General features: G+C 51.1%; 4 protein-coding genes and 1 long non-coding RNA gene across 22 annotated transcripts; 3 read left to right on the top strand and 2 right to left on the bottom strand.

The window, feature by feature from the left end:
• The first annotated feature begins 924 nt into the window (after nucleotides 1-924).
• Nucleotides 925-49276, top strand: GPAT4 (glycerol-3-phosphate acyltransferase 4). Of its 5 annotated transcripts, XM_053578397.1 has the most exons (14): nucleotides 9043-9127; nucleotides 10404-10453; nucleotides 24767-25762; nucleotides 34709-34778; nucleotides 34887-35220; nucleotides 35907-35981; nucleotides 37395-37484; nucleotides 37643-37736; nucleotides 38170-38285; nucleotides 39140-39195; nucleotides 40031-40116; nucleotides 43842-43970; nucleotides 44052-44131; nucleotides 45845-49276. In XM_053578397.1, exons 3-14 carry the CDS (start codon nucleotides 25598-25600, stop codon nucleotides 45951-45953), a joined length of 1404 nt encoding a protein of 467 aa, XP_053434372.1. In that variant the 5' UTR covers nucleotides 9043-9127; nucleotides 10404-10453; nucleotides 24767-25597; the 3' UTR covers nucleotides 45954-49276. The 5 variants fall into 5 exon arrangements, with proteins under 5 accessions (XP_053434373.1, XP_053434374.1, XP_053434371.1 ...); XM_053578398.1 differs by lacking the exons at nucleotides 9043-9127; nucleotides 10404-10453 and adding an exon at nucleotides 925-1016; XM_053578399.1 differs by lacking the exon at nucleotides 10404-10453 and having other exon boundaries at nucleotides 8988-9127; nucleotides 34920-35220.
• LOC128576329 (translation initiation factor IF-2-like) lies at nucleotides 1023-2597 on the top strand. 4 transcript variants are annotated; one of them, XR_008377347.1, is made up of 3 exons: nucleotides 1023-1725; nucleotides 2296-2388; nucleotides 2519-2597. XR_008377347.1 is itself a non-coding variant. In XM_053578401.1 (2 exons), the coding sequence occupies exons 1-2, from the start codon at nucleotides 1082-1084 to the stop codon at nucleotides 2312-2314; spliced, it is 663 nt and encodes a 220-aa protein (XP_053434376.1). In that variant the 5' UTR covers nucleotides 1023-1081; the 3' UTR covers nucleotides 2315-2591. The 4 variants fall into 4 exon arrangements, 1 of the variants encoding a protein (XP_053434376.1); XR_008377345.1 differs by having other exon boundaries at nucleotides 1023-2388; XR_008377346.1 differs by having other exon boundaries at nucleotides 1023-1938; nucleotides 2296-2591.
• Nucleotides 49277-62854: 13578 nt separating the features above from the next.
• Nucleotides 62855-66866, bottom strand: NKX6-3 (NK6 homeobox 3). The gene is made up of 3 exons (XM_053578505.1): nucleotides 66189-66866; nucleotides 64327-64496; nucleotides 62855-63106 (listed from the first exon to the last, which is right to left on the bottom strand). The coding sequence occupies exons 1-3, from the start codon at nucleotides 66568-66570 to the stop codon at nucleotides 62867-62869; spliced, it is 792 nt and encodes a 263-aa protein (XP_053434480.1). The 5' UTR covers nucleotides 66571-66866; the 3' UTR covers nucleotides 62855-62866.
• Nucleotides 66867-67049: 183 nt separating this feature from the next.
• LOC128576386 (uncharacterized) lies at nucleotides 67050-104388 on the top strand. The gene is made up of 3 exons (XR_008377361.1): nucleotides 67050-67180; nucleotides 103181-103312; nucleotides 103570-104388. It is a non-coding gene; the product is annotated as an uncharacterized LOC128576386 (long non-coding RNA).
• Nucleotides 69605-268856, bottom strand: ANK1 (ankyrin 1). 11 transcript variants are annotated; one of them, XM_053578493.1, is made up of 44 exons: nucleotides 268655-268856; nucleotides 165255-165356; nucleotides 142452-142550; nucleotides 136901-136999; nucleotides 136269-136367; nucleotides 135181-135366; nucleotides 134428-134526; nucleotides 133889-133987; nucleotides 133584-133682; nucleotides 130821-131018; nucleotides 129269-129367; nucleotides 128736-128834; nucleotides 128158-128256; nucleotides 126910-127107; nucleotides 126295-126393; nucleotides 125535-125633; nucleotides 121531-121728; nucleotides 119259-119357; nucleotides 117651-117749; nucleotides 117309-117407; nucleotides 116301-116393; nucleotides 115845-115917; nucleotides 115091-115114; nucleotides 114035-114131; nucleotides 112950-113028; nucleotides 111409-111506; nucleotides 111091-111315; nucleotides 110102-110256; nucleotides 109604-109815; nucleotides 109077-109281; nucleotides 108378-108474; nucleotides 107991-108219; nucleotides 106821-106946; nucleotides 106583-106702; nucleotides 105107-105185; nucleotides 104790-104864; nucleotides 103156-103287; nucleotides 102108-102254; nucleotides 85559-86117; nucleotides 82595-82811; nucleotides 78170-78253; nucleotides 76589-76729; nucleotides 76218-76351; nucleotides 71441-71455 (listed from the first exon to the last, which is right to left on the bottom strand). In XM_053578493.1, the coding sequence occupies exons 1-43, from the start codon at nucleotides 268778-268780 to the stop codon at nucleotides 76253-76255; spliced, it is 5760 nt and encodes a 1919-aa protein (XP_053434468.1). In that variant the 5' UTR covers nucleotides 268781-268856; the 3' UTR covers nucleotides 71441-71455; nucleotides 76218-76252. The 11 variants fall into 11 exon arrangements, with proteins under 11 accessions (XP_053434469.1, XP_053434478.1, XP_053434468.1 ...); XM_053578495.1 differs by having other exon boundaries at nucleotides 76664-76729; XM_053578499.1 differs by lacking the exon at nucleotides 268655-268856 and adding an exon at nucleotides 177575-177593.
• Between the last annotated feature and the right edge of the window lie 15453 nt (nucleotides 268857-284309).

The following is a 284309-nucleotide window of genomic DNA, read 5'->3' as shown; positions in this document are numbered from 1 at the left end:
TTGCAGTTGTCATTGTTTAGCTGGCCTGGGCGGGTTCAAACCCACCTGCCTCGATATATGTGGCCAGCGCCATAACCACTGAGCTATGGGTACCAAGCCTTCCTTGTTTTTTTTTAAATTGACTTTTGATTAAAGTATGATGTACATATAGAAAATTACACAGGGAACGTACTTATATTACCATTGCCTAGAGCAAGAAACAGAGCAGGCTGAGCACTGTGGCCCACGCCTGTAATCCCAGCACTTTTAGCAGCTGAAGTGCTTGAGCCCAAGAGTTTGAGACTGGCCTGGGCAATATAGTGAGACCCTATCTCTAAAAATAATTTTAATAATTAGCTAAATATCGGAACAGTTTGAGGTTGCTGTGAGCTATGACACTTGTAGGTCTAGCTACACAAGAGGCTGAGCCCAGGAGTTTATGATTGCAGTGGCTATGATTGTGCCACTGCATTTCAGCCTGGAGACAGAGTTGCCTGGTCAAAAAAATGAGACAAAAGAAAAGAAAGAAGGGAGGGAAGGAGGACCAGAGGGAAGGAGATAGAACATTCTCGCAGTGGTTCTCAACCTTCTTAATGCCGCAATGTATTTTCATTGTTAAAAAGGGGTCGCAACCCACAGGTTGAGGACCGCTGCAAAGAGTCCACAGTACAGGAGAAAGATCTGGGCTACAGATACCGGCTTGGGAGTTCTCAGCATGACAGCAAATGAGTAATTGCCTAACCTGCATAAGGATATCCAAGGCAGAGGCATAGGGTAGAGGGCCAGGGGCTTGGGGAAGGCGCAAGATTTAAGGGATAGAGAAAGCACCCTGGGTCTGCAGAGGGACCTGAGGAGGGTGTCAGAGGAAAGAAGAACCCAGGAAAGAGCTGGCCCCCCTCCAGACCAGCTAGTACAGCTCATAGTACACCAGGGCAACCTTATGCAAGCCTCTGTCTCTTCGGACCCTGTCACTCTGGCCACATCCCGTGGCACCAGGGACCTGTGTAGGACCCCATGGGAGCTCTCCGTATGCGACAGTAAGTGCCCTGCCCAGTGACCCTCCTCGCTCTGTGGATGCCACACGTGCCGGTCTCCAGGAAGGATGGATGGGTCGCGTAGCTCCCACACCCAGCTGTCGCTCTTGTTTTCACCGGACACCATGGGTGGGCGAGCCAGGGAAGCAGGCGCGGGCCGCGGTGCGGCAGGACGAAGCGGGCACCACTGCCCCGCACAGGGGGCTCCCTCGCCGGCCCGGGGCCCCTCCGCTCCCGCCAGGAACTGCGCCCTGGTCCCCAGCGCCCCAAGGAGCAGGTGGCGTTTGCACACAGGAAGCAGCTCACGTTGCGGTCCCCGCACAGCGTCCCCAGGCGCCTGCGGACCCGCCGCCCCGGCACGCCGGGCTCCTTCCCCGAGCGCCTCGAATTTACACTCCTGGGCCTGGGGAGGTGACACCGACAGCTCCGCCTTCCGGCTGGGGGTTCGTCCTGCGGGCGCCATCCACGTCCGCTTGTCTATTTGGAGCGCGCCCCGCCCGACCCGAGCACAGGCCGGGCGCTCTCGGCCGCTGTGTCTCCACCGGGGCGCGCGTTTCCCCGCTCTCCGGGCGCCTCCCTCAGCCCCTGGTCAGGCTCCGAGCCCGCAGCGGGGAGACCGCCCGCCCCACCCCGGCCCACCGCGGCCCCGGACGGCCCGGCGCCCTGGGCGCCCCCCGCAGGCCGGGCACCTGCTGCGACTCCCTTTAGGAAGGTGCTGGGGACGCGCAGGGGAGGAGAAGAAACGCCAAGTGTTTACATACAGTAAACAAAGGCCTGGCCGAGGTCTAGCAAAGGGAGTGTGTGCGAACCGGGGCGGTGGGGAGGTGGGATCCCCCTGCGCCTTTCCTGCCCTCTGCGTCTGAGAAGGGCGAGTTTCCTGGTAGCTTGAAATAGTCCTGCTCCCTCAACTTGTACCAACATAAATGTACGGGTTGGTGTTATAAACACTTTCCCCTTCTTCAGCACTTACGGGGTCTCAGGAAACTCTGTCCGCCTCAAAATAGGTACACGTAAGGGGGAAAAGCCTTATTTCTAATGATTGAGGTGTGCTTTCTCTAGTTTTATTTAATTTATTTTATTTTGTTTTGTTTTTTGAGACAGAGTCTCACTGTCCTGTCCTAGGTAGAGTGCTGTGCCGTCATAGCTCACAGCAACCTCAAACTCTTCCCCTACAGTAATCCTCCTGCCTCAGCCTCCTGAGTAGCTGGGACTACAGGCACCTGCCACAACGCCTGGCTAGTTTTTCTATTTTTAGTAAAGACAGGGTCTCCCTCTTGCTCAGGCTTGTCTGGAGCTCCTGACCTCAAGCAATCCACCTGCTTTGGCCTGCCAGAGTTCTGGGATTACAGACATGAGCCACCACACGCGTTCTGAGGTATGCTTTTTGAGTACAATTTACCTAAACCCAGAAGTCTGACCCTTCCTCCCAGGCCTGGGTTCTTCTAGGTTGCGTCTTCACCGCCCTGGATGAAAAGTACCCACTGAACTGTTTTTTCTCACTCAAGGTCTGGGAAGGGGAGGACAGGAGGCCTTGGACAATGCTGGGCTCAAGCTGGCCAGACCATATGGGCTGGAATAAAACATTTGTGCCAAGTATCCCTCTGTCTTCAATTTACAGTGTTGGAGAGCTTTAGACACTGGAAGATTTTAACTTCTTTTCAGAGATTCTTTATTCTCTCAGATTATTATTCATAGATGACAAATTTTGAAAAATAATTTTTTGTTAAATCTTTGCTTCCTCTTCTCCTTAGCTTCTTAGGCTTTGCTTGTTTCTGCCAATGGCAGGTTGAGCAGGCAGCATTTGCTTTATTTATTTTTCCCTGTCAAGGGCCTGCTCTGACTCTCTGTGTGAACCAGCCAGGGTGCTCTGCAAGGCAATGAGCAGGGGAGAGAGGGAAGTAGCCGAGCACACCGGCTCCCCGGGACAGCTAGAGCACAGCTGCAGCCTCATCTGTTAAGGGACACTACTGTCCGTGCCACTGCTCCCCCCTCCCAATCTGCTGTCTTCTCGAAGCCCTGGCTGCGTTAAGGCAGGTGGATCCACAGGGTATACCATCAGAACTGAGGTTGCTCTCAAAGCTTGTAAAAATCAGCACAAAAATTATACAGTTCGTACAGTTTGTGCAATTGTCAAAGTTGTAAAATTGCCAGCTGTACAGTTGACTTACTCCCTTTACTCCTAGAATGTGTGGTAATATGACATACTCCTAATGAAACCAGATTTTCTGAAATCTATCTCATTGTGACCATCACAGAAGACACAACAGGTCAGGCCAAGAACGGGGAAGGGAAAGTGCTAGAAAAACCAGGCAGGTCAGGTGTTGCCCTTAGAAAGGGCCCGAGAACTAGACTTTTCATATTATGTCCAAATGAAGTTCCACACACAACCACAGAGGTAACTAACAGAATTGAAAAAGGATGCCTCTCGTGATTCATCTTCGAGTTCCACATGGCATCTCGCTGCCAGACCACATTGCCCATGGTGCACTTTCTTTTTCGCACTTTTTGACCGGGGCTGGGTTTGAACCCGCCACCTCCGGCCTATGGGGCCAGCACCCCACTCCTTTGAGCCACAGGTGCCACCCCCTTGGTGCGCTTTCAATTAATGTTTGACATTTTCATAACAGCCTCATCTTGTAAGTTGTGTTTACTGCCTTTTTCTCTGTTGAAATGGTCAATTTTGAAAATATGCTTGTGTACCACATACTACAGTTTAATCCTGCAATTCTTTTTTTTAATATAATAATAATCTCAAAACAAAACAAACAAGGACTTTAGGTCTTTCTTGACCCCAGAAAGCTGCAGACTAAGATAAACTGGTCAAATTGATTACAACCTTTTCTGTCTAGGTAATGTTATGACTCAATAAACCCTGATAATTTTTGCTGTGAAGAACCCTTTTCAGCCAGGCTCGGTGGTTCATGCCTGCAATCCAGCACTCTGGGAGACCAAGTGGGAGAGGGGCTGGAGCTCAGGAGCTTGACACCAGCCTGAGCAAGAGTCAGACCATGTCTGTACAAAAGATAGAAAAATTAGCCAGGCGTGGTGGTATGTGCCTATAATCCCAGCTACTTGGTAGGCTGAGGCAAGACGATTGCATCAGCCTAAGAGTCTGAGGTTGCAGTGAGCCATCGCAATCTACCTCGGGCAACAGAGTGAGACTGTCTCAAAAAAAAAGAACCTCTTTTACTCTTTCTCTCTCTCTTTTTGATAGACAATCTCAAGTATTGTCTATCAAACTTCATCCATTAAGTACCAGTTCAACTTATTGTATTAAGCAAATATATATATACATAATCAGTGTTATTTCTGGTAGTCATCATGCAGTTTTCACTCAGTCAACAAGCATTTTTTGAGCAACTACTATATGCCGATTGGAAGTAGAAAGATGAATGAAACAAAATCCATAGCCCAGTGGCGCCTTTGGCTCAGTGAGTAGGGTGCCTGCCCCGTAATACCGAGGGTGGCAGGTTCAAACCCGGCCCCAGCCAAACTGCAACAAAAAAATAGCCGGGCATTGTGGCGGGCGCCTGCAGTCCAGCTACTCAGGAGGCTGAGGCAAGAGAATTGCCTAAGCCCAAGAGCTGGAGGTTGCTGTGAGCTATGACACCACAGCACTCTACTGAGGGCGATAAAGTGAGACTCTGTCTCTAACAAACAAAACAAAACAAAACAAAATCCACAGCCCAATTAAGGTAGAGACTCAGTTTAGCAGCAGACACATAAACTAGATAATCCATAAAAGTAAATGATGCTTGAGACGCCCAGAGAGTTAGAGAATGAGCCCCCAGGGGGAAATCAGAGAAAACTTTCTGTTGGAGTTGACCCCTGAAGTGAGTTTCTAAAATATGAGTAGCGAACATTACATTTTAGTCAGCTTCAATGACCTTATTTCAAGTAAATGAGTAATTATTACTAGACTTTTTGAATTATTAAAAAAAAAATGGGAGCTCTTCTTTCCTTAAGAATCCCAGGGAGGGGCGGCGCCTGTGGCTCAGTGGGTAGGGCGCCAGCCCAATATACCAAGGGTGGTGGGTTCGAACCCAGCCCCTGCCAAACTGCAACAAAAAAATAGCAGGGCGTTGTTAGTAGGGTGCCTGTAGTCCCAGCTGCTTGGGAGGCTGCGGCAAGAGAATCACCTAAGCCCAGGAGTTGGAGGTTGCTGTGAGCTGTGATGAGATGGCACTCTACTGAGGGTGACAAAGTGAGACTCTGTATCTTAAAAAAAAAAAAAAGGGCGGTGCCTGTGGCTCAAGGGAGTGGGGTGCTGGCCCCATATACCGGAGGTGGTGGGTTCAAACCCAGCCAAAAACTGCAAAAAAAAAAAAAGAATCCCAGGGAGGCAGGCATTGTTTTAACAGAGCTGGTTATGGCAGGGAGGAGTGAATCTTGGAGAATGGAGAGCTGCACACAGAGAGGAGTTTGTGTATTCATCCAAGAGGATGTTCTGCTTAGCCAACTTTTATTGACTGCTTGGCAGGTGCAAAGGGAACTTTGTGGGTAGAGAGCACACTGCCAGAGCCCTGGGAGTGTACATTTCCTTCTTTTCTTTTATAAAAACTTTACAATAAAAAACAACCTACTGACGGTGATTTGGTTTCCCAAGTACACAGACTTTCCTACATTTGAGTGTGAGCTGACCTATCAATTCTGTCGTTCCAGTTAATTTTGCCTTTCCGATCACCCACCCAAATTAATAAGTAAACCTTTTCTTTTTATCAGTGTCTTTTAAGTTTCAGTTTGAGTCCCCATAATGAGGTTTGAGTTCCTATAACCAGATCGTTCTGAAACGAATTGGCAAAAGTTGAGTCTGTATACTTTCAAACCGAGGATCCTGGAGTGGCTCCAGATGAAACAACCTGTCATCTTCTTGCCCCATGTGACAGGGACGTGCCAGGTTTCAGGGTCTATGATGGTGCTGTTGTTCCCTTCCTTGTCAAACACTCAAAGGCCTTTGACGTCATCCACACAGGTGCCCTGGTCCTTGTTCTTGGCCATGATCTTCAGCATGAGCAGGAAGTACTCCAAGTCCAGCACTTTCCTGTCCATCTCCCCGCACTTGGGGTTCGTGAGGACATCTGTGTCCTTACAGTGGCTGTGCACAGCTGTTTGGTACACAACTGAACTCTGCTATCTGGTCCTGGTTGAAGTGACCTGGTTGAGCTGAGCTGTGACTTCTCAGATCCGTGGGAACTTTTCCTCACACAAGGAAATGTTAGCCCTAAAAAGCGAGGAAACTCTTAACAGAGGCTACATTGTGGATAAATTTGAGGACATTCTGCTAAGTGAAATTAGCCAGCATCCAAAAGACAAATACAGATTTCATTTATATGAAGTAAAGTAGTCAAACTCCTATTAACGGAAAGTGGAAGAGCTTACTGGAAGCTGAGGAGAAATGGATAGTTTTTGTTGAATGGGTACAGAATTTCGGTTTGTTGAGATGAAAAAGTTCTGAACATTCACAGTAGTGTGAATATATTCAACACTACTTAACTGTACACTTATAAATCACTAAGAGGGTAAATTTTATGTTATACATATTTTACTGCAATTGAAACATAAAAATATACATATAACATTTGTTTTGTTTTGTTTTCTCTCAGTGCTTGGGAATGAGCATGTTGTTGTTGTTCAGCAACATTGCCGCTGGTTGTGCAGTAAACAGTTGTGGATTCACCTTTTAATGAAAGTAAAAGGCTTTGTACAAGTAAAAGGTGATGAGGAAGGAAGAGGAATTGCAAGACCACTTGTGTGGCAGTGTTCTCCTGGGGAAGGGTATCTCCCAGGCTGTAGCACTATGTGCACTCAATGTAGGAAACACATTTTGGGAAATGAATTCAAAGTTAGGACAGGGTAGGAGCTGTCAAACCTCTCACTGTGACCTTAAACACTGTCAGCTCCTTCTTCTGGCTACACTTCACTAGGTTTTTAAAATTACTCAGTTTCTCTAATGTAAGAGTATCTTCATTCCAGAGTATAAAAATACCTTCAACAGTAATCTAAAGACAGTCCAAATTCACAGTGAGAAGAAACTTGGTGTTGGATCTAAGCCTGGCCATGCTACGGGCGTTGGGCCTTCTCTGCAGGTAAATCTGCCTAGCTTTTCAAGCAACACTTGCTAATTTTATTTGTCCCATTTATATTTCTTGTATCTGGCAATGAGTGTAACAAAGATCTGCCCAGATCATTGACCTGCACAAACAAAACTTTCCAAGCTGTCTTCCTTTTCAGAGAGAAGTTGGTCTTCCTGCACTGAAGAAGTTTAGAGGATGAGCCAGTGAGTGTGTGCATATTCACACCAAGGCTGTGTGTGTTGATACCCAGCAACTGAGTCTACTACTAATTGGTTGGGAAAATCAATCAACACTATTTTGGGGGGTAGGGTTCATCTTATGTGTGAAACGTTTCTCACTTTAAAGATTATATGCAGAGAACCTTAATATATGGTAAGAATTGTGAGCTAAGGTACACAACGAGAGGACAGATGGGTGGGCTACTTTTAAGTTTTGACTTGTTCTGGAGACTGTAATAAATCAAAGAGCAGAAAGATGCCAGTGGCGACTTTAAAATCCTATTCCTAGCACTGTGGAGGATGTAAAAATGATGTCTGGTTTCTTCTCTTATGGAATTTAATCTAGTGGAAGATTAGATATGGCCATGCATTATTGAACCTCATATAATTGCTATCCTCAAAAAAAGCTGGGCATATAATGAGAGCTCAGTGAGGGTTCGTTGAATGAATGAATGAGTTAATGAAAATGTAGTAAGTCCTAAGTGGGTGTGGTAACGTTTAGTGGGGACAAGTGGTCCAGTGTTTTGCAGCAAGGCTGTCATTCTTAGACAGATTTTAACGTCTAAGAATGTGGATTTTGCCCTAAAGATGTTACTATCAGATTACATATTTTGCACAGAATGACAGAATGACGCAAGAGTGCTGGGAGTGAATATGCTGAGGGCTTGGCACTGGAGGCAAAACCATCTTTTAAGAACAGGATAAAGAAAGATTTTATTTTTAAGACAGAGTCTCACGCTGTCACCCAGGTTAGGGTGCCCTGGAATCATTGCTCACAGCAACCTCAGATTCCTGGCTTCAAGCCCCAGCCTCCCGACCGACTCAATACCTGGGTGGTTTTTCTATTTCTTTTTTTTTTTTTTTTTTTGCAGCTTTTGGCTGGGGCTGGGTTTGAACCCACCACCTCTGGCATATGGGGCCAGCGCCCTACCCCTTTGGGGTCTCGCTCTTGCTTAGGCTGGTCTTGAACTCCTGAGCTGGAGGGCTCCTCCCGCCTCGGCTTCCCAGAGCGGTGGGACTACAGGCGCGAGCCATCGCGCTGGGCTGGCGAATTATAATTATTATTTTTCTTTAACGTAGAACAATCTTAGGGACGATGACGAGCTTAGGTCAGGCATCTGAAGTCTGCAGAGACGGTGGGAAATACACGTGCAAACTAAAGCAGGTCCTAGCTGGACTCCAGCAGAGCAGTTCCGAGTTACGGTGGACGTTGGACAGCCACAGCTGAGAGGGAAGGGAAGGTGCATTCCCTGCACCCAACTCCCTGCACCTCTTCTTTTGACTACTAAGGCGAGATGAACCTGGGGGATGACGATGATGAAGATGACGAACAGGGATGCAGCTAACATTTCTCGAGCGTGCCAGGCAGGCCCCGAGCTGGGTTCTTTAAGACACGTGGAACCTCGCTGTATACAAACTGCACCCCCAAGATGACGAACGGGTTGAGTGACTCAAGCCTCCTTTCGCTTGTCAGCGGCCTCTCAAAACGTGCGTGTGACCCGGCTCTGGGAAGCTCTTCCCTTACCAGACCGGGAATCCCCGGGTGCGCTCCCTGGTTTCTTCCCCACCCGCCAAAGGACGACCCGGCGCGCCCCCCGCGACCCGTGGCCCCGGGCCGGGTCCGTCTGCACCAGCCGGGAGGCAGCGCGCGAGGCGCGGGCCCGACGGCGCACACGGACGCGGGGCGCGTCCAGGCGGCGTAGACAAAGGCGGGCGCGCGCACGTCCTGACGCAGCGTCGGCCGGCGGCGGCGGCGGCGGCGACGACGGGGGCGGGAGGGCCAGTCAACGGAGGGAATCGGCGCCCCGGAGCCTCGCGGCCGGTGAGTAGGTGGCCGGGGCCCTTCCGAAAGGCCACGGGCCCGGGGGGAGCGGGGCGCAGGGCCGAGGCGGGCGGCCCCAGGGTGCCTGCGGGCTGAGGCGCCCGCCGGCCAGGAGGCTCCGCCGCCGCGCCCCGCGCTGCCGGGCGGGCGAAACGCGCCGCCCCTCGCCGCGGCGGAGCCGTCCGCGCCCTTCCCCGCCCGCCCCCGGCCCAGCCCGCGCCCCCGCCCGGGACGGCTCTCCGGGCCCGCGACCCCGGGGTCGGGCGAGGTGGGCGGCGAGGGCTCCCGGGGCCGGGGGTCAGGAGCACGCGCGCTCCCGAGCTGCCTGTCCAGCGCTCTTGGGCTTCCCCGGGGTGTGTATTTTTCCTGTCTGGGTTCCCGTTTTTCTTTCTTCGGGATTTAACTCCCGAAATCCTCTTCCTACCAGAAGGTCTGGGTTATTTCCTCACTCTTGGTGTCACCCTGGGCTTAAACTTTGGCCATTCAGAAGTTTAATACCCTGTTTGAGACACACGGCGTGCCCGGTGGGAGTGAGTCCCAGGCTGCACCGGGCACCAGCGCCCCTGGGCCACGGAGCTTCCCCTTGATAACCTTGAGTCGTTTGAAAATTGTGGTTCTGGTTCATCTCCTTCATTTTGGCTGCGCTTTAAGAACCTCTGCTTTAGTTTCGTGTTTTGTAGATTCTTCTTAACGTAAGGGAAAGGATGTGAGAGTGTGATTATACTTACGCCAAGAGACAACTTAGACAAAAGTCCTGTTGCTAGTCGGGTATACTTTCCTCTGTTAGGAAGTCATATCTTCCAGTTTTTGTGACTTTGTATTTTGGAGAATTTGAGACTTAATAGGGAGGTAGATAAAACAGTGAACCAGCAGGTGCCCATAGGCTGGTGTCCCATCCACACCGCCATCCATTTCCCCTGCTGTGTGCATGAGGGGAGAGATCTCCTTGATGTGAGATGAGTCTTCATTTGTCAGAAGTAGCTTCCTATTTGAGATAAAAATCTTAGTATCATACAAAGCCATAGTGTAGTCTTAATGGAATGATAGTCTAATCTGTAAGTTACTTCAACTAAGGAACACATAATACAGTTGAAGAAAAAAAAAAATAGAAAAGTTTGTCTAAAATGATCAAGCTGCCTGAGAAAAGATTAAAGCAGATTGCAGATCTGGATGGGAACTTCCAGAGTATCTTGCCCAACCTTTTCTCTCTTTCTTTCTTCTCTCTCTCTCTCTCTTTCTCTTTCTTTCGCTCTCTCTCTTTCTCTTTTTTTTTTAGCCCTCAAGATCTAGGGAAGTTCAGTGGCTTTTCCAAATTCCCATGTTCAGGTAGGATGAAAAGCTGGACTAAAGCGAGAAACATCTCCCAACTCTGCATCCAGGCTTCTGCCCCCTGTACCATCTGCTTGCCTTTAAGCTGTTCCTCAGGAAAGAGAGATGTGTAGAAGGATGGTAATGGCTAAACATTTCACCCAATTCCAGAATAACAATACTGGGGGACATGCTTTAAATTAGTTCTTAAAATAAATTTGGGACAAATGAGAAGTTCTAATCATAGTTTTTAGGGGACATGGGAAAATTCTGACCTTAGAAATGGAGTATCAGACTGAGAGTAAGGACAAGCTAATAAAGATTTACTGGTAGATGATAGTCATGGCTGTTTAACCAAGGGTTACTAAGGGACACTAGAAAGATTTGGAGTGGACTCCTGCTGTTTTACACTTTTTGTTCTGAGAAAACAACATAAATCCTTTCCTGCCATTAACAGATAAGAATCTGGGCTGCTTGGACCATAGGTTAGGCTTTTTACAAAACTGGTGTTCATTTCCTAGCAAACTTTATGCTATTAAGTTTCCTTATCTTGAGACAGGTAAATTCAATACTTCTTGTCCCTCAATTTTTTTTTTTAACCCTTAAAACGGTGATATTCTGCTGCTGTGAATAAGCAAGTCCTTGATGTGGAGTTGTTTGAGTTTGCATAGAAGTTCAGATCGTTTATATGATTGCCGTAATTGTGAATTTACTTTCAGGATGGATTTTTCTTCTGTGAGTTTGTGATCTAAATGCCGGAGTTGTCACACACAGCCAGTTTATGAAAGTACTAATGAAGTAATAGCATCTGGGTGTCATGGTAAATCACTACCCCTAAAGAGGGGAGGAGGAAGAGAAGTAGATGACGTGTGTTCTGTGTTTATGTTTGCTGGCAGGAGGAGTGCTGTGGCTAGTCTCTCAGAATTCTTCCCTAACTTGCTAAGTGGTTTCTGCTAAAGAATAAGCCACTTTTCTCATGTGCACATGTCCCTAAAGAAGTTACCTTTTATTAAAAAAAAAAAAAAAACTTGTGCTTTCTGGAGATTATATCTGGGCCCCAGTTAAAGTTGAACTGTACTGCAGAGTTGCTGCTTCAAATAAAACAGAACCCCATCGGGGCATGTCATTTACTTCTTTTTTTTTTTTCCTAGGAAAAGTTTTTTTTTTTTTTTTTTTATTGTTGGGGATTCATTGAGGGTACAATAAGCCAGGTTACACTGATTGCAATTGTTAGGTAAAGTCCCTCTTGCAATCATGTCTTGCCCCCAGAAAGTGTGACACACACCAAGGCCCCACCCCCTCCCTCCGTCCCTCTTTCTGCTCCCCCCCCCATAACCTTAATTGTCATTAATTGTCCTCATATCAAAATTGAGTGCATAGGATTCATGTTTCTCCATTCTTGTGATGCTTTACTGAGAATAATGTCTTCCACTTCCATCCAGGTTAATACGAAGGATGTAAAGTTTCCATTTTTTTAATGGCTGAATAGTATTCCATGGTATACATATACCACAGCTTGTTAATCCATTCCTGGGTTGGTGGGCATTTAGACTGTTTCCACATTTTGGCGATTGTAAATTGAGCTGCAATAAACAGTCTAGTACAAGTGTCCTTATGATAAAAGGATTTTTTTCCTTCTGGGTAGATGCCCAGTAATGGGATTGCAGGATCAAATGGGAGGTCTAGCTTGAGTGCTTTGAGGTTTCTCCATACTTCCTTCCAGAAAGGTTGTACTAGTTTGCAGTCCCACCAGCAGTGTAAAAGTGTTCCCTTCTCTCCACATCCATGCCAGCATCTGCAGTTTTGAGATTTTGTGATGTGGGCCATTCTCACTGGGGTTAGATGATATCTCAGGGTTGTTTTGATTTGCATTTCTCTAATATATAGAGATGATGAACATTTTTTCATGTGTTTGTTAGCCATTCGTCTGTTGTCTTTAGAGAAAGTTTTATTCACGTCTCTTGCCCATTGATATATGGGATTGTTGGCTTTTTTCATGTGGATTAATTTGAGTTCTCTATAGATCCTAGTTATCAAGCTTTTGTCTGATTGAAAATATGCAAATATCCTTTCCCATTGTGTAAGTTGTCTCTTTGCTTTGGTTATTGTCTCCTTAGCTGTACAGAAGCTTTTCAGTTTAATGAAGTCCCATTTGTTTATTTTTGTTGTTGTTGCAATTGCCATGGCAGTCTTCTTCATGAAGTCTTTCCCCAGGCCAATATCTTCCAGTGTTTTTCCTATGCTTTCTTGGAGGGTTTTTATTGTTTCATGCCTTAAATTTAAGTCCTTTATCCATCTTGAATCAATTTTTGTGAGTGGGGAAAGGTGTGGGTCCAGTTTCAGTCTTTTACATGCAGACATCCAGTTCTCCCAACACCATTTATTGAATAGGGAGTCTTTTCCCCAAGGTATGTTCTTGTTTGGTTTATTGAAGATTAGGTGGTTGTAAGATGTTAGTTTCATTTCTTGGTTTTCAGTTCTATTCCAAGTGTATATGTCTCTGTTTTTGTGCCAGTACGATGCTGTCTTGACCACTATGGCTTTGTAGTACAGACTAAAGTCTGGTATGCTGATGCCCCCAGCTTTATTTTTATTACTAAGAACTGCCTTAGCTATACGGGGTGTCATTTACTTCTTACTGTGCCATTGTGCTCCTGGGGAGAATTTGACAGAATATCACCCATGCCAGGTGTCATTAAGCCACGGTATTGTGCGTACTATAGTATGATTGATGCTATTTAAGAGAATAGAATTTGGAGTTAGAAGGCATGTTTTGAGTGCAGGGGGCCTTCCCTGACTCTTTAAGGCACTCTTTACCACGTAACAGGTGCAGACGCTCGCACGTGCCCCATGGGGCACGTCTCCTTTTCAGGGACTCTTTATTTTGTCTTGTTTACTAGTTGTTAGTGCGTTGAGCTGCAGCAATAAAAAAAATACTTGGTAAAACATAGGAGCTTAATACGTCTTTATTGACTTTTTAAAATTAAAGAAATCATTAGGAAACTTAAACCCCGGGAAGCTGAATGACTTAATCAAGGTCATTCAGACTAGATAGTGACAGAGTTGTGCCTAGAACTTCAGATGAATCCTGATTCCAGTTCTAAGCCCTTTCTGCTGTATTTCTTAACACCTCAGAGAAATAGGGTAGGAAAAATAATATATATACATATTTTTTCTTGTCACTTAGTGATATGTAATGTATTATTTTCAGAGTTCTCTTTATTTTTTTATCAGTGCTGATAAAAACATAAGACTGGATGAGGTGGCTCCTGCCTGCAGGTGGATCCCTTGAGGCCAGAAATTCAAAATCAGCCTGGCCAACACAGCATGGCCCCTGTCTCTAAAAAAAAAAAAAAAGGTGTGGTGGCAGTGCCTATAGTCCCAGCTACTAGGAAGGCTGAAGCAGGAGGATTGCTTGAGCCCAGGAGTTTGAGATTGCAGTGAGCTATGATTATGCCACTGCACTCTAGCCTGGGCGACAGAGCAAGACTGCATCTTTGCAGTCAGTCAATCAATCAGTAACACACACATGTAAAAAGTACAAACCACGGGCTCAGTGCCTATAGCTTAAGCAGCTAAGGCGCCAGCCACATACATTGGAGCTGGCGGGTTTAAATTCAGCCCAGACCCGCCAAACAATGATAACAACTACAACCAAAAAATAGCTGGGCATTGTGGCGGGCAACTGTAGTCCCAGCTACTTGGGAGGCTGAGGCAAGAGAATCGCTTAAACCCAAGAGTTGGAAGTTGCTGTGAGCTATGATGTCACAGCACTCTACCCAGGGCGACAGCTTGAGACTGTCTCAAAAAAAAAAAAATATATATATATATATACAAACCATGTATGTAATTTAAAATTTTATTAATATTGCTTAAAGTGATACATTCCATCAGCTTGTTTTAATCATTCCACAGTGTGTGTGTGTGTGTGTGTATCAAAACATCACATTGTACCCCATAAATACATGGCAATATTTTTTATCGTGTAATTTTTTGTTTTTTAACTTGACAGATAATTATACATATTCATGGGATACATGTATTTTATGAGATTTTCATACAACATGTAATGATAAAATCAGAGTAATTAGGGTATCCATCACCCATTTGTGTTGGGAACCGGTGTATTTTGAAATATAAATCACAGTTAACTCCAGTCACCCTACTGTTCTGGGAATCACTAGCAGTCATTCCTTCTGCTATTTTTGTGCCCTTTAGCCGACCTCTCCTCATCCAGCCCATCCTCTGGTAACTCTCATTCTGCTCTCCTATAAGAGTCAATTACTTTAAATTATTTTAAAAAATGTTAAAGTAAAAACAAACAGGTAAAAATAACTTCAGTAATACATGTTATTTAACCTACTTTATCCAGACTGTCACTTCAGTATGTGGTCAACATAAAAATTGTTAATGAGATCTTCCCCAGGCATTTTTCCATACTCAGTCTTTGAAGCCCAGCATGTATTTAACATTGACAGCACATTTCAAGTGCTCCAGGTCACATGCGGTTGGTGGCTTCTCTGTTGAAACTGTACAGAATCACTGTTAGTGGAACATAAAAATGAAGGAACATTTTATTTTGCTTAGTAATATTCAGTTCTAAGGTTAGAGTTTGTGGTTGTGACCATTGTTTTTTTTCTTTCACGATTAGTGATTTTCATTGCACAATTAGGATTATTTTGAGTTTTGTGTAGAGTTGGGCAAAGAAATCTGATGTCATAAATTGTATGCCTTTGTGATGAAATGCTTTATTTTTTGTTTAAAGAATCAATGTCATCTCTTTTTGTAAACCATCTTAACCATTTTTAAGTGTACAGTTCTATAGTAATGCTTATTTTAAATAAGACCGTTTAGTCACTGTGCAAAACCAGCTCAACTTCTTAAAAATGGCCAGTAACAATTATAAAATACCCTGATAAAAAATGGGGAGAAGATTTGAACACTTTAACAGAGACCTTTAACAAAGGTCACTCTTTGGCCTATTTATTGTATTTAATTTTACCAATTAAAATCAATTGGTATGTCTAAGATTAAGAAGACTGGGAGGATAAACAACAAATGGACTTTCCCATGCTTCTGGTGGGAATTCAAAATGGTACAACCAGTTTAGTTTCATAATAAAGCCATGTCTACATTAGAATCTGTCATTCCACTCTTAGGCATTTACCCAGGAGAAATGAAGTGTGTCCACAGACAAAGACTTGACAGGGAGCAGCTTCATCTGTCAGGGTCCCAAACTGGAACAATCTGAATGTCTGAAAACCAGCTCGGCTTCTTAAAAATGGCCAGTAACAAGCTTAGTTATAAAATAACCTGATAAAAAATGGGAACAAGGTTTGAACACTTTGCCAAAGAAGATATATGGATGGCAAATAAGCACATGGAAAGGGGCTCCCTGCCATTAGTTGTTAGGGAAATGCACATTAAACTGTTAGCTTGTTTATAGAATCAGTGTCATCTCTTTTTGGTTTTCAGAGGTGAATAAACAAATTGTGATTGCAATCAGTGTAACCTGGCTTATTGTACCCTCAATGAATCCCCAACAATAAAAAAAAAAGAAAAAATCAATTAAAAAAAAATTGTGGTATATCTATGTAATGGAATACTGCCCAGCAATAAAAAGAAACAAACTTGGCAGAGGTGGTGGCTCATGCCTATAATCCCAGGGCTTTGGGAGGCCAAGGCAGGTGGATTGCTTGAGCTCAGGAGTTCAAGACCAGCCTGAGCAAGAGCGAGACCCCTAAAAATAGCCAGGCATTGTGGTGGGTGCTCATAGTCCCAGCTACTCAGGAGGCTGAGACCAGAGAATCACTTGAACCCAGGAGTTTGAGGTTGTTGTGAGCTATGACATCATAGCACTCTACAAGGGCAGCATAGTGAGACTCTGTCTCAAAAACAACAACAACAAAACCCAAACTGGGCTGCGTTTGGTAGCTCATGCCTGTAATCCCAGCAGTTTGGGAAGTTGAGGCAGGAGGATCACTTGAGCCCAGGAGTTTGAGGCTGCAGCGAGGTCTAATCGCCACACTATACTCCAGCCAGGGAACAGACTGAGACCCTACTTCAAAAATAAATAAAGGAAAAGGAACAAACTGTTGACACGTGCAGCAACATGGATGTTTTTCAGAATAACAATGCTGAGTGAATTAGACCAGACAAAAAGAATTTTTAGAAAAGAATAAGGTCAGGAATTTTCTTCTCCTTACATACCAAATACTGAAATGTAAAAACACCAGTGTTGAAATTGAGCTGTCAAAGCAGTATTCAGATTGAGTAATGAATTATCTTGGTTTTTAAAGCCCAGCAGATTGAATTTTCCATATCAAAATTCTTTTTTTTTTTTTTTTTTTTTGAGGCAAAATCTCTGTCAGGTTAGAGTACAGTGCACAGTCTTAGCTCACTGCATGCTTAAACTGTTGGGCTCAAATGATCCTCCTGCCTCAGGCTCCTGAGTAACTGGGACTACAATCAAGCACCACCACAACACCAGGCTTATTTTTCAATTTTTTAACAGTGACAGGGTCTTGCTCTTGCTCTTGCTCAGACTGGTCTCAAACTCCTGAGTTAGAGCGATCCTCCTGCCTTGCCCTCCCAGATGACAGGTGTGAGCCACTGTGACTGGCCCTTTTTTGTTTTTATGTTTTTGTCAGATTCAAGAGGCTGCTGTTGCTTTGGGGTGAACTTGGTATGTGTTACTTATCCAGTTTTAATTTAAGGTAGGCTTTTCTAGGTAAGGGGAAAGTTCTTGAGGTCAGAATGACCTTAGATAATTATGACCAGTGCCCTGAAATTGACTGTGTTCTGCTGTCTTCCGAGTGATGAGTTGGGTCAGCCTTTGGCCTGTTTATTGTCTCCTGGCTTTGTCTTGGTTTATTTTATCCAGGATTGATGTCAGCTTTGTGTATCCTTTTCTTTCTTTCTTTATTTTTTTCCTTCCAGCTTTTCAGGTTCGCTTCACTGTAGTAACTCTGAGAGCTGCTGTGTATCCTTGGAAACACTTCCTTTTTACTAAGCAGCCATATCCTATTCAAGCAAATTTCTTTTTTTTTTCTTTTCCAGACAGTTTCATTGTCACTCTGGGTAGAGTGCTATGATGTCATAGCTCACAGCAACCGTAAACTCTCATGAGATCCTCTTGCCTCAGCCTCCTGAGCAGCTGGAACTACGGGCATCCGCCACAACACTCAGCTAATTTTTCTGTTTTAGTAGAGATGGGGTCTCGCTCTTGCTCAAGCTGGTCTCGAACTCCTGAGCTCAGGCCATCCACCTGCCTCGACCTGCCAGAGTGCTGGGATTATAGGCACGAACCACTGTGCCCGGCCCTCAAGCAGATTTCTTATATTCCACCATTTCTGATGGCCTTGGCTTTACCTCCACTCATTTCCTTTGTCCTGTGTGTTCATTTACTATCACAACAGAATTGAGCTTTGGTGGGTCTGTGTCCTGACAATAAACGAGGATGGCTTTTCTTACAACTCATCCCAAAGCAGGTAGGAGTCAGCCTGGGGAGTTAGACCACTGCACTCTGGGTCAGAGCTGAGTTTTAGTTCTGACTCAGAGCCAGTTCTGTAACTTGTGCCTGTCGTTTAGCCCTTCCAAGGCTCAATTATTTGAGTCATAAAATAAAGAGGTTGTGCTAGAATTCTCAGCAATCAACTAATAAAGTTGTGGTTTGTCGTCATTTTATTATCGTTGCCTCCAGGTTTATAGTGATGATGAATAGGCGCAGCTTCTGTTCACGGAGCAGGCGGTGCCAAGCCCTGTGCTGACAGCTCCGTGAGCATCTCCACGCTCAGTCCTCACAGCAGTACCCAGGTGGTACGCGGTGTCCACTTTACAGGGTAGCAGGGAAAGTTGTTTCCTGAAGACTTGCAGCTGGAAAGTAATGGAGGCTGGTTCTGCATGCAGCTTGTCTGTCCCTTGTATGCTCAACCTTCGTGCTTTACTGCTTCCTTAGCACTCTGCAAATGTGGGGAAAGACACAGACAGAATCTTATTTTAGGAAGACATATACTTTACTTACCAGAATGTATCTGCCAGTCTACAGAATCCAGGCAGAGGTGCATCTTTCTAAACAGCCTGTTCTTTATGAACAACTCGATCTTAGATTCTTTTAAAAATAGCTTTATTGAAATACAATTTATATATTATATAGTTTATATGTACAGTCATTGGTTTTTATTGTATTCGTAGATAAATGCAACCATCAACAGTCAACTTTAGGTCTTTTTTTATCACCTCAGGATGAAAACTCAGCTGTGGCCCCTTATCTCCCCCTTTCTCCTTGGCCCTGAGCACCCACTAATCTACTTATTTTCCGTCTTTACCTGTTTCATATAAATGGAGTAGTGCAATATGTGGTCTTTTGTGATAGTTTCTTTCTCTTAGTATGATGTTTTGAAGGTTCATTCATGTTGTAGTATCTATAAGTAGTACATTGCTTTTTATGGCCAAATATTCCATTGTGTGAATACACACACAATTTATTTGTCTGTTCATCAGTTCATGGACATTTTAGTTGGTTCCATCTTCTGGCTGTTCTGAATAGTGCTGCTATCTGCATTTGTGTGCAGGTTTTTTTTTTTTTTTTTGTGTGTGTGTGTGTGTGTGTGTGTGTGTGTGTGTGTGTGTGTGTGTGTGTGTGTAGACAGTTGTTATATCTCTCAGGGATATACCCAGGAGTGGCATTGCTAAGTCAGCTGGCAACTCTGTGTCCAACCCAGCTCCCAGCTGCACTCTCTTACAGGAAGGGTTTGACTATTAGTGAGCAGCTATAGTTTGCACCCACATCTGCCAACCATAATACCGATCCTCTTGCCTCACTGTTTCCAGAGCAGACCTGCCTTTTCTAGGTGGCAGCCAGCCTTCTCTGCTTGTCTTCACGGGTCTCACGGCCTGCGATGCACTTTAGATCTTCTCACCAGCTCTCAGGAATGGACTTCACCTTTGTCTACATTCCCATTTTACTTACTTATGGGTAAGTTGTGATCAAGATAGTTGGTGGTTTTCTCACATGGAAAGTTGTCCTTTCTCAGATAACCGGTGAGAACTCCTGACCCAGTAGTTCTCAACTCTGGCTACACATTAGAATCACTCAAGTCCCTTAAAAACAAACCCAAGTCATACCTGCAGAGATTCTGATTTGTTTCATCTGGACTGAGGCCCCAGTGATCCACTTCTGCATCCTGGGTGGACAGTCAGTGGGCCTGCACTGGCCAGGCAATGGCTCCAAGGGCCTGTACCACTCACATCCCTGCATGTCGTGTGGCTGTCTCCCGTCCTGATTCAGGATCACTGAGACAGAGTCTCACTCTTTGCCAATATTGATAAATTTGCATCGGGTGCCATCTGTGAGCATCTAGGTGTTGATGTCCTGATCTTTCCCCACTGTGTTCTGCAGAAACTAGCTGTGGCTGTGTTTGCTCCCCTGTGCCACATAGGCTTTCTGGTGGGGTTGGCAAGCTCCAGCCATTTTAGGGAATCGTGAACACCTTTAGTCAAGAGTAGTGGTTGAAAATAGATTTCCCAGTAGTGCAGTGTCATTGCTTTCTGAAAACCTTCAAATGCCGCTCTCCTTCCTCTAGTGCAGGGGTCCTCAAACTTTAAACAGGGGCCGGTTCACTGTCCCTCAGACCTGGAGGGCCGGACTATTCAAAAAAAAAAAAAAAAAAAAAAACTGTGAACAAATTCCTGTGCACACTGCACATACCTTATTTTGAAGTAAAAAAACAAAACGGGAACAAATACAATCACACCGCCTCATGTGGCCCGCGGGCCGTAGTTTGAGGACCCTTGTAATAATAGTTCATATATTTTGAGTGTTTACCATGTTTTTGCCACTGTGAAAACAGCTTTCTGCTTATTATCTCATCTTTTTGATACATATTATTGAAGAGAAGTTTAAAGAAATCTAAGTAATTTACCCAAAGTCACATTCACATTACTAGTTCAGTGACGAAGCCAGGATTGAAACTTGGTGTTTCTTTTGGTTTTTTACCATGAGATAGTTAGCTATTTAGAACAGTAAATGCAGTTTAAAAATACCAAAAGGATAAGTAGTGATATCCCCTTCCACTCTGAGCTACTATAGCCAGTGTCTGTGTGTCTCTGCAGAGGGAGATTCTTCAAAGATGCACATAAGTGTGTATAATTTTCCTGTTCTTCCTTCCCATCGGTATTTATTGTGGACATTACTCTGCATCTGACTGGAACATTGTTTCTCAACAATGTATATGTTGATGTCTCTTTTTTTAAACATTAGATCCTCTTAGTGAGTATTGATGTTTCCTTTGATCTTACAAAATGCTTCGTCAATAACACGGCATATCTTAGCACTTTGCACAGCTGTGGAGGCCATTCTGCACATTACAGGGTGTGTGACGTCCTCCCTGCCCTCCATGTCCTGGATGCCAGTAGCACTCCATCGTGAGACGCAGCAACCAAAATATCTGCAGACAGTGTCTCATGTCCCCCGGGGCTGTGAACATTGCCTTGGTTGATAACCACTCTAATTTAATTCATCCTTAGGATAAATTTCCAGAAGTGAAATTGCTGAGTCTAAGGTGATAAGCGTTTAAAATGTTGATGGGACGTTATGGAGGGCTCCTGTAGTCCCAGCTACTCGGGAGGCTGAGGCAAGAGAATTGCTTAAGCCCAGGAGTTGGAGGTTGCTGTGAGCTGTGTGAGGCCACGGCATTCTACCCAGGGTCATAAAGTGAAACTCTGTCTCTACAAAAAAAAAAAAAATGTTGATGGGAGTTGCTAAATTGCTCTGCATAGAGGTTGTACTATTTTACAGGCCAACCAGTAGTATCTGAGGATATTTCCTCATTCTTACCAGCTAAGTGGTTTATCTAAAAATTTTTGCCATGTCACTGTAGTTTTAATTTGAATGTCTCTCTTTTCCAGCTGACCTTTTAAATGAGCACTTATCTGCTTGCTAGGCAGGTAGTGTTTTGTGGCTTATGGATTTTCTGCCTACTTGGTAATGCTTTCCTCTCTGCAGTAAAGTGATAACATGTATCATTTATTGAGATCTAGTACCTGGCAGGTGTGTGTATGCTGTGCTCTGGGAGTGTGTGCATCCCTTTGTGACTTAGCACACATTTTTGATAAAATGGCCCTTCTTTTACCTTTTGAGTTGGTACCTAGTCCAGCAGTCCTGTTTTCCTGTTAGGGGGAACCCCAGAGAGCTAGCTAAAAAGTAGGATTCTGTAAATTAGGAGTCATGTTGTCTTTGCCAAATACCCTGTGATGGGGTCAGAATTGGTGTAGGTACCCTGATTTGGATTACACTCTCTCTTTCCTAGGAGTCTGTTCTTTCACTTTTAACGGTCATCAAAGTTTGACATTTTGACCGTGTGCTTATTTCCTGCATGAGTGTCTCTAGGTGTGTCTGTCCACCCAGTGTCTAACACCTGTGTGGAGCTTGGCACAGATGGCGTGCCCAGTCAGTATTTGTTGAATGAATGAACTAGTCACTAGAACGGAGGCCACTGGGGCCCGTGGTCCAGACCTGCCATTCAGTGGACTGCAGACTTCAGTGAGCTTAGCGGAGGCTCTGTTGCTTCCTGAGACAAAGCCATCTTCCTTCCTAAAAGGCTCAGCCTTGGTTTTATATTTTTCTCAGGAACATTTGGGCTATTGCAGGAACTTTGGTCCAAATGGTTCTCAGTGAGCTTGGCTGAAATCAAGGTAATGGGCAAATACTGCTCTGAGTTAGTGGCTCCCCCAGTTGCACTCTTAAGGGGTCATATTGTGTTCACTTGAGGCAAAATGATACCTTCTCTAATGAGCCGTTATCTAAAAATTGTGGTTTGAGTTCTGATGTGAGAGATTTTCTGATTTCAGACATCAAAGTCTGGGTTCAGGGGCCTAAAGACACAGGGACTTGGGGCTTTAATCATTTTTCTACTGATCCAGAGAAGTTTGAAAACTTACTTGATAACTGCGGTTTGCTCTGCTTCTAAGAATTTGTGTGAGGATCGTGTAGTATTGGCTACATAACTAGCTTGGCCAGTTTACTGTTCTCTGTTCTGGAGGCTGGCACTGGGGACAGGAGCCCAGGGGGTGAGTTGGGACAGCAGGGAAGAGGTCACTGTCTCCGAGGAGAGCGAGCAGCTGGGTCATAGTGGCATACTGTGTGAGGGGTCGAATGACGTGTAGGCCTTGCGGGCTGTGGTCTCTGTCACATATTCTTTCGTGTCTTAAACATCTCTTTAAAGATTTAAAAGTCATCCCTAGCTGATGAGCGTTATTTAAAAAAATGGGTTGTTGTCAGATTTGGCCTGTGGGCTGGGTTTTATCAACCCCTGAACTAGGTGAAGAAATTAGTTTATTGCTACATGTGTTTACACTTATGTTTTGGAGACATGAACCCAGAATAACCTTGCAAATTCTTGGTTAGTTGTGATCCAAAGCAGTGTGATCTGGCATGGCCGTCAAAGTGACCCTTAGGATGGTCACCTTGGGTCTGCGGAGCTCAGGGTAACCTTGGCCAGTGGGATGGAGGGCGCTTGCTGCCTTTTCCCCATGGGAACACTGGCTAAGGGAAGCAGGGAGGCAGAAGAATGGAACGGGGGTCGCCCTATATGGGTGTGAGGCATGTGGTGATTCAGATGCCAGGACCTCTTCTGGAACGTAGTGAGAAAGCTGCCTGTGCAGTTTAGCTGGTTTATAAAATTGAAAGAGCAGGTCCGTACCTTGGATTCTGAGAAGAACATCATATTCTGGTGCTTGAATCCAAACCCCTGTGGTTTTTCTCTAATCGCAAGTTGTTCTGTAGAGCAGGCTGGCGTGAAGGAAGGTACTTGATTTCGAGGTATGCGGTTTGGGAGACGGGACAGTTGGAGAGCAGGGAGAGCAGGGGCTCGCAGGCACACGTGCTGGTCCGCCTGCTCGGCCACTCACTAGTTGTGTGGCCAGGGAAACTTAATCTTCTTTCCCTCAGCAGCCTCACCTGGGAATGGTGCTGGTAATAACAACTCTTCCTTGGAGTTGTGAGCATTGGTGAGGACTGTGTGAATGCTTACTGGCTCGATGCTCATCATGTTGTAAGCATTCCATAAACGTTAGCGATAGCAGTGAAAATGTGAAAGTGGAAGAAAATGGAAGAAGTGGGGGACCCGAAACAGCTGGCTGAACACCGTGTCCATGTTTAATTACTGGGTCTGTCTAAAAGTAACAGGCTGCGCAGAGGAACTGGGTCTGTTCCTCCCTCCCTTAGCTTCCTGATTTGTAAAGTAGAAATCACACACGTTGTGGGGTAACCACATGAGGTAACATGTGAAGGGCCTTTAGTTTTCTAAAGCATTGGATAAAATTTAAGGTGAAGGCTGTATGTTACTTGTACTATATCTTGAACTTCTAAATGTGTCGGAAAAGCCAGAAGGCGAAACCGGACCGTTTCCAGTGAGACTTGAGAGGCTGCTCCCAGTTCAGAATTTGCATAGGTTACTTATAATTTGGAAGAAGTGATAGAAAATTGAAATACTTTTGTGAGATACTTGAAATAGTAGAATTTAACAATGAGTGGCCAGTACGGGGAGATAGGCTGAAGGATTTGTAGAAAGTGTGACAGTATCTTGCAAAATTAAAAATGTGCATTTTCTTTCCCCCTGCAATTCCATTTCTAGGAATTTGTCCTGAAAATATATTTGTCATTTGTACTAAATCATGCATTCACCTCTCATCACATTATTTATGACAACAAAAAAGTGGGACTATCTGTGTCTAGCCTTCAGAGATGGATTACATTACGGTGCCTTCTTTGCATTCTTACAGTTGAAAACTGTGCACCTGCAAGGGAGGGGCCGGGTCCTGCCTGTTGATGGAATACCTTCCAGGATACCTTAAGCTGAAAAAACAAAAAACTGGTGAACAGCAAAGTGCATTATATGCCATTACTGTTGCCTGGCCTGGGGCAGGGCTGGAGCAGTGTGGGAAGGGCAATTGGGGTTTCTTGAATGAGCATAGAATACCTTGGGAAGAATTAGAAGTTCATAATGAGGCTGATCTGTGAAGAACTCTGGGCATCTGGGGGACAGGTTAAGAGGGAGAGTTACTTTTCGTAGCATACCCTTTTTATCTTTTGAAATGTGTCTCATATACATGTATTTGCCTTTCAGAAATCTTGAGTGAGGGCAGGTGCATGTGTATCCTTGGGGCTGATACTGCAGCATTTCCTCCCACCTCCTTGGCGGCCACCTGCTGCTCTGCCCTATCCCTTTGACCTTGACGTGAGAAGCTGGCCCTGCCTGTGGGCTCACCCTGCATGTTGATGTTTCTTCTTTTGATTTATGTGACTGACAGTGCTTCTTTTTCTACCCCCAGCTTTGGCAGCATGTAAGCAGCATTTTGCCAAGAACCCAGGTCACCACTGAGAAAGGGGAACTTTGGGAGAAAATTATCCAGAGGAAACTAATGCCAAAGGCGTCTGGAATTACACTCACCTCAGGCAGCATGAGACTTTGTGTGCCAGTATCTCTGTCCTGCTGGCAAAGCCCGTAGCTCTCCAGGTAGCAGGGTCCTGGGAGCAGCGAGAGCCAGGAGCCTCTGTCAAGGGAGAATGGAGCCAGCTACGAACCCTCTACAATGAACACGATTTTCAGCTTACGAAGGAATTTAAGTGAAATAATTATTTAATATCCACATATTCAGTTCAAAAGCCTTCTATGCGAAGAGCCAACAGGAGTTATCAGGATTTTTCTGGCACCAAGGCGAACTCTTCTTGGTACTTCTGGCAGTGACAGAGCTGCAAGACAGATTTATCTGCTAAATGTTCTTGGGCAAGGAAAAAAGTAAAACCTGTGGAAGCCGCATCAGGATAGCAGAGCACAGACCCCTCCCTCCCTGGCTGCTCACTTGTACAGGAACACAGCCTGGACTTGGATGCTTCTGCTGAGGAGTATCTGCCTCGTTCACCACCCAAGTTCGTCTGCTTGGCGAGACCTGGCGTTTTCAGCTGCCTCTCATGGTCTTTTTCTCCAGTCATTCTCTTCCCAAGGCTTCTGTTCAGACTCTTGAATGACGTGAACCTTGGAATGGAGTTTGTTGCCGCTCGGGGACCTGCTTCCTTTTCCAGACTGGCACTGTTGGAAAGGACCATCTGAAGGCTGCTGTTTGTTCTCGGGCTGGAGGGCGCTGGCCTGCTGGACGCCCACCATGCTCCTCTTGCTGCCTTTCGACAGCCTGCTGGTCAGCCTCCTGGGCATCTCCCTGACTGTGCTCTTCACCCTCCTCCTCGTCTTCATCATAGTCCCGGCTGTGTTTGGAGTCTCCTTTGGTATCCGGAAGTTCTACATGAAAACTTTGTTAAAAATCTTTGCGGTGAGTTGTGCTGTTAAGAGAGGTTACTTCACAGAGGAAGGAAGATGTGCTTCTAGCAAAAAGAATTGTTCTGCCGGTTGTTACTTCTTTATTGGATATGGAGAAAATTGAGAGAATGAGAAGTGGCCTTTTGAGTAAAAAAGAGCCGTTAGCAGTCTTCCTTACTACGCTAAGGCGCTTGTGTGTTTGATTCATGCCACAAAAGGGACCTACTGCATGACCACATCTCCCTCACCTGTTTATTACAGCGAGTGACAAGGAATTATTGCTAGACCCACCACTGTAGAGCAGACGCCCAGGCTCAGAGCTGCTGAGCATTTATCCTAAGTAGGTTCTTGCATTGCAGACAAAAAGAATAAACAGAAAAGGGCATTGAATTTTTTGCTTACTTAAAGATAGAAGGAGATAACAAATTTCTGAACTTAACCTAATGATACCGTTGAACAAAACTGGTCTCATTGTAAAGGAAATGTGTAAAAAGTAATGTTTTTCTGGAAGTTGATCCCCTACCACAAGACTTTTATTTTTTTATTTTTTTGTAGAGACAGAGTCTCACTGTACCGCCCTCGGGTAGAGTGCCGTGGTATCACACGGCTCACAGCAACCTCTACTCTTGGGCTTATGCGATTCTCTTGCCTCAGCCTCCCGAGCAGCTGGGACTACAGGCGCCCGCCACAATGCCCAGCTATTTTTTGGTTGCAGTTTGGCCAGGGCTGGGCTTGAACCCGCCACCGTCGGCATATGGGGCCGGCGCCCTACTCACTGAGCCACAGGCGCCGCCCCCACAAGACTTTTAATATCCGTTCAGGTATTTGGTAAATTACTTGTAGTCTCTCTATTTTTAGCAGATACCAAATCTATAGGAATTTTTTCTATAATTGAGATGTTGTATAATTTGAGATGTGCACTCATAATAGTAAAAATAATACATCATTTGTCCGTTAGGGCTTTCAGAATTTTTTTTTTTTTTCATTTGCCTTTGGTTCCTTATAATTCTATGGTGGACAGGGAAAGTATCTACATTTATCAATGAAGAAAATGACTTCAGAGTGATTAAGTGAGCTGTATGAAGTGTTACATTGGCTTTGGGAAATATTTTTACACATGTCATTAAGTCTCAGGTTTTATCTTTTATAGTATTCTTATTCCTACGAGTATTTGATTTTTTTGACATTTTAAGAAATTGAGGTGAAATTGACAACAACATTAACCATTTTAAAGTGAACAGTTAATTGGCATTTACTGTAGTCACAATGTTGTACAGCCACGTCTGTGGTAGGAACAGAAGGCTACTCTTACCTGTGGTAGTATTAGGTGCAAGCTGGATTTGGCCAGACTGGCTTTAGACCTTGAAATGTTTGTCTGTGTGTTTGTGTGTATACATTATAAATACACCTGTGCTGTGAGGGTATCTTAGTCTGTTTGGCCTGCAGTAACAAACTACCATGGAGTGGATGGCTTCTAAAAATCAAGTTTATTGGACAGTGCCTGTGGCTCAGTGGGTAGGACGCTGACCTGATATACTGAGGGTGGCGGATTCGAACCTGGCCCTGGCCAAACAGCAACAAAAAAATAGCCGGGTGTGGTGGCGGGCACCTGTAGTCCCAGCTACTCGGGAGGCTGAGGCAAGAGAATTGGCTAAGCCCAGGAGTTTGAGGTTGCTGTGAGCTGTGATGCCACGGCACTCTACCCAGGGTGATAAAGTGAGACTCTTGTCTGTAAAAAACAAAAAAAAAACCAAGTTTATTTCTCACAGTTCTGGAGGTGGGGGAGATCAAGATCAAAGTGCCAGCAAATGCAGTGTCCATGAGGGCTTACTTCCTGGTCACAGACAGCCGGCTTCTCCGTGTCCACAGGTGGCAGGGGTACAAGGGAGCTCTTTGGGGCCCTCCTCTAAGGGTATTAATCCCATTCATGAGGGCTCCACTATTGTGACCCTGCCACCTCCCAAAGGCTTCACTTCCAGATATCATCACCTTGGGGGTCAGGCCTCAACATATGAATTTTGGGGAGGACAGAAACAGTCTTTAGTACGGAGAGACTTTCATCTGACCTTTTTTTAGCCTCATTACCCTTCCTAAATTGGGATGAGAATACATGATTTTAGAGCTGGAAGAAAACAGATACCATCTTAAGTTTTATGGTTCTTTCCTCTAACTATACATTTTAATCACCTGGGGAAGCATTTTAAAAATAAGTATTTCAGGGCACCAGAATCTGATGAAATTGAATGAGATGGGCATTTTTTGAAAGCCCCCAGGTGACTCTGCCACCTGCTGTCAGAGGCAGAGCCTGCCTCCCCTGGTCTTGTGTGTGGGCGTGCCTCCGTGGCTTTGTCCTAGCACATAAGGTATGGTGGGCGAGACGCGCCAGGTGTGAGGTTGGCATAAAGGGGCAACGTGGCGTCTCGCGGGCTGCGCTCTCAGGCTGCTTGCGCCTGGAACCCAGACACCGGTTGTGAGGAAGCCAGGCTGGGTGTAGGTGTTCTGCTCACATCCAGCATCAGTGCCCCACACATGGTGAGCAAGCCTTGCCAGCCGTCCAGCCACCAGCTTTGAGCCACCCATCTGATGCCAAATCTGTGTGATCTAGGCATTCTTTTTTTTTTTTTTTTTTGGTTTTTGGCCGGGGCTGGGTTTGAACCCGCCACCTCCGGCATATGGGACCGGCGCCCTACTCCTTGAGCCACAGGTGCCGCCCCCTGATCTAGGCATTCTTGAGCAAAATGTGGTGGTGTGTTTTAAGCCGCAAAGTTTTGGGATGATTTGTTACGTAGCAGTAGATAATCAGACAAACACTAGAGAATTGTCGACATTCATCTGTGTCCCACAGCTGACATCAATCACCTTTAACGTTTTTGCATATTTCCTTTCAGTCTTTGTTAGTACACATTCTATGGTTGTATTATTAGTGTGTACTCATGATTTTGTGTCTGTTTTCTTTGGGCATTTTGTCAGCCATTTTTATGTGCACATATTTTACTACATAGTCTTTGTCAAGATCACTGAGACCGCGTGTGCCTGTGCATTTAGCAGACCTAAGTAGGCTGTGGCTTAACAGTTTTCCATGATTAGTTCCATACATAGGAACCAGGAGAAAATACTTGCAGGCCTTCCAAGAAGAGGAATATGGAAAGGATGCAGGTGGGTCAGTGGCTTTTCTGTTCCTGTTCCTGGAAGACTTCACTCAGTACAGGTCCTGCCAGGGCTTAGTCACTGAAGGTCTTTGTGTACAGAGAGCAGCAGGTGTTACAGAGTTCTAGTCTGCTTTCTCAGTCTTTGTGCTTCAGAGGAACCCTCTACCCCGTGCTGATGGTGTGCGGAGTAGAATCCCTAGGAATGGGTTCTCAGCCGAGTAGACAATGATTTGGAAAGGGAGAGAGGAGGCAGCCCGGATGTCAAGGAGAAAGTTGATGATAAACGACATGAAAGGAATTGATCAGGTCACTTTAGAGTAGCTGGGACAGTTGTAGTCTGACCAGTGTTGAAGTCCAAAGCAGAGTTGTGGTGTAGAGTCGAAGAAACTAGTGAGGTTGTTGTGGGATGGATATCAGTTTGGGATCAGGCAGCCCTGAGTACCAGGGTTTCCCCTCCAGTTCAGAAACAGGTCATCAAACTTTCCAGTGTGTTTCTTCATGTAGAGAGTGGGCCTGGTTAACACTTGCCTCACGTGGGTGCTGTGAGAGAGGTGATGGTAGTCGTGTAAGTCCTCGCCCCCCCCCATGTATGTCACCCCCTGTAGAGTGCAGTAGCATCACAGCTCACAGCAACCTCAAACTCTTGGGCTTAAGCAATTCTCTTGCCTCAGCCTCCCACGTAGCTGGGACTACAGGCACCCACCGCCACACACCCGGGTATTTTTTTGTTGCAGTTGTCACTGTTGTTTAGCAGGCCCGGGCTGGGTTCGAGCCCACCAGCCTCAGTATATGTGGCAGGGGCCTTACCTACTGAGCTATAGATGCCAGGCCAATCTATTTATTATTTTTTATTTTTTGCAGTTTTTGGCTGGGTCTGGGTTTGAACCCACCACCTCCAGTGTATGGGGCCGGCGCCCTATTCCTTTGAGCCACTGGCGCCACCCCAAATCTATTTTTTGATAAGAACTTGAGAAATACTAGGAGTTGATGACTTGAACTCAGCCTCACTGACTGCCTAGCAGGTGTAAGGAGCTCTGTGACGTTGTGCTGGAACTCAAATCTGGGTCACTCCTGCTCCTGCCTTTCAAGGTGCTAGTGGTCTAGTGGAAAGACAGGCGTATGTGTGCACAGCTAACCTGGAGTGTGATGCCAGTGAGTACACGGGCCAAGGCCAGTTCTGAGCGCAGGGACTGGGTAGATGGCGTTTTATATGAGATGATGGCATTTGAACTGGATCCTAGAAAGGGCAATAGAGCATTCTAGAAACCTAGTTGATAAAGATGAAAAAGTCGAGTCTTGTGTGGAGATGGCACGTAAGTAGGTAGATTAAAAACATTGGGTTCTTGGAGGGAAGGAGGGAGGTTACCATACTGAAACTTGGTTTAGGCATTGGGAAGTCTTTGAACTAGAAAGTGAGATGATGAGCCAGGCAGCAAGTCTTCACAGATAGGGAGGAAAGGGAAGCAATTCAGTAGAGAACACGGGCGTGGGAAGACAGGGCAGTGAGCAGGAGACAGTGGGCGAGAGCATCCTCAGGGATGGTGGGGCCTGGTGGCAGAGGGTGGTACCCAGCACCCAGACTGGGAGTGCTGGGAGGGAAGGGCCCTGGGTCCTCAGGAGGAGGGGTGCAGGCTTGGTGGTGTGGGCCAGACGGGCCTGATCTTGGGCAGGTGAGATTGCCGCTTCTGTGGAGTCCAGAATAAAGATGTAGAGTGAACAGTAGCTGCCCGGAGATGAGAGCTGAGGCAGGGAGAGAAGAGAGAGTTGTTTAAGGTGGGAGGCTTTGCACAGCCCAGGATGATAGCCTGGTTTGATCTTGTTAGTCTGTGGGAAAATGCAGTGGAGGCCGAGGGAAAAGAGGAGGGGGAGGTTTTGTGTTGCCGAGATTTGTTAGACCTTACTCATGTGATTAGTTCCTAAATTGTAGTGTACCATGGAAGGAAAAACTAGTAAAAATTGCTGCCAAACCACCTGTAATTCACCTGCCGAGGGCTCAGTTTCATGTTGCCTAAGCGCAGTGCCGTTAGTGCCCTTAATTCTCTCTTCTCTGGGAGAAGCTGGAAAGGGAACAATTAAGTTATCTGATACTACATTGCCTAGTAAATGGCGTCTCAGATCAGAGGAAGGGAGACGATTTTTGTAGTGAAATAAACTCTGAACCTAAGATTTTTAATTTTGATTAAGAATTTTAGGTCTCTGAAAACTGTATTTTTTTTTTTTTTTTAAGAGACAAATTTTCCTTTGTTGCCTACCTGGCCTCGAATTCCTAGGCTCAAACAGTCCTCCTGTCTCAGCCTCCCAAGTAGTTGGGACTAGAGGTGTGCGTGTCACTTGTGTCCCACTGGAAGCATACTTTTTAAAGTGACAGCTCAGAGAAGCTAGTTGTATGGTTACCAGACTTGCTATTGTGGTTTGTGCCATAGAAGTTCTAAAACCCTAGGATTTTCCACATGGTGGAGGTGTTTTCTGTTATTCCTAATGAGCCCTTCCATCACCCCTGTGTGTGTGCTAACAGGGTGACGTGGGTTGGGGCCGCTCCCCAGAAAGACCAAGTGCTTAGAGGGCTGGCACTTTCAGCACCTCCTAGCTGAGGGAAGGTAGGGGCAGGTCACTGAGCTCTGTTTAGCTCTGTAAGAACTCTCGAACAAGGAGATTCGATGAGCTCCCAGGTGCTGGAGGGTGGTGCCCCGGGAAGGGTGTGGAAGCTCCCCCTCCCGGCCCCCCACCCCACTCCGCCCTGTGTGTCTCTTCCATCTGGTGCCTCCTGAGGTGGGTTCTGCTGATAAATCCATAAACAGAGTGAAGTGTTTCCCCTGCGTTCTGTGAGAGATTCTAGCAATGTGTTAAACCCCAGTTAATATAGATCATAATCTGAGATTTCCCAGCTGGTGTCTGAAGTGGGGACAGTCGTGTGGGACTGAGCCCTGGACCTGTAATATCTGATGCTCACTTTGGATGGCTGGTGTTAGAATTGAATTAGGTTAGAGGACACCTACCTGGTGTCTGCTGAGGATTTGCCTGCTTTAGGGGGACAGTCCCCCCACACATGGTGTCGGAAGTGGGGTGTGAGAGTATAGTGCAGAGAAACAGGCTTTTCCCTGAGGTCCTTCCTTGCAGTCTTCACTCAGGTGTGTAGGGGCCCAGGGAAAGCTTCCCCTACACTCTGATGGTTGAAGATTAACTGAGAAAAGGCAGATTAATAAAAGGCGTACACGTTTAATATGGACAGGGGCCTTATAAAGATCTCTAAGAATATAATTGATGCTTTTACCACCTTGAGGTTACAGAAAGAACGGGGGCCCAGAGCATGGCCAGAAACAGGTTGTGCAGGTAAATCAGTCTATGGTGGCCAGATGCAGGAGGCCTGGCCTGCAAGGGCAGTCCTGCTCTGCGGGTGACCTCACAGGTAGCAGGCCTCGCCTCTGAGAGAGTGAGCGGTGGGTGTTTCCTTCAGACTTTTAAGGCATCAGACTCCCTACTAGTCCTTCCTGGGTCCTGATAAGAGAGTGGGTAGGGAGAGCTTCAGAGAAAGCCTGTGTACATATACTATTTACTTCACTCTGTCTCCCCCACAACAGACAGCCTTTCAGCTATTTTTGTATTTCTAGCCCTTCTGAATAGCTATCTTGCAGTATGTCAAAGAAGTATATTTTGGGGTGAAATATTTTGGTTTTCAGGTAAAAGGAATCCAGTTCACTGAACACCCCCACCCCTGAGACAGGGTCGTCTTGCTCTGCTGCCTGGGTTAGCGTGCCGCAACGTTACCACAGCTCACTGCAGCCTCTGACTCCCTGGCGCACATGATCCTCCTGCCTCACCCTGGCACCACAAGTATACACCACCATGCCCAGCCAAGTTTTCTGTGTTTTGGAGAGATGAGGTCTCACTGTGTCGCTCAGGCTGGTCTGGACTCTTGGGCGTATGTGATCTTCCTGGTTTGGTCTCCCAAAGGTTGGGACGCAGTTGGGAACCACTGCCCCTGCCTGGTTATCGCCCCCTCTTCTCCCCTGCCCTTATGACTTTGGGCAATTGTTCCCTCAGCACAGAAGCATTTTGTAATGTTCCTGAAATACTGAAAAGCAGGAAACCAAGGGGGTGTTTATTACTGAGCTGTTACAGAACTAGGAAGTGTAGAATCTCAATTAGCAGATGAGTTTCCAATGAGGACAAAAATCCACAGCCGTCTTGAATTTTGCATGATGAAACAGTCCTCAGACATAAATTCTATCCTCACGAGGCCTGCTCTCATATGTTCCCTGCCTCTTGTAGTCTAGTCTAACTACCACAACCGTCAGCACCAAACCGAGTCTTCAGTTTTTGGCCAGGGCTGGGTTTGAACCCCCCCACCTCCAGCATATGGAGCTAGCACCCTACTCCTTTGAGCCATAGGCACTGCCCCCAAATCAAGTCTTTATTCTAACTATTCTTGCAGCACCAAAACAGAGGCCTGGCCAAAGTGTAAAGCACTTGTTGCAAACTCTCTTGCCCTTGTTCACCTCTTTTCTAATCCAGGGAAAGCAGATGAAATTTACCTTCCTCCATTGTAGGAGTTGTTACTATTTCCTTCCCAGAAGGTCTTCCATGCATAGAATCAAAAGACGCCAGTGGCCTGATGTCTGAAACACCCAAAATGGGTTATTTGAGTTTTCTTCCCTTCAGACTTTCTTGGAGTGGATGACCCTCTACGCCACCTTTGTTCTGCCCTGTTCCTGGGCAGTAGAGACCGAAGATTTCCGGGTGATGACACTCCTGTGGGCTCGTGGCTTTGCCAGGCCGCAGTTTCTCTGGCACTTTGGCTCTGCCAGCAGAGTCCGCTTTGCTGTTTGGTGGAATGGTAGGGTTCTTTCCCTCCGTGCATAACTGTAGAAACAGAAGATCAAAAAGATATCTTTTAAAATATTTGTTCCATTTCTTCATCTCGCTGTGGATATTGGTTTCTATTCAGGAGTGGGTACTTCAAAGGGAATAAGTGACCCCACATTTTTCTCATTGGTAGTGGAAGAGACCCAGCCTCTGGCTTTTCACTCCAATGAGAAGGACTTTAACACAGGAAGAGAGTTTCCCAGCGCCCAGAGTCTGTGTGTGTCTGACAGTGAGGACAGCGCTCTGCACTGCCCTGGTTCTGTCACAGGCCTGATTTGAGCTAATCCTGGTTGGGACAGTCCTGTTTGCAGATGAAGAGACCAAGATTGAGAAACTTGGAATGCGTTAACTTAAGGGACAGCTAGTACGTGTTAAATTTGGGAGTGAATCTAGATTTCTTTTTTAAGTCTCCAAGTAGTCTTCCTTTTTTTCTAAATACTATTAAGCCACTCCCAGGCCCTTCTGTCTTAATTTGTATATTCTTTCATTAAGAGGTTATTCCTGTTATTGGGCAATCCAAACTATATATTATTAAATTCCTATATTCCCTGGAAAACCAAAGTTGCTGCTTTCTTAGAATAACTTGGTGGCAGGCATTAGTTCATAGGATGCGTGAGCTTGTGGTGTGTGGGCAGCTGTGGTGGGTGTAGGGGAACGGGGAGGGCCATGTTAAGGTCAGCCATGAACTCCTGCGTAACCAGGAGGTGGAGATGCAGGCAGTGAGGGCCCCGGCAGCTCAAGGCTTCTTAAGTTTCTAGTATTTTGCTACATGCAGCTTAACTCTTGGTCCTGGTTCTCAGGGTTGAGGGGAGAGGCTGCTGCGCTGTGAGGAAGGTTGAGAGTCCTCGTATCCTTTTAGGGTGGAGGCTGGCACAGCGTGGAGTGGAGGAGGTATGTGCTGGCTGGAGGTGGTCTCATTTTTGCTCTTGTGTCTTGCCTCCCTGCAGTGGGCTACCTTGAGAATGGAGAGGGGAGCCAAGGAGAAGAACCACCAGCTGTACAAGCCCTACACCAATGGTAAGGCTGGGCTTGGGCCTCGTCGTGAGTGGGGCACGTGGGAAGCGCCCCAGGGCCTTGCATCCAGTGCACACTTCTCAACATGCACGTATCTGCTGCTGTCCCCAGCCTGCCTTCTGATGGGGGTGCACTCTCTCACAGGGATCATTGCAAAGGATCCCACTTCACTCGAAGAAGAGATCAAAGAAATCCGTCGCAGTGGAAGTAGCAAGGCTCTGGATAACACTCCCGAGTTCGAGCTCTCCGACATTTTCTACTTCTGCCGGAAAGGAATGGAGACCATTATGGATGACGAGGTGACCAAGCGCTTCTCAGCAGAGGAGTTAGAGTCCTGGAACCTGCTGAGCAGAACCAATTACAACTTCCAGTACATCAGCCTGCGGCTCACGGTCCTGTGGGGCCTGGGGGTGCTGGTCCGCTACTGCTTCCTGCTGCCACTCAGGTGAGCATGTGGCAGCTCGGCCGGCTGGCTCGGCCTGCCCGTTCAGAAGGAAGGGTCGTGAGAGTCCCACTGGCCAGGCTGTCTGACTCTTGGGAGGGGACACTGGTGATTGTCCTCTAAACGCCCTTGACTCCCAGCATATCAGACAGAAATAGTTGGGTTTCTTAAAGACAAATTGCCTGTCTAGATGGACCCAGTGCAGGGATCTGGCGCCATGTGCCTTCTGGCCACTGGGCCCTGGGCATGGCTCCTCCTTCCTGAAGCCTCTGCAGTGCAGAGGCAACAGTGGGCTCAACTTCAATGTGAGCCATGTGTCTTCTGAGTATCCTGCCAGGTACCTTCAGGCGATGCCTCCTGTTGCTTCACAGAGAAGCTGAGCTTCTGCCAGAGTTTCACGCCAAAGGGCAGGGTAGGACAGCAGGGTGGCAGTGCCCACGGGCAGGACAGCCAGCTGCAGGGTTTCCACTGTTCTAGCTGCACTGCCTGAGGAGAGGGAGTCAGCCGAGAGCCAGACCACAGTTCACTGTCAGCTTGGAATCAGAATGCTCCCTGCTTCTCACAGGCCTGCTGTATCTCTAGCTGGAACTCTTGTCCACCTCTCAGGTGACCAGAGCTTGGAGGAGGTTTTATTTTTACATGTCAGCTCTCTACTTGTTTTCTGTGTTCTCATTGTCATCTTGTTACAGGATAGCTCTTGCTTTCACGGGGATAAGCCTTCTGGTGGTGGGCACCACCGTGGTGGGATACTTGCCAAACGGGAGGTGAGTAGAGTGCAAGAGCCACGTCTGCAGCACAGTCAGTTCTGGGAACAGTGGCTCAGAGAGGACCGGCCACTTACTCGGGTACAACCCAATCCCTGGAACTGAGATGGATAAAAATAATATCCCAGTGGTAACAGAGGCACCAGCAATAAAGTTTTTTACTTTTTCTACTTGATCTGAGACTATTCTTTCTGCCCTCCAGCCCTTACATTTGTCTTACTTTAAAGATAAAAGGAGGCGGCCACAAAAATGTTGAGTCCAGCACTCAGATGTTCACAGATTTTATAGCATGTGTAGTGTTGAGTGTTCTAGTGTTAATAAAATTGGTGAAAGGATAAGGTTTTAGAAAATGATTTGAAATATAGGTACGTTTTGCCTGTTTCTGTTTTCCAAGAACATTTTGCTTCCTATGGGGAGCTGTGAAGCTAGTAAGTCAGTAAACTTTGTCTCTTCCACCCAGGTCCTGGGTTGGACCCTCGCCTTGGCGTGCCTCTGGGTGTTGGCGGGAGAAGGGCTTTAAGAGACACCCTGGCCCGCCAGTGCTGGTGATTGTAGGGCTATGAATTCTCAACCTATTAATTTCTGTGAATATAAGCAAGTCTCATTGTTACTTCTTTGTTTCCTCATATGTAAACATAACCATACTAATGTGTTAATAGGATTTTATACCATATGTACTAAGATAGGGGTCATGGCTGGGCACGGGGATTCATGGCTATAATCCCACGCTCTGGGAGGCCCAGGTGGGTGGATTGCTTGAGCTCAGGAGTTCGAGACCAGCCTGAGCAAGAGTGAGACCCCATCTCCTCTAAAAATAGAAAAATTAGGCTCGGTGTCTGTAGCTTAGCAGCTGGGGCACCGGCCACATTCACTGGAACTGGTGGGTTTGAATCCAGCCCGGGCCCACCAAACAACAATGACAACTACAACTAAAAAATAGCTGGGCGTTGTGGTGGGTACCTGTAGTTCAGCTACTTGGGAGGCTGAGCAAGAGAATCACTTAAGTCCAAGAGTTTGAGGTTGCTATGAGCTGTGATGCCACGGCGCCCTTTCGAGGGTGACAGAGTGAGACTGTCTCAAAAAAAAAAGTGGGTCACTATGGAAGTTTTGAGACAGACTGAGTTATGGTCCATTATTTCACTTCTAAGAAACACAGTCGTCAGCGTCCTTTCTGCTTCACCCTGGCAGGTTTCAGTTTGCTGGGCTTACCAGTGTTTCTGGGAGGGCTTCGTTTGTTTCCATCTGCATGGATTTTACATTTCTTGATTTTTATGTATCTCAGAACTTCTGTAATGACCCATGTATTTATACAGGTACTTTGCATTCGTAAAGGACTATGAAATTGTTGGTGTCTGCAGCGTTTTCCGTCTTCCTATATGTAAAACACAACTCAGAATCCTCGTCCCATTGCAGGTGTAAGGAGTTCCTGAGCAAACACGTTCACTTGATGTGTTACCGGATCTGCGTACGTGCGCTGACAGCCATCATCACCTACCACGACAGGTGGGGCTCTGTGCTGATGAAGCCACCACCTTCCTGTACTGGGAGGAAGGCTCTTGCGAGCTTTCAGTTAGAGCAGATGAAGTGTGGGATCTGAGGGGAGTGTTCTGAATGAATTGTCTTACACTAATCGTTGTTGCTTTGCATACATTTTAAACCAGGGAAAACAGACCAAGAAATGGTGGCATCTGTGTGGCCAACCACACATCTCCTATTGACGTGATCATTCTGGCCAGTGACGGCTATTACGCCATGGTGAGATCTCTGCTCTTGGGTTCTTGAGGTCAGGCCTTTTCAGACCCAGCAGGAGGGAGGCTCCCTAAGGGTGTAACCTGGGTTTATGATGGGCCCCCTGACTTTGATCATCTCCTGGGCGTCCAGGGGCTCTGGTAGGAGACGCTGAGCTGAGGGACGTGGATAAGCACGTGGGGGCAGAAGTGGGGTGGGGGCTTTGAGAATCTGCACTTTGACACAGGGAGGGCTCAGCTTTATTATTTTGCTTTAGGGTTTTCAGTTATGTTTCTGGTATTACTGATGAAAAGGAGAAATTTAAGATTTGAGGAGTCTAGTAGCAGTTTTTTGACAGTGAGCAACCTGCAGTTAGCAATCAAATGTCCAAGGTTGCAGAGTGTGTGGGGGACTTGAGTGAGGATGGCTTCGCTATTCGTGACTTATTTGTCTGGGTTAGGTGGGGCAGGTGCATGGGGGACTGATGGGCGTGATCCAGAGAGCCATGGTGAAGGCCTGCCCGCACGTCTGGTTTGAGCGCTCCGAGGTGAAGGACCGCCACCTGGTGGCCAAGAGGTAAAGGGCACGCGCTGCTTCTGCCTGTGGTCGCTGTGAGGAGTGCAGAGAGGTTTCCGGCGGCGTGGTGGTTCCTCACAGTGGGACTCTGCTGTCTTCTACAATGAGCCTATGTACTGTTTTCGATATATAGTAATTTTTTCCCCTAAAACATGGAATATAAAAAGTATAGAAACCGTACTGTTATTTACCAAGTTAATAATGTTTCTTAACTTGTTTTATTCATTTACCCATTGTAGTAAAATATGAACTTTTACTGTTATTTTAAATGTCAAAATGAATCTGTTATCACAAAAACAAGCTTAAGACCGTGGAAGAAAGTTCTGCCATGTTTTCAAACTTAAAAAACAAGGTGAATCGGGTGTAAGCAATACCAAGAGATTTGCAGTGGACAGAGAGATGTGAAGACTTGGTTGAGACCATCTTCCATAGGGTCAGATGAACCCTCCCTAAATTCTCTCTGCTGTATCTCAGGGTCAGAACATTGAGCCGGGGGCCAGAGGTCCAGCAGAGCTGTTAAGCAGCGGGTAGCAGAGGGACAAGGAAGGGGCCTGGTGTAAGGCTCTGAGGGGTGCTCCTTCAGGAGGCCCCGATGTGATGAGTGCCCCCGTGCACAGATGTTAATACCAAATTGAACAATTATATGAATTAAATAGCAGTCATCTTTCTCTGCCCTTATGAATTTCTTCTTTATGAGCTTTAGGTTGTGGGTTTAAGAAGGATTGGATCATAATTGTTAACTTGTTTTTATATATCTGAACTTGTGTCACATAAAAATAGGTTACTTATTGGTGAATGCATTTTGGCGATGATGGGTGTAAGATTGTCTCATGCTTCCTTCTCCTTTTCTAAAGACTGACCGAACACGTGCAAGATAAGAGCAAACTGCCCATCCTCATCTTCCCAGAAGGTAGGCGGGCTGCCTGCCACTGAGAGCTGGGCGCGTGGAGATGAGGTTCTGGGGTTGCTGGGAGCCAGGACCCTCGGCCCTTGCTGGGGTTGTCTGCTTTCACCGTTAGCTTGATTGTAGGATTGAGAACTCAGGGGGATCCAGAGTTTGAGGTGAGTGTGCCATGGTGTGAACTTGCTAAGGGCAGGTGTCCTTCTGTGGTGTTGCCAGCAGCATCTCCCAGCTCCTTGTGGAGCTCTGAAGGAGTCCCCCATTGGCTCAGAGAGGCCCTTAGTCTGGGCTAGTGTGTTCATCAGGGAAGATGGTCCTGTGAGGAGAGGAGGGTAACACTGCCACCTTTCACCTGTCTTTTTAAGCGTTTATTCTAAGTTAGGCCCATGACAGATTTATCCTGTATGAGGAGCTGTTAGAAGAATTTTGATTATTATTATTATTATTATTATTTTTACTAGTGATCCATCTTGAGAAATATGGCTTCTTTCTTTTTTTTCATTTTTTTTTTTTTAGAGACTCTCACTTTGTCGGCCTTAGTAGAGTGCCGTGGTGTCACAGGTCACAGCAACCTCCAGCTCTTTGGCTTAGACGATTCTCTTGCCTCAGCCTCCCGAGTAGCTGGGACTACAGGCGCCCACCACAACACCCGGCTATTTTTTTGTTGCAGTTTGGCCGGGGCCGAGTTCGAACCTGCCACCCTTAATATATGGGGCCAGTGCCCTACTCACTGAGCCACAGCCACCGCCCAAGAATTTTGATTATTATGTTCAGTCTTTAGGAAACTTCTAATATCTGGAGTAAAAGAGCAGCAAATAGCATTTTACTCTTCCCCGTATTGTAGGAACCTGCATCAATAATACATCAGTGATGATGTTCAAGAAGGGAAGCTTTGAAATTGGAGCCACAGTCTACCCCGTTGCCATCAAGGTACAGACCTTCAAGGGTGCACGTTGTCATTGTCATGACTGCCGTGAAGGGGCACAGGAGACATGGGCTGGTGCTGCTGGTGCCCGGTTCTCTGCAGAGCACCTTGGGGCTGGGCTCACATGGGTAGACTATTGGGGAGGGGAAGGCTGATGGTGCATAAGCCTCTTAAGGGCCCTGGGTATGTGGACATGGAGTAGCCTTGTGGGAATGGGGTGTGGCTGCCAAGCAGGGTTTGCACCTCTAGGGCAAGATGAGGGTGGGTGGGTCCTTATGCCAGCGCAGTGGAAGAAACCACTACACCGCACATACCAGCAGACCGTCACAGCCAAGTGGATCCTGAGAGTTCATCTAATCTGTCCTCACCCTTCAGGAACTTATCCCCCAACCATTCAAGCTCCCTGGGGAGATGGGACCTAATTAGCCAATCATTTTTGCTTTGTTCCTCCTTCCTCTCACCCTCTCCTCCATCTGGTTTTATTAGGAACCAAAGCCTCACATCATTATTCCTAAAAAATACGGGCTGCAGTGTGGCTGAGTATTGAGGCTTCACCTGAGAGCAGGCAAGACAGGGAACAAATCTGAGTCAGGTATGGTTGGAATGTAGTCTCCATGCTTCAGCAGGTGTCTGGTTTTTGTCTGAAGAACACTCCGTAGAGAGTTCTGAGGTTCTTTTCACCTGTCATGGCTGTGGGGAGAGGTGTTCCTCTTGGTTAGGTTAAGTGCTTGCCAGCCACTAGCCTCTTAGTTAGGCGGAGGACCAGGGCAGGGGTGGCTGCTGGACACTGGCTGTGGAGGGACTCTGAGGGATGTTTACTGAGGATGCCGTGTCTGGGAGCAGGCGGGGACCACCTCGGTGTGGACCTAGCATGCGGTCGGCATTGTCTGGGGGTGCAGCAGCCAGGTCCTTTACGGTGTGTGTGGATTAGCTGTGGGCATCGGTGTCTACACAGCAGTGGCCTTATGCTGTGTTAGCATCCCCTGGAGGTGCTGGTTTTTGTTCTGTTTCTGGGTGGTGTTGATAGTGCTGGAGCCGTGGGCCCTCAGGAGGCACGTCTTCTCTCCAGAGTGAAATGCACGAACCCCCACATGTCCTTCCCTTCAGGCCTCAGAGTAAAGCCGTGCCTGGCTGGGAACGTGCAGGTTCTTTCCTTATTTTGTGAAGCCCGTGTTGGTAGCCGGACTGGCTTACCTTAGCAGTTTTAAGACTTAATTGCATTTCTACCACATCATTATCTGGTTTTGAGGAACTTCCTGCTATTTCAGGCTTTTGCCTTGTTTTTCTTTCTGCAGTATCTGCCCAGCCTGGAGTAGAGAATCAGCCCTAAACACAGGACTCTCACACTGCCACTCAAAAGTTGCTATCCGTGTTGTGCTTTGTCAACACAGTGACTCTGTTTCCTAATCACACATGTAAGGTGTATGTGTAATTTCATTTGGGTATTGTGAACTTACTAAGCCTTCTGTAATAAACCTAAGTTTCTTAGTTTCTATAATTAAATTTGAGTGTTTTTCTGTATTTAGGCCGTAATCTTGGCAAAATTATCAAATTTTTGTTCTGAGAATTTGAAAACTTAGGCTGGAAAGGCCTGTAAGCTCAAACCCACGCTGTGTCCATACGTAAGGTCTCCACTGCAGCACCTGCCAGGTGTTCTTTTCCCTCTCTGAGGAGAGGAGTTTTTGGATTTTTGTTTTCTATTTGAGGTTTGTTCTCTATCCCCCAGGCTGGAGTGCTGTGGCATCACAGCTCACAGCAACCTCCAGCTACTGGGCTTAAGCCATCCTCCTCCCTCAGCCTCCCAAGTAGCTGGGACTACAGGCGTGTGCCACTACGCCTTGCTCTTTTTTTTTTTTTTTTTTTGAGACAAGAGTCTCACTTCGTTGTCCTGGGTAGAGTGCTGTGGCATCACAGCTCACAGCATCCTCAAACTCAGCGGTTCAAGTGATCCTCTTGCCTCAGCCTCCTAAGTAGCTGGGTCTACAGGCACCCACCACAATACCCGGGTAGTTTTTAGAGTTGGGGGCTTGCTCAGGCTGATCACAAACTCAAGTAATCCACCTGCCTCAGCCTCCCAGAGTGCTCAGATTACAGGCATGAGCCATCGTGCCCAGTAGCTAATTTTTCTACATTATGTAGAGACAGGGTCTTGCTTTTGCCCAGCTTGGCCTCAAACTCCTGAGTGCAAATAATTCTACCACCTCAGCCTCTCAAAGTGCTAGGATTATAGGGTGAGCCACCACACCCAGGCAAAAAGGCATTTTTGACATTGGTGGCATCTTGGTCCTGTGGGATAATCCTTGAAATTGACTCCTTTGAGTTTTCCACTCTTGGTCCTGGGCGTGTGCTCTGTGACCGCACAGAGCCTTGTCTGCAGTAGGTCTTCAGATACCTGTGGAGTCCCTCCCCTCCGGGGCCCAGCTCTGCTGCTGCTCCTTGTCCACTGCCTCCCTGCCACCTGAGCTGTTCCGTATGGCAAGAGGAGCTGCTGGCCGCAGCCACGTTTCCTGATGCCACTGAAGTGCAGCCCTTGTCTCCCTCATAGCTATTGGCAGATGAAAGCACGTGGTGCCCCTGTTCCTGGTGAGCAGGACGGGACCTGCGTGTGAGGCCCGCGACTGTGGGTGTGTGCCGTGCACAGTGGCGCCCGCCGACCTGTGTGCTTGGTGAGGAGTGCACACAGAAGCGCGTCATAAGCTTTCTGATTGTTACCTGCTTGGTCTGGTACCAGAAAGGATGTGAAAAAGTTGGTGGTTAGAAAGTAGCTTTATTAGCTTAATGACAGGATGTGGAGCCAGACCTCATGGGGGATAGGTGAGCAGACGTGGGGAACGGTGGTGGTGCTGACGTTGGGGAGCAGGAGTGGGAGTGTGTTCTCCCATCTCTATTTTGGGGTGTAATAATTGAATAGACATACCTGTGAGTAAGACCTGAAACCAGTCAAAGAGGGAGGACTTTGCTTGAGGAGAGCTGCTGGGGGGGGGGGTCTTCCCTAAGGTCTGCAGCAAAGGCTGGGTGGGCGGGAGACCAGCAGGGCCTGGGGTTCACGTCTGCCCAGTGGGTCCGTTCACAGAAGCTGCTGTTGATACCCCACATTGTTAGACCCACACACCTTTTTAAAAATTTTTCCAGATCAATGTGAGGGTTCTAGCAGCTAGTTACAATGTTTGCATTTGCCAGGGAGTCCCTCTTGTAGTGGAGTCCTGCCCCCGGAAGGTGTGCTGTATATCCTTACCTTAAGGGGAGCACAGCCATCCCCTCTCCCCTCCCCTCGCCCTCCACCCTTCACCCGTTCCTCCCAACTTGAGTTGAGTTTTTCTCTTAGGAGTGTATTAGATTGTCTAGCGGCTTCATATTAGTTAATATTGAGTATATTGGATACCTGCTTTTCCATTCTTGTGACTTTACTAAGAATGTTTCAGTTCCACCCAGGTTAATACAAAGGATGTAAAGTCTCCATCTTTTGGCTGAATAATATTCCATGGTATACACATACAAGAGCTTGTTAATCCGTTCCTGGATTGATGGACATTTGGGGTATTGCCACATCTTGGCAATTGTAAATTGAGCTGCAATAAATAGCCTGGTGCACATGTCTTTATGATAAAAGGATTTTGTTCTTCTGGGCAGATGTGCAGTAATGGGATTGCAGGGTCAACAGGAGGTCTAGCTTGAGTTCTTGGTGGGTCCTCCATGCGCACTTCGTGACCTCCACCCCCCTGTCTTCCAGTATGACCCTCAGTTCGGTGATGCCTTCTGGAACAGTAGCAAATACGGGATGGTGACCTACCTGCTGAGGATGATGACCAGCTGGGCCATCGTCTGTAGCGTCTGGTACCTGCCTCCCATGACGAGAGAGGTAGAGCCACAGGCAGAGGCCCACCCTCCCCTCCAGGTGCTGTGGCCTGGGCTGAGTGGTTTTATTTGTTCTTTCTTACAGACAGATGAAGATGCCGTCCAGTTTGCAAACAGGGTGAAGTCCGCCATTGCCCGGCAGGGAGGCCTTGTGGACCTGCTGTGGTGAGTTTAGAGCCTGATGGTATCAGGCAAGTCAGAGAGACATGAGTCTTCAAAGCAGGAGCTGAGTCATCAGCCGTATTGACATTTAATTCTCCTGAGTGTGCAATATTAAACTTGCTGGCTCTAGAGGAGCAGTCAGAACTGTTTGCCTGAACCTCAGGGTGCCAGACTGAAGCAGTTGACACTTCCCCTTTGTGGTTGGCCAGTGTGTCAGGGCACCCTGCATCCTCATCAGGTGGAAACGCCCTGACGCTGATCTGAAAGCCTTGTAGGAGTGCGGACTTTCCCCGTCATTGTATTTGGTAAAACTGGACCATCCTTAGAAAGGCAGAAGTTTCTTTCATTGCATTTAGTTTGTTACCTAATCGAGCAGGAGTTGATGACATACTTAATTCTGTGAAGATTTAAGTGTTTTTGGGTTTGTGGACCGTATGGTGACTTCTGACTTCCCTCTGCCATTGTTCTGTGAAAGCGCCCAGGACAGCGCGTAGTCAGGTGGGGGCGGCAAATTAAACTGTGTTTACAGAAACAGGTGCTGGTCTTGATGTGCAGCCTGTGGCCATCGCTGACCAGCATCTACACTAGAGTAAGAGGTGGTTATGGCTCAAGTAACAGGAGGTTGATAGGGATGAATGCTGGTTCCTGGGAACTTTTTCACCCCTAAGGGCCCTTAGGTTTAAGTGCAAGCATCAGCTGTGAAGGGCATTTGACTTAGATGGACGTTATGAGGAAGAAAAGGGAGAAACTCACATTTTAACCTGAACCATGGGTTCTCAGGTAAGAGCCTGGCCCGAGCATCTGTTGAGCACCTGCCGTGTGCCACTGTGCTGCCGGTGCCCGTGCCGTTACTCACTTCATCTTCCCAGTAGCCTTGTGAAGGGTGAAAAAAATTGTTATTCCCATCCTACAGATGAGAGACTGAAAGTCAAGTCACTTTTCCCCAAAGTCTTAAAATGAGCCCTGGAGCTGGGTGCTGAACCCCGTCAGACAGGCTTCTCGGGCTTGAGAGTCTAACCTCCACGTCCTCCTCTCCAGGCCTAGCAGAGACAAGGTGGCTGCTTTTAAGAATGTCTTTGCTTTAAAGGGTGTAGCAGAAAGACAGCAGAAAGTAGGTTTTGTAAGTTATCGGAGGTGGTGATAATTCTAGAGTTTGGGCAAGGAGTGGGGTGGCAGGTGGGTGGACGTGGGCCTGTGAAGAAGCCCCTGTCAGCCTGGCAGATTTGGTTGGGGTGTTGCCAGGTGGTGTGGGCCACTGAGGCCAGGACTCGGAGAGGCAGCCTGGGGAGCTTGAGCCTGCTGGTCCTGGCACTGTCTAGAGGAGGAAGTAACATGTGCGTTTCCCCTTGTGTTGGTTCTGTGTGAGAATTCACAGTATCGCTGGGTCTGAATTGTACAGATTGCATTTTACAGATCAGTTTTTCAGATACATTGTGAGCCTCAGTATTTCTTAAAGCATGTCTCTCTTCCATAATGCCAGAGTGCCTCTTACCCTCTGCAAGGTGAAGGTGAATGTTGGAGTAGGAAGAATTTGTATGAGTGGTGAATTCTGGCCCTGGGGTAGAGAGGGTGGGTGAGGGCTGATTCCTGAGGTCATCCTGACTAGAGAGCCACGGTGTGTTCGTGTTTCTGGGAGGTTTCCCTTGGGTTTACCTCCCCTTGGTGCGAGGATGCCAGGAAGCCTCCTCTGCGGTGACAGCCGCCTTTCTCTGACAGGGACGGTGGACTGAAGAGGGAGAAGGTGAAGGACACGTTCAAGGAGGAGCAGCAGAAGCTGTACAGCAAGATGATAGTCGGGAACCACGAAGACAGGAGCCGCTCCTGAGTGTGACGCCCGAGTCCTGCCTGCGAGCCAGCTGGAGTTGCTGCCACTGCCGCTGCCACCCCCTGCTGCTTCCTCCCAGACTCGGGCTCTGCCAGGTTGCTCCAGCCCCGGGGACGCCAGCTGCCTAGAGCCACACCAGGAGCCCTCTGCGGCCTGAGTGGATCCTGGGTGAAGACTGGGTGTCACTGCCCAGGACAAGATGCCTTCTTGTTTCTTTCACGATAAGTCCATTGGAAGAACGCAATTAAAGTCAGCTGCACCTGTGCGTGTGTGCAGGGCTGAGTGTTGGGAAGAGCTGGTCACGATCTCGTGTTGGGAGCGGGGTGATGTTGGTTTGTGACGAGTGCCCACGTGCCAGGGACTTTGCTGGGGGCACCTGCTCTTGTGCGAGGCACCGTGGAAGCAGTGTAGCTTGCTTCAGCCTGACCATCACCCCCAGCCTTGGGGGTCTGCAGACTTGGTAAAAAGAACAGTCTTGTCTGCAGGGGCTTTTAACAAAGTGAAGGTTTTAAATTCTTGTGCTGTTGCTTATGGAAAGTCCCAGAGTGGGTGGAAGAGGCCAGTGGGCCGTTGGCTGCGGTGAGACCTGAGAGTCCTTCTGTGTTCAGACTCCAGGGCCGAGCCTGAGTGCTCATGTAACTTTGTTTAATGTGTGCCTCAGTTTCCCCATCTGTAACGTGGGTCAGGAGGGGAAGGGTGGGGACACCTACCTCACAGGGTGGTTGTGGGGATCAAAGTGCTCCCGTGAGTGAAGGATACGCAATGTTCAGTGTTACAAGTTCAGGGCTGTGGGATGGGGCAGGACGGGTTCTGAGCTCGAGCTGCATGGGGCTTTGGATTTGTTTTTTATGAGTAAATAAAATTGGATGGTGAATGAAGTGGGGGACACTTCCATTTACTCTTTCTCCCTGGATATAGCCATATATAACATGTTTCCTATGGAGATTACAGTTCTTGGTCATTTCCTCGAGTGTGGGTTCCCCTCACCATCTGGGTGAGGAATAGGGCAGTTGAGACGGGTTTGCATGCCACTGGTTAATCCAGGGTCCCAGCCCAGTCTCGGTTTCTCCACAGATGGGTGCCATGAGTAGAGGAGAGTGAGGTGGGGAGACGTGAAGATGGCAGGTGTCTGGAAGTGAGGACAGGCCAGCAGCCAGGGAGCACAGGAGAGCAGGGCCAGCGGCCCCTGGGAGGCTGGGGCAAGTGGGGGGATGTGCAGGGGTTTTTACAGGGCCCCAGGGGCACTGCAAGTGTCCCTAGCCCCCTGCTGTGGCTGCTGTGAGGGGGAGTTCCCACCTCACATTTTTTGGGGGGAGTCCACCAATTTCAAATCCTCAGGAGAAAGTTAGCTCAGCCCACTCACCACCCACCCCCTGTTGCCTCTGACCCCACACCCACCATGGCACAGCCCCCGCCTCTCAGGACTTGGCACCAACTGTGGTGAGTGTCTCGTCTTCAAGGTCACCCTCTGGGTGGGGTTCTCCTGGTGGTCTGTTACTTCCATGTTGTGCGTGGCTCTTAGTGGCCTTGCCTTTGTGATGGCTGGTGTCACCGTCTGAGGTGGGGGATGGGCCTGTGGGAGATCAGCTGGGGGGAGGAGGGGCTGCTTGTCCCTGCAAGCTGAAACCCCCGGCATCTTAATCAGTGCTTGTGATACGCGTTCAGCCCTGTGGATGTTCCATCCTCCTTAACCAGAGACCTTGCAGGTCCCGGATGGCCATCCATCGAGCAGCTGGTCTGGTGTGGCTCATGCTGCGGCCAGCTGAGAAGGACACCAGGGTGGGGTCAGCGGCAGGTGCATGCAGCTTCCGGTTGGTCCTGGGTGCAGACCTGATGCTCTCATGTTTTAACTTTGTTTCCTGATTTAGGCTCAGTGACCTCTGGGATCTGGTTCACTTCTGAAAGTTCTATGGTTTTTAAACCTGTAGTTTAAACTTTTGACCTTGGTCTGTAAAGTCTTGAGTTTTGAAGTAAGAGGTCTGACTGTTGCTTCCTCAGAGTCTAAAACATTAGGGCTGCAGTGACACTGAACTCCACTGGAGGGGGTCCAGGCAGTTGTGGGGCTGGGTGGTTTTGATTGTGGATCTTGGACAGACTTTTTCTTTCTATACTTTTTTTTTCTTTTAAAGAGATAGGTCTTCTTTGTCACCCAGGCTGACAATGATCATAGCTCTAACTCCAGCCTCAAACTCCTGGATTCAAGTGAGCCTCCCATCTCCCACCTCAGCCTCCCAAGTAGCTAGGGCCACAGTCAGATATGTCACCCTGCCCAGCGAATTTTTTAATATTCTGTAGAGACAGTCTCACTGTGTTGCCCAGGCTGGTCTTGAACTTCTGGGTTCAAGCCACTCTTGCCTTAGCCTGCCAAGTGCTGGATCACGGGTGTGAGCCACCGCTCCTGCCCTGAGGAGGAGTCACATTTTTTCATTCAAATGTGAGACTTTATTGCAGCTAGTTAAGAGGGAACTTTCAATAAGGCTAGTAAAATTCCCTTGACAGTGGAAGCACACTAGAAGTCTTGAGCCTGTCAGCAGAGCTGGAGCTGGCAGGTTCTGTCGGGGGTAGTCAGAGGACGGCCGACACAGTAGAGCTGACTGTGGGACTGGATCTTCACCACGTCGGAACCCACGCCGTGTGCTGCCCTTCAGAGCTTTCAAAGGCATGATGAGTTGCGGGGAGGAGGGGAGGCTCCAGGGACCCAAGTGCCCACGTCAGGTCAGTGACGGGCATTCTGGACCATGTCCATCCTCTCTCAGATCATCATAGCTGACCAAGGTGGGTACCAATGCTATTGCCCTGTGGAAACCTGGGCCTGAAGGTTTCTTCCTGCAGTTGACCAAGAACTTGGGCGTCTGTGGGATGTGCTCCCACTGTGCCCTGATGCCTGGAGGAGTCCTGTGTCCGTGTGGCCTGGCCGTCGGTCTGGGAGGGCAGCTGCACACACACTGCCTCTCGGCGGGGTCGGAGGCGCCAGTGGCCATCCGTCTTCCCTTGCACGCACACCCCTCTCCGCCAGTCAATACGTCTCCGATGGGAAAGTTAATAAATTTTGCTCTAGATTAAAAGTATTGATCATTTCATTTGTAAACGATAAATAAAAAGGGAGAACTTTTCATTGCACCCGGGGTGGCGTCTGGTGTATTTTGTGGGTGAGATTGCGCTGGCCGCGGGGGTGGGCTTCTCATATGCATTCCTGCTGGCCGCTGAATCGATTTCCTATTAGTCTCCCAGCACCACCCAGTAACACATCATTTCAGTACCTGCTATTAATGGTCTTTTGATAAATAATCACTTGTAAGTCAATAAATTTTTATTAAACAGTGTGGCTCTTTGATTTATTAAAATCCAACCATGTTTGTCTGGGAGAAAAGGGATGCTGAATTGAAGTGGAGGTTTTCATACATCTTCCTGACGCCAGGCGGTCACCGCACACTCCAGAGAAAAACAATTGCATTTTAACAGAAACAAAACAGCCAAGTTGGGAACTTGGGCTCAGGGAAACTTTATCTCCGTCAGTCTGAGGCTCACTCTGTGGAGAGCAGCCGCGGGCCTGAGGGTACCAAGTCAGGAACTTGGTGTTGGTTTCTGAGTGCTGGGTGGGGCCGGGCCCTGCCGGACAGGCCCTAGAGCATGTCTGCTCTGTGGGCCTCAGGTCCACAGCGAGGCTGGACAGGGGACTCTGTAGCTGCCTTCCTGGTCACATTGACTCCAGTCAGATCTTGTGCAGGAGGACCTGCTGAGCGAGAGTGAGTCTATTTTGTGGAGACGGCTGTATGGGTTATTTTTAAAAATGGGCCAATAGGGTGGCGCCTGTGGCTCAAAAGGAGTAGGGTGCCGGCCCCATATGCGGGAGGTGGTGGGTTCAAACCCAGCCACGGCCAAAAACTGCAAAAAAAAAAAGGGGGGGGGGCCAATAGCTGGAGATAGAAATCTTTGTGAGATTTTCTTTGGTGTGAAATTCGCCACAAAGGTTTTGGCACCTTTTCACTGAGACAAACACAGCCCCAGAAAGGTGGTTTCCTATGGGACAGCCCCATCACTGATGGATAGAACCAGAATCCTCAGGGCAGAGGGAAGTTGTAGGAAAGGGGGTCCTATAAAATAGAGTGGTTGGAGCGGTCAAGCTCCTTGCTTCCCTAGCCACTGCTGCTGGCTTTTTTTCCCTGGTTCACAGTTGGTGTTGCAGGTGGAGCTGAAAGCAGGTTACTGATGGGACGCCCAGTGGAGGGTGCTGAGGCTTTCATCGGCAGGTTGCCCTTGGCTTTGCTTTGCTCTCCAGATCTTGAAGGTGACTAGGAAGCTGGAGAGTGGGAAGCAAGTAGGAGTCTCTGTCGGACAGGTGAGTGCAGTGTTAGTGCCGCGGTTTTCAGGAGCGTGGGCCGGTCTGTCCCTGTGCACAGGAGGCTGGTGAGGGGGCCCAGTGTCTGCAGGAGCCCTGGGGCCCGGCTGCTGATGCTCCCCAGCTGGTGCAGTGGTGCACCAGGCCAGGGACGCTGACAATAGCACAGATGAAGCTTTCAAAACATAAGGAACATTTTGCACCTGTTTTACATGTGCAAATTTCAAGTCCACCATCACAGTACGTAGACATGGGGATTTACCTCTAGACTGTGTCCATTTTACCCTCACAACCCATGGTCACATCCATTCCAGTCTGTTAGGTTGGAGAATCATCTTAGGGCTTCTTGTGTACTATAAGGTCACTTTTGAGCCCAATCCAATAAACTATGAGAAACGGGTTACTTGTCAGCTGCCGTTATATTGCAGCTGCTTTGGGGAAGCTCCGGGGCATGGGTCTGCTCAAAGGGGAGATGAGGGCACTTGGGCCATCACTTCTTGATGTTGCTAGAGGGCAGGAAGCTAGAGCAAAGGTGTAGGTGAGGAAGCTCTGTCTCCCTGATAAGGGAGGAGGCCCGACGTTCCCAGAATGGAGCATCTGGTGCTCCTAGAGGCCCCCGTGACTTTCTCTCCCTGGACCCCACAGGTCCCAAGCTCATTTTGAGAGTGCTTGAACCCCTCTGTGAATGGCAGCCTGGGCACTGCATGGCTTGGAAGGAGACGAGGTTAGCCATTGTACACCCCCTCCAGAGTTTCAGGCAAAGACATTCTAGACTCCCCTTGCCCCTCTTGCCCTGTGTTCAGGGTGTGGACAAACACCTTGCTCCTCCGTGCTGGTCCTGTGCAGCCCTGCAGGAGGGGCTGGGAGGTACCTAGCCCCAGCGGGTCCCGGCTCCTGCACTCAGCAGCGGGCCGGGCCCGGGAAGGGCTGCCGCAGCTGAGATTGATCCCCCAGCTACGATTTGTCATTTCAACTCAGCAGACGCTGCTTTCTCTTGCTTCAGGAGGCCCTTTCGACACCTGCTTTATTTTTCTTCCTGCCCTGACGTGACGGGAGACAGGTGTTAAACTACTTAATCACTTTAAAATTGTTTTAATTTTCTGTTTTTTATTGATCTCTCCAGCACCAATTAATCAGCTCACTGGACCAGGCAGTTAGTACATTAAAAATTGTCAGGGAGGCCGTGCATCTTACAAAATGTCTAAAAAATATTCGGCTAGCAAATTTCGTTTTTCTTTGGCATGCAACAGTCCTGGGTCCATGGAACTCCAGCTTGGGGAGGGCCTCTGCCTCCAGGCTCTTGTGTAGGGGAGCATTGAGGGTGCGGAGGAGCGCTGGCCAGGCCCTCCTGGGAGCCAACACCGGGCAGGTGTCCTCACCGCTGTGCTGCCACCTTCCCTCTGCCTTTGATCTCTCTCTCTGGGACACCCCTGAGTCTCCCTGCCCAAAGACACAGGAGCTTTGTGGAAGGCAGCACTTGTTCTGCGCCCTGTGTCCTGACCCCACAAGGGCTGCCCATTGGTAACTGCCCCTGTGGCAGATTTCCATCGCATGGTTCTTGCGACAATGCCAAAAACACCTCCCCTGGGGCAGAGGCCCACTCAGCTTGGTGGCGTTGCCTGCTGGCAGGCGGTGGTATGGCACACGGCCTCCTCCCTGCACCCCCGTGATGGGCCTGCAGCCCTTCCAGGGAAGGTTCTGGGCAGCCCCACCCCGCCCCGCAACCACCCCCACCAGGGCCTGTGCTGCAAACCTTTGCCACTTGTCTGCTATCACCCTCTTGAAAATGATTAGTTGCTCAGCTATACTTTCTGAATTAAATAAAATATGGACAGAATAACCAAGGGCTTCAATATTACTTCTTAGGTGGTGGGAATTTCTTTCCGCTTTTCCTGTTTTTGCCTGATTTTCTATAACTCTCCGAGGGCAAGTCCCTTCCCCGTCTCTGGGCACATTAAGCACCCGGCACCCTGTCTGGGTGGTCTGGGTCGTGGACCCCACCAGCAGCACCTCGCCTGCATCCCTGTCACAGCCCTTCCTCCAGGTTCCACTACCATGGGAAAGGGGGCATGGGACTCCACAGAGGTGCAAGCCCAGCCCTGAGGCTCGGGGACCCTAGAACCCCCAAACGACAGGGAGCCCCGCATTTGGGGGAGCTGCAGGGCGTGGACTGTGGGGCAGGGCGGGCAGACTTATCTCCACACCCCACCCACTCGGTATTAATTGTTGTATGATTGGGCCAGCACATATAATCTCGTATTGATTTTCTCTCTGGACGCCACAGCTTTATTTGCTCACATCTGCCTTGTGTTTAATTGGTGCTTTGCTCTGGAAACGGGAGATCTTATCGGCCTGTTTGGTCTCTTTTCCTGGGGCACATAGGCACGCACACCCCTGCCCGGCCCTGCTGGGCTGAGGGACAAGGAATGACCTGGAAGAGCTTTCTGTAGTCTTGACCCCACAAGCTTGTGACCCCACAAGCTGTGTCAAAGCGTGTGTGATGACTAGGGAAACGCCAAGTTTGGAGTTAGGCAGGACTCAAGTCCACCTGCTCCCTTCAGGGGCCTTCAGACGAACCTACTGAATGTTCTGCATTACATGGTCACTCTATCTGAGGAAAAGGTAGAGAGCCTGCTTCAGAGATTCCTGGAGAGTTTTTGTGCACCACATGCCCAGAGCCTATGCTCAGTAGCAGCTCAGGAGAAGCCGCTCCTTGGTTGGACAGTCCCTCTCGGCCAGTATGGCTGCATCAGGGGATGGCCAGCGAGGAGGACCACAGGCATGTGCACCGGGGAAGGGCAGGCTCCCGTTGGCCACCCCATGTCCATGTGGGGTGGGGAACCTCTGCTCCCAGGAAATTGAACCAGCCTCACACTCTCAGGACAGCCTTTCTGGCCTCTGGCCTGGTCCTCACATAGCCAGGGCCCAGCTCCGGGCTTTCTGTCTTCCTCTCTCTGGCTGTGGCCAGGCACAGAGGCTGGCCTGCCCTGGGCTTTCTGTATAGTAAAAGGAAGACAGAAAGGCCAGAGGTAAACAGTAATTTCCTATTGACACAACATTAATTCTCCTGCTTGGACAGGTGAATGTGCTTTCACTCACTTGCCCAAGATTAATGATATTTGTTTACTAAGAGGCCTAATGAGGGGCTTTTGAACTCAGCCCTTCTGGACGGGCAGAGGAGAAGGAGGCTGAAGACCACAGTTCGGGAAGAGGGGGAAGTGACCTCTCTCCACAACTTCCACCCCACTGCTCCAGCTCAGAAGCCGGTGGCTTTTCCTGCTGTGGGAAGGAAGGAAGAACCGCTGGCTAAGGAACGTGAGCTGTGTGTGTCGTGTGCAGGAGACCTTCACAAGGGGTCTGCAGAGGGGTCTGCAGGTCAGCCGGCCCCTCCCCGGCCCGTGTGCTCTGGGTCCTCCCTCCACATGTAGCCAAGGCCACTGTCCAGTGTAGAATCAGCCTTAGGTTCACAGCTCTGAGAAGCAAAAAATAGTATTGGAGAGGACAGGCTTCTGGGGTGGGGCAGCTGGCAGGAGTATCAGCGAAACTAAGGGTGCCCGTGACACTTGAGAGGGGACTCTGGGACCCACGAGTGACATGAGAAGAGTGGATCAGAGCAGTTTCTGATTTGAGGCTTTGCAGACTGAGCACAGCCCCTATGGGGCAAGAAGAGGCCTCCAGCTTGACTCCTGCTAGAACAGCCCACAGCGGGCCAGGAAGGAGGCTGCAGGGCTGGGGCTGCTCCAGTTCAAGGCTTTTCCAGATTCGAGGACCATCAGGATCTCCTGAGGGCTTCCTCACCGGGTGGGGGCAGCCCAGGCCACCTCGGAGAGCAGCCACAGTCAGCAGGCCTCTGTGAAGCAGGAGCGCCCAGTTCCGGGTCAGAGCAGTACTAGGAGCTGCAAGCCCAGCACTGCTTCCCTTTCCAGAACACAGCAGCAGTGACTCAGCAAACTCTGCGAATGCCGGGTCTCTTGAGCAAAAAATAAATAAAACTGTAAACCCTGAGAGCTGGTGGAGGGTTTGTGCTATTAGACCTTGCGCAGACAGCTCTGCCGCAGGGCTGCTGTGTGGGGCAGGTGGTGGCAGGCAGGGTGGTACACCTGTGGGCCTGTCGCCCTTACCCCTCTTGGGGACAAGGCCAAGGCCCCATGCTGCTTTGCTTCTGCTCCTGCTGACACTCTGCGGTATCTGTCCTCAGAGAAGAAGGAAAAGCTCTAAAAAAGCTCCAGAACTCAGTTTAGGGCCTTTGTGGTACACAGACAAAGCAGGTGGATGTACATGGGGTCGAGCTACTTAGAAAATCACTCTTCCTCGTGGTTGTCCACCCCCAGCCCTGGGGCATTGTTAACCAGGCCCGTCCAGGGCCACCCTCCTCTCACCCCACCTTCCACCCACTGAGTCAGAAATACCCAAGCAGGCCCTGGAGTCTGTGCATCTGACAAGTCACCGTCAGGCATGTTTGGAAAGCTCCCTAAATGAACATTTCTGTCTGTGGGGGTCTGTTCCATCCAGGAATGCTGGCAGGAAGCTACAACAGCAGAACCCACTCCCAGCACATCTTTGGTTAGAAAACTTCATCTAGACCTCTGCGTAGCAAGGGGATACAGCCTGGCTTAGAGCTGGAAGACCCGGGCTCAGTCCCAGGTCTCACACTTACTCAAGTTTTGACCTCTGACAAGTCTCCTGAGTGCTCCAAGCCTCACTTTTCTCATTTGCAAACTGGGAATAAAACCAGATGGCCAGTCTCCTTGAGAAGTAAATAAAATGAATGCTTAAGAATGCAATCCCTGCGGGCGTGGTGGCTCACGCCTGTAATCCCAGCACTGCGGGAGGCTGAGGAGGGAGAATCGCTTGAGCTCAGGAGTTTGTGACTCGCCTGAGCAACAGTGAGACCCCGACTCATGAAAAAAAATGGAAAAACCCAGCCGGGCGCTGCGACGAGCACCTGTAATCCCAGCAGCTTCCAGAGGCTGAGGCAGAGGGGTGCCCGAGTCTGAGGTTGTGGTGAGCTACCACGCCCCCCACTGCACTCTGCTCAGGGGAATAGGGTGGGACCCTGTCTCAACAACAAAAAAAAAAAAGCATGCAATCCCTATCAAAAATTCCAATGTCATTTTTCTCAAAATTAGAAGAGACAATCCTAAATTTCACATAGAATCACAGAAAATGGTAATCATGATCAAAAAGAGCAAAGCCAGAGGCATCAGAGTACTGGGTTTCAAGATACAGGACAAAACTACAGCAGCAAAAACACACGGTGCTGGCAGACACACACCCACCACCGGTGGCACAGAATCGAAAACCCAGATCTCTCGAACCCGCAAGAAGAGGGAATGAGAGATAACCTGGGTGGAAATGAAGAAGAGGGACACACAAGACCAGAGGTAGGACGGGACAGGGAGGGCTGACGCCAGCACCCAACTGCGGGAGGAGCTTTATTTCTAAGTATCTTTAACAAGGTAAATCTTAACACCGGAGTAAGCATTAACATTAAAGAGGAAAAGCTGTAACAAGGAAAGTATGTAGGGGCTACATGACTTTTGGCAGGTGAAAAGAATGTTAATCTAGGAGGAGCAGTGGCTGGGGGTGTTTCCTGAACACTTCCCCAGGCCGTGAGGGGCCCTGCCAACTCTCAGCCGTTCCCCTCACCCAGAAACGAACCTAGCCATGTCCAGTTTCCAACAGAGACCCCAAGAACACACAATGGGAAAAACGTAGTCTCTTCAGTAAATGGCATCAGGGAAACTGGTTCTCCACATGCAGAAGAATGAAATAGGACCCTTATTTCCCATCATATGCAAAAACAACACAAATTGGATTAAAGACTTAAGTGTAAAAAGTGTAAACCCAGGCAGTGCCAGTGGCTCAAAGGAGTAGGGCGCTGGTCCCATATGCTGGAGGTGGCAGGTTCAAACCCAGCCCCAGCCTAAAACTGCAAAAAAAAAAAAAAAAAAAGGTGTAAACCCAGAAATTGTAATATGTCTAGGAGAAAACATGAGACAACTACCTGACTATCTGGGCAATAATTTTCTAGATCTGACCCCCAAAGCATAGGCAGCAAAAGCAAAAATAGACTAATAGGATTACATCAAACTTAAAATCTTCTGCACAGCAAAGGAAACAAAAGTGTGAAGAGACAACCCAAAAATCGGTACAGGGATTCATATGCAAAATAATAAAGAACTCAACTGAATAGCAAGAACATAAAGAATCCAATTTAAAAACAGGCAAGGGGCCTGCATAGGTATTTCTCAAAAGAAGACATACAAATGGCCAACAGATATATGAAAAAAAATGCTCGACAGTGATAAGCATTAGGGAAATGGAAGTTAAAATCACAGTGAGAGACCACATCACACCTGATGGAATGGTCATTCTCAAAAAGACTAGTGTGTTGGTGATGAATAAAAGGAAACCTTCCCATGCTGTTGGTGGGAATGTAAATTAGTACAGCCATTATGGAAAACAGCTCAGAGGTTCTTCAAAAAACTCGAAATAAAACCACCACGTGTTCCAGCAATCCCATTACTCAGTCTGTGTCCAAAGGACTTGAAATTGGGATCTCCAGGAGACAGGTGCCCTGCCAGGTCCGTGCAGCGTTATCCACAGCAGCTGAGATGTGGAAGCAGCCTGAGCTTCTGTCAACAGATGAATAAATAAAGAAAATGCAACATATATACACAGGGAATAAAATTCAGCCTCAAAAAAGAAGGAAATCTGGTCTTTTGAGACAACACGTGATGAACGTTACACAAAGTGAAATAAACCAGTCACAGGAGGACAAATAACAGCACATGTCCTTGCTTGTCTGTGGAATCAAACGCAGTGGGACTTCCAGGAGCAGAGAGAAGAACGGTGGCTGCAAAGGCCCGGAGCGAGGGGCAAAAATGACGGTCAAAGGTAGACAATCTCAGCTGACAAGGGGAACGGACTTTTTTTTGAGACCTATGGCACAGTGTGGTGGTGAATACAGTTAATAGTAGCATATTGTTCATTTCTAAATTTCAAATGGTCTGACCACAAAAAATGGTAAATATTTGAAGGGATGGGTATGCTAATTAGCCTGATTTAATGATTTCCATGTTGTAGTCATCAATCATAACATCTACTTTGTACCCTTCCAAATATACACAATCATAAACTGTCAATTTATAATAAAATCTAAATTTAATAAAATAAAACCGGAAGTAACGGGCAAGGAAGTGTCTTGTAAAACCACAGATTGCCGTAGTTACGTACGGTCATATTGTAACAATGAGGATTTGTGGCCGTTGCTGTTTACATATCGCATGGTCTCATTCTCTGCAAACTCTAAATTTTAGGTGATGGGAACACTGATTCTTACTGAAACCATTGCCACTGTTTTAGTGCCCATTCTTACACGTGTAAGGATGTAAGGCTGTGCTGAGAAATGGTCTAGGGCCGATCAGTTGTGATGGTGCTGATGGCGCATGTTAACACTCTCTCTCACTCTTACCCACTGCCCCCCGAGACCCCTCTGCTCCAGGAAGGGCCTTCCTCCGAGCACCAGCCGCGTCACACTCCCTGTCTTGGCTGGCAGCAGGTCTTCCAGCCAGCGAGCACCACCAGGGCAGCAGAAAGCTGGTCCTGGGTCTGTATTTTGATTTTGTACATTTTCATTTATAATGCTTATAACCCTAGTTTTCTTTTAAACTCATTCATAGCACAGGCTTAATTCAAACGAGACTTCTCTCCATCCCCTTTGATGGTGTTTTTAGGGTGGTCGAAATGACATGATCCAGCTAGAATTACCCAGCAGCAGAGTCCGCCTGGGTTAAGCTGTGTGACATAGGGCAAGTTACTCAAGGTCTCCACGCCTGGTGTTCTCTACTATAAAGTGGATATAATGTGCCAATTTTAAAGGGATTGGTGAAAATTTCCGGAGGTGAGTAAAGCCCCTAGAAGGTGCACAGAACATAGTAAATGTGTAACAAACAGCGGCAGAGGCGGGTCTGGCTGTTGCAACAGTAGCATGGGGCCAGCACAGGACATGGGCATGGAGTGGAGCAAATCACCCCGACCAGTGGGCATCCAGTTAATTCCTCTGCTTCAGCTTCTTCATCTGGAAGAAGTCACCTGCGCCCTAGACTTCCCACATTGGAGGGAACAAACACATCTCAGCTCTGGCTCCAGCTGCGCCTTCCACACACACACTGTACGTTCACCTACACCCGTCTACACCCATCTAGAACTTTTTATTGAGCCTCTAATTTGGATCCGGCTCTGGACTCTGATGGTGCTGTCACACACACAAACAGACCCACTCCAGGTGTTCTTGAGCTGCAGCTGGGAATCTTGTTAACATGGCAGATTCTGATTCAGGAGGTATTCGAGGGGCCTGGGACTCTGCATGTCTCACAAGCTCCCAGGGAGGCCACTGCTGCACTGTGCTGGGCATTTCAGTTATTCACACCCAAATGACAACATGAGTTGGGCAGGCCATGTCACCGTGTGCAGCCCACGTGCTGGAAAGCACTGAGAATCCCTGCCTGGACCTGGCACCTGGTCTGAAGGCAGCTGCAGTTTCCATAAAAGCACTGTCCCCCTCAGAAATGCACCTGTGCACTGCATTTAGCCGTGGGCTGGGAGACCCAAGGGCAAGACTCCTGCAGGCTGTGCTATCCCATGAAGACCTCTTTTCTGCTTCCAAGCTGACACCTTGAATGCTGTGTTGTCACACGGTAGAAGGGCCAGAAAGAGCTAAACTCACTCCCTCCAGCCTTTCATAAGGGCACCAATCCCACCCATGAAAGCTCCACCTTCATGGCCCAGTTGCTTCTTCCTTTTTTTTGAGACAGAGCCTCAAGCTGTCGTCCTGGGTAGAGTGCCGTGGCATCACAGCTCACAGCAACCTCCAACTCCTGGGCTCAAGCAATTCTCCTGCCTCCGCCTCCCAAGTAGTGGGGACTACAGGCACCCGCCACAATGCCTGGCTATTTTTTGGTTGCAGCCGTCATTGTTGTTTGGTGGCCTAGGCTGGACTCAAACCCACCAACTCAGGTGTATGTGGCTGGTGCCTTAGCTGCTTGAGCCACAGGTGCTGAGCCCCAGTTGCCTCTTAATACTGTCTCTCCTAATATTTTGGGAGTTAAGTTTCAATGTAAGAATTTTTGAAGGTGACACAAACATTCAGACCACAGCAGCCTCCAATGCCCTCTTTGAATAACCGAGTGACCATTTGCTGTCTGTGCACCCCAGGCACACCCATTAATTATAATCCCAGAGACGCCCTGCAGGTCTGTATAATCATTCTATTTCACAGGTGAGCAAACTGAGGCTCAGAGGTCAAATAACTCACCCAATTGGGAGGTCCAGGTGAGTGGATTGCCTGAGCTCAAGAGTTTGAGACCAGCCTGAGTAAAATGAGACTCATCTCTACTAAAAATATAAAATATTTGTTTAATATTCATGCATCAGAACCACCTATATGAATATTCATAGCTCTTCCTACGAATATTGTACTTGCCCAACCCACTTAGCTTAGATTCCTGTCATAACCCTCCCCCCTTGAAGGGCCTGACTTTTTCAGAGGCTACACTTCTCAGCCTGTCAGAGTAGCCACTCTGTGGGCTGTAACTTTGTAAGAAATAAAGGTCTCCTTCTCTAAATTTAAAAAAAAAAAAAATTATATATATATATATATATATATATAAAAACTAGGTTTGTGTTATGGCAGGCGTCTATACTCCCAGCTACTTGGGAGGCTAAGGCAAGAGGAATTTGAGGTTGCTGTGAGCTATGCCATCAGGGTGCTCCACCCAGGGTGACAGAGTGAAACTTGTCTCTAAAAACAAAACACAATAAGCCCGAGAGGAGCTGGGAGGAGCGTGAGTCTCTAGAAGTTCCATTGTCTCTGTCTCTAAGTTCTTCATTTAACTCAGAAGGTACAAGAAGTCCCACTATGACTGGGGCTAGAAATGGGGGCCTACAGCTTATGGTTTCTTTGTGATGGATGAAGTGAGACGGGCTGTGTTCTCTCTGGCAATGCACAGACGTGCACACGTGTAAACGTGTGCTCACGCATAGACACGTGTGCACACCTGCAGAGGGCAAGGGTTGTTCCCAGTCACCCTCAGGCATCTGGGTCAGTCACCTTTGACCCTTTTTCCAACTCCAGATCTGGTCTCCGGAGAAGACCAGAGGTGGGAGCGGGGGTGACGCCTCTGCCGCTCCCAGCCCCTCTGTGCAGTCTGCCCACGGGAGCAGGAGTGGGGTTAGAGGAAACTGCAGGAAGGGCTGGAGCCTTTTACCCAGAGCTTTGAGATTGGAGGGGGTTTTGTGCAGCTCAGCAAATGTCTCCCAGGAAAAACCTTCCCCTTGATGTGGGCTGACTCAAAGGACCTGAATCAGACATGCAAGAATTGTAGCTGTAATGGAGCAGATGAAATACAACATGCCCAAGAAAAAGGTAAAGGGGCACATTTTCTATGTCACTGCATCTTCCTCCACACCTGCCTCGCGGCTTGGCCCTGGGTTGTAGGACAGCCTCCTCCTGACCGCCCTGTCCATGTGCTCTTTGCAGGGCCTGTTCACCTCTTCGGAGCCTGTGCCAAGTTCTGGGTCCTCTCTGGCTGATGTTCTTCCTGCTGCAGCCACCGTGGGGCCCCTTGTGACACCCATGCCAGCGAGGGTGCCCTGGTGGGGTCTGTGGCCTGCTCCTGCCTGCTTTGGCCAGAAGTATACTGAGATGGTGCCGGATTCCTACCAGCTGCCCTTTTTTTCTCCTTCCTTCTTTACCAGGAGAGACTGACAGACAGACACGTGAGTGTGGGGCGTCCTCACTGAGGGGCAGAGCTTAGAAGCACTTTACATTTTCTTGTCATGTGCCCCTGTCCTGTGACCCCATGAAGGGGACCATGACAGGTGGGTGCCCCACATTCTGAGAGGCTCCCGCTGGGGTCTTGCTCATTTCCTTTGGCCTGGTCCCCAGGGGTCTTGGGACAGCAGAGGGCAGGATGATGCAGCTCCGTAGACCTTCTGAAGTTTGTGTGGACAGTTGGAGGAGGGAGGGTGGGTGAAATTCTTCCAATGCCAGCCTGTCATTTTACAGAAAAGCCTGAGGGGTTGCCCTTTGTAACTCAGGGACGAGCGGCCCTTGGGATCCGCTCTGAGGCTGCCTCTCCCCACTGCTGTGGTTTGGTTTTGGTACTTTCCGAGCCTCCGTTTTCTCATTGTAGGTTTACTGGGGGTCAAGTGGCACAATCCAGGCCTCCTGCAGGGGGGAGGTTAGCAGGGCCTCTGGTTCTCCCCACTGTCTTTTCCTTTGATGCTAATTCTCGACAGAGAATTTCCTCCACTAGGCTAGAAAATTCCATTGACTTTGTCTCAGGTTTCTTAGCACCTGGGACAATGCCTGGCATGTACCAGTGACATTGCAAATGAAGCAGTGTCCTGCAACCTGCCAGGGGCACCCAGCACACCACACCACCAGGTGACTGGCTATCTGCCCTGGGGAAGGCTTCCCCCATCGTGGGCATTCCCAGGGCCCCAAAGCCGGCTTCCTGCCACTCCTTCTCACAGAAGCACATGAGTCTTGGGGAGGTTTCAGAAACTTTTATTATTACTCTTTGCTTAAAGCCAGCCAGCGAGGATGGGCAGATGCCTGGGCCCTTTGGGGCTACACTCCTCCTCCATGGCCAACCCTGCTGCCTCCCCAGCTCGCCCCTTCCACCTGCCAGTCGCTCAGGATCACCAGGGTGAGAAAGCGGCAGCCATGCCCAGGGCCCTCCAGCAGACCCAGCTGCAGCGCCAAGATCCTGGTCTCTAGAGAAGACCAGAGGGCCTTCCCGGGGGGAAGGAAGGGCTGTGTCCCCAACAGGCTGCTGGCTCAGCCCCTCCCCACACCCTCTGCCTTTCTGGCAGGGGTTCCCTGCTGGGGGATTCTGGTGACCCTGGCTGGACACCCCTTTCTCTGCAGGGAGCCATCCTTGCATCAGCATTAAGCGGTGCCCGGGTGGGTGGCTCTCAGCTGCAGCCTTCCCCTTTCCCAACCACTGGGGGTTCCTTGTCGTCCTGCCCTTGGTGAGTCTGCAGCTCTGGCTGCACCGTGAGCCTGGCTGTTGGGTGTTCTGCTCCCAGGGCAGACTTCCTCCAGCCTGGGCTGACATTTGGCTCCGGCCCTCCCAAGTGGGATCTTGCCCGTGCAACAGTCTGAGGAGTGTGTCTGGACATGCCCCTTCCTGTCAGCCTGCAGCTGACCTGGGCCCAGGATGCCTGCTCTCTGAGGGAAGATCCCCTGTCCCCACAGCAGGGTCACAGTGGCATGTCTGGGACCCACAGCCTGGCTGCAGAGACAAGTCAGTTTAGTCTCCTGTGTACCTGTGCCCTCATGGCCGGCATTCCCAGGACCAGAATTGGCAGGGCAAGGCCCACAGAAGGGCGGGGTGGTGTGGCAGAGGGGTTTCCAGGTCTCCTGAGTTGGCTGTCTCCCTCTCCCTTAGCTAGACTGGCCACCCCCTCCCTGTGCTCCTCCTTGCCCCGCAGGAGCGTGGGGAGGGGAGAGGAGGGGCTGCAGCAGCCAGGCCTGGCAGGGACTCCGCGGTGGCAGGGTGGCTCATGCGCTGTGCGCACCCAGGCTGAGCACCGAGAAGGCTGCGCGGTGCTTGCGGAGCAGCAGCCGGATCTTCTCATCATCCGAGTCGGGGTCCAGTGGCTTGTTGTACTCGTCATCCTCATTCTCCGAGGTGGCGCGGTCCCCGCCTGCCCCCGCGGTGCCCTGGACCCGAGGCGTGGAGGAGGACGGCTCCAGGGCACTCTTCTTCCGCCACTTGGTCCTCCTGTTCTGGAACCACACCTGGGGGGGGAGAGATGGAGGGTCACACGCATGCATGCACGTCCATACAGTGCTGCACACATGCGCACACTCACAGCAGGCACAGGGCCTCTTGAGGGTTGACCCCACTCGGAGGCAGAGCAGGCACGCTCGAGTTTGTACATACAGCCTTGAACTGGCTGGGCACACCGTGGACCGTATTAGCCTCACATTCCTTTTGGGGTGGGGGGAGGCAATAAAATGAAATGAAAAACACCTGAGTGCCGCAGTCCTTCCCGCCCCGGCGTGGCCCTCCAACCTGGCGCACCTGGTGTAGATAGGAAGCAGCAGGAGGCGCTTAGCGGCCTCACTGAACTTCACAGAGAGTGTCCCCAGTTAGAAAACAGCAAGGTGCATCCTTGGGACAGTTGAAGAGAGTGGAACACACCATGTCCCCTGCCCAGCCCCCGATCTGTAGCTGGTAAGTAACCGGAGGCAGTGCCATGGCCCCCAGCACCTCCTCAAAGCTGCCTTTGTGCTGGGCGGGGCAGGCCATTTGTGGAGCCTAGAACTTTCCACAGCTTTCGGGCCCCCCCCCCCCAGAGTCCCTTAGCAGACAGCTCCTGTCAGAGTGGGACACGTGGCCCCGGGAATCTGAGGAAGAAGAGGCAGGTTCCTGTACCATTTTAGGTGGCTCCTGTGCTGTGGCCACCAGGGTGGGAGTCCTCCCTCCCTGACCCTATAGGCTATAGCGACTGTCTGGCCCTCTTGAGCAGGACGGGGTGCTGCTGCTTTCATTTTAATAACTGGAGAACCCAACCTTGCCCCTTTTGCTGGCTGTTGGATCAAGCCTGAATCCCAGTGTAATCTTGCCCAGAAGCTGCTGTCAGCCCTTGGGATTTCCTGCTGAGTCAGTGCCATGCGGGGTGCAAGGGTTGGCGTCCCATCCATCTGGTGTAGAGTCCCAACTCTGCCCCCACCACCTGTACCTTCATCTGTACAAGTGAGCAATAACACCACCAACCCTCAGGCTGCTGAGGGTGAAGTGAGGCCCTCAGGACCGGGCTCAGTGGATGATCAGCCTTGCTTTTTGCTGTGGCTAATTATGATGGACTCTAGGGTTAGGTGGGTAGCCGGGAGAGCCTCCCTCTGGGGAGCCGGGGGTTGCTGGGACAACCTGGCCAGCTCTCTCCCCTGCAGTGGCGTCTTGTCCTGGCAGATTCCTCCCTGCAAGGCAGACGCCTTCTCCTGCACAGACTCACCTTGACCTGCGATTCCGTCATGCCCAGGGAGTATGCCAGCCGCGCCCTCTCGGGGCCGGCCAAGTACTTGGTCTGCTCAAAGGTTTTCTCCAGGGCAAAGATCTGGTGTCCTGTGAAGGTAGGCCGTGTGTGCTTCTTCTTGTGGATGCTGTCACTCAGGGGGTCTGGGGCTGGCAGGAGGAAGGACTTGTGGGTTAGCAGAAGGGAGCCCAGGCAATGTGCCCTGCCCGCAAGATGCCAGCCGGACCTGGCCTCTACCTCTGCGGAGAAGCCACTAAGGTCTGGGGATTGTGATACCTTCCGAGCTGCATTCCTGCCATTAAGACAACAGTGACTTTCACCTGTGGCACCTCTGGGGTGGCATCTGCTATAAGATGTAGACACTCAGGGTACCCTGGCTGGCCCTCTGGAGATCTCACTATTCACTGATCCTGAGAGGCCACAGGAGTTTCTTCACTGTCCCGGGGACCTCTCTCTGGGTCTCATTCCATCTGTAATCAGGGTACCTAGAGCCACCTCTTTGCTCCTAGACCCCACCTTCTTAGATCTCCAGAAAACCAGGGAGGGGCAAGCCTCAAGTCCCAAATTGCCACTTCCTCATGTCACCAGGCCTGGAAGTGTGGCTTTACCCACACTGTGGATTCTGGGCACAGAGTCTGGAGGCCTCAGCCTGGCCAGGGCAGCCTGCTCAGGTGGGAGCTGCAGGCAAGTGTGTATGGTGCAGTCTGAGAGCTCAGGTGACAGGTTTGGAAACTGAGGCACAGAAAGAGGAAGAGAGACCAGCTTCGTCCTCCTTTGGCCTTAATTCAGCAACTGACTTTCTTAGATGTTTTCCGGTGACTGAAGAAAGAGTAAGAGGGTGTAGAGAGGGGGGAGATGGAGGTAAGATAGAGCCAGCTAGGCTTACACACCCCAAAACTAGGCCACAGGTACTAAGAAAGGAGGTCTTCGCCCCTGGACCTCCCCTGATTTCTGGTTAAGAGAGGATGGGCTGTCAGTGTGACGACCTGGGTAGTGTAGTGGATGGCGGGGCAGGTGTGCTCTGTGGTTTCCTTGGCTGGCCCCAACCCCTTCTTCCAGTGGGGGAGCCCAGAGATCAGACAGAAGTGGAGGCTCCCTCCACTCCTGCTCCCACCTGATCTGGACAGGACCTGGTGGCACAAGGAGGGCTCCTAACACCACTATCACCTCCCGCCTTCCAGGTGAACCTCACCTGCCTGTGAACGTCCTTCTACCCCCTCTAGTCTCTGGGCTGGCACCATGGGCCCACCCTATACCAGTTCCCTGAAAACCTGCCTTAAGGGTGGGTGGGCTGAGTCCATCCTGTAGCCAGGGCCAGGTTCAGCCCAGCTCAGCAGCTGCTCTCAGAGGCTGGGCAGTTGGGGCTGCTATTGTAGCCCCAGTGAGGTGGGAGCCACTGCCCCCCTCTGGCAGGCAGGACTTAGATGGGGTCCAGGTGTGTTCTGCTCCACGCAATGGTGCCAGGGCTCTTTTGGGAAGGTAACCCTGGTACATTTCCCTCCCTGGGGGATAACGTTTGTCTGCTTTGGGTGGAGGAGCAGTGGCATGGACAGAAGTGAGGTCAGTTGCCAGCCAGACCCCGCACAGGGCTGGTGTGGGCTATGGGGCCTTCTCTGGCCCGGAACTGAGGTGGCACCTTGGTCCAAGCACAGCTGGGGAGGAATTGGTAGAGGGGGGAATTCCATGCTGTGCCAAGCTGAGGACACAAGTCTGGGTGTCTGAATGGGGTTGCCTGATGGTGGTAGATGGGAGGGCTCCAGGGCCCCCTCCTGACCCCTGCTCCCAGCCCCCCGTTCCCGGCCTGGGCGCGGGGTGGGCAGTGGAGGCTGCCGGTTACTCACTGTTGCTGCTCTGCCGCACACTGCGCCAGTCCGGGCCCGTGTCCGCCCAGCAGTTCCGGGTCCGGGTGGGGTACTCGTTCCCAGCCTTAGAAAAATTCCCCACCTGCGGGCCGTAGTAGACCCCTTGGGAGCCGAGTCCACTGAAGCCTGCCACGTGGGGGTAGCTGGACAGGATGCCACTGTTTGGTGTGGCCACTGGTCTGCTCAGGATGTCTGTGATCCCATGGGGGGTCCCGGCAGCCAGCTGGGGGCCCAGCCCCGGGGGGCTGAGCTTGTAGAAGGAGTTCTGCATGGAGTATTGGCACACCGGCGCCTTCATCTCCGAGAACTGAGCCAGTGGTGTGCTGTTCAGCAGGAAGGACCCCTGCAGGTTGGACTCCATGATCCCCGGCTCAGGGTGAGGGGAGGTGAGAGGCTCTGGTCCAGGCCCCTAACGCCTGAGACCCCACGTCCTGGCCCAGAATCTCATGGCACGATGGTAGGGTCAGGAATGCTTGCCTTACAGCGTCCGGCCCACCAAGCCCAGGGACCCACAGGTCAGCTGCTCGGAAGTCAGGTGATCCTGGCAGGTGGGAGCCGCCCCAGGGCTCCTACCCGTGCCCGGCCTTGGCCTGGTGAGGGTGGCTCCCCACACCTCAGCTCAGACCCTATTTCTGTCTCTGAGTCTGGAGACCCTCCATGAGAAGTTTTAAGTTCAGAGAAGGCACATTTCCCTGATAAAGATAGGGTCCATTAGAATACAGACCCAAGACTGGCTGAGACGCGGGAGCTGAGCTGCCATTGGTCAGAGCCCACACGGGCTCACATTGGCTTTTCCTAGACAAATTGCACTTTGAAAGATTGACTGTAAAATCAGTCTCTGGGTGTGTGTGTATGGGTGTGTGTGTGTGTGTGAGAGAGAGAGAGAGAGAGAGAATCAGCTCCAAAAGCTCTGTTTATTGCCAGAGAGTCCACCTGCTTCCCCCAAGTCCAAGTCCAGCTTCTAGGAAAAGGTGAGTGTCTGGGGGTCCCTGAAGGTTCCTACAACTGCTCCCTGCAGGAGAGGAGGCTGGGCTCAGAGGTCACTGTTGACCTGCTACTGCCCGTTGGTGTGCACACGCCCACGTGTAGCAGGAGATGGCAGCTGCCTGCTCCCCAGGGCTGCTGGGATGGGTATGTGGGAGCTGGGCAGTGCCTGCTTTCAGGGGCTGGCTCAAGGGGTCAAGTGGGGAGGCTGCTGGCCAGGGCCTGATGGTGGTAGGGTGTGTGTCTCCCTACCCAGCCCTGGGTGCCTGTGCTCTCCTCCACCTCTGGCCTGCCTGCCTTGAGCTCCCTGGAATCCCTGCCACATTTGTTGTCTGTCTTGCTGGAGCAGTGGCTGTGTTCTATCAGACTTGGCGCCTGGGTTTGAGAGCTGGCAGAAGACTGCCCTGTGCTGGGTACTTGGTTGATACTTAGTTAATATTTGAGGTGTGGGACTGGATTGAATGGCAAAGCACCCATATGCTCCTTTTCCTGCTAATAAATTTTTATAATGTACAAAGTTCTAGTGGGGCAATCTGTAATTTTACAAACAGTGAAACCGAAGTACAGAGAAGTCAGGGCCCAATTTTCAGGTACTTGGGTTATTTTTATATTAGGCAACTTCTTTCCTGAAGTTTTTCTCTAAAAATGGAAATTAGCATGTCGCTGGTCTGAAGATGCAAAATGGTGGAAAAATAGTGACTGTCAGACAGACGACTTCTATACCCTGCTCTCCACCCACTGCCTGGTGGTCCCAAAGCCCTTCCTGCCCAGGCCATGGGCTCTGCAGGAGCTCCCTCTCTCAGCTGTCTCCACCACCATCTGGGCTTTGGGAAGGGGATGCAGAGGCTCCACTGTCTGGCCTTCTCCTTGGTTCCAGGGTTCAACTGGTTTCCCTCGAGGACCAAGGGCTCAAGGGAGGTGCTTCTCATGTGCCCTGGGGAGCAGGGATGATTTATTTTAATGCAAGGGGGGCCTCCACAAAGGGTGTGGAGGTGACTTTTTATAAGTTTGGATTAAAAACAAGATAAGAAAAAAAGTTTCTTACCCATCTGAGTTGGCTTTACTACCAGGCTATGCATCACAACCATCAGGGGACTTAATTCTGATCCCCAGTGTGGCCACCAGACCCTACCCAGGCAAATGTGACTCTGAAACTGTGTTTTAAAAAGTTCCCAGGGCTTGAGGGCCCACTAGCCTGAGTGGCCTTGCTGACTGTGGGAGAGGTGTGCACTGGGATAGAAACTGGGGGGAGGAGTTTTTTGGGGACCTTGGGACTGTGACTTGGTCACCTTCATGATTGAGATTTTAAAGACAGAGAAGGTGAGACCAGCAATTTCATTCTTAACTGATGCCATGTCTGACAAAGGTGTTGGTATCTGGGAACCCCAAGGGGACAAACTGAAGCAACTTTTGCAATTGCCAAATCTATCACCCCATTTCACAGACAAGGAAACTGAGGCTAGCTTGATAAACAGCCTTGCAAGAAATGCTAAGAAAAGGACTATTTTCTCTCTATAACAACAGCAAGTTCTTGAACTTTGAATGACATTGAACATAGGGCCTAGATACCTTCACAGGGAGTGCTGGGGGGGGCTTCACTGTGTGCTACTCCACCGACCCCCAACTTGCCCCCCATCTAATGGCTCTAATGGTAGCCATTAGATGGGACAGGAACTTGCTCTGCCAACTCTCAGGGGGTCTCCCAGGGTGGGTGGTCCTAATTAAGGGGTGACCAGGGTTCCAGTAGGAGGGGCCTCGCTTGCCCCCCACCCTGGTGCTCTGCTGACCTTCCCACCCATAGACTCCACACCCTATGCCAGGCTTTGCCCCTGCCCCAGCACCACAAGCTCCCAAAGACCAAGATGGAGTCCTGTGCCATGAGTCAGTTTCTTTATTAATTTTGACACTGGTTCAGCTGGTGTAGGGACAATGGTCTATACATCAGAGTGGGGAGGAGGATTTTCTCCCAGTAACGGAGCATGTGGGAGAGAGTCAAGAAAAGGTTCATTTTCATAACAATTAAAAAATCAAGGTAATTTCAAAACTTCTAAAAAGCGTCTAATGTGCAGACTGCAGCATTCTCTAGGCATCGTGTGGAGACCCCCACTCCTTCCCTAACAGCTCTTAATAGCAGCCGGGCGTGCAGCCATGCCAGGCGGGGCGGAGGTGCCAAAGCTTAGCCTGGAGCCACGGCGCTAAGAGGGGCTACTGGGTTGGGCTGCCCTGGGCCGGAGGTGCGGGGTGCAGCGGGGGAGGCTAGCCCTGCGCCCGTCTCCCGGGGGCCGTCACCGCGTCGGTGCCACCACACACGCCCTTCTTGCTGTGTCCCAGAGCCAGCGGGCAGGGCGGACGTCACCCCGGGTGCCTGGGGCGGGGCGCCTCTGCTCCCTTCCGCGGGTGGGGAAGGCCGTGGCCCCTCTGCTCCAGAGGACATGAGGAGGCAGAGGGGCCACGGAGGCCCGAGTCAGGACCTGCTGTCCCCTGCACCCCGCAGGGAAGGCAAGAGTCAGCCCCGCCCCACCTGCAGGTCAGGGATGGCCCCAGGGCAGAATGTCTGGCCTCAGGCAGGGAGGGGGCTTCTGTGCTACTTGGAAGGTGTGAATGTGTCCAGAGGACACCTCCAAAGAGCGGCGGGGCCGAAAGTGGCAGCCATCCACCCCGGTGGCTCTGGGAGCCGGAAGAGCCTGCCCGCTTCTCTCCTGGCCCCAGAGGCGCCCAGCGGGACGATTGTGCTGATTGGGCCTCCCCGAAGGAGGCGCTAGTGGGACTGTAAGGCTCTTTCCTGATGGCACCGAGGCGAAGCGCGGCCAGCTGTCCGCTTCCTTCCTGCCTGGACCCAGAGCCTGGCCCAGGAGGGTCTCTGGGTGGTCAGCAGGTGTCCTCCTCAGCTCTGCTCCCACCAGGTGCTCAGTCAGGATGGTCCCCTTGCTTGCCTCTCCAAGCAACTGGGGGCTTGATCACAGCACAGGCAGGGAGGCTGTCCAGCCTGGAGCCTTGTGCCTGTACCCAGGCCCCCCAGCCTGCGGGCTGCCTGGACTTAGAGCACCAAGTTCGGTCTGGGAGGCTCTGGGGTGGCCCTGACTTCTAGGAGCTGGCAGGTGCACTTCCTGGCCCTACTCCTTTCCTCTTTCACTGAGACAGGCGGAGCTCCCGCTCCTGCAGCCTGGAGAGGACCTCAGGAGCGGGGCTCTCAGTGCTTTGTACATACTGCTAAAGTGTTCTACTGGTTTGCATAGTAGTTATTGTTTTCATATACACAAGGCTGATTACTGTACAGTTTACACGTTGAACACGGACTATGATATAGTGCTTGAAGGTATAGAAAACCTCATTTCTAGTGAACATGCTGGTGCAATCCTGGGACGCTGCTGCCTGTGCCGCCTGAGTGAGAGGACCCTTCCAGGCGTGCCACTGGCTCCCTCTAGCCCTAAAGCAAGTCTGGGGGTCCTCACCTCACATTCCTACGTCCCTAACACAAGGAACCCCAAATGCACTCTGAACATAATGATTTTCCATTGGAAGATGATTAATACTGAAATTGGTAGAGACAACATAAAAAAAAAAATTCTAGTTTATCCACACAAAGATGCTATACAGCTTCGGGTGTCACAGTAAAATCTGTGTGTATACTGAGCAGAGGGGAGAGGGTCTGCATGGGTGTGCGTGTCCTGAATGTCATATAGGGCGTTCTAGGAAAAGCATCCACCCGGTAGTGGAGGGACTGTCACAAACAGAATGACTGTGTGGGGAGGGGGAGGCTGGTGGATGCGGGCAGGCGATGAAGGTGTGGATGCCTCCAAACTGATTTCATGCTTAGTTTTCATTTTGCTTTTCTTTCCAGGAAGCCTACATGGGTTTCTGACAGATGAGGTTGAAAAAACAGTACCCTGTACGAAGTCAAAATTAAAACGATTTAAGAACAAAACAAACCCAAAACCATCCCCAGCCATAAAAAAGCCCTTATTATTCACTTCTGCATCCCCACGCTCCCTCGAGCGCTGTCCTCGCTCCCCTCCGTGCCGCTTCTGTCCTGGTTCCCGACAGAGAGCCCATGTTGTTGCTAGAGGCGGGATGGAAGGCTGTAGGTCATGCGTGTACAGTCAGCCGCTCATGCGGACAGGGGACAGGAGGACGTCCCTTACGGAGATCATGCCGCAGCCTAGAGGAGCAGGTGCCCCGCGTCCGTCACCCTTGGGTCCAGCTCTCCTCAGTGTCCATGGCAGAGTGTGTGGAGTTCAGGGGTTGGGTGTCGAGGTGTGGTCCTGAGGGACACAAAGATAGAAAGGGTCACCTAGAATTTAAAGATGCAACTCCCCCCACCAGCAAAAACCCCATACAGTTTTGCATCAGCTGCTAAAGCCAGGTCTGACTCAGGAAAAGCCATCTCCCCAAGCAGGGCCAAGCACAAAGCTTTTGCCCCTGCAGGTCCCTGCCTTCCCAAGATGCCAGCCCTCCTTCCACTGCTTCCCAGCCCAGAGGAGGCCTCTCAGAGCTGCGCAGGCCTCCAGGAGCGTCTAGCCTAGTGGGTGAGCTCCCTGGGGAACCTTCCTGAGTGGGTCAGGGGAGCACTGTGCTCCACACCCTCCTCTGTCCATGTGGCCACCTGGGGAGAAGCCCCTGGTTGTACATCTTTGTAATGAGGATGGAGCTATTTCCATGAGCTGAGGCCTGTGCCAAGAAAGGTATGTGCCAGCGCTGGGCCCCAGGGTGGAGCTCATGGCCTCCGGGGGTGACAGAGCCCCACAGCTCTGATGCCAGCTCTTCCTATCAGGTGCCTCTGGCTCTTCTCCCCATTCCCTTGGATGGACGGCCTCTGCTGCAGCAGAGAGGTGCGGACAAGCAGCTATGTCCTCCCTAGACAGCTGTGCCCAAGGAACCACGTCCACACTCTGCAGCTCAGAGCCACTGAGAGACACCTCTCCTGCCTCACGGCACCTCAGCCTCCAAGCTGGGCTGGCAACTCCATGTTTTCAAGACAAGCCCCTCAAGTTCTGTCTGTAGGGGCCTTGAGACTGATGGGGACAGGGGGATGCTTCAGCAAGCAGGGGCTGATGGCCTCCTGGGGCACAGAGTGACAGAAGGGGCAGGAGCTTGTTGGGAGGCAGAGCCGTCCCACAGGTGGAGCCTCCTTGCAGGGGACAGGGGTGGGGAGGGTTGCCAGAGGGGACCCAGGAGAACAGGACTCTCTAGTGGTTTTCCAGGGACTGGAGGGTGGCACTGGGTTCCTTGCCAGGGGCTGTTGTATGGCTGGAAGACCAGGACTGCTGCTGTTGCCTGGCTTGGTAGAGCCATCCCTGAGTGGGGGGGCTTCCGGGCCGACTGCCATCTCCTCCACGCCTCTGCACATGCATTGCCCTGCTCCCTGTCCAGGCCACCTTCCACTCTCCTCCGTGAGTTCCACCTGCCATCGGGGCACCGTTGCTCCACTCTGGGAGCTGTCTTTCCTGCCACCGCCTTTTGTTTAGGGAGATCACAGAGTCCAGGGGTGAGGGCACGAGCTCTGCAGCTGAACTGCTGGGGTTCAAATCCTGGGCCACCTGACCCTAGTCAAGGACCTTACCTGCTCTGGGACTCTGTTTCCTCCGGTGTAAAGGAAGGGCAATAATTGCATCTGCCTCATTGCTAGAAGTGATGTTGAAAAGAAGTGTATGTGGCTGGACCCATTCTGAGAACAGGAACAATGCCTGGCTCTCTGGAAATGCTACTGTCCCTGTGTCTGCCCTTCTCTGCACCTACACACTTCCTTGGCTGGATCATAAATACTCCTGGTACGGGGTGTGAGAGCAGCCTTGAGATATTCCCTGTAGTTTCCAGCCCTGCTCTAAGCCTTCCTCCAATAAGAGGCCGTGCAGGGTTCTCGGGCCTAGGAAAGACAGGCCAAGGCCTCCCAAGTACTTTGCTGCCCAGGCACCGCGTGCAGGAGGAAGTTCCTCCCTGAGCAGGCATGCTGGAGTGACAGCTCATGTCACGTCTGGGTGAGCTGAGACGCAGAGGCTCAGCGTCAGGGCAAGCCAACAACAGAGCCCTGCCCAGACTCCTGGTGATGCACAGTGCTGCAGGGGCGCCTGCTCCAGCCCTCCCAGCCGCCTCCCACACCCTGTCCCTAGCAGCACTGACTCCCTCAGACATGTCCCTAAATGCTTGGGCACCACCTGCTACTGTCTGCCGAGTGTGCCTCCACTGACCAGCACCTTAAACGCCAGTGCCCCTGCCAGGCCACAGATGCAAAGCCCTTCCCAACACTGACGGTCTCAGAATGGGCAGCTCTGTCCATGAAGTCCTGCCCTTTGGGGGTGTTCCACATCATTAAACAAACTAAATCCCTCATTCTTTTTAGTTTACCTTTTAGATATAAAGTCTATAGCTGAGCCACATCACTTAGAGAAGGTTTGGGAAGGAGAGTGTAGTGAGTCATAATAACTCAATCTTCTGACTGTATAAAAATCAGTTGAGGAATATTGCTGCAGAATCCTGAGTCCCAGAATTTTGACTCTGTAGGTCTGGGGCAGGGACCAGCAATGTAATTTAACAAGGACAAAGCTGTGATGCAGGGAAGTGGACAGTCCTTTGAGAAATGCTGTGGGCCACCACCACCTTGGAAGGGAGGTAGTGGAGAGACCGCTCTTTTGTGGACAAGGAACCTGCATCACAAGCAAACCACCGAGTGCCAGGGCACACGCCTCCCTGTTTACTCTGCCCTGTCGTCACGCTTATACTTTATCGGAGTATAGCACATACAGCAGGGACTATTTCCATCCTCCCTGGAGGAGACGGAAGCTAAGGGCAGCTAACGACTGGTGTGAGGTCACTCCACCTAGAAAGAGGAGGCGGGCCTTGAATCTAGACTGCGGGGCTTCAGCGCTTCCTCTCTGAAACAAGCACAGCGATTCTCATTATCTGAGGTAGTTAGGTTCTTATAAAATTGCGGTGAACATGGAATCAGCAAATACAGAACAGCTGCTCCTATGGGCATTGTGAGGTCAGGTTCCTTTGAGCCTCTGGTCACAACATTTTTATCAACCGATGAACATGTAACTTTGCTCTATGTGCATTTCTGTTTAAAGACACCGATTTAATATATGTGGTTGATTCATTCATGGCGACCTCTCCACCACCGCACAACTTGTCTCTGAGCAGAGGTCACCTAACAGGAGTCCTCCCTCCCAGGGGACAGCACAGCCCTCTCCCCTTGAGAGCAAACAGCATTCCAGCCCCGCTCTCAGGAGGCATTTTAACCAGCCAACAAAAAACGCCAACTAAAAACACAATGCAAAGAGTATGGCCCTAAACAGACCACAAGAAGGACAACAGGACACTTGTTTATAGTCTCAGAGCTGCAGCAAGAAGGCAGAATGTCACTACCTCATCCAACCTCAGCGGGGGGTACGCCACGCAAAATTCTGCCTGCTGGTGAATGATGGTGAAGGCCTGATGATTGTAGGCTTTGGGGCGACAAATAAATTTGAGCAACAAAGATCAATTGTACATGGTTTAGAGGGGGTGGGGTAAATATTAACTAAATATTACAGCCCCGGGAGCCTTCAGCCCCTCACCTGTCTTCTCTGCAGCCCTTGTTCTGGCCGGGAGGTCGAGTGCTTTACATTTGCCCCTTTGTCACTCCCTGCCAACCACACACTTCCTCTTGCCTTTTGTGGCAGAGGGCCCAGCACTGTGATCTGGGCCCTCATCACCTGTGGGGGCTTCAGGCACTTCGCAGATTATCTGCAGCAAATTAAAAAAAAAAAAAAATTCCAGGTTCCCTCCTTCCCTCACTGCCTGGCTTCCAGGATGCCTCTCTCCCATTCTGGAACATCATCAGCAGAACCGGAGCTAAACACACTTGTAAGTAACGCTGCAGCCGCTGCCGCTGCCGTAGAAGACGAGGCAGATGAGCATTCCTTTCCTTTCCTTCTCTGATTTAAAAAATTATTTGCACCTTTGGATTATTTCCAAGACCCAACTGTAGCCAATCACTGTCTTCTAAACCAGCAGCCTGTTGGGACCCCCTGGCAGCTCCAGGGTTAACGCCGTGACCTCCTTAAGCTGCTGAGGAGTCAGGTCTAATTTTATCCTGTAACTGAATCCGCCAATCCTCTTTTTGCCCAAGTGCTGAGATATATCAGGAAGGCCAGAGTCAGCACTTTGGGGGCTCAGGAGGCAGGGGCCCTGCTTTTTGCTGAATGCAGAAAGCCAGTGCTGACTTGCTGCCTGGCCCCAGGACAGCCCGGGCGGTGCTCCCTGCTCACTCCCACCCTGATGCACCCTGTACTGAGCTGCCCCGAGCTGGGCGCAATGGAGGGCCTCGGGGCAGCTCAGTACAGGATCCCTCAGGGAGGACAGGATCAGAGCCGGCCGCCGAGGCCTCTAGCACCAGCACCACACAGGCCTGTGGAGACCCTCCCGTGAGGCACGGCACGACCTTGCTCCTGGCCACAGGGCCCCATGCTCACACAGGCAGCATGCACTGTGGCCCTGGCCCAGCCCTGATGGTCCTCCCCACTTGCTGAGAGAATGCCATCCACCCCTTAGTCCCTCCCTAAGGAGGGAAAATCTAGGTGTGGGCTGGGCTGGCTCTCGGACCTGGAGTCCCACTGCGCTCCAGCCCAGCCCTCAGTCTCGGCTCTCTGGGCACTTAGTGGGAACATACTCCCACCAGACAGACTCCGCCATCCTCTCCAGGGCACTGTCCTCCTGCCTCTAGCTCGCCACTACTTGGGCTCTGGGATAACATTACCATGTGGATTTACAGAGTGCACTGGCTTATCAGAAAGCATTTTTTCAAAAAATTTTTCCAACATTTTGCTCTCCCTGATCAGCAGAGGTTAGTGACTGTGTTCTTGATGAGGAGGTCAGAGCTCAGATGCAGTCAGTAGGTTGGGAAGGGAGAAACTAAGTCTCAGGACCACATAACAGGCCGTCCATCCCACAGCATGCAGGGAGCAGGTGGGAGGGGCCAGCTGAGACAGTGAGGGCTTCTCCCCCAGGGACCAGGCCATGCAGAAGGTACGAGAAGGGCCATGTTACCTCCCGAGAGGCTATTCCCAGGAGAGAGGCGTGGGTCACTGCTTCCCCCTTTTTAGGCTGGCCCGCTTCACTATCTGAGCCCCCTTCCTGCCCTCTATCAGGTTCGGCTGCAGGCTGCCCCCTCTCAGCTCCACCTGGAGATAGCAGCAGAGACAGACGCAGGACCGGTCACAGAGGCAGACAGACAGAATCACAGATCACATAGGGACAGACCAAGAGGAGCGCACAAGGGGTGGTGGGAACGCTGTCCACCGGGGAGGAAGGGAGGCTCGAGGGAAAGAGAGTCTGAAGGGAGGTGAGTGGGAGTGCCAGGCAGACAGAGCCCCGAGGGGGGCTGGGCAGAGCCAGCAGCAGTGGAGGCCCTTCAGTACCTTGTCATGTTTCATAAAGTAATCAACATCGGCCTCCAGCTCTCTGGGGTTCTCTGGGGGGCCCTGCACAATCACCACCTCATGCTCTAGGCCATCACCAGCACCAGGTGGCTCTATCTGCCGGACAACCTTGCGAATGATCTGGAAGACAGCGGGCAGGGGCAGGCTGGTCACACCATCATCAGAGCTCGAGGACAGCCAGACCCAGGAATGAGGCCCAGGGAACAGCAGTTTTGTCCCAGGGGCCCTGTGTTGAGAGGTCACAGAGAGGGCCCGACCTTTGCCCCTGTGCCTTGCGGCAAGACCGTAGAAGGGCTGGAATCTCATTGATGACCTGAGTGTGACCTCCATCTGGGGCCCTCAGCATGGCCTCTGCCTCTTGGTCCTGGGGGAAGTTTGTGTCATCTTCCCATTCTCCTAGGAGCCTGGGCAGAGGGCACTTCTTTCCATCTATGGTAACTTGGTCCAGTTCACCCATTCTCTCTTTTTTTTTTTGAGACAGAGCCTTAAGCTGTAGCCCTGGATAGAGTGCCGTGGCATCACAGCTCACAGCAACCTCCAACTCCTGGGCTCAAACGATTCTCCTGCCTCTGCCTCCCAAGTAGCTGGGACTACAGACGCCTGCCACAACACCTGACTATTTTTTGGTTGCAGCCATCATTGTTTGGTGAGCCCGGGCTGCATTCGAACCCCCCAGCTCAGATGTATGTGGCTGGCGCCTTAGCTGCTTGAGCCACAGGTGCCGAGCCCACCCATTCTCTTATTCAGTACTCATCTGAACATTCAGAAAGACCCATGGCTGCTGAACTTGGCCATTGCCCTCCAAAATGAAGACTTTTTGAGACTCGGTCTCACTCTGTCTCCCTAGCTAGACTGCTGTGGTGTCACAGCTCACAGCAACCTCAAACTTGGGCTCAAGTGATTCTCTTGCCTCAGCTTCCCGAGTAGCTGGGACTACAGGTGTCCTCCACGATGCCTGGCTCATTTTTCTATTTTTAGTAGAGATGGATTCTTGCTCTTGCTCAGGCTGGTCTCAAACTCCTAAGCTGAAGTGATCTTCCTGGGTGGCCTCCCAGAGTGTTGGGATTACAAGTCTCAGCCAAATATTCAAACAACCCTTCCCTTTGCGCCCACCACATGGGCACAGGAGAGGAACACGTGAGCCAGACACGGTCCCTGCCTGCAGCTCACAGTGTGGAAGGAGGGACAGACACGTGGGGCTTGCCTGCGTGGGGTGCCCTTGCCTGTTTCAGGTCTTCCTTGCTCCTTCTCCCCTCTGCCCATGGCTAGCTCAGTGCCTGGCACTTGAATCATTATCTCAGTGAATGCCCACATCCTTTATATTCAAGGGCTTTCTGGTGGGTTGGGACCATCATAGTGGTAGGACCTATTCAGGGTGACTCAGACAAAGGGCCCTGAGGACACCAGGTCTGGACAGTCAGGACATCCTGAGCTGTCCATGCTGAGTAGTGAAGGTGGTGGTCCAGCCGCCTTACCCCACGGTTGGGGTGTCAGCTAGAAGCCGCCTTTTACTGCTGGTCCACCTGCCCCCCACCACCTCAGGGGGACCCTCTCACCCACCTTCTTGGTGATGATGTTGCCCTGCTCATCCGTGAACTGTTCCTCTGTCACCTGCTCCCCTGGAATATTCTGAAGCTCATTCTCCTGGAATGAGAGAAAGGGAGTGCTCTCACGATGGGGAAGTGAGCACAGGGAGGAGAGACTGGAGGAGGAGGAGACAGAACAGCCGCAATGGCCTTGGGCCAGGAAGCCCCTCACAGGAGCTGCAGCCCCCTCAGAGCTCCAGCCCCTCACAGGAGCTCCAGCCCCTCACAGGAGCTGCAGCCCGTCGCAGGAGCTGCAGGCCCTCAGAGCTCCAGCCCCTCACAGGAGCTGCAGCCCCTCATAGGAGCTGCAGCCCCCTCAGACCTCCAGCCCCTCACAGGAGCTGCAGCCCCTCACAGGAGCTGCAGGCCCTCAGAGCTCCAGCCCCTCACAGGAGCTGCAGCCCCTCTCGGAGCAGTGGCAAGCCAGGGCCTCCTGGAATGTGAGCAGTGCCCCAGAGCCATGGGGCCTGTGAAGATGGATGGCACAGAGCTCCCCAGGGCTTAGTGTGCTGGAACCTCAGGAGATCACCTAGGGACAGCAAAATGGGGGTCCCACCACAAGTTTGACAGGAGGCCCTGAGAGGCATGGCTGTTTTCTATTTTTAAGGCACTGCCCAGCTCAGAAAGCCCTTCCACAGACAGCATCACCTGGAGTGTGGCCTTCCCATAATCCCAAAGCCGGAGTGTGGCAGCAGCAGATGAGGACAGAGCCACACACAAGTGGGCACCGCATGGCTCTGGCTCCCAGACGGGACCCGATGCCCAGGGGCCTCCCAGCCCCCTCCTCCCAGCACTTCCCCGGCACGTGCAGGTTGGTGTCCCCTCAGCGCTGCGTCACCTTCAGGAAGACCCGCCGCCGGACCACCCTGCTGGAGATGGTCTCCTCGTCGGCGCTCAGGCCCTCGCCCTCCCCCAGCTCCTTGTCCAGCTCCTGGTGCAGCTGCTTCAGCACAAAGCGCAGGGAGCCCCTGACGATGTGCATCACGTTCTGACAGCTGACCAGGAAGAAGCCCAGCAGCACCAGGCTGACCAGGAGCTGTGTGACGAACGTCCACATCCTCACGGCCGGCTCACCGGCCCAGCCCTCCGGGGACCAGGGCAGCTAGGGGCCTGGCCGAGGTGGGAGTGCAGCCTCTCATTCTCCTCCCGGGCTCGTGAGTCCCCTGGGGACGCCACCCATGGTCTCGCTCTTCCCCTGGTTTGTTCTCTCAGCCTCTCACTTTCTTGTTCTGGGCAGGACACTGAATGTGCCCTCTCTGGAATGGCCCGCTTGGCTGGCACAACCCGGCCTGAGTGTCCTTCCTGTTGCGCAGGCCAGGCCCTGCCCTCCTGCCTGAGTGACATCAGGCTTCTATAATTTTAGCTCCCAAAGCAGCTGCCAGAGCTGTAGGAATGAGCTAGAAGGCAGCCGGCAGGTGCCCACCTCAGAGTCCCCGTGGAGGGACACCCACTGTTGGCCCGCCCCGCCCGGACAGCTGGAAGGGGGCTGCGCCTGTTGCCTTTCCTGCCTACCTGCCTATCCCCATGGGAACGACAAGGAGTTCTGCCCAGGGAGAGTTTCTTGTTCAAGGACATTCTGGGAATGTGGCTACTTGGCTGTCTCCCTGGGTCGCTATCATAGGGATCACAAGGATGGTCCCCCGGCACTGCATGAATGAGACCAGCTAATACCCTGGATAATTACGGGTTTGGTTCAAAAAATAGCCCCAAGGGCAAGAGATTGGCAGGCACAGCCTGGGGGAGGGGAGAAGGGCCGCCAAGCCTGGTGTGTAATTCCCAGCAGCCCCCCAGGTCTCTTCCGTTACCGGCCTCAGCGGCTTTCAGCTTCAGTGTGTAACTACCATGTTTATTTAAGGCTGTCCTTCACTCTCCCCCCATGCTCGGCCATCTGCACTCACAGGGCAGGAGCCACGAGTATCAAACTGACAAATGCAGCCACGTGGCCACAGCTGGGAGGAATTTCACTTTGGGGATCAGGCTCTTCTCTGAGCGGCAGAGAGAACAGAGATCTGGAACTCAGCAAACTGACCCTGCAGGGGCTGGGGGAAGCTGCACGCCTGCTCTAAGCCTCAGTTTCCCACTACAGTGCTCTCTAGACCTCTTCTTAAGACTGCTGTGAAAATCACGAATACTGCAGACCCCTGAACAGGAACAGCCTCCACGCCCCCGTAGAGCACTGTCCTGCATGCACTTGGCACATCCTCTCTGACCACAATCCCACTGTGCTGGTCCCGCCATCTCCCCATTCTACACAAAGGAAACAGAGGTACAGCATCTTGCCTAAGAGGAAGAGTAAGTAAATGAAAGAGTCAGACTCCAAACTCTGATCACTCCACAAAACTGCCTCATTTCAACAAGCAAGCCCTGGAAAATAAGAGCCCACAGTAAACACGGAGGGCCGGTTACAGGGAGGCGTCTGAGTTTGGCCTCAGTCAAGAAGAGCCCAACTTCAATATTCCCCCAGGCCCTTGGAAGAATCAGCAGGGTTATAGCCATTTATACATGGGTCAATACAAAAGTTCTGAGATACACAAAAATAAAAAAACATAAAATCCACCTGGACAGAAATAAATGAAGCCCTCCCAGCAACGCCAATCAGCCGAGCAAGTTGAACCCCTGTGCACAGGTGACTCAGAAAGGACGCTGTCGCCTGTGCTTCTTGGAAGTGAACTAATAGACCATAACAGTCTGTGTCAAAACTTTTGTCGTGACCCATGTACAATATCACTGCAATGACAGTCATTTCAAGCCCCAAATTACAAGTGGTGTCCATCTCCCAGGTACTGTTCCATCAGAGAGCTGATAGAAATACTAGTGAATGAGTGCTTTGCAAACCATCCCCTTTACTGGGCTTCAGTGTCATTCCCAGGGACTGTCAGATGACCACTGACAACAGCTCATCCAGCCCAGCCAGCCAAGGCAGGGTCTCCATTTCACTCTACACGTGAGAATCAGTGATCTGGATTCTCCTGGCCCTGATGCTGGTTTGCTGCAGGGCCCTGGAGACAGCGCTTGACTCCTCAGGGCCTCAGCTTCTCACTGATAATGGAGGGTTGGGCTGTGGGATCTAGACCCGACCTCCCTGGGAGGGTGGTCCCACTCACTGTCTCTGTGTCCCACGTTCCCCTCATGGTGTCTGAGCGTGGAGGGGCAGTGGCAGGGGGGCCTAACGGAAAGAACGCACAGGGTGGCCTGCCGTGGGGCAGGCGCACACCGAGCGTTCTAGATGAGGCCCTGCTGAATTCTCTCCAGCCAGCAGCCTGGGGCCCCTCCAGAGGCAGCCAAGTCCTGGCATCCTCAGAACTGTCTGCCAGGGTCAAGGTTCAAAGGGAAGGACAGGAGCAAGATCCGCTCCTGGACCAGGAGTGGAGAAGCGGAAGACGTTAAAGGATGCAAACGCATCAAAAATACCTGTGCACAGCACAGCAGCACGAGTTCGGTAAGAACACAAATCAAAAAGATGCCCATTAGTAAGATGCCTTGGGCTTGCTTTAAAATAATAGTAGGGGGCCGGACATGGTGGCTCACGCCTGTAATCCCAGCACTCTGGGAGGCCGAGGCAGGTGGACTCCCTGAGCTCACAGGTTCGAGACCAGCCTGAGCCAGAGTGAGACCTCTGGCTATCCCTAAAAATAGCCAGGTGTCATGGCGGGCGCCTATAGTCTCAGCCACTTGGGAGGCTGAGGCAAGAGAATCGCTTGAGCTCAAGAGTTTGAGGTTGCTGTGAGCTATGATGCCATAGCACTTACAGAGGGTGACAAAGTGAGACTCTGTCTCCAAAAGTAAGTAAATAAATAAATAAAAGAAAAAAAAGAAATATTGGAGCAGGAGCAGGGGAAGCCAGCTTGGCTGTGAGAAGGTGACATGGGACCCAGCAAGGGGACAAAACAAAACCTGAAAATGCAGAGGAAAGCCAGAGAGAGAGCTGGAGGGTGGCTGGGAAGTCAGGGCGTCACCTCCTGTTTCTCCTTGACCCCCACCCAGATGTCACCAGAGTCACAGGATTCCAGAGCAGGATGAACTGTGGTGACACTCCAAACACTCTCCTGGTTACCACCGAGGAAACTGATGTGCCAAAGATGGAGTGATCCGACAGACCCCAGAAGGGCCGTGGTCAGCCCAGTGCCCAGTTCTCAGTTCTAAGCCCTTCCAGAAACATGATGGAACAAAGAAAACAGAAACTGTGGCTCTGGAGTTGGCCAGACCTAACTCAAAGCCCATATTGAACACTGTGGCCTTGGGCAAGTTGCTCGACCCTTCTGAGGGCAGCTGCGACCAGTGGCTGTCAGGAGGGATGACAGGGAGCGGCAGGTGGGAAGGTGGACTGCACCCTGAGACCCTGACACACGCTCAGCTCAGGGCGTGAGCTCAGGAGAGGCTGCCCTGGCCCTACTCTCACCTGTGCCACCCAGGGGCTCTGGGCCCATGGCTGCTCGGCCCGCACGGGTTCGCCACTGGACACCAGGACCTCTTCGTATTGCCAGGACCCTCTGGGCTCTACCTCTTGGGAGTTGGTGACGGTCCTCTGGAGTGAGTGTGGGCCTCGAGAGGCCTCCTCTTGTGCAGCGTCTTGCAGGTATGAGACAATGGAGCCTCGCTCATCCCAGTCCTGCAATCTGGGGCCCAGGGGCAGCAGCCAGGGAGAGAAAAAAGACACCCAGTCACTCTTCAGCCTCCTCTCTCCAGACTCCTCCCCCACCCAGAGCCCTGGCTGGTCTGGGACACACCCTGTACTGCCCCCAGAGGCAGAACAGTGTGGGCACATTACCCTGCTCAAGCCCTGTCCCTGCCATCTAGGTAGAGGGGAACTCTGGTCCCCGTCCCTGTGGGGAAACTGCCTCCACCCCCCCACCCCGCCCCTCTGGAGCCCAGGTGGCTTAAGTACTGGAGTCCCCACCCTCTTCCCACGTGATCAGCTTCTGCTGCCTGCTGCCCCTCCAGACCACCATTCCCCACTCCGCCCCCTTGCCAGGGGCTCACTCTCCCCCCACACGTGCTCCCTGAGTTCTGGTGCACTCTCTCCCTGCATACATGCTCCTGGGCCCCTAGAAACACACACTGGGCTCCCCCATCACTCCTCAGTGTCCTGCTGGTTCCCCCTGAGCTCCCCAACTTCCAGATGGCAGTGCCCCAGAGCTCAGACCTCTAGCCATCTGCACCCCCTTTCTGAGTGAGCTCCTCTGGGCTGTAGACCCACGACCATGTCTCTGCCTGAACTACAGGCATGTGTGCCCCAGGGCCTCCCACGCCGGGCCTCTCACTGGCACCCACAGGCTGGTGTGGGCGAGTCATACCCCACCCCACCCTGGACCTGCTTGCCAAGTCCTCCCACTGCAGCCCCTGCACCTGCACCCCACACTGGGGGTCCAGGTCCCAGTGCCCTGATGCTCTCCTCCCAACCCTCGCTCTGCACTGCAGTTGCTAGCAATGCCTTTTGGCCCAGCTCTCAAAATACACCCTAGTGCACCCGCCTCTCACTGCTGCTGAGTCCATCCTGGCCTCCCTCCCAGGCTTCTGCCTCCCTGCCTCTGCCAGGGGCCATGATGCTCAAGGCAGCTGCTGGCTCACGTTGCTGCTCTGCTCAAGCCCCCAAGGGCTCCTCCCCACTTGCACTGCCAAAGCTAGGGGTCTCTCCAGGACTTCAAGGTCTGGCTCATCAGGCCCCGTGCCCTTCCTGCCTCACTGCCCGTGCCCCCTCTGCCGCGGGCTCCTATTTCCCGCTGTCCTTCCCACATGCCAGGCACACTCCTCTCCCACCTCTGCATGGGCTGGGCCTGCCTTCTGCTGGATGCTCCCCGCAGAGTCTCACCCTCATCCCTCGATCCTTTAAGTCACTCAAAGCCCACTTGCTCCAGCCTCCCTGCCCCCCCCCACCCGACTCCAGCCACCCCTTCTCTCCACCCACGCCCCACCTCCTAGGTTTCCCTTCTGGCACTTCTTCTGTTGAGCATCTTTCTCAATGCCTCCTCCCTTTATGACTCCATCTTGCTTCCTGTGAGTCTCCCACTAGGACACCCGCTGCTTATAGGTAGAGAAGCCCGTCTGTCTGCTCAATGCTATACCCCTGGCACATCATAGGTGCTCCATAAATGCTGAGTAAATGAAATGCATCTGTCTGCACTGGAAGGCTGACCGAGGCCACAGAGTCAGGCATGACACAACCGGACCTAGAAGCCAGGCCTCTGACTCCCATCAGTGGGGCTGGCGCACAGCAAGCCCTCAGGAAGTGCTTGCTGCAGGAAGGGCTATCACGGAGAGGTGGTCTCTCCTGCAGGAAGATGCACATTTCACTTGGACACCCCTAGGCTTAGTTTGTCCAGTCCTCCCCATGAATCCAAAGATTTGTATAAGAAACAAAATGGATTCTATGCTGTCTCATCTTTAACCCAGGCCCCCCAGCCTGGGACTTGGAATGGGCCTGAGGGGCACTGCCGAGTGTCGGGGAGGAGGAAACGGGAGCAGCTGTCCCGGGGCCTGGCTGACTCAGTAGATGCCCACAGCCTCTTGGGGGCCTGTGAAGGTCTCCTTGCGTTAGGGAAAGCTTAGGAGGCGGGAAGAATGGGGACAGGGGAGCCCTGTCTCTGCTTCATGTGGAGCCTGGGGGGCAAAGGGAGCCCCATCACTTGTGTCTCATCTTTCTCTGCATCAGCAAGGGTCTGGCTCAGCTCGGGCCCGTCCCTGTACTCAGCAGGTATCCATGGCACGGCTGCACGCTGAGAGCTTAAAGGCAGGCCAGCCCTGGCCCACAGACTCTTACGATCCGGGAAGGGTGCACTGTGGGACCGTGCCCTCCCAGCAAGGGACATGGGCAAGGGGAACACCCTCTGCTTAACAGCTGAAAGCTCTGCGCCCCACCCCCCACCCCCAGATAAGCCCATTAGGCTGCTGCCTTCAACAGGGATAAGGAGGAATGGCACCGTTATCAGCCCTGTCACATGCAGGGTGGGTGACTACATGCAAAGAGCTTCTCTGCGTCTCGGTGCTTCTAGGTTTCTAAATACGGTCTCCAACAGGGAGCACACAGTGGCAGGGGGGCCAGGACCCCCAGGTCCAGCAGCTCTTCAGGGCCAAGGCTTCCCCAAGTCTTGTGACCTCTTTCCTAAGTGACTCTCTCATGTCCCACACCCCTCAGTGTTGCTTCTGCTGGCTACACCCAGGCGGTGTCCTGGGGGCGACTGCCCTTTGTAGATGGCAGTGGCACACTTGTCTGCGGTGGCTTCTGAGGCAAGCTGGTGCCACACGGAATGACGCAGGGCCAGGTGGCATTAGCAGCCCAGAATTCCCTGCAGACTCACCACCAGGCACAACCTTACCCAGGAGCCCGGATGACGAGAGGGACCTGCCTCTGCGGCCACACCCTTACCTGTCCTGGGTCCCGTCCACCACCCGACTCAGGGGGGGCGACTCTGTGATTCGGGCTTTCACCCTCTGCTGGCCTGAAACAAGAGACACTTCATTCTCTGAGTCCTGCCCTGCACCTGGAGGGTCATCCTGCCTCTCATAGCCTGGCAGCTTCTCTTCTGACCTCTGACCTTCCTCCTGGTCAAGCAAATCGATAAGGCCATTTGTGGCATCTGAGTCCACTGTGTCGTCCTCCACGAGGTCCAGAGAGCCCAGCTCGGGCCCCCGCGGATCCTCCGAGAGCGCCCCCTCCAACTTCCACTCGTGGCCCATGGCGTCAGAGTCCTCGGCCTTGCTGCACTCCAGAGAGGAGTCCTCAGCAGTGACCAGGGAGGGTGTGAGGCCCGCGGCCCACACCTGCATGTCAGACATCTCCAGCATGGCGTCATGCTCCGTGGCTGCCAAGGGGATGGTGTCTATGACGGCCACCTCGTTCCAGTACTGGTCTGCACGCAGTGGGGAAGGGGGCGCATAGCGCAGTGAGGCAGGGGACAGCAGCTCGTCCTGCAGCGAGGAGTAACCTGGATGGGCAGACAGAGGGTGACATGCTCCAGAAGCGACCCTTGTCACACACGCTCACGTGCAGGCCCACACACGCACACACAGGCTCGGCCACGGAGGGGCATGCACATACGGGGCGGGAGGCTTTCCAAGCTCAGGGTCCAACGCTCAGGCCTTGTGGCTGCTGCCTGGGGCAAGAGAAGCAAGGCTCTGAGTTGGACTGGGTGGGGCAGTCAGGGTGTGAAGGCTGAGAAAGGGGGCTCCTTCACTGTGCAGCAAAGAGAAGAGAAGAGGTCTTTCCCATCCAGGGCAGAGCACCAGATGAGGAGGGCTTCACCCCTGGAGCGGGTGCTGCCATCTGTCTTTGGCCCCAGGAAAGCCCTACTCTTCCACAGCCAGGCAGAAACAGATGTTGCTCTTTCTTTGCTCAGAACGTTACTTTAGCACAGTCCTTAGGGTCTCGGTTCAGAATGTGCCTTAACGGGAGGAAACGGCTGATACGTTCAGACCAAGGGTGCATGGCCAGGCTGCCTCTGAGGGTCTAACAGGCCACACTGAACACCCACAGAGCTCAGATGGGAAATGGGCTCTGGTTGGCCTTGATGAGACTTTTCCTCAAGTTGCATACTGGGTGTGGAAATGCTAAGGATCGAAGGTGTCACACAGGAGGGTTCTTAAGGGTTCAAAGGGGCAAGGTCAGAGGGCATCATGAGGCACCAGATGCATCTGCCCAAACCCTGCACGGCAGGCCCTGAACAGCTCACCCAGCCCCGCCCTGGAGGGTCGTGCCATCTGGCGTGGGCCCCCAGTGCCGGGCCTGCAGCCACCATGGCCCGTGAATATGCTGCTCCCTGCTGACTGGCTCGGACAGGAGTCTCCAGTAGTGTCTGGCTGGCTTGGCACTGGCTCCCTGCTGTCGAGAACATGCTAGGATCCTGAGTGGCAAGTATGCACATGTGCGGGTTTGAGTGTGGGAGGGTGTCAGTGCCCCGCTGGGGGCTTGTCGGCCCTCCTCCAGCTGGGAGTGGGGAGGTCCTTTCTCCAGGGTAGGAGGACCTCTGGGTGCCCTTCGGGGTAGGTGCCCATCTTTGGGCAGGACAAAGGATTATATATGCCTGGCCTGTGCCCTCCCAGGGAGGTATCTTCCTGACTGATCACTGCAAATCTATGTGGTTCCAGGTCCCCAAATTAGGGAAGGAGGATGGGACCCTGAGATGGGGCAGGTGTGGCTGGGGCAGAGCTGTGCAGTGACCAGAGGAAACCCCTTTCAGCTCTGGCCAAACCAGGAGTGGGGAGGGGAGAGCAGGAGAAATGAGCAGGCCGCGTCTCTACATGCCGCGTGAGGCAGAGACCCCAAGGATCGGGCAACAGGGGCAACAGCCTTCAGACCCCTCACAGAAATCTGTCCAGACTGGCGCAAGCAGTGCATTTTACAATCAAGCGATGTTTTTCTTATTGCTCTTGCAAGCATGTCATATGATCTATGTCATTTCCCGGGCACATACTAGGTACAAAATATATCCAAGGTGTTTTGTTTGTCTCAACAGTCCTACGAGAAAAATAATAACATTCTTGCTCTATAGATTAGGAAACTAGGGGTTTAGCAACATGCTTAAGCTATTAAATTTGGTCTTTTTCCTAGATTTTGCCATTAATTTCTCTTTAAATGGGGTTGTTGAGGAATAGCTGGCATATAACAAATGCATGTGTAATATTTAAAGTATTGGTAATTTGGTAAGTTCTGACACATGTATACACCATGAAGCTGTCACCATAACGAAGAGAGGGGACAGCGATCACCCCAGAAAGGCCTGTGTCCTTGTCATGTCCCCTACCCCTCCCCACTCACCCCAAGCCACCCCGACAACCACTGACATACCTTCTGTCACCAGACACAGGTATGCATTTCCTAGAATTGTTTATAATTTTGGCTCGGCACCCGTAGCTCAGTGGTTAGGGCGCCAGTCACATGCACCAGGGCTGGTGGTTTCGGACCTGGCCAAAGCCTGCTAAACTACAATGACAATAACAAAAACATAGCCAGGCGTTGTGGCGGGCGCCTGTACTCCCAGCTACTTGGGAGGCTGAGGCAAGAGAATCACTTAAGCCCAAGAGTTTGAGGTTGCTGTGAGCTGTGATGCCATGGCACTCTACCAAGGGTGACATAGTGAGACTTTGTTTCAAAAATAATAATACTAATAATTTTATATACAGTATGGACTCCATTTTGCAGGGCAGGGGACCTAGTTTTTGCTCAACCTCAGGTCAGTTTTGTCTACGCTGATCCATCTATTAATAATCCATTAATTATTGTGCCATATGCCGTGGGACGGGTGCCCCACAGTCTGCCTACCTACCTACCTACTCTCTCATGGACATCTGGGTGGCTTCCAGGCTGGGGTTCGTCTGTATGAGTGTATGCTTTCTTTTCTCTTGGGTAAACACCGGGGGAATGGCTGGGTCATGTGGTAGGTATATATTTAACTCTCAAAGAAATGACCCGTGTGTTTCCCAAGTGGCTGCGCCATTTGCATTCCCACCGACAGTGCGGCAGAGTCCCACTCCCTCCGTGACACGTGGCGCGGTCAGCATTTTAAGTGCGGCCATTCTCACAGGTGCCGTGGTCTGTCCTCGCAGATTCCATTGTATTTCCTGAATGACTCAGGTGTCGGGCACTGTTTTCATGAGCTCATTTGCCATCCGTGTATATTCTGAGTTAAGTGTCTGCTCAAATCTCGTCTCTTCTAAAAACTGGGTTTTCTTGAATTTTGCAAGTTCTTTTTTTATAAGAGGAAGGGCTTTATTCACCAGCCAGGAGCTTACGGAATTCCAAATGGCTGCGCTCCCCGACTGCCTTGGTCTTTCCCTTTTTATTGACAGTCAAAAAGTTCCACCCCACAGGTACCCTTCTCATTGGCCAGTTTGAATCAAGCGGGAGATGCTATTTCCGCCCCTATAGAACTACAGGATTTCACAGAACTTGGAAATTTCCAAGTTTCAGGAAGTTAAGTTTACAAATTCCCAAGAGCTGAGTCACTGTGGAGAGGACCCTGCAGGTGTATCCTTGTGGTCTCCTTGAGAAGACCTGTTCTCCTGAACCTCACCCTTCTCAGGTATCCTCTCTCATTCCCCCTTTTGAGACTCCAGTATATTTTAATTTAGGGTCTATAGACTTTGAAGCTACATCAGACGATCATTTGTCAGTATTTCCCCCAGACTGTAGCTCTTCATTTTCATAACTGTATTTTGAAGAGAAGACGTTTTGGTTTTGAACCTGTTCACCTTAGTCACTTGCTTTTTTAGGAGTCGCACTTTTGGTGTCATATCTAAGAAATCTTTGCCTTCCCAGGGTCTCTAATGCTTTTTCTTAGGTTTTCTTCTAGAGGTTTTAAAGTTTTATGTTGTACCTTTAATCTATGGTCCATTTTGTGTTAATTTTTATATATGATGCAAACTATGAATTCAAGTTCATTAGAGCTTAGATTTTTCTTTTGTATTTATGTTCATGAAGGATGTTGGTCTTTTTTTTTTTTTTTTGTAATGCTCCTCCTCCCCTTTCAATATCAGGATAATGTTGGCTTCATTGAATTAGTTGGGAAGTATTAAATCCTTTCCAATTTTCTACATGAGTTATTTTTTCCTTCAGTGTTTAGTAGAATTTACCAGCGATGCCATCTGGATTTAGAGTTTTCTTTGTGGGAATGTTTTAAACTATAAATTCACTATCTTTCTTTTCCATAGGTCTTTTTAGGTTATCATTTTCTTCCTAAGCAAGCTTTAATAGTTTGTATCTTTCAAAGAATTTGTTGATTTCATCTCTGTATTCAAATTAATTAGCATAGAACAGTCATAATATCCTTATATTATCCTGTTGCTGCCTCTAGAATCTGCAATGATGAGCTTTCTTTTATTCCTGATGTTGGAGATTTTTGTCGTCTTTTTTCTTTTGTGATCAGTCTGACTGGAAGTTTATCAATTTCATTGATCTTTTCAAAGCACTGGCTTTAGGTTCCATTGATTTTTTTCTAGTGCTTTTCTGCTTTCAATTTCATTGATTTCCACTCTGGTCTCCACAGTCTCCCTTTTTCTATTTAACTTTGGGCTTAGTTTGCTCTTCTTTACCTAATTTCTTAAGGTGGAAGCAAAGTCATTGATTTGAGAACTTTATTCCTTTCTAATGCAGTTAGTGCTTTAAATTTTCCCCTAAGAGCTATTTCAGTGATACCCCACAATTTTTCTTATCTTGTGTTTTTATTTTTATTCAATTCAAAGTATCTTCTGATTTCCCTTTCTGCCTTATTCTTTGACACATAGGTTATTTAGAAGTAAATTATTTAGTTTCTAAATATTTGGGATTTTCCACATATCATTATTTGATTACTTTCTAATTTAATTGCATTGTAGTCCGAGAATATATTTTGTATGACTTAAATTCTTTTAGATTGATGATAGATTTATAGGTTATTGATACTTGTATTTATTTTGATTGTTTATTAGCTATAGCTCTTTAAGTGATTGCTTTAGAGTTTACAGTATACATACTTAAGCAATCACAGTCTCCCTGGAAGTGATGTTACACCACCTGGCATCAGTATAAGACCTTTACAACAAGGTACCAACATTTCTCCCTCCTCACTTTTATGCTGCTGTTGTCATACATTTTGCTTTTATGTGTTATAAATCCAACATTACACTGTTAGTATTTTTGCTTAGTTATCTTTTAGTGTTGCGGCCCCCAACCTCCAGGCTGTGGAGTGGTACCAGGCCATGGCCTGTTAGGAACTGGGCTGCAATGCAGGAGATGAGTGGTGGGCAAGTGAAGCTTCATCCGTATTTACAGCTGTTCCCTAAGACTCACATCACTGCGTGGCAACATTAGATTCTCATAGGAGCATGAACCTAGCTGTCAAATGTGCGTATGAGGGGTCTAGGTTGTGCTCCTTATGAGACTCTAATGCCCCTCCCCACAAATACATGGAGAAATTGTCTTCCATGAAACTGGTCCCTGGTGTCAAAAAGGTTTAGGACCTGTATTTTTCTTGCTAGTAAGCATTTTTGGGTTTTTGTTTGTTTGTTTTTTTTTTTTTTTTGGTTTTTGTTTGTTTTTTAAGAGACAGTGTCTTGGTCTGGAGTGTAGTGGCTCAATCATAGCTCACTGCAGCCTTGAACTCCGGAGCTCCAACAATCCTGCCTCAGCCTCCTGGGTAGCTGGGACTACAGGTGTGCTCCACCACACCCAGCTATTAAAAAATTTTTTTTTGTAGAGACAGGGTCTCATTATGTCGCTCAGGCTTGTCTTGAACTCCTGGCCTCAAGCAATCCTCCCACCTAGGGATCCTATGCTGAAATTACAGACATGAGCTACTGTACCCCACCCAGGGAGCATTTTTGGTACTGTCCATTCCTTCATGTGGATCATATTTCTGTGTGATATCATTTTTCTTAGGCCTGAGGACCAAAAAGCAGGATGCATAACATGGTGATTGATATGCTGCTTGCTTGTGGTGATGACATCTTTCATCTGTTGTATATCTGGATAAGTTCTTACTTTGCCTTTATCTCTGAAAGTTGTTTTTACTGGGTATAGAAGTATAGGTAATTCCCCCCCGCCCCATTTCCTGATAATGAGATAGGTTAATTTAGAGAAGTTGCTTTTTTCTTCTTTGAAGATGTTGCCCCACCATCTTCTGGCTTATTTTGTTTCCAGTAAGGAATCTGATGATAAGATTATCTGTTCTCTTGTACGTGACATAGCTCCTTATCTCTGGCTGCTTTTGAGCCTTTCTCTTTACTGTAGTAAAGAATTTGACCAGTGTGCTCACCACATGCCCACGTGTAGGTGGTCACATGCATGAATGGAGTCCATCAAACTTGCCGGATTTTATGATTTCCATCAAATGTGGAAAATTTTTATCCATGTTTTCTTTCTCTCTCTCTCTCTCTCTTTTTTTTATGGAAACAGAGTTTCACTCTGGTGCTCTGAGTAGAGTCCCATAGCATTATAGCTTGCAGCAAACTCAAGCTCTTGGGCTCGAGCGATCCTCTTGCCTCAGTTTCTATTTTTTGTAGAGACAGGGTCTCGCTCTGGCTCAGGCTGGTCTTGAACTCGTGATCTCAAGCAATCCACCTGCCTTGATCTCCCAGAGTGCTGAGACTTTAGGTATGAGCCACAGGCCTGGCCTCATTCTTTCTTTCTTTCTTTTTTCTTTTAAAACTTATATGTTTTCTTTTAAAACATAAATGTTTATTGCAGTTCTATTCATAGTATCCCCAAACTTGAAATACCCCAAATATCCATTAAGAGGTTAATGGATAAACAAACTATGGCATATCTCAGCAATAAACAGGAATGAAAAATTTCAAAAACATTATGCCGAACAAAAGAAACCAGTTGCAAAGTAGAAAATACTGTATCATTCCATTTATACAAAATTCTTTTAAACATTAATCTAAAATACATTAATGGGGCAGCACCTGTGGCTCAAAGGAGTAGGGCGCCAGCCCCATATACTGGAGGTGGTGGGTTCAAACCCGGCTCTAGCCAAAAACTGCAAAAAAAGAAAAATAATAATAAAATAAAGAAATAAAATAAAATATATTAATGAAAAATAGACCAGTGTGTGCCAGGGGTTGGAGGTGGGATTGTGACTGTGAGGATGCTTATGTCATCTGTCAAATGTCATAAATCTGTGCTCTCAAAACGGGGGGATTTTTTTTTTTTTTTTTTTGTAGAGACAGAGTCTCACTGTACCGCCCTCGGTAGAGTGCCGTGGTGTCACACGGCTCACAGCAACCTCTAACTCTTGGGCTTAGGTGATTCTCTTGCCTCAACCTCCGGAGCAGCTGGGACTACAGGCGCCCGCCACAACGCCCGGCTATTTTTTGGTTGCAGTTTGGCCGGGGCTGGGTTTGAACCCGCCACCCTCAGCATATGGGGCCGGCGCCCTACTCACTGAGCCACAGGTGCCACCCAAAACGGGGGGATTTTATTGTATGTGAGTTATATCTAATGAAAGCTAAAAATAAAACATCAGAATTAACATTTAAAATATTTCTTTCCATCGACCACATCCTAGGATACAAATCAAACCTCAGCAAAATTAAAAGGATAGAAATTATACCTTGCCTCTCCTCAGACCACAAGGCAATGAAGATGGAACTCAACTCCAACAAAAACGTTCATCCTCACACAAAGACTTGGAAATTAAACAACTTGATGCTGAATGATAGTTGGGTTCAGGAAGAGATAAAGACGAAATTGTTAATTTCCTCAAACATAACAACAATGAAAACATAAGCTACCCAAATCTGTGTGTTACATCAAAGCCCTGCCATAAGACATAAGGCATTCATAAGAGGGAAATTTATCACATTAGATGCCTACATTTGGAAAACAAAAAGAGAGCACATCAACAAACTCATGAATGAACCATCTTATGGAACTGGAAAAAGAAGAATGCTCTAATCCCAAACCTAGCAGAAGAAAAGAAATAACCAAAATTTAATCAGAAATTAATGAAATTGAAAACAAAAGAATCATTCAAAACATTAATGAAACAAAAAGTTGGTTTTTCGAAAAATAAATAAAATTCATAAACCTTTGGCCAGATTAACTAGAAACAGAAAAGTAAAATCTTTAATAACCTCAATCAGAAACAATAAAGGGGAAATAACAACAGATGCCACAGAGATACAAGAGACCATCTCTGAGTACTACAAGGAACTCTATGCCCAGAAATTTGACAATGTGGAGGAATGGATCAATACCTAGAATCACATCCCCTCCCTAGACTTAATCAAGAAGAAATAAAGGTCTTGAACAGACCAATTTCAAGAACTGAGATCAAAGAAAGAATAAAAAATCTCCCCCCCCCAAAAAAATGCCCAAGGCTTCACACCAGAATTCTATCAAACCTTCAAAGAAGAGCTTATTCCCATACTGCAGAAATTATTCCAAAAAATTGAGGAGGAAGGAATCTTCCCCAACATGTTCTATGAAGCAAACATCACCCTTATACCAAAACCACAAGACCCAACTAAAAAGGAGAACTTCAAACTAATTTCATTAATGAATACAGATGCAAAAATACTCAATAAAATCCTAGCCAATAGATTACAGCAATACATTGAAAAAATCATTCATCACGATCAAGTTGGTTTCATCCCAGGGATGCAAGGCTGGTTTAACATATGTAAGTCTATAAACGTAATTCACCCTATCAACAGAAGCAAAACCAAATACCATATGATCCTCTCAATAGATGCAGAAAAAGCATTGGATAAAATTCAGCATAGTTTTCTAATTAGTACACTTAAGACTATAGGCATAGGTGGCATACTGAATGGAGTAAAACTGAAAGCTTTTCCACTTAGAACTGGAACCAGACAAAGTTGTCCTCTGTCACCACTACTATTCAACATAGTGCTGGAAGTTCTAGCCAATATAATCAGGCAAGAGAGGGAATAAAGGGCGTCCAAATGGGGGCAGAGGAGGTCAAACTCTTGCTCTTTGCTGATGATATGAGCTTAAAGTACCCCAAAGACTCAACCACAAGACTCCTGGAAGTCATCAAAAACTACAGCAATGTCTCAGGATATAAAATCAATGTCCACAAATCAGTAGCCTTTGTATATGCTAATAACAGCCAAGATGAGATGCTAACCAGGCACACAAATCTCTTCACAGTAAGAGAAAAAAAAAAAGAAATACCTAACAAAAGAGGTGAAGGACCTCTATAAAGAAAATTATGAAACCCTAAGAAAAGAAATAGCAGAGGATGTTAACAAATGGAAGAATATACCATGCTCATGGCTGGGAAGAATCAACATTGTGAAAATGTCTATACTTCCCAAAGCAATCTACACATTCGGTTCAATCCCCATTAAAATACCAACATTATACTTTCAAGATTTGGAAAAAGTAATTCTTTGTTTTGTATGGAACCAGAGGAAACTTCATAGTAATATTACAAGGCCATAGTGATCAAAACAGCATGGTATTGGCACAAAAATAGAGACATTGACATTTGGAACAAAATAGAAAACCATGAGATGAAACTAACCTCTTAAAGCCACCCAATCTTTGATAAACCAAACAAGAACATACATTGGGGAAAATAATCCCTATTCAATAAATGGTGTTGGGAGAAGTGGCTAACCACATGTAAAAGACCGAAACTGGACCCGCACCTCTCACCAGTTACAAAAATTAATTCAAGATGGAGAGAAGATCTAAATCTAAGGCATGAAACAATAAAAATCCTTGAAGAAAGTGTGGGGAAAACACTTGAAGATATCGGCCTCGGGAAAGATTTCATGAAGAAGACTTTTGTGGCAATTTTAACAATAACAAAAATAAACAAATGGGACTTAATTAAACTGAAAAGCTTCTGTACAGCTAAAGAAACAACAACCAAAGCAAACAGACAACCTTCAGAAGGGGAAAAGATGCTTGCATATTATGAATTGGACAAAGCTTGATAACTAAGATCTATAAAGAACTAAAAATAATCAACAAAAAAGACCCAATAATCACTGAGCAAGAGACATGAATAGAACCTTCTCTAAAGAAGACAAATGAATGGCTAGCAAACATGTGAAAAAATGCTCCTTGTCCCTCATTGTCAGAGAAATGCAAATCAAAACCACCCGGAGATATCACCTAACCCCCGTGAGAAGGGCCTACCTAACCCCACTGAGGCCCAGTCTCAAAGCTGCCGAAGCTGGCGTGGATGTGGAGAGAGGGAACACTTTTATATTGAGGGTGGGATTGAAACTAATACAACCTTTTTGGAAAGACGTATGGAGAACCCTCAAAGAACTCAAATTAGACCTCCCTTTTGATCCTGCAATCCCATTACTAGGCATCTACCCAGAAGGAAAAAAAGTCCTTTTATCGTAAGGACATTTGCACTAGGCTGTTTACTGCAGCTCAATTTACAACCACCAAAATGTGGAAACAGGCTAAATGCCCATCAACCCAGGAATGGATTAACAACCTGTGGTATAGGTACACCACTGAATACTAGTCACCCATTAAAAGAAATGGAGACTTTACATCTTTTGTATTAACCCAGATGGAGGTGGAACACATTCTTCTTAGTAAAGCATCACAAGAATGGAGAAGCAAGAATCCAACGTACTCAATTCTAACATGAAGGCAGCAGACGAGCTAATACAAGAGGGTGGGTAGGGGAATGAGAAGTGGGGGGGGAGGGATGGGGATCACGGTGTGTGGCACATGTCTTGGGGGCAGGACACAATTATAATAGGGACTTTATCTAACAAATGCAATCTGTGTAACCTAATTCTTTGTACCCTCAGTGAATCCTGAGCAATAAAAATAAATAAAAAAAATATTTCTTCCCTTTAAATTTTAGCACCCTGGGGCAAGACACCAGCCTCCTGATCACCTGTCCCTCTACCATAATCCTGTGAGAGTTGTAATTCCATACAAACCTCTCTATTCCCTTTTTCAACTCTGCTTAGGTATCAGGCCTCTGGTGAGAGAATCTTTTTTTTTTTTTGCAGTTTTTTTGGCCAGGGCTGGGTTTGAACCCACCACCTCTGGTATATGGGGCCGGTGTCCTATTCCTTATGCCACAGGCACTGCCCAGTGAAAGAATATTTGTCCTGGTTTTTTTTTTTTATTATGTTTTAAAAGTGTGGAATAACTTTAAAGATCTTTGTATCGCGTAGTGGTGGGGAAAGTCATTATAAAAATTAATTTCGGGCTATGTGCGTTTTCAGGCTAGATGGCCCAGGTAGAAGGCTCTGTTGGAGCCACAGCACCATGACAAGTGGCTTCCTGATGTCACACTTTTGCTGCTTCCCCGGCTCTCTGCTTGCTGTGGTCTTGGTTTTACGGATCTGCTTCTGTTTCGCAGCCTACGGCATGAACGCTTGTCGACGAGTCGACGGTGCCTCCTCTCCCTCTGCTATCTTTCTGTCCACGCTCCTGGGGCAATCACATCCAGTCCCTGGCCATTTTTTTTCCTTCAAATACTTTTCTAGCCTTTTCTCTGCTGGGAACTCTAAGTCCCCTGAAATTGCCTTAAAGCTCAATGATGCTTTAAAATCTTTTCTTTTCAAACTGTATTTCGTTCTGGAGAGTTTCTATTTGCTATGTTGTCAAGTCCACTGATCTTTTCTCCCACAATTCTAACATCTAATCCCGTCCGATGTATTTTTTGTCCTACACATTCTAGTTTCATCTGGGGAAGATCAGCTTAGGTCTTTTTAAAGTATCTTCCACGTCTCCACTTAACTTTTTGAACATCTGAAATATAGTTGTAATAACTACCTTCCCACCTTTGTTGCTAATTCTGTGTCAGTCTCAATGAATGGATTTTTCTCACTGTGCGTCCCTTTCTGTGTCTGGTCATCTTGAATCAGGTGCTGGACGTTGTGAGTTTTATATTGCTGGGTGCTGGCTATTTCTGTATTCCTATAAATATTCTTGAGCTTTGTTGTTACACAGGTAAGCGACTTGGGAGCAGTCTGATCGTTTTGCATTTTGCTTTTGAAATTTATTAGGCAGGACTGGGGTTTGGGGGTTAATTTCCCCCCAATCCTGAGATTAGATCCTTCTCTATCCCTTAACCAGTGGCTGTGAATGATCAAGCTGCCTGTTGGAATAGCTGCTTAATACTCCGCTGAAACCTGCTAGGGGCCCTCTACAGGTCCTTAGATTTTTTTGTCTGTGTAACTGTGTCCTCTCTGGTCCTCTATCTTGGGAACTCTAACTCGTTGCCCTGGACTCCCAGCACCTTCTCTTCAACTCAGGGAGTCTACGTGGGTTTCCCCAGAGACTCTCCCAAGGCAGTAACGCAGGCAATGGTATGGCTCACCTCATTGACTTCCCAGGCTAATGGATCACTGCCCCTTGCTGCCTGGTGCCTAAAGTCTTGAAGACTCACGTCACATATATTGTCCTCTTTTCAGTTGTGTTACTCAGGAGGATGTATCCAGCCTCTGCTATCCCAGCTTGACCAGAGGTGGCCCCCATCTCACACGGCCACTCGGACACGGCCCGTGAACTGTTCCTCACTCCTGGGAATCTCTGTTGGAGAACTGGAAGAGGGTAGCTCTGCTGGCCACAGGACATCCCAGGTTCATTCTTGGGTAGTCTTTGTGATTTTGTGATTCTTCCACCTTCAAACTTCCATAATGTTCATTTTAATGGCGTCTCACACCAGCGAAGTCTGTGGGTGAAGAGAACACAGGCACAGCCTCTGCCAAGAGCTCGCTCCTTGTCTGTACCCTGGGGTCCTCCCTGGTAACAGTATTTAGGGTCATGCGTGGCTTTTCCCTGCTGGTTCCCAAGGACCCCAACTGCCCACAAGGGCTTGGCTCTGAGGCTGCGGACTGCTGTGTCTGGCTGCTGGCAGGTTTGCTGTTGTGCTGAGGTGATGCTCCCTGACGTCCAGGGGCATCCTCACCATCTGGGACAGACTGAGCTCCAGAGTGTCTGTTTCTCTAGTGGTCACCTGGACACCTCGGCCACTGGCCCCTCCCTCAGTCACAGGCCTCTTCAGGGGGCTCCACGTTGGAGAAGTCAGGTGAAAGGTATCTAGATACATGGCCCTGGGGGGCACAGGTGCAGTCAGGTGGTCCCTCCTCATCTCCGCTATGCCTGGCTCTGTGCTACCCCAGATGTAATAAATGTCCTACCAGTTTAATGTCAGCAGGGACCAGACAAGAGGGGCACACTCCACCAGCTACAGTCACTAAAAGTTGATAGAAAAAAAAAAAACACATTTCATTTCCAGGCAGACATTAATATGTGTCCGGTTTATCAGACCAACTGGAGCTAATGTTTCCCTTTCATGCAGAACAGCCTGTCTTCTTGCTCCATAGGCCATGTTCTCGTTATGTTCCTGTATGTTACTCCAAGGCCCGAGGGCAGTTCCTTCCTATTCAGGAGACACAAACTGAACCCCTTTCCTCTGTTCAGTCCAGCTGTCAGTGGCAAGAAGAGCCTGTTTCCATGACAGCACCTGCTGTCTCGGGCTCAAAGACACACAGAGCCACCCATCACTGCCCTGAGTCCCCGAGGGCATCAGAAGGAGGCTCAGACACTCAGAGCCACCCATCACTGCCCTGAGTCCCCAAGGACATCAGAAGGAGGCTCAGACACTCAGAGCTACCCATCACTGCCCTGAGTCCCCGAGGGCATCAGAAGGAGGCTCCGATACTCAGAAACACCCATCACTGCCCTGAGTCCCCGAGGGGATTAGAAGGAGGCTCAGACACTCAGAGACATCCATTATTGCCCTAAGTCCCCGAGGGCATCGGAAGGAGGCTCAGACACACAGAGACCCAGGGAAAAGCACCAAGGAGCCCCAGTCTGGCCGCAGCATCAGGGTACAGGGTCAGGCTGCGGTGGTTTAGGCTGTTGTGCCCTGCCCTGAGAGGGCCGGAGAAACTGCAGAGCCTGCGGCCTCCCCTCCCTGAGCCCTCTGGTCCACTGCCACCTTCTCTCCAGGCCAGAAGGGTACCTAGTTCATGAGTGTCTGCTGAGGCAAGGGAGAGTGCGCTGGGCATGGCCCTGGCACCTGCTAGGGGCAGAGGCTGAAAGGGGCTGACGAGGCTGGACAGAGCCCCCCAGACAGACAGGAGCATTTGATTGTGACTATCTAAAATCCACTTATCAGGGCAAGGATGCCTCCTTTGGCAACCTTCCAATGGTTTTCCATCACCTCCCACAAAGGCAGACCAACTGTCCTCCTACAGGCCACAGTGGGGAGCCTCTCACCAGCGTCCTCCCTCGCGCCAGCCTGGCTCCTCCTGCCCATGTACAGGGCAGCACAGCGCCTTCAGAGCTCCATGCCCCAGCACGCCCCTCCCTGATATTTGCACATGGCTCCTTCAAACTTTTGTTCAATACTGCCCATTCCTACCACACCACGGATTCCCCAGAGCCCTGACTCAAGCCTGCTTCCCCCAGTACACAGCACACGTGGCAACCTGCCGGGACGTTCCAGAATCCCTCATACATTATGTCAGTGGTCTCAACCTTTTTGGCATCAGACACTGGTTTCATGAAAGACAATTTTCCCATAGACTGGGGTTGGGAGGTTCTCATAAGGAGTACAGCCTAGACCCCTCGCACACACAGTTTATAGATGAAGCTTTGCTCGCTCCTGGGCATGCTCACCTCCTGTGGTGTGGCTGAGGGGCTGGGGACCACAGCACTAGGCCATCGCCTGGTGCTCCTCTGTGAAGCCAGAATCTCATTTTGATTTGTTTTTGGGTATTTGAGAACAGATTTCTCTCTCCCACCCAGAACAGCCCCTGGCGTGCACATGATGCTGGAGTAGTGTTAACTAAATGGGCTGACCAGCGGGGACAGAGCCCTTCCCCCACAGGTGGGGCTGAGACCCAGCCCCACGTGAGGATTTAGGACTGTCAGGCCTCCGTGTCAGCAGGCCTGGCAGGGCAGGGGCCCTGTGGCCAGTGAGGATGTTCTTACCACCTCAGTCTGTAACAGTCACCATCATAGTTATGCAACTCCGATGGCCCACTGTCCCAATGGTTCATAAGTGGGACACAGAGGGACAAAATCGTGCTGATACAACTTGACTGAATCCGCAGGGTGGACATTAAAGCGGGGGGTTGGGGGGGGCTTTGTCATTGGGGAATCCCTAATGTGTGGCTTCCCTCAACCAGCTACTTAGCAGGGTCATGGCAGTGCTGCGGCCAGGCCCCCGGCAGGGCGAGGGCGACGTCCCCACAGGGCACACCTGGAGGAGCAGAGCACACAGCAGGCAGCATCACACACAACACAGACAGACACAGCCAGGATATGCGAGGGCACACGGCTGGGCGTCCACGCCATGCTCCCGGGGGCCGCTGGCTCTCCTGCACCTGGCCCAGGTGGATACAGTGGAGACAGGCAGTGTGAGGGGATGAGTGAACCAAAGGTCACGATGAGGTCAGAGGCAGAAGAAAAAGGTGACAGGATGTGATCAGATGAACCTACCCCCACGGGCATGAGATGGCACATCTCAGCAGACACAGGACGTGGGACAGAGGACAGGGAGGGCTCAGCAGGAAAGGGTCTGCCTGGCAGGAGGCCCCGGGCCTAGCCCTGCCTGGACCACATGCCCTGTGTGGGAACGTGATCGTCACCATGCTGCATCCAGGGTGACATTTCAGACACCAGAGGAAGATGTGTCACAGAACTGAATTTTTTAAAGTTCTTAAGGAATCTTAGGCATTAATCCACCTTGGTGATTCTAAAGAGGAGCAGGTGACTCAGCACCTCCAGGAGGCAGCAGAAGCCAGGCCTCCTGGGCCACTGCACTGGGCCGAGGTAGAAGTGGGGCCTCTGACCTGTGCCTGTGCTGGGGCAGAGAGAGGGCGGGCAAGAGGGAGGGCATGGGGAGGCCCAGCTGGCCCTCCCTGGAGGAGAGTGGGCCTCAAGGAGAAGCTGGGGCATTGGGAGCAAAGGTCACACCAGGGACTCCCTGCCACGCTGAACCCCATTGGAGAAGGAGAAGGTTGAGGGGAAAGGGAGAGACAGAAGAGACTGGGCTGCAGGAAAAGCAAACTGCTTAGCCCCCAGACACGGCCGCGGCAGTGTTTTTAAACACCATCTAGCTAATTCATGTTAGACCTCAGCCAGAATCTCCATACTCACTGCTGCTCAAACACCAGATGATTCACAGAGGGGGATACTGACACCCCACAGAGGGCTCATGCCCTGGGAAGAGCTACACGGGACGTTCGTAGCCAAGTAGGGGCAGAGGCAGGCCGGCCACCCCAGTCTCAGCTCTTTCCTGCTACAGAAAGCCCTGCTGGGGCCCTGGCCCTGAGGATAAGGGCTAGGGAGATGCTGGGCACAGGGGGGCAGCGGAGCACCCCCACCTGCACAGGGGCCAGTCTCTCCTGCTCACCTCTGCTCTCCCAGGAAGAGGAATAGATGGATCTGGGGGATGAAATACTGTGGGAAGGTGGCCACCAGTGCTGGAGCCTAGACAGTGGCGCCCACCCCAGGACACACTCACCATTCATCTGGGACGGTGACAGCGAGTAGTCACGGTCCGTGTGCCGCCGGTCTGGCTTCAGGTTCCGGCTGTGCCTGACCGTGCCCTCCAGCATGCTCACCAGCTCCGACCGGTCGATGTTCCGCAGGGCCGCATACAAGTTCTCCACTGCCAGGAAAGGGACAAAGGGCTGTGACTGAGGGTGGCCAGGGAGTGTCCTGCCGGCTCTGAAATGGGGGGCCGGGAGGAGAAAGGGAGAAGGGAGAGGACCGAGGATCATTTTTTTGGGAAGGTGCCTATTTGGAGAATACTTTTCTATATTTCAATAGATCTTTCCCACATACTAGAAGTGGCCAATTTAAAGGCTCAGAAAGACTGTGTATGTGTGTGTGTGTTTTTTTTTACTGTTGTGTGTTACTGTAAGAGAATACTACAAGGTCATAACCACTAGATTTTTTTTTTTTTTTTGCAGTTTTTGGCCAGGGCTGGGTTTGACCCACCGTCTCCGGCATATGGGGCCAGCGCCCTACTCCTTTAAGCCACAGGTGCCGCCCATAACCACTAGATTTTGTCCTCTTGATAGTCTTGGTCCTTGCCAGTTGACTTGAGATGCAAACAGAAGCACTCAATTTACTCCCTGTGGGAATCTGGTGGAGGAGGAGCTGGAAGGGAGTGAGAGGAATCTTCCTTCCAGGCTGGAGAAGGAGAATTGAGAACCCTCTCACACTGGGATCCCACAGAACCCGGTTGAGAAACCCAACAGCAAGACTTCAAAGGTGTGAGTCCTACACCCTGTTTACGAGCTGTCACCTCGGAGTGCTAGTGCAATTTTAACTTGCTCCAAGGACAGAAAGACTTAGGCCACGGTTCTCTGGTAACGTCTTCTGGCAGGACTGGGTACAGACCTATTGATTCTGAGATGTGTGTCTGTGTACGTGAGACAGACAGTCACACAGGCCTGACACCAAGGCCAGCACTGTGTGCAGAGATCAGAGGAGGGGCGGCTGGGTGCAGAGCTACCAGCGCAGGTCTCTGGGAGGGAGGGTCTCATAGGCTCAACGGTACTAACTCTTTGCATCTTCGCCTTCACGGAGGACCCAGAGGTTCAGCAAGGCTGCGCTCTGCTCCAGCAAGGAGTTGGGGTTTTCCACTCGGACTCTGTTGACGTCTTCCACGCTGAACTGCAGCTCCCGGGCCAACTCTGCAAGCAAAGGGCCAGAGCCAAGGTGAGCCCAGCCAGACTCCAGCTCCCAGGCAGCGCTTTGTGGAGTGGACACGCCGGTGGGGAGCAAGGGCAGCTACTGTGCAGCCTTCCTCTGCATTTGGTGTTTCCTCTCACCAAGAAACACCTTGTGAAATGCCAACACCCACATCTTTGTATCCCCAGAAAATGGGGAGGGTAAGGGAGGGGCTTGATAAATGACAACTAAATGGATGAATGCATGAATGAACCAGGGCCCTCTCCTTTCCTGACTTCAAACAGGAGACGATGAGAATGAGCCTCTCAGCAAGGTCACAGAGCTGTGAGTCTGGCCAGGAGGGCGCTGAGCCCGCCGGTTCCCATCCCAGTGCTGCTTGCACCAACCCAGGACGCCACTCACATGCCTCCCAGGACCAGTTACAACAGAAAAGCATCTCTGTACCTATGTTTCTTCGGGGACAGGCACTGTTGACATTTAAAATGAAAATCGCGTTCTTCTCATCTGAACGCAAGGCACTATCATAGTAGCTTTCCCTATTATTTTTATTGTTATTTCTTGCAAGTGCTTTAGAAGGGAAAACAGCAGTAGAGTCTAATTTCAAAGATGGAGACCAGGGAGAAAGTGATAATGAGCGTCAGAAGATGCAGATCCAACAGGCACGTGCACATACATGCACACTCACACTTGCCTACACACACACTCCTCCACACACACACACACACACCTGCATATGCTCACACGTGCATACACACATCCCACATCCGTGCACACTTCCACACGCACACACACACAGCTAGCAGTCCCTGAACTTCTGAGCCCACCCCACTGCCCTGCGGTACGTGGCTGCTAAGGGTTTCTGACCCCTCATGTAGATGCTAACAAAAGAAAGAGAAGGGGGAGGAAGAGGAGCATTCCCTGTGTACAGCACGCTGCTCAGGAGCTCTCACTGCCTTTCTCCCCCTCACTTCATCAAAGAGCCACCCCTGAGCCCGCAGGGCTTCTGAGACTTCAGCCACAGCAGAGCTTTCAAGTGCAACAAGCCAAGACGCCCTGCCCTTCCCTCCTCTTCCTCCACAGAACACAACGTGCAGAGGGAGGTTGAAGTTTGTTCCTGTTTGTTTTTTTTTTCTTTTTCTTATTATTTTTTTAAATTAAGTCTCGTTTTGTTTGTTTGTTTTTCTGGGCTCTCTCACTAACTAGCTACACAACAGAGTCATTCTATTCGGCTGGATCTCAGTTGTCCCTTCTGTAAAATGGGGTGAACTAGATAAATTCTCCTGCAATGTCAAGAGTTGATTTTTAGGAATCAAAACCAGACAGGAGAGGAGGGAGCCCCTTCCCCTGGCACCTGAAGGTGCTGCTTGCTGACAGAGCCATCTGAGACTGTCACTTGTCAGATGCAGCGTGGGTGGTACAAGGAGGGTTAGAAGCTTCCTGGGCTGCTCATGAAGGAGCAGGGGGGAGCCGTCCTCCCTCCCAGACACACAGTCACCCCACTCACCCGCCCAGCTGAGGCCGAGGTGCTCTGAGATAATAGCCATCTTCATGTCTGCCCGGTCCGTCCCACTGAGAAAACCTGGGGAGAAGCGTGAGATTTCACTCAGCAGCCGCAGCAGGCCACCGAGGAGGTGGCCCCGCGATGGCTCAGGCCACAGGGTCCCTGTGGACGCTGGCTGCCTCCTGACTCTGTGGGGGCCGGGGAGCCCCCAGTCCGGGTTCTACCTGCCACACACAAAGTGGGCAGAGCCTGCACCAGCTGAGGGGTGGGCTTGCTCCCCAAAAGGGAGCAGGTGTATGTCCCCACAGAGAGGTCTGTACCCAGTGTGGATTCGCTGAGGACGCTGTATCTCAGGGCCAGGGGTGTCAGGGTCCTCCTCCTGTCGTCAGCAATGCTCCCCTGCAGAAGAAAGATGGAGAAAGGGTGCTCTGGGCACGGGGCTCTTACAGTAGGTGACCTGAGTCCTTTGCTGCGGGAGGGATGACGACCCCGGGCCTGGTAATGGCCAGCAGCTCCACTTTGGAGGTTTAACATAGAGTGAAATGTGGGACGAGGCTGGAGCTCTTGTGCCTTCCTCATCATCACCACCTAAAGCAGGGTGTATTCACACCACCCTCATCACGTGGGAGGCCCTATTCAACGTTCACGGCCTGTGAGGTGGTTCCCATTTCACTCAGGAGAAAACTGAGGCCCAGAGGGGTTAAGTGACTTGCCCAAGATCACCCAGCTAATAAGCAGTGAAGCAGGGATTTGAACTTAGAAACCAAGTCTTTCTTTCTAGATTCCGTTCTGCTCAAAATAACTGTTTCTAATACTGGCCTAATGCTTCACCATGGCCCTGTGGAAAAGCACCCAGACGCTTGCTGGAGGCTGCTGAAAACATTCTTTTTTTTTTTTTTTCTTAAGAGACAGAGTTTGTTGCCCTGGGTAGAATGCTGCGGCGTCATAGCTCACAGCTCACAGCAACTTCCAGCTCTTGGGCTTAGGCGATTCTCTTGCCTCAGCCTCCCGAGTAGCTGGGACTATAGGTGCCCACCACAATGCCTGGCTATATTTTTTGTTGCAGTTTGGCTGGGGCCGGGTTTGAACCTACCACCCTCGGTATACGGGGCCTGCGCCCCTACCCACTGAGCCACAGGCGCTGCCCCTGCAGAAAACCTTTAGGAAGAAAATTTGGTTCACCTTCATCTCCAAAAAGAAAAGAGTGGTTGAGCCATAGACATATAAATGTAACCTGGGGTGTTTAGCACAACAGGCTAATGGTTTTTAAACAATAGCAACTCACAAAAACCATGGTAACATTCTGGAGATACATGATCGGTCCCAAGTCCCTAACATAGGCGGTGACTGTGATACGCTCACAGGTAGCGACTCCTTGGCTGAGCTAAAGGGCCTGGGTATTTTTGGTGGCTCCCAGGATCCCCTCCTTCGAGGGCTAGCACCCAGGGAAGGTGAGCAGTCAATGTAATGAGGCCTCTGGCGTCTGGGTGACTGTCAGTGGCAGATGCCGCGAGGGGGCCTTTGCGGCTCTCTTTCCACACTAGAGATCTTAGGGCCTGCAGCACAGACAAGCTGTCACCATCTGACACTGACATTGGCTCCTCATGCCACATGACCAGAGTCGGACTGGCCTTCCTGCCAGGCCACAGAACAAAGAACCAGAGCACAGGTGCACCTCTGTGCCTCTGGGAATTAAAGGCCGCATTTCAACAGGAAGAAGCACCCTGGCAGTGCCTGGCCTGGGCTCTGTTTGGGAACCCGTCCCTGGTCAGGGGTCCTTGTCGCGGGCAGCTCACCTTGGTGCAGGGGGGCATGGCGATATTGAGGTGGCAGAGGATGTGCTGGGTGTCCTCATACTTCATCGCCTTGCGCAGGAAGGACAGGGACCCTGCTGGCTCTCGAGTGCTGTCCCTCACCTAACATCAATCACATGAAAGGGAAGGCTCAGGGCTCCTTCTCCAGGCCGAGCAGCTGGATCAGAGGTTCCTGCCTCTCCACTTTCTAGACCCGGGGAAGAGGGGCGCCTGCCCGCACCTTCACAGGGATGGCCAGACGGTTCTCCCGGAACGACTGGAAGAGGAAGTTCCGCTGCTGGGCGGCTTTCTTCACAGGCACCAGGTTTCCAGAGAGTTCTGCAAACAGGGACATTCCTTCTAACACCTGCAGGAGAGGAGGCAGATGCGGCTCGTCAGGTAGAAGTGTCCAGACATGCTGCCCACATGTCTTTCCCTCCCTGAGGGCACCCCTGCCTGGGTGAGGCCCCAGGGGTGTGCTCTGAGTAGTAGCCCATGCTGTGTTTTGGAGGCTTTACTTGCAGAGTTTTGATGCACATGGCGTGTACTTCCTTACCCCAGAGGGCCTTAGAACAACTGGCCTGCAGCCCCCCCATGCTGCTGACCAGGGTTGCTGTCAGGCACCCCAGAGCCCCACTAGGGCACCATCATGTGGCTTTATTTGCCCGCAGACAGCTCAGGCCTGAAAAGTGCTGGGAGCTCTTGCTGTACTTTCATCTCCCTATAGCAGAGGTCCCTGCTGTGTGCACAGAGCTCTCAGTGGAGACCTCGCCATTAACCCATTTGACAGGTGAAGAAACTGAGGCCCAGAGAGACTGATTGCTTTGCCCAGTGCCTGGACAGGGCAGAACCCAGGCCCCAGCGTCTAGCCCTGTGCCCAGCCGACTGGGTCTGCCGCCTTCCACGGGGAGACTCAGCAAATTCTGAGGCCAGCCTCATCACGGCCTCCTGTTTGTTACACGTCTGAACAGAACAGGGTACCCTGGCATCAGTGGCCATGCCTTCACTCCTCCAGTGATTTGCCCACACTCTGGTTCTGCGTTCAGACAACCTAAACAAACTTTGTCTCCACCACTCACTTAGCTGTTTGCCATCGGGCAGGTCCCGGACCAGCACACAAAGCAGGGGTAAGACAGGCAGAGATAGTTGTGGGGACTGAGACTGTGCAAGAGAAGGCTCGCACACAGATGCTAGCTCCTACCCAGATCGTGGGGCCCACAGACTGTTGCCATCCCTAAGGGACGTGCAGTGATGTCTCTCGCCTCTGCCGAAGGGTCTCTAAGATGCTTCTCAAGGGCAGTTGGAGAGACACAGCCTCACAGCCCCTCTGCAGAGGGTAGGTCCCCCGGAAAACAGCCTCCTGAGTGTTTGTCACTGTGGGAGCCCAGTGCTGAGGGACCGGGGGCCATACCTCTATGTCTCTGCTCCGGGCCACCTCGACAAAGTTCTCGTGCTGCTCGAGGGTCTTGTCCACCTTGTCGTCTGTCATGCAGTAACATCGCAGGCGCCCTTCTCGGGGGTCATTCATCTTGGCAAAAATGACGAACTTGGCCATGTAGGGCACTGCGGTGAGCTCTTTGTAGAGCAGGGTGGCAAAGTTCACAGCCTCGGCGGTGCGGGGGCAGTCCGACAACCAAAACCTGAAAAAGGAGAGGATGAGTTATAAGCATGTTCCTAAGGGCGCCACTTCCTCCTGTGAGGCACGCCACTGCTTCCGTGCCACCGCTAGGCTCAGGGGCTTCAACGTAGAGGGGCGGCATCGGCCCCCACATGCTGGCTGGGGGTGGGCGCGTCTCACCTGGCGGAGACGTTGGTGGTGAAGTTGGCACACTCGTTGGCGTACACGAGCTTGGTGGTTCCGGTTATATCTTCCCACTGGGCTTGGTCTGTTCCTCCTGTAACACCAGCAGAAATGGGTCTGGGGGCCTGGGGCGGTGGCTCATCCCTGTAATCCTAGTACTCTGGGAGGCTGAAGCAGGTGGATTGCCTGAGCTCACAGGTTCGAGACCAGCTTGAGCAAAAGCAAGATCCCATCTCTAAAACTAGCCTGTAGTCCCAGCTCCTCAGGAGGCTGAGGCAAGAGGATTGGTTGTACTCAAGAGTTTGAGGTTGCCGTGAGCTATGATGCCATTGCACTCTACGAAAGGTGACAGAGTGAGACTCTCTCAAACAAAAGAAAAAAGAAATGGGACTGGGACAGTCCTCAAGACACAGGCATGCAGCTTATTGAACACTAAGGCCCTGGTGTACTGGAGCCGAGATAGCATACCTGGTGGAGCCTGCCTCATCTGTGGCCCTGAGCCCCTGCTCCCTGGCCCTCTGCTCCTCTTCCCAGAGGCCGGCACGCATACACTTCCACCCAGATGCTTCATCCCTCCACCTCCACCCCAGGAAGCCAACAAAACTAGGGGCTTTACCCTACAACACCACCCACCCCCCAGTCTGTGCCACTGGGAGGGCTGCAGCCCAGAAAACAGGGCTGAAGTGGGGCCCTCACCAGTGACGCTGCAGAGCAGGCGCAGGCTGGTGGCGTCTCCCTCCCCACTGTCTCTCGGGTTGTCCGTCCACGAAGGAGGCAGTGGGATCCGGAGCCCAATGGGGCGGTGGAACTTCCGGCGCCTGGGCTCCACGGTGACAATGGGGCTGAAGGTGGCCTGGTTGCCCAGGAGCTTGGTGACTAGCTCGTCTGGGACAGGCTGGGCCTGTGAAACGCCAAACGTGGAACACTCAGGCCCCAGCAGGAGAGCAGCCGTCAGCACACAGGGCGGGAGCTGTGCAGGGCCCTGTGGGTTGTGTGGACGCCCCCTGTGCTGAGCCACCAGGCTTTGAGGGTGAAGGTTATTGTGGCATCTCAGGACTCATCAGGGAGCCGTGCCTCATCCCTCCCTGCCCCGCTGCCCTGTGAGCTGCAAGGTCAGCGCTCTACTGTGGGGTTCTAAGGCACTGCCCAAAGTGTGGGAAGGGCATGAGCTTCCTGAGGGCCCAGGGCTCCGCACCCCACCTGGCGGGGACAGGATGCCTCACCTGCAGAGCCAGCTTCACCCTCTTAGTGACGGCGTTTTCTGGGAATGTCGCCTGCACCAGGGGCACCAGCCTGCTCTTTAGAGAGCCCCCTTCAGGGCCGACCGTGTCGTAGTCCTGGCAGAGCCGAGACATGATCACGAAGTACAGGGGGAAGTCGGTGGTGATGATGCGGCAGACCCTTTTCTTCTCCAGCTCCTCCAGGCTCCCCAGCTCTGGAACCACAGACAGTCGGCCACCCTGTCACACTGAGCACAGGCCAGGCCGTCCCGGGGCCCTGCGCCTGTGCCCTCCCCAGGGCCTGGAAGTGGGCTGGGCCTGAGGAGAAGCCACCCAGCCGCGGCCACAGCCCAGCACCCAGGTGCATGTGTGGGGACCCAGGCCTTGGCCACCAGGGCCTTTCCTACCCTCTCTGGGCTGCCCAGCCCCCAGAGATCCTGGAGGCCACATCAAGGGTGCAGCCCAGGTCCCGGGCCTGGAAGGGGTGCCCAGCCACCACACCTTCGTCCATGCCATTGAGGATCTGATCCAGGAAGTCCTCCCCATAGCGGCTCTTGTGCTCCTTCCACACGGAGCCGTTTTCACTCCTCAGAACCACGAGCTCACGGTCCCCCCGGCCGTGGGAGGCAAAGTGGGGGATCTCCACGATCACAGGGCTGAGACAGGGACAGAACAGAGTGGAGGGCACTGAGGGCAGGTGGATGGGCCCAGGGCAGGAAGGGCAGCGGCTCTGCCTGGACCCCCGATGCACACAAACCTGCTCACTGTCCCTAGGCCCAGAGAGACCCGAGGGCAGGACTCAGTCTCATGTTACCATGGCCTCACTTCGCCATGGCCACACTGCGAGGCCAGAGGATCCTGCCCTTGGACGTGACTCTGAGAACCCACGTGACATCCTGGACAGGTGACCTCCCAAGCCCCAGCCTCCTGTGTCAAACAGCCGCAGTGGCCTTCCCTTTGGAGGAGGTGCAGAGGACTCAGGTGGAGAAATTCAAGGAGAAAGCACGTGGTGGGCTGCTTCACAGATGGTGGTGACCACCCGGTGTGGGGACAGGACGGCAGATAGAGGTGGGAAATAAGGCAGAGCCTCCTGGGCAAGGCCCTCCGGCATAACACCCAACAGTGCCTGAAGGGGCAGCAAAACTCCCAACATGATCCAGGCTGCTGCAGAGACGTGGGGTGCAGGCCTATGAAGCCCGTCAACCCTGTCAGCCCTGATTCAGTGTTTGACCCTCAGAAGTCCCCACGTGGCCCTGGCTCCTCCGTCCCCTTGACTAGTGTCACAGTGACACTTGAGAACTTTAAGCTCCCCTGTGGCTGTGGGCACCACGGTGCGTCTAGGGAAAGGCAGAGAAAGGGGACATGGAGAAGATGGTGTGGGCTCTGCTCCAGGGGGGTGGGGTGGTCCCGGGTGTCACTGCTGGGCAGCAGCATGCCCAGCTCAGGCGAGACCAGGTCAGGACTCAGGGCCACACACACCTGCCTCTCACCTCAGAAACTGAGCCCCTGTGGGCCCCAGGGCGATGACCCTGCTGGCCAGGCCCTCCTCCTCAGCCAGGGGGGGCGGCGTGCTCAGCTTCTGCGGCTTCACCAGGCGGCAGGTGATGCGAGTGGGGGCCGCACACGTCCTCGGTGGGATCACCACCCGCAGGCCGTTGTGGCGACTCCCTCTCATGGAGCCTCCCCTGGCATCGACCATGAAGCTCACCAGAAACCTGGGGGCAGGGGCAGACCCACGTCGGGCTTCTGCACCCCTCCATGGAGGTGGGTGAGCAGGTGGGGGGCCCCCAGTAGCCTGCGTCACTCACCCTGTGTGCACCGGGCTGGCCACGGGGCTGATGTTGTCAGAGGTCTCTGTGGCTGGGCTGCTGGGCACAAGCGAATCCTCATCATACTCTTTGGATGCCTGAGGGTGACAGCAAGTATCCTCCTGTCCCACTGTCCCCTGGGCCAGCCAAATGCAGTGCCAGCCATGGAGCCTTGGGAGAGCCTCACTGCCAGAAACCAAGCACTCCATGGAGAAAGTGCTCCCATGTGCCAGTCCAGACGCAGGAGGCCTGGAGTCCAAGGGGAGCACAGGCTTCTTCCCCTCCATGGTTTCTCCGTGGTTGAGGCCCTGGGGACAGCCCACTTCTGGGACAACCACTGGGACAGTCTCTGGGACAGAGGCTGGCTCGGTGCAGGGCCTGGCCCACCTTGAGGACTCGCAGCCACCCTCCAAGGTGCCGCTTTGCCAGGCTCAGAACATGGCCTCGGCTCTGCTCTCACGCTGGCTTCCCCAGGTCCAGGACACCCTGTTCCTCTCCTTTGCTCATGCAATGCTGCTCGTGTCAGCTCTGAGCACCTCATGGCTCACCCTCCGCACTCCGGACCTGGGCCCCGGGACACGGGTGCATTCCCACGGGTGCTTCCCCCAGGGAATGGGGTTGGGTACAATGAACACCTGCCACCCGGAGCTCCCAACTCCAGTAGAGCTGAGGGGCAGCAGGATGCGGGGGCACTCCTGTCTGTGGCAGCACCCGGGGAGCTTGCCCAAGCTGAGGAAGGACCACATTCGACCATCTCTCAGATGCCGCCCAACACTGCAGCCTTTGAAGCAACCTAGCATGCAGGGCTGACTGGACTGCGGCTTGGCTGGCTTATCCCTGTGGCCACTTTGGGGTCCAAAGCATGGCCTGGAACTTGTAGACAAACATCCCTTGCAGGGAGACCAGCTATGGCTGGACACAGATGGACCAGAGGGCAGCCATGCCCAGCCTCAAGCACTGGGCTACCTTCCTTCCTCCCCAGAAAATTCCCTTGCTCTGGAGAAAAGTGCCAAATGGTACAAAATTAAACTAAGGGGACTTAAATGGTTTAAACCATCCCTGGGGGCAGCTCTCTGGCCTCCCCTTCCTCTCAGTATTCCCTTGAGTAGGAAGACAGGAACGGTTGCCTTTGTGAAAGCAAAGGTCAGAGGATGGGCGGTGCCAGAGCTTCATCGTGGCCGCAGGCTGTGCCAGCCTGCCCCAGGGGCGGTTCCTCTCCAGCCCGTAGACCTGCTGCCCCATGAGTGCTGACGGTGTGCCCAGGGCTGTGGCCATAAACACGGGCTTTGGAGCCAGGACTTCTGGTGTCAGACCTCAGCCCTACTCATCCCTGGACCGTGACAACTGCCCCGCCCGGGTGACTTGAAGGCCCACAGCACTGGACTGCAGGGTGCATATGGAGCGTAGGTCTAAAGGTGCTTTGTGACCCACTGAAAGCTCTTCTGCTGTGGGTTCCTGTGGCACTAAGGTCATCTCCCCAGTCACCGCCCTGGGCACTCACTCTCCACACACAGGACAATGACAGAAATGGCACTTCTCACCTGCTCGGGCTCTTCCGATCTGAACACCACTGTCTCTGGTGTGACGCAGGGGATCCTGGGGATGGCTGGAGACTCCACCCTGTATGCCAAGAGCAAGGGCCATCAAAGGCTGGTCCTGCTCTCCCAGCTGCATTCACCCAGCCCCGCTCTCCCAGCTCTGCACCCTTGGAACGCCCCCCATCCGCCTCAGCGCACACGGGGCTCACACATGCTGTGTAATGCTCCCCCCACACAAGGGCCACCTCTTTTCCTCCTGCCGTCCCCAACACAATGTCAGCTTCAACCTGGCTGAAGCACCTGCTTCTGCCACAGCATCTTCCCACGAGGACGCCAACCCATACTTGTCACCCCTATCTTCAGCTTCGGGCCCCTACTGATGGAACCCTCCCTTAACAGTAGGCCTTCTGCATCGCTGCAGGACCAGTTGGTTTGGGCTCTGACCCAGCAGATGGCTCTGTACAAGCGCCTTCCCGGGCCAGGGTCCGAGCTCCGTATTTCTTTCCCAACAGATGCTCAGCGAGCAGGAAAGGATGAAATACCCTTGAGGTTTCCCTTCCTACATTGCCCATTCCCTGTTTTGCATGAGCCCAGAAAACACCTAAGCTCGGGGCTCCTAAGTGCCGACTGTAGATTCACTAGCACAATAGCCCCGTGTACAAATGCACCCACAGTAGTGTGACTCCCAGCAGTCCCGGGGAGAAATGAGGCAGACCTAACGCACCTCATGGCAGGGGCACATGGTCAGGGCTAGACCTTAGCCTGGCAGTGGTTTCTAATGGAAACCTTACTCAGCGGATTCTGGTGAGACGCTGAGTATGCATGAGAGGGGGAAGGGTGTGGATGTGAGGCTGGAGTGGGGGGAGGAAGAAGGCAGCAGCGGAGAAGAGACACTGCCGGACCCTCCAAGGGAGGCCTCCGTGTGCCCTCGTGGTGCCCAGGGGCAGGGCCCACAGCCAGTGACCAGCATGCGTCTCTCTGCAGGGCCCGGCCTGCCCGTGCCTCTGCCTCACTCTGGTGCCCCAGTCTGAGGGGCAGGGCTGCACCGCAGCCACCCACACCCGACCCCTCCAGGAAGAACCACTTACACTTGGTCCAGTTTGGGCAGAAAATCCAACAGCTCTTTCTCGTCATCGACTTCCCTAGAATCCTGCTTCTCAGCCTTAGCACCAGCGAGTTCTTCCCCTGAAACAGCATGGGCTCGAGTCAGGGACCGCAGTGGTGGTGGAACATGCCCTCTCTCTCTCTTTTTTTATTTTTTGCAGTTTCTGGCCGGGGCTGGATTTGAACCTGCCACCTCCAGCATGTGGGGCCGGCACCCTACTCCTTGGAGCCACAGGTGCCGCCCTGCCCTCTCTCTTTTTACAGAATGCCTTTCCCACTCCACCTCTCAGGACTTGCTCCGAGGAGCGGGGAAGGTCTCTGCTGCCCCCAGGGGTCCAGGAGCAATGTCTGTGCCCAGTACTTCTCCTCCAGCCCTGGGACACGGCACCGGGAAGCCACCTCCCAACATCTCAGTCCGCAGGAGGCTTTGCAGGAGGGCAAAAACACAAGCAGAAAGAGCTTTCTTGGCTTGACAAGATCAACTTCAAAATTGCCCTTTCATGCAGTGACGCCACAGAGGCCCAGCTGCTGCTCCCTTCCACACGTCCACCGTGGAGAATAAACGCGTGGAGCGGAGGCCACTCATCTTCAAGGGCTGCAGGGCTTTCTGTCACCATGGCAGTTGAAGCCTCACTATTTCCACAACCCATATCCCAGATGTTCAGACTACAAGTGAGCGACTGCCCACACCCACACTGGCTCTTTTCTGCTCTCTCCTCTGCAGCCCAGCCCTCGACCTTGAGCTGTCATTGGCTTGTGCCCGGAGCTGACGGGATGGAACAGTAACACCTCATGCAGTTATGATCACGAACACGGTGGCAGGGGTGCAGACACAGAGATGGATGGGGGGGAGGAGGCTGCCCATGGGGCATGCGCCTCGTGGCTGTGAGTGCCCTGCCTCAGCTGAGCTCCTGGCTGCAGACTGCCAGCCATCAGAGGAGCAGGCTGGGAAGCAGAATGGATTAGTGAGAGTGTGGGATGCTCAGGCTGAAATGCACTCTGGTGAGAAAAGACCACAGAGAACAGAAAGCGTTGCCTACCCATTAGAGTAACATGAGCAGTCCCTGGAAAGCAAAGAAGAGCCAAGGTGAAGGAAGGGCTGGATTGGAGTCAGGTGAGGTGGAGGCACACGTGTCACCAGAGGGGCGCCCCGAGCTCTGCACACCTGGCTGAAGACACACTCCAACCCCTGAGCTCCCGTCCTGCCCAGTCCCACAGTCACCAGGTCGCAAGAGTTCCCTTCTCCCTTAGGTGAGGAAATACGGCTTCTCTAGGGCAGGGGACACTCGAAGCATTCTGTAGTGACAGGAGTTGAGACTACAAGGGTTTCACAGTCACGGATGTAATCCCAACCTACTGGTCCACTGCATGGTCAAAAGTGCAGCTTGTTAAGAGGCATTCTTGTAGATTTTAAATAATCCACTTAATAGTTGCTCAATGCACAAAGAAAGTGCCAGGTGGAATTTTACTACAGTTCCTCCCATCCCTGAGAAGAAACGTGCTCTGATACACACGCGTGATCTAGGCAAATACATGTGTGTTTATGAACCTTCAGGGCATTTTAAATTTTAGTATCTGAGATGTCAATCTTCCCTCACCTAAGATTATATTAAAGGAGTATTTTTGGTAATAGACAAGATCTGTGAAAAGCGGGTCTCCCCAGCTGCGCTGCCCATCTGCAGGGCTCAGGGATGGTGAGAGGGGCTCAGCCTGGCAGGTGGCGGGTGGTGGGAAGCCCCCTGAGGGGACATTGGGGCCTCTTCTCCACCAGTCTGAGCGCCACCCAAACCTTACCTTCGTCTTCGGAGACATCCAGGATCTCGTCTACTGTCTCAGGGAAGCTCATCCGATGCTTGTCACTGACTAACTAAAATAAGAAAAAGCAGAGAATTCAACCCAAATTAGAGCCATGTACTTTTTCACCAGTTCAGCTCCTCGGTCACTCCTGTGGAGACAGGAAAGGTGACAGGAAGTTAGATTTCCCACAGGGACACAATGAGACCGCAAGGACACTCAGCTTCCTGACCCCCCCATCTTCCTGCTGTCTGCCCCCACCCTCCAGCCTGACCACAGCCCCAATCCCTCTGGCCACTAGGTGGCAGCAGGACCCTGCTAGGCGAGGAGAAGTACAGGCTGGCCTTTGGGCACCCTGGAGCCCCAGAAGGCGCCCCGTGTCTGAGCTCAGCCCTTGGGCGCCCTCTCTGTCAGGCAGTGGTGTTTGGGGAGGGTGCAGGGGAGCAGCAGACCTACCTCGACGCTGGTCTCATCCGTGACAACCTTGAGCACGTCTGTAACGGAAATGTAGCCCAGACGCTTGGCAATCGCCAGCGGTGTGGTTCCGTTCTGGGAGAAACGGCAGTGAGAGGGTACAATCAGACAGGCTATGAGGCCAGGAGGAAGGCCCCCTCATCCAACATCCACCGATCAAGTTCACCTTCCCACTGCTCAGAAGGGTCTAAGTGGACAGGTGCCACCCGGGAGCCAAGGAGAGCTCCCAGCACCTGTGTGGGCCTGGCCCCGTCTGGGCAGCAGTGCCCACAAAGACAAGGGGTATAGTGACACTTTTAAGTCTGCGGTGTCCAGGTGGGTTGGACGCTGCTGGGTGAGATTTTGTGCGGCTCCCTACTCTCAACCTCACTCTTCAGGTGTCAGTGACTGAGCACTGGGTTAGCAAAAACAATTCACAAACTTCAATGAACTTCAATCAGGTTGTTCAGAAACCTTGGATGACCAGAAATAGGGCAGGGGCCTATTTTCTACTTCGACTATGAGAGAAAGAGCTAAGTGACAACGAGTCACCAAGGCTTTGTCTTCGGCGAAGGTGCCTGGGCTCTGCACAGGTTCAGCCCCACTGCAGTCACAGATGCTGTGACCCCTTACAGTCAAAGGCCCACACCCTTGCAGAGTGGGAAGCAGCCAGGGAGCTGATCTCAGAAACCTCCACGGGGAGGCAGGAGGAAGTTCATGCTCAACAATGACCACGGGTGTCGCCAAGGTGAACTCCAGGGCGCTGAAAGATCAGGACCCCCCAGCACTTCGTTCTACCCAGGGGTGCCACACCCAAAGGGCTTCCATGTACTTTAGAAAGCGTTTCAACAAGAATGCTTTATGAAGCATGGAAGGGAGGGGATGAATGGTGCCTAAAGGGAAAACCTTCAGTTGCCAAGAAAGAGGAATTGGTTCCAGCACTCCATTTAACTTGGTGGTGTCTCACACTCCTCTAGACCCTGAGGGTGTTAACCTCTCTGGGGTACTCACCGAGCTGACCTCGTTTGGGGAAGCACCATTCTTTAGAAGCAGAGTCACGATGTCTGTGTGTCCCTGCTGGGCTGCCTGATGCAAAGGGCTGTACCTCAGCTGCAAGACGAGGAGACATTTGGCAAGATTAGCTGGCTGTTCCAGAAAGACCTGCCTATGTGCTACAGCAGCTGTCTGTCTTCTACATTGCTTTAAAAAGATGCATTTTCCCCTTTCCTCCTTCAGGGTCAAAGCTTAAAGCTGGGTCAGCGCCCCAAGCATGCCCATCGCAGCCCCAACTGCAGCCTGATTGGGCACTTGAGCCCTGTCGGTGTGGCAGACAGGCCTCAGGCGCCCCTGTACCTTGGTCTTGGCATTGACATCTGCCTGGTGCTGCAGCAGAAACTTCACCAGCTTGATGTTTCCGTAATGGCTGGCCACATGGAGGGGCGTGTACCCCATCTGAAAAGCAGGAGATGAGGATGGGTGCCCAGGAGGGCCTCTGGGCAGACCAAGAGCCTTCCCGAGCTGAGCTTTTATGGGAATCTTTATAGAAGCAACTGAAAGAGATCACAGGCAGCGAGGCCCTTGGAAAGGCTGAGAGCCACCAGTCAGATACTACTACCCCTGGGGGAAGGGACAGGGTTCAGCTTCAGACAGGTGAGGGCTGAGACGCCTGGGGTGACCCAGGGAGATGTCAATGGGAAACTGATCCCAAGCCCCACAATGAGGCCAAGCTGGGGAAGTCAGCAGCCGTGAAGACGATCATGATTACTGAGGATTAAGTGGACAAGTGGGGCCCAAGGACTGAGGCAGGACTCCGAGACAACGGCAGAGGGGAGAGGAGGCAGACCCAGGGAGAATCATGTAACAGGATCTGAGAGGGGCAATCTCAGGAACAGGGGAACAGCTGTCAGCCCCTCTGCTGAGAAGGGCTAAGAGGTGGAGTTGTGCCTCATTCACCCCAAAGAGAACAGACTGACTTCTACTCAAAGGTGAAATCCCATTGTAAAGCCCCCCACATGCTGTCTGGGTTACTCAGTTGCCGTGTAATGGAATTTACAGGAACTGGTCATGGCTTGAAATGGGTGGATTTAGATTCCTAGAACACCCCTAGTGAGTCCGACAAGCTCCAGATTCCACAGACTATCAGAGCACAAACCCTACAGGCTGGACCTACATGTAATGGGTGGTTCTGGGGTCCTAAAGGCAGAACTCAAAAAACTAACCTGGGCCTGCAAGAGAAGCCTCAAAGACCCAGAACATTCTTGGGTTCGAGGCAGGCACCTTTCTCAGTGTAACACTCCAGGGGCAGGCCTGGGATAGTGTCACTGTGTCCTTTCTTTTAATATAGTTGCCTTATGTGGAAAAGGAGGCAAATGCCACTGCTTCTGTGACGCCCCTTCTCCCCTCCAACTGGAAACTGCCTCTCCTCTCCAGGGGCTCCAGGCCTCTCTTTGTACCAATGTCCCCACGTCTGGCTATCACTGCCACCCCAGACAGCAAGTCTTCCAAGTGGGTGCCTTGCCCGATCCTTGGAATAACACCAGCAAGTCCTTCTACTCACACCGCCCCCGTACACAGAAGTGCAAAGAGAGGTGGGCTGAATTCAACCAAACACTGCAAGAAAAGGGGCTGGACTTCGGAGCGGATCCAGGGAAGGCTGACGCATGATGTGCTCACTGCTGATAAGACAAGTCTTAGAGCCACAACTAAACATTCCTCACAGTTTCTCACCACAGAGTCTCAAAGGTCTAGAAAACTTTTTAAAATTCCCAACTGCAAAGTGAGATAATCAGGACTGGTATCTTCAAACTCCACGACCAGCCCTAGGAGGTGGCCGAGAGGAACATCCACTGGGTCCCTGGGGTTTCAAAGCCCTGAGGAAGAGCCGGTTCTGAAGTGGGAGGGGGGCCTGCCGGGACGCATGCAGGGGCCCACACGGCCCAGAGCAGGGGACGCCTGCCTTACCCGGGTGGTGGCATCCACCTTCACTCCGTGTTTGACCAGCAGATCTGCCACAGGGACATGGCCTTCTTGTGCTACCAGATGGAGGGGAGTGAGTCCACTCTGCAAAGAAAGAGATTCTCATTACCTTCTCGCACACAGAGGAATTCAGGCCACAGTGTCAGGGCGGTGAGGTTTGAGAGCTGAGCCTGGCTCTACTGCCACTAACAGCTATGTGACCCTGGGCAAAGCTCTTCTTGTTCTGGGCCTCAGTATCTTTTACCTAAAAAATAAGGCAGTTCAACTAGATCTGGGGTAGGCAACTTTTTCTGTTAGGGGCCCTATCATCAATATTTTAGACTGTGTCTCTATAAGTAACTACCCAACTCTGCCAACAAGTGGTAACAACGTGGTGATGGCCAACATGTACGGGAATGGGCATGGGCTGTATTCCAATAAAACTTTATTCACATAAACAAGCGGTGGGCCAGATTTGGCTTGTGGGCCATACTTTGTTTATCTCTGATGTGGTGAACTACACAGTACCTTCCCAATGGAGGTTTTTCCTTCTGGGAATGCCCTATTTCTACGGTAACTTTCAGAGCCATGGTTTCCTAATCTACATAATAGAGAATATCACGGATCTATCTCAAGGTCAAGGTGAGGATCACTTGAGAAAACTCAGGTGAAAGTGCTTTGAAAAGGACACAGTGCCATTTACACACAGCATATTATTATCACATCACAGCCACTGTAGCAGCACGGGAGGGTAAAGGGTCCTATGTGGGGTGAACACACCAGAAAAATCCTTCCTCCTCCATCAGGACAGCAGAGCCCCAACTTCTCTGTGGTCATAGGCGGTGTCCCCTCGATGGGGACTTTACATACCCTCCCCTGCCTTTTGCATATCCCCCGAGCTGACCAGAGGCTCTGAGCAGAGGCTACCATTTGTGTCTTTGAAAAGACCTAAGGCCACTCCCACATGCCCCATGGGACAGGGCTGGCTCCAGGGATAACAACCCACAATTGAGGGATCCCTGTGTCAGTCGCAAGCCCTTCGAGTGGGTGCCTTGCCCAAATCCTTGGAATAACACCAGTGATCTGCCTGGTGAAGCTGTGTGTGGAGTGGACAGTAGGTTTACAGAACAGAGTCACCACCATCGTTACTGCCTCGCTGCTTTAAAACAGTAAAGAAACCCAGAATGTCATGAAATGTAAGGGCCCCACTGTACAGCTCTAACAGTTTTTAAGAAATCTTACATGCCCCTTAAAACGCTTGCCCTTCTGAATGTGTGAAGGAATTTATCATTTAAAGAAGTGAGTTCTTCACACTGTGTGGGTCCCGTTACACGGGTCCAGAAGAGGCAAATTCATAGAGACAGAAAGTAGATTTGCAGTTTCCAGTGACTGAGAAGGTGTGGGGGGATGTAAGATGTGGCTGCTAAGGGGCATAGGGTTTCCTTCTGGGGTGATGAAAAAATGTTCTAAAGTTAGACAGTGGTGAGGGCTGCCCCATTCCGTAAATACACAACAAACCACTGAATGGTACAGTTTCAAAAGGCTAATTTTATGTGAACTATATTTCTACAAAATAGTTATTAAAAAAGATTCTTAGCATTTGTTGTTTTTTTTTTTTTTTTTTTTTCAGTTTTTGGCCAGGGCTGGGTTTGAACCCGCCACCTCCGGCATATGGGGTGAGTGCCCTACTCCTTTGAGCCACAGGCGCCGCCCAATTCTTGGTATTTCTTGGGTCATGTATTCCTTTGAGAAACTAAGAAACATTATGATCACCTCACCCAGAACAATGCTCACGTGCCTTCCTCGCAAACGTCATGGGGCAGTTTGGGAAGACTGTCTACGCCTACACCCACTGGCCTGGACTAAGGACTCCTAATGTACAGCTCAGTATTTTTAAAAAATCTTCCCTCACAGAGAATGAATATTTAGTACCAATTACCTAATACACTCCTGTGCATAGACCCTGTCTGTCCTGGGAAAGAATGTTTTGGATTTTACGTGAACTTTCCGCAGATCCTGAGTCAACGCATTCAAGAAGACAGCACAGGGCTATAGGACCCATAGAGACTGTGACGCCAGATAGGCTCAGAGGCCTGGAACCTTTCTGACTCCATCTACTCATTTAGAAAACCAAGGTCAAAGGTATCCAGGGATGCTGTAAGAGCCACCCCCCGCCCCGCCAGGCAGTAGGTGCTCTGTGTGCAGACACTATCCGTATAAGGCAACAGTGACAGTTACTGAGACCCCAGGACAGACCCCAAGGCTACGCCATGCCCACCTTGTTCCCCAGGTTGCCATTGGCTTGTTTCGAGAGGAGCAAAGCAACCATCTCCGCGTGACCCTCCTGTGCAGCCAGGTGCAGGGGTGACACGCCCTGCACCGACTCAGCATTCGCTGAAGCCCCGTACTGCAACAGACCACGGGCCACCTCCATCTGGTTCTGCTTGGCAGCGATGTGCAAAGGGGTGTAGCCATTCTGCAAGGGAAGAAGCCACCCGGGCCTGGTTATAGGAATGCTGAGTTGACAGTATCTGTGTAGGAGGGAGGCCTGGTTCTAGGCCAGCTGGACACCCACAGGCCAGGGCTGGGATCATCCCGAGAGCAATTGAAACAAACAAACAACAAACAAACAAAATCCATGTGGTTTGAAGACAGCTCCCACACTCCCTTAGCCAGCAAGTGTCTGTCTCTTTTTTCCACCACCTCCTTCCCATTATCACACTCAAATCACAGGGCAGGTAGAACTCTGTCCCTGGGGGGAGCTGGGATAAATCAGGCCACCTGCAGAAGAGCTGGAAGGCTGGGTAGATCAGTAAAGGTCGCATTTCCCCCTTCCCACGCTAAGAACTGAAAACCCCAACATTTCATAAGGAAAACAAACAGCAGTCCTTTCTCTTTCCCTGTGCGACTGGACTAACACTGCCCTCAGAGCCTGCCAGCATCAGCAAGGTGGCATCTGGGCACATGCACCAGGGAAGGGACTTGAGGACGTGGGAGCCAGTCTCATTCCACTCCTAACTTTACAAGACCTGGAGCAAGACATCCAACATCCTCGACCTCCTTTTGTCTTTTTTAAGTGGATAGGAACCTCTACCTTGTTTATTTCTCAAAGTCGTTGGGTGGATCGGATATGCTAATATGAATGAAGGTGCTTTCCCCAAACTAGGACATGAGAGCAACACGCCTGTGTAGTGTGGATCTGTAGTACACTGGTTCGAAAGAGCGTGGCCCCAAGGTAGATCAAGCTTTAACACTGTGCGCCGTTTACTCGGCTGACTTTATATGATAATTTTTTTTGACAGCTGGACTTTCTCAATGAAGGAAGCAGAGCATGGATTTGCTTCCTGGAGCAAGCCCCTGTCCTGCTGCAGACAGGTGGGCTGGTGGGGTCCCCACTCTTAGAACCCATGTTCACCTATATCGTACTGTTGGAGCTTCCCTACAACCACACACGGTGGATCAGGCAGACATTTTACCACAACCCTGCTTTGTGCGTAAAGAAGCCGGTTCTCGGGGAGGTGAAGTGCCTTATCCTCTGTCCTGTAGCAAATGGAACCACAGGTCACCCAACTCTGACCTCTGTCTCCACACCCCAGGCAATCACAGCTGGAACAGTGCTTCTCAAACTCTGATGTGTACCCCGCACACCTGGGACCTTGTTAAAATGCAGATTCTGATTCAGAAGATCTGGGCAGGGCCCAAGACTCTGCCTGCCTAACAAGCTCCCAGGCGGCCGAGGCTGTGGGTACAGGAACCACACTTTGAGTAGCAAGGCCCTGGGGCACTCGGGCATGAGGGTGGTGTAGGCCACAGGACTTCCTCAGCAGGACGCACGGCTGTCTGGACATGCACCTGCCCAGTGGGCAGCACGTGTGGTCTGTCTCAAGGCATACAAGTGACTCTCTTTGGCCAACATCCCATCAGCCATCCCCAAGGACCAAGTCCTTCCCTGCCAGCTGTTGTCTTACGGTGGAAACCCAACAGTTCTGCTTTGACCAGGATCAGCAGCCAGGAAAGGAAAAGGCTGTGATGCCAGACTGTCAAGTGGCAGTTATGAGTGAAATGAAAAGTTGTGATTTACCCGAAGAATTAAATTAAATCAAAAAAGCATCTCTTTGAGGAATTGTATAATTCTTTCTAGTATTCCTCCCTTTTAAATTTGATTATAAGAGAACATTAAATTGTTCTTTGTAAGGTATATTCATGTAACAAGATCAACATTTTGATTATAATGAAATTAATGAAACAAAATGATTTCTGTATCTTATCACAGAGAGCAAAGAAAGGAGATGTGATTGCAGAGACGGAGCCTGAGGTCTGCAGCCATCTCCAGTGAGCCCCTCACCTATAAGGTGAGTGGTCCTGCAGTGTCTGGGCCCCAGTGCTGCTGTCAGGATGAACTGAGGGGAAGCCCTGAGAGCCCTCCCTGTTGGCAGTGGGCTAGGTGGGCGTTCCCTACCCAAAAGCATGATTACCCGGACTTCTTTCAATGGACAAAAGGCAGTCACTTGAGCAATGGGCAGCTGATGCGTGGATGGTAATCAGGATTCCCAGGCCACTCTGCCTCACTCCCAGGCAGCTGTGAGGCTCCACACTGGCTAGAGCGGCACTCTGTCCTGGCAAAGGGTACCTGCCCTGAGCTGGCACAGGGTTAAAACCAAGATGCAGTAGCCACTGCATGGACTCAGAACACGGACTGTCCCTCGGAGGTCCCCGCCAAACTGGGATTTAAAAACAAACTTGAAAAAATGACCATCTTCAGGTGACAAGGACAAGAGGTTGGTGGGTCAGGGAAGGTCAGGGAGGGATGTGTGCCCTTAAAAAGCTCCTCTTAGAGAGGAAATGAGCTCATCCAAAGCAAAGCAGGCACAAGGGAGCTGGCCTAAATGTTAAAACAACATTAGCATCAAAATTAGAAAGGGGAGGGTTTGGTTTGGGTGCGGAGAGATTTGCATGTGAAATTTTACAAAATTGCCAGACTACTTTGGAAACTATTTTTTGCCATGGAAACAAAGCCCATCTGTACAGAGTTTGTGCTTGGATTTAGCTCTCTTTAAATATCATGAACCTGGCTCCTGTTCCTTTTATATAAGGAGGAGAGTGCGGAGGAGGCTGGGGAGAGTCCAGCTATTTATTTTTAGAGACAGGAGTAAGCTGGCACCTTGGCAGAGCCGTGTGCTCCCTGTACAGTGACGTGGGGCTTGGCAGTGCTGTACATGGCAGGAAAGCGTGGCTGTGAGGCAGAGGTAATTGTCCCTGCCCGGGCTACGGCTGCCCAGAAGACAGCAGGTGTCAGCTGGAATCACGAGGACCCACCTGGGCTCCATTCTCAGCATCTCTTGGCCACCAGCCATGACCGTGACATAAATGATCCCCTAAGTGCTTTTCCCAGCCTGGCTTCCCTACACCACCAAGTGAAGGGGCAGGGACTATGCCAGCATCTTCCGTATCTCCAGCCTGGCTGCCCCTCCTCCCATCCCCTCCCCTGCCCCACGGCATCCCCACCCACCCACCCCCGCCCAGACTCAAACCCCACATAGCCCTTGACTTCCCACAGGGGCAGCCTGTTCCCAGAAATGGTCCTTTAGCACCAACCCCCCAGCAGTGGTCTCTCCCCCCCACCCAGCCACCGCCTATTCCGCTCCCGTCACTCTGGGTCCCTTAGATGGTCACAGCACCTGCTGCTCTGAGTAGCTCATTTCAGAGGCTGGTGTGAGGCTGGCTCCTAGATTTCTGTCCAATGTGCAGTGCATATAGGCATGCCTTGTGACAAGAAAAGCCACCATCTAAAAGTCTCAATCTCACAGAGATCACCCAATTTGGGGTGATCATTCCCATTCAAAAGGGGTTTCTTGCTTCCAGAGCCCACAAGCTCACCCACAGCCCTGAGTATTCTCAGAGTGTGGTGCCTCCACATCAGAGTCACCTGGAGAGCAGATTCAAGACGGGCTTCCGGGAACAAGGCTGACTGCTCCCCAGAGGGCCTACTCACACTGACCTCCACTGGCCAGTGTACAACCTGCAGCCAACCCACAGTTGCTTGGGGACCACACTTGTAAAACAAATTCCACCTCTGTGTCACCCATACCCCGCCCATCTCCTGGGGCCCAACGGCAGGCTTACACTGCAGGTGACACTCGTGAAAGTGAGATGAGAGGTCAGAGGTAAAAATAACAACAAAACATAAACCCCCTTGGCCTGCCTTGGAAACACCCCTCCCCAAAGGACTGGCAGAGCCCACTCCCCACTGGGGCCTGGGGGGAGCTCTTGGGAGGGCCTTACCCAGGCGGGGCTGTGTGGGGAGCTGCCCCGGGGCAGCAGAAGCTTGACCACATCCAGGTTGTTGTGGTGAACAGCCACGTGCAGGGGGGTCAGGCCGTTCTGCAGGGGCAGAGCAGATAAGAGAGAGCAGCCTTCAGTCCTCTGTACCTTCTTTAGACATAGGGCCCATTTTTGCATCCAAAGGGCTTATTTATTTTTATTCATTTATTTTTGAGACAGAGTATCACTTTGTCACCCAGGCTAGAGTGCAGAGGCCTCAGCCTAGCTCACTGCACCCTCCGATGCCTGGGTTCAAGTGATCCTCCTGCCTCAGCCTCCCAAGTAGCCAGGACTACAGACTCATCCCACTACACCCAGCTTTATTGAAAAATAATTTGTTTTTAGAGGTGGGGGTCTTGCTATGTTGCCCAGGCTGGTCTCAAAGTCTTAGGCTCAAGACTTCAGCCTCCCAAAGTGCTGGGCTTATAGGCCTGAGCCACTGGGCCTGGCTCAAAGCATTTATTTAACACAGTTAAAATCTGGCCACAAATCCTTCCAAAATGGATTCCAGTTGAGGTCACTATAGGACATTAGTGGAAGAACCAGGGTCATATCTTCATCCCTGTGGGGGCCACAGGGCAGGGGCCAGTAAGAACAGCACACTTGCTCAGAAAAGGCCACTGGGTCTTTTGAAAAGGCCGAGGCCCATGACAGAGGCTCATTTCTCCAAAGGCCATTGTCCTTGGTGGCCGCCATTGGTCCTTCATCCTCTCCCACTCACCTTCCCGGCAGCGTTGGGATGGGCGTCCCGCTCTAGCAGCAGCTCTGCCACCCGCACCTTCCCGTACTTGGCTGCCACGTGGAGGGGGGTAAATCCTTTCTAAGGAGAAACACAGGCTGTTAGGACCGTGGGTGCCAAGCTGTCCTCTCCAGAGACCAGGCCCAGGGCACAGGAGGTCTCCACCTTTGCTGGATGGAGGGGGCGGTAAAGCTGAGTGCAAAGCAACTGTAGCCCCTAGTGAGGCCAAAGATCTCAGAGTGCTCAGCCGCCTCTGCCCTCCTCGCTGCACTCAACACCGGCTAGTTGAAGACAGGGGCTGAGTCTTAATCCTTCTGGTAGCACCAGAACCTGTCTGTGGCTTGTGTTTAACCAATAATTGTTCCATGATAAATGGATGACAGGTGGATAGGAGACTATGGTTCACGGCCCTTTCTGGGGAAGGACAGAGACAGGTCAGGTTTGAAGACGGCTGCTAGCCCTCTGAGTCCTGACCTTGCCAGCCACGTGCACCAGCACCGGGACAGCAGAGAGGACCCGGCAGGATCCCCCTTGGAGCCCCAGGCCCAGCACTGACTGATGTGCCACTTCTTCAGACAGGGAGAAGGGAGGCTGTACCTTGGTCATGCAGGCTTGGGATGCTTCCTTTTCCAGAAGAGCCAGGGCTGTTTCCACATGGCCCTCCCTGGCTGTGATGTGCAGGGGCGTGTGCCCGGCAGTGGTGGCCAGGTTGGGGTTGGCGTTGTTTTCCAGAAGGAGCTTCACCATGTTTGTGTGGCCGATGCGAGCTGCACAGTGAAGTGGGGTCTGGTCATCCTGGACCCCGAAGGGAAAACAAAGAATGGGAAACGTTGGTGTTACCAAATCCAACTCTCCATTTTACAGAGAAGAAAGGTGAGGCCCAGAGAGGTTAAGTGACTTTCTCAAGGTCACACAGCTAAGAAGATGAAGAGCTGGGATTTGAACCAAGAGTTCTCTGAGTTACAGAACCCAATGTGCTCTCTCCTATTGCATCCTTGCAGCAATCTTTCAAGTTGGTTGTTATTTCTACTCAACTGCCCAAAGGCTCAGTCTTCCTTCCCCTCTATAAAATGGGACTAGTAACATCTGCCTCCCCAGGGGTAGGTTAGGAACCATCAGATAATGTGCACAGTCCTACAGAGTCTGGAGCACAAAGGCACTTAATACACTGTGGCTAATGTCCTTCAAGGACTTTCTGAGTGGACATGCCTGTTTTTCTTTTCACTTTGATTTTCCTTACGCCAGGGGTATGTCTAAACTGCCAGGAAAGGCTCTTGTTTCTGGCTGGTGTGGTGGGTTCTGTGGGCGAAGTCTCTGTGTCATGGTGCCCTGCCACAGGTACCCGTCCCATGGCCCACACACAAATCACAGTCCTACCTCCAAGGGAGTCTCTGCGACTGGTGGTCAGGAAGACCTGGTGCTGGCTGGTCAACTGGCCAGCTCTGCAGCCATTCTTACCCTCCACTCACCCAATCCCTCAAAATGTATTTGCAATAAGGGTGGGTCCTCCGATTTTAGATCTGGTTTTTACTAGGAACACCTTTTTCAAAAAGCTGCCTCTTTTTTTACACCACAAATGTTAGTAGCCTGATACACATTCCAGCCAGCCATATTCCTTCCACATTCCTTTTGTTATTTTAAAGAAATGCAGCTCTGATCCCCAAATATTTCTGGTTTTCTCAAACCTCCCTCAGCCCCCACCCCACAACACAGAATCTGAGGTTCAGTGCCCCCTCTGCAGGAGTGACAAGCAATCCTTAGGCCAGTGCAGCCAGGCCTCAAATTGTGACGGCTCCTCCCCACTGGTACTTGAGCTGCCTACACCCAGGGCCCTTCCCTTCTCACCTTGGCCTTGGCGTTGACTTTGGCTTTATTCTGGAGTAAATATTTGGCCACCTCCGTGTGCCCTGCTCTGGCTGCCATGTGTAGTGGGGTCTCCACTTTCTGTAAAATAAAACAATTATGCATCTGTTAATACACACTGGCTTTGCAAAACATCACACACGGGGAACTCCAGAGTGCCAACCTGGAGCAGCTTGGTGGGATTTTGTCCAAGAGGTGGAGCTGTCCTAGCAGCAGCAGTGGAGCCTGCTGTGTGTGCAGTATGTTGTGTGCATTCTAGGTATACTTAAAATTAGATCTCAGAGCTAATGAATATTCAAAAATGTAAACGTATTCCCAGCCAACACTTACAGACTAGACATTCCAAAGTTATTGTAAACCCCCAAGATTTACAGATGTGAGACACACTTCAACGGGAAAGCGTCAGCAAACAGGGGTGTTCCCCCCCACCCCCCACAGCCTGCAGCCTGCTCTCTTCTGAGAAGTCCACCTCTGATGGCAGAAGCCTGGCAGCGCTGGCGAGAGCTCCCCCAGCTCTTGGCCTGGAGCAGCAGCCCTGCCCGCCCTCCCAGAGAGCTTACCACGTTGGAGACGTTGGGCGACGCCCCCCGCTGCAGCAGGGTCTTCACGATGGGCAGGTGCCCCATGAAGGCGGCCACGTGCAGCGGCGTCAGGCCGGACTGGAACAGAGGGGGCGGGGCGCAGAGTGAGAGCCCCGCCTCCCTAGGAAGAGGGAGCCCACCGTAGCTAGCGCTTTCATGAATGGTTTTCCAGGAAAAGGGAGTTAAATGAAGTAGGTTTGCTTCCAGGAAAATGGCTAGAGAAAAAACAAATCCCCGCAGGATAAGTTCTGCCCACTTTTACAACGTGCGGAACTCGCTTCTGGTCTTGGACAGCTCCCAGAGCCTGGACACATGTTCGCCCGCCTGAGTCACTCCCGAGTCACTCCCGCCAGCAGCCCAGACTCGCGTGCGCGCACACACACACACACACGCACACGCACACGCACAACACACCCTGCAGCCACCAGGAGCTGCAGAGAGCCGCGCTCAGGGGCGGGTGCAGGCGGAGCGCAGCGCGCAGAGCCACGGGCTGGCCCGCGGGGTCCCCCTACCTCGGTGACCGCGTCGATGGAGGCGCCCGTCTTCAGCAGGAGCTCCATGACCCGGATGTGGTTCTTCTTGCAGGCGATGTGCAAGGGGGTAAAGCCGTTCTGCGGCCCACACGACGGAGACAGACAAGCAGGGGCTTACACACCGTCCGGGACCCGGGAGCGCCCCCTCCCTCGCCGCTGCTCAGCAGCTGCCACAGCCCAGTCAATCAATTGGAGTCCAATGCAAACCGTATCAAAGACAGGTGGCGGTCCCTTTATGCCCCAGGCATATTATTAAACATGATGTTTATACATCTTTTTAAAAATTTTTATTCATATTTTTTAATGCACTGAAAGAGCTTGTTTGAAGCTCCCTTAAGGGTAAACTCACAAGAAAAAAATGCTTTTGTGAGACAAATCATGCTCCCCTCCCCAAAACTGATCATTTTTAGTGAAATGGATTTCTGCTCTAAAGCTGACATTTTAGAAGGTAAACTGCAAAGGGTAGGGATGTTTATTTGTCCTTGTCTGTTTTTTCCTAAGCTTTATCCCCCTAAGGCAGTAGTTGTCAAACAAGCACAGGTAGGGGTGTGAGGTTTTCATGTGGCAAAGTCCAGGGACACTTTTGATTGTTACAGGGGGGAGAGGAGAGCTTTGGTGCCCTGTGGTTACAGGCCGGAGAGGCTGATACACATCCTGCAGGGCTCAGGGCCACAGTCACGGCCTCCAAATGTCAGCAGTCCTGAGGCTGAGAAACCCCAACCGAGAATGGTGTGAGACACATGGGCAGTGCTCAATGTGGGCTGAGTGCACCTGCCAACCTCTGCCCTCTCTGCCCCTCTGGTTCTGTGCCTCTGGAGTGGGCAGCAGGGAGGTGGGAGTCACAGGCATTGTCTGTGCAATGTTGTTGCCCTCCTAGGGGGGCCCTGGGCTGCAGAAAAGGGGAGCAGGGCCATGGTCACAGCAGGCTCCTTGCAGATGATGGGTGGCAGCTCAGGCCATCTCCCTGGCCCACAAACAAGTCAACAAGCTGGGCAGTCTCTAAGGAGTCACTGCCCCTCTGTTCTGGGCCTGGCTTCAGCTACAGTCATGCCCTCGGTCCACACACCTACAGTGGACACTGCTTCCTGTGTTGGTTCCCTGAGCCCAAACCCACCTCTGACCTCGGCCTGGTCACCAGAGGCTGATTGTTGAGTGGGGTGCAGGACAGGTGTACCCCAGGTCCCCCCCTGCCTGCATAGTTGTGCTTTATTCCAGGCCCCAGACCCAGGGAGTGCTCCAGGCCCCTGATGCCCTGCCCCTGGCCCAGCCTCACAGCCGCTGCCCTGCCCCTGGCCCAGCCTCATAGCCGCTGCCCTGCCCCTGGCCCAGCCTCACAGCCGCTGCCCTGCCCCTGGCCCAGCCTCATAGCCACTGTCCTGCCCCTGGCCCAGCCTCACAGCCGCTGCCCTGCCCCTGGCCCAGCCTCATAGCCACTGTCCTGCCCCTGGCCCAGCCTCACAGCCACTGCCCTGCCCCTGGCCCAGCCTCACTGCCATGCCCCTCTGGGACCTTCTGCAGGCCTCCTACTCACCAGGGCTCTGGAGTTGGGTTTGGCCCCTTTATCCAAAAGGACTTTGGCCACCCGGTGGTGGCCACAGTGGGCAGCCACATGAAGTGGGGTCAGATGGTCAAGGGTGATGTCATCGATCTCCGCGTCGTATTGCAAGAGGAGCCGGACACAGTCGAGGTGGTCTCCCTGAGCCGCCATGTGGATTGGGGACAGGCCATTCTGGGTGAAGAGAAAAACAAGCAATCGCAAAGGCTTCTGGGATGGAGCAGCATGGGCAGGCTGATGGGTGTCTCCCTCCAATTCACATGTTCAAGTGCTGACCCCTAGGACCTCAGGGCATGACTTTATTTGAAAACAGTCTTTGCCGCTGTAATGAGCTCAAATGAGGTCACCAGTGTGGGTGCTAATCTAGTATGGCTGGTACCCTTAGGAGCAGGAGGTGTGGACACAGACGTGCCCATGGAGGGAAAATGCCACTTGAGCATGAAGCAGGGGCCAGGGTGCTGCGTCTGTGAACATCACGATTACAGGCAAGCCATTGGAGAGCCCGGGAACGAACTCCTGCCCACAGTCTCAGAAGGAACTGACCCTCTCGACAAGCCAGTCTCCGACTTCCAGCCTCCAGAACTGGGATTCAACACACCCTCTTCACATAAGCCACCGGCTGTGGTTTGTTGTCATGGCAGCAGGCTGACTGACTGACACAGTTAGTTATACTCACTGCATTTTATTTTATTATTTCTTTTTTTTTCCTTTCTTTTCTAATGCATATATATATATATATTTTTTATTAAATCATAGCTGTGTACATCAATATGATCATGGGGCACCATACACTTGTGTCATAGAATATTTGACACATTTTCATCTCATTAGTTGACATAGCCCTCCTGGCATTATCCTAGTTACTTTGTCAAGACATTTATATTCCACATTTGCCAAGGCTCACATGTATTTCTTATTTTTTTTTTTTAGAAAGAGTCTTAAGCTGTCACCCTGAGTAGAGTGCTGTGGCATCATAGCACCCTCCAACTCTTGGGCTTAAGCGATTCTCTTGCCTCAGCCTCCCAAGTAGCTGGGACTATAGGTGCCCACCACAATGCCTGGTTTATTTTTTGGTTGTAGTTGTCCTTGTTTGGCAGGTCCAGGCTGGATTTGAACTCACCAGCTCCCGTGTATGTGGCTGGCGTCCTAGGTGCTGAGCTACAGGCGCTGAGCCCACTCATTGCATTTTAGAAAGGTCTTACCATAGTCCCACAAGTTTTCAATAAAGAATTTTCATAAACATCCTTTTTTAGCCCTCTTCTAATAACCTAGATAATAGAAAACCCTTAATAACTTGTAAGTGTTTATGTAATCTTAAATACAGGGCTTCTGTGGAAAAGTGTTGAGAATTTCCTGACCTAAAAATGTAACGTGTAATAGCAATTATACTTTCATTTGAAGACTTTATCTCATGTGATTATCCCAACAATCTTAGGAGAGAGGGCTGGAGCTCTCCTGATGAGGAAAGGGAAACACAGAGAGGGTAAGAGCCATGCCCAAAGTCACACAGCAAAGCAGCCATGGACAGAGGATTAAAGGAGACATTAACTGGGATAGCAAAGGCGCCTTCACTTAAGGACACACGTGTACACGCACAAGGGCCAGCCAGGGGACCGTGACTCATGACCCAAATTAAAGATCACTCTATGAAACAGAACATGATGGTTTGTCAGGGAAGAGGCTGGCTTTCATGGTTATGGATTTCTGGAATTTTTTATTTCTATTTTTATTTATTTATTTATTTTTTTGAGACAGAGTCTCAAGCTGTCACCCTGGGTAGAGTGCCATGGCATCATAGCTCACAGCAACCTCCAACTCCTGGGCTCAAGCGACTCTCCTGACTCAGCCTCCCGAGTAGCTGGGACTACAGGCACCCACCACAACGCCTGGCTATTTTTGGTAGCAGCTGTCATTGTTGTTTGGCGGGCCCAGGCTGGATTTGAACCTGCCAGCTCAGGTGTATGTGGCTGGCACCTTAGCTGCTTGAGCCACAGGTGCCGAGCCAGACTGCTGCAATTTTATGACAGAGCACTGCTCGCAGAACACCTCCTGCATGGCGGTGAATGGGCCTGACTTCTGTCTTACTCTGCTAGAATACACCTTCTAAATTCATGGGGCCCAGGCCCTGGAGAAGGAACAGGCTGTGGCTGACAGTGTTAGCCCCTGGAATGCTCAATCCTCACACTACAACTGCTCTGGCCTCAGATGCAGCCTGAGAAGAACTGTTTTCTTTTTAACTTAACTCTGGTCTAGCCCAGGCTCTAAAGACTTCTCAGAGCACTGAGTTCCTACCTTTCCTGGAGCTAGGATGAAAGAGATGGGGGTTGATCTGGAGCAGTAGTAGGCAAACGACAGTCTATGGATCACATCTGGCTGGCTGCTTATGTTTGTAAATAAAGTTTTATTGGAACATGGCCCCTAGTTTGCCTATTGCCTGTGGGTGCTTTTCTGCTATGTTGGCAGGGCTGAATCATTGCAAAAGAGACCATGGCCTGCAAAGCCTACAAATATTTAATACTTGGCCTCTTAGGTAAACAGTTTGCTGACTGTGATCCAGACAATAATCAGAGCTATGCTGAGTCCCTCCTATGTGATAGGCCTTGTGGTGAATGTCACATGTACTATACGTGTCATATGTAGTGGTATGACCAACACTATTGTACAGAAATGGGATCTGATCCTAGGTCTGTCTGACCCGGAGCCCCACTCAAAGGTGCCCTTGCAGGAAGGAGGCCGCACCTTGGTCTTGGCTTGGATGGGTGCCCCGTGGTCTAGCAAGATCTCCGAGATTCGCACGTGCCCATTCCGAGCTGCACAGTGGAGTGGTGTCAATTCATCCTTCAAAAGACAGAGTCAAAAACAAAAAGAAAGCCCAGAAGGCAGCTATCAGAGACCATTGGAGAGAAGAACACTGCGGCGCTGCTCCCAGCACCCCGCTGCTGCTGCACCATTCACTAGGTCACCGAGAGCCTGCAGCTGCGCGGGAGGCTGCTGAGGCAGGACCCCCCTCACTGGGCCTGGCTGCAGAGCCTGCTGGCACCCACCTTGGTCCTCGTTTCTATCTGGGCCCCCCGGTCCAGCAGGAGCCGCACCATGATCACGTTCCCCCTGCGGGAGGCAATGTGCAGTGGTGTGATGCCATTCTGGAGGGGAGGAAGCGGGGGACGGTCAGGCCACGGCGTCCTTCCCTCAAACTCAGCTGCCTGCACCCCTCTCACCCTGCGTTCCCCCAGCCCCAGCCCAGCAGCGGCAGCAGGACGGGCAGCCACGTTAGGCTCACAGTCAGGGAAGTTCTGGCCTGAGAAAGATTTCAAGACCTGCCAACAAGGCAAGCCAAGCCCATGCCTCCCAGAGTCAGCACAACGGGCTGGAGGAAGACAGTGGTATGGAAATCGCCCCCTGCCTCCCAGCTCACCACCTCTAGAATGCAGGGATGGGATTAGGGATCTTCTTGAGACAAAGCAGGTGGGAGCTGAAGGCGGGTGACCAGACGTGCCAGCAGGGAGCCCCCTGGACACCCGGCTGTCCTGCCCACAGGCATTTCTGCCCCGGTCAGTGAGAGAGCACCGGCCAGACAGCCTACCTGTGGCGTGAAGTTGACACTGGCCCCCCTGTTGAGGAGCAGCTGGGCCACGCTGAGGTTCTCGTAGTGAGCTGCGATGTGGAGTGGGGTGAATCCCGTCTGGGGCACAACAGAGGGAAGAGTCTGTCAGATGTCACTCACCATGCTCAGCCGGGGGACCCCAGAGTACCCTCCACGTAAGGGAGACTTGGACGGATGGGAACTCTTGCTGAAGGGGTGGAGAGAGGCTCTGTGGCCAGTTCCATTCAAAAGCTTTATGTCTCTTCTGAGTGAGCCTCCTTATACTCCTCGAGGTTCAGCAGGATCACTGCAGACCCTGGGGCTCATTTGTGAATGTTCGTAGATGAAGAGTATTTGATTCACAAATGCAAAGCGTTATACAGTCCAGGATCTTAATTCTAGGGATTGTTCAGTGATCAGTCCTGAAAGGGTACAGTGACTCTGCTGATGTACAAAGACAGGTCTTTGCCCCCCTGGTGGGTCCAGGGTCATCATTCCATTCCAGAACCTCAGGACGGCTGTTTTCAAGACCCAATTGGCCCAGGCACTTTCTGGATGCCCTGAGCAACAAGAACCATCCCCAAGACATGGCCACAACATTCCTCCCAGTGTCCCCAGGGGCTTAGGATGGGGCTATCCACAGGGCCCTTCCACATCCTAGGAGTGGGTGTTCTGTGCATGGGGCTCATTCCTGGGAAACTGCTGGGTGTGGAGGGTGCACCTCGCAGGCCCCGTGGGCTGGGCTGCCCTCACCTTGGAAAGCACGTCGGGGTTGGGGTCGTTCTGCAGAAGCACGGCGGCCGTCCGCGTGTCGTCATTACGGGCAGCAATGTGCAGGGCGGGGAGCCGCACCTTGCCCTTTGTCCCGTAGTTGATGAGGTGTGCCACCACATTCTCGTGGCCCTGCTGCAGAGCCACGGCAAGCGGCGTGAAGCCATCCTGCAGGAGGAGAGGCAGGTGGCTTTGCTCTGACTCCCCCGACTCACACGGTCCTTGAGGCAGGAGCCCCTGGGGGCTTTCCACTAACTTCTCTTCATCCCCCACACCCAGTGTGAAGGCCCCCTCCTCCCCGAAGCCTCTCTCACCCACTCCCTTTCCCAGTAACCCGCCAGAGCCCACAGTCTCCTGTCGTCAGCTCTAGTTTAATTGTCCTTGATAATGTTCCCTGCTTGTCTGAGGGAGAGAAGCTTGTCACTGCCGGTAATTCTCTGCCTCCCTCCTTCTCACCCCACTGCTGGTGTCAGGATGGTGCCTGGAATGGCAGAATGTTCCTGAACACCTCCCAGATGCCAGGATCCATGCTGGGCCCTCACCATGAGCCACTGTACTAACCTCTAGCTGTGTATGACCTGGGGAAGCCGTGTGATAACAAAGTTGTGTCATTGCTGAGTCATCCGAGGAGTCGAGAGAGGCCTCAGCTCTGCCATCTCACCAATGACCAGACTTGAGATCTCAGCTAACTCAACTTGTCCACAGGTGGACAGGGGGTTCCTGGCAGAAGCCTTCCCCATCAAGGCCCAAGGCCAAGCCATCAGCTACATGCACACACACCACCCCCACCCTGTCCGGCCATAAATTGGGTCACAGAGGCAGGACGGCCTCAGCCTGCCATCCTTTCTCAGGGACGTGTCTGAGCACTCCCTGAAACCTAAGACTTGGTCTCCACTCCCTCGTGAAGCCCGACAGCACAGTGCAGTGATCGGAAGGTCCGGAGTGCTCAGCAGAATGCGTGGCAGAGCTGAGACACAGATGCCCTCAAGCCACATCCCGGGAAGGTAAGGCATGCATGTCCTGCACCCCAGGGACGTCTGGCAGTGGGGACGTCTTGCCAAGGTACTTACTTCTGTGGCTACATTCTGGTTAGCTCCATTTTCCAGTAAAAACTTAACCACTTCCAAGTGATTCTCTTGTGCTGCCATGTACAGGGGGGTGAAGCCTTTCTGTAAACCAGGAGAAGCAGTTAGAATTCACCCACAATGGGGAGAGCACAAAGTCCTCCAAACTGGAGGGCAGCTCTCTCTTCACCTTGTTTTCTCCCAGTGCAGGGCAATGCCCTCACCTACATCCCCACCGAAGGCAGCTCACTGCCATTTTGAACTGGCATAGTGGGATGTTACAAAAGTGGGGACTGTCCACAGAGTCTACGACGGGCCCCTCAGCTCCACCGCTCAGCCTGCACACCCATCTCTACGTCTTCTCCGGCCTCCCGGCCCCCGTGCCTCATTTCCCCACCCCTGTGTCTTTCGCGCTGTGAGCCATAACTAAACTGTGTGGTCACTTTACTGAGCAGAGAAGGGTCAACACTCATCCATCCTGCTTAGAACGTGGCCACCCCTGGAGACAAACTGCTATAAATCTGGACCCTGCCGCTCAGTGGGTGCTAATGCAACAGCTGGCGCATCCAGCATGGAGCAGGGAAGGGGGGTGCCCAGGGAAGAGAGGCTGCCCGCTATCCGAGAGCACAGGACACTACCTGGGACTGTGCGTTCACGTTGGCACCGTAGTTGACCAGCTCCCGGACCACCGCGTCCTGCCCGGCCAGGGCGGCAATGTGCAGAGCCGTGTTCCCCTTCTGCAAGACACAGGGGACAGAGCGTTTCCCACCGGGCCTGCATGTGTGGCTGTCAGCTGCCCGTGAACAGGCACTGGCTGGGGGTTCCAGGGGCTTTCCTCATGGCCAAGAGGGGTAGAAAACACAGGCCTATGTGCTTAACGCAGCACAAGCCTGGAAAGTTTGTCCTGTTCTCTTTGAAAAATAGTGTTGAAAGAACACACACACTCTCATAGTCACCCACACACTCACACACACATATACTCACACACCCAGTCACACACATACTCTTACACATGCAGTCTCACACACACACACACGTGCACATGCACACAGTCTCTCACACACATTCACACACTCTTGCACATGCCCAGTCTCACACACACATTCACACACGTGCACATGCACACACAGTCTCACACACACATTCACACACATGCACACACAGTCTCTCTCTCTCTCACACACACACATGCAAGTTCTCCACAGCTAATCTGCTGCCTGTGGGTCAGCATCCTGCCCCCAGAGGACAGAGATTCTGCACCCCTCAGGACCTCAGGACATGCTGGCCTTCTTTGGACTTTGCCTCTTCTCAACCTACAGGTCTGCAGGACAGCACCAAGCCCTCAGCTGGGCCTGGGCACTCTCAGCACCCAGGGTGCCAGCACCAGGATGCTGTCCACCAAAGGCTAGGACAAAGCAGACCAAGGGAAGAGAGGCAGGAGGGTGAGGAAAGCATCAGAGAGGAAGGGAACGGGTAATACGAGTTCTGTGATGTATGTAGGGAGGGCGGCCGTGGTGCACACCTGTGATCCCAGCACTCTGGGAGGCCAAGGCGAGTGGACTGCCTGAGTTCAGGAGTTCAAGACCAGCCTGACCAAGAGCAAGACCTCATCTCTAAAAATAGCCAGGTGTTGTGGTGGGCACCTATAGTCCCAGCTACTTGGGAGCCTGAGACAAGAAAATCACTTGAGCCCATGAGTTCGAGGTTGCTGTGAGCTATGATGCCAGGGCACTCTACTGAGAGTAACCAAGTGCGACTCTGTCTTAAAAAAAAAAAAAATATATATATATATATAAATATATATATATATAAATATATAAATATATATATATAAATATAATAAATATATATATATTTTTTGAGATAGAGTCATACTTGGTCACTCTCAGTAGAGAAGAGAAGAAAATTATGGAAATAATATGCAATAATGTATGTAAGAAGAGAAGAAAATAATGGAAATAGTGCCAGGCACGGTGGCACATGCCTATAGTCCCAGATACTCAGCATGTTGAGGCAGGAAGATTGCTTGAGCCCAGGAGTTTGAGGCTGCAGTGAGCTGTGAAGACGCCTCTGCACTCTAGCTGGGGACAGAATGAGACCCTGTTTCCCCTCAAAAGGAAAAAATATGAAAAATATGGAAATTGGTGGAATGGCCTGGATCAGTGGCTCACACCTGTAATCCTACCACTCTGGGAGGCTGAGGAGAGAGGATCACTTGAGCCCAGGAGTTTCAGACCAGCCTGAGCAACACAGTGAGACACCATGTCTGCAAAAAATTTAAAAGTTAGCCAGGTGTGGCAGGCAGCTGTAGTCCCAGCTACTTGGGAGGCTGAGGCAAGAGAATGGCTTCAGCCCAAGAGTTTGAGGTTGTTGTGAGCTGTGACGCCGTAATACCTACTGAGGGCGACATAGTGAGACTGTCAAAAAAAAAAAAAATTAGTAAGTAAAATATAATAAGCAAGTTTTCTTTTATTTATGTATTTTTTTGAGACAAAATCTCACTTTATTGGCTGAGATAGAGTGCTGTGGCATCATAACTCACAGCAACCTCAAACCTCAAGCGATTCTCTTGCCTCAGCCTCCCAAGTCGTTGGGACTACAGGCGCCTGCCACAACACCCGGGAACTGTTTAGAGCTGGGGTCTTGCTTTTGCTCAGCAAGCTGGTCTCAAACCTGTGAGCTCAGGCAATCCCCTGTTCAGCCTCCCAGAGTGCTGGGATCACAGGCGTGAGCCACTGTGCCTGACTATGAGCAGGTTTTCACCAACAGAGGAGAGAAAATAAATTAAACACTGGAAGAAAAGGAGGCACCTACTTGTTTTCAACTTTGTAAAAGAAGAGAATCAACAATAGAGGTGAAGAAACAGTGCAGGCAGTCCTGAGGGTGTGAGTTGACCACTTGGGTTTCTTTGTCTGGATTGAAACCTGGTGCTCCTGGGATGCAGAGGGCCTTCTAGTCCCCCCAGGAGTCCTGAGGCCAGATGCCAACACTGCCTGCAGCCCCTGCATGGGCAACCCCATTCAGAGAGGTAGGGGACAGGCTCCATCAGTCACTTCTGCCAAATAGGGCAAGGAGAAGAAATGGGACTATGGCTGGACTCATCTGTCACCAGGCTACTTAAGAGCAGAGCTGTCCAACAGCCTCACTGTTACAGACCAGACAGTAAGTGAACTACACAACACTGACCGGTCCAGCTGGCAGGCTCCACACCCAGCCCTTGCCCTGTGCCCCCCTGTCACCTGGACGCCCTGTAGCCCCAGAGCACTGCTGACCCAACGTGGGGAGCAGCCCCACGAGAGCGCAGCAGCTGGAGGCCGCTCATTCTTTGCTGCTTGTGCTGTCTGGTGATTGAACACCGCAGCCTGCGTCAGGAGGGCGTTTCCTGTTTGTTGCCACCCAGAGTCACCTTTCTGATTTCTCCTGAAGTCCCATGTGATGAACGAAATATCTCTGATGGATATTCTTCCTCAAATATCCATCAGAGCATAAATGGCAGGTGTGAGAGTATGGACGCTAATTAATGACAGTTCGTAGAAGTCCAAAGAGCCTACACCAGAGGCTTTGGCACTTGCAGTACCAACTGCAGGAGGGCTGCTGGCACCAGAATCTTCTCTAGAAACTAGGACTGAGAGCTCCAAGTGGCGTCGTCTGACTCCCACGGGAAGGAGCCCACGGAGGCCATTCACCTGCCGGCCGCACACTTACTGAGCATGTCCGCGTCAGGCTCGGGCTAGTGCGAGGTACAGAGGGCACCGAGACTCAGGTCCCTTGTCCACAAGAAGCTTACATTAGATATTTCTCTCCATCTGATCCTTCCTGTCTGAAATCAAACGTTCCCAGTGCTTTCCTTATACCCAGGAGGAGGGCATGGCCCTCTCTGCCCTGGGAAACTGGGCAGATGGCAGCATTGTCGAGGAATAAGAACCCAGAGAAGACCCCAGGAGGTGGACCCCCTTTTCCTGGCCACCTGCACACACACATTGCCAGGCTCAAGGAGGCCCCTGGCCCTAGGCCTAGAGAGTAGCAGGGAAAGTGGCTGTGAGCCTGTTTACTCTGCCCCTCACTCTGTGTAAAGGAACATGGCTCACAGGAGCAGGAAAATTACTCAGCTATATTTTGATCCACAAAAACTTAATTTCTCCATTTTCAGAAATTCATAACGCTCCCAGAAGGGAGGATGGTTGGACAGGTGCCGAGTGAATCAAGTGGAGGGGAGAGAGCCCCCAAGTGACAGGGGCTGAGCTCCTCCAAGGAGTGGAGACGGGAGGATGGGACAGATTGTTTATTTTATGCTCTTAAAATTTCTAAGTACGGTTTAGAACCTATATTGGTTTTTGGCTCTCTACTCATTTTTATTTTAATCTTTCTCCTCTCGTGAGGCCTGCTGCGATTCCCCAGTCTGTTGTGACTCTCCCTCAGCCCGTGGTTTCAGTCCCACCTTTTTTTTTTTTTTTCCTCCCTCTGTGCGGCATTCCAAAATCATGTTGGCTTATACAATTTCTAAAAATAAAAAAGACACACCACACCAAGTGTTCACTTGCAAAATAACAATCAAAGGAGGAAATTCGGAAGGAGTAAAAGTGCTGAAGCCTGGTGTTTCCGCGGCTTTGGGAGGGAGCCAGCAGGGGCGGGGAGCCGCTCTGGCCCAGGAGGGCCCGTCAGATGGCCCACGGCTCGCAGCCAGGTACACCAGAGCAACCAAGGAAAAAATAATTGCATCCCTTCATCCACAGAACAAGCAGGGTGGAAACGATCAGCATTTGCCACGGAGTTAGGGGGGAAATGCCCCATACAGTCAGAAAGAGCGACCCAGTTTGTTTCACCCCCTACTTGCCAGGAGAGCTTTTCACATTTGGGAAATGACATGAAAATTACAGAATTTTACCTTGAGAGATGATTCTACTTTCATAATATTTGGTATTTGCTTCATAACCCTAAATTATATCTGTTCTCCACATGTTCTTCCGTGTTCTCGGCTTGAAGGAGAGCGAAATGTTCACTGCATAGAAGGGAACCTGAGGCTGCGTGCAAGGTCACGTTTAATCAACAAACAACAAATGAAAATTAAGAGGCTGGGGGGAAAGAAACTCTGATAAGGAAAATACAGGGAACGGACAGAGGAAGTGAGAGGAGAGAAAACGTGAATTGAGGAAACGGCATTCGAGTCAGTAAGTCAAGATGATTTTTTGTGTAGTTTTGTTTTTAAATGCTGGCTTCATCCTGTTTGATAAATAAGATGCATGTAAGTAAGAAATGAAACTTATTCTACAACCTATAGATATATTGATTTCATGATAGAATTTCTGAACATAAGTTAGTGGTAAATAATCTACAGAAATGGGGACAAATAGGCGGCACCTGTGGCTCACAGGAGCAGGGCGCCGCCCCCTGTAACAGAGGTGGCGGGTTCAAACCCGGCCCCTGCTAAATACTGCAAAAAAAAAAAAAAAGAAAGAAAGAAAGAAATGGGGAGAAATATATAAGCGTGGAAGCTTGATGCCGGCCCACCCCAAAGGCCTCCTTGGGAAAGAGAATGCTGTGCTGGGTCATTTGTAAAGACAGGAAATGCGTTTGGGGCTGAACAAAGAAGACGGTTGGAGGAGAAGTTAGAGTGCTGTGGACTCCCTTCTACAACCTGTCAACGTGGCCACCAGTGTTTACTGATTCCTTCTGATATGCTGAGCACTTTGTGTACACAACCTCAATTTAAGTTTCAATCCTGCAACTAAGTATTATCATCCCGTTTTACAGGTGAGGAAAGTGAGGCTTCCCAGAGGCTAGCTAACTCATCCGTGGTCACGAGCATGATGTACATCGGCTGGATCTGAGCTCCGGGCACCTGAACCTGGAGCTTCGAGGGTTCTCAGCCGCACAGCAGAGTTACGGACCCCAAGAAAGCATGAAGCCACCAAGAAAAGGCATTGATGTAGTTTAAGATTTATAACCTGAGGATGAAGGTAAGGTGAAAAGGCCCACTGGACTTCTCCAGAAATACAGTCCTGTGTTTTCAGGCAGCTTCGGGGACTCAGAGAACCAGGAAGTTCCTGGAAGGATCAGAGAAGGTCTAATACGTGTGGGGGAATCTCTCACTGAGGGCTGGTTTCTACACCAGGGCTTGGGCCGACACAGGAGGGACCCACATACTTGAATTTTCAAGGACCTCCCTCCCGCCCCCCACGCAAGACATACCTTGGTTGTCGTTTCTAGAATGATTTCTTTGTGCAGAAGTTCAACCACCATCTTCACATGGCCCTCCTTAGAGGCCAGATGCAAGCCGTTCAACCCATTCTGTAAGGAGCAGAGCAGAAGGGCGCGGTTAGTCGGACTGAGCAGTCGCAGTCCCACAGCTGCTGAGGCCCCGTCCCAGCCTGAGCCGTGCGTAGCCCTGGAAGGAAATTTACCCGGGACCGTGCAGGGCAGGGCCAGCCAGCCTCCCCCAGCACCTCTGTGGGGGCGAGCAGGGGAAGACAGGGTCCATATGAATTATGTGTGGGGATCACTCAGAAAATCCATGGGTGGCCTTGAAATTTAGGTTTTTAGGCTTTAGGTTTCCCACTTAATTTGAATGCACAAGCTTCAGTCCCCTGGCTAATTTTCACAGCATTGACAAGGAAAGGCAAAGAGGTGACGGCAGTGCTCCTTGACTGTGTGCGGAGACAGAGGTGACGGCAGTGCTAGCTGACTGTGTGCAGAGACGGAAGTGACGGCAGTGCTAGCTGACTGTGCGCAGAGATGGAGGTGATGGTAATGCTCCCTGACTGTGAGCAGAGACGCAGGTGATGGCAGTGCTCCCTGACTGTGTGAGAGACGGAGGTGACGGCAGTGCTCCCTGACTGTGTGCAGAGACGGAGGTGACGACACTGCTCCCTGACTGTGTGTAGAGACAGAGGTGACGGCAATGCTCCTTGACTGTGTGCAGAGACGGAGGTGACGGCAGTGCTCCCTGACCGTGCGTAGAGACGGAGGTGACGGCAGTGCTCCCTGACCGTGTGCAGAGACGGAGGTGACGGCAGTGCTCCCTGACCGTGCGTAGAGACGGAGGTGACGGCAGTGCTCCCTGACCGTGTGCAGAGACGGAGGTGACGGCAGGGCTCCCTGACCGTGTGTAGAGACGGAGGTGACGGCAGTGCTCCCTGACCGTGTGCAGAGACGGAGGTGACGGCAGTGCTCCCTGACCGTGTGCAGAGACGGAGGTGACGGCAGTGCTCCCTGACCGTGTGCAGAGACGGAGGTGACGGCAGTGCTCCCTGACTGTGCTCAGAGACGGAGGTGATGGCAGTGCTCCCTGACTGTGCGTAGAGACGGAGGTGACGGCAGTGCTCCCTGACTGTGCGTAGAGATGGAGGTGACGGCAGTGTTCCCTGACTGTGTGTAGAGACGGAGGTGACGGCAGTGCTCCCTGACTGTGTGCAGAGACGGAGGTGACGGCAGTGGTCCCTGACTGTGCGTAGAGACGGAGGTGACGGCAGTGCTCCCTGACCGTGTGCAGAGACGGAGGTGACGGCAGTGCTCCCTGTGTGCAGAGACGGAGGTGACGGCAGTGCTCCCTGACCGTGTGTAGAGACGGAGGTGATGGCAGTGCTCCCTGACCGTGTGTAGAGACGGAGGTGATGGCAGTGCTCCCTGACTGTGTGTAGAGACGGAGGTGATGGCAGTGCTCCCTGACCGTGTGTAGAGACGGAGGTGATGGCAGTGCTCCCTGACCGTGTGTAGAGACGGAGGTGATGGCAGTGCTCCCTGACTGTGTGTAGAGACGGAGGTGATGGCAGTGCTCCCTGACTGTGTGTAGAGACGGAGGTGATGGCAGTGCTCCCTGACTATGTGCGGAGACAGAGGTGACGGCAGTGCTCCCTGACTGTGTGTAAAGACGGAGGTGATGGCAGTGCTCCCTGACTGTGTGTAGAGACGGAGGTGACAGCAGTGCTCCCTGTGTGTAGAGACGGAGGTGACGGCACTGCTCCCTGACCGTGTGCAGAGACGGAGGTGACGGAGGTGACGGCAGTGCTCCCTGACTGTGTGCGGAGACAGAGGTGATGGCAGTGCTCCCTGACTGTGTGCGGAGACAGAGGTGATGGCAGTGCTCCCTGACTGTGTGTAGAGACGGAGGTGACAGCAGTGCTCCCTGACTGTGTGTAGAGACGGAGGTGACGGCAGTGCTCCCTGACTGTGTGCGGAGACAGAGGTGACGGCAGTGCTCCCTGACTGTGTGCGGAGACAGACACACTCAGTGAGATGGTAAGTTTTGAAATAAGGTCCTACGGGAACTGAATACCACTAACGACCCCACTATGAGAATTCCCCAGCAAAAAAATAGTGTCACGTCCTGGCACGGTGGCTCATGCCTGTAACCTCAGCACTTTGGGAGGTGGAGGCAGGAGGATCCCTTGAGCCCAGGAGTCCGAGGCTGCAGTGAGCTATGATCTCACCACTGCACCTCCAGCCTGGGCAGCAGAAACCAAAGCCAGTATTCAAATAGCCCCTTTGCCATCCCGCCATTTCAAATGTGACGAAAGCCTGACAGTTAAGTTTTAGGCACAGCAGAAGAAAACAAAAGGCATTTTCCATGTGTAACCATCAGTCCGTGAGAAGAACTGGCTGAAGGTTGACAACCAAGCTTTCTGCCACCTCTGGGGAAGCCGCAGCTGTGCTCCAGAAAGCAGCCACGCTCAGGTTTTATTTATCAACCTTACGCTTCCTGGTGTTCTGATCCTCGCACTTAAAGGTCTCAAAACTTCCGGTAAATGCTGATGTCAAAGAGGGACAAATAATTGTGAAGACATGAAGGAGCCAATTCTCCATTTCAGTGGGCCTGGGCTGACACAGAAAATGATTTTACTCAGTCTCTGCCCCTGCTTTCTAGTTTTGTTCCCTCCTATTCTCCTCCTTCCCTGACACCAGTTCTCTCCTCCTGTCCCACTCCTCCTGGCATTTCGATCCACTCTGTTCCAGCACATTCCTTTCCAGGGGAGGCTTCGGAGCCACTGCAGACTCTCCGCAATCCGAGGCCCCACCCCCACCAAGACGCAGGGACCTGGTGCTGGCAGGTGTGGTTGGGGGTCCCTGATTCACCCACTCCCAGGGTCTCTGCAGGCCTGAAATCCCCAGGTTCCTGAAATCCCCACTCTCTATTTGTGTCAGGGCATCACTCTCAGGAGATTCCTGGAGAAACACATGAACAGATCAGTGCTATTGCTTTGCCACACGTAGCACAGAAAATCCACCTGGAAGGTGCGCTCAGCTCCTGTTACCCAGGGGCCCTGGACAGGGCACAAGTAACAGGTGCCTGAGCAGAGAGAGGGGCTGCAAAGGGACTCGCCGCCCCTGTGCAGCACAGCCAGCCTTGGGTCAGGGGCCGTTCACCAAATACTTCCTCCTGCCAGTGCTGGAAAATGGCCCCTCGATTTCCTCCCCTTGTGCGTTTTGTGCATCATTTGATGCAGGATCCTAGGCTGTGTGAATTCCTCACACCACAATGTGCATGAGTCAATCAGATCAGAGCTAGGTCAGAGTTCCGGCAGTCTGTTGGAACAGGAATCTGGGGGTGGGGGGAAGAGCGCCAGCCAGACAGAAACCAGCTTCTCTCAGCTCAGCGAGCAGAATACAGATTCACTGGTGCCCAGAACCACAGCACAGCTCTGCAGCAGGGACCTGCCCCTGGGGGTGGGTTGCAGAGGAGGAGCCCTCTCCCAGAGCAGGGCTATCTTTGTTGAGGGAGCGCACAGCACCTTTGCAAGTCCTGCTTCACACGGCCACAGCCTAGTTTAGAAGGCTTGCAGGAGGTGCCCCAAGGGTGCTGGGGAACTGGACGGGGCATGTGCTTCAGGGCGTACAGCCGAGTGGACATCAGTGCTCACTTGGGCGGCCCGGCCTCTCCTCTCAGACAAGCACATGTTGGTCCTGAGTGCCTTGGAGTGGGGAAGCTGGCAAGCCTGGAAGAAAGATGGCTAACGCTCCGGGTGGCTGGTCCCTGCAGTTTGGAGCGAAGGCCAGGACCACAATCTGGAGGGGTTCTAGATATGCTAACCAGAGAACGCTGGACTAGAGAGGGACGCTGGAGGCCCTGAGTCTACCTTTTCACATAAAGCTGAGGAAATCAGGCCCAGAGTAGTTAAATAATTAGCTGGGGTCACTCAGCTGGATTTCTTAGAAAAGAAGGATTTGGGTTTCCTTCCTCTGGGAACAAGTGTGTTTGTTTGTATCAGATGACAGAAGCGTAGTTTCCCTTTTGGGAACTAATGCACACTCATGGTGAGAATCCATGCACCTCTGGCTGTGACCTCTGCAATTGGTCTCTAGCATTTTATTCGTTTCCTGGTCCGCAGAAACCTCCCTTTCCTCCCGTCTAGGGTCCAGGCCTTCCCTCGGGGCTGTACTCCCAGCAGCAGGGGGACAAGCAGGACCAAGGGGCCATCTGAACACACCTGCAGCTCACACACTTTCTCGCACCTCCACCCAGATCCCGGTTCAATGATCTCTTTCTTTTTCATGACTTACAATTTTATTTCTAACTTTATATCTAATTTGTTTTCAGTATAGTCACTCTGCGTAACTATCAAGTCGGTTACTGCAGTGACCGGAACCCACCGACCTTAGCAGAGCCACCAGATCCAACTACATTTTGACCCGCTCAGCAAAGGTATGCAAGAAGGCGCAGGGACGTACTGCATGACAAAATCACCCAGGGAACAGGATGGTAACAAAAACGTGTCTCAACTGCAGTGGCAGACGCTGCTGCCACCCAGCACCATGCAGTAATTTAATCCAATTCAGCAAACATTATCGAGAACCTATTCTGTGCTGGCAATGAATAAAACACAAATCCTTTCCCTTGAAGTTACTTTTGCAGAGAAAACCGATACATAAAAATAATGCAAGATCACGTGAAAAATGCCCCAAATGGCATGGATAAAACTCCAAGTAGCACAGAGGAGAAAGGAGTAGCTCTGCCAAGAAGGTCCAGAAAGCTTCACGGAGCAGCCTGCAGAAAGCCGGGCCTGCAAATTCACTAGCAGAAGCAGCAAGATGAGAGGCCGGGCCTGAGTCCGGATTCTAAGCCCGAAAGCTAAAGTACACTCCTGGCCCTTCTCATCAGACGCCCTCTTTCTTCTTTGCTTCATGAAACATCTGAATCCAGGAGATATACAACCGTCCAGACCCACAGCCCACGTCTCCCCAGCAACTGGCCTCACTCGGTACAGGCTCGTCGACAGCTACAAGTCACCACACTTAGCGATGGAACTGCCGACTGCCTGAAGACAAATTCCCGGCATAGACACAAAGGAGCTTGTGCCACCCACTAAGTGCATGACGAGTCCATGTAAGAAACTACTTCCAGTGTCCAAATATCCAAATGAGAAGGGGAGGAGGAACGCAAATTACGTGAGCTGTTTGTTCTTAGCTGTAATTACGGCCAGAGCGGGACGGTAATTTACCACCTCTTCAAAACCGGGAATCAAGCATCTTATTTTAGTTAAATCACGTTTAAGTGGGGTGCTAAAAGTAAAAGGCAGCCTGCACCTCTTCCGCTCCCCTAGCTCATCTTCATTCACAGATGCTTTTCTTGATGCCAAACACAGGCATGCAGCGGAAGAGGACTGGGGTGGGGATAAGTCATGTATTTCTTCTCTCCAATAACAAGGTGTAGTGGAGGATGTAATAGTCAGTGATTCAGCTACATCAGAAGCTGCGGGGCAAAGAAATAACTAATTACGGCTTTTTCGGGGGGAAAACACCTGCTTGCTAGATTCCTCTTCCTGCAGACACTTCCTTCTTCCGGGACTCCACGTGCATGGGTGTTAGACAAGTTGATGTTGCCCCCGGCTCTCAGCACTCTGTTTTGTTTTCCTTTTCCCACTCTTGAATAATTTCTCTTGACTTGTCTTCAAATTCTTTGATTCTCTCCTCAACTGTGTCCAGTCTACTGACAAGGCTGTGGAAGAAATTCTTCATTGCTTAGAAAATGTTTTTCAATTCTAGTGTTTCATTTGATTCTTTCTTATAGTTTCCGTCTCTCTCCTGAAATTCTGCATCTTCTTAGGAATGTCATCTACTTTCCCCACCAGATCCTTTTTTTTTTGTAGAGACAGAGTCTCACTTTATGGCCCTCGGTAGAGTGCCATGGCCTCACACAGCTCACAGCAACCTCCAACTCATGGGCTTAAGCGATTTTCTTGCCTCAGCCTCCCAAGTAGCTGGGACTACAGGCGCCCGCCACAACACCCGGCTATTTTTTCGTTTTGCAGTTCGGCCGGGGCCGGGTTTGAACCCGCCACCCTCTGTATATGGGGCCGGCGCCTTACCGACTGAGCCACAGGCGCCGCCCCCCCCACCAGATCCTTTAACATATTAATCGTAGTTAAAGTCCATCTAACCGGTCCAATATTTTCGTCACTCTGAATCTGGTTGTGTTGATTGTTTTGTCTCTTGACAATGGTTTTTATTTTTTCTTATGCTTGTGTGTGTACCATTTTCAACTGAATGCCATACATCATATATAAAGGACAAGCAGTGGAAACTGAGGTAAATAGTATTTATGGCTGGATATGGACTTGCCTCTTATTCTGCAAAGTTGTCAGCATAGGGGTGGGGAGGCTGGGTCAATCTGGGCAGGAGTTGGCCTGGGTTTGGTTTTTGCTGCGCCACAGCCTCCGTTCCTCTGGAGGTGGGCTGCTGCCGCCTCCAGCTCTGAGTTGAAGCTGGGGTGCCAGGTGCTTCTGTGCTCCTGGCCTCCTCTGTTTCCAGCCATCCCTGCAGCCAGGGCCTCCAATGGGGTCTGTCTCCACATCTTGCTCCTCTCCCAACAGTGACCTCTCCTTATTCCTGTCCCAGCAGTGACCTCTCCTCCCTGTTAGCTCATGCAAGGCTGGCAGGAAGAGGCACTGTTCTCTTCTGCCCTGGTCCAGCTTTGTTCTTAGGCAGGTTCTCTGTGAACCTGGCCCTCCCAGGTGGGATTTCTTTTTATAATTTAAATTTTGTTTAGCTCTCCTTCCCCTCTTCTCTGTGGCAGCCAAAGCTGCCTCCTCTGTGTTGGTCTTGGGTGGCTGTTTCTGGCTCCTCCTGCAGCAGCAGTGCAGCTCTGCTTGTTACTGGTGTAGGGTCTTGGACGTGGGACAGTCTCCTGTCCCTTTCCTCAGGGTGCAGGGTGGTGGCCCCCTCCTTTCCACAGAGAAGGAATCTTTGGCAGAAATGTACCCTGCCCTCCCCAGAGACAGAGACAGAGACAGAGGCAGCTCTCTTCTGTTCCTCCTCTGGGTCTCTGACCCAAACGAGCGTGGGTTTGAGTTTGCTTCACACAAGGGAAGAGTCTGAGGACACGGCAAAGCTTGGTGTCTATTCTCCCTCCAGCCGCTGCTACCACCAATTGCCTCTCCTCACTTGCACCATGGAGCGGCCACCCTCTCATCTCGTCTCGATCCTGATTTTTCTCATGAGGATCCTATGGAGGCCTGTGCAAAAAAGCTCATTCCAGCCACGTTTGACTTTTAATAGTTTTTTTTTTTTTTTGCAGTTTTTGGCCAGGACCAGATTTGAACCCACCACCTCTGGCATTTGGGACCAGTGCCCTACTCCTTTGAGCCACAGGCGCCGCCTTTAATAGTTTTTAAGATTTTGGCTTCCTTGGTGGCACCTCTTTCTCCTGTCCTCTTTAACGCTGAAGCAATGTATGTGGCCTTCACCTTGGAAGGCCTCACCTCTCTTTGGAGTTTGGTTTGCTTGGTTACATTACTACATCAGCCCTCTGATGGGCTTAAGAAAGATTATAATTTTCCAGGGCAGTGCTTGTGGTTCAAAAGAATAGGGCACGGGCCCCATATGCCAGAGGTAGCAAAAAAAAAAAAAGATTATAATTTTCCAGATTTTTTTTTTTTTTTTGAGACAGTCTCACTTTCTCTCTCTTTTTTTTTTTTTTTTTTTTGTGTGTGTGTGTGTGTGGTTTTGGCCGGGGCTGGGTTTGAACCCGCCACCTCCGGCATATGGGGCCGGCGCCCCACTCCTTGAGCCACAGGCACTGCCCAACAGTCTCATTCTCTTGCTAGAGTGTGTGATATCAGCCTACAGCAACCTCAAACTCCTGGGCTCCAGCAATCTTTCCACCTCAGACTCACAGAGTACTAGGATTACAAGCATACACCAGGGCAAATTTTGCAGATTATTAAGGCTTTCCAATGTTCTTTACAGCCGTCTGCAGCCTACGTTCTCCCTGCACTGAGCCTCTGAAGCTAGCAGGCCCCATATGATCTCATTTCACATGGTGCTAAAATAGCAGATAACCTTCACAGTCTCTTCTTGGCAGAGATACTCATGCCAAGCACACACCTGGAGTTTTCTTATCTGTCTTTGCTCTTTTTCAGGTAAAATGTCAATTTAGAGAATTCTTCTGAGAAGCAATCTGTCTGATGGGAGGGGAAGGAGATCTCAGCCAGAATGTGTTTCTTTTTAACATTTTTAAGAAGAAAAAAAGTCACATTCAGCCTGAATGATTTAATTTGGAGTATTTTCTTGTACCAACTGTGAGAAATTCCATTGGCAAAATACACAATTCCAGACATTTGTTCTCAGTAAATTATTCCTCTGTTTAGCTCTTCTGATTGCCCCAATTATACTAATTGATTTCCAAACGTACGAATACAGTAGACATGTCATAGGAAATTTAACTCGTATCTTGTCAAGAGTGGAGGCAAGGCTTTAAATAGAAAGGTCCTGATGTCCTGAAATCCTGCGTCTCTCCTAAAATTGCAAGAACATCTCCGAAGCGGCTACCTGCATCTCATGGGGACAGCCCTCCCCCTCCACCCCTCACAGCTGGCTATCTTGCCTGTGCAGGTGGCTGGACCTGCCTCCAGAGATCAGGCAGGCTGCAGTTGGGTCCAGTGACTGGGGACCCCAGGTCCATCCCCTCCCAAAACTCACTGCTTTAACCCTGGAGCCCCTTTCTTTGAGCGAGGCAGTGTTTCCAGAGGACTGAGGCTAACCTGCTAAGGTGTGTCCAGGAAGTGTGACCGTCTTACTCATCAACACCACCATCTTGTTACTGGTTCAGCTTATCGGATGAGTTCCTCACCGTCTAGCCAGGCCCAGAGGCAATGGACCATTGGCCAGGGGAAGTTTTTTTGGGTAAGGAAAAGACTGACGTTCTGGGAAGAATAAGAAAGGCCAAAAAGTCTGAGGATCCCAGAACGCACAAAAAGAGAGGTGGGTAGAGAAAGGTGCAGATGATTCTACCTCAACATGATACTCCCTCCACCCGTGCGGTCAGTGCAGAGCCAGTGGGAGAATCTGGCCTCTCATGAGGACACAGAAGGTTTTATTCATTGTTCCACTTGCCTGTTCAAAATGGACTCTCTATTGAGTTTATCATTAAATATATCCGTCTAGAGAAGGCAAATATTATATTCCATGTTACAGACATGCGATTCCCTGAATAGCAGCTAGCCTGCACACCTGTGGCCCTGCTCTCTTGCTGCGTGGAGACAGACGGTGGCAGGACCAGAGGAGGAGACATGAACCCTACCAGGGGCTCAGGAGAGGAGGAAAAGGACCGACGTGGCTGCCAGGCCAACTCCAGACCCTGACACCAGTGAGAGAAGAATGGAAGCAAACACGTGAGGGAGCTGAAGAAGGCAGAGGGGATGACCGGACAGGAGGCAGAGGGGACGATGGGACAGGAGGCAGAGGGGACATGGGACAGGAGGCAGGGGGGACGATGGGACAAGAGGCAGAGGGGATGACAGGACAGGAGGCGGGGGGACGACAGGACAGGAGGCAGAGGGGACAAGGGACAGGAGGCAGGGGGGATGACGGGACAGGAGGCAGAGGGGACAAGGGACAGGAGGCAGAGGGGACAAGGGACAGGAGGCAGGGGGGACGACGGGAAAGGAGGCAGAGGGGACAAGGGACAGGAGGCAGGGGGGATGACGGGACAGGAGGCAGAGGGGACGACGGGACGGGAGGCAGAGGGGACAAGGGACAGGAGGCAGGGGGGATGACGGGACGGGAGGCAGAGGGGACAAGGGACAGGAGGCAGGGGGGATGACGGGACAGGAGGCAGAGGGGACAAGGGACAGGAGGCAGGGGTGACGACGGGACAGGAGGCAGAGGGGACAAGGGACAGGAGGCAGAGGGGACAAGGGACAGGAGGCAGGAGGGACGACGGGACAGGAGGCAGAGGGGACAAGGGACAGGAGGCAGAGGGGACAAGGGACAGGAGGCGGGGGGACGATGGGACAGGAGGCAGAGGGGACAAGGGACAAGAGGCAGGGGTGACGACGGGACAGGAGGCAGAGGGGACAAGGGACAGGAGGCAGAGGGGACAAGGGACAGGAGGCAGGGGGGACAACGGGACAGGAGGCAGAGGGGACAAGGGACAGGAGGCAGAGGGGACAAGGGACAGGAGGCAGGGGGGACGACGGGACAGGAGGCAGAGGGGACAAGGGACAGGAGGCGGGGGGACGACGGGACAGGAGGCGGGGGGATGATGGGACAGGAGGCAGGGGGGATGACGGGACAGGAGGCAGGGGGGATGATGGGACAGGAGGCAGAGGGGACAAGGGACAGGAGGCAGAGGGGACAAGGGACAGGAGGTGGGGGGTCGATGGGACAGGAGGCAGAGGCAATGACAGGACAGGAGGCAGGGGGACAATGGGACAAGAGGCAGAGGGGACAACGGGACAAGAGGCAGAGGGGACGATGGGACAGGAGGCAGGGGGACAATAGGACAGACGGCAGGAGTGCCTGGCAGGGGCAGGGTCCCTGCAGCCTTCTGATATCAAGATCCTTCTTTTTTAAGCACCAAAGGAAGTAAGAAAAGCTTCATTTTTCTCTGCTGCACCCCCTTTAATGAAAGAATTTGTCATGTAGAATTTGGATCCAGTCAAAAGGCTACACTTAAGGACCAGGACGGCCACAGGTTCCCTCCAGGCCGTGTTTCTCTGCTCCCACCAAGAAGACATGAATGCAGAAACGGACATGAAAAAATTCTAGAGCAATGTGAGTCTTGATCTCCTTCCTCCAAATGCCTGAGTGAAACTTTCAGCTCCAAAGTGAACAAGCACCGTCCCATCTTCCTTCTGGTCCTCTTCCCTCCTGCCCCTCCCGGCTGTGGGGGTCGGCAGGAGGGACCCGCTGCAGGGTGGTGGCAGTGCCTGGGCCCGGGCAGGGGGGCTGGGGTGGTGGAGAGGTTGTCCCGAGTTGTCAGGGTGAGAGTCAGGGAGTGAGCGAGTGAAGTGAGGGAGCAGTGTCAGGTTCCCCTGTGGGATTTGCATGAAGGAGGAAAGGCGCCCTGTGTGCTGGGCTGCTGTGGGGTGTGTGGGTGTGAGCCCACGGATTTTTAAAATATACAGAGTGTGCAAAAATTGCATACACATTTTAAGAAGGGAAAAACTGTCTTAAAACTAATACACGAGTCATGTTTGACTGCTCAGTTACAAGACATGCTCAGATGTGATTTGCATTCATCTTTTGTTATGGGTGTGCTTACTAAGTATTACAGTTCTAATACAGTTTCTTCCTTTCTTAAAATGCATAGATATTTTTGGGGGGCACCCTCACAGTCACAGATGTAGGTACACAGACACACACACAACAACCAGGAGCAACGGGCATGGGAGTGATCAGGTTTTGGAGTCTATGTACCATCCTCTACCAGGAACAAGGGGTCCTTGGAGACTCGACAGCGTTTGTGGCAGGAAGTAAAGAAATGCTCAGAAATGCCAACTTACCGTAAGGGCTCCTATTGGCCTAATTTGGATTTGAACGCTAAAATAAATCATGAGAGTATCGGGTTAAAACCCACTAAATGGAACAGGACTCTATGAGTCCAAACAGGTATGAACACACAAGGAAAAAATAAATCAATGAGCTTATCCTCCCGTCGAAAGCCAGCTAGTAGGAGTAGAAGAAATGTAGGGAATGGAGACCTTCTCTTGAGAACCACCATGGTGGGTGCCCAGGCTGCGGGCTGGGGGTTTGATGAGGAACGGATATTGGCATTGGGTCAGAATATTCCCCTCCACACGGTGTACAGGGCAAGTTGATGATTTTGCCACAGAATAAGGTGGCAGACCCTAACTTTACCTGGTGACAAAGATGGATCTCGCCAGGGGTGGGAAGGTGCTCCTGTCGAGAATGTAAGGCCTCGGTGTGGCCACCAGGGCACATGAGACAGACAGCTGGGGGCCAGTGACACAGTGGACGACAGGCAAAGGACGAGAGCCGGGCAGAGACAGCCTTTCCAGACCGGAGGAGACTGTCCAGATGCGGCAGCTACATCCAAAGGACCTTCCTGGAGAGACTCCAGAAACAGAGAAGGAAATAGAGAAAACAGCAGGGAAAGGAAGAGAGAGAGAGGACAGAGGGCAGAGAACAGAGGAGAGAGGTGGAGACAGAGTCAGTGGGGAGAGGGGAGAATTTGCTGGACTGGGCGGCAAAGTTGCAGTGGAATGTGAGGATTGAAGGTTGAGCTGCATCTGTGTTGATCTCCTGAGTGGGAGACACGTAGGGTGGATGTGGGGGAAGGTGTCCTTACTTTGGGGTGGTGCACACTGGCCTGATGGGGGCACAGAGAACCACGTCACAGATGTCCTGTTTCACAAAGAGGTGCATGGGGGGATGAGGGAGGGGGAGGCCGGCGGAGGGCAGGAAGAACCCACTTGTACAAGTGCAGTAACATAGTCATCCAGATTACAGGCAAGGAAGAAAAGGAATTTTTTGTACCATTCTTGCAGCTTTTCTATGGGTTTGAAACTGTTAATTTTTTTAATGGCAGGTAGGGAGGGGTGGTGGTGAGAGCTGCAGAGGCTACTAGGGAGGAAGGAGGAGGCTGTGGGGTAATTCTGGCCTCTGGTTACAGTGGTAGAGGACGAGGGGTACCTCTAGGGACTCAGAGCCAGGGTGAAGATGTGACTACATCCACTGTCCTTTTTCTATCTTTTTTTTTAGACACAGGGTCTTGCTAGGCTGCCCGGCTAGAGTGCAGTGGCTATGCACATCATGGCACCTGCAGCCTCAAACTCCCAGCCTCAAGGGATCCTCCTGCCTCAGCTTCCCAAGTAGCTGGGCCTCTGTTCCATTTCTAAAGGGCCCATGAGGTGTGACCTTTACTAGAGTCCCAGGATGGAAACCCCAGAGTACCATCAAACCCTGCTAAGGAAATAGCTCTCAGCCCATGTGGAAGCCTGTGGATGGAGGATGCCTCTTCCTCAGGCTAGGCATCTTATTCTGGGGGCCACGCCACCTGCAGCCTCTTTCTAACCCACAAAGTATGCGGCTCCCCAGAGACTGCTTGGTGGGAAAGGTGTGCTAAAAATATATGATCTCGGCATCTAATGAATCAGAAGCCAGACAAGAGCTGAAGCAACTGCTATACTACCCTGGCAGAAAATCACAGCTTATCTCCTTTGCAAACCTGTCTTTTGTCTAGGGACAGGGAAGACAGAATGAGGGGAGAAACCGAGAGGAAAGTGCATTCTCAGAAAGCAGCACAGATGGAAGGGCCCAGGCCGGTTCCAGGCACCTTCCCTTCTTTGCTTTATTGCAGTCTAAATTTAGCTTAAGATTCACAGTTTACTAGAGCCTCATGAGGAGGAGAAACACTTTCAGCCTTTTCATTATCTCAAAAGAAAAAAAATGAACCCACAGTTATTACAGAGTTCTGCAAGGAAATGAATCAAGCTCAGATCACCTCCTTCCTACTCTGAACAAGACCTTGGCAGCCCCGTGCTCTGAGGGGCCCTGCGCTCTGAGGAGCCCTGTGCTCTGAGGGGCCTGTGCCAAAACAAGGAGTTGTTGGGCCCTCGGGATAAGCAGAGGAGAAGTGTGGCTCCAAGTAATGAGAGAACAGACTCTGAAATTAAGCTCAGCAGCTAAGAATATCTCCCATGGACTAGAAAGAGTGTCTACATCTGAAATCTTGGTATTCCTTTAAAAAGCTAAGCTAGAGAAGGCTGGGGTGGAGGGGGTTGCAGGAAAGAACCCTGGACCTCAAGGACCCACCTCAGCCACCTCCCAGGCTCAATCTATGCATCTTCAAAATCCTAAGAATAAAACAAAGTCACAGCTCAAAAATACCAGCTACGAGATATCTTTTGCATGTAGGAAGAAAAAGTATGACCAGATTCACACCAAACTGTTCACAGTAATTTGGGGGTGCGGGACTACGGAGATACTTTAGCCTTTATATATTTCTGCACAGTTTGGATTTTTAAACCACCACCATGTGTTAGTTTTGTTGTTCAATTTGACAATACAAACCCGTTAAAATCAGAGACATCCCTGTCAAAAACATCCCCCTCCCCCCAAAAAAGTTTGTATCCACAGATTCACAGCCGCATGTAAACAATCACTGGCCAGTTCGCACGCACAGTCATGGGTCCCCGTTGGGAGGGGCTTTGCAAACAGCATTTTCTGTAACAACCACATAGGCAAAGCTTCCTCAAGGCCCAGACCAAATGCTGTTTGTTCTGTTGGCCATGCCACCCCCTATTTCCAGGCCCCCCCAAATGAACTGCATTCTGACCATGTTCCCGGGCCCTTGGCAACTCTCCAGAGTCCCCATCAGGCAGAACTCCGTTTGTCAGCTTCTGTGTCTGTCTGTCCCAAAGGCCTGGGTGTTTTGAGGTCCTGTGTTTTCCTCACATTTGCAGTCAGGTCCTAGCTGGAAGCTTGGCGAATACAGGGCTTTCCAGAAGAGTTTTCAGAGTGAAGGCACATTCACGCAACCTGCCGCAACGCAGGCCTATCATGCCCCTGGAGACTAAGAAGAGTCACACATCTGGTCTCTGTCTCGCAAATCTAAAGCAATCGAACCATAACACAGAGCTTGCAGGGTGCCCTTTCCTCGCAGTGTGCTCCAGATCGTTCCTGCAGATGCCTCTATCCTAGTCCCTAGCACCCCAGAGACGTCCCTGTAGTCACGAAAAATGGACATCTTTATGGAACTGGACAATCAACTCTTCTTCTGCTGTGAAAGGAGGGAAGATGAAACCAGCCCAGGGATGGGTCACACAGAGGAATACGGACGCTGCTGCGGCTGTGTCTCAGATCCAGTATTGAAACGCAGGCTGAGCCGCAGCTCTGATCAGAGAAGACGCTTCACCTCCCTACGTCTCCCACCTCCCTTGTGAAGCACCTGCTCTCCACTCTCAGGCTGAGGTGAGCATTAAATGAGGTCACGCCTGGGGCAGGCTCTGGACATGGAGACACAGCAGAGCTGTGACCTGTGGTCACCAGACACCCTGGCCATTGTGACCCCTGACAGACATTCAACTTACTTTATAGCTGTCAGCTGGCCATTGTACTCACTTCTGGTTGTGATGCAAAAGAATTTACCCGCTTAACATAATTCAAGGGATGGAGAGCTTCGAATCCCATCTTTTTCACTAATACTTTTCCTCACGGGAACCAGGACTCCAGAAAAAGGCCCTGGTACCAGGGATGGGGGCATCGCCACGTGTCTGGTTCACTGCAGACCCCAGAACACGGCTTTCCTGGGTGGAGCCGCAAAAACACATCATTCTTTCTTCTTCGTCTCTTTTTCGGGGCTGCAGCTCGGCAGCTTGTCTACAGAAAGCTTTGTCCTGCCACACTTTCACCTCTGGAAGGCTTTCCTGTGAGTGCAGGTGTGGGGGCCAAGGGCCCGCCTGCTGCACGGCCCAGGCCTCTAATCCCAGCAGTGGAGGATGCTGAGGAGGGAGGATCACTTGTGACCAGGAGTTTGAGACCAGCCTGGGCAACATAGCAAGACCCCTGTCTCCAAAAAATACAAAAAGTCATATCAGCTGGCTATAGTCCCTGCTATTGGGAGGCTGAGGCAGGAGGATCACCTGAGCTCAGGTGTTTGCGGTTGCTGTGTGCTACGATTGTGCCTCTAGCCTGGGCAATAGAGTGATATCCTGTCTCAAAAAACCCCCAAACCAACCAAACAAAAAAGAATACAATTTTGAAGCTGGACTTCTTTACCTGTTTCTGAGTCCTTTGAAAGCAGGGTGTGAATTTATTCCTCTTGGTTAGTCCTAGTCTCTATCACAGCCCACGGGACACCGTAAGTAGTCAGTGCACATTTGTGGCACAAGTGATGAGCAGAGAAACTCACGAGGACGCCTGTCTCACCAAGTCAAAAGCCATCAGGCACAGGACATTCAGGAGCAACCTCTGGACCAGGGGTCCTCAAACTATGGCCCGTGGGCCACATGTGGTGGTGTGATTGTATTTGTTCCCGTTTTGTTTTTTTACTTCAAAATAAGATATGTGCAGTGTGCATAGGAATTTGTTCATAGGTTTTTTTTTTTTGTTTGTTTGTTTTTAACTATAGTCCGGCCCTCCAACTGTCTGAGGGACAGTGAACTGGCCCCCTGTTTAAAAAGTCTGAGGACCCCTGCACTAACGGTTCTCAACCTTCCCAATGCCTCCTAATGCCACAACCCTTTAATACAGTTCCTCATGTTGTGGTGACCCCCAGCCATAACATTATTTTCATTGCTACTTCATAACTGTAATTCTGCTACTGTTATGAATCATAATGTAAATATCTGATATGCAGCATGTATTTTAATTGTTACAAAGAGGTCGCGACCCACAGGTTGAGAACCGCTGCTTCTAGATGGTTTCCTAAGCTGCAACATGAGCGTTCAATGCTGTGAGCGCCTCCTCGAAGCTCTAAGACTCTTTATAGCTTGGAAAGGTCATGATTACCACAGTCACCAGAGCCCAACAAATCTAGATCAGAAGACTTGGAATTGGGCCACTGTGGGAAAGATTATTCTGTAGCAGAAGTCACCATGATAGATACTCCATTTATCACAAATGCTGAACACCCTAACCAGAGCCTCCCAGGGAATACAGGACGCGTCACAGGAACTGGGGCTCCGTGTGTGGGTCTGTGGTCGTTGCCGTGTCTGAGTTTCTAGAAACTACAGGCAGCGCCGGCATCTGGGCCATGGTTACTGCAGGAGAGTTGTCATCCTAAGTGCCCACTTTTCCACAACACCTACAGCATGATGGTGCTCACTCGAGTCCCTTCACGGACTATATAGAAAATATATACACTTTACCCATCCGTGGTTACAGCAGACTTGGCATTGCTCTGTGTGTTCACCTGGTCTGCAGACTAAGTTTCTGAGCACTTGCTCCATACTCCGCAGGACGCTGGTCCAGAGCCCTGGATAGGACTAAGTCCTCACCCGAAAGAGGCCACAGTTTAGTGGAGAAGATAAAAGCAGGCGGCCACACAAATGCACATGAAAGCAGGTAGTGATAAGTACCATGGAGAAAAACTAGACAGGTGGAGGGGACCCAGGGTAACTGGGATCTCCGGGAAGTCCTCTGTGCTCACTCTGGACCTTGTGCCAGAGTTGCTGATGACAGGGCTTCTCTTTTTGGTGGGAAATTTTCCCCTGGGGTCTCAAGTTCTCTCTTTCCTATCAGCAAGGCCAAGGGAGCCAGCATTTGTCAGCGTTATAAGAATAGAACAGAAGTTAGTGAGGCTGTGTGCCCCCGGAATTACACAGCTCGTGGTCCACAGTGGAATGTCCACACTGGCCTGGCAATTCTACAACACCATGGTACAGAGCCTCAGGTGGTCTCTTCTCATTTTCTTTTAATTTTGCTAACTAGTAAGTGTGCAAAGTCAATTATCTCATCCCAGAAAGCATTTTGCTTTATTCCTTTAGTCTCCGTAATAAAATATTTTGATTTGGGCCAGGTGCGGTGGCTCATGCCTATAATCCCAGCACTCTGGGAGGCCGAGGTGGGTGGATTGCTTAAGCTCAGGAGTTTGAGACCAGCCTGAGCAAGACTAAGACCCCATTTCTACTAAAAATAGAAAAACTAGCCAGGTATGGTGGTGGGCGCCTATAGTTTCAGCTACTTGGGAGGCTGAGACAAGAGGATCTCTTGAGCCCAAGAGTTTGAGGTTCCTGTGAGCTATGACAACACCCCAGCACTCTACTCAGAGCAACAGAGTGAGACTCTGTCACAAAAAAACAAAAATTGTTTTTTGATTCGATATAAATAGTCCAGCAGTAATTCTGGAATCGAACATACGAAGCTACTCTTGGTATGTGTACAATTATGTACCATTTACTCAAACAAACATCAGAGCGTCTACTATCTGCCCACCCCAGGCCAGGTGCTGCAGAGAAACAGAGCTGGGAGGAGCAGGGGACAGGCCCTGACTGAGCTGTGAGAGCTGCTGATACACTGGAAAGGCAGAGACTGAGTCAAGTTAAGGGGATGCAGTGTCCCCATGGTGGCTTCTGAGCTGAGACTTGAACCAGCTGGACCCTTGATATGTGGCTATTTCAGTGGCAAGAATGACCAGGTCCCAGGCTGCATGAGGGCCCCTGCATGGTGCACGCTGAGACCACCACACCAGGGTGACGACTCTCCAAGCCTAAAGATATGAGTCCAGTGGCTTACCCTCTTCCTCTGTCATCCCCTTACCCAAGGCCACCATGGGATTGGCGCCCCGCTGCTTCTGTCCCTGTGCACAGTGGCTATTCTCCACACAGCAGCCAGGGTGAGTGCTCAGAGCCCTACGTTGAAGTGAGCACCTCTGTGCAACCTCTTCCCATGGCCCCCATCATCACCCTGGGGTGAATGCTCAGCCCCAGTGACAGGTGTCACAGCTTGGCCTTGGCGTCTTCCCCACCACTTGCCTACCACTTTCCCTCTCATCACTCCTCCCCTGCCATGCTGTTTTTGCTATCCCCAAACAAAACAAGCCTGTTCCTGCCCCAGGGCCTTTGCACATGTTTCCCCCTTCCAGGAATGCCATGTCCCAGAAATCACACACTCCTGTTAGGACTCTCAAAAGCCAGCTCCTTAGAGAGGTCTTCCCAAGGACCCCACCTCACATGGGCTCCTTCACTCTTCCCCCCATGGTGTTTCTCACCAGCTCACTTGATGTATTTGGTCACCGTTGTGGTCCTGGTCTGTCTCCTCTACCAGCATATAAATGCCACAAGGGCACAGACTATCGTGTCTGTCTTGCTCAGCACCCAGAATAGCACCTGGCATGAAGGTGAAGTTTAGTAAATACATGCAGAGTGACCCCCACACAGACAGTGCAGAGTGACCCCCACACGGACATGTGGGATCACAGTCAACACGCCTCTCCTCCCTGTGTTCAGCAGCCAACACCAGTATTCACCTTCCTCGAATGCTGAATGGCTTCCAAATGTCTATCCTTGGGCCCAACCTCTTATCTGAGTTCCTGGCTGGAATATCCAATGGCTCACTGTACATCTGCACTTAGATTCCTGCAGCTTCCTCACCAGGGCTCCATGCTTCCTCCCCGAGTATCTCCACACATGAGGACCCTTCCAACATCCTGCATCCTGGTGGACAGCACCGCTACCCACCCACTGGGTGAGCCAGAGCCCCAGGGTCATTCCCGAGGTCTCCTTCCCCACCCTCCCTAGCCCTCCCCAGCCCAGGCCTGTTGGCTTTGCTCCATCTCCATGGCCAGGGCCCTTATCCCAGCCATAGGCACTTCACTCCTGGACTAATGTGACAGTGCCGTAACTGGCTCCCCCTGAGCCACCTCTGGGCCCCTCGTCTGCTCTCCACACAATAATCAGTGTGAGCCTTTGAAGCACATCTATGATCAGGCCACGCCTGCACCTGAGTCAGTGGTTCCCGTCCTCTGCTCTCAGGATAAACATCAGAGTCCTTCTTGTGGCTTCTGTAAGTGTGTAGGACAGTCAACCAGGACACAGCAAGACAGCTGAATAGGTGGTTAAATGGTGAAATGCCCCCATTCCTCTGGGTCAGTAGCCATTGCCAGCTGGGCGTGGTGGCTCACACCTGTAATCTTACCACTCTGGAGAGGCTGAGGCAGGAGGACTGCTTGAAGCTAAGAGTTCAAGACCAGCCTGAGCAAAAGCAAGAGCCTCTCTCTACAAAAAAATTAAAAATTAGCCAGGCGTGGTGGCAGGTGCCTGTAGTCTCAGCTACTCGGGAGGCTGAGGCAGGAGGATTACTTGAGCCCAGGAATTTGAGGTTGCTGTGAGATGTAATTGTGCCACTGCACTCTAGTCTGGGCAACAGAGTGAAACTCCATCTCAATAAATAAATAAATAAATAAAGGCATTCCTGTAAAGGTATCGGGGTATGTGTATGTTCTTAGGTATGAATTTCTGTAGATATAATAATCATGGTGATAATAAAAATTAGTAGACTCAGACTATGCAATTAGAAAACTGCCCTGAATATTCCAATGTCTTTTATAAAAACCAAGAGTTCTTATCTTCATGCTTAAGTAATTACTTCCTGTTATACAGCACAGATCCTTTCCACAAAAACATACCATCTCAAAGTGTGTTACTTATGTAAGAGGAACGTTTGCTCTATCGCCACAGTCACCACCCATCAGCTCAGAAGGCTCGAGCCAAAAGCAAATTCTCAAGCCAAGACCCGGGGCAAGAGCCTGCTTTTATCTTCTCAGAGCAACGGATGCGTGTTCTGAAGAGAAGTTCTAGTACCATTAAGACGCGAGCCCTGCACCCATTAGGAAGAAGGAGAATTGTCCCGGCGGGGGCACTAATGTGCGTATTGCAGAGGAAATTCAGCTAGTAGAGTTCAGTCTCCACCACCAACACCCTGCCTTCACATGCAAAAGCCAAGCCACCCCCTACAACCAGAGTGAGGCTTTGGCCTGACAGCTCCTCCCAGGTGCAGCCACCTGCAGCCACCCGTCACTGCTCAGCCACAGGCCACTAGACACAGATCAACAGGGCCCATATTCAGGTGCCAGGAGAGACAGCTATGAGGAGAAGCCAGCAGCAGGGCCCTGCACCTGTCCATCCTCCCTCCAACACTCATGTCTGCATGCACAGCAGCGTCCTCTTTGAGAAAGGCTGGGCTCAGCCAGGACTGTAGACTCCAGCCCGAGGCAGGAGCCTCCTCTCAGCCTCTAGCAGGGCTAACGGCTGCTCGTGACTGGCACTGAGCGGACTGGAAATGGGACCTGGAGCCTGGTGCTTGCTGCGCCCTGAGCGGAGGGGGTGCCCTGAGAGAGAAGGCAGAGGGGACAGGCTGTTATGCCCAAGGCCGCGCCAACAGGAGACCAATCAGGGCAAAGCCATTCCCACTCCCCCTCCCCGTGTCATCAAAATCTTCCAATTTCACACAGAAAATGAGCGGCACGTTTGGTTGTCCCCATTTCAGCTGAATGGATTCCTCTGAGAGCTGCAGTCTTAACCCTTGGAAGGTCTGATTCCCTTCACTGAGGAGGAGCATTTGTCTGTATTTCTCCAGCTACGGCCTAAACACAGAAAGCCTCAGAGTGTGCATGTGCCTCTCCCCTCTGCCCGGGGACAGAGGGAGCCGCCCCCCATTCACAGGGTCTGTGACAGAGAAGTTGCAGCCAGTGCCGCTGTTTCTGTGATGTGGTGCTAAGATGTCCTAAGCCGTGAGCAGACCAGGACTCTCATCCTGCCCCGGCTCTCTGCTGGTCAGGGTTCCAACCTGCTATCCCAAGGCCAACCTGCAGCTCTGATATCTGGTTGGAAGCACCGTGGTGTTCTCCAGGCTGGGGCTGTGTGGGACTGGTGTCCTCAGGGGAGGGCCTGCTCCTCCTGGCCCAGGGTCACGTTCACATCCAGGCTGCCTGTTTCATTTTCCCTGCACAGCTCACTGCTGGGGCCTCTGCCTTCTGTCCCACACCTGCCCTGCTCCCTACCCCATGCTCCATACACTCCATCCTTTCTGGTCTTAGCGCTGTGAATTTATGCCACCCCAAGACCAGCTGAATCCAAATGGGGTCTTCGCCCCAGGAGAGAGAGCAAGGACCATCTTGCGTTTTCAAAAGAGTCAGGAGAAGGAGGGAACACAGGGAAGAGGGGCAGGGTCTGGGGGCAGAGGCACGCCACCCAAGGAAAACACACCCTGGTTCTGGGAACCTGCCCCCTACTGCTCATAAAAGCCACTCAATCCACCACAACGCGGACAAACCAGGAAGACACTGTGCTAAGGGAAAGATACTGGTCACAGAAGGACAAGACCACGAGGTTGCTGCGGAGAGCGATCAGATGCCTGGGGTCTGAGACAAGGGTGGGTGCCAGGGATGGGGAGTGGGGAGTGGTTTAATGGGGGCAGTTTCCATTTTGCAAGAAGAAAAGAGGCCTGAAGATGGTTGCACATGACAAACGCCTATGTTCCACCGCTCAAAACAATTAAAAACAAATTTTAAAATGGTTAAGATAATAAACGAAAAAAAAATAAGGTCACAATTGGTGAATTTGTTGTAAATTAGAAACCATACTAGCATGTGAGCCTAAATATTTATGCTGGCAGGAGACACCAACAGAGCAAAACACACCAGTCGTCAGCACTCAGGCCCAAGCCGCGGGCACCCACTCTCTTTCTGGGTTATTTCCTCTTTAGTCAGTTAGTCCCTAGATCTTTGACCCAAAACCTGAATCTCTGCCCTCCAATCCATCCCGGACACGTCATGTGTCTTTACGAGTCCCCTCTGGAAATGGAGCCCCTGCTGCCAGCTCAGGAGTTGCCTCAGAGTCATTCCGGAGCATCATTGGCCCGGGTCAGAGCCGCCCTCACCAGCACCTGACCCTGGGGAGCCCTCACTCGCCTATGTTCCTCTGAGCCCAGGGGAGAACCCAGAAAGGCTGCTGGCAGAGAAAGGAGATGTAATGTCCCCACTCACACAACCCCCTTCAAAGGCCCTTCCTCCTGCCACATTCAAAGGCCACATATTCTAAGATAATAGCAGGGACCGACCACGACTTCTAAAAGAAAAGACCGCAGGGGATTGGAGCGCGGGCCTCGCTCACACTGCTCAGGCATCGGCCTTCTCTGTGGGGCCCTGTGGGGCGGCACTAGTGCAAACACCAAGGTTAGGGCCTGCAGTGGCGGAGCCTGTGGGGACTTTTGAGGCCACTGGGAAAAGGTTAATAGAGGCAGTTTCAAAGCTCTCAGGAAATGGCACCGGCAAGAGCCATTCTGTGAAGACAAGGGGCCTGCCGCCACCACACTTACCTGGTTACAGGTGTTAATGTCTACCCCATTCCGCAGGTGATCCAAAGCTTTGTCCAAGTTACCTGATCTTGCTGCCCGCAGAAAGCTGGTAGCAGCATCAGCCTGTGAGGAGAGACAACAGCTGTGAGTGTCCTCTGTGTGTGAATGGCCTCCCTGTCCTGCCCAGGCCCCTGTGCCAGTGCCCTTGCTGGCCCGCTCTGGAGCTCAGAACATGAGCCTGCCTTACAGCCCAGCCCCCGTTCCTTTGGGGATTTTTTTTTTTTTTTTTTTTTTTGTAAAGACAGAGTCTTACTTTACTGCCCCCAGTAGAGTGCCGTGGCATCACACGGCTCACAGCAACTTCCAGCTCTTGGGCTTATGTGATTCTCTTGCCTCAGCCTCCCGAGCAGCTGGGACTACAGGCGCCCGCCACAATGCCCGGCTATTTTTTTGTTGCAGTTCGGCAGGGTTTGAACCCACCACCCTCGGTATATGGGGCCGGCACCCTACTCACTGAGCCACAGGCGCCGCCCCCTTTTGGGATTTTTATAAGCAAACATTCTTGGCTAGGAACCAGGAGGGCCCATCATAATAGAGGGATCCCATTCCAGGGGCTGGTGCTCAGCACAGCCTGGGGCTCCTCTGCTTTGATGTTTCCAGACCCTTGGTGAGTTGTGAACAAAAACACCCAAGGAGGCAAGTGAGGAGGCAAGCGTGTGCTCTTGGGTACTGTTTATTTTTCTCTTTTTTTTTTTTTTTTTAGTAAATAGCACATAGCACTTACTATGTGCTAAGAGCCATTACCAGCCCTTTACATAAACAAACTGGTACAACCAACCGCAACTCAAAAATATTCAGAGAAAAAGTTAAAAAATAACAACAGTTAAAAATAATACAAATAAAAAAGGAATACAGTACGGTGACTATTTACATAGCATTTGCACTGTCTTAGGTATTCTAAGGAAGCAGAGATGATTTAAGTGTATGGGAAGTGACGCTCACGGATGTCAAAGGCCATATGGGGGCTTGAGCACCTATGGGTCTTGGTATCCATGGGGGCCATTCCCATACCAAGGGATGTGACACATATTTACATGCACACACACATGTGCATTGAATCCTCATGTTAACACCCTAAGAGGTAAGTATGACTGTGATCTCACTCTACAGAGGAGGGAACCGAGGCACAGAGAGCTAAAGTGACTGGGGCAGAGTCACACAGCAGGTGGGAAGCTCTGACACCCAGGAGCTTCCCTGTCCAGCTCTGCAGCCAGGTCCATCCAGGCTGTAATACGAGGGTCCGTGAGATTTCCCGAGGGACAGTAAAGCAAGGGGGTCTCTTTACTGTTGCTCCCCCACCTACCCTGGGAGTATCAAGACCCAGGAACATTTGTGTGCATTAAAGATGAAAGACGGCCAAAGAGCATGAGAGCTGGGGCAATAAAGTCAAGTCGACTGATGCAGACAGACAAGAGGCGACCCAGGCTCAGAGGAGCCCAGCCAAGTGCCCTGGTCACACGTACTGAGCCCACTGGCTCCCACCTCCTCATCTGCAGGCTGGGAGGGTCCAGCCATTCTCACAACCTCATTGTGACATTTAAAGAAAACAGTACTGATATCAAGTGTGAGTAGAGTGCTTGCCACATAGCACACACAAGGCTGTCTGTATAGTAAGAGTGGCCACGTGTGCGGAGCCACGTGTGGAAGCCACGTGTGGAAAGCATGTGATGTCATGCGTCCAAAAATGTGGTCCCCAAACCCCCGGCCACAGACCAGCAAGAGCCTGTTAGGAACCAAGCAGCACAGCAGGAAGTGAGCGGGAGACTAGCAAGCAGAGTGTCACTGTACAGGTATCACAGCCGCTCCCTGTCACTCGCATCATCACTGGAGCTCCGCCTCCTGTCACTTCAGGGTAGGCATTAGATCCTCCTAGGAACATAAACTGCGCATGTGAGGGGTCCAGGTTGCTGCTCCTCTTGAGAATCTAATGCCCCACTCCCCACGCTGGTCGGTAGAAAAGTTGTCTTCCATGAAACCATCCCTTTCATCCAAAAGGTTGGGGACCACTGCTCCAGCAGACTCACGCATGGTGGCCTCCTCTCCAGCTGGGGCGCCTCTTTCCTCTATGTGTCCTCCTCAGAAAACACATTAGATGGGACTGAATGATGCCCTCCAGAGAAACGTCTTGTGAATGTGACCTCCTTTGGAAAAAGGGTCTTTGCAGGCATCATTCAATTATGTCTCCCTCCACCCTGAGTTCCTGCCGCTGTCCCTGACTCCAGGCCCGACATGCCCCCTGCATTACCCAAGTTCAAGTCCAAGACCGGCAGCTGCCTGCCCAAGTCAGACGCACACCCTGGTCTCACTGCCCCACCATTGCCGGAGGCCCCCTCTTCCCTCCTCCCATGCCTGGTGGCACTACCATGCTCTGGCCACCACCTGGCCTGCACCCTGGGCCCTCCCTGGGCCCTGAAGCTCTCCCTTACTCTGGTTTGCAGACTCCAATTACTGCCAGCAGGGTGCTGTGCTCAGATCCTCAATATTTACTCTCTTTAAATCTAGGAACATTGACCAGGAGGTCTCTGGTTATTTACATTCTGCGAGTCTTGTCCTCCCAGCCAAACTGCTTGCTTCTTGGGGCAGGGACCAAGTCTTCTATCTCTTTTGAATCTTTCAAAGCCTTAAGTGTTTGCTAGGCCCAGACTGCCCGTGACCCGAAGCACATGGCATACGTGTCCTGGGCTCCCCAGCAACGCTCCTGTGGTGGAGAGAGCACTGCAGAAAAGATCAACCTATCAATTCCCCATCCTGAGCCGGACTCCCAGAGAAAGCAGAGGAGTGACAGTTGGTCTCTCAGTAAACATCTGTTTAGGCTGCAGATTCAGAAAATCTGCCAGGAGTCTACTATTAGGAAAAACACCTTATTATTCCCAAGAATGAGAGTGTTAAAGAAACATTTCTCCTACCAATTAACTACCTTTTGCAACATAATAGTGGGATTCAGAATGAAAATGAGGATGGCTGGATAAAATTAGACTCCATATCAACTGATGACAACGTTGGACTGTTTTTAAAGTACTGAATCCAGGAAACAAAGCAGAATATTTATGACAGACAGACAGCCACCCACACAGAGGGCAAAGGAGCCCAACCTAGACCAGACCAAGGAGGGCTAAACGGTTTCCATGACATAATAATACTATTGTAATACCAGTCATTGGGCCCACCATGTTACTAACGTTGTGTCTTTTAGTTTTTATTGCAGCCTGAGAGGTGGGTATAATCATCATCTCTGTCTCAGAGGGGGTAAAGCTCAGGTTTGGAGTGGCTCTGCAGAGAGAGAGGTGTGAAGCCTGCAACTTTCCCCGGGTGTCTTCTCAGCAGTTTCAAACCCGAAGGGGTCCAGACAGCCCTGACACATCTGTGCACCCAAACAGCTAATCCATGCCAGAGAAAAAGTCCTGGGTTCTGTCACCAAGGACTCTGTCCAGGCCAAGCGAGGTCTCTAGAAAGGAGTCATCTAGACTCTACCTCGCAGATGATGAAACTGAGGCCCATGGAAGAGAAGTGACTGGCTAGGCCACCCAGACAGTTAGAAGTGAAGTTCAATTGCTAAGACTTCTTCATTTCTCCTTTGGGTCTTCGGTAGGTATAAAGGGGTCAGAACATAAGCAGGATCCTCGGGGCAGCTTGGAGGTGAACTGCAGGTACCCATGTCTCTCCCACTGGCCACCACGCACCACTCACTGTGTTTATGGAGATCCTGTTTCAAGCCCAGTTCAAAGGAATCATCATGCAAGCACATATCCGTGGTCCACTCCAGGGGCCAGGTAATATTTAAGGTACAGAGCAGATGGTCCTCCATGGGACACCCCTTCAGCCTGTGGTCCTCTCTGAGACAGCCCTGCAGCCTATAGTCCTCCCTGGGACACTCCTGAAGCCTATGGTCCTCCCTGGGACACCCCTGCAGCCTATGATCCTCCCTGGTACATCCCTGCGCCTATGGTCCTCCCTGGGACACCCATTCAGCCTATGGTCCTCCCTGGGTCACCCCTGAAGCCTATGGTCCTCCCTGGGATATCCTTGCAGCTTATGGTCCTCCATGGGACACCCCTGCAGCCTATGATCCTCCCTGGGACACCCCTTCAGCCTGTGGTCTTCCCTGGGACACCCCTTCAGCCTATGGTCCTCCCTGGGACACTCCTGCAGCCTGTGGTCCTCCCTGGAACACTCCTGCAGCCTATGGTCCTCCCTGGGACACCCCTGCAGCCTATGCTCCTCCCTGGGACACCCCTGCAGCCATTGGTCCTCCCTGGGACACCCCTTCAGCCTGTGGTCCTTCCTGGGACACCCCTGCAGCCTATGATCCTCCCTAGGACAACCCTTCAGCCAGTGATCCTCCCTGGAACACCCCTTCATCCTGTGGTACTCCCTGGGACACCCCTTCCTGGGATACCCCTGCAGCCTATGGTCCTCCCTAGGACACCCCTTCAGCCTGTGATCCTCCCTGGGACACCCATTCAGCCTGTGGTCCTCCCTGGGATATCTCTTCAGCCTGTGGTCCTTCCTGGGACACCCCTGCAGCCTATGATCCTCCCTAGGACACCCCTTCAGCCTGCGATCCTCCCTGGAACACCCCTTCAGCCTGTGGTACTCCCTGGAATACCCCTTCAGCCTGTGATCCTCCCTGGGACACCCCTTTAGCCTATGGTCCTCCCTGGGACACCCCTGCAGCCTGTGGTCATCCCTGGGACACCCCTGAAGCCTGTGATCCTCCCTGGGATACCCCTGCAGCCTGTGTCCTCCCTGGGACACCCCTGCAGCCCGTGGTCCTCCCTGGGACACCCCTGCAACCTGTCTGTCTGGTTTACCTGCTCCAATTCAATGACCTGTCCTCGGTGTATTCAGAAACAGTCTGTGTCAGACAACAGGCCCAAAGGAGAGTCAAAAGAATCCACTATGTGCCATTACAAATATTTATCTGAGTAAATACTAACCAGAAAAACAACTAACTATAAACCTATCTCTGGGCTTTTATGAAAAACTGGAGCAAAGGGATTGGGCCTCTGCAACTGCCACCCATTCCCTTTGGGGCAACCTCAGAGGAGGTTGGGAGAGAGCAGCCTGGGGAGCCAGGAGGATGCTCATCCTCTGCACCCAGAAGGCCGGTCTGCAGCGTCCAGACAGCCTGGACCACGGTGAAGAGCTGGCCCCTCTGTGCACCCCCAAACCTGCCCTTGAGTCTCTGCTCCCACTGCACTTTGAGCTTCCCTGTAATCTAATTTTATTAGCGAGTATGGGGGGATACATAGTATACATTTCCATGTCCTTGGCCCACATCCCTGCTGGTTAACTCATGTGACGCCCCTGAACTTCCTTTCTAAATAAACGAAGCTCTTCCCATGTTTCGATGAATCTACATAAATCAACTCCTTTGTTCTTCCCAGTCATCCCTCAGGGCAGGTGCATTTATTATCTCCTTTCTGCAGATAAGATAACAGAGTCACAGAAAAGTAAGCAACCTGTCCAGAGTCACACAGCTTGTATGCAGGTGGGCCAGGATTTGAACCGAGGGAGTACACCTCACGGTCTCTCTCTTTACCATGTGCTACATGGGTTCATGGGTCCCTCATTTTACAGTGCTTATAAGGTTCCTCCCAAGTTCAGGGCTGGCTGGAGAACGCCTTCCGCCCGTGTTTAGAGGCCAGGCTCACTGCAGGAGCGAGGACAGGGAAGAGGGAGGAAGAGAACATAATTCCTCCTCCCGGCTGCTCTGAAAAGGAGGTGAACCCTGGTTACCTGAGCCATCCAGAGACTATTATTAAACTTGTACTTCCTACCTGGGGTGACACCAATATAGCAATAGATAAAGTCCAGAGGGGCTCTGGTGTCCCTGGAGGGAGTGGCCGGAAGCTCTAAGAGTCACCATGCCTGCCACACACAGGCAGCCAGGGCTTCAGAAACACCAGTGGCAAAGTTTCTTTTCAAACCAGGTGAGGATGCTGGCACCTCTTCACACCTTCTCTGGGGCTTGGGGGTGGTCTAGGTTTTCCCCAGGACAGATGGTGACTTTCTTCCTCAAGGTCTTTAGTACAACATTCCTATCCAAAAAGATGAGGAGAAACTGAGCTAATATCAACTCCTATAAATGGCAAAAGGCCATAGCTCTTTCCCAGGGGGCCTGTTTGGGGAAAAAGCAGCTTCTTTAACAAAACCACTGTCAGAACTCCCAGGGAGAGATTCGATCTTTCCTGGGGGACCTGTAGCATGGCCAGAGGACAGACAGAGTTTCCAGGGCTGGTCTGTCTGCCCTGACGCAGGGGAGCTGAGAGCTGCTATAGAATCAGCCCTGGGCATATTCCTGGGGGCCAGGCCAGGCCTCAGCCAGCACATCTGAGTGGCGCCTGCTTTGTCCCCTGCACTGCTGAAACACAGAGGTGACTCCTGGGCCACAGTGAGCGCAGGGTATTAGTTTTCTTCCCTTTTCCTTCCAGAAAGTTGTGCTCTCCAGCTTCAAAAACGGTCTCCGGTCTCCCCAATCAGACCACTGGCGAAGATAAAATGCGCGATTAAAGTGTCCTTGAGGAAACAAGAGGCGTGAGCAGGAGCGCTGGATCCCTTTCAATCTCCCAACTCGACCACAGGCCTTAGGGAAGTCCCCGTGGCTCCCTGCGCTCTCCACCGGGTGATGCCCTGGCCACCTCGGCAGGGAAGGCCTGGCTGGGAGGCCCTGCCCTGCCACTTGATGCTGCGCGCCCGGTCCAGGTTCCCAGACCACAATTTCCCCTTTGCTGGGAGGGGAGTGACAACCCAGCCCGGGCGCTAGGGTCTAGGTGTCCAGCGTGCTCCCATGATCCACCAGATCTGCCTTCCTCTGCCCCCATTCATTTCCCACCGCCCAGGGGCCACTGGGCCACTCTCATACCTAAGGTTTAGGGGGCAGACGCGCCGCGGGCCAGCCTGCCCCGTTCCGGCCAAGCTCAAGGCAGTGGCATCCCCACCCCCAACCCCACCCCCACGCAGAATCCGCTGGGGGACTCAGGCCCAGCTGCCCTCGGAGCAGCTCCGCGCTCCCGCGCGCACGCCCCGCCCGGCCGGCCGCAAGTCCAGCCGCCTCCCTGCACCAGCCCCGCCGCAGCCTCCAGGCCAGAGGAATTTTCCTCTAGATCCTGCTAGAAGCCTGGGCGCCCAGCGCAAGGCAGCAGAAGGGCGGCCCCGCACCCGCCGGGGAAAGTTAGCGCCCAGGACCGGGCGGGGAGCCGCAGCCGCAGGATGGGCGCAGCAATCTGGCGCGCGGCACAGCGGCCACCCAGCGCCCCGAGGCCCGGCCCGGCGGCCGCGGCTGCTCGTCCACTCACCGCAGAGTCTGGCCCGGACCTGCCCTGTCGCGCTGCCATCGTCCCCAGCCCGAGCTGAAATCCGAGCCCTGCGCCCGCTCTCCCTCCGCGTTATCTGCTGGGCCGCGCGGGGAGCGCCAGCAAGTTACGGGGCATCTGGCTAAAAATACAGGCGCCCTCCGCTCGGCTCCGCTCCGGCGCCCCGGACCCTCCGCCCGCCCCGCCGCTAATGGGAGCCCTTCATTTTCTCTCCATTAGTATGTCAGACGGGAAAGTTAATGGGAGGCTCTCCGGAGAGCAGGCACCTGCTGCCAAGCCTGGGGCGGAGGTGCGGGCGGGGGCGCGGCCCCAGCTGCAGGTGCCGGGCGGGCTACGGGCTCCGGGCGCGCGTGCTGCCGCTGCAGAGGGGAGGCCCACGCGGCCAATGGAGGTGGGGAGCTCCAAGCTGCGCAGCGCGCCCGCCCTGCCTCCCGCCACCCAGCCGCCCTAGGGAGCGGGCCCCGGGGCCTGCAGAGATGGCCAGGGTGAGCTCAGCAAAGTCTATTTATGCCCCATAACCAATTTGCATGTTTTGAGCTCTTACAGCGTGTCCTGAGATACCAGTTAATCAGCCGGTTCCAGATTGGGCCACCGCGCAAAAGGCAGCCGGAAGCAAGGGACAGACCCGTCACTACCGCCCGGGGTTTCTGATGCTGAAATGCCATCGTCACCTAAGACTGTGGCCATGAAGTATGCTCCCAGGATTCTGCTCTGGGACCATTCTCGCCTTTTCATGAGGTCAAAAACATGTCAGGAGGTGGCAAGACTTTGGGGCGGTACACCAGGGATGGTTAACAGCAGGCTCAGCTCTGCTGCTGAGAATGGTCAGCAGGCAATGCCAGGGCAGCCGACGACGGCGCTGCTTGCTCACTTCAGAGATGCTTTGTATCATGAGCCTGGCTTCCTGCGCTCTTCAAATCCAAGTCCAGATACATACCAAGTTCTCCTTTCCTCACCCAGGTGCCCTGACTCCCCGTGCATACAGTGAGCTGTGTATTGGTGGGGGGGCTGACCAGCTGAGCACTGGCCAGCCAAGGGTCCTACTGCATTACCTCGTTTCATCCTGACTGCCACCTGTAAGGCAGACAACGCTGCCACAGCTGTCTGAATGAAGAAATCGGGCTCAAGGCAAGACCTGTGTCACCAGACCAGTGTCACCACTAATAAATGGTGGGTCCAACTGGCCCCACAGCAAACTGACCCAGAACCTGTCCATGACCCGCACTGGCGAGATCCCTGACAAAGGGCTCAGTGTTGGGGACAGATGTGGGTAGAGGGTGTGCCTGAGGGGCAGAAAACACTGGGAGTATGTTACTAAGCAAGGCACGCTTCAAAATCGCGCAGCAGCCAGGAGAAAGTCCTGAAGATGTGAAGTAAGGATCAAGAGAAAAGGCCAGGGTGTTGCCAAAAAGAATGAGCTGAGGCGCCGTGATGTAACTCCTGTGGTGTGTGGCATAACTGGAATTTGAAGAAACAACATCAGAATTCTGCAGGGAGGACCCCCCCCCCCCAAGCACTGGAAACTGGACATGAGGACAGCAAGCTCTGGAAGGCAGTGTCTTGGGGCTCCCCTGCTCCCCAGGCCCGCACTGCCAAGACACAGGTCACCCCACAGGCTTCTGGCCTCGTGCCTCTGAAAACTGCGTCCCACCCTTGCTAGAATCCTCTATACAGAAAGCTTCAATTAATAAATTGTGGTTACTGGAACAGCCCTGATCATAGCTCAGTAGACTACCTCCAGGGATTCTAAAGCACTATCTAACATTAATATTTACAGAGGGAAAGAGTGCCTTGCTAAAATGGGTGAATAATCTCTATGATACTCTCAAAAACACCAGTACAATTGACTTGCACAATGAACCAAAAGACTGTTTTTTAATAACTCTAACTGACATACTATGAAATGCATATTTAAAAATGCACAATTTGGTAAGCTTTGGCACCTGTATACCTCCGTGCAACAGGTGCCAAAGCTTACCAAAGCTTACCTTAACTGCGTCAAGGTATGAACGTATCAGTGAACTCTAAAAGTTCCCTCATGGCCGTGACCCCTGCCTCCTGCTAGCTAGTCACCATCCTCAAGTGTGATTAATCTTAACTTAGACATCCCAATAGATGTGTAGTCGTATCCCACTGTGGTTTTAATCTGCATTTCCCTAATAACTAATAATGTTAAACATCTTTTTCAGATATTCATCTCCCATCCATCTACCATCTTCTTTGGTGATGTAGCTGCTCAAGTCTTTGGCCAATTTTTCCCCCTTTCTCCCCTTCCCCCCTTTGGCCAATTTTTAAATTGGATTATTTGTTTTATTATTGAGTTGTAAGAGTTCTTTTTTTTTTTTTGCAGTTTTTGGCCAGGGCTGGGTTTGAACCTGCCACTTCCGGCATATGGGGCCAGCGCCCTACTCCTTTGAGCCACAGGCGCCGCCCGAGTTGTCAGAGTTCTAACTATACAGACTATCTGTCTTAAAGGTGAGATCATGTAAGATCTTCTAAGTAAAATATTCAAAGTACAACAGCAAAAAAGTCCCCAGTCCTACTTTGGCACTCAGTTCTGATAAGTCATAAGCTGTGTTCTTTATATTATACAAATGCTGTGGGTTAAGTACAGAAAAAGAGGAGACAGTCATAGTGGACCAGAAGCTGAATGTAAGCCATGGCATCGTGAGTGTAATAGGAAAAATAGATGCTGAGGTATTAACATAGGACTCTAGTTCTCGGGACTGCCAAGAATTGACAGTAGCTGTGACCTCATTAAGAATAAGGCTTTGAAACGTAGACACACATTGAATCAGGAAAGGCCCCAGAGGAGGAGAAGGGATACAAGACCGACATGTTGCTGGGTGAGGCCTGAAGTGAAAAAACTGAGATGACGACATTGAAGAAGAAAAGGCCTTGAAGTGTAAAGTCCCCCAGCACAGCAGCCTGGAACCCCAGGGCAGAGCTAACTGTGCAGAGGCCTGTCCCAGGTGTGGCAGCCTGGCACCATGACTAAATGACATATGTCTCGCGGACAGAGACAGCTTATGTCACATATTCTGTGTTCCTGTCCCCTCTCTGTCATGTTCCCACCTGCTTCCCCTGGTGACAGGCACAGTGCTTGCTGACCGGTATTTGAAGGATGATCCACCCACCATTTCCACAAGTCCTAAGGACACTGTAAGTCTTGGGGTTCAATTGATGTAGAAAAGATTTAGATTTGACAGAAAGAACTTTCCAGCTGTAAGAGACAAGGGACTTAATAGAACTCATTTATTCAGAAAGGGGTGTATCTTTGCTGGAGATCCTTCCAGATAGCAGGGAGAGAAAACTCACGATTTGATAATGGCACCTAGAAGCCCCAGGTACGCTAACAGATTCGGAAGGGTCTCTCTGGGCCCTAAGGATTCAGAAAAATGAGTCATTATTTCTCTCCCCCAAATTGACGGCTCCCTACGCCCTCCATCACAACCACAAGCCATCATCCGCTCCTTCTGTCTCCTAGGCTTTTCCCCACACTTCAGGGCTGTGCTTTTTAACGTGAGCATTTAGTGTGCCAAGGAGCTCAGCTAGAAGAGTCACTAAGACAGAACCAAACCAAGAGAAAGACACCCATGGGGTACAGAACGGCTGGAGCCTCCCAGCAAAGACAGCAGACCACCGCTCCGTCCCATGGCTTCCTGGAGTCTGAGGGTCTTTTCCAATCTTGCTAAATATTTTACCTGCTGTCTCTCTGCAGTTCTTTCTGCAGACAAGCAGGAGGTATTGGTGGTGAGGTTCTGTCCTCCAGGGCACATGCAGCTGCAGGAGGAGCTCCCGATGCCACATTTACCGCCCGCAGCTTGGTACAGTGGGCTGTTCCCAGGACAGAGGGGCCCTGAGACACGAGGGGGCCGGACAGCACAAGCTGGACCTGGAGGGTCCCAGCCCAGTGGGATTCTCAGATGACTCAGCCCCACGGGCACTGTGTGGGAGCAAGAGCCGGCCTGAGTGGGACACAGGAGGCTCCACCCTGCAGGGACAGCTCAGGGACCCCAGAGAAGGGCTTCCTGGCACCTGCGGCAAAAACTGCCCTGTTTTAACCTTTTGTGGAATCAACACAAACCTAAAACTAACTTAATAAAACACCATTACTTGTTTTTCCAGACAACTTCTTAAAATATTTGAAGATAGTAGGTTTACTACCGTTGAGCTAACTTTTGATAAGGGAAATAAGTTTTCCGTGTGCTGGTTTCCTTATCCGTAAAAGGGTAAGTACTGGGGGAATAACATAAAAATGCCCAGCACCACTTCTGGCACATAGCAGGTTAACGACAGTTGAGGCTCTTTTTCCCCTCCACCCTCCCTCCACCCTCCCTTCCTTTGCTCAACTACAGCAAAGGTTAGAGGTTAAGTTAAAGGTTAAGGTTAAGTTCTCCCTCAGAGGTGTGGAGTTTGCTGACTGATCTTGACTCAGCACTGGAAAATCAGGGCCTGGTCACTGCTTTCTCAGAGTCTAACACCCCTGGCCAAAAACAGGACCTCAAGAAACTCCCACGCTCCGCTGGGGCACCCGGACCTCTGGGCTTGTAATTCACTCTTTCCAATTTCTATTTTCTCTGCAGCAAACAAACAATTCCCAAGCTGTGAATACAGCTGCTAACTATGCCCCCAGCCCCGGGCCTGACGACTCCTCCAGCCTGCTGACCAGCACTGGGAGCTCTTCTGTCTGTTCCGTCCCTCGACCGCCCAAGGAGGCGGCCTTGCTACCAGAGCCCTGGGCGCCACCGATAAGGGTGGGCCCTGGGAACTCCACCCTTTCCTGAGAAAGGCCGCTCAGTTTATCAGCCCTCAGGGCCAGACGACAGCCCCACCCTGGGCAGTGTGTCAGCTATCAAGAGCATCACTGCTGGGGAAATGTTATCCGTCACCTTCCCTCAGCACCCTCCCTCCACCCCATATTAATGAGGAAGAAGTTTACAGAATGTTCCATACAAACACTACCTTGAATAAGAAATCCGGCCTGACTGTCTTAAAACCTTGTCATTCCTTCTTAACCTTGACAGTAGTGGTGTAAGAATGGGAGAAGAAAAGAGACTCTTGGTTGTTTTTCTGTTTAACTTTGTGTGGGGAGTGCCCAGTGGCTGGTTCAGTAGCCCTGGGCATGCGGCCTAGCTGGAGAGAGGGACGGCTGGTGCAGGCCGAGGGGGTCTATTTAAGGAGGTGACCAGAGCCGGGATCGGGCTCCAGGGAGTTGGCACTGATCTCCAGCATGTTCCTTTTAAGAGGGTTGGCAGCTCTAGGGTCTATTTTTAAACCCACAAGAAAAGTGCTTCCAGGGAGGCTAACACTAAACCCGAGATCACTGGAGGAGAGGGAGGGGAGGGTGCAAGGCTGAATCTAGGGTTTTCCCTTCCCATACAAACAGGGGTTTCCCTTATTCCCCAGACTGGATACAAACTGTCCCTTCAAAATTGGACCTAGGTAGTGGAAAGAGTTTTGCATGCTGGGTCTATTTTTGTGGGGTTTCTTTTGTTTTGTTTTTGTTTGAGACAGGGCCTTATTCTGCCCACCCAGGCTGGAGTGCAGTGGTGTGATCACAGCTCCCTCCAGCCTCAAGCTTCTGGGCTCACATGATCCTCCTGCCTTAGCCTCCAAGTAGCTGGGATTACAGGCAAGCACCACCACACGCAGCTAATTTTTTAATTTTTTGTAGAGATGGGGTCTTGCTATGTTGCCCAGGTTAATCTTGAACTGCTGCCTCAAGCTATTTTCCCATCTTGGCTACTTTTCAATATTGAGAATTTTTTTGTTACCCCCATTCCAAGTGTGAAAAATCAACATGCTTTTTATATATCTGGCATCTGCCCCTGTTCCTATTTTCACATCAGATGCTCTGAAACCCTCACTACCTCCAGCACTGCAGAGCCTGCAGCCAAGAGTTTGCCAACAGGTGGATCCAAGCAAAGTCTGGGCACCCCCATGGGTGCTGTGCCAGCAGCCCAGAAACCGGCCCCTGTGCTGGACAGAAGGGCAGCACAGGGGCCCACATGGCAAGTCTGCAGGGGACAGGAGTATTTTCCCAACAGTGAGAAATAAACAGGCATGCAAACATCACTGTTTCTCATCAAATAACCAGATGAAGAGAACAGAAGGTTTTACGCACAGTAACAAATTTCAGCTTCTCTTTTTAGATAAGATACCAGAACCAGAATTCCTAACAAACTAAAGGCCTTGAGACCAGACAGATGCTTCTGCCAAGCAGCTCTGCGACCACCCAGGACTCCTCGGGCAGGAAAGTGAGTATGAGATGAGGAATCTCCTACCATCCATCCTGTTTGGAACCCCTAGGTGGTTCTTCAGTTGAACAGGATGGAGTTATGTGCCCCAAATCAAGCAAACAGGAGCCCCAGCCAGGCCTGGTCAAAACAACAGACAGGAGTGTCAGCACATCACGGCTCCATAAATGTTAGGTGAACTGGAATCCAAATGAGCCATTGGATCCAGATTTTAAAATGAGCCATACCAGTGAAAGAAAAAGAAACCAGATGCTCAGGTCTGGCTGACTAAATTGCTCGCTTCCCCATAAGCTGTCATGGCCCCTGTGGAATCAGCCTTGGGACTATTGTCCTTTCCCAGGAGGGGAAGTGATAGGTGACACCCGTCCCCGGGCCCTGGGCTGTGCTGTGCAGAAAGGTCTCTGCACCCCATCCACACCCTGATCTCCATGAGTCCTAAACTGCCAGCCAGGCCCAGCGGAGCAAGTCTGTTCCTTCACTCCCAAGACACAAGGCTGACAGTTTCACATTAGTTCATGCCCCTCTGCAGAGGGTGAGATGTTGGGGTGCCACACAGGTGCATGAAGGCGATTCTAAATGTGCCCCATCACCCAGTGTGCTGCCTGTGTGGCAGAGCCGTGCCTTTTCATTTCCCCTCTGTGTGAGGAACGGGCTACATTTAGAACTGACTCCTCAGAACATATTGCTGATTGGGGAGCTCAGACTAGCATGGAGATCACATGCGTTTTGGGGAAACATGCATGGGCGGCTCTGCTAACTACCTCTCGTGTTTCCAAACATCACAGAAACCTCCCCCTGCAGCCTGCAGGCGCGGGGTGGGGACAGGGCAACACACCTCAGAGAAACTGCAGAATCAAACTCACGTGGACTGTGATAACAGGGAAACTTTTTTCCACATTGCCAAACAGGCTTGGGTGTTGGCAGTGAACTCTAGGCCTTAAGAGTTTCTGATGGATGCCCAGAGGTCAGGCAGCCAGGCATGGCCCACTTGCCTGGAGTGACCCAGGGTCCTGCCCTTTCTTAGAAATGAGTCCTGCTTTATAGGAGCCATCATCCGGAGCAGGCAGGGCCAACCAGGGACCTCCTCAGACTTCTCCTTTATTTAAACAATTTGCTCTGGAAGTCCAGAGCCAAGGTGGTGGCTCATCTCGAACCACAGGGAGACCTGCCTAAGGTTCCAGAGGGACCTGTGCCCATCAGCATTGGTCCAGCCTTTGAAGCCAGGCTTCCCAGCTTGGGGTTGGCAGCCTTGGCCCATCCATTAGGTTCACGCCGTGTGACCCCATCCAGGGCCTCTGCCCATGACAAGTCACTGCAGTGATGATGCAATACAGACGGAAGAGGAGGAAGGGGGGATAACAGAGACAGTGAACAAGCTGGGCACCGTCCTGAACATGTTAGATGTCCTAACACATTTAATCCTCACTACTGCCCTCCCAGGTCGCTACTGTTATTATTCCCATTGCACAGAAGAAGCAGCGGAGGCCTGAGAACGTTCAGTAATTTGCCCAAAGACGCCCAAGAGTAATATGGGGCCCTGGGTGGTATACCAAGCGCGGGAAAGGGAGCTGCTCTGAGTTCTGTACCATTATACCGCCTCAAGTGGAGAAAAGTGGAGTTCAATGTTCTCCTGTCAGAATTGCTGCATCTTGGCAATCTGTTATAACAAGGGCATCTTTAATAATCTGTCATTCTTCCTATTCAGAGAGGACTCCAGCTGCAGATCAGAGATGTGTTCAGGGCAGAAATGTGAATATAGGCCCTCCAGGGCTTAAGGAGAGGGGATTGAAACCATCCTTCCTGAGAGCAGTGGGAAAATTGAGAGCTTTGAAATGATCATCCCCGTCTATTCCAATGTGTTCTCTAGAATTGTAACAGTGATGTCAATCCTGGACTTCAGTCCACCCTTCTGAACCAGGAGGCAGAAGCTCCAGGAAGCAGTGCTAAACCCTGGATCTTCATTCAACCCCAAGGAAAGACAATGAACTAGACAGAGCCCCAGGGACCCTGCTGTGAAACCCACTTCTTCCCTTTCTTCGGGGCCCCTGCTGGCTCAATGCTGACTGCACGAGTTTCCTCTTCCTTCTTGGAGCCAAAACATTACAAAGCAATTAAACCCAACGAAACTACAGACCAGACTACCTGCATCTCCTGAACTGTGCAGGTCTCACAACTGAACAACAGGAAGCCAGGCCCGTTCCTCCCGGCTCCACGTGGGTCTTTCCAGCAGGGCACTCAGCCACCACCCCTGCAAAGCACCCTGGCATCAGTCTGCGGCTTCCTACCCCTGTTTTCTCTTTACTACGAGAGCCCATGCTGTACCTAATACTTCGCCCGGGACTCATATTATTCTTAATAATTGAATAGAAACCATTATCTTTCTATTTAATCCTCTTGTGAATTCTGCCTGGCTTTTCTTCCAGATAGCTTTCCATATAGCGTTTATATCTTCTGTTTTATAATTACTTACATTAAAAAAGCGAGGAAACAAGCTACAAATCTCCAGACACATCTGCACTTCTTTCAATCCTGCTTCTCTGCAGAAAACCCCGTCCACGATGGGGGGCTCCTAAGGTACGCTGCGAATGTGGATGTTTCTAATCTATAATAATGATAATGAAATAAGTCTCAATGGCCCCTTTTTAGAAAATCTTGGCTTCTTAGCTTTTTAAAGAAATAAAATGTTATAGCTGTATTGATGTTCTTTCCATCTCTAGAGTTCAAGGAATTTAGGAAGACCTTATTTCTGCTCCAAAATCAATGCCAACGTCTACTTCCGTAAGCTGCTTTACACAGTGACCTTTCTCAGCACCCCTTGACCTTGAACTCCTAACTAAAGGAATGTTGCGTATTAGAAAAATCATTGCCCCAATGATTCAAGGATCACTAAAACAAAGTAAGACAAAAAATTTAAAAAATTTTTCTGGAATGACTGAGCTGGTCCTTAGTCTCCAGAGAGAGATATTTCCAGGATTTCTGAAATAAGATAACAGGATACCCATCAACATTTCCAAAGGAAAATAATCACCAACATCCACATCAGTCTCTAGACCCACAAGTGTTTTTAGGGTGAGGGCAACAGGGATAAAAGATCCACACAGAACTCAGTGGTACCAACTATTGCTTCTCCTCATTCTTTTTTTTTTTTTTTTCACTCAAATATGAACTGGTGAGTTGCTATGTGCCATGTTAGCACCCAGTGGCAGACACAAATTAGTAAGCATATTTTATGTTTCCTGCCCTTGGACGGACTGCAAACTAGGAAAAGTGAAAGCTACAGCTATATAGAAAATAAATAAAACAATAGTAAGACAGTTGCTCAAGAGATGTCTCATGACGGTGCACAATTAAATACCAAATGAGAGGTTGCAACATAAAACACCAGGAGTTCAAACCAGGGCTTGAGATCAGAGAGGTTGCAGGACTGAGAGGCAGTCAGAAAAGAACCTTACGGGACCGCCAGGTTTCAGGAAGTCGGGGGTTTGATTTCAACACCACTACTGTTTACTCGGAGCCCCCTGTGTTCCAGGTACCTGGTCATGGAACAAAGGGAACACAGGCTTCCTGCTAATACCCACATTAGAATACTTATGTTAGGCCATGGTGGCTCACACCTGTAATCCCAGCACTTTGGGAGGCCCAGGCTGGTGGATTCCTTGAGCTCAGGAGTTTGAGACCAGCCTAAGCAAGAGCAAGACCCCATCTTGACTAAAAATAGAAAAAGTAGCTAGGGCTGGGTGAGGTGGCTCACACCTGTAATCCCAGTACCTGGGAGGCCAAGGAAGGTGGATTGCTTGAGCTCAGCAGTTTGAGACCAGCCTAAGCCAGAGCTAGACATCGCCTCTAAAAATTGCCAGGTGTCGCCTGTAATACTTGAAGTAGGTGGATTGCCTGAGCTCACAAGTTCAAGACTGGCCCAAGCAAGTGCAAGACCCCGTCTCTAAAAAATAGATGAGCGTTGTGGCAGGTGCCTGTAGTCCAGCTACTTGGGAGGCTGAGACAAGAGAATCACCTGAGCCCAAGAGTTTGAGGTTGCTGTGAGCTGTGACATTACAGCACTCTACTGAGGGTGACAAAGTGAGACTTTCTCAAAAAAAAAAAAAAAAAAGAAAGAAAGAAAAGGAAAAAAGAAAAACTAGCTAGATGTCATGGCAGGCACCTGTATTCCCAGCTACTCAGGAGGCTGAGGCAGGTGGCTCACTTGAGCCCAAGAGTTTGACATTGTTGTGAACTATAATGGCACCACGGCAGTCTACCCAGGGCAACAGAGTGAGATTCTGAATCAAGAAAGAAAAAAGAGAATATCCATGTTACGCAATAATTATGCCTAATCTAGGAAATTGTGTGAATATTATGTAAAAGAATAATTAATTCTCTCTTTTTTTTTTTTGAGACAGAGTCTCACATGTTGCCCTCTGTAGAGTGCTGTAATGTCATAGCTCACAGCAACCTCAAACTCGGGCTCAAGAGAGTCTCTTGCCTCGGCCTCCCAAGTAGCTGGGACTATAGGCATCTGCCACAACACCCGGCTATTTTTTTGTTGTAGTTGTCATTGTTGTTTAGCAGGCCCAGGCCAGGTTTGACCCTCCTGCTGAGGTGTATGTGGCTGGCGCCCTAAACACTGAGCTATAGGTGCCACCCAGAATAATTAATTCTTAACAATAGTATAGCCTTTCAAGTTTTAAATATCTCCTGTCATGAGGTTGAAGGGAGTGTCCATCCCTCATGAAGATTCTATTCAAAAAGGAAAATGAAGTGATGATTCTTAGATTGGTTTATTCATTTAAAAAAATCTGTGCATGCCTGCTAGGAGCCAGGCACTGCTGAGGATCCAACACTGGACAGCAGACCACAGTCCGGCTCTCACAGCACCTGCAGCCTAGTTGGGGGAGGGGAGATATGTTATGAACAATCAGATCTGATCCCACGGGGAGTGGAAGCGCTAAAGGAAAACGAGACAGGCAGAGGGGAGGGAGAGTGGCATGCTGTCCGGTCCCGAGGCCTCCTGAGGAGGTGACATTGGACAGGGGTAGAGGCCTAAATGCAGACAGGGACACAGCTGGAGAAGGCAGAATGTGGACACAGGGTGTGAAGGGTGAGCCTGCACAGTCGTGGAACTCTCTAGAACCTCACCCCACCCGCTCCAAGCTTGATCTGCAGTGCCCCCCTCTACACCTACAGATTCCAGGCATCCTTCTATGCCCCTGGGACAAGAAGTTACAGGTGCTAATGGAGGGACCAAAAGAAAGACAGTACTAGGGAGGCTGAGTGTGGTGGCTCAGTCCTACAGCCCCAGCACTCTGAGAGGTGAGGTGGGAGGATCCCTTGAGCTCAGGAGTTCAAGACCTGAGCAAGAGCAGGACCCCATCTCTACTAAAAGTAGAAAAATTAGCCAGGTATGGTGGTGTGCACCGGTAGTCCCAGCAACTTGGGAAGCTGAGGCAGAGGATTGCTTGAACCCAGGAGTTTGAGGTTGCTGTGAGCTTGGCTGACCCTACAGCACTCTAGCCTGGGCGACAGAGTGAGACTCTGTCTTCTTTAAGAAAAGAAAAAAAAAAAGACAGTACAAGGGAATATGTTGGGGTCCAGGCACTCTGGCAAGCATTTTATACAAGTGTTAATCCACTTAGCCCTCACAGCAACTTTGAAAGGTAGGTGATGTATGAATCTTAATTTTACGAGTAGTAAACAGAGCCACAGAGAGGTTAAAAACTCTGCCCAAGGTCACACGGCAGAGAAGTGGAAGAGCTAAGATTTGAACTTGGCAGCCAGAGCCGACCCTGACCTTATAAGCATTCTGCTGTCCTGCCCCAAATATGTCCACGAACAGTGGAATGAAAGCTTAGGGACCCGGAGAAAGTCGTGAATAAGAGATGGGGGACCTGGCTGGGAAAGAGATGAGAGAGAGCCCAGGAAGGTTTCTGCTCTCCATCAGCAGCTTGGTACGGTGGCACCTTGTCCAGGCCACTTACTCTAATTATTATTTCTCATTTGCCAAGCGCCTCCCCTGCGCTGAGGCCAAGTGAGGGGCGCTGAAGTCAGACCCTGAAATAGTCTTCCAGGGTCCTCCCCCGGAAGGGACACAGCTGGCTCACCAGAGCAGGGAGGAGGCCCACGTTCACTTCTCTTTGACTTCTGGCCACTAACCTTCAACTATTTCCTCTTAGACTCCAGTGAAATTCATAAATAGCATTAACATTTCTCAGAGCCTGTGGGAGTTTGTTGAGTTACCCTGAGTGACTCATTATTGTAGCACTCAGTTCATTCTCCTCGCCTTGGGGATGACGCATCCTCCCACACTCACCGGGGAAGGGAGAGAAGCAAACTCTTCTCTTCTAGCAGATTCTTTCCCCCACCAAGTGGGCCCACTGGGTACTGGTTTTCCTGGAGTCGGAGCCCCGGGTGGTCTTAGCACATATCTAGGCCACGTGGGTGCTTGTGAGCATGCGTGTGTGTGCGTGCACGCATCTTCAGGGCAACACCAAGAGTGGGTCAGAGGGTGTCTGACTCTGGGGCTGGGGGCTGGGCTGGGGGAGAGGACGGTGAGGACAGAGGACTGCCAGCCTCAGTGGTCCTTTCTGTAGGCAGAGGTATCCAGAGTTTACTAGAGAGATTCCTTAAAGTGGGTACAGGCAGTTACAGGTAGGAAGAGAATATACCATATATATACTTGATATATATAAAAAGTATATCAAGAGTGATTTTAGCATTTAACTTTTTTTTTTTTCCGAGAGAGTCTCACTATGTCACTCTCAGTAGAGTACTGTGGCATCACAGCTCACAGCAACCTCAAACTCTTGGGCTTAAGTCATTCTCTCGCCTCAGCCTCCCAAGTAGCTGGGACTACAGGTGCCCACCACAACACCCAGCTATACTTTTGTTGTAGTTGTCATTGTTTAGCTGGGCTGGGAAGGGTTCGAACCTGCCAGCCTCGATGTATGTGGCCGGCACTCTAACCACTGAGCAACAGGTGCCACCACATTTAACTTCTGATCCAGTCTCCCTAGGAAACTGGTGAAATCTCTAACTGGAAACACTAAAGGGTAACGTCTCTGCCTGTTCTGCATTTGTGGAAAGCCTCTCTCTGAAAAACATCACTCCTTTCCCTTTTAACTGGGCACTCCGTTTGGAAGCCTGGAAGTTTTTCTGGTGATAGGATGTAGGGTTCCTCTGAGGCCTCGGTTCCCAAAAGTCTCTTCAGTAACCAACCTCCAGGTCTCTGCAGTTTCTCTGGAATGCAGTAAGCTCTGGGCCCTACTCAAACTTCCACAACCAGATCCCCCACTAGCCGGCCTTCCTCAAGTGCAAGAGCCACCATGTTCTGCAATTCCAAGAGAAGCCTTTGAGTGGAATTCCACACGAATCCACCCCACCCCCAACAGAGCAGTGCGAGGCGCCTACTGTTCGACCACCGAGTCCAGGGACGCCCTTTCCAGGCTCCCCTCAAGGTTGAGTCCCTCAACCTCCCCTCAAGGTTGAGTCCCTCCTTTCACTGCCCGCTGTCCTCACTGCTGTTGTCATCTGGGGAGGAAGAAACCCACTGTCACTCCTGGTCCAGACGGGGCTGAAATCAGGGCTGAGGAGCCCTGAACCCAAGCTAGCCAGCTCCCCAACTCCACCCTGGAGTTCTGCTGCCCTGAGTGGAAGGGAGTGGCTGAGGACACAGGGATCCAGAATCACCAGGACGAGGACAGCATTGGCCCTTCCCCAGCAGAGGCCACAGTCCAGGAGGGAGGGCAGAGGGGCTCTGAGGTCTGGGGGTAGATGTCAACTGCAGGGCCCACCAGGCCTGGGGCACAGGAGTTGAGAACAAGCTCTGGGAGATGAAGAGAAAATCCAGTGGGGGCTACTGGCCCCCCGTTTAAAAAGTTTGAAGACCTCTGGGCTAAGGGGTCTGCATGGCTTTCTCAGGCTGGTCTTGAACTCCTGAACTCAAGGGATCCACCCTCCTCAGCCTCCCAGAGTGCTGGGATCACAGGCGTCAGCCAGCTCACTAAGGTGATCTTATTCCCCAGAGAGGGGCAGCACATTAAGTGAGCCACCCTGTCCCAGCAGGCCTGTCCCTTGAATAACTTCAGGGCCCTCTCTGCACCCCCGGTATTTCTGAACGCCCTGAAGGAACAGGGGCTGCCTGTTGAGAACCACCCGAGATGTCCTCAGGTTCTTAGTGAATCAAACTGTAAGTCTTTTATTTTAATCAAAATACATTATATTCCATAAATTAATTTTATTTGATAAAACACATTTGGAGTTAGAGCCTCTCTAAGCACCAGTGCAAATCTAAGTAAACGAGGTGCAAATCTGGATCCCAAATTAAATGAAAAGACTCCATCCTATTCAGCTTATGAGATTTTGAGCATTTCATCAGCATGTCCCAAGATTTCTAACTACTGTAATCTACATGGTACAGGCATTTCTAAAATATCCACACTGGAAAAAGCTCCTTTGCTCATCCCGAATCCATTTCACCTGATTGAATGACTTTCTCATTTCCACAGAGAGCTGTTAAACCAGTCAGCAAAACTATCAAAGCCCCACCAGCCCAGGAGGAGAAAGAAATTAGAAGGCGTTTGGATAAGTCGATCCTTAGCCAAGTTAACAGTGCATCTAATTGGATGTAGCACGTGGAGGTTTTGTTAATGGAATCCTGCTTCCTGGGGGAGTTGTCCACCTGATGATGACGTCGTTGAAGGGCATCCTTTCCAAGGTCATCTCAGTCCCACTTCTGGTCCCTCCAACTGTTGTTCCTTCAAAATTCCCGGCAAGCCTCTGATCAAGGTCCTTCCTCTCTGCAGAAGGCTCACCATCAGATAGATCTCTCCTCTCTTCAGAAGGCTCACCATCAGATAGGTCTCTCCTCTCTTCAGAAGGCTCACCATCAGATAGGTCTTCCCTCTCCGCAGAAGGCTCACCATCAGATAGGTCTTCCCTCTCTGCAGAAGGCTCACCATCAGATAGGTCTCTCCTCTCTTCAGAAGGCTCACCATCAGATAGGTCTTCCCTCTCCGCAGAAGGCTCACCATCAGATAGGTCTTCCCTCTCTGCAGAAGGCTCACCATCAGATAGGTCTCTCCTCTCCGCAGAAGGCTCACCATCAGATAGGTCTCTCCTCTCCGCAGAAGGCTCACCATCAGATAGGTCTCTCCTCTCCGCAGAAGGCTCACCATCAGATAGGTCTCTCCTCTCTGCAGAAGGCTCACCATCAGATAGGTCTCTCCTCTCTGCAGAAGGCTCACCATCAGATAGGTCTCTCCTCTCTGCAGAAGGCTCACCATCAGATAGATCCTTCCTCTCTGCAGAAGGCTCACCACCAGATAGGTCTCTCCTCTCTGCAGAAGGCTCACCATCAGATAGGTCTCTCCTCTCTTCAGAAGGCTCACCATCAGATAGATCCTTCCTCTCCGCAGAAGGCTCACCATCAGATAGGTCTCTCCTCTCTGCAGAAGGCTCACCATCAGATAGATCCTTCCTCTCTGCAGAAGGCTCACCATCAGATAGGTCTCTCCTCTCTGCAGAAGGCTCACCATCAGATAGGTCTCTCCTCTCCGCAGAAGGCTCACCATCAGATAGGTCTCTCCTCTCTTCAGAAGGCTCACCATCAGATAGGTCTCTCCTCTCTGCAGAAGGCTCACCATCAGATAGATCCTTCCTCTCTGCAGAAGGCTCACCATCAGATAGGTCTCTCCTCTCTGCAGAAGGCTCACCATCAGATAGGTCTCTCCTCTCTGCAGAAGGCTCACCATCAGATAGGTCTCTCCTCTCTGCAGAAGGCTCACCATCAGATAGGTCTCTCCTCTCCGCAGAAGGTTCACCATCAGATAGGTCTTTCTCATCTAACGCTGGGATCCGCATTCCTATGACTCCCGTCTCACCCCATCCTTTCCCTGGGAGCATGACAATGAGTCCCTGCTCTTGCAGGTGGCAACCTGGTGACAATGAGGGACTTTTCTTCAGACTTTTTAGTCTTTTCTCTCCCTCTATTCCTCTGTTCCTTCAAGATTTCTCCCCACCATGCAGAAAGACCCTTTTCCTTGCTGACTCCGTGTCTACATCTGTGCCCCATGACCAGGGTCATCCAATAAGGGGAAAGCTGCACATCGTCCTCTCAATGGAGCCTGACACTGCATTTCCCAAAGTATGTTCCTAGGAGCCCCTGCCCTGTGCAATGTCACCCTGTCCAACTCAAAGGGCAGCTGGGCAAGTAAATGCAGGGAATGGGAACCTTGTCCTTAGGGAGTCACAGAACAAGGAGACGAGTTTAGAGCCGTCCTAGAGAAACCTGATTAGCGTTAAGCCAACCTTCCCCAGTAGTGTTTACCTCTAAAACTCTTTTATTCCTCCTCATATAGCACACTTTGGGAAAGGCTGGTCATTTTTGCTCAGACTGATCTTTTTTCTCTCTTTTTTTAGAGATGAGGTGGAGTGCAGGTGGCACAGAAATAGCACACTATAGCCTGGAACTCATGGGTTCAAGCAGTCCTCCCACCTCAGCCTAGACACCACCAGGCCCAGTTAATTTTATTTTATTTTTTGTAGAGATAGGGGTCTCCCTACGTTGCCCAGGTTAGTCGAGAACTCTTGGCCTCAAGTGATCCTCACTTCTTGGCCTTGCGAAGTGCTGGGATTACAGGCTTGAGCCATAGTGCCCAGCCTGACTGACCGGGGGACACTTCAGTATACGTCCTCATCCTGCTCTCTCCCCAGAACCCCTCCGTCCCCGAGCCTCCCTGGCCTCTAGGGTCTGCTCACAATGTAAAAACAAGGAACTTCAATCCAATATCTAACCGTATTTAGGAGATTCTTCTTAAAGGAAAACATCCCTTTGGGATAAATTACTCAATTCTATAATTTTCTTGCTTTGTACATGTGAACTTTAGTACATTAAATTTTCGTCTCCTTCAGTAAATACTACAATACAATTCAATGCTACCATCTGCCACAAGGGTATCTTTCTGGATGATTGACGGTTATCATTAAATTCACTGACAAATAGGAAAGGCAAGGAGAAAATTGGAAACATTTTAAATACTTTAAGCATGTAAGTATCTCTCAATCTGTTCAGTTAAAGCTTTATTTGTCCGCCTTTCACAAAACTTCTTATCTGTAATATTTGAATATTTTTCATATGCACTTGGGAGCCAATTACTCAAACCCCACAGTGAAGCTTTTGCAAATGAAATAAATGTTATGTAACACATCCCTGTTTTGAGTTTAGATGTTTACACACTTACGAAGGTGGTTTTGTTTTTGTTTCTTTGAGTGCAGAGGAGATTTGTTGAAGGAATGGGCCTAGTGTGAATATGAAAATTCTAGAATGGGGCTTGCAGGGACCACGCCACGGGGCCGGGCCCCCGCCTCCTCTAGCATCTAGCCAGTGGGCTTTCAGGGCTCCTGGGAAACGCAGCTGCCTGACCTGGGAGGGCGATGCCCCGCTGAGTCTCCCATTCCTGAGTGAGGTCGCAGTTAAGGACCCAGCTCTGGGCCGGCTTGCCGGCTTCCTGTTCTAGCCCCACCATGTTCTAGCTATTCAGCCTGGAGCAAATTTGACTCTCTGGAACAGGGCCCAGCGTGGGGCTCAGGAGAGTGGTCGTGGCCACTGCCGCTTCCCTCTGCTCATATGACCTGCATATCCCACCAACCACTGCCCGTTAACTGCCAACACCTGGACCATTTCGAAGGCACCTTTCTTCTTCTTTTTTTTTTTTTGTAGAGACAGAGTCTCACTTTATGGCCCTCTGTAGAGTGCTATGGCCTCACACAGCTCACAGCAACCTCCAACTCCTGGGCTTAAGCGATTCTCTTGCCTCAGCCTCCCAAGTAGCTGGGACTACAGGTGCCCGCCACAGCAGCCGGCTATTTTTTGGTTGCAGTTTGGCCGGGGCCGGGTTTGAACCTGCCACCCTCGGTATATGGGACCGGGGCCTTACCGACTGAGCCATAGGCGCCGCCCTCGAAGGCACCTTTCAACTGACCTCACGACCTCAGGCTTCCTCCCCTCGCTGTCACACACTCATCATCCCAGCTGGGCCAGGACCTCGCTCTTTCCCTGCCCAGAACCTGTGCTGCTTTCCAGATCCTTCAGTGCCCAGCAGCACACATGCCTTGTGCTGAGTGGCGGGGCTGTATGTCCCCACGACTCCCTCTGCCCGGGACATGCTCCTGGGCTCCTCAGCTCCCATGCCCTTTACCTGTGCCTTACAGATAGTCCGGAGGCTCTGCCTGCGAGGATGGTCCCTGACTTCCTCAGCTTGCAAAATTCTCTCTCCTTTGTGAATTTCCAAAGCATCTGTCCCTTGCAGCAGATCACTTGGTTGTGCTGGGTTACGGTGGCCACACACCTCTCTCCTCCTCCAGGCTGCTGGGGCTTCACCAGCAGCCACCACAGGCTGCGTCCTACCTGCATGTTCCAGGGCCTCACCCGTCTCGAGTGCCTGGAGAGGGCCGGGGAGCGAGACTCCGAGGAAGAGGAGGGAGGGCACCCTCCACCCGTGGGACCAAGGAGGTGGGAACACTTCTGAGGCATGTCCATAAGCAACCTGGGCCTGGGTCACCGTCATCGGTGATGCTTCGGAGCAGGGCATACGTTTATTGGTAAACAAACAAGATTAGATGCAAGCAAACACACCAAAGACCCTTAAACAACAACTGTGTCTGCCCAGGAACTACTCACTCTAACTCCATCCTGTTTATTCACAGGCTAGAGATGATGTTCCAGTGACTACGCCACAAATGAACAGAGCAGAGATTAGCAGCATCTATTTAATACCACTGGGCGCCTGGGACATTCAGAACAGTCTGCTCCTCCTGGCCCGGTATGCAAGGCCAGAGCACACTGCATCCATCAGGCCCCATATGCCAGCACACCATTTCTCAGAGGGGGACATGTGGACACTGAGAATTAAGTGATTTTTCCAAACCCCGCAGGTAGACTAGATGGAGACTGAAAATCCAATGCTCCCAGTGCATCAGCTCACTGCTCCACCTGCAGACGGCTTTCAGCAGGTCTGACAAACACTGCGCTTCTCATCAAAGGCTGTCTCTACAGGAGATTGAATGCGGAGAACAGTCAAGGTGGCGGCGGAACAGGCTCCACTTCACAAATCATTCAATGCCACAACCGTGACAGACCTTCACAGGCCTCCCATGCACACAAAAATCAGAGCATTTTCACCTCCACGCATGTGTATTTAGAGCCAGAGAAAGCCCAAGGCAGATGGGGTTAACTCTATCTGGCAATGGAGCGCACCCAAGCCCTGGCTTTGGTGTAGCAGAAAGAACTGGGTTTTGAACTCACGCAGGCCTGGGTCAGACATGGAACACAGACCTGCCACCTACTGCACTACAGACCCCTGCCTGGGCACCCCCCTCCTGCCCCCAAACCTGACAGAGACAGCTAGGAGTGATGAGGAAATGGAAAATATATAGCATTACCTTGTGAGAGGGAAAGCAGCAAAATCAACGCCTAAGGTATGAGTAGTTAGCTTCAGACAGCCTTAAAGGATGGGATGTCTCTCACATAAAGAGCAGTCAAAACATCGCTCCTCTGATTAAGTCTGAACAGAAAATGAAGGAAGCAGAAAGAACGAAAAAGAAAAGCAATAATGGCCCAGAAGTGGCTGTTCTCACCCTCCCACTGACACGCCAGCCCTGCCCCTGACGCCCTGGGCACAGGGTGCTAAGTTCTCACAGCACCCTTGCCCAGAAGCCTAAGAGTGCCCTCAGAATCTTTCTCAACACAGCACCACCCCAGGCAGCTGCTATCCATCCGACTGGCACTGACACCAGGCGGTGAGCCTCATTTTCTCTTCCCGTGTTGTTTAATTAGTAGTCTGTAACGAGCTGGATGCTCCGGGCTACGGCGTGCGTGACTCATCAGGCCTTGCCACAGTCTTGATGACATATTCTTCAAGATGATTTTGCCTCCTGTTTCTCTGACTGCAACTTACCAGGGTGCTGGTGATGAACACTTACTTGCCACTTCAGTTTTTCTTAATGAGACAGGATTCACGGACCAGAGAATACAAATGGCCAGGAACACGAAAAGACACTAGGTGACCTGAGAGGTGGAGCCCCGGTTGCAAAGTCAGCTGATGCTGCCCCAGACACTGAAGCCGGACTTGTTCTATCAGTTCCCAAACCGACTGTCCTCCCGGTAGGTCTCAAAATCAGGCTCCTGGGACTAGATCCCATACCACGGGGCAGCTGTGTGAGTAGCCAGTCAGGACCCTGGACAACGACCTTCTTTCATCACTCTCCCTCCCAGCGGTGAGACTCAGTTGCCTCCTCTGTGACACGGTGGAATCCCTTACGTTGCTGCTGTGTGCATTAGAGCCGAGCCATTAACCCTATGGTCTCATGGTGGGTGCATAGTCACTGCTGAGTAATGGTCACAATCTTCCACCTGCCCTGATTCAGAGCCTTGTTGATTCTCACCTACAGAGGGGCACTATTTTCCTAACCGGTTTCCACTCTTCTGCCAGAAGCAGCTTTCTAAAGCACAAACCTAATCTTGACACTTTGCTACTGAAAGAAAAGTGTTGGCTCCTCCAGCACCCCATAGAATAAAGCCCAAAGGCTCGGGCTGATGTCCCGAAGCTCCCGGAGCAAGCCGAGCTGGCCCCTGCCTCTCTCCTCATTTCCTGCCACCAGTCCCGACGCACCCTGGGGATGCACCTTTCCCAAACACACAAGGAACTTCGAACATTCCAGACGTCCATGTGCTCTCTCTGCTTCAGGTCATTCCACCGATTCTTCAAGCCCCATTCAAAGTTCTCGTCCTCTATAAACCTTCCCTGGAAAGCTCCCTTTTTTCCCCAACCAGCAGAAGGAATTCTTCCCCATTCCAGCTTCCCATGGTGTTTGCTCTCATCCACTCATGTAGCATTTACTGCTTCCAGAGAGCAAGGGCCTGGGTTATTTACTGTACTCAATACATTCTGTCAACCTGAACTGAAGGTATAGTGAAGGGAGGAAGATCTTATTTAAATTTCCAAAGTTCTTAGAAAGTTAAAAAGCTAGTGATCCAGAGAAGAACTTGTGATTCACCTCCCTCCCCCAATTATAATAACCAACATTTCCTGAAAACCCAGGCACTGAGCTCAGGAGGCCAATGTCTACGGTTTCCAGTCTACAGATGGGGAAGGAGGTGTGGGGGAGGCACACATCTGGCCCCACGGTGATGTCAAACCCAGGTGCTCTGACTGCAAAGCCCATAGGCGGGGCCACCTGCTGTGCCACTGGGCCTCTGCTGTCAGACTGTCAGCCTCTGTCCTGCCTGGGCACTGGGCCTGCAGAATGGCAGGTGACAGCCTCAGCACAATCAGTGTCAGAAGTGAAGGAGACACTCCAGAGCGTCTGCTCGGGTGTCCAATCTGTCACACGTGGATTATTTGAGGACTGTTTTCCTTATCTGTGGTGTGGGATATCAAAAACTCTGGCCAAGAAGCCCAGCCAATTCCCAGGCCAAGCCCGTGGGCAGCTGGATAGCACAGACTAAGAAGGGCATGGGATCTGAGCAGCTGTCACTGGCCTCTAGGTCCAGTGTCAGCCCAACACCACACCTCTGGGCTGTACACTCCACCACGTGGCAGCCCAGAGAGTCCAGAACCCAGATCTTGGGATGCATGAACAACCAGGAAGGAACCTTCAGCTCAGTCACTGCTCTAAGTTGGGGAGCAAGCACTTCCTCTCCGTAGTACACCCTTATCCCGTCACCCCATCGTGAACCTGCACTGAATTCTACTCCGTGATTTTGCCTGATTTTCAGTTAATTCCACTGAGAATTAGCCCCTTGCACCTGCACAACTGGAGACCCTCTTACAAAGGTCTAAATGCATCAGTTAACTCGAAGACTTTCAGTGGCAAAGCTCCTTGAAGAACTCAGGAATAGTCACTGAGGGTGGAACTTCAGGCTTCCTAGAAGGTGGGGGTCAGGGTGGTGCAGGACGAGGGGATTCTGCTGGGACCTGCCCATCAGACCACATAGACTCAGACACAGCCAGTCCCCATCAGGGACCCAGAGCTGCTGGATATTGGATGTTAGGTAGGTGTAGTGAGTGGCCCTAGCCATTGCCTCCCTTGGAGGGAAAGCAGATGACAGGTGTCCACCCCGGCCCACCCCCAGCTCACCCACCAGAGGAGAGGCTGTCAGAGTGAGCAGAGAGAAGGAAGACGGCGCCAGGCAACTGCCAGGCCACTAATGGGTTTTCTGAGTAGCTGGAAGCTGTTCCCTCATTGACAAATCACCACCACCTCTGAGCAGCGGCTGGGCCCACAGGGACTAAGAGCTAGTTTCTTTGCACTTTCATAGGCACCATCTCTCTACCAGAAACCAAAACCAGGAGCTCTTTCTTCCAGAATACTGCTTCATATTCCACTTCAGGAAACGGCAGAACAACTTTCTGACAGTATTATCCCCTTTCTCAGGAAGGAAAACACTTGGGGGACTTTCTGCAGGGGAGGAGGGCTGGAAGCTAGGGGTTTGTCTGCTTGTTTTGTTTGCGCTGATCTGTCCATGAACAAGTTCTCTGCCTCTCTTCCCACACCAACCTTCTCCTACACCCTGGCCACTGGCCAGTCAGGCCCATTAGCAGTGGTCCCACTTCCTCCCTGAATGTGCTTTTCGTCCTGTGCTCCTGATGGTAAATTCAGGAGCTAAATCAGCTTCTGCTCGGAGACCAAGCAGCAGAGGGAGGGCAGGGGCAAGGCTGAGTGGAGGTGACAGAAAAAACAATTCCACTTCTCACTGGTCTCTAATTGGCTGTCACTGCCTGTCAGAGAATGACAAACTCCGAGCTTGCCCCCAGCAGGTCCTCGGGCTTCAGTCCAGCTTGGGCGTGTAGAGAACTCAGGTACTTGGCCCGCGGGCCAGCTGGGGAGTCACGCCATGCCCACCCACTTCTGCACTAGGCTGGGCTGCACATTCATTTTCTAAATCAGCAGAGTCAAAGCTCAGGACTTGGGCAGGAGAAGGAGACCAAGAGCTCAGACTCATTCATTGGTTTCAAATTATTTCATTTGACAAATACATTTTTCAGCCCCAAGTTCAAGGCCTTGGTTGATGCCAGGGAAGACAAGAGGAAGTGACTCACAGATGAGTCAGAGGTGGCTGTCCCCTCCTCCTGCCCGCCCCTGTGAGGAGGAGAGATGACATATATAAATAAGTGGAAAGGTGCGGAAATGAGAAGGGCCTTAAGGGAGGTTCCCAGCAAGTGTAATGAGAGTTCCGGGGAAGGAGAAACTGTCTGATGAATTGTTTTAAATCCCACCAGCATCATATCCAAAAAGTCATATGCACAAACCACCAGAGTGATAATTTTCAATTGCAGGTTTGTGAGCAAACTGGTGAGAGTAACTCACTGACCACCCACTAGTGCAGCCAGTGACTACCCCGCAGCTGCTACATGCCAGGCACTCTCTCCGTGCCAGCAACACAATAGCGAACGAGCATGTCGCACCATGTGGAGCTTCTAAATAGAATGAAAAATTTCTGAGCACAGCCTGTTGAAGGAACCAACAGTGTTGTGGTACAATTATTTGGGAGGGCTCAGAGGCAGGGTCGGACCAGGGCAGGACAGGGCAGGAGGCCTCCCCTGAAGAAGTCTGGACTCCTCCTAAGAATCCGTGAAGCTGCTGAAGATTAAAGCAAGGGAGTCACACGGTGAGATGTGCCTTTCTAAAAAATCCCTTTAGCCGGGCATGGTGGCTCACACCTGTAATCTGGGAGGCCGAGGCTGGTAGATCACTTGAGCTCATGAGTGCAAGACCAGCCTGAGCAAGAGCAAGATTCTCATCTCCAAAACTAGTTGGGCGTTGTGGCGAGCACCTGTAGTCCCAGCTGCTCGGGAGGCGGAGGCAGGAGGATCACATGAGCCTAAGAGTTTGGGGTTGCTGTGAGTTGTGATGCCACGGCACTCTACCCAGGGTGACAAAGTGAGACTCTGTCTCAAAAAAAAGTCCCTTTGGTCATGTCAGAAGAATGGACTGATGGGAGGAAGACCGCTGCTACTTTTTAAAACTGACAGCAAGTTCAAGGATCTCCTCTTGATCAATGCTGCTCTGGCCTGCTTGCACCTGAGAAGCTTTCTTGACAGCAAACATTCCAGAACCTTGGCCTGCTTTACCCTTGGTGAGGCCCAAAGAACACAACAGGATCATCAGCAGCTGTGATTATAAATTACTGTACTGCGTATGAATTATGATTTCATAGTAGCTCTTGTCTCCACTGCGGTATTACCAATGTTTTTTAAGTAAAGAGCATCCATGGCACTCATTTCCCACTAAATCGGAGCAGTACTCAGGAAAAACCAGGCAATGTGTCATGCTGGGCAATGTCAACATGCAGCCCAGTGTACCCCAGGGGGGATAAAGTTGAGCACACTTGTGCTAGAATTCAATGACAGCACCGTTTGCTACCCTGTATCAGATGGTTCATTTTGGTGGCCCATCCCTAGGAGTCTGGAAGTCACAGGTATAGGAGGAAGTCAAGTCATATCCTTTGCCTTTCTGATACCAAAACCTTTAATGCTTCTCACCTCACTCCAGGCAAAAGCAAACTCCTCCTCACCATGCACAAGGCCCTACATTTTCTGCACCTGAGCCCCCACCCAGTTTTTTCCCTCGGCCGCCTTTCTGATCTCATTTACTCTTCTTCAGCTACACCGGCCTCCTGGTTACTCCCATAACACACTCCTGCCTCAGAACCTTTGTGTAGCTGTACACAGCTATCTCCCTCACCACCTCTAAGCCTCTGCTCAGGGGCTCCTCACGGAGCACCTATTTAAACTGCAAAACCCCACGCTTATTCCCTCACTTTCTTCCCCTCCCCCCTGCACCCGCAATAGTACATTTCACCTTCTAACAGACTTACTCATTTATTTTGTTTTTAATCTGTCTCTTTTCCCTGCTGGAAGGTAGACTCTACAAAGTCTGGATTTTCTTTGGCTTTGTTCAGAACCTGGCACACAGCAGGTCTTTAATAAATGTCTGTTAAAGGTAGTTGGACAGACCTTGAGGACAAAGGTTTCTGGTCACTTTCCCTTCGTCTCTCTTATTTTTGGCCACCACCATCTACAACAATAAGCACCCTGTTTTTCTAAATATGTTTCACTTCAATTAATACAAAAACAACTCAGCTAGTTTTGTAAAGACATTGGCCCAATCACTTTGGAGTGAGGGGTGGCAACGTGGGTTTAAAAACCAATTATCATTGATCTGGCAAGTCAAAATCAGCTGAGTTTGTTGACCCTGGTTACAATAACCGCCCTCAAGCCTCTGTTGCCTTTGCTAATGTTTTCCTACCTGAGCGACTCACTTCAGCCTCATGACAGACCCACTTCCCGGAAAAGATAACTGACACGCAGAGAAAAGTGACTCTTTCCAGGCTGTTATTTGGTGGGTGAAAGCATCATGCTAATTTTAAATGTTTTGTTCATTGGCCCTGCCTTATTCCTGCAAAACGCAGGGCATGTATTTGAGTCTGGAGTTCATTGTTCCATGGAAAACTTGCAGTCACTCGTGGCCTCTGAGGTCTGCTCAGAGCAGGCTTTACATGCTTGCCATGAGCCTCTGGTCCACAGTGGCTTTGTAAGAGCAAGAAGACTCCTGTGAGCTTAGCCTGAGTGTGGCGCTGGGACCCCTGACAAAGGAGCCCTCATTGCTTGCAGGAGCGCACCCCTCCTCAGCCACGAAGGCAGACAGTGACTCGGGCTCAACATCCTCCCTGCCCCCAATGCTGCAACCTGAAGAAAAGCAGAAAAGATGCCCTTCCTGGCAACTAAACCAGAGTCCTTTTCATTCATCACCTCTGAGCAAGTGACCTTATGTCCAACTCTGAACCTGTCACTAAAAGAACCTGAAGCTGACACAGGACACTTAAAAACAGCACAGCCACCTCACTCCTGGGCGGTGACGTGTCCTATCATCCCTAGGAGCTCCGACGCTCCACTATCAGTTTTAAAATACCCATCCAGCCGCCCTATCTTCCGGGCCACACGCAGCTCCTTCCCTGCCTTCCCGGGCTTCTTGGTCTTCTCCCCTCTAGTGAATCATCAGTGTGAACCCCATGAACCCAAGAACGAGCAGGTTCAGCCCCAGAGGATTGGCTTTTGCAGGTGGTTAACAAGCAAGTCCCCTTCCAAGTGGGGGCTGCAGCCCCTCGCAGCGCGCCCCCTCCACCTAAAAAGACCCATCGCTCAGCAGAGTCAAAGGGAAGCTTCTAGAATCGCAATAGGTTTGGATTTTAGGCCAAAAATCACTCTTCCCCATCCCTCCTGCAGAGAGGACCTCACTCAGACACCGGGTGGGGGGTGGATCTTTGGCTGTAAAAGCATGAAGCGGCTTCACCGAGTCTGAGCCGGGCGGAGGCACCTGCTCCTGCGCGTCCGGGCGCGTCCCCCCCGCCCGACGCCCGCCCCTGGCCACTCACCCTGCGGAGGCCGGCGGGGCCGGGCATGCCGGGCGTTGGGCGCACGAGCCGCGGAGCCGCAGCCGGTGCCGGGCCGGGGACGAGTGTGGCCGGGGACGCGCAGGGCCGGCGTTCTGGGGCCTTATCGGCCGCAGAGGCGCTATCGCTCCGGGGCTGCGGGCGCCGGCGCACGGGCGGTGCCCGCCTGGGGCGCGCAGATTACGGGGGCGCCCGGGAGGTCCCCGCCCGGGCCCGGGACAGACAGGAGCGGGGCACGCGATCCCGGGGGGCCGCGGGAGGCGGAGTGCTGGGCCCCTGTCTCTTCCATGCCCTGTCCCGGTTGTTCAATTACACCGTGTAGACCGGATGCTCATAACCCTGGGGCCCAGAACAACGCGCTCCTGGGGGCCAGTGGGGCGTCGCCAGCGGCCAGGAGGGAAGGAGGTGTCCAGGCAGCACCCCCGCCCAGCGGCCAGGAGGGAAGGGGGTGTCCAGGCAGCGCCCCCGCCCCAGCGGCCAGGAGGGAAGGGGGTGTCCAGGCAGCGTCCCCTCCCCAGCGGCCAGGAGAGAAGATGGTGTCCAGGCAGCGCCCCCTCCCCAGCGGCCAGGAGGGAAGATGGTGTCCAGGCAGCGCCCCCTCCCCAGCGGCCAGGAGGGAAGGGGGTGTCCAGGCAGCGCCCCCGCCCCAGGGGCCAGGAGGGAAGGGGGTGTCCAGGCAGCGCCCCCTCCCCAGCGGCCAGGAGAGAAGATGGTGTCCAGGCAGCGCCCCTGTCCCAGCGGCCAGGAGGCGGCCAGGAGGTCGCCCTGAGGGCTTGGCTTAGGAGGGGATCATTCATTTGCAACTTTCACCCCTCCCCAACCAACGGATGAGGTGACATCTGTCCAGAGTGGCTCTATTCAGTGAGAACACCACGCCTGGAATAGCAGTTGGTGACCTGCAGTGTGTGGCCCGGGGAGCGGCATGTCCCTGGGGCCTGAGCGTGGCCCCCAGTAGCCGGGCTGTCCTCCCCCGCTGGTTCCCGTCCAAAGGCGCGTGACACCCGGGTGGCAGGGACAGCTCCCCCAGTGAAGGGTCTCTGCTGCCCTCCTTGTGCCACACTCGCCTCCCGTTAGGCTGCCGCTGGTCCAGGCCGCCTGACAGCACATCCAGCTGGTTCTGGAGCCCTTCTGCAGAACCCAACAGGCCTTGCGGTGAGGACACACCTGCCAGGGAGCAACCACGGGGACCTGCTCTGTGACCCCTCTGTTTTCCACAGCAGCTGGAGCAGGAGGCCCTGCCCTCTCCAAGCCAGCTCGCACCACAGCTGGGGAGAGCTAAGCAGGTCCTGGACCACATTTCAACTAAAAATAACCACTACAGTGTCACAGCACAGCCCTTCTGCAAGTGCCCTCTGAAACTCTGTACTCAATTACCTCTTGAGGGGAGAGGGGGCCAAAAATTAAAACAAGTAAAAGAAGCAAGTCCGGAGGCCTAATTCCAGACAACTCCACTATGGGACCCACGGCCACATTGGGCAGCTCGCCCTGGGCCAGGCTGGTTCACCCTAGAGAGTGCTGGCCTCAGCTGCCTGCAGAGGTAGGGATGCGTCTGAAATAGCACAGGAGTAAGTGCTCAGTGGGGATTTCTGGAATGAACCATGGTTGTCACTAGTACAAGTGATGACAGCAAGAAGCTGTTCCACCATCCAGGGAAGAGGAGGAACATTTTTCTCTTTAGGAGTTTCCAAGCTCAGAGGAGAAAACACCAGCAAATAAATATGGAATGTCACGAGGATGTAGAAAATGTCCTATAAGAAACTCTCATTCCAGGGCGGCGCCTGTGGCTCAGTCAGTAGGGCGCCGGCCCCATATACCAAGGGTGACGGGTTCAAACCCGGCCCCAGCCAAACGGCAACCAAAAAATAGCCGGGCGTTGTGGCGAGCGCCTGTAGTCCCAGCTACTCAGGAGGCTGAGGCAGGAGAATCGCTTAAGCCCAGGAGTTGGAGGTTACTGTGAGCTGTGTGAGGCCACAGCACTCTACCGAGGGCCATAAAGTGAAACTCTATCTCTGCAAAAAAAAAAAAAAAAAAGAAACTCTCATTCCAAATCTTAAGTTCGATTCTGCTAAGCCCGTGTGGTGCTTCCGACGGCAACCCAGCCCCTCTCCCAGGTCCCGGAGCTGGAGACTCAGCAGCCCAGCATCTCCAGGAGCCATGTGACCCCACAACTGAACCCCAGCAGTGCCCTCACCCCAGACAACACAGGGCCCTTCTCCAAGGAAGAAAAAGCCCAGGCAGGGGCCGAACCAACCATCCAGTTAGAGAGAGCCAGGCTGGGCATGAGTGTGTCTTTCCTTTCAAAGAGCAAGACTCGTGGCCACCGTGGAATTCACATCAGAGGCAGCACCCACTGTGACAACTCTGTGACAACGAGGTAAGAAAGGGCATGTCATGTTCTGTAGGTTGGAGTGATATCTGTCACTCCCCTTATCAGCACACTGTCCCCAAGAGCTTTTTCAAGTTCCCTGCCATATAATACTCTATGAGACATTCACTATCATCTATCAGGTCCAGTTTACAGATGAAGAAACTGAGGCTCAGAGAGATGCAGAAATCTACTCAAAAGGGGAGCCAGTTTTCCCACCCAGGCAACCTGCATCTAGGATCTGGAGGCCACGACCAGCAATCTGCTTTGGGATTTAAACTTTAATTTGGTTTAAATTAAAGCTAGCCAATACTCTTTCCCAATCTGTGTCTACACTCATCTGTAAGGCATAAAGAAAGATAATAAAACAATAATGTCATTTGTTTGTGACCCAGCAAGCAAAGAGGTTCTAGGTCCTAAGGCCTTAGTCTTTCATGAGAGTCCATCTACTTCACACCTACTCCTCTCCCTCACAGATGGGAGGACTAGCTTGAGTTTTGCATTTATCATCCCTCACTTCCCCTCATAGTTTTGCCAACTACGTATATATCCCTAAACAATGTATTGTTTAGTTTTGCATGTTTTCTAAGCGTGAATGAATAGAATTATGCCGTATGGATTTTTCTTCTGTTTGCATTTTTGTTAAAACTTTTTTTTAAAAGATGGGGTCTTGCTACATTGTCCAGGCTGCTCTCGAACTCCTAGGCTCAAGAATCCTTCCACCTCGGCCTCCCAAAGTGCTGTGACTACAGATATGAGCCACCACACCTGGCTATTTGCATTTTTTTATTGTTAAATCATAGCTGTGTACATTAATGCAATCAAGGGGTACAATGTGCTGGTTTCACATAGAATCTGAAATATTCTCATCAAACTGTTCAACGTAGCCTTCATGGCATTTTCTTAGTTATTATATGCAGACATTTATATTCTGCATTTAGTAAGTTTCGCCTGTACCCATTCTAAGATGCACCGTAGGTGTGGCCCCACCCATTGTCCTCCCTCCACCCTAACCTCCCCCCTCCCTTCCCCTTCCTTGCCCCTTTCCTCATAGTCTTGTGCTATAGTTGGGTTACAGCCTTCATGTGACAGCTAGAATTTAGCTTCATAGTAGGGCTGAGTACATTGGATACTTTTTCTTCCATTCCTGAGATACTTTGCTAAGAAGAATATGTTCCAGCTCCATCCATGTAAACATGAAAGAGGTAAAGTCTCCATCTTTCTTTAAGGCTGCATAATATTGCATGGTGTACATGTACCACAATTTACTAGTCCATTTGTGGGTTGATGGGCACTTGGGCTTCTTCCATGACTTAGCAATTATGAATTGGGCTGCAATAAACATTCTGGTACAGATGTCTTTGTTATATTGTGATTTTTGGTCTTCTGGGTATAAACCTAGTAAAGGAATTATAGGATCAAATGGCAGGTCTATTTTTAGGTCTCTAAGTATTCTTCAAACATCCTTCCAGAAAGAACGTATAGTGTGCATTCCCACCAGCAGTGTGGAAGTGTGCCCTTTTCTCCACATCCGCTATTTGCATTTTTTTTTTTGTAGAGACAGAGTCTCACTTTACTGTCCTCAGTAGAGTGCCATGACGTCACAGGACTCACAGCAATCTCCAGCTCTTGGGCTTAAGTGATTCTCCTGCCTCAGCCTCCCGAGCAGCTGGGACTACAGGCGCCCACCACAATGCCCGGCTATTTTTTTGTTGCAGTTTGGCCGGGGCTGGGTTTGAACCCACCACCCTCGCTATTTGCATTTTTAATGCATGTGATGTCTCTTGAGTTTCAGCCAGGAATAGATAATTAATTTTCACTGCTGTATGATATTCCATTGCAAGCGAACACCACATTATTTATCCACTTTACTGCTAGTGGAATTTAAGCTGCTTTCAGCTGTATGTTACGAAAACAGTATTGCTACGGACATTCTTATAAAAGCTTCCCAGCGCACATGGGCAAGATCTGGCTGGTGAGTATGCTCGCAGGATTAGAATGACTAAGTTGTAATGTGCATACACCTTCAGTTTTATTAGATAAAATACTGATTTTTTTTTGAAACTGGCTCTTCTAATTAACACTCCCAATAGCAGGGTTATGCATTTGCTCTGCGAGCTCGGCAACCCTTGATACGTCAGACTTGTAAATAAAATGGTACAGTGTTGCGGTTTTAGTTTCCATTTCCCTGGTTCAGTTGAGGCTGAGTGTCTTTTCACATGCTTACTGGCCATATTCCCTCTTCTGGGAAATCATGTTCAAGCCCTTTGCCCATTTTTCTGCTGTACTGTTTCTCCTTCCCTACAGAGGTGTAGGAGTTCTCTACATAGTGTGAATACGAATCATTTATCACTTCTGTGCCTTGAAAACATCTCCCAGTGTGTGGCTCATATTTTGACTTTTTAAAATGATGCCTTTAGATGAACCTACATCGTCAATTTTAATGTCACACATATCAATCATTTCCTTTATGGCTTGCGTTTCTTTTGTCTTGTTTAAGAAATCCATCTCTACCCAGAGCTCATAGAACCATTTTCCTATGTTACACTTATTTTATAGTTTTGCTTTTCGCATTTAGGTCTTTCAATCCACCTGACTTATTTTTGTGCACACAGTGTGAATTAAGAGTTCTAACTTTTTCCAAAGAGATAATACATTTTCCTAGCACCGTTTACTGAATAGCCCTGTCCTTTCTCCAGTGAGCTGTAGTGGTACCCTTGTCATTTCTTAAGCCTCCACATGCATGTGTCTGTCAGAAAGAGGACCTCTCTCCTGGGTCCACGGGCCTCTCTTTGTGCCTCAGCGCCAGTGTCATGATGTCTTTGTTGCTACTGCAACTTACTATATAGGGTTTATAATAAGTTTTAATATCATCTGTAATATGTCAGGATTGGTGAGTAAGTCTCCTTACTTCATTCCTCTTTAAAAGCGTCAAAGCTGGGTGGCGCCTGTGGCTCAAAGGAGTAGGGCGCTGGCCCCATATGCCAGAGGTGGTGGGTTCAAACCCAGCCCCGGCCCCCCAAAAAAAAAGAGTAAGGAAAAAAAGTGTCAAAGCTTCTCTTTGTCCTTTGCCCTTTGGAGATATATATATATATATATGTATATATATATGTATGTATATATATTTTTTTTGAGACAGAGTCTTACTATGTCGCCCTTGGTAGAGTGCCGTGGCATCACAGCTCCCAGCAACCTCAAACTCTTGGGCTCAAGTGATTCTCTTGCCTCAGCCTCCCAAGTAGCTGGGACTGCAGGTGCCTGCCACAACACCCAGCTATTTTTATTTTTGTTGTTGTTGTTGTAGTTGTCATTGCCCAGGCCGGGTCGGAACCCGACACCCTTGATGCATGTGGCTGGTGCCGTAACCACTATGCTATGGGTGCCAAGCCACCCTTTGGTTATATTTTTATTTGGTTATTACCGTACACAGATATGTTATTAATTTTTGTACCCTGAACATGTAGCCAGAAATCTTATCAATCCCTTTTATCAGTTCTAATATTTGTCCATGATTCTCTTTGATTTTTCTCTCTAGACAATTATTACTCACAGATCAGAACATTTTTGGTCCCCTCTTCTGCAGCTTTTGTGCTCCTTCTTTTTTCTTGCTCCATTTCTTTGAGTGCCACACCCAATCTGTTGTTGAATGGAAGCAGCGATAGCACATAGTTATTTCTCCAGTTAGTTGCGACTTAAATGGAGCTGCTTTTAAAGTTTCATGTTAAGTATGGGGTTTGTGCAGGATTTCTGTGGATAATATTTATTAGTCAAGGAAGTCACCTGCTAGTCCCAGTTTATTACAGTTTTCAATCCAGAATAAACGTTGAAATTCAAGTTTTTGTTCTCCGTTTCTATAAAGGTGGTACATTGCATTAATAGATTTTTCTGATGCTAAACTATCCTTCCATTCTTGGGTTAAACCCTTCTTGGTCACAATGTGTTCCTTTGAATACAGCACCACTGAATTAGAGTTGTGAGGTTTTCTACAGGATTTTTGCATCTGTATTCATAAGTTCTATTGGTGAATTTGCTACTGCTGCGTAACAAATTACCCTCCAAATGTTGGTGTTTTAAAATACAGAAATTGGGTCAGGTGCAGTGGCTCATGCTAGGATTACAGGCCAGGTGCAGTGACTCATACCCAAGTTCCTGAGGGGTTGTTGCAATTCTAGAACAACTCTTCCTGACAATGTCTTGTCCAGAACAAGAGCACTGGACTGGGAGTCAGCTGGTCTCTGTCTGAGTGGAGGCTTTGTTACTTAGGCTGCGGGCCCCAGGACACGCCACTTGCCCTTTCTGAGCCTCAGTTCTCCTGATCTCTAAAATGGGTACTAAAATATCTTCTCTGCCTGCTTTATGGGATTGTCAGAAAGATCTCAAGTGTCATAAAGGCACTTTATTATTTTTAACTGAAACAATAGTCACACTTATAGGCAGTGTATCTCAGGAATGATAAATGACCTGGTTTATGTATTTCCATTCCTGATAAGTCAACAAACTTCGTTTTTTATTGTACTATTCAAAATGCCAGCAGCCTCTGGAGGCCAGCCATCTCCCTGGGTGCCCACAGTTTCCTCCACGTCAACTTTCCCATCAAAGAACACACCTGTTACACTAAGTACATATAAAATGTGAGTTTATCATACAGTAAAAAGGTTTAAAAATCAGATAATTTAGAAAAATAATAAAATAACTTGTAATCTCACTGCCCGAATATAACCAAACTCAAACTCCTGAGCTCAAGCATTCCACCAGCCTCAGTCTCCCAGAGACTGATTACAGGCATGAGCCACTGTGACCAGCCATATTTTTGTTCTCTTGAATTATTTCCTTTAGAGCTTTCCCAGATATTTTTCCAGAGTGGCTGAAGTCAAAGGTCCTGGACATTTATGAGGCTTTGATGCTCCTTGTAGATAAAACCGTGAAATACACGTTAACAACCTTGTGCATCCGGCTGGCAGTGGGAATTTGCTGGGAAGTTACTTTTTAACTTCCTAACTTCCAACTACAGGATTATCATCCCCCCCCCCCCAACTGCTGGGACCGCAGGGCCTGGGTGACGTATTTGAAGAACTCTCCTTAGCGGGGATCTTCTTAATCCCCACTTCGATCTCAGTCCTTATAGTTGTTCTCTGTACACATTGCTGAGTTAAGCACATGACCACCTTCCACATATGGGCTTAGCAGAGATTTATTTAGCTAATTATCCTGATCCCTTAAGGATCCATAAAACAAACCCTACATTTACACCAGACACGCACCTCTGTGAGGAACCTCACATCGGCAGGAGGTTCCCATCAAAGGTCGGGCAATTTGCAAACACATGGACACACACTGTGATATGTAATCTCATATAATCTCAGAGTTTGTATTATCATTTAAAAATTATTATGATTTATGTTTTACAAGGGGAGGGACTGAAACTCAGAAAATCAAACTGAGTTACCCAAGTGCTTCAGCTAACCACTGACTGAGGCTGGAATCCATTATCCCAAAAGTCCTGGACGCTCAGCTTCTCCTACTTGGTGAAAATGATGCGATCCTGCTATTGAGGGTGAAGTGATCACTGGTGCTCTCCCATCGTCTGCTCAGGGAACTGGGGAGCCTGTGATGTGTGTGGGCAGTGGGGGTGAGGAGAGAAGACAGACAGACAGAGATCGAAAGAGAATCCTGCTTCAGGCTCCCCTAAATTTCAGCTTTACCCTCATCTGATGATAATGAAGTTTAAAGTGTTAATTTTCCATTTAAGGGTCCTTCTCCAACCTGAAGGGCATTAAGACTCTCCAACTCTTCAGTTGTTGCTGTCAGATCTGGGAGCGTCTGTCTGATTATTTATAGCTTGGCATTTCCTAAATCCAGGCAGCAGCAGGGTGGGGGAAAGCCAGTCATGTGGGTAAATGCTGAATATACAAAACTCAGTTGAATACTCAGCAGATCCAGAGCTTCGTGTTAGGCCGTATAAAGGCTGAAGGCCTTTTTTTATCTGCCCCCAAAAGGCAAAGCTCAGGCAATGGTGGCTCCAGTTGCCCCCCACTCCAACCCCACCCTCAGGTTGTGGTTCTGACCTCTCTGGAAAGGAGTGTGTTTCCACGGGGAAGCCATCTGTGGTTCCTCTGAGAAGGCTGCCCGAAACCACATGAGCATCTCCGTTGATGGCTGGCAAGGCCGTGGTCTAGAAGCCACAGGCTGCAGCCGACAGGCCCAAAGTGGAGGCAGACATTGCTGCTGCCCGGGGCAGGGTCCCTCGGTCCCTCTCCCCTCGTCCCTGAAGGGAGCTGCATGCCCCCTACCTTGGCCATCTGGAGCAGGAGCCTCCACAGAAGACTGGGAGGCCCTTCCAGACACAGGGAAAGGATATTTGCACCTCTAGGTGGCTTTTGTGAGAGGAACCCAATTCCGACTCTTTGGAAGTGCTCTCAACTTTCTCTTTGTTCTCACGCAGAATGTCTCTGTGTTACACCAAAGCCTGTGCGAAGTTACTTCTGCGTCCACTCAGCTGCTGAGCTGCTCCAGCTGTGCTTTAGGGTTCTACCCACTTTCACTTTGGATTCATTTGGGCCTCGTGGGTTGAACATTCCAGTTCTACTAGTTATTGAACCAGGCCAGCTGGATTCGGGGAACCAGGAGCCCCAACCCCCAACATGCAGTGCAAGACAGCAGAGAGGAAGATTCATAGTGAGTTTAAAGGATTTTAACTTTGTTCTAAATCTGTGCTCTCCATCACGCTAGAAGATCCCTGAGGCTGATCATTCCACCCCCAGGTCTTCTTTTCAATTTGAGCTTCAACAAAACAGTGGGTTAGGATGAGAGCACCCCAAACGCTTTCCCTAATGTAGCCAATTTATTTATTACAGAAATGATTCAAACCAATAAGTCTTTTCATGGAAAGACCCAGAAGTAACTTTCCAAGTGTAGAAAGTGAGTGCAGAGGCTGGACACGGTGGCTCACGCCTGTAATCCCAGAACTTGGGAGGCCAAGGCGGGTGGATTGCCTGAGATCACAGGTTCGAGAACTGCCTGAGCCAGAGAAAAACCCCGTCTCTAAAAATAGCTGGGCGTTGTGGCAGGCACCTGTCGTCTCAGCTACTTGGGAGGCTGAGGCAAGAGGATCACTTAAGCCTAAGAGTTTGATGTTGCTGTGAGCTATGATACCAGCACACTCTATCAAGGGGGGTCACCAAGTGAGACTCTATCTCAAAAAAAAAGAAAAGAAAGAAAGAGAGTGGAAGTGAGTGCAGAAAATATTAGGCCCTGTACTCCAAAGAGTTCACCCCCCAGCTAGAAAGCAGAGACTGTTATTGCCACATGTGGACAGAGTTCGTGAATATGGTGTCTCTGGTTTCCCATGGACATGCGGGGTGCCTCCAGGCACCTCCAATGCCTCCAGGTTGATCTGTGACACCAGGTAGGAACTACTGGGACTGGACTTCCCAAGTGCTGACTAAACAATCAAAGATGAGACAACAAAGGCCCTGTGGCGTTGAGACGATCTTCCCTGAGAGCGAGCACAGTTGGACAAAGAGAAGGCTCCTTGTTTCGTGTGTCTCTAATTCCCGGCCTGTTCAATGGGACCCACGCAGACACGTGCACATTCTGACTGGCAGAGACCAGACAGGATTCTCGTGGCTCAGCAAACCAAGCTCAGCTGGGCCCAGAGGTTCATATCTTTAATCCTAGCACTTTGAGAGGCCAAGGCTGCAGGATCACTTAAGGTCAGGAGAGTTTGAGACCAGCATGGGCAACAGAGTGAGACCCCATCTCTTAAAAAAATGTTTTAAATTAGCCAAGCGCAGTTATGCACACCTGTAGGCTATCGGGAGGATGAGGCAGAAGGATCACTTGAGCACAGTGACTTTGAAGTTGCCTGAGCTAAGATGACATCACCACACTCTAGCTGGGGTGACAGAGCAAGACTCTGTCTCAAAAAAAAAAAAAAAAAAACAAAGAAACAAAAAAAGCCAAACTCTCAGGACATAAAGTTGAAAGGAGGACCTCATTGGATTTTCTTTGTCTCAGAGACACACAGCCAAGTCCTCTAACAGATGCTGGTCTGGCCAGAACCATGAACTCGCCAGTCTGTATCACCCTCGTAAGCTCCAGCAACTGGCTGCCAGGGGGCCTGGGCCTGTGGTCTCGCCCTGTGCTTCTCCTCTCTGTGACACACCACAAGACAGAGACAAAGTAAAATGATGACCGCCTCTGGGAGGGATCAGAAAAAGGAATACTCACATGCCCCCAAAAACACCAGATTCATTCCACAAGAACTAGTTCACAACGTTTTCTCCTGCTAATTTAAATTTAGAAAGGCAGAAAGACAAAGCGACTCTTACCATGCTCATGAGATTCTGCAGGCTGAGATCGGGGAGTCTGATTGAGTGAGAAATCTTACCTGTGTGAACTAAAACAAAATCTTAAGGCTCCCTCCTCAGTGGCCATCTGACTGGACCCCACTTGGCCAAGGCAGATCCCTAAAACTGAGTTTCTAACCATGGGAAAGGAGGTCAGACAAGCCTCATCATGCCCCCTGCTGCTTAGAGCCCTCCTTGTGACTCACTAACAGGCCTAAGGCTCTGCAAGACCTACCCGCAGGTCCTTAACAGACACAACAAACCACCTGTCACTACTTTGTCCCTAATTAACAGACCCTTAATCTGAAGCATTTCTGACTCCTGGGCTTTTAGCCAACCTGTATGTTTTCCAGGTATTAATTTATGACCTCACCTGTAATCTCCTTCTCCCTAAAATGTATAAAACCAAACTGTAACGTCACCAACATGAGTCGACCTGCTCAAGGCTTCCTGAGTGTGCCTCTGGGTCATGTCCTCAAATTTGGCTCAGAATAAACCTCTTTAAATCATATTACAGAGTGTGGCTGCTTTTTAGTTGACACCTGCAAGGGAGTGGGGGTGGGCAGAGGTATCAGGGGTCCCAGGACCCTAAACCAGCAAACTGGTTCCAGCCAGTGACACCCACACCGAGTGAGTGCCCCCTGTAGCGAAGCAACACGTGGCTTCTCCCCACACTCCTTGGTTCTTTGGCTGGGCTACAAATTAAATTGGCATAACAGGAGAAAACGCCATGTTCAACTGCATTTGTATACATGGGAGTCCACAAAATGTAAGACTCGAAGAAGAGTCAGATGATCAGACCTCACACAGCATCTGAGCTGCAGAGAGGAAGGGACTGGGTGGTGGGAGGAGGAAGGGAAGGCTGGAGAAAGGAGGAAGTGTGGTGATGTCCCTCAGGCAATAGAGGCCAGTCCAGAGCTGCCCTTTTCTGATACAGATATTTTAGCTCTTGTAGATTTCCTTTACAGATGTAAATTTCTTTTACAAAGGACAACGTTTCTGAGCTACTCCTATGTCTGCAGCATCTCAGAATAACCAGCTCGAAATAGGCCACCGAAGTATATTTTGGGGTGGGCACGTTCTGGTCTCCTACTGATGTATTTGGGGATGCCGTGTCCTTAGCCCCAACCTGCCACAAGACCATGAGAGAATGTGCCAATATAAAACATACACAAAATAAAAATTTTAAATATGATATTAAAATATAACGACAGAAGTTATAGCATTTTCTTTCCTCGATGAAAAGGATGATCTTGCTGTCAGGAGCCACTGTCCCGCGAGCAGTCTCCTGTTGCTGAGTCCTGGTCATATGCAGGATTCGTTTACGTCCCATCGTGGCCTTTAGGAAATACTTTGCATTACTACAGTTATATTATCAGGAAAGTTCTTTAGGGGGAGAAGAGGCAATATGTTTATTGTTGGCCTAAGGAGGACCCCCACAAACCCCCCTTCTCCTCCACTCCTCCTAAGACTATGGACACAAGGGGCCTAGTTAGCCCCCCCCCCAAAGAAGTTTGTGCCCAAGGACCCTAACTCACCAAAGCCCTCAGGGCAAGCTGTGGAATTTGCCCTCACCTATGGCCCCATATAACAGGGGCCTCAAACTGCCCCTGAGTGCAAGAGCCATCTCTGCCCTCCCCAGGCAGGTGGCCATTTCCTTTCAGTAAACCTGGCCTGACCCTCTTCCCTCACAGTTGGCCTCTCTGGGAGGGCTCCCTCATTCATCACTAAATGTATCATGTTTAATATAATAAGTACTCAGTAATTTCACACCTAGTGGACCCTGAATGCAAATGCGTGAGTGAGGAATGCGGGAATGAATGATTTCTCCCGATAAGCCACTGCTGAGGGCCATGGAGGAAGTGAGTCCAGCGGGCCCTGCCTCCTTCCTGACAAACCCAGGAACCCACGCTGGCTGCCAGAGACCCTGCTTTTCCCCTAACTCGTCATAAACCATCTATTTAATAATCAATTCTAAAATTTTTTTCAGGAACTTGGCCTTGTGAAATCTGCTTTCTGGAAAAGTGAGATGTCTCCCCGTTTCCAGTTTACTTCTCCAATTTGTCACGATTTTACCAACATTCCCAAGAGTGTCATTGCAACCATATGTCCAAGCTTGCTCAGTAGCAGGGATGACGGAGCTCTGTGCTGGGCAGCCACTTATTTGCCACTCGTGTGCTAACAGCTGCTCGGGACCGAGGGGGATCAGTTCAGTGGAATAGATTTTGCAGTCTCTAAACTTTTAAAACTTCACTCTCCTAGCAATAAAAATATTTTTGAGCACGTATCTTCAGTATATGCATATATTTGTATAAATGTGTACATGTATGTATGTATGTACATATATGTATAAATCAAACACGTGTATTGCCAACACGTACCTTATACAACATACAGCAAAACAGAAAATCAAAAAGAATGAGATTTTTAAAGTCTCTATAAACAGAAGTTCAAATGACTTTTTCCTGCATCTTTTTTCACGTTGGCCAGTACAGGGCCCACACCCTGGAGACCCAGGACTAGCCTTACAAGGATAGTGAGCCAAGGGCTCAGGAGGCCAGAGAGGTTCACAGCCTCCACTGCCGTGTACCCCTAGACTCCAGCCACCTTGAGTATCTGTGCCCTTGTCACATGGTCAAGAGCCAGCCATGTGGCTGGGTCTGCACCCGGGGGACAGGAGTGTGTGGACGGTAGAGGGCAGCCTGGCTGACTCTGGGCCTGTGCTCAGCACCACTCAGCCTTCCTTGCTCACCTGTAAGACAGGGTAGTGCACCCTTACGCACCCCTGCATTTCAGACCATTACTGGCAAGCTCTTTTTATTTAGAGGGTGGTGTCTATGAGAAATGAAGTTGCTCAGATCTTGCAGGAAGATGTACGGAAGCGTTCTTCCTCTACTAGCTGGTAGTTGGAGATGTAATTACTTTGAAATGGTGTAAGGGAAGAGAGGTGGCCTCGGTAGATAAGAAAGGGAGTGGGAACCAGCCACAGGAGAAAAAAAAAGCATCAACTTGGGGAAGAAACACACACATTGATTCAACTTTTCTGCCCTCCACTTTTTCTCCAGTTATTTATGTTAGAGGTATTTTTCAGTGTAGTTGTATGCATTTTTAAAACGTGTTATGAAATGTTTATGACATACAAGAAAAGGCAAAAAAAAAAAAAATACAACACAGGTTTCCACTACTCAGCTTAAGAAATAAGACCCCACACACACAGTTAAGTCCAGTCTCTGTGGCTTCTCCACCACCTCCCTCCCAAAATGCAAATTTTGTACTTATCACTCCACCACACACTTCTGTATACTTTAATAACATAACTATGTATCCCTTGCAGTATATGAGGTCCCTATGAGTCATTTTAAACTCAAAAAATGTCTCATTATATTATTATCACTTTGCCTCATTAACTCACTCAACCAACAGATACTTAACAAAGCCACCTACTGTATTCTTTGTGCTGTGATTAATCCTAATACAATGAAAAATCTCTTCCCAGTCCTAAAGAAATATCAGCCCAACAACATGAAAAATGATTCCTTTGCAAACTCATTTCCAGACTTTGCAAATTCTTGTGGCTTGGCCCTCACCACGCCTACGGACACAGACTCTATTTCCTCAGAGCTGCTCGTTTCCCAGGCAGAACAACGATGGATATTGTGAGTCAAGAAGGGGGGCCTTATTTTCTGTATAAAGATGTGTTGGGCATTTCTCCCTTGAACTCTGAAAGGTAAGAGTTCAGTCCCTGCTCCAGCTTACCTCTTTCATTTTCTAGGCAACAGAGTTCAGATTAGTGTGTGGGATTCTCTTAAATCTCACCCAGGGGAGCTCAGAGATGGAGACATGTGCTAAGGAGTTTATGCTAAAGGGACTCGCCAGAGTCCCAGTCTGCTGAGTCTCAGCGAGTGAACCTGTGTCCCCTCCAGAGGCCCCAGCTGAGGGTCCACTCCAGGGTGAAGACTTCAGGGCCCCCCTTTTTGCCTTCTACTGGTCATGAGTGGGTTGAACAAGAAAGTGAGGGCAGATTTCAAACCGCCAGGAGGGTAACCCCAATAAGACACTTCAGGGGCCCCCGAGTGCACAGAGCCGCCTCAGGAGGGAAGTCCTCTGGGACAAACTGTGGCTCTTTCCAGACGCAGACAGGAGCCACACTTTCCTTAGGACCTGGAATCAATGCTACAGCGACTGCTCACCTGACTAGGACACCTTGGCTGGTCCAAATGCACCGCCCCCTTTCTGGTTTACTATTACACAGTCTTCTGGAGAAAAAGATTTTCAAGTTCACAGTGTTCTTGTCCTTTGGATTCAGTAAATCAAAGTAGTTCCATGACTATAAATAATCAATACTCTATGAATCTTTCATCATGATTGCTGGTAAGCTGCTCTGCTCCCCCTAGAACTGGCCTGCAAGTCACACTTTCACTTTAATCACACTCTGGCCCCATGCTGGCTGGCTGTGCTCCGACCCAGGGCAGGAGGCTCTCCCTCTGCATGGTCAGAGGCAATTCTGGCCACCAACAGCCTTCCCTCAGATCTCTGCCTTTGTGCTCAGCTTCACAGAGAAGCACCAGCCTGAGCTCAGTCCTGGAAACAACCCCGTCTTCTCCAGGTGGAGATTCTGGACACAAGGGGGGTTTCACCTCACCCCTGGTCCTGTCCACCAGTGACAGGTGACCACCGGTCACCTCAAAGTCCTAATCCAAAGAGATCTGGCTGTTCAGGTGTCCCAGCACTTTGCAGTCCTACACCTGTGAAGGGTTGTGTGTGGGCTGCTTGGTGCCCCAGTCTGACACTTGTGAGATCCTTTATCCTCCCTTTTCTGCCTATGCAATTGCCCAACTTTTCTAGAAAAGGTTTCTCTGGCCCACCCTTTATCTTACTGTCCATGACCCCAGCAGGCTGTGGCTCTCAATCCCTTGCATCTGAATTACTCACTGTAAGAGCCTCCAAGCCAGTCCCTTCCTCCCAGGGTCACATGCCTGTGACTGGGGACCAGATCTCAAAGACAGCCTGCAAGACCACGGCCACACACACACACCCACACACACACATACCATCCATTGTGCTGTGTCCCTACACACGGGACACAGCCTCCCCAGACACACAATCCTCCTAGCTTCTGGCCCAGAGTACCCCCCCAAGGGTACCTCCCATCCTGGGCTGGCTATGTACTCTGTGTTAGGTTGGTACCAGAGCCCATCCCTCTCCAATAAGGAACAGTGTTTTCTTCCTTGGTTTTAAGAATAAATCATTTCATTGTAAACAGTTAGAAAACACCAAAAAGTAAAAAAATGGCAACATAAAAATTACCCATAATCTCTCCACCCCATGATAAACATTATTTACATTTCGATACATTTTCTTTGACTTTTTTCTTTGCATAGGAATAGTACGTATCTTTTAAGAATTGGAATTAGATGCTGTATGATATTTTGCCTGCTGCATTTTTTTAAGCCTCCGTGTCACAATAAACATATCACTTTCGTTCCTGCCCCCATCTCTTCACGTGCGCTATTCTCAAAGTTCCCTCCCTCATCCATCTAAATCTTTCTCTACCTTCAACTCTCTGTCCTGCAAAGCCTGGCTTAATAATTCTAGTTTGTATTAATTTTGTTCCTGTCAATATAGTCAGCCTTTATCACATAAAATTGCGTAATACACTACTTGATACATTGTCTCGTCCAAACATCTTGAGCCCTGATCTTCTATTCAAGCTTCTAACAAAGAGCAACTATGTCTCACATGTAGTAAGTGCTCGGTAAATACGTGTTGGTTTTCAGACTGCTTTGTATTCTTTGGATTCTATTATTTCCTCCGCCCTTTGTTATTTCTATGCAAAGGAGATAATCCTCAGTCTAGGTTCCAGGAATAAATAAACCACTCTAATCCTGGCAACACTTCTGTAACGTTAGAAGAGCTTGGGACCTACAGCCTGTATTTTCACACTTCAACCCTTCCCTTTGCTGGTGTGAATTAGTTACGGTCTTCCCCAGTAGGGTTGGCTGAGATGCACCTACGTGGGGCTGGAAGCAACTTGGCCTTTTCTGGGTTGAAAGTTATCAAAGGTTGGTCACCCTGAGGCCTGAAGGATTCAACATCAAATGAAGAATTAGGAGACACAGACCCTCCTCCACAGGCCACTCTCACAACTTCAAAGTTTAAAAAAAATGGCCTTTAAAAATTATGTTACATGAGATTGCTAATTAACCACAGTTATTTTCTAATCTTAAAGTAATGAAAAGCCCTTTTCTGACCTCACATGATGAAGGCTGTGCCTTCCACACACCTCCCCCCCACGCACACCCCACACTTCTATCTGAGCAAGGATGATTAACCTCACAACTGGTTAGAACACCTGCTACTAACAACAGACTAAGATCATTCCTGAGTCCAGCTCAGTCCAGGAGTGCGAAAACTAAACAGGACACTTTCACCTAAACTCTCCAGAGAGATTTTAACTCCAGGCGCTCAGGACCGACTTCCAATTATCTACCATCTTTCCATCACCTATGTTGAATGTTTAATTTTCTATTAGAGGTTGGATGCTCTGGGAAGCATTCAACCCATTCCTTAGGCCCCTAGCCCCATCTTCCAACCTTGTACTTTCTCAGCTGTGTGACTTTCAGAAATCTTGCAACCTCTCTGGGCCACAGGAGGCTCATGGTCTCCTTCCAGCTCCTGCCCCAACATTCTGCGAAATATCCACCTTCACCATCTCCATGTTCCAAACTTCAAAGTGCTGCTCTGAGGTGTGTGTGTGGTGGAGCAAAATTAATTACAGAGTCCATCTGTGGCCACCAGCCTGTATGTCTGCCTGACCCGCCTTAGCTTCAACAGCCGCCCAGGTCCAGGCGCTCCCCCAGATGCCACCTCCACCAGGAAGCCTTCCCTTCCTGGAAATCACCACCGTGACCACTAGATGGAGTGAATCTTCTCCTCTGTGCTGGGGAACGTTGTTCATTACTCTGTAAGGATGCTTATACCAAGGCCTTTACATCCTTGAAACAGTAGCAATAAAATGCTCTAGAGCGCATCTGTTAATTGCGTTATTCTAGCTCTACCATGACCCGGCTCGGCAGGGGACACTTGTAACAAAAATAGGCATTGTCCCGCATGTTGCCTAGTCCTTATATCATTTTTGGGGGGAGCACTTTTCACTTTCCTTCGAGAGGACGTCTGGAAGGGGGACGTGCCGACTGCGCGGAGGTGGCCCGGCAGGTGAGGGGGCGGGGGCTAGGGGGTGGGGCTGGGGGCGGTCCTGGCGGCTGGGCCGCTCCCGGGGGGACCCCGACGGCCGCCCCAGGCCGGTTCCAGCGCCAGCCGCTTTCCCCTCCCGCCCGGGGCGGCCGGACGCGCCGCCGTCGTCTGCAGAGCGCCCCCTGGCGCCACCAGCCTCCGCTTACTCAATAAATCCACGAAACCAGTTGGAACCGTTAGTGAGGTTGCCCCGCTCACAGCGCCCGCGTCCCGTCGAGATGTCCCCTTTGTACCTCCACGCCTCGGGCACGGGCCACGGTTTACATATCCGGGGCTTTGGGGAAGCGCTTTCCAAAGCCCGTGAGTTGGTGTTCAGCAACTTCCTCCACAAGCCATAAAGGAAAACCTCAATTTTGGCATTTCCTAGAAAAAAAATAGCTCTGCGGTTTCTTCTTGTGGCTTGATGATCTTGGCTTTCGTTGATGGAACAAAACCCAAAGAACAAGTTCTGGGCAGCTGTAACCTTACCGATATTTTGGAGGGGCTCCAGCCTCAGGGCAACCTTACGAGGTGGGGGCGTTACTTCTCCCATTCTGCAGATGCAGAAACGGAGGCCAGAGACTGGAATGCTACTGGCCTAAGGCTACACCTGCAGCGAGGGGGGGCTGGGTGTGCACCCAGGCAGTCTGACCCGGAGACCCAGCCTCCCCACCAGGCCCTGTTGGTCCAAATCTAACCCACTCTGTGGGATCTGGCATTATAAGACACGCGTAGTGAGAATAAAATAGAGTCATTCAGGCTGGGGCTGAGACCGCACAGCAGGTTTAGCTCCTACATGACCTTCGCCTCATGTCTCCCATTTTTGCTGTTTTGTAAATTCAGCTTTAACTTAAAAATGTATACATGGAGTAGTTCAGGGCAATTGATGTAGGAGAATAGCTTTTGAATTGGAATGTTGTTTGAGGTTATGGGTTATGCCAATTATTGTTGTTTAAGATAAAGATTAACATGATTTTTACTTTGAACTTTGGATGTATAAAACTGTGAATTTATTACTGAAAAAAGAGGGTCTAGCTGCCTGTCATTGTCAGCCAATATGCAGAGACAGGGATCGGTCCACCAAGCTTTATTTGTCAGAAGGCCGGCAACTTTGGAGAACAGTGAGAGTCGCCTCTCCAGACTGTTCTGTCTTCCATTTCCAGAATCACTGCTTTATACCTAAAAGTTCAAAGTAAAAATAATCTTTATCTTAACAATAATTGACATAACCCATGGCACATAATAAACAAGAATCAATATTACCCATGACCCCAAACAACATTCCAGTTCAAAAGTTAATCTCCTAAATCAATTGCCCTCAACTACTCAAGATATGCATTTTTAGGTTAAAGCTGAATTTATAAAGCAGCAAGAATGGGAGACATGGGGTGAAGTAGGAGCCACACCGACCAGACCAGCTGTGCCATCTCAGCCCCAGCCTGCACGAGTCCATCTTAATCTCACTACATGTGCTTTCAATTTTGGAAATGGAAGAACAGAATAATCTTGAGAGGCTACTCTCACCTTTCTCCAGAACCCCTGGCTTTCTGACCAAGTTTGGTGGCTCCGTCCCCATCTCTGCATATTGGTTGACAGCAACAGGTGGCCAGACCTTTGTCTGGTGACATTTACAGTCTCCTAGGACAGTGGTCTTCTGAAATTCAGGCTCTCTTTCTGAGTCCTTATTTGAAGTGCACTAAGGGAGCTCATTGTTTAAAAGACGGTCAACCCTTAACTGTCTTTTAAAAAGAAATCCTACTTGGACTTGGCAAGGTTTTACAAGTGAGCCCGAGACCCAGCCTCCCTGCCAGGCCCTGCGTGGTCCAAATCTAACCCACTCTGTAGGATCTGGCATTATAAGGCATTATCTCCTCTTTGCCTAGATTCCCCCCCACCCATAATATCAATGAAGGTATCTAGCACAGTGGTTCTCAACCTTCCTAATGCCACAATGTATTTTCTTTGTTAAAAAGGGGTCGTGACCCACAGGTTGAGAACTGCTGGATTCTAGTACTTCTTCACCTGGCACAGGGCAAGTACAAAGTAATTATTTGGTGAATCTAATTTTGAGCTTGCAGGAATCCAACCATAAACAATGACTCAGCCACTCCCTGCGTTTTATCCCAAAAGGAACACGGCAGACCCCTGAACACAGGCAGTCAGTCCGTCCCCAGGCAGAGGCCAAAACTGCCCCCCTGCCAGGCTTCTAGACCTGGGCCCCAGGACCAAATAGCCACCACCCCTCTCCTTTTCTTCACAAATTTCTACAGAATTTCTACAAAAAGACATACACCTCCAGATAAGCACGAAGTTCCCCTCTGGGGTCATTTGTTCCCAACTAGGCTTATTAAAATAGGAAACTATTTTTAAGCTAAATCATCAATCAAAAGTATTCTCCATTCTGGTACGGCTGCTTTCCACAGATAATAAAATCCCACCAACTTGCTCCAAAGAGAAAGTGACCTACATTAACAATGACAGCATGAATGACAATCCTCCATTGAAATGTTCAAAAGCTGGAATTGTGGTGAAGCCCAGACTCCCAGGGAGTAGCAGGATCTGCCATCTTGATTCTAAGCTTAAGGCAGATAAGGAGAAGACTGGGACTAGGACGTTCAGAAACAGGCCCTACAGCCACACCAAGACGTGGAGGCAGGGAACTGCTTGGAGCGCAGGGGGAACAGGAACATGGGGTGGCTGGAGCAGAACATCAGTGTGGCTCAGGGTGGGCCGTCCTGCAGGCCTGGCCTGGACAGTTGGGGGTTTCCCTCTGTCCCGAGCAGCCCGGGGGGGTTCAAATGGTCTGTGGCACACTTGGCATATCACTGCAGTGGCTGAGTGGAGAGTGGGTGGTCAGAGGTCTGTCCAGGGTTGGGGTGCTGAGGCCTGGACCAGGCCATGGCTCCAGGTGGAGAAGAGAGGAAGGAGGGTCTAAGAGACAGTCCGGAGTGGTCACTGTGACCTTGGGAGGCGACCTTTCCTGCTGCAGGTCGCTTCTCAACAACAAAAACCTGCTGACAATTCAGTATTTTTGTTAACAACCAAAATTTTAAAGAAAAATTAAAAAACACCTCAGTTCTTGCTGTTTCTGAGGGGCAAGGAATTAATTTGTAACATAGATAAACGAAGCAAGGCTTCCATCCTCCAGTAATTTCGTGCTCCATCTCCTGTCTACAATAGCAGGTGCCATGTGATTAAAGAACAAGAGCTCATGACGACAAGCCTCACTGTGCCGTGAACCCATCCAGGCAGGGCCCTTCCCTGGTATCAGCCAAGCAGTGCAGGCAGCGGCCCTGTCTTCCCTGGGACAGTGGGGGCTCCTACATCAAGCTGCACCTCTGAGTGTACGGGCTGCCAACAGGCCTGGGTCTCTGAGCAGGAGGGTCAGAGGTTTTGAGGGCAGCGGGCACACCATGGGCCTGGGGATCTGGATGGGAAGATCATAGTCCTGGATCTGTGGTGAGCAGCTGTATGAAGTTTCCCCAAAGAAAACACCAGCAAAACACCCCCCATAGAAGCTCCTGATATTTATTTCCCTTACATTTTCGTGTTTTTGTTTGTTTGTTTGTTTTATTTTGAGACAGAGTCTCAATATGTTGCCCTTGGTAGAGTACTGTGGCATCATAGCTCACAGCAACCTCAAACTCCTGGGCTTAAGTGATTCTCTTGCCTCAGCCTCCCAAGTAGCTGGGACCACAGGTGCCCGCCGCAATGCCCAGCTATTTTTTTGGTTGCAGTTGTCATTGTTGTTTAGCTGGTCCCAGCTGGATTTGAACCCACCAGCCTGGGTGTATGTGGCTGGTGCCATAACCACTGTGCTACAGACGCCGAGCTCCCTTACATTTTCTCAATTCATAAAATAGAGACACTATAACCAACCCTTTCTCCCAGAGTACCTTTAAGGCCCAAGGGGGAGCATATTCATCTGGTAAGCATTCCCGCAACGCTTCCCAGTGGCTCTCACAAACTCAGTTCTGGAAAAATGGACACTGGACGAGGCAGAAGGAGGCCTTGCCCTGGTGTGGACTTTGGTCCACTTTTCAGAAAGACGCTGTGTTTATTTATCACTTGAGCACACGGTCCTTCTGCTCAGGAGCTGGGGAGAAAATGCACTGACCTGTGGGCTTCCTATCCCACTAGTAGTAGCCTGGTGATCTGAGGGTGGTGATCTGAACCTTCACTTCCCCACCTGTAGAATGGGAAAGTGTGACAATTAAGTGAGATAATAAGCACGAAAGCATTGAGGTGGTCCACGCACACAGCTGACCTTTAGAAATGTGGGTCCAGTGGGGGGGGCACCTGGTGAACACTAAGAGGGGCATCTGTTCAGGTGCAGAGGTGGCCGGGAAAGCGTGGGCGCCCTACGCTCTGGGTGGAGGGGAGCGGCCCTCAGAAGCCCCCTCTTCCACACGTCCACCCTCCTGCCAGTTCTGATCTCCCCTGGACCCCTCAGCAGGCCCTCCACAGAGACAGAGCTCACAGCGTTAATAACATCAACACACACACGCACAAAAACACTACCACTCGGAGAGCACCCACTGCACGCCAGACCCCACCTCCCTTCCCATCATTTAACCTCACCCTGTGGGAGGGGCTATTATCCCATTTTACAAATGAGGAAAGCAGGGCACAGAAAGGTCTGGTAAATTGCCCATGGTCACAGGGCTGGTGATGACAGCATCCAGGACCTGAGCCTGAGTCTGTCTCAGTGTGGAGCCCACATTAACCACAGGTGGTGGGACCAGAATACCCTGGTGGGTCTGGGGAAGGCATGAGCCCAGGATGCTTGTAAAACATGCTATACCAGCAAAGCTAACATTTATTAAGCACTTACTGCAGCCACATACTCCCCTGTTATGTCTTAAAGTGGTTTTTAAACATACAACAAGACCCTATCACCTGTACCAGTCAGGGTTTTCGCTGAAGAATGGGGGGCCCACCTGTCTCCATTATATAGGTTATAACAGGTGCTTTCACACAGCAATGGTTGCTACCACTTACATAATGCCGGCCATGCTCTAAATACTTTGCAAATGTTGGCTAAGATGGGGGCCCCCCTTATGCTCATTTTGAGATGGGGAAACTGAGGCACTCGGCCAGGCTGCTGGGACTGTTAGTGGCAGAGCTAGGGTTCAAACCTAGGCAGGCTGGCTCCAGAGTTATCTGCTTGCTGCCCAGCATGTTACTCCTTTGAATGATGCTGGGGCATGGAGAACAGCAGTGAGGAAGGTCCCTTTATCCCCAGGCAACTGGGAATAAATAGAGCTCAGCAGATGAGCTTGGCTTCCAGGGGCCCTAGAGATGACTTCTACATCTCTGGAAAGCACAGATGGATGAGATAAGAATTTCTTTGAAATTTCACCCAGGAAAATGGTATAATTATCCCTGAACTCTCACCCACTGTGGGACCACCCCAGGATAAGGCTCAGACAACCCTGGTTCTTGGCCATCACTAATGACTGATAACAACCAAGTCAGCCAAAATGACATTCCAGAAAATTAGGGGCCCCCAGCCCTCCTCAAAACTGTCAGCGTCATCAATAACAAGGAAAGTCTGAGATGTCATCACAACCAAGAGGAGCCTAAGGAGACACAGAGGACTAAATGTCATCTGGGATTCTGGGATAGAAAAATGACATTAGTGGCTGGGCACATTGGCTCACACCTGTAATCCTAGTACTCCGGGAGGCCGAGGTGGAAGGATCCCTTGAGCTCAGGAGTTCAAGATCACATTAAGCGAGAGCAAGACCCCATCTATTAAAAAATAGAAAATTAGCTGGGGGGGTTGTGGCAGGCACCTGTAGTCCCAGCTACGTGGGAGGCTACTCAGGAGGATTGCTTGAGCCCAGGAGTTTGAGGTTGCCATGAGCTATGATGACACTATGGCACTGTAGCCTGGGCAACAGAGGGAGACTGTGTCTTAAAATAAAATAAAATAAAATAAACATTAAAGAAAGAGTAAGGACTTCTGAATAATGCACAGACTTACAGTTAATAAAACCTTGTCAACATAGGTTCGTCACATGTTAACACATTATGTCAGGAGCTACCAACAGGGGAGTCTGGCTACCAGGTATAGAAACTCTCTGCACTATCTTTGCAGTGTTCCTATAGATCTAAAACTTCTTCTTAAAATTTATTATAAAACATATATACTCTTTTTTACGGCTATCTGGTTTTTCACATTTGAATTTGTCTTATCTCCAACTGCTATAATAAAATACCCTCAGCGGTTGACTTAACCAACAGACCCTTATTTCTCACAGACCTGGAGGCCAGCAGGCTGGTTCTTGGAGAGGGCACTCTCTCTGGCTTACAGACAGCCACCTCCTCACTATGTCTTCACATGGCTGAGAAAGGAAGCTCCACTCTCCTGACCTATTTCCCTCCCAAAGGTGGGACCTCCCACACCACCACCCCAGGGGCTAGAGTTTCCATATATAAATTGGTGGGGGCGGGGCACAAACATTCAGTCCAGAAGGCAAATGAATTCAGTAAGTGCATATACACCAATGTTAAAAACAGGGATCCACTTGGAAACGACAGTAATCCTTCCTATCACATCACACCTGTTAGGATGGCCATCGTCCAAACAAACAAACAAACATAAGGTAAGTGCTGGCAAAGCTGCAGAGAAATTGGAGCCCGAGTACAGTGGGTGGGAATGTGAAATGGTGTAGCTGCTGTGCCAAGCAATGCGGACGTTCCCTCCAAAATCAGAAATAGATCTACCATACGATCCATTGATTCCACCTCTTCTTGGTATATATCCGGGATTTCCAGGAGATATCTGCACCCCCATGGTTACTGCAGCCTATTCACAGTAGCCAAAGCACAGAACAGTCCAGATGTGCACCACCAGAATGAACGGATAAAGACAACGTGGTCTGTACATACAACAGAATGTTACTCAGCTTTAAAAATGGCAGAAACCCCACCGTTTGTGACAATGCAGATGAATCTGGAGGACTAAGGAGCCCTTCGTGAAACAGGCCCATCAACAAGGACACGCAGTGTCAGTCTCTTTAGATGAAGTACTGAACAGTCAACTCTCAGGAGCAGAGAATGGGATGGGGATGGCCAGGGGCTGGGGAATTATTGCTCAAACAGCATAAAGTCTTAGTTACCCCAGATAAACGCCTGCAAGAGACCCGCCTGGGACACAGTCCCTGCAGGACATAACGTTGAATTGTGCTTCTCATCACGGGCTAGGAGGGTGACTCTCAGGTCGAGTTCTTACCACAAAAACTAACAAAACCCAAAGGAACACTAGGTCACTTCTGGAGCCACGTCTGTGTCAACAGCATCACAGACGGATGTGTAAGTCCATACTCATCAAACTGCAGACATCAAACACATGCATGTTTTTGTAGATCAATGCTGTCTTAATCAAGCTGTAAAAAGTAAAAAAAAAGTGACCCTTCCTGCCACCTCGAGAACGTATAGATGGCCACAACTTCTCATTTGTTTCCTCCCTGAAAGGTAAGCCAGGAAACCATGGTCCTCACTGCAGATGACCCCTGAGGCACCTTCCTCTGTGGCCAGGGCCTCAGTCTGTCATCAGGCTGGAGTGCAGTGGTGCCATAGCTCACGGCAGCCTCGAACTCCTGGACTCAAGATGCTCCTGCCTCAGCCTCCCGAGTAACTGGGACTACAAGCACATACCACTACGCCCAGCTGTATTTTTTAACAAAGCATGTTTAGATTTGCTTTCTGTTTTTTTCATTTGTGCACATTTATGGGGCATCTGAGAAATTTCATTACGTGCGTATAATATACAGTGATCCAGGCCAGGTATCCGGGGGGCCTGTCACCTGAGTACGCCTTGTTAAGCGTAGTCATGTTACTCTGCTATCGACACTGGCTGCAGGCCTTCTGTCTTACTGTGCACCTAGACCCTGTGACCCACTTCTCTCCATCCTCTCCACCCCAGCTTCCCAGGCTTAACGCTGTATATCTGAAGTGTATTTAAAGGTGAGACCAGGCACAGAAAGTCCCAGCCCTGTGTCCGGCCCTGTAGTACAGACCGCACACCCGGGACTCTGAGAAGACCCAATCTGTGGCTCCAAAGAAGGCCAAAGGGATAGTGATGATGGAAAGCTACAAAATCTCTTGCGAGGGACGGGGGACAAGAACTCGTTCCCAAACCCTGGAACAGCAGAAAGAGTAGAACTCTCTTAAAGTTGGAAGGAGGTGATTTTATTTTATTATTTTTTTAAATTTTTATTGTTTGGGGTTCATTGAGAGGACAACGAATTAGGTTTACCCTCATTGGATCTGTTAGGTAAAGTCCCTCCTATACTTGTGTCCCCGCCAAGAGGTGTGCCGTACACCATGACCCATTCCCCTCCCGCCTCCCCTCGCCCGGCTCCCTCATTCCCCTACCCCCCACCTGCTCATCTGCTGCCTTCATATTAGAATTGAGCACGTTGGATTCTTGCTTCTCCATTCGTGTGATGCTTTACTAGGAAGGAGGTGTTTTAGAACATATTTACAGCAGCATATGAGGAAGGGCGTGCAGCACATTGACTCAACACAAGTGCAGCCTAGGGATCCTAGAGGTGGGTCGGGAGGCAGTTCCTTAGATCACAAAGCACAAAACCACACACTTGTCACTGAGGGAAGCCGAGCAGGCTGGGGAATGTCCCTGGCCTTACGAGGGGAGGGCAGCTGTGCCCCTCCCCTGGGCAACCCCTCACCTTGGCAGGCCTTGGTATGCCTCAAGGACACCCATACATGAACCATGGGTGTGACCTGGTCCGGTAAGGACAGCCAGAGACAGTCACAATGCCAGGGCTATGGGCGCAAAGCTAGATCCAGGTTAGAAAAGTTGGGTGGACAAGTACAAAGACCCTCAGCGCCTGCAGGCCCAGGTCAAACAAGTAGAGGGGACACCCTCCCTGACCACCATCATCAGCTGCCCTCAGCCACCTGCCCCACCTGCCAGCCACACACAGGGCGCTGTGGACGGGCAGCACAGGACAAGGTATCGGGCTTCGGCCCCGCCTACCCTGCCACAAATTCCCACCAACCTGGGTTTCTGCAGCTGTAAGTGCAGAGCAGCCTCCACAGACACGAACACATGTAGGGGGAATGTTGAGTTTCTAAGTGTGAACTGGTTTGCTTGCAATTAAATGGCCAGTGCTGCTTTGGACTGCATTGATCCAAGGAAGGACGAGGAGGGTGAGAGCAGAGCTTCCGGACACCCCAGGACGCCAGGACGGGCCTGTCTGCCTGGCTGGTGTTTAATTTGAAGGAGACACCACCCACCACGCTCCCTAAAGCAGACTGGCAGGAAATTGTGTCACACGAAGTTGTGAATTTCTAAACCAAATGACTGGAGGCTCGTGCCCATTGCCTGCAGCGCCTCCCCCATGAGACCACCAGGCGAGGTGCACGCCTCTGGGGCTGGGGCGTCCAGCTGGTGAGACCTGAGCCCTCCCTCCCTGCTGCCGTCCCACCCACTCTGGAAGCGGGAACAGGAGAAGTGACTAACTCTAGGAAACCAGCTCCTTCGCATAAATGCACAGACCACGCCTTCCGATGCAACTGGCTGAGCACCAGTAACCGCAAGAGGAAATGTCTTTCTGTTCCTCTTCTCCATCTGTTTTCTCCTTTCCCCCCTACTCATTTCTTAAACACACCAAAACGATCTTAAGCTTCTACTTGCAAAGAGTATGTGTTGGAGCATGTGTGACCCAGAGAAGCCCTGAACGTGGATACAACGGGTTCACCAAAACTCCTACTCCCTCCTGTCTTCCCCCGCCATTTCCACCACTTCCTCCGCAAAACAGAATGTTTCAGACCCTAAGATTTCTTATCTAAAAGGGTGCACAGTGCTGGTGCAGGCTGGACGCCCCAGGAGGCTGGGGATGCACTGTCTGTGCCACACTGTGCCCCTGGGGTCTATAATTGGACAATTTCACAGAGGAAAAAACTGAGGCCCAGAGTATGGCTGTGGTGTGGCCAGGTCTACACAGCTTCTTACAGACCTAGACAAAGCTCTGACCAGAGCTTAGGCTTCCTGCCACCGTACCCAGAGCTCTCTTCACAGGCCCACACTGCCCTGCTATGCTGGTGAACTGACCAAACGGGTGGACTCACCTTCGTGCCCTCAAAGGCCCTTTCTGGAAGTATTCGCCCCCAGAACGGAGCACCAGATGAGCTGGGCCTGCAGCTAGGACGGAACTCTGCCAAGGCCCACGTGGGCTGCAGACGTGTGTCACCTGTCCCATCTGAGTTGGCTGCTAAAGAAGGCTCAGGGCTGGCGTTCATCCCAGGAACAGGGGCCAAGGGCAAATGGCTTCTTAATTACTGCTTACACTGCAAGTTTTTCCTTGGGCCTGGCCAGTGGCCAATTCCCCAAAACACACTGAGTCTCTTATCAGCCTGCAGTTAATTGATCCTAGGACTCGATCCTGCCAGGTCTGTGGATTCTACTGTAAGAGAATAGAGGTTCAGCAACCACCTCTGGCTACAGGCTCCTCTCCTATGGCTCAGGCTCCCTGCCCCACCCTTTCAGACAGTCTGTAGCCAGGCTTTGCTCATCAGGGCCTCAGCCTCACAGCCCACCTGGCCTGGGCTGACCCACACAACCTGGGGACTGGAGAAGGCCTCTGCTCCACAGCCCTGACGCCAACCCACCTTCCCTCCCACCTGCCAGCAGGCAGAGAGGTATTGCCACGCACCTCCTATGGGGTTTTCACACACAGCCCACTGAGGCAAGCAAGAAAGCCAAAAAAAGTGACTTCCCCACCTTATGGTGGAGAAACTGAGATTTAGAGAGCAGAACAGAATCACAAACTGGGAACCCAAGGAGAAAATACAGAAAAGTGATGAACAGACCTTGCATTGACAAGAAATGACCCCCAAATCTCAGCAGCTTGACACCAGAATTTTACTTCTCACTCATCTCACAGTCTCATGTGAGGCAGGGGGCTTTCCAGGTGGCTGTGCTCCCAGCAGACACTCAGGGATGACACTACGATCTCCAAGGTTTACCCGGCACTAAGTGCCCACGTGAAGAAGAGGTTCAGGGGCATCGCTGGCCAGAATTAGCCATGTGACTGCCAGCGGCCAGGAAGGCTGCGGATGTAGTTTTCCTGCAGAACAAGGGGGAGGAAAAGGCAGGTGGGCGTCGTCTCTGCTCCAGAAATGATAATGACTCTTGTATTGATAGAGTTTTACGTGCCAAGCCTTGTGCTGGGAGATGTACAAACATCATCTCGTTCAGTCCTCAGGAGCATTCACCCTCACTTTACATAGGAGGAGATTCAGAGAATCTAGTGTTCTAATATATGAATATATTTTGGGGGTGTAAAATTAAAACACTACAGAGAAGACTCTAACCCTTTGTCCAGCCTGCCTCCCATCCCAGTTTCTACCCCCAGTTCACCCACATTGACCACAGTTGTCAACTGGATGTGTAGTTTCTGGGTCCTTTTGTACACGCCTTGACAGGTACATAACTCATAGTGATTACGCAGCTGATATATCATTTTCGTTAAAAAAAACAGAACGGTACAATGTACATTATTCTCCAACAAACATCAAAACACATCTCTTTATAAAATATCCAGTGTTTGGCCAGGTGCCGTGGCTCACACCTATAATCCTAGCATTCTGGGAGACCAGAGAGAAGAGCTCCTGAGCTCAGGACTTGGAGACGGCCTGAGCAAGAGCGAGACCCTGTCTCTACGAAAACAGAAAAACTAGCCAGGCGTTGTAGTGGACACTTGTAGCCCCAGCTACTTAAGAAGCGAGGTAGGAGGATCTCTTAAACCTGGGAGTCTGAGGTTGCTATCAGCTGATGCCACAGCACTCTAGTCTGGGCAATAGAGTGAGACTCTGTCTCATAAAATGAAAAAATAAAAATACAACATTCAGTGTTTTTTTCTACTAGGTCACTTGACCTTCTAAATTTTAAACGCAGAGCAATTCCTTTGGAATAAGGTATAGTCTCTAGAATCTGGGCTGAAATGTGAACACCTCACAGGGGGAGCGGAGAACAGGAAGCGGTAACGAGCTCACCCCCAAACTCAACAATATCTGTCACTGTGGAGCCCGGCAGGAGACCAGGCATGGCGCTGCGAGGCTTCTCTTCCCCCTCTGTCAGCTCCTGTCCAGTGGCCTGGGGACACTCTCCCCTGTGCTCTGAGATTCTGTTCTGTGTGGATGTCTCTCACCAAACACCTGGGAGCTGGGGGCATTAATGCATCCCCTGGAGCTGCAGTCCCCAACCCCCAGGCCGAGGACCAGTAGGAACCGAGCTACACAGCAGGAGGCGAGCAGCAGGGGAGCCAGGGAAGCTGCATCTGTACTTACAACGGCTCCCCATCACTCACATCACCGCCTGAGCCCCGCCTCCTGACACGTCACCGCCTGAGCCCCGCCTCCTGACACGTCACTGCCTGAGCTCCGCCTCCTGTCACGTCACCACCTGAGCCCCGCCTCCTGACACGTCACTGCCTGAGCTCCGCCTCCTGACACGTCACCGCCTGAGCCCCGCCTCCTGACACGTCACTGCCTGAGCTCCGCCTCCTGACACGTCACCGCCTGAGCCCCACCTCCTGTCACGTCACGGCCTGAGCCCCGCTTCCTGTCACGTCACCACCTGAGCTCCGCCTCCTGTCACATCACTGCCTGAGCTCTGCCTCCTGTCACGTCACTGCCTTAGCTCGCCTCCTATTACATCACAGCCTTAGCTCTGCCTCCTGTCACAGCAGGTGTGGCACTAGATTCTCAGAGGAGCAGGAACCCCATTCTAAACTGCACATTTGAGGGGTCTGGAGTGGGTGCTCTTTATGAGAACCTAATCACCCACCCCCACCCCAGTCTATGGAAAAATTTTCTTCCATGAAAACAATCCCTGGTGCCAAAAAGGTTGGGGACCACTGTCCTAGAGGTGTAGGAAAAAGCTCACCCTTTGTGGAAGGCGTGAGACTACACCAATTTGAAAATAACCTCAGGTTTGCACAGCTGAAGATACTGGCCATAAGGTCATATGTAATCTCTACATAACGCCCCTACCAAAACCGGGTGATGGTTTCTCATTTTACAATCAGATATGCCAGTCCAAGGGCAGGGGCAGAGAGCAAAGCCCACTCCCCATCTGCCTGGGGACCCTGCGACAGACCCCCGTCCAGATCTGGGGCCGTCACCCCACGTGGCCCTATCCTAAGGTCAGTCCATCTGTGGCTTTATTGATGGAGCTTCTACCTTCTAGAGACAGAGAAGGCACAGGGGCTGGAATCAAACCTAAAAATGATTTAACTAAATCGTGTGAACTCTGAACTTCAGCATTATCTTACTGACCTCTGAACCACATGCAGAGGGGACCCACTTTGCATCTCCCACCTGCAGCTAGAAGCCTGACGGAAGCCCCGTTCTGGGGGAGCTGCCCGATACGTCGGCCTGCAGGGGTCTGTCCTCTGACCTCCTAAGCACGAATGTCCAGAGAAGAGACAGGCCCATTGCCCCCCTCACCACACACCAGCTCCTCTTCAGCCTTCAACTGTTGCTTTAAAAGTCTGTTGTCATAATCTATCAGCCGTGTCTGTCTACGTCCCCCAAGAGAGTTTAACCTCCTTGAAGTTGTTGCATGGTGAGTACTTGACACACGGTTGCAGGTTTTACATTATTTCAGTGTTTTGATGCCTTAATATTTGATGCTTTGTTATTTCACCCTACAGAACCACTCCTTTTCCAAATAATCTCTCCAGTCCCTTTTATTCCCGCATGCCAATCACAATTTTCTCTCCTATAACCTCTTAACTCTTTTTCACCAACCATGCTGATATTTGAGAGGATATATCCATCACCATCTTCACTGGCATCTTGCTATTGGCCAAGCACCAAGCTGTAAGCAGTGGATCACTAGCCTGGACTGCACCTGTGCCATCAGTACTGTCCCCTGGCCAGCAGCTCTGCAGAGGGTCCCTTCCTGCATCCTGCCAGCAGCCCAGAGACTGCTCACATCTACGAGCCCTCTCCATCCCTCTCCATCTCCATGCTGGGCACACCGCATAAAGTGCAGCATCCCCGTACGACCCTGTAAGGTAAGCACAGTTCGCCCATTTTGCAGATGAAGAAACTGAAGCTTAGAGAGGTTAATTTGCTTGAGGTCTCCTGGCGACTTCCTTTTGCTCTCATTACAATGCTCTGTAATTGTTTAGTCTGCTGGCTGAAAGTTCTGCTTGAATGCTTAGCAATTGTTGAACCTGGCTGATGATTAAGTAGGGGGTTAGTGAAAGCCCTTCTCCTCTGCATAAGTGCATTTTTCATAATACAAATTTAAAATAAAAGGGGATCTCTCAAAGCAAGAAAAAGAATCGATTTAAACAGGTACCAGGTCTAATGCAGGCTGGTATATCCTTAGCACCCAGTATATAGTAGGTGCTCAATAAATAACCATGCCATGAATGAAAAGGTTAAGCCATATGCCCTAGGTCTCAGTTGGTGAGTGGCTGAGTCAGGAGCCCAGCCCAGGTGTGTCTCCCTGCAAAGTCCACTATCTTGTCACGCACCAGGCTGCCTGGCCTTTTTCTTAGGGAGGAGGAATTAGTTGCCACCACGCTGGAAGTCCTTCAGAGAGAAAATGACCCATTGAGATTTTGGTGGTCTCTGGAAAAGAAGGCAACTCCACTGAAATCTTACTCCAGTTCCTGAGCTGGCCAGTGCACCTGACCTTTGATGGTGAGAGGCCTCCCTATTCTATAGAGCTTGGAGATCCACAGGGAGCTGCAGAGTTCACAGAATGCAATTGATTCGATCTTGATCGATATTAACAGCACCGTGTGGTCACCGGCTCACTCAGCGGCTTCTGTCTTCGCTTCTCTCTGTCTCCGTCTCTCCCTGGCTTCCCCAGGGCCTTGAAAACAGCAGAGAGCATGAAGCAATGGAAAGTAGAGAGTCCCACCTGCCACCTGCTAGGCTGCATCTCCTGGGTCTGCACCCGGGGCTCTCAGGAGGCCCCATCAGCACCAAGGGGTTAGCATGTGTGGGCGCAGGCAGGCACTTGCTAACGCCCCTGCTCCTGCCTGTCGGCCCCCGCTTTCTGCCACACGGCTCGGCCCCTGGACACCGCTCTGCCCCTGGACACCACTCCTTCATGTCTGAGAAATGAAGACAGCCCCTACTAAATCTGGACATGTCAATAGGCTCAGTTACCGCATTCTTCCACCACTGGCCCTAGAGCTCAAACGTGCTCATAATCAGAACCTACTTCACAGCACCCTCTGTGTACCATCCTCCACCTTCAGAACTCTGTCAGTCAGAGGGCATCATCCCCATTTTTGAAGCTGGAGAAACTGAGGCTTTAAGATGAAAAGTAGTGTATCAAGATTTCATACGGCTAGTAGGTGGCTGAGCCCGGGATGCCTTCCTCCAGGGGGAGGGAGGGAGGGCAAATTTAGGGGTTCTAAGCTGCTTGGTGGGGGGAACAGGAGGGCAGGAGGATGCCTGGGGAAGGGATCCGGCTGGGAGAAAGGAGGGTGCTCTCATCACTAGGGTGGTCAGCCCACCCTAAGATCCCACCCATCTGAGCACTCGGGGGAAACATGACGGGAAAAGCTTGGGGTACACACTAGATGGCACCCGTGTCATTGTGCTGTCACCACTTGCCCCTGTGCTTGTGAAATACTCTGCTAGTGACCAAGGTACTTCAACACAGCTCGCTGGAAGAAGGGTCACCTGTGTGAAGGTGAGCAAGGACCCAGCAGGACAGGATGGGGTGGGATGGAGGAGGCTCGGAGAAACCCCAGGATGCTCTATACCCAAAGACCCCCAGCCCCTCATTAAACATGGCTACCGCTTACTGAGCAACTGCTGTTTACACAGCACAATCTCATTTCACCCCTTAGCAGCTTCTAAGGGAACAAACATCCTTTGCCTCATCGCAGAGCTGAGGAACTACAGCCCCTGAGATCTAATGACTTATTTAGAATGACACGGCTAGCTGGTGACAGAGTTGGGAGTCAAATCCAGGTGGGTCTGGCCTCAAGGCAATAATCCCCACCACTCAGTAACTGGCCAGTGTGGGCCTGGATTTGCCCAACACCTTCACACACATCTTCCCTGCATTTGGCCTGACTCTTGGAAATGTCCTCAAGAATTCAGCCTGAACCTCACAGGCTATGTGGGTCAATCATTCTCTCTGCCCTTCCCTTTGTCCACAGGTGGACCCTGCCTTCAGTAGACTCAACATGCAAGCATCCTGACTTAGAAAAAAAATTTTAATGCAAAAAAGTGAGAGAGGGAGACTATGAAAGGTATCTTTGACATTACAGCATGAGGTTCCCCTGTGCATTCAGAAATACGACTCAATTTACAAAAATTCATTTGACACTCAACTTTTCAGGAACACGACGATTGTCAATTTATAAGAGAACAACACAGTTCTCTCCCCTGGCTTTCTTCCTGATACTGACATGCCAAAGGGAGTCAAGGTTTGCTAAGAAATGATTTACTCTATAAAAATGCTCTGGCAACTTTGCTTACAATGCCTCTTTAGTGGAATGTTCAAATCAACGTCCAGAATTTCTGCCTTGGAAAGGCAAAATAGAGAAGGAAAAATAGCAAACTCAGAACCACTCTCACAAGATCAATGGAACATATTTTAGACTTTTCTTTCTTCTGGGGTCTGAACGCTTAATGTTTTCCTTCCTTTGGGTAATTTTTCAACTCGAAATTTTATTATTGATTTTGCTCTGTGCTGTATTGATGCACTGCTCCTTTTAACAATCAAATTTATTTTAATTTTTGTATCTCAAAGATGGCAAAAAAAGACTAGAGTAGAATAAACATCTTCTCTTCTCTAAACTTGATCCCTGTGTGCCCCACCCTCCACACCTGAGCAGGTGCACACTGGGGACACAAGGTCGCCTAAAATATTCGGGACAATATTTTATTATCAATAAAGAAATACTACTCTGCTCAACTCAGGCTTAATATACAACATGACCATTTCCCCCATGAAGGACAGCAATGCTTTCTCCTCATCAGGCTAACACAGTATTTAATCGCTAATTAATTCTTAGATTAAATACTTGGCTATTTATATTATGGCTTCCAATCTTGCCAATTAGTTAAGTGGCAAAACCACATTTTCCCGCAGAGGGTCAGCGCTCCCAGCTGGGGCAGTGCCAGAGCTCTGGGCACTTCCAGGAGAAAGAGAAGATTTTTTGTATAGAAGCACAAGGAAGTGAGAGGGGGCTGGGTGCGTGTCACTGCTCACGCTAGCTGCACATACAGATGAAAACTTAAACCTTCTGTTCGGGCATGATGGTTCACTCCTGTAATCCCAGCAGTCTGGGAGGCTGAGATGGGTAGTTTGCTTGAGCTCAGGAGTTTGAGACCAGCCTGAACAAGAGTGAGACCCCATCTCTACAAAAATAGAAAAACTAGCCAGCGGTCATGGCAGATACCTGTAGTCCCAGCTACTTGGGAGGCTGAAGCAAGAAGATCGCTTGAGCCTAAGAGTCTGAGATGGTGTGAGCTATGATGATCCCACAGCACTCTACCCAGGGTGACTGAGTGAAACTCGGGCTCAAAAAAATACTTGAAATACAAGCAAATACAAGAAAGAAAAAAACACTTGCATCTTCTGAGGGCTCAGCATGACCCCCAGTTCCACTTGGCTAATCAAAGCCAAATAATCTCACTGCACCGTCTAATTACTGAATTGTCTGGAGGCACAGGACGCACTACCGGACAGACATCCTATTTGAAAAGCACCAAGTGCCTTTCTGTACATTAACCCACAGGAACCTCGCCACAGTGCTCACAAGATGGGCAGGTGAGGACCCTCTCGCCACCGGCTCCTCTTTGAGCCAGTACCATCGACATCACCTTGAAACATTTTTAAAATGCAGAATGTTGGGCCCTACGCTAGACCTCTGACTGGGTGTCTGCATTTCCCCAAGATTCCCTGTGACCCATAAGCACACAGCGCTGGGAAGTGTGACTCCGGTACCCAGCACCCAGAGACTATACTGTTCATCCTCCCACAGTAGGGTGGGTTACGCAGCTGATACTCAAGAAATGTGAGATAGATAGATAGATAGATAGATAAACAATTCAGTGAACAAATTTGATGTGTGGAGATAAGACACAAAAATGTTACATGACCAAAGTCACAAAGATATGAACAACCAGAACCCAGGTCCTCTCCAGACTCATTCACTCTCCATTTCTTACTGAAGGTGAAGAAAGCTGGCTGTGAAGTCCAGTGGGAGCCCCCCGTTTTGGAAAGTGCCTGTGTGAACGAAGATGTCACGGTACAGAAGCCACAACCTCCCCCAGTCCACACCATGAGTCACCAGGTCACGTTCAGACCTCCCCCGGTCCACACCGTGGGTCACCAGGTCACGTTCAGACCTCCCCCGGTCCACACCGTGGGTCACCAGGTCACGTTCAGACCTCCCCCGGTCCACACCGTGGGTCACCAGGTCCCGTTCAGACCTCCCCCAGTCCACACTGTGGGTCACCAGGTCATGTTCGGAGAGTATTTTTTGCAGAGCAACTCCATCAAAGGAGCCTCTTTCTGCATGGGGGAACCAACAGGGTTCCTGTGATGTGTTTGTTTTTCACCCACGTTGGAAATCAGATCATTCTGAGCAAGAACGTCGGGAGGAAGGTCTCTGCCAGATAAGGCTATTTTTATAGACGCGAGCACAACTTTTTGGATTGTCTGGTGTCAGGTCTTTGTTCTAAGTGCATTCTGCAGTCTGGAGACACCTTTGTCCTCCTCTCTCCTGGCATCAGCGAGAACACAGGAATGCATTAAACCAAGAGGGCAGAACTTCACTCAGACCCTGCCCTTGCCAAGTGGAAAAGCCTACAGCTCCTGGCTGCACACCACCCAGGTCTGTCTAGTCTAATTCATCACCTAGTCCTGGCCGGGCCTGGAGACTGCAGTCCCCACAGATTTAAAGCCCTGACATTCTGAATCTAGAGCTTCAAAGGGGTCTGGAAAGGTCTGACTCACATTCCCTCCTCAGCACGATGAAATTCTAATGTCACAGAGCCAGGACAAGGCTCCTCTATCAGAAGCCCGTGGGTGAAATTCGCTTTGGGAACCTACTTTCTGTTCCTCCAAAGTGGAAGCCCCCACCCGGTGTGATTCACGGCAGCTCTGAGAAACTGACGGAAGTGGGGGGCTCCTCCCTCTCCCCCTACCCCTGGGGACGATGTGTATTATCACACTTTTGCTTCTAGTATCAAGGGAACTTCTTGAGAGCTATTTGTAGGGTTTTCAGGGTCTAGAAATTCCAGGTTCTCATTGGAAAAATGAGAATAAAACTACCTTGTGGGGTTTCGATAGTGCCTGAAAAGAGTATCCTAACCTCTGCATCTGAAATCCAAAACACTCCAAAATTCGGAACTTTTTGAGCACCATAAGATGCCCGAAAAGCAATGGTCACTGAAGCATTTTAGATGCTGGATTTTCAGGTTAGGGATGCTCGACTGGCAAGTAGATAATGTAAGTATCCTAAAATCTACACTTGTGGTCCCAAACATTCCAGATAAGGGTGCCCAGCCTCCAGTGTAGTCTTGACGCCTAAGAAATATCATCCCGTTGTCCCTCCCTTTTTTCCCCTTCCCATTAATGAGAACTGACAAGTCCTCAGGAAAGCCTCTTACCCTAGAATGCTCTGAACACCTCTCAGATTCATTCCTTTGTGTGAGGCATTGACGGGCTCTGATCACCGTCCACCCGGGCCGGATCCAACTCATCTCTCCAGAGCATCTGCTGAGCGCCGCTTCCCACGTTTGGTCAAGACAGGGGAAGGCGATGTGGGGTGAGCCTCGGGTTGCTCTGCATCCCCTGGAGGTAAGAGTATGGCCACATCTGGACAACCAGAACACAGGGCTGGGGACACGAAGCCCCAAGCCAGATGTGAGGGCAGCTGAGGGCATGGCGACCAAGAGCCTGGGCTCAGAGGCCAGGCAGCTGAGGTCTGGACTCCCATCCTTCTGTGGATCACCCATAAAATACAGCACAAGTTACCTTAGTCTCCTGGTCTGGAAAAATAAAAACAAACCCACTAAACAGGCAACCGTGAAATCGACCTCACAGGTCATTGTGTGAATTAAATGACATCTGGCTGGAATGTCTGGTCTCAGGTGAGACTGACCAAGTTCTTAATCATTTCTCTTATCACCCACGCATGGCCTGGCATGGAGAAGAGGCCACTGGACTGGGGGTGGAAGGCAGAGAAGAATGGAGAGGGGTGAGAACAGGAAGGGAGGTGGGGGTGAGGACAGACACGGGGCAGCGGCTCCCATCAACCTCCTCCATCGCCGTGACACTGCCAGGGCCAGGCTGGAGCCATTCAGAGCAGGGGATCACAGGGCTCGGGGTCTCGGGGCGACCCAGCCATGTAGGGCAGGATGGGTGGCCCCCCACAGGGCCTGCTGCACCCCGAGGCTCACTGGAGAAGCAGCAGTAAGAGAAGGATGAGAAGCAGAGGCCGGCTGTGAGCTCAAAGTGAGAGGACGGTGGAGACCAGCAGCACCTGTGGGCATGTTCCTGGGCTTGGCCCTCTGACACATCCATGTGGCTTTCATGGCTACTTTCGTGACAGTTACAGACTATGCACTCGATAAATACCTATTGATTGATTGATTTCTTCCTTGGTTAACGTTTCCAGGAATGAAACTATTTGAGCAATGTCTCAGCACAGGGCTGTGAGCTGCCTGTCTCCCCGCCTCTCAGGGGCTTGGGGGGTGGGGACAGCTGACCCACAGGACAACAGGCAGCTTGACCAATGACTCTGGCACCCGTCAGCTAGAGGAATGGCTTAATCCACTGTCTGGATCCTCCAGAAAACTGCCACTCCTCTGATGACCTCTGCCACCAAGGGCTGGCTCTCACTCGGGAAGGGAAAATGGGGAGGTAGACACTGGCAGGACAGAGGATCTGAAGCAAGGACATCTCCCTCCCAACACCTGCCGTCAGCAAATAAGATGAGGCAGGCTACAGACTGAATCTGCTCAAACATTCATGACATAAGGAAGGAGAAGCCACCGGGCAGGGTGCGGGGGCGGGGGGAGTCTATACTCTAGATAGACATTTTAAAATTCTGCTAAGTCTCCAAAGCCCAGAGGAGCCAGATCATTAAAATCTTGTCTTCGCAGGCTAAGAATAGCTCAAGATTTATGCCTCATGGTGGACAGGACTGCTTTGCTGGCTACTGAGGGAGTTGAGACCTTTCCTGGGCTCAGACCAGCCCCACTGCTGGGGTTCATAGGCAAGAGTACCCCAATCTGAGGGGGGCTGGGTCAGCCCTGCCATAGAAGTGGGGCAAAGACAGCCAAGGCCAAGCCTAACACTTCCCACACACAGCCAGCACAAACCAGCGAGCCTCTAAGAATGCACTCATGATTTGCAGCTGCCAAGGGTCGGTCCTGGGTGGCAGGTTGTGGTGGGAAAGGGAACGTGTGCTGTGTGACCTGAGCAGGTTACTCAACCTCTCTGAACCCCAGGCTCATCTGAAGAACAGGGGCACTAAAAGAACCTAGTTCACAGGACGACTGGGAGGATTAACACAGGATGTGCCCAGAACTGAACATCTGTCCCAAAGGAGACTGGGTGCCACATGGCCAACGTTTGCATGAAGCTGGCCAAATACTCCAAGTGCAAGTTCGTGGACACAACTGCTGCTTCCAGAAAGTTCCTCTGATGTTTTAACCTCAGAAATGCCATAACCCTAGAAAAACTGGCCCAAATCATCAAAATACTTGGAAGGTCCCTCACCCATGGCCAAGCAGGAACTCAGCAGAGCCGAGGCCTCTGGGGGTGTGGCTGGGAGAGGCCGTCTGGGCCATCGTGCTCAGAAGATGCAGAATCAAGTCCTGGTGAGGACAGCAGGTGTACACTGAGCAGATCCCTCTTGGGTGAGGTGACAGCTGAAGGACGCAGCACATGCAGTTTGTGGGGTTTTACAGTGGTGGTCCCCAAACAGGGGTCAGTTGCCTGAAGACAAGTTTTCCACGGATTGGGGTCGGGGGTGGGAGGACGAGGAGCTCAGGGGGTGATGTTAGTGACGGGGGGGGCAGCTGCAAACACAGATGAAGCCTGGCTCCCCCTCCATCACTCACCTCTCGCCCTGCAGCTCGCTTCTTAACAGGGCACGGACCAGACCCTTTTTGGCACCAGGGATCAGTTTCACGGAATACAATTTTCCCATTGCTGGGGAAGAGAGGGAGGGGGTTAAGACAGGAGGTAAAGCTCCGGCAGGAGCTGTGACGCTGTGTGGCTCTGTCCCTAAAGGCAACAGACTGGTACTGGTCTACAGCCCAGTATGTCAGGGTGCAACCAAAGTTGCACCCCTAGAGTGCAGCACTCCTCACAGTGTGTTCTATGGAAACAAGCCCTACCAGATGCTCCATTATTAAAGGGTTCCATGGCTAAAGGATTGGGAACCCTGCAGAAGAGACCCCCTCTCGTACGCTTGCAATGTACAGAGTAAAGGCTCCAGAGATCCCACCCAGGAGACGTGCCCGGCTTCTGGAGCGTGGACCTGTGACTTGTTGTTGGTAGGACACCACGGAACATGCTTCAGAAATGCTTCAGAGCTCTGCCGCAGAAGAGCAGCCCTGGCTTGGGGCCCACCTGCCTCTAATCCAGCAGTTAGGTCGTTCTTTCCTGTGGTCCAGGGCTCTGTGACCTAGCAGACCTCCACCCGCCCATCCCACACAGCCAGGCCCACCCCAGGAAGGAACACAGGAGTGAGCCCAAATCCTCCACACAATGGTCCCACAGGAGAGGCGCCTGTGGACTGGTGTCCAGGAGGACCTGAGGCACAGGCAGTCCCTCCATCCCACCCTGGGCCCTGTGTCACAGGATGGGAGAGGCTCCACTGAAATGAAGGTGCTAGAGCGTCCCAGGGCAGGAGGCCCCTCCTCTCCCTAAAGGGAGAGTGTGAGGGGACAGCAGTGCAGGGGGGAGGCCTGTGCTCCAGAAACGGGTGGCTGATCCCCCCCTGTCAGAATGGAGAAGAGAGAGGGGCATCTATTTGAGAAGAAAAAGGACAAACCAAACATTCTCAAATGAAAGGTAATATTTGACACCTGATTTTTGCAAGCGAAAAAGCCAGGAAAATGTTTGCTTATTTTTAAATGAAAATGCCTTAAAATTAAGGAAAAGAACAGAGACAGAGAGAGTTAGAGCATCAGACAACAAAAAGTTAAAAAGACTAAACAAATTCTGATGACAGGACAGAAGGAAAAACAACTGCAAAAACGAAAAAGTCATTCTATATGTCAAACTATAAATGCCCCTTGGTTTAAAATACGTATTGTAATTCATTTTCAAACTTGTAAACAGAAGAAAAGAAAAATCATTATAATCTCACAAGATATTAAAGGTGATTTCAAAACCATGTGCAATTTGGTTACTGCCCTGCTAGGCATTTTTAGTATGTAAATGTCATTTCCTCCAAAAGCCCACATCTTGCCAAATGGAAAATTATTTCTCCCATTGGGTTATATATGAAAAAAATCTGTAATAAGTTTTCTAAATTTAAATGCCTGGGGGATTCTCTTTGTAGGCCCCATGGGATCAGGGATGATCTCTCTTGAGGAGCCAGGCGTACAGAGAGGTGTCACAGCCTCAGCTACGCTCCTGAGTCCTCCCTTCTCCTGAATCCTCCCCACTCCTGAGTCCTCACCTATCTCTGACTCCTCCCCACTCCTGAGTCCTCCCTGCTCCCTGAGTCCTCCCCGCTTCTGAGTCTTCCCCATTCTCTGGGCCCTCCTTGCTCTCTGAGTCCTCCCCATTCCTGAATTCTTATCACTCTGACTCCTCCCCACTCCCGAGTCCTCCACACTCTCTGAGTCTTCCCTGCTATTCTTCAACCATGGCTGCTCCTTACACATGAGATCCCCTCCCAAGATATCATAGAACTGACTGATCTGTGACCATGACTGGGCTTCTCCACCAACAGCAGCAAGCCACAGCCACTTCTGCCAGTAAATGAATCACAAATAAATGGAAGAATGTGAGAAAGATGAAGCCCTGCAGGAGGTGAGTCCAAAGAGGGTGCAGCAGAAGTCAGGAGGATACCAGGGAACCCCCATGCACCGTCTAAGCTGAGGTCCCCCTCTCTTCTGGCTCCCAGGGCCCCCGAGGCTGCCTGCCCAAGGCTGTGCACACTTAAAGCCCAACACCTGCATTTAGAAAGCATTTCCTAGGAAGCATTTTGCTGCCCAGACAACTCAGCTTCCCCTCCCGGGCCAGTCTGTCTCAGGCTTACAGTGGTGACCAGTCCAGATCACAAGATCACAAGAAGGGGATACAGCAATGACCCACAGCAACTCCGCTCTCCGTGCCCCTTCTAGAAGCCTTTCCACTGGGGGTGGGGCCAGGGAAGCAGTTCCCATCCTGGCCAACCCCACTGAGACCGGGTGTCTGAGCCTCCAGGCGTGGGACCTGCTGCTCACGTGGTCTGGGCGAGCTCCTGGCTTCCTCCCAGCTGCCCACAGGCTCCACAAGCTTTGGGCCAATGGGCTCAAATTGCCTGATTCATCTTGGACCCGTGAGCCCAAAGGCCTGAATTATAGTGAACCAGGGCAAACTTCCTCTTTTACGTTTTGGCAAAAAAACAAAACTCATGAGGCAACTGAGTACTGTGCTTCTAAGTGTTAGCAGATTTGAGTCACAGACATGTCACATTAAAAACCAGGCCGAGAGCCCTGTGGCATCTCCCTGGTTTGTAGGAACAATATGACATTGTTGGGAGCCACCACGCGCTGCTACCTCCACACCTGCCCCCGGCCTGCCTTATCCAAACAAGCCCGAGGAGAAACCTGAAACAACTGCTTCAAGGTGAAACAATTCATTGCTACTCAGGGCCTGTGTCTGCTGAGCTGGGCCCTCCTTCCATCCTCACTCCCAGCAAAACGTGTCCAGTTCCTGCAAGACACTCGGCAGATTGCACCTGAACAGGCAGGTAGACAGAGTGTCATGCCCACACCACCCAGTGTGGCGCAGCCAGGGCTCGGGAAGCATACAACAGATGATGAAGAAGTGACTCCCTCCTCAGCTCTGTGCTCCTGACACCCCCATGCCTGTGTCTGCAGCCCAGCCCTGCTTCAAAGCCACACGCCCCGCTGGCCAGCAGAGCAGATGGCCCCACAGCACCTGAAGCCACAGCGTCCAGAAGGGAGCTCATCAGCTCCTCCCTTCTGCAGTCCACATGTCAGGGCGGCTCAGCCACCAACAAGGGGACCCTGGGGGCCTCCTGGACGCTCCCCTTGCCCCCCTCAGCAGGACCTCTGGGATCGTGCTCAGCTCCATCCCTCTCACCACCTTCCTGGGCCTTCTCCTCTTCCCAGTGGGATCCTGTCCTCTCCCCGCAGCTGCCTCCCACCCCTCATCCCTGCATCAGTCTTTAAAGCCATGGACCACTGTAACCACAGAGAAATCCCACCAAGGTGTGCGTGGCACAGCGCCCACCCATGTTCCCATCATGCATAGGGTCCGTGGATCCCCTGCTCACCGGGGGCCCGTGCCCGCAGTGACAACGATGACATTGGCCTCCGTCAGAACCAGGAGGAACTCAGTGCACACCCCTGCAGTGGGGCCCCTGGAACCGTCCTCTCTTGTCCGCTGCTTTTTCCTTTCTCTTGGCATATCACGCCTTCATCCTTCACAGAGCTAGTTTCCTGTATTCCCCCTCAGTTGTAAAATACACATAACACAAGCTTTACCACCTGCACCATTTCCAAGTGTACAGCTCAGTGGCGTAGAGTTCATTCCCACTGTTGTGCAGCCATCCTCACCATCGGACCACAAGACTCTGTTGTCTTGAAAAGGGACATTCTTCATCAACACAGTCTAACTACCCGCTGCTCTCTCCTCCCGCCTAGGGAGCGTCCTACTTTCTGTCTCTGTGAACTGGACCACTCTAGGAACCTCACAGAAGTGGGATCACACACTAATTTGTCTTCAGGTGAGCACGATGCCCTCAAAGCCCCTCCACACTGTAGCAAGTGTCTGAATGTCCTTTCTCGTTATCTACGGCTAACTGCGATTCCACACCTACCCACTCACGGCCAGGGACACCTGGGGCTCCCACCCTTTGGCCGTCTTGAGCAATGTTGCAGTGAACATGGGCGTACAAATATCTCTTTGGGTCCCTGCTTTCAACTCTTTGGGGTATATAAAGGATCAAGCAGTAATTTTTTAAGAAATGCCATATGATGTTCCATCCAAATATAACTTTACATCCGTCGGCCTGACTCACGCCCCAGTAAGTGGGAAAGGACACACCCCAACACCAGTAGAAGGGGCTCAGGTACACAGAGACCCCAAGAGAAAGGTGCGTGCCAGGCTCGTCCCAGGGAGAAGATGAGTCTCTCAGACGCGCCCCGGAGGTGCTATGCCCTGCTTACCAGGGCTCAGCTGACATCACAACATCAGCAAAGATCTCTTAAAATGCTGTCCATCCCTTAAACTGTCCAAGGAACAAAACCTCTCCAGAGGAAGATTCTGGACCCAGCTAGAGGCCTGAATGCTCCCCACTCCAGCCACAGAGAGGGGCTCACAGCCCCCAGTCTTGAGCATCACAAGCACCAGTCCCCAGCTCGAGCACCCCCACTACCCTCTCTGGTCTCTGATTCATATTCAAGGGCTCCCTTCAAGCAGGACCTACCCAGGGGAGCCCGGCCCCGAGGCTCGGGTGCCCTCCCTGGCTCCTTCTCCATCCCAACACCACCTGGGTTTCTTTCCCACCCCTTCCTGAGCGGCGTCCTCCCCCGAAACGTCTGTATTCTCAGCTCCACATCCCCAGTGCCTGGCATGGGACTGGGCACACAGGTAAAGTTCCATAAATGTTTTTGGGTGGGGAAATACATTTCTAAAGCAGGTTTTGATGACAATAGCAATTGCATCATCAGTAAGGCAGGATTTCTCAGCTTCAGCACCATCTGGGTGGGGTAACCCCTCGCTGGGGGGAGATCCTATGAATTGCGGGATGTTTAGTTAGTCTGGCATGCCCATCCTCCCCACTGGGATAACCTCAGTGCTTCCAGGCTTCGCGAAGTGTCCTCTGGGGGCAGGAGGAGAGAGGACAGCCTCTCCCAGGTCAGAGCCACCGCACCACGGTGACGTGTGATTGCTCAGGAGGGCTCGTCCTCTCAGCCTGAAAGCAGATTCCAGACATCTCATCAGGAATATTCATGACATTTATTATCCTTCCGTGAATGATTTATGACTCTATATATCTTGTGAATAATTAAGACATGTGCTGGGCAACCTCTTCCAACAGATCTTCTGGTAGGAATCTTAAATTGTTTGCCATAAGCTATCGACCCTCGTCTGATGCATTATTTACAAAGCTCACAAAAGCCCAGGATGAGGAAGAAGCAGTTTATTGTTTCCTTTGTAAATCTTTATTAAAGAGCTTAGAAATTTGAGGGGTGGGTGTGGAGCAAAGTCCACGGAACAAAAATTGATAACAGCCATTCGAACTTCCAAATGGAAGAGATTCCCCCCAAGTCTTATTTAATCAAAGTGAGAAGAATGAGAAGGGAGAGGCTGAGCCGGGGGAGAGGGGGCTGCGGGGACCTTGGTTTCCAGGTACAGGGTGTCCCCGTCAGAGGAACAGAGGCAGAATCTGCCCAAAAAGCATGTTCTGTTCTTTGGAGAGATCAAGATGAGAAGTGCAAGGGGCCCAGCACACATCTCTCTCCCTGCGTGAATCGGGGGGAACAAATGAGAAACCCAGAGGAGGAGGGAACAGAAAACACCTGTTCCTAATCTCCCACAACGGACTAGACCGTCTCCCATGTTCTGACCCCGGACTCACAGGAGCCCCCTCCCAACACCATCTGTAAGGTTTCGGGGCGTGGGGGGAAGGAAAGTACTGTGCTTCTTTTAAGAAGACATACTTATTTATTATTTATAAATTTAGAGACAGGGTCTCACACTGTCACCAGGCAGGAGTGCAGTGGCCTGAGCACAGCTCGCTGCAGCCTCCAACTCCTGGGCTCCAGTGATCCTCCCACTTCAGCCTCCCAAACAGCTGGGATTACAGGTGCACAACACCACGCCCAGGCAATTCTTTTTCTATTTTTAGTAAGGAAAGAAACTCACTGTGTTGCCCAGGCTGGTCTCGGCCTCCCGAAATACTGGGATTCTAGGCACAAGCCACCTTCCCTCCCTTGCTCTGCTTCTTCAACATTACCGAGCAGATGAATCATCAAGGATTGCTTACAGTGCAGACCTGGGACCCCAGTCTCAGAGATCTCACTGCAGGGTCTGAGGGGTTTTTAAGGACGGGCCCTGTGCACTGACCTGGGGAAGCCCTGGACCCTGCTGAGAAGGGCTGCCCTGTGGAAAGAAGGCGGCTGAGAGCTCTCAGGCCCTGTGCCCCTGGGACCGGGGATGTCCCTGGACACCTGGACGCCCTGTAGGCTGCTGGCCGACACCAGATTGCCATGACAGCAAATAGAGTAAAAGCTGGTGTTTTCCCCAAATGGTACCTGGGAGTTGCTTACATTTTCAATATTGCCATAATTCCAAAAGTTCAATAATTTAGCAATAAAGTTGGCCTCTGGGTGCAGTAGTTCCCAAAACTTGGCATGCAGAAGAGTTACTAAGACGATCCTAAGATGAGAGGGTCAAAAACACGGATTTGTGAGCTCTGCTCCGGGAGAATCCAAGTCTCAGGCTGAGAGGGTGGGGGCACTCTGGAGGCCAGAGGCCACTCTGCAAGGAACACGGGCAACCTCTCGAGCCCCCCCACGTGAAACAAGGGAGGCTGAGAGGCCCGGTCAGAGATGCTGGTCTTTATGAAAGACCCATCCACCAGCCCGAGTGTCCTCTCACCTCTGTAGAGGCTGGAAGATGTTTGGGAGGCTGAAGTGGGAGGATCACTGGAGCCCAGGAGTTGGAGGCTGCAGTGAGCTGCGATCAGAAGGCACCTGTGAGGATGAGGAGAATGAGAAGAATGACCAGGCTAAAGTTTCTTCTAAAAAGAAAAAAACAAACAGAGATCTTAACAGGCACACTCTTTGCAGGCAAGTCCACCATCCGTCCCTCCTGCAAATGAGGCAGCATCATCCTCTCGACGTCCCCTCACGTTTATTCATTCAAACCACGTGTGCTGAGCTCCAGCCATGACTCACGCTCCATGCTAGGTCCCAAGGACACAGTGTCCTCTCCACCCTAATGCTGGCCTTATGCCTCGGCCCCTGTCACTCAAGGGTTCGCGACCCACAACATCAAGGGAGGGGCCTTTTGCTGATCCATCAGTCAAGGCCTAAGAACATGTGGCCCCAGGCCACAGCACAGCCGGGAGACCCCTGGGAGGATGAGAAGACATCAGTGAGATGAATTCTGGGCCCACCCAAAGTGGAGCTGGCAGAAGGCTCCCTGGGCTCTGCCATTAGTAGCCCAAGCTTTTGTTCCTGTTGGTGACGCTCTGACCAGGGGACCTGGTTGTGCAGCCCAGTGGGCATGTGGCCAGGCAGCACAGTGAGGGGACGCAGCTCGGTGCTCTGCCCCCGTAAAGCTCCTTCCAGCATAAAGGGCAGGCTGCTAACCAGCCCTCCTTGCTCCCGTGGGAGCACGGCGCTGTCTGCACCCTCCTGCCCTCTTCCCTCAGCGTCCTCCAGACTCATGTCCCACATGTCCCAGCTCATCACCCTGCCACGGGGCTGCCCTCTGCAGCCTCCACACCCAACGTGGCCAGTCCAGACACCTGGTCACTCCCCAGCATGGCCACTCCTCCCTGCCAGGCAGGGTCCTGTGGCCACAGGGACTTCATGAAAAACCACTGTGAGTCTGCACAGACCAGCATGGGCCCCACACGGCTCTTGTCTTGTTCAGCCCATTGATGAATCTGAATCTCCTCTCTATACGCAGATCGGAACCCCCGGAGGACAATGCTGCTGATCTGCCCTCCTAACTCCCCGGCAGAATCCAGAAGGAGCTTTAATAAATCCTCACTGCCGGGATTTGCCCTTCTGTCCTGCAGTCCGACCAGTATTAGGTCCAAGCAGCCACTTCTCAGCAGGAAGTGGCATGAGAGGGGACCCAGGTGGGGACCAGTCAGGAGCCTGTTCCAGCTCTGCCACCACCTGTGACCAGTCACCTAACTTCTCGGGGCCTTGACCTGCCCATCTATAAAATGAGATGATAACATCCTGCGTGGACATAAAGACTCGACGCAAGGCGAAGGAACCTGGCAGGTACGGAATGCCCCCTTCCCTCCCTACCATCTAACACAGTGGTTCTCAACCTTCCTAATGCTGCGACCCTTTAATACAGTTCCTGTGGGTCGTGACCCATGGGTTGAGAACCGCTGATCTAATGGCTCAAGCCAAGGAGGCACAGAGGCTGCTGGCCCTGGCCCTGGTCCTGTCCGCAGGGAAGGAGAGCAGGCCCCCACCAGCTCTGAGAGCCGGGAGAGCCTCTGACTCGGGGCCCACAGGAACAATTAAGGGTTTCTGGGTGACACCACCCACAGCTTGGGACCTCCAAGTCACATAGGTTTGACACATGCTTACCCAAGTGTTACAGACTGAACTGTGTCCTCCCATATGAGGCACTGAAGTCCTAAGTTCAGCACCTTAAAATGTTACCTTACTCAGGAATAGGGTTTTCAGAGAGCTGACCAAATAAAAATGAGGGCCTCCGGGTGAGTCTGACCCAATATGGTGTCTTTATACAAAGGGAAATAGAGTCACAGAGGCCGACTTGGGGAGAGCCCACAGGATGCAAAATATCACCAGCAAACCTCCAGGAGCCCGGAGAGGGGCCTGGAGCAGACTCTCTCTCACAGCTTCCAAAGGAACCTCCCTGCCGGCTTCCGGCCTCCACAGAGGTGAGAGGAGATACTTGGGCTGGTGGATGGGTCTCTGTTACTGCAGCCCCTGAGAGCCATGATACCGTGGGCCTCTGAGCCCTGGTGCGTGGAAGATGCAACATTCCGGGTGGTGGCAGCTGCCGTGCTACAGGGAGGCCGCACCTGCCTTGAGTCATTCAAACCCAGTGTGGCCTGACCCAGAAGCCCCTCCCAGGCCCCCGCCAGGCACCCACCCACCAGACAGCAGGCCGCAGCGCTCCCGATGGCTTATTATTTATAAGCTGCTGTTCTCACTGCGCTCCGTCTAACCCACATCAGAGGGTTTTTAATATTTCAGAAACAGATGAGCCCAGCATTGCCCAAGTTGATTCGTTGTCTTAGTCACACAAAACACTTCCTCCAAAATGACGCTGCAGGATGACTTCAAGCTAAACAAGTTGAGCATCTCGCCCGTGTGCAGAGTAGAGCAGCCCACCCCCCAGGGGCCCCAGTGCCCACACAGAGCCTGAGCACCGTGGGGACCCGCGTCCCCACCACCTGCTCCGCTGCCCCTCTGTCGAGCCCCCCGCCCCCCATCCTGCTTCCACATCTGCGTTTTGATTGCCACTTGCGCACATCACCCAGAGAATCCTCCAGTGTTGGTCTTTTCCCTATTTCAGAGAAAAAAAGACTCAGGCCCCAAGAGTGGCAGAAGCTACTCAGGTTGTACAGTGTGAAGCCGGGATTCTAATCTAGTTCCAATTCCAAAACCCCAGGTGCCCGCTGCTAAATACGCCATATTTCTGGAAGGTCATCCCAGGTGAAGGTGGCAGTGAGAGTGGAGCTGCATTGGAGCTGCAGAGCCGCAGGGGCTGTGGATGGTGGGGCACGTGGGTCTGCACCAAATTGGGTTTTTCAGTACTTGGTTCATAATCCTCAAGGTGGGTTACATAGGGACCCTAAGGTTTAAAAAACAAAGATGAGATACCTGCAGACAGACTCAGTAAATCCTCTGAAAGATGAGGGGCCTGCCTGGATCTTTCTCTGGAGAGATCTCTTAGAGCTCCCCCGGGGTCCCCTTTCCACTGCCCCCAAAATCTCAAAGCACATCTACCTCCTATAAGACACCCCGCAGCTGACTCCCAGTTGGGGAGTCTGTAGGGCCCTCTGTCACCCTTGTCATCTCTGGCAACAAAGACAGAGATTCTTAGGCAGAACAACAGGTACAATGGTTTATGGCAACGCTGTATTAAATCCTCAATCCTTTTCAACCGCAAGGATCCCCACGTGCAGGCCCTGTGCAGAGGAGAAGGTGAAGCTGCCTGGGCAGAGCTCTGCTTCGTCCCTGCTCATCCCACCTGACCTTTCTCTTGTTACGGTTCATTTTCTTTGGGAAGAAAATACCACTATTCTATTTAGAACACTTGATGGATTTAGTCTGTAAAGAGACAAGTGACTAAATTTTCCTCCCAGATGCCTCGACCAACCCCCCACCCCACTCCCGTTAACACCCCCATCTCCAGACGTGTCCTGGGCGCCTCCTCGTAGGAATGGTTTGGAAGTTACATTTGATCCACCACACATCACTCCTCCAGGCCTCGTTTTCCTCATTTGTAAAGTGAAGGTGATAATGTCACTGGGTCAGGGAGCTTCACTCTGAGCCCACACTCACATCGCAGCCTCACAAGACCTACAAGACAGGTGTCATTAGTCTTAGCCCCGTTTTGCAGGCAAGAAAGTAAGGCTGAAGGAGATCGCCCAGCCTGTGGTTACCAGTGGCGGAGCTGGGATTTGTACACAAACCTGCCCATCCCAAGCCCTGCTGTAATCACAATACCTCGGAGAGAATGAACACAGGTGGTACTCTATGGGAACCGGTGGATGTCAGGGTGAGGCAGGACACAGGAAGGTCCCAGCAGAGTGGGCAGCTCTGGAGGGCAGCCTGGTGCCTTGCCCACTTCAGAGCCAGGCAGTGCTGGACCCTGAGGCTCTGGATGCCCTGGCCAGCCCTTCCTCGGGCGCCTCATGTCTTCGTTGGGGAAGCCTGCTACCAGCACAATGTCTGCCTGTATGCTGAACCAAGGGACAGAGGAGCTCGGCCCAGGGGCCTTGGCAAGATGTTATTCTGGAAGCTAAACAGATCCAGCCAAGCTCACACCAGAACCTCCCCTACATACACACATGTACACACATGCCCATATGTGCGCACCCAACACACAAGCTCCGAAAGGACCAACAGGCACCTGGGCACGTGTCAGGGAGGAGTGGGCTGTGAAAGGCCATGGCCCAGATTGGGGGCATCCTGCAGGCAGGTAGCAGGCCAGCTGCACCCTGGGGTGTACCAGGCATGGGGCTGCACCCAGAACCACCAGGACACTCGGGGACGGCAGCTGCTGTGAATTAGGGTCATGTCTGGGCTGCTCACCAGGGGCCAGCAAACCTGGAGACGCCTCTGTTTCAGATCTTGTATCTTTGTCTCCTGGCCATCATAATTTGTTTCTACTAAATTAAATTTAATTTCGAAAGGCTGCACTGGGCCCAGAAAAAGGACCATGAATCAGGGTGGGCACTGTTTCCTAGAGCTCAGCTGCCTACCTGATGGTGGCCAGGCAGCACCTGGCAGACTGGCAGTGGGGTGGGTGACACCTGCTCCTTTCAGAGCACTGGAGTGTACCAGGCCCAGGGCTGCACCCAGAACCTCAGAGAGAGTGTGAGAGAGAGTGAGGGGCAGGCGACCTCCCCCGGCCTCGCTCCTCATCTCTGGACAGGCATCCTAGTAAGGACGTGTGACAAGTGCCCTAATGGCTCCCTGGCTGATCTGCCACCAGAAGGCCTTGGGCTGCCTCCATCAGAGCTGTCCAAGCCTCGGCACCGGCAGAGGAAAAATTCACAACTGCGAATTTTGCTTTATCTATGTCTCTGCTCCCCGTCCCAGACATTCTCTGCCTCTGAGTGACTTTCTGCTTTCCATCTTCCCATTTTAAAGCTGGAAAAACACTCAGCGACATTTCCTCTGCCTAGCTGACCCTCCACCGGGCTGCTCCGCCAGGCACCTGCAACTCAACTGAGCTGTCCCAGGCGCAAGACCCTTAAGGGACACTGTGGAGGTCAAGGGGTGATCCTGCAGGACATTTATGGAGCTGGTCTGAGCAACAGGAGGGACACAGAATTACTGGGTCCCCTCTTCCTGCCTCTTCTCTCCCGGTTTCTGGGACCCCACACCCTCCTATCCTATCCTCTCAGCCCTGCTCAGCCAGACACGGGGGCCTTGGCATTTCTTCTCCCTCACAGAGACTCTGAAGACTCTACAGCCCTTTGACACAGGGTATCAGCTGTGCCAGGACCCGGCCTAAAGGTTGACAGCAGCCTCTGCTGACTTAGGAGCCCAGGGGCAGGGAGGAGGAGAGGCCTGGTGGACAGAGTGGGTCAGACAGATGAAGACCTGTGGGCATCCTCAACACTGGGCCTCCAGAGGTGCTGGAAGAGTCACCTTGGGCCTCTGTTGACTTAGCTGCCAGTACAAGGTGAGAAGAAAAGAGTGGAAGTTACTGGGCCAAGTGGTGCGTGGTGCAGCCTGGACTAGCCCCAGATTCACCCAAGTCCAAGCTCCCGGCCCTTCCCAATGGGCAGCCAGCTTCAGGGCCAAGGCACCGCAGACAGACACACCTGTGTGTCCATTCAGTCCGTTCCCAGGCCGGTTGGCTTTGCCTATTGTGCCCAGCGTTCTGTGACTGCTGACCGAGTGAACTAAGTAGCTGGACCTCCTCTTAAGCAGCTGGGCAGTGCAGCCACCCATAGGCCACAGCAAGCCTCCAAGGGGAGCAGCTGTCCAGGGAGTGGCTGGCACCCACGTGTCAACATTCTACCGTGGAGCCACTTCCCTCAGAGGGGGCCACATTTTTTTCCTTCTTGGCCATGTTTTTCAGATGATCTAGTGTTGCAAGGCCCAGGGGCTGGGAGGCAGCTGGGCACAAGAGGGAAACCATGTGCCCTCCTTTGCCTTCATTCCTGGTGCCATCTGAGGCTCTAGGCAGGATTGCCCCACAGCCTCACAGGTTCCCAGCCCACATCCCGCACCCTGGTAGGGCAGGAGCCTCTGCCAAACCATTGCCTCACACCTGCTGCCGAAAGCTGCACGCAATCTCTGAGGGGGAGGGGGAGGGTCTAGCCTTCCCAGTGCACCCCAGCGCCCACACCCTGGGATGCACCCCCTCCTGACTGTCCCCATCCTCACTCATTCTCAAACACCCCCCCCCAGAAACCTGGCCTCTGGCCAGGGGCCCCCCAGGGAGAGGGGTTAACTTAGAAAGTGCATCTGGGGGGCGTGAGAGGCACTGAACACAGAGAGGCCAATGACAGAAGGGGACCTGCTTCACAGGTGAGAACGCTGGCCCAGCTGGCAGGAATGTGTCTCAGGCCCCCCAGCCAGGCCGTCCACCCCCGACACCTGCACTCTCTCCTGTGCATCACTAGCAAACTCTGCCTTCTGACCTGAGTGCTGAGGAATAAGCAAGGAAACCTCTAAAATGCTCTCGCCTGACCCCCACCGATGCACCAACTTCATTAAGAAACCAAGATGGCAGACATGTCGGGTGACAGTCACCCATCACCCCTCCGTGACACTTTTTTACTTTTCCAAGGATTTCTCTATATGTCACATATGTCAACTCGGGCTTCAGGAACCATCTGCGAGGGATCAGACGGTTTCGTGGAATTTGTTCTCTTCAATAAAGGCCATTTGATCAATATAAAACTGAATTGGATTTCATGGAAAGACTCATATTTTACTACTATTATGATGATTTTAGAGATGGTCTTGCTCTGTCACCCAGGCTGGAGTGCAGTGGGGCTGTCACAGCTTACTGCCGCCTCGAACTCCTGGGCTCAAGTGATCCTCCACCCTCAGCCTCCTGGAACCACTGCACCTCGTGAAAGACTTATATTTTAAAATTTGCAAACCAAAGTAATTAATTTTTTTTTTTTGAGACAAAGTCTCACTCTGTTGCCCCAGGCTGGAGTGCACCATGGTGCCATAGCTCACGGCAACCTCAAACTCCTGGGTTCAAGGGATCCTTCTGCCTCAGCCTCCTGCGTAGCTGGGACCATAGGCGCTCACCACTATGCCCAGCTAATTTTTCTGTTTTCAGTAGAGTCAGAGTCTCACTCTTGCTCAGGCTGGTCTCCAACTCCTGAGCTCAAGCAATCTACCTGCCTCGTCCTCCCAGAAGGCTGGGATTACAGGCATGAGCCACCATGCCTGGCCAAATCACAATAATTTTTGTGTCTAAATTTTTTTAAAAACAAAGATAATTTACAGAACTTCCATGCTGTCATAGAATGGCCCCGAGAAAACATTCATCATCTCATGGGTCAGGTAAGAAAAGAGAAAACCATCTGGGAAAGAGTACACGCTTGGTCCTGGACCAGCAAACTTCTAAGCACCAACCTCCTGCTCCAGGCTGGGGCAGGAGCAGCTCCCTGGCAGCAGGTCTGTGCTGTGGAGCCAGACAGCGTCCCTCCTCCCAGCCAGGAGACCTCAGGCAAGTTACTGTTTGCTCTGTCTCAGTCTCCCACTTAGCAAATAAGGCTGACGGTGCAGATTCGTCATTTTATTCTAGATGCACTTATCAAGGGCTCACTGTGTACCCTTCTTAGTGAACGAGACAGAGAAAGTCCCCCTTCTTATAAAATTGATCTTTTAATACAGGAAGGGCGACATGGATAACAAAATAGAAACACATAGGGTAATTCCAGGTAGTGAAGAAAAGTAAGTGCCAGAGTGTGTGGCGGGGGTAGGTGGAAGTGAAGCGGTCTACTTCAGAGCAAGGGGTCTGAGATGATGGCCAGGGAGGTGACATCTGAGCTGAGACAGACAACGCGGAGAGAGCCAGCTAAGCAGCAGAAGGCACAGGACAGACACAAAGGCCCTAAGAGGGGCCAGCCAGGGACGTCTGAGGAAGAGAACAAAGGCGGGAGGGCTGGAACAAGGAGAGGGAGAGGATGGGGACGATGGCTGGGAGCTTGCCACCAGACAGGGAGCGACCTGCCATTATCGTTATTCCTGGTAAAACAGTCACCTGAACACACAGGCAAGGTCACACAGTTAAGTTTGAGAACTCATCCTAGGAAAAGTGCTCCCCACCTCACTGGTGAATATCACTCTGGTCACCTTCAAAGCACTCCCCTGGGGAAGCTTTGTCCACCTAGTCCACCCTTCAGAGCACTTTTTCTAGGATGAGTTCGTGACCTTAATTGCCAGATCCCCTACAACAGCTCTGATGGCCATTGCAAAATAAAAAAGAGTTCCAAAATTGCTTTGGCTGGCCCGGTACATTCACGTTGTAGGACCAGGTGCAGAGGCTCACATCTGTAATTCTAGCATGTTAGAAGGCCAAGTTATGAGGAAAGCTTGAAACCAGGAGTTTGAGACCAGCCTGGACAACACAGTGAGACCCTGTCGCTACAAAAAAAACGTACAATTTAGCTGGACGTAATGGTGTGCCTCTGTAGTTCCAGTCACTTGGGAGGCTGAGGCAGGAGGATCACTGGAGTCCAGGAGTTTGAGGTTGCAGTGAGCTAGGATCTTGCCACTGCACAGAGCACGACCCCATCTAAAGAAAAAAAAAAGAAAAACCATCCTGGAAGCTGGCAGAGTCCAGCAGCAATACCATACACTCATTCCCTCGAGTCCATTACAAGACTTGTCAAATAATTTCAAACGGTGTTGGCAGCAGTGACAAAAGCTGAGCACTGAGTGTGCAGCAGGCCTGGAGGGTCGGGATACTTACTGCTTACCCCACTGGGAGGACGGTATCCAAAGATTTATTCTATGTCCAGTCTGGTGCCACAGCCATAGGCAGGGGGAGGACAGGTCTTTGCAGCTGGATGACAGGCTCACACCCTGCCTGCATGGGGACAAAGTCCAGAGGTGGAGGAGGAAGGAAGAGGAGCTAGAGGCTGACCACCTGGCCTTCTCACACTGAGTCCCACCTCTCCACAGGCACAGGGGGAGCTGTTTGGAAAAGAAGCTTCCCTGGACATCCTTAGCTGCCGTGGCTAAGATCAGACCACATTCAAGAAGAAATACAAGTGCTAGCCCACAAAGACAACTTTACAGTCAGCACTGGCCTAGCACAAATGAAAATATGAGGCCCCTTGTTATTAATAAAAATTCTGCATCATTTCAATGAGACCCTTCTAAGGGCAGGACCCCATGGGACTGTGCCAGGGGCCCCCCACAAACCCAGCCTTGCCCTTGCCGACAGTGCATAGCAGAAGATGGACACAGGCTTAAAGCACAGCACCAGGAGGAATCCAGAGTGTGCTCCAGGCCCTTGCAAGCTCATCACCTTGACCTCAGGCTTAAAGCACAGCACCAGGAGGAATCCAGAGTGTGCTCCAGGCCCTTGCAAGCTCATCACCTTGACCTCAGCTCCCAGAAAAGCCAGGGACCACAGCCTCCGGGTGGCGCCCTCCTGAGCCTGTTGTGCTAGAGCAAATGAGATAATTAAGGTGGGGTGCTGGGTGGGGCGGCGCTGCGCCAGTGGAGGGGCTGACGGTTATTGGCCGAGCCCACAGAGCGCTTGGATTTCTGAAGAACATTGACATTCCCCAGCAATTAAGTCAAATTAACATAATTCAAACAAAACATCTAATTTTAGCTATGTGTAGCGATTCTCCCTCCACAGAGCAGACACTGCTGCCTCTCACTGGAGGATCACAATGCCGAGAGGCGTAGGAAGGAAAACGGGCCTTTTACCCGGGCAGGCAGCAGACTGCTTCTATTTTCACCACTCAGAGACGTGCTCCCATGTGGCTGCCACCCTGTGCAGCCACCGAGCTGGCCCTGCTCCTCGGAGCTTCCCCCAGAGACAGAGGAGGCCCGAGCAGCCCTTGTAGCCCCCGCACACAACAGACACAGCCACAGCCCCACTGGATGGGAACTCAGAGGCCCTTTCAACATTACCAGTCCCATCGCCTTGGTTTACCTGTCTGTAAAATAGGAGCAATAATACCTCTTCTGGGCTTGGTGGCTCACACCTATAATCCTGGCACTGTGGGAGGCCAAGACAAGAGGATCAGTTGAGGTCAGGAGTTTGAGACCAGCCTGAGTAAGGGCGAGACCTTGTCTCTACTAAAAATAAAACCAATGAGCCAGGCACAGTAGTGTACACCTGTAGTGCCAGCTCCTTGGGAGGCTGAGGCAGGAGGATTGCTTGAGCCCAGGAGTTAGAGGCCACTGCACTCTATCCTAGGCAAGTGAGACTCTGTCTCAAAAAAGAAAAAGAAGTTAATGATTATTATTACATGATTCCTTGTATCTGTATTTAATGCACATTAATAAGTTTATTCCTTCAGCCAACAGGTTCTGGGGATGCAAAAGTGACCAAAATACTGTCTCTGCCCACAGTCTAGCAATAGAATCAAGCATTTAACCCAGAGGTTGGCAAACTGTACGCAAGGGTCAGATCTAGCTTGCTGCCAGTTTTTGTATAGCCTATGAGCTAAGAATGATCTTTTACATTTTTAAGTGGTTTGGGGGAAAAGAAAGGAATAACATTTTGTAATGCATGAAAATTAAATGAAATTCAAATTGTAGTGTCCATCAACGACGTTTTATTGGAATACAGCCGTGCCTGCGTGTTTGTGGACCGTCTGGGCTGCTTTCATGCCACGACGGCAAGTCGGATACTTGCTACAGAAACTAAGATATGCACAACCAGGTCCTTCTCGGTAAAAGTTTGCTGACCCTCGATTGAGACAAACAGAACCATGAGGGCTATACTGGTGATATTATCAGTGCTAAGGGAACATAGAAAGGGGGCAAATTATTTCTGCGTCACAAAGCTAGGGAAGGCAGGGCGGCGCCTGTGGCTCAAAGGAGTAGGGCACCAGCCCCATATACTGGAGGTGGTGGGTTCAAACCTGGCCCCAGCCAAAAACTGCAAAAAAATGAAAAAAAAAAAACCCCAAAAGCTAGGGAAGGCAGCCCAGAAGAAGTGATGTTTTTTCTGGACTTTGATGCTCATCTGTGAGCCTTGGGAAAGTTGCTGCCCCTTCCCAGGCCTCAGTTTGCTCACGTCCAGCATCAGCAGGTTGAACTAGGAGGTCCATCCTATAGATACGCCAGCTACAGAGAATCAAGCAAGCATCCACATCAGGCCCTGCACACTCCCCCAGCTCACGTGACACCCAAGAGCACTAATTAGGGCACTGGGACAAGAGCAATTTGGAATAATCACCCAGGGTTTATTTCCTTCCAGCAGGCCCCCAAGAGGGCTTAGGCTTCTGCACCCAAACATAAGCTCCCTGGCAGCCTTCTCCCCAGCAGAGGCGCCTAGCAGGCCCTGAATAATTTAGTGCCCTGCACAGCAGTGCAGATGGGCACACCCCTCTTCTGCAGCCCCTGCGCTTTACTGTCTCAACCTGGTAGGCCCGTTTCCACATGAAACAAAAGAACAAAGTCCCTCTCGCCTTCTCAGAGCTCCTCTGGCCATGCTCTACTCAAAGGATCATTGCTTGTAGGAGCTAGAATTTCTCTCCAGATTACAGAAATTTGGGGCCAGAGGCCTGGCTCTAGTGCCCTGTGCGATCAGGACAAGACATTTCCTTTCTCCAGACCACAGTTTCCCCATGAATGGAACGGTACAGGGAATCCCCAAGGTCCCTTCCAAGAAGCCGTGTCATCTAGTGTTGCCCAGGCTCTTTGTCCTACAGCTGGGAGAACTGAGACCCAGAGAGGTAAAGCGATTTTCCCAAGGTCACCCAGCCACTTCCTGCAGGGCAGAGCCAGGACCAGACTGTGCCCATCCCAACACTGCCCGTCCCCAGCTCGTGCTGCCTGTATCTCTGTCTCCACGTCTCTGCGTGTCCCTCTACGCCCACATCTACATCTGTGTCCACACGTGTGTGTCTGTCCACACCCTAGCTCTACTCATGGGATTGGTTCTTTCTGGGGGTATGTCCTTCCCCTCCCTGAGTGGCTTGGAAGCCACTGCAGCGTGGGGACGGTGTCTGTCTTTCAGTTGAGCGAGCTGAGGCACACAGGTCGAGCTCACAGGCTCCAGGTTCTGTGTTAGGTGCATTTAAAATGTCCTTTGTGTTCAGCCTTCTGCCCCTTCCTCCCCCCTCTTAGGCACTTTATTTCCTTTTATTTCATTCTCATCATTGCCCTAGAGGGAGGAAGACAAAGATTGTAAAATCTGGCAGCCAGGATGAACCTGCTCTGGCTCTGATTAGCTGTGTGGCCTTGGGCGAGGTCCTTAACCCTCCTGAGCCCCTTGAAGTCCTCACCTGTAAAATGGTTCCCATGCACCTGCCAAGGGGGAGGGCCGAGGGGGCATGAGTGGGCAGCGTGCCTGCTCGAGGCAACCCTTGCCTTCCCCTGTCTCCTTGCATGGAGAGCACACCAGCCACACACGGTGGGGCCTGGCTGTTGCCCTGCTAGAGGCTGCTGTGCTCTAGGACCATCATGTTAAAGGCCTGGGAAACACCTCAGCCGATGTACAATGGCAGAGTGTGAAGGGTCCATCCCCACATCATCCACCTTATTCAAGACAGGCACCTCCAGCACCTCTGACCCAGATTCAGGAGAGCCTGGAGGAGGTGGAGCAGATGAGCGGGAGCCAGACTGAGTTCCAGAGGGGACCAGCCTACAGGAGATGCAGGCCAGGGGTGTCCAGCCAGGCCCAGAGAGCAGGGAGGGGTGACGAGAGGGAAGGGCCCAGGTGTAGGGTCTCGGGAGCCGTGACAAAAAGCTTCAACTTCACCCTCAAAGCAAAGGGCAGCAGCTGGAGTGTTGTAGGAAGAGAAATGACAACTATAAAATTTATGTTTGAAAAAAAGTGACAATGGCTATAGATACAGACAGGATGGGAAGGGCCAGGCCCGAGGCAGGAGCATTGGGAAGAGCTGTGACAATCACACCAGGGCAAGCAAGGCCAACTCATGGTGGATTCCCTCAAAAGTTCTTCCAGAAGAATCTAACGATGGCACAGCTCTGGCCTTGATATAGAACCATAAAGATAGTTCCTGTCCGTCTGTCTCTTGGAAGTCCCTTCTGGGGTAGTACTGATACCTGGGTTTGCAGAGCTACAATTCAACAGACAGGTTACAGCCCAGATGTCCTTCACATGAGGTCTGCTCAAGACTGAAGTCAGAGGGCTGTGACATGAGGCTGCAAGAAGACAGTATGTATTTTGTTAAAAGATGTAGTTGGGTTGTGGTTTGCTCTACCGGAAAAAGGTGCCATAGTTAAGTGTAGCAGCTCCAGAAGTCAGTGGCATTATAACATCACGGCTCCCAAGCCGTTGCTGTCTCGGCGGGCAGGCCCTGGGTCCCTCCCGCATCTGCTGCAGCTGGACCTGCCACATTCGTGGGCTGTACAAGCCGTGGGAGTCACTGCCCTGCCACTGGCACCACGTGACCCAAGATGGGCAGCAAAGCCATCCCATTTCCAGAGTGCAACCAATGGTAGAAAACGAAACAGCTCTTTCAGGCAGCAATAAAATGAATTTACCAAATCTCCCTGCCAAAGGAGGTCCCACCTTCTCTGTAAATTCACTGCAAACCTTGCCACAGTTCAGGCTTTGAAGCTCTTCTGACTGGGGCTGTTTCTGACTCTTCGTATTACTGGAGTTTCCCATCAGGTTTATACTTGACCATCTTTCCTAATTCATTTACGAAGCTGGCAGCGACACGGGATAAGGACTACCAACTTGGAATTTAACCCTGCACAGCTGTCAGGTAGAACTGCTCTCTCCATCTTACAAATGGCAAAACTATGTCTCCAGGAGTGTCATTAAGTAACCTGCCCGGGGTCACCCCACTAGTAAACACCCTCGGCCATCCTGGGCCACAGCTCTCCCTTACTGTTTTGACACCGTAGTCACAGATGACCTCCTGACACACAAAAGCCCTTTTGATTCTCTGGTTACCTTGCCCACAAGTGAGCTAATAACATGGGACAGGGCAGCCCACCCTGTGGAGACCTCTGGAGATCCTAAGTGACTTCTGATGTTGGAGCTGGCACCTGTGCCGGAGGCCAAAGACACAGCACGTGGGGAGAAGCGAAGGCAGATGCAAAGTGTCAGAAGTCCCAGACAGCGCAGCCTGGCACGAGGGACAGGAGGCAATGAGATGGGAGCAGGGCAGGAAGTGGGGCTTCATTCTAAGGGCACTCAGGGAACCACTGAAGGACTTGCGGGGGGAGTGTGAGATCTGATTTGCATTTCTGGAAGAGCACGCTGGCTGCAGAGTGGAGCCTCAGACCCAACACACACGCACTCTCCAATTGGTTTACAATGGACAGCCTCATGTGCCAAGACCCAACTGCCCAGACTCTTGGGGCCACGCTCCAGCTCCACTTGGAGCCAGGACATCTTGTCGCCTACTTGGCCCTGGTCCACATCACCTTGGATTCATCACCGGGGGTGTGATGTCCGCTATAAACCCCAGCTTTCATCTTCAGAAGACACACGAGTCCAGAAAGCCTGCTGCCCTCTTTCAGAAGAAGGGCACCCCCGTCTTGTCTTTTATTTTTCTGTGTTTCGGTAACATAGTTTATTTTTAACAATTATTAAAAATACAGAAAAGAATTAAAAAGAAAACTTACTCACCCAGAAACACACATCAAAGATGACCACTGCTAACACCTGTGTGTTTCCCAATTTAACTGTACGTTGCACGGCCACATCCAGGGCTGTTTTCCTGGTCTATTCAGCATATATTATATATACAAGTTTACATTGTGTCCATTGAGAGTCAACATTACAATGAAAGCATAGTCCTAATTTTTAATTTAAAGTATATTCTTAGAAACACATTCTTTCAGGTGTCATGTTTAGTGAATGTGCAACATGTCACCACTTGGGAGATGGCTCTGCAATCCCTTCTCCAAGAGTTGGGGAGACCTGCCCTCTCTGCAGGAGAACATCCCCTGCCAAGCCGGCTCCTTAGTCCTAACACCCTGCTGGCTTGGTGACCTGCCCGTGCCATATTTCATGCCAACGCTGGGAATATCTGGGTCCCAGGGCCTTGCTGAAGGGTGCAGACTTGAACTGACAGGGGCCCCTCCCAAAGCCCAAGCAGCCCTGATGTTTACGAACATTTTCTGTGGACTCTCTCCCCATGTTAGCCACCTAATGGTGTAAGCCAAAAAATCCCTTGTCACATTCTTCCTAACATGTCCCCCTCCTCTCTCCTAGCTCAGCAAAATGCACCAACTATCGACCCAAACACCAAGTCAAGTTCCCATTGACATCTGATGTATGACACACACTCTGACCTACACAGGTAGGTGTGCAAATGTGTCAAAACGAGACCGTCAGCGTCACCCCCCTGCTCACATGCACACACTCACCAAGGCCGACTTCCTCCACCACTCACCATTCTTCCATTTGTCACCTGTTCCCTGTCCTTCTCCAGCCTGGCCTTCGGCAGGAGTCGCCTCAGCTTTCTGGGTGCCTTGCTCACCACAGGCCGCACCTGAGGGGTGTCTGCCCCACCCACCCCAGTCAGACCTGCAGGTAGTGACCCCCACAGTAGTTCGGATGCTGACAAGGTCGAGGGTTACTGGGCCTGTTTCTCACTTCCCTCTTTCCCAGTGGGTCTTGCCTTGGGGTTGGGGCTGTCCTTTCACTTTCAGAATTAGTTGTCTTTTTTTGTTGTTGTTGTTAAATCATAGCTGTGTACATTAGTGCAATCAAGGGGTACAATGTGCTGGTTTCATATACAATCTTTTTTTTTTTTTTTTTTAAGACAGAGTCTCACTCTGTTGCCCTGGGTCATAGCTCACAGCAAACTCAGCTTTTGGGGCTCAAGCATCCTCTTGCCTCAGCCTCCCAAGGAGCTGGGACTACAGGTGCCCACCACAAAGCCCACTAGTTTTTCTATTTTTAGTAGAGACAGGGTCTTGCTCTTGCCTGGGCCCTGAGCTAAGGTGATTCTCCACCTTGGCCTCTCAGAGTGCTAGGATTACAGGAGCCACTGTGCCCAGCCACCCTCGGAATTAGTTCTGAAGGCCACAGTGGTGACGAGTCTACCCTCTCCTCCTTGTCTAAGATGCCTCCTCTTCCCGCCTCCCCCACCCCAGAGCCATGACATTCTGTGCGTGCTCTGGGCTGCACACCTCCTCATGGGAAACTCCCTAGACCATTTGGCTTCTCAGGGGCGGGCAGTGAAACTGTAGACCTTCAAGAGACAGCCAGGAGGCTTCCCTCTTGTCCCTAATATAGCTGATCCAAGACCAGCTCCAGCAGGTGCTTCCAGAACAGGTCCAGGACACGGCTCTGGGTTCTTCTACTCACCCCAGATAATAGAACAGATGATGGCGGCAGAGATGCTGTCTGTCTCGATGCACAGGTGTGATCAACGTTACTACATGGTTGTCTGGAGAAGATGCTGGCTAGTGGGAGAAATCTCCAAACCAGAAAGTTAGCAGGGAAGTAAGCATGTGAGCCAGACCAGCCAGAAGCAAAGCAGGTAAGCCAGGGCTCAGCTTCCCTCTGCTGTTTCTCCCAGACTCTGTGCTAACCTCATGCCCAGACAGAGTCCTCAGCCGTCAGACAGGCTGCTCCTGAGTGTCTGGAAGGCAGTTTTCCTTTCTCAGCGAGCATGTTGTGCTTTGCCCTCCTGAGACCCACCAAGTCTCCCTCAGAGGAGTCTGGTCAACCCAGAATACCACACACTCCGTAATCGGTGATATCACACACCTCAGATTTATTGTCTGGGGCTCTGAGAGTGATAGCCTTCTCAGAAAAACCACTTTAATATTCCCCTTTTGATATACAGCTACAAACACTGTGTGGGACTTTAATAAAGCTTGAAAATACCCAAGCACATCTCGGAGCTGTAGATTGGACCCATGTAGATTGTCAAGCAGGTCTGTAATAATAAATCTTGTCAAAGTAGAATATTCATTTTTTCCCCCTGAAAACAAAAGGAAGATACGATTTAAAGTATCCTGTTCTCATTTACCAGCCCTGAAATAGGAATGTGCTGGCCTACCCAGGAAAACGTGGAGACTGCGGCTGCCATAGAAGACCAGGCATGAACTTTGGCATCAGATTCAATAGAAAGAGTAATTTAATGAACAATCATTATGTCATTAACTATAACCCTGTACATATACAGGGGGAATTTAAAAATGTACAAAGCACCTTCTCACTTATCATTTCATTTGATTCAGTGCCTATATTGCAGATGAGCAAGCTGAGCCTCAGGGGATCCAAGGCCTGTTCAAGCACTCTTAGCCGGGACAGCAACTGGAAGGCATCAACCCCTAACCCCGTGCTCTGTAAGGAGGAGACTTTTGAGCTTCCCAAGAACCAGAAATGGACCCAGAGAACTGTGCAAAGTTTATTTGCATTTCTCAAAAAAACAAATATTGATGATAAGAGATTTTACTTCTGTCAGAATAATCAAGGATGGTAGGGAATGGATTTACTTTGCACCAATTTTTTTTTTTTTTTACAGTTTTTTTTTTTGGCTGAGGCTGGGTTTGAACTCGCCACCTCCAGCATATGGGGCCCGCACTCTACCCCTTTGAGCCACAGGCGCCACCCCACTTTGCACCAATTCTTTAGGGCCAACTCTTTCAAAATTGAATGAAAAGACTAAGAAAAAAAATCTAAACTCGTTAAATGGAGCTTCTCAATCAGTTTGAGCCGTAAATATTTATGAAGTCGTTAGATGCAAAGACTCAACTGTTGGCTTCAAGGAGCAGACAATTTAGCAGAAGGGATAACACAAGAATGTCTGTGTGTTTGCGCGCCTGTGTGTACAGGCGTACACAGCAGCACGAAGGCCAAGTGCAGAAGGCCAGAGTGGGGATGAGCAAGCAGAGGGGTGACAGGTAAGTTTCCAGGAGGAGAGAGTGAGGGGCTGCGAAGCCAAAGGAGGAAAATCAGGTGTCAGGGTCAGCCCATACAGGGCCAGCAGGGAGGCATGCTGAGGGCGCGCTCACGCAGATCTGGAGTGCCTCGTGCACTTTCACCAGTGCCAGCTCACTTTTATTAGGAGGATGGGAGAGAAACCCTTGACTGGGGGTTTAACAAAGCATCACCACATTGAGACAAGAGAAACAGAACTGGTGAGCAAGCAGCCTTTGCCAGGATGAGCAAGAGAGAGGGAGAGATCCTGAGGGCTGTCTTGTGCCCTATCAACAAGGGACGCCTTCCTCACCTCCCAGAGTGAGGGCCACTTCCATTTTTTTAGGTTCCTAAATGTACTAAAATAAGAAGAAATGACAAAGCAGGGCTACCAAAGTTGTGGTTGTTTATAAGGCTTGCAACTAATAAATTAACACTTCTAACAATTCACATGTAATGTGACGTGATTCCGATTACTCAAAACCAAATAAATGGAGACTTTACATACAAACATCAAAATATGCTGCAACGTCTATTAGTGAATTGGTTGGGCCACAGGACCCAGGTCTACAGACGCCTGATGAACATTATTCTCTTTCCACCCTGTCAGCTGCCTCTCGGATTAACTCATAGACCCCTTTGGAGGTAACATCAGAAATTTACATTTGAGGCCTTTTGCAAATAGATGTCATTGTGCAACACGAGTCTCCTGCCCTGCCTCCTCCCCCCCTCCCCCACCTCCCCAATTCTTAAACCCTCCTTGTCACAACTACTCCAGTCTCATGCAGGAACCCCCCCCCCCAAACCTCCCCTGTGATTCTAATCACTGGATCAACTGCAGACCCCTCTGCAGTCATGGGTAGGGCTTCCTCCAGCCAAGAGGAGGCTAAGGCTCTTCAGCTGTGCTGCCCGGGGAAACCAACAGAGCCATGTGCAGAGCAAAGTGGTGGAGGCCCTTCTTCACTCCCCGGCTTCCCTTTCCTCTCCTCCCGCCACCTTCCTCCATCCCTCTTTGTAAGTGCTTGGTTCCTGGGGTCCCTGTGCAAACACTGTTGTTGCAAATGGCTAAAACCTCTTGACATTTAGTGCAGCAGAGACCCTGCAAGGAACCAACCACATTCTCAGTGGTGGAATTCACTGCACCAAAAGATTAGATGGCGTCTCTGCCTGCCTACAAATCTCTACTGCTTTGCAAATGATCAGAAAAGAAATACCAGGCTTTCTTCCTATGCCCCCAAAAGACAGTCACAGGAACACACGTGGGTGACCAAGGCAGCAAGGCAAGAAGAGACAAATGTATTAATTTGCTCCATCACTTACTCCCGCAAACACCACCTGTGTGCCCCTGGCATGGCAGGTTCCAGCTAGGTGTTGGATACACAGCTATGAATAGGACATCAACTTTCCTTCCAAGCCAGAGGACGAAGCAGGCAAACAACACAGGGACAAGGACAGCACCGGGCAAACCCCACCCGGGGTCTCAAGGTCCTGAGGGTAGCAGCCCCGGTGGGATCCCATAAAGCAAGGCTGAGACGTCAGCCCCCTGTCTCCCTTCTGTTTCCCCCATCCTGCTTCCTTCCTTGAGTTCTCCCCTCATCCATCCTCTGCCTCACTTTCCCTCCCACCTCCCTGTCCTCTCCTCCTGCTAACGCCCGGGCTCTGAGCAAACAGAAGAAGGACACACATTCTTATGCCTCAGGCTCTGTCAGCCCTGGAGAGCCGTCATTCTTACTGCAAATGTCGGCTTTATACACATGCCTTGCAATTTATTTATTCTATCCCAACCTTTAGAAGCCGGGGGGTGGGGGAGCGGGCTTATCAGTAAATGCCATGAATGCTGGATTTTATTTTTCTTAAAAGCAGAGCTGCAGCTACAGCAAGCAGCTAGTGAGGCTGGTGCTGTGTGCAGCAAACACCGAGTGGGGCCCCACGAGCACGCGGGCATCCGCAGACCTCCCGAGTTTAGCTGAGTCCCCGTGTCGAGGTGGCTGAGTCCCCATCTGTGTCACTCAGTGCGTCACAACACCGCCTCCCCCGCCTGCCGTGCACAGCACCCCTTAGCAAGCGCCTTCCCACACGATACCATCAACTGTAAAAACCGCAACCATTGCCAAAGTTACAACCACAATTATTTCTACACACGAGAGGAAGCCAGCTCTGCGCCGTCAGTGCCTGCGAAGCAGGCTACCCGTGGGACAGACACTTTTCCAGTAAATGCAGAGTGCCCTTGCCTCAGCGGAGCACCCCCACCAGTGGCCAACAGACCACATGAGGTGTTCATTTGCATGTACCAAGTTCTTTCTCCAGGCTGACATGAGGAAGGAGGCTGTGCAGCCTGTGAGACCAACTGTAAAGCCCTCCGCTGCTTGATTTTAATCTGTTGCCTTGAAAAATTGATTCCTTTGTGGAAAACAGCTCTTCGTTGGGCTTTACCTTACATGAACCTTCCAGGTGACCCCCAAATGAGCTTTCTGCACGGTGCTGCCCCCTAAGGCCTTCCACCTTCTCCTGATTTTAGATTTTGCTATAAAATTTAATTTTACACTCTATGATGGCTCTCAAGACCATCCCAATGGCTTAGAGAATTCACAATCTTCATGAAGCACAAACAAAGCAGCCCAACAGCCCACCCCACCCAACAACCCCCACACCCCAGGCCTAAGGGTCTGCGTCATTGCTATTGCTTGGAATTCAGATTTCCTTATTGTCATATCAATCACAGCACCCAAGACGCTGTGTAAAATAATGGAAATCCGTATGGAAGATTTTTAAATGCTCACTGACGCAGTATGCTTTGACCAGCTAGTAAAACAAGATAACATCCTTTGGGGGGAGGGGAACATTTTATCATCTACCACTAAAAAATAGATATGAGGTTCACCAAGAATGGAAAGAGGAGGACCGAAGAAGTAAGAAGAATACGGAATTATCACTTTCACCATGTGTGCCTTACATACAGCTAGAATTCAGAATTAGAGGGGGTCTCGTAAGAATGGAAAAGAAATGAAAAAATAAAAGAGGGGAATTGTGCTTTGACGATCGCTCAAAAAAATTATTCATAGTATCAGGAGCATCAAGGAGGGAGCTCAAGAGCAAGAAGTGGGGTGAAAACACTGAATGAGCCATTTGGAGAGGACCGTCTTGGCTCCAGAGCACTCCACCCTACCAAGAAGTTTACATTCGTGCCAAGGAAGTGGGTGAGCGCAGCCACATCTAACCTGACGTCCCCCCTGCCTGACTCACAACATGGGCTCTGGTACTTCAGACCCAGCAGAGGGACCTGATGGAATTCTCTAAGTGGCAGCAACCCAAACTCTGATTCACCATGGGTTTGGGGAAGGCCCTTTTCCCTCCTGCTAAGAGGGAGGTCGCTCTGTGAAACTACTATTTACACACAAGATGGTAATCTCCTGAAGGAGGAGGGGCCGCTGCCTTCTGAAGGGTCCAGGAAACAGTACAAAGTGTTGGGCACTTCTCTGACAATCCCAGCCCATTTCTGCCCCCTGTGTCCCCTCTCTGGGAAAATGTCCGTCCAGCTGACCAGCTGGGAGGGAGGACGGGTGACCCACACACAGCCTCCTGTTTCCCAACACGTTGTTGTCTCCCGCAGGCTCCAAACTTCTTTCTCAGAATGAGACAATTTCAGGAAAAACTTTCCTTCTCAACCAGGGCCAGTGCCTCTGTCCTGGAACGGAGAGAGGTTCACTGCCAGGTGAGGTGGCCCCAGGCTGAGCCCCTCATCTGCTTCTTCAAGTTGAAATGGCTTTCCCCAAGCTGGAGTTCAGCTTCACGGGTATTTCGGATTCCCAGAATTACATCACACACTCCTGGCCTCCTCCACCGCTGGAAAACACCTCTTTGCCGGAGCCTCTACCTGCTAACTGCTCCCCTCCCTTCACAATCAAAGGTGCTTGTACCTGGACAGTGTTTCTAGTGAAAAGTGTTTCTAAAGGTGCTTTGATCAAGGGCAAGAAGACCCCAGGCCCAGAAAGACAGGGGTTAAAACGGCAACAGTTGCCTTTGGGGGGGTCTCTGTGCCCTACCCACAGAGCTGTCCTCTGGCCAGGCCTCAGGGCCAGGCTGCGCAGGGCCCATGCCAGGCTTCCAGAGAACTTCCCCTCTCTGCCACGGGTGACTTATCCTGAGTGACCCCAACGTTAGAGGCTGCCAAACGCCGGGAGGTGGGGGTGGGGGTGCACCTTCCTTTCTGCCACCAGACCCAGGTCAACAAAGGCGATCCTGAGCTGAGAAGGGTCAGGGAAGGGCAGGAGCCTCCCTCGTTCAGAAAAACCGGGGAAAGATGGGCTCTCCGCGCCAGAGTGGGTGACCGGGGGGAGGCGCCAGGGAGAGCTGCCTCCGGAGCCCAGAGCCGCTCTCCTGGAAAGCCAGGCGGGGCGGCGAGCGGAGCAGGGCAGCCCCCGCCGCGCCGCCGCAGTCGCCAGGCCCGCAAAGTTGGTCCCGGAGCGGCCCGGGCCTGGCGCCCTCTGTCCGAGGTGCTGAAAGGTCCCCGCGGGCGGCGGCGGCTCCCGCGCGCCCTCAGCCTCCCGCCGCCGGCTCTGCCCTTCTCGCCTCCTGCCCTGTCCTCTCCCCGGCCGCCCAGAAGCCTCCGTCCGCGCTCCGCTCGCGGGGTCGCCAACTCCGCCAGCCCGGCCCGCGGCGCCACCTCGCCCCTTCCCCAGCCGCCGCTCCGGGGCGCCTCTGCCGCGGGGCTGCCGCCACCGCCCCCCTCGTACCTTCTTCTTTCGGTCACGGGAGCGGTTTCTCCGCTTCCTGTTGGATTCTTCCTTCTCCTTCTGCTCCTGAAGGGCCTGCGCCTCGATGTCTTTGATTTTCTTCAGCTGTTTGGCCGCTTGAGCCATGGCGGGTCACGGCGCGCCGGCGCCCGCCGCTCGGACCCCTCGCACTTGGCGATCCAGGGGACGACACCCTCCCCAGGAGGGAGGAACGGAGTCTCTCTGCTCTGCGGAGCGGAGCTTCTGTCCCCGCCGCGGGAGGCTGCGGCGGGGCCGGCGGGGAAGGCGGACGCCCGGCGCGCGGAGGGCGAGGCGCGGCCCCCGGATGGCGCTGCCGCCGCGGCCCGAGCTGGCTCGCCGGCGCCCGGGACGGGCTCTGGGCTCGGCCCCGCCGCCTCCTCCCTCCGTCCCTCCTCCCTCTCCTGCGGCGGCGGCGGCGGCGGCGGCGCGGGGGGCGGGGGCGGGGAGGCGGCTCGCACTGCAGCGAGCGGCGAGCGGGCCGCCAGGGGGGCGCACTCGGGCAGTCAGCGCAGGGGGGCGCGGGGGCAGCGGGCGGCCCGGGGGCCCCGCCGGCTCCACGCGGCTCGGCGGCCGCGCTGCTGCATTGCGAGCGCCCGGCTTCCGCCACTGCAGTGCCGCCGCCGCCAGACGCTCAGGCCCGCGCCGTCGGGGACAAAGCCGGCCGCTCCACGAGGAGCTGCTGCGCGGGCGCCGCAGCCGATCCCGCCTCGGGCCGACGGGAGGCTGCGGCGGGCGGCGGGCCCCGCGCCCGGCAGCGGCGGCGAGAACGGCGGCATCGCGGGCGCGGAGGCCCGGCCGGGCGGGCAGGCGGGGCCGGGCGCGGCTCTGGGGCGCCCCCGAGCGGCGGCCGCTGCGGGCCCGGGCGCACCAAACCGAGCCTGCGCCGCGGCTCCGCAGGGCGCCCTCGGAGTCTCAGGCGCCCTGGGAAGAGCCTGCTGCCTCGGTCGCCCGCCGAAAGCTGGATTTGCCTCTCGCAAACCTTGTGGGCCTTTCATTTGCATATTTACCAATAACAGATAGAGAACGTGTCCGGGATCCAGGGAGCTGTTTTCCTTTAGTCTCCCTTTGACAGGATAAGAGGTCTCCGCGCCAGGGACAGCCCGCCCCCTACCCCAGCGCCTGACGCCCCCTCCCCCGCGTCCAGGCTCAGAGCCACCTGCCGGGCGGACTGCGGGGACGGGGTGGGGGAGGGGCTGGCGCGTGGCCGCCCGGCCACGTGACCCGCGGGGACGCCGGGCCCACCTGGGAGCAGCTGCCCCTCTGTCTGCGGCGGCGACCATCCCATCCCACGCTTTCTCTGGTTGGTGGGGCCAGCAGGTCTCTGCGAACGGCTGAGGAAGGAGTTGTGAACAATATTTAAGACTCGAAGGAGAGTCGTTATGAAATAGTCGGCCTCTTGCTTCCCTAAACCCAGGGCTCGGGCTCGGTGTGGGCACTTGACCAGCGCGCACTGGAGCGGGGAGAGGAGCTGGCCACGACCACCCGGACACGACGCCGCGCGGACCCGGGTGGCGGAGCCCTGCCTGGGCGCCTCTGCGGCCTCCCACGCTTGCCCTTCAGGGCACCCAACACCCGCCATCTCCCTGTCCCACTACCGTCCTCTCCCCTGGACGCTCACCTGGGATCACGGTGCGGGCAGAAGCCTTGCTCTGAAGATTATTCCCCAGGGTTAGATACTGGACTGTCTCCCCTTCCCGCTGTAGACATAATGTGAGCCGCGGATACCAAGCCCACTTGAAGCTTACGTTTGCAAATAGCTGCGTTTAAAAAAACATATATTAGAAGAAACTGGTAACATTTTAATAATGGATTTTCATTCAGTATATTCAAAATATTCCAACATGCAATGGACATAAAGATATGTTACATTCTTTTTTTTTTTTTTTTTTGTAGAGACAGAGTCTCACTGTACCGTCCTCGGGTAGAGTGCCGTGGCGTCACACGGCTCACAGCAACCTCTAACTCCTGGGCTTACGAGATTCTCTTGCCTCAGCCTCCCGAGTAGCTGGGACTACAGGCGCCCGCCACAACGCCCGGCTATTTTTTTGTTGCAGTTTGGCCGGGGCTGGGTTTGAACCCGCCACCCTTGGCATATGGGGCCGGCGCCCTACTCACTGAGCCACAGGTGCGGCCAAGATATGTTACATTCTTACATCCCAAGTTCAACATTCAGTGTGTCTTTACAGCACATTTTAATTGCTTACTGGCTACACTGGACTCGTGGGTACTGTATTGGGCAGTGCAGCTCCCCAGGCCCGCTCACCTGCCAGCAAGCACAGACGGACTTGTGCCCCCTGCACCTTCCCTCTCCTCACGGACACACCTACTTCCACTCTTGTCACCCACCTGTCCCTCCTGCACACTTTAGTCTTGAAGCTCTTTGCAAACTACAGAGCTGTTTTTTGTCACTTCTACACTTAACATCCTTCCTTTCTGCTCCTAGGAGGAGATCTAAATCTGTTACATGGCCTATAAGGACCTGAAGGATTGGGCCCTTCCTGCCCAGCTCCTCTCCTCCTAGGTCTGCCCTGGTCACTTGCTCCAGCCTCAGCAGCCTTGGGACAGGTCAATGCTGTCCGTCCAGAGAGCCTGTGTTCTTGCTGCCCCTCACCCAGACTGCTGTATGGCCACTGCCACCCCACATCACCCCTAATCCCAGTCTGGCTAACTCCAACCCACTTGTCAGATGTCAAAGCCATTTTCGCCTCTAGGTCCCCAGACTGACTCTGCCCTCTCACTGTGACACTATGTGTGCTGCTTTTGTGACACCTTAAGTGTAGTTTTATACTGATGTGATTGGATCAACACATGTCTTTCCCATCATACTTTCTTTCTTTTTTTTTGCTGGGCTGGGTTTGAACCCACCACCTCCGGTATATGGGGCAGCGCCCTACTCCTTTGAGCCACGGGCGCCGCCCCTTTCCCATCACACTTTAAGCTCCCTTAAAGCTTCCTTTAAGCTCCCTTCCCTTAAGGGAAGGGCTGGTGCCTGGCTTAGCTCACTGTCTCTGCAGCGCCTTGCTGAGTGCCTGACGCACAGTAGGGCTTCATGACCATGTGCTGAAGCACTCAACACATTTAGTGTCACTGGCTTAAGGGATAATAATAAAAATAGCTAAATTTCTCTTGCACCAGCATTGTCACCATTTGCAGATGGCGAAATGAGCACAGAGAGGTGGGGGAGTGGAAGCAGCCTGAGGCCCTTATCCTAACAGATGCCTGTTAGGCATCCAAATAAACATCTTTTCCTTATAAATTGTCCAGCCTCAGATATCTTTCCCTAGACCCCTGATGTCCCCTATAGGTCTCAATCCTTATAGGAGCCTTTGAAAAAGAAAATCTCTGCAACTCAAAGGAAAAACATTTCATTAAGGAACAGTCTTTACAGCAACACAAATGGACTAAGACAGACTGGGTGTGTTTAAGTGACCACCCTGAGGTCAGACTCCAATGAGACAGAGTCAGAATCCAGACCCACTGATTCCCGGGTGAGGATGTCTGCTCACTTGGACATGTGGGGAGGTGTCAGGCACAGGAGTCTAAACTCCAGTGCGGAAGACAGCTCCGGAAGCTCCTCTTCTTTCTTTCTCCTCAGGGGTGCTTATTATTCAAGGAAATTCCATATTTCAATGGGGCCTTTTTATTTAGTTGTTAAGTGGTGGCAAGGGAAGTTCATTTTTATATCTTCATGTTCGTCCCTAAGATTGCCAGCTGGTTCCCTGACCCCATCCTGGGTGCACGCATTTATGCAACTAGACCAATTTGTGTTTTTTTAAGGAAACATTATTAATAATTAATAAAGCGTCCCAAGATAAAAGCTGCCTCTTGAACTAAATAATATAAATAGCTATAACATAATGAGTGCACTAGATATTCTACTAAACATATTTAACACTAAAAGTGGCTCCAGCAGGCAGGTGCCTCCTTCATCACCATGTTCAGATAAGGAAACAGACATGGAGGTGATGAGAAACTTGTTTGAGGTCAATGGCTAGTACATTCTGGCCTAGGATGTGAACCCAAGCAGTCAGTCTTTAGAAAGTGTGCTTGTACTGCCCTGCTAGAAGTAATGACCACAGGGAGGGTGAGAGGGAAGGCTCTCTGTGCCCTGATCCACCTCAGAAACAGCAGTGCTGACAGTGTTGATCAGCCTTGCACATTCTGAGGGCACAGGCGGTCAGAGGTGGCCCCATGATTCATAGCCCAGTGCTATGATTGTAGGTGGGTGGAACAGGAAGGCAGGTAGAATCTCAGGAACTGGGAGGAATTACCTTGCCATTTCCCAGTGGGCAGGAGGGTTCTCTGTTCACTCTCAAGTACCCAGGCCTAACCACTGCTGGACGGCCTGCCCAGGAGGGCTGCTCTCTGCTCCCCGTGGAGCTCAGCCGGCTGCCTGAGTGTGTGTGCCAGCCTGCTTCTGGGTGAGAGCCCTTCAAATATTTGAGGAGAGCTCTCACTCTGCCCTACGCTTGTCCAAAATAAAGTCAGGGGTTCATAGCAAAGATGGACTTTGAGCTCAAGAACTCCTAATTTCCTGTCCAAGGGTTACAAACGAAGGCAATACATCCTTTTAATAATTGGATTTTCCGGGGTGGAATTTGAAGAGATGAAACAGCCTATAAGCCAAAGCGTTCTGAGAAAACAAAAGCTTTTACATTTGGATTCTTTGAAAATGCTAGAATAAAATTCCCATGTTCACTCAACCTCCACTTGGCCCTCTGGGCCTGTGAGCCCACACTCTGCTCTGTTCTTCTTGCTCTGGGCTGGCCCACTCCACTCTCCTGTGTCCCCCGCAAGTTGACTTGACCGTGTACTTCCTAGAGGAAAGGAAAGACCCCTGGCTGCATGTCCCAGCTTCCTCCCTCTCCCCTCCTTGCCTCAATGCAGTCTGAACTCTGTCCTCTCCGCCCACCCACCCCTGTCATCCCATGTTGAACGTCATTCCCTGGAGTGCCCAGCCTGGATGTGCCCTTCCCTAGGTCCCGAGACCCCACTCTCTCCTTTTGCTCCTCCTATCTCTTGGATCAGTGGTTCTGTGCACAGTAGGACCCCCATAGCTGGCACCTCCTACACTGTCCGGCTCCTTCGGTTGACCTAATTCTCATAGACTGGACATGCACCACATGTACGTATCAGCACAGTAGGCCTCGTTCCTTACGTGACCACCTCCTTACGCTGACCAGTTTGTTCCAGTCCCTTGGGGGGATCACCTTACAGAGGTTCTATTGTATATTCAATTCTATTCAGCTGGCATCTGACAAGGAGCAAAACTTTCTGTGGTCCCTGCCACTCTAGGTCAAGGGTTTCTTATGGAAAATTGATTTGCAGTTTGCTTTGGCACTTCGCAAAGTGGTTATGCCACTTTGTGCTCCAGCAGCAGGGGGAGGGTTCCAGCCGCTCCGTCCTCTCCAGCTCTTGGCATCACTGTTTTCACTTCAGCCAATCTGGTGGGTGAGCGACGCTAACCTACAGTGGTTTTAATTTGCATTTTTCTGATGACTAAAGAAGCTGAACATCCTTTCTGTGTTTATTGAACATTGTAATACCTCTTGCGCAGCATGTCTTTTAATTGGGTTGATGGTTGTTTGAGGTGGGAAAAACTAACATATTTCTCTGCTCTCACACACCCTTCCACGTGGCAGTGAATGTAACATGTCACCTCTGGTCACCAGAACGCTGGCAGGAGGGTTCCCGCACACTCGCCATTTCTCTAGTGGAACCAGCTAGGGGTTCTATCACTCCGTCCAGTCCTCACGCTGCCCACCTGGAGTTGCCCTGCGGTCCCACAGGAGAGAGGCTCATTCCCACAGGCGCCCCCACCTGGGATGGCAGTTCCAACGCTGTGCCCTTCACTTCTGGCCAACCAGCTATAAATCGGGGTTCCCACAGCCCCTTCTTTGGGTTTGGTTAATTTGCTAGAGCACTTCCCACAGCACAGGGAAGCACATTTACTCGGTTCTTACGAGGATATCACAGGGAGTTCAGACGTACAGCCACGCGGGAGAGACGGGCAGGGCAGGCGCGTGGGGAGCAGGTCCCTAGCCGTGCAGGGTCCCCAGGCACCACCATGTGCTCAGCTGCAGCAAGCTCTTGGAACCCTATTCTTTGGGCTTTTACGGAGGTTTCTATGCAGGCTTCATGATGTGGGTTTGATTGATGACATGGTTGGATCAACTCAACCCTCAGCTCCTCTGCCCTCATTGGAGTTTGAAAACTAAAAGTTCCAACCCTCCCTGGCAACCAGTTCCCTGGCTGGGCTAGGGGGAACCACCCAGAGTTGCCCCGTTAGAACAAAATGTCCCACCACCCGGGAAGTCCGTGGGATTTAGGAGCTGTGTGCTGCACGAGGTCTTTCAGGAAATAACTCGGTCTGGGGAACAGGAGTCAATGCAGACACTGGAGCAGAAGCTCCTCCCTCACCCCTTCCTACAGGGTGCTCGGAGCTCTGCGCCAGGAACCAGAGGCAGGGTCAGAGACCAGCATGCGTATTTCTTACTGTCTCAGGGGGTATTTTCCTAGGCATACTCCACCCTCCTGAGCTCTCGCTCCCTGCCAGCGCCCCACAGCAGCTCCTGGGGTTGCAGGACGCATCCTTCCTCCACCCGAGCATCTGCACAGACTCCACAGGTGCAGCCTGGCCTTGTGAATGGGGTCATACAAAGAGCAGGTTTCCTTTTTCTTTTCTTTTGTAGCGACAGAGTCTCACTTTACCACCCTCAGTAGAGTGCCATGATGTCACACGGCTCACAGCAACCTCCAGCTTTTGGGCTTACGCGATTCTCTTGTCTCAACCTCCCGAGCAGCTGGGACTACAGGCGCCCACCACAACGTCTGGCTATTTTTTGGTTGCAGTTTGGCCGAGGCCGGTTTTGAACCCACCACCCTCGGTATATGGGGCCGGCGCCCTACTCACTGAGCCACAGACACCACCCAGAGCAGGTTTTCTTAACAGCATGGAAGTCGTCACACACGTCTAAGTCCTGTCCTCCAAATCAAGTGGACTTGCTGCTCGTGGAGTCTGGCGTCTGCTCAAACTCACCCCTGCCCTCCCTCTCCCGGGACAGTGTCCTTGCACAGGCCCTGGGCAGCTGTCACCTAGGCGGTGGCAGTGACCTGCTGGCCAGATCCCCTGCCTCGCAGCTGCCTGAGGCAGGCAGCAGCCGCACTGCTGGTCTGGATCCCGTCACAAGTCTTCACAAGTGGACATGGGGATGCATCGTCCCAGCTGTGGAGCTGGAGATCTCAAGACACTGCAGAGTTGGTCCCTCTTGAGAGCTCCCAGCCTCACTCCTCACGCATGTGGTGCAGCTGTTCCTTGGCTTGGAGACGGCCCTTTCCCTGGAGTCACGTCATCTTCCCTCTGTGTGTCTGTCCCTATGTCCAAGTGTCCTCTTCTTAGAAGGACACCAGTTATTTTAGGTGAGGGCCCAGAGTAATGACCTCAACTTGATTTGATCATCAGCAAAGACCCTTTTCCCCAGGCCATAAGTGCATGATAAGTCCCAAGAACAAAGCCACAGGTTCTGGGGCTTAGAACCGTAGCATCTTTTGGCAGACACAATTCAGCCCCCAGCACTCCCTTCTCTCCCTATTAAGAAGCCTTAGCAGCTTCCTGGCCCCTGCCAATGACGTGAAGGGACCCTCAGGGTGGCTGCCCAGGACCCCCACCCAGTTTCTCCTGGATCCTGTCTCCCCCCTAACACCAGCCGTGGGGAGGGCTTGCTGTCCTCACACCTCAGCCTCGCCCAAAGCTCTCCGTCCCGTGGCGTGGACGGGCCTGCACAGCCTCCTCCCCAGCCCCTCTGCAGGTCTCGCCTCCTCCCAGGTGCAGGTGTGCGGAACCGTCCCCAGATCCCCCTGGGAACCTGGGCCCTTCTGTTAGAACTTCCAGGGCAAGTCAGGAGCCTGCCTGCCCCTCCCCCTGACCCACTGGCCACTCTGGGCCCTGCTGACCTTCATTCATGCCCAGAGCTCAGAGCTCCAGGTTTGCTGTTTCTCTTGATCCTCGCACCCACCCAGAGCTGCAGGAACTGTGGTTCAGGACACAGCTGAGTGACCAGTACTGATGTTACCTGTGTGGGGACACTGCCAGGATTGGGGCCCAGGCTGTCTGTGTCTGCACACACCTTCTGCCCGTGGCCACCTGCAGGGCACAGAGCTTTAGGGCACACAGTGGTGCTGTATGAGAGGAGGGAGATGAGTTAGAGCTGAGACAGGACTGCTCTGAGGACAGGAAAAGGACTCTGTCACCAGAACTGGGCCACTCGGCTGGACTGGACTGGGAAGGACTCGGGGCAGAGAGCTGGGCAGGGCTGACCCCAGGGCGGAGCCCCTGTCCTGGCGCTTTGCCCAGAGCAGGTAAGTGTGCACTGGACAAAGACTTGAGGACGCCTCTTTCCCCCTCCTGACTCAATGGGTCCTTCTTCTAAAACCAGCATTCTGCGATCCAATTTTTAGCCTGAGGATCCCCATTCCTGTTCTCTGGGGTCTCATGGCCTTATTCTGATCCAGTCCCATGTGACAAGAAATACTGCTGCAGTGTCCACAGAGGAGGCCACAGCCACTCCCACGTCTGCAAAATGAGCAGCCCTAGTCCCCGAGGCCCCGGCTGGGCCTGCTTCTCCCCGATTTGTGGGTCTGCACCCTCTCCCTCCCACTTTGCAACATTGCGTGTCCTGGGGCTATCCCTGGGCCCCTTTTCTTCCTGTACCCACACATCAAGTACTTCCCTGAGCCTGTGGTTCCTGCACCCTCCCCTGAAGTTCAGGGTCCAGTTTTGGGCAAGCCATCTCCAGCTAGATCCATAGACTTCTCCAGCACCCTGCCCCTCCCATGTCCCCCCCACCCAGACAATGGCAGCTCCCTTCCTGTGAGCTCAGAGCACAAACCCTGGACTTCTCCTGACTCGTCCTTCTCTCGAATCCCACGTGTGATTTTTTTGCTAATCCCCCAACTCTGCCTTTAAACTGTGCACAGAGCTCAGCCCTCTGCCCTCCTCTCTCCCTGAAGTATGGACGGCCCACCACCTGGCTCCCTGCCCACCTCGTCTACCCAACTTCTGTTCCAACCAGTAGCCAAAGTGATCTAGTGAAATTGGATCAGACCATGCCACACTCTTCTGTTCAGAATCCTCCAGCAATGCCCCACCTTAGAGAGAGCACCATGGCTTCCCTCATCCTCCCCTCCCGCTGCTCTGGCCACAGCAGTCACTTCCCTGCCCCAGGGCCTTTGCTCCTTCTGTCTAACCCTATCTGCCTGGCTCATCCCTCACTTTCTTCTCAACTTTACTCAAAAGTTACTTTCTCAGTGAGGCCCCTTGCTAGGGCTGCTGTAACAGTGTGCTAGAGACCAGGTGCCCTGAGCAACAGGGATTCGTGTTCTCACAATTCTGGATGCTGGAAGTCAAGGTGCCGGCAGAGCCTGGCTCTTCCCAGCCCTCCCTCTCTGGCTAGTCCATGATCAAGGCGCCAGCAGAGCCGGGCTGTTCCCAGGCCTCCCTCTGTGGCTCGTAGGCAGCCCTCTCCTCCCTGCGTCTTCACACATCCTCTCCTCTGCGTGCGTCTGTGTCCTGACCTCCTCTTATGAGGACACCCATCATCCTGGGCCAGGCCCGGGCTCATGGCCTCACATTAACTTTGTTACCTCTTCACGAGTGCTGTCTTCAAATAGTCACATTCTGACATACTGGAGGGGTGGGGTTAGGACCTGAACATATGACTTTGGGGGGCAGGGGACACTGTGCAGCCCCAACAATCTTCCCTAAGTAGCCACTTTATCTAAAACTTCATCTCCCTCCACCTGTGTTTTGGTCCTTAGATGGTGACTGCTGGTGTTTAATCGTGTACTGGACGCCTCCCTGCATCCCCCACTAGAACGTAGGCCCTCCAGTGCCTCTAACAGAGCTGGCACACAGCAGACTCTGTGGTAACACCACATCATTGACATCTATAATTCATATATATTATTAATTATATATATATATATATATATCTCCACAACCTTTTTTGTGAGGCCTCCAGAGCATCCTGGTGTTTGTATGTTTTCCTTTTTTCTGTACAGACAGGGCTCAGTGTCACCCAGGCTGAAGTACAGTAATGTCCTTATTGCTCATGGCTCCCTCAAATTCCTCCTGCCTCAGCCTCCTGAGTAGCTGGGACTTCAGGCGCCCACCACCATGCCTGGCTAATTCTTTGGTTTTTGGTAGAGATGGGGTCTCACTGTGTTGTCCAGGCTGGTCTCATACCCCTGGCCTTAAGCAATCCTCCTGTCTTGGCTTCCCAAAGCTCTGGGATGACAGGCATGAGGCACTGTGCCCAGCCTGATTATTTTTAGTAAACTTCTTTGCGTGTGCTTTGAAAGAGGACTCATCATCTGAAGTGTGCCGTCATCCTAATGTCAGGCTTTTGCACGTCAATTAGCAGACTGTTTTCTCCCGCATGCCTCTTCTGCAAAAAGCCTTTCTGTTCCTTAACCTCTTTTTGGCTCCAGAAGGCATGTCTTTTTTTCCCTCCTGCCCTTCTGTTTGGTGTTTAAAAACACACCCTGAGAGGCAGCTTTGTTTTTTCCTCCCGTGAATTTTCTGTAACTGTGGGCCTGGCCTTAAGAAGATTCGACATACACCAAGTTCAAATGCCAGAATGTCACCCAAAGGCAGGGGGCAAAAGGGAGGGTGACCGCTTCACTAAAATGTCTTTTAATTTTTATTTTTAAGGATTCAGTGTGCATTTCTTTAATACTGGTTTTCCTCGAGTGCTTGTCAAATGGGATTAGACTTACAGATTTTAATTGATGTAAAACTACTCAGAGCACTTGTGTTATACCAGGTTAGACACAGCGGGCCTGGCATTTCTTTAATAAAACATTCACAACTACTTTGGGCTTTTAATGACCTTTTCATTTTTTTCCTCCTGGAATTTCTAAAATGCTGCTCTGGGCTCCCATGTTGCAGTCGAAGGCTTGTGTGAGCACTGGGCAGTGGGCTGGTGGCTTGGGGCCCTGTGGAGGTGTAAGAGAGAGACAAGTCTCTCCCAGATGAAGGGCACATAGCCACTGGTGCCCGGCACATGTGGCTCTGCTCCTCGTCCTTCACAGCTGCCATCATGACAGAGGGAAATGGCAAGACATCACAGATGGGGTTCGCAGGATCCAGGGTTCACTCCATGAGAAAGAGCAAAAAGAAAGTGCGTGCAGAAGGCAAGGAGCTGCGGCCGCCCAGAGAATTCCAGAGGCTCCCCCTGTGTGTGAGAGCTGCGCCCTTCATTCCCACATGCCTGGGCACGTCCGCTGTGCGGCCCTGTGCAGGGAGACGCAGTGGAAGGGGTTCCACACCTGTGCTCCCCGGAAAACTCAAGAGACCACAGGAAAAAGTGAAAGGCGGTTTGAATGACCCTCTCAGCAAAGCATCTGCCCTGATAGCTCACTGCACTGCAGCCTTCAAAAAGAATAACGCCCCGTTACCAGGCATGTACCCCAAAGAAAAAAAAGTCATTTTACCATAAGGACATTTGCACTAGCCTATTTATTGCAGCTCAACTTACAATCGCTAAGATGTGGAAACAACTGAAGTGCCCATCAACCCAGGAATGGATTAACGAACTGTGGTATTTATATACCATGGAGTATTATTCACCTCTAAAAACGATGGAGACTTTACATTTTTGTTGTTTTTGTTGTATTAAACTGGATGGAATTGGAGAATATTCTCCTTAGTAAAGCATCAGAAGAATGGAAAACCAAGTATCCAATGTACCAACACTGATATGAAGCCAGTAAATGAACTAATGCACACCCACATGAGAGAAAAACTCAATTCAAGAGGGAGGGAGAAGGGAGGAGGCAGATGGAAGGGGCTGGATGTGCTCCCGTCTAACAGACACCTGTAGGGACCTGGTACACCTCCGAGGTGAGGGGCACAACTACAACTTGGACTCTGCCTGACAAATGCAAACAGTGTGACCTCATCTGTGCCTTCAGATTACTCTGAACAACAGATGAAAAAGGGAACAAGGCAATTCCCTAGTGGTGACCCAGATGGGAGCTCCCTGAGGCCGAGTGAGTGATGAAAACAAGATGCAGGAAGCACGGAGCATTTGCTCTGCAGAACATGTGAGCAGGGCGAGGCGGGGACACACATCCACGGACGGACGCATCTGTCTCTGCTCAGCACGTGTGGGAGATGCCCATGGACACACACCGGGAAGGGAATGGAGGACTTGGGGGAGAGAGAGCAACTAAGCTTTTCATTATTTTCTATTTATTACTACTTGATTCTATGAAAACATCGTTTAAGGCTCTTCCTTGGTCACTGTGTGTGCTCTGGCCTTCCTCTCCTGGAGAATCCCCTCAACTCCTCGGGCACCAAGTGAAGGACTCCTGCCAGCGAGAATCCAGGGGCCCCACGCCCCTTCCACCACTCCACGCCTGTCCTTGCCGCCGGCACATTGGCCCTGTTTGACCTCGCTGCGCCCAGGGAAGGGAGGTGAGGCCCACCTTCCTGTTGGCTCAGGGGCTCTCTAGGCAGCTCACCCCAACTCTCAGGCATGGTCATGAGCAATTGGTCCCTGGCTCTCCTTCGTTGAGCCTTTTTCTTCACTTAAGAAAAATCACAGCAACATGCACGTAACATAAACATTTACCATTTTAACCATTTTTAGGTGGACAGTCCAGTGGCATTAACCACATTCTTGTTATTGTGCAACCACCATCACCCTCTATCTGCAGAACATCTTCACCTTCCCCAACTGAAGCTCTGTCCCCACTAAACATGATCCCCTATCCAAATGAAATGCTTAGGTAAGTCTAACAGAATGTATATAAGATCTGTATGAGGAAAACCATAAAACTCTGATGAAAGAAGTAAAAGAAGGACTTACATAAATGGAGATGTCGTCCATTTCCCAGATAGGAGGGCTCCTAGGCCAAGACCTCAGTCCTTCCCAGCCTCACCTACAGCCTCAAGCCCAGGCAAAATCCTAGAAAGCTGTTTTGTGGATTATTGACAGTCTGATCCTACGAGCAAAAACTGAATGCAGACACAGACCTTACACTCTTCACACAAAAATGAACTAAATATGGATCACGGCCTTAAACGCAAAACTATGAAATTCCTAGAAGATAACAGAGGAATACTTAGATGGGTATGGCAATGACCTCTTAGATACAACAGCAAAAGCACAATCCACGAAAGAAAGTTGATAAACTGGACCTCACTCGTGTGAAAACTTTCACTCTGCAAAAGACAATGTTAAGAGAATGAGAAGCCAAGCCACAGACGGGAAGGATATAAATATCCGTAAAAGACGTCTGATAAAGGACCCCCAGCCACTATACACCACGAACTCCTAGAACTCAACAGGCAAGTGAACAACCCAACACAAAAACGGGCAAAAGCCCTGAACCGGCACCTCAGCAAAGAGGATGAATAGACAGCAAATGAGGACATGAAAGGAAGTTCCACGTCATACGCCATCAGGGAAAGGCAGACTGGGGACACCGGTGGATGCCCCCGTACACCTTCCAGAAGATCAAAACCTGGGGATGCCGCCATGAAGAGATAATGACCGAAACCCAAAACACTGACAACCCCAAATGCTGGGGAGGGGATGTGGAGCAACAGGAGCTCTCCTTTGTTGCTGGTGGGAATGCAAAATAGTTACATTAGAAGAGCGCTCAGCAGTTTAGCTATTTCTTTTTCTTTTCTTTTCTTTTCTTTTTTTTTTTTGAGACAGTGCACTATGTCACCCTTGGTAGAGTGCCATAGCGTCACAGCTCACGGCAACCTCTTGGGCTTAAGCGATTCTCTTGCCTCTGCCTCCCAAGTAGCTGGGACTACAGGTACCCACCACAATGCCTGGCTGTTTTTTGTTGCAGTGGTCGTTGTTTAGATGGCCTGAGCTGGATTTGAACCTGCCAACGTCTGTGTATGTGGCTGGTGCCATAACCACTGTGCTACAGGCACCAAACCAGTTTGGCTATTTCTTATAAAACTAAACATTCTCTTAATGTATAATCCATCAATTGCCCTTCTTGGAAGTTATCCAAAGGAAGTGAAAACTTATGCCCACCCAAAACCCTGAGAATGGGTGTTTCTAGCAGCTCTATTCATAACTGCTAACATTGGAAGAGACTGAGATATTCGTAATAAGTGAATGGATAAACCGTGGTACATCCAGGCAATGGAATATTATTTAACACTAAAAAGAAATGAACTATCCAGCCATGAAAAGATATGAAGGAAAAGTAAATGCATATTACTAAGTAAAAGGAGTCTCTCTGAAAAGGCAGCAGACCGTGCCATCCCATTACATGACATTCTGAGAAAGAGAAAACTGGAGAGGAACAAGATCAGAGGTTGCCAGGAGTTAGGGGACGGCAAGGGACGAACAGGCAGAGCACAGAATTTTAGGGCAGCAAAACTATTCTGTGTGACACTGTGGTGATGGACACAGGCCATTATACATTTGTGAAACCCATTTGGCACACGACGCCGAGAGTAGACTCTGATGTAAACTCTAGGCCTCAAGTGATGACGGCGGGTCTGCGGAGTCATCGGTCATCACAAATTCCCCACCGAGGCAGAGGGCGTCAGCAGGGGGTGGGGGAGGCTGTCTGGGGACATGGAACAGTTTGTACTACCTGCTCAATTTTTCTATGAACCTTAATCTGTTTTAATAGATGAAGTTTATTAATTAAAAAAAAACCTTCCACCGTGACTATTGTTTTTGTTTGTATCTAATCCTATCACATTTGCTCTATAGGTAAATAATAAACTCTGAAAAGGGAACCCTACTCTAAATACCACTTTGCCCATTTTTGATTTATATATTTTGGAATCATGTTAATAGGGGAATATGAATTTAGAAGTTTTATATCTTACTGATGAATGAAAACTTTTACCATTAAGTAGCCATCTTTGTCTTGGTAATACTTTTTATGTTCAATACCATTTTGTCTCATATTAATATAGCTAGAGTAGCTTCTTTTGTTAGTAATTTCTCTTTTTAGTTTGTTTGAGATAGAGTCTCATTTTGTCACCCTCGGTAGAGTGCTCTGGTGTCACAGCTCACAGCAACCTCTAACTCTTGGGCTTAAGCAATTCTCTTGCCTCAGCCTCCCAAGTGGCTGGGACTACAGGCACCCGCCACAAACTCTATTTTTAGAGACAAGGTCTCGCTCTGGCTCAGGCTGGTCTCTAACCTCTCAGCTCAGGCAATCCACCCACCTTGGCCTCCCAAGTGCTGGGATTATAGGCGTGAGCCACTGCTCCCTGCCCTTTTAGTAATTTGTTAACATGACTTCTTTTTTAAATTTTAACATTTTAAATTTTCTTATGTTTTTAATGTTTCTCTTGTCAACAACATATAATAACATTTTTAGGGTTTCTTTTCCTAATAGTCTATGTTGTTTAAATGGAATATTTAGTCCATTTACAAATTATTTATTTGGATATTTGGATTTAAGTCTATCTGTAATGGGTTTTTTACTTAATCTATTTATCTGTCTTTTCTCTCCATTCAGATTTATTATTTGTTATAGTTCATTATTCTATTTTTCCCTTATGTTATTTTGGACGTTATATAATGTTTCTATTCTTCTAGTGCTTGCCCTGAAGATTAAAATATGCGTCTTTAATTTC

Source organism: Nycticebus coucang, chromosome 24 (assembly GCF_027406575.1).
Source record: "Nycticebus coucang isolate mNycCou1 chromosome 24, mNycCou1.pri, whole genome shotgun sequence".
NCBI classification, from domain to species: Eukaryota; Metazoa; Chordata; class Mammalia; order Primates; family Lorisidae; genus Nycticebus; species Nycticebus coucang.
This window is presented reverse-complemented; position numbering and strand designations above follow the sequence as displayed.

Bases quoted from the DNA above. Each gene is read 5' to 3' on its own strand.
- ANK1 (XM_053578493.1), bottom strand. From the start codon at position 268,780: ATGGCTCAAGCGGCCAAACAGCTGAAGAAAATCAAAGACATCGAGGCG. The intron at 137,000-142,451 runs GTATGTCTTGCG...TGTGTCTTGCAG, and splicing joins TTCTAGAAACGACAACCAAG to AAGGGGAACACGGCTCTGCA. The intron at 119,358-121,530 runs GTGGGCATGGCG...CTTTCTTTGCAG, and splicing joins ATGGCAACCTGGGGAACAAG to AGTGGACTCACTCCCCTCCA.
- NKX6-3 (XM_053578505.1), bottom strand. From the start codon at position 66,570: ATGGAGTCCAACCTGCAGGGGTCCTTCCTGCTGAACAGCACACCACTG. The intron at 64,497-66,188 runs GTGAGTAACCGG...TCCTCCTGCCAG, and splicing joins TGTGCGGCAGAGCAGCAACA to CCCCAGACCCCCTGAGTGAC. The intron at 63,107-64,326 runs GTGAGTCTGTGC...CTCCCCCCCCAG, and splicing joins TGACGGAATCGCAGGTCAAG to GTGTGGTTCCAGAACAGGAG.
- GPAT4 (XM_053578398.1), top strand. From the start codon at position 25,598: ATGCTCCTCTTGCTGCCTTTCGACAGCCTGCTGGTCAGCCTCCTGGGC. The intron at 40,117-43,841 runs GTACAGACCTTC...CCTGTCTTCCAG, and splicing joins TCTACCCCGTTGCCATCAAG to TATGACCCTCAGTTCGGTGA. The intron at 44,132-45,844 runs GTGAGTTTAGAG...TTTCTCTGACAG, and splicing joins GGCCTTGTGGACCTGCTGTG to GGACGGTGGACTGAAGAGGG.
- LOC128576329 (XM_053578401.1), top strand. From the start codon at position 1,082: ATGGATGGGTCGCGTAGCTCCCACACCCAGCTGTCGCTCTTGTTTTCA.